The 273,999-nt window shown below is 41.5% G+C and overlaps 4 protein-coding genes and 1 non-coding gene across 6 annotated transcripts; 4 read left to right on the top strand and 1 right to left on the bottom strand.

Moving 5' to 3' along the window:
• The first annotated feature begins 55,768 nt into the window (after nucleotides 1-55,768).
• Nucleotides 55,769-157,146, top strand: PLCXD3 (phosphatidylinositol specific phospholipase C X domain containing 3). Of its 2 annotated transcripts, XM_074813091.1 has the most exons (4): nucleotides 55,769-55,989; nucleotides 112,438-113,146; nucleotides 137,506-137,642; nucleotides 157,081-157,146. In XM_074813091.1, the coding sequence occupies exons 1-4, from the start codon at nucleotides 55,887-55,889 to the stop codon at nucleotides 157,128-157,130; spliced, it is 999 nt and encodes a 332-aa protein (XP_074669192.1). In that variant the 5' UTR covers nucleotides 55,769-55,886; the 3' UTR covers nucleotides 157,131-157,146. The 2 variants fall into 2 exon arrangements, with proteins under 2 accessions (XP_074669192.1, XP_074669194.1); XM_074813093.1 differs by lacking the exon at nucleotides 157,081-157,146 and having other exon boundaries at nucleotides 137,506-143,800.
• Nucleotides 157,147-170,909: 13,763 nt separating this feature from the next.
• Nucleotides 170,910-197,612, top strand: C6 (complement C6). The gene is made up of 18 exons (XM_074812098.1): nucleotides 170,910-171,242; nucleotides 172,489-172,646; nucleotides 173,356-173,512; nucleotides 175,839-175,983; nucleotides 176,631-176,772; nucleotides 177,622-177,760; nucleotides 179,740-179,940; nucleotides 184,066-184,306; nucleotides 185,012-185,134; nucleotides 186,097-186,263; nucleotides 187,172-187,397; nucleotides 188,616-188,787; nucleotides 189,881-189,992; nucleotides 190,415-190,547; nucleotides 191,516-191,707; nucleotides 192,238-192,328; nucleotides 193,703-193,944; nucleotides 195,868-197,612. The coding sequence occupies exons 2-18, from the start codon at nucleotides 172,489-172,491 to the stop codon at nucleotides 196,047-196,049; spliced, it is 2,823 nt and encodes a 940-aa protein (XP_074668199.1). The 5' UTR covers nucleotides 170,910-171,242; the 3' UTR covers nucleotides 196,050-197,612.
• A 12,053-nt stretch (nucleotides 197,613-209,665) lies between these two features.
• C7 (complement C7) lies at nucleotides 209,666-233,117 on the bottom strand. The gene is made up of 18 exons (XM_074812057.1): nucleotides 232,969-233,117; nucleotides 232,628-232,683; nucleotides 231,811-231,886; nucleotides 230,745-230,886; nucleotides 229,804-229,945; nucleotides 228,831-228,969; nucleotides 228,060-228,194; nucleotides 226,628-226,871; nucleotides 225,871-225,984; nucleotides 225,282-225,448; nucleotides 224,065-224,293; nucleotides 223,362-223,533; nucleotides 222,903-222,990; nucleotides 221,389-221,521; nucleotides 220,194-220,385; nucleotides 217,748-217,844; nucleotides 212,621-212,805; nucleotides 209,666-210,991 (listed from the first exon to the last, which is right to left on the bottom strand). Exons 1-18 carry the CDS (start codon nucleotides 232,972-232,974, stop codon nucleotides 210,804-210,806), a joined length of 2,505 nt encoding a protein of 834 aa, XP_074668158.1. The 5' UTR covers nucleotides 232,975-233,117; the 3' UTR covers nucleotides 209,666-210,803.
• A 14,859-nt stretch (nucleotides 233,118-247,976) lies between these two features.
• On the top strand, nucleotides 247,977-250,715 carry RPL37 (ribosomal protein L37). Its single transcript, XM_074812058.1, has 4 exons — nucleotides 247,977-248,049; nucleotides 248,795-248,930; nucleotides 249,207-249,291; nucleotides 250,604-250,715. The coding sequence occupies exons 1-4, from the start codon at nucleotides 248,047-248,049 to the stop codon at nucleotides 250,671-250,673; spliced, it is 294 nt and encodes a 97-aa protein (XP_074668159.1). The 5' UTR covers nucleotides 247,977-248,046; the 3' UTR covers nucleotides 250,674-250,715.
• On the top strand, nucleotides 250,420-250,502 carry LOC141918918 (small nucleolar RNA SNORD72). The gene has a single exon (XR_012621835.1). It is a non-coding gene; the product is annotated as a small nucleolar RNA SNORD72 (small nucleolar RNA).
• Nucleotides 250,716-273,999: the final 23,284 nt, after the last annotated feature.

Here is a 273,999-nt window from a genome sequence, read left to right as displayed (position 1 = left end):
GGCAGAGCTTGGCCAGCCCCTTGGTTTTCTCAGCCCCCATGACCTCCTCAGTCATGACTAACTGGTGTCATTACAAATGTCAGCACTTCACTGTTCACCTTTTTCAGGGTTTTTCCCAACCACACTGAGCATCAGCTCTCTAGATGCTAGGAAACCCCACAGACAGTATTTGCCTTTTTCTTCCACACTTGATATTCCCTCTAAGATTTTCCCTCCTGGGAGCAGTGTTATCACCTGACACTGATGGAAAAGGACCTGGGAATATGCTACCAACCTGTTTACTCACTGGCGTGAGGAAACCATTGCAATCCACTGGTTATCTTCACTGAACTCATGTTTATATATCTCTTAACATATTAGCCAGTGGTAAGGTTGGCATGAGCCAAACTCTCTGCTTACAGCAACAGACTGATCTGTTTTGCTGGTAATCACCACCAGAATGGAGAGCAGATGTGTCCATGGCCATCATTCACCTGTGCCTGTGAATACCTTGTTCGTGGGTGGTGTTTGGAGAAAAGGGAAATCTTTTTATCACAGGAACAGTCAAATAACTTGAGAAGAGCCATGATTGCCCAGGGAAGCTTGGTGCACTTTCAGAAGATCAAGATAGCATGACTCAGGACTCGGGGAAACCTGAAATCTGGGAGGGATGTGTCTGCTGATGGGCACCGTGGAGGGGTGTGCAGTGCTCAGGGTAAAGCTCTTCAAAGCACAGTGAGTGCCTGCTCTCCTGGTTTCTCATGTGAAGGTAGGTGAGGTTCAGCACAGCTTATCAGCACGTTGTGGTGACAGGCACCGTCCTACAGTGGTGCGTGCTACAGACAGAGCACAAAAATTGCCATCTCAACTCCTAGGTGCTGGTGATGTGCTGATGATGTGGTGTGATGTGACGTGTAGTCATCCGCTGTAATGATGACTGACGGAAGTAAATGAAATTTCTGTGCAATATTCAGTTTTCTTAACTCCCTTCCTACCATGAAGTGGTCCCCTGATGTACTGGGCTAATTTTCTTGTGTTGGTTTCACTCCCTTCCAGTTTTCGTTGTTGAATTTCACCTGCTCTTCCCTCTGGCTCCACGACAGCTCTTTCTCATTTTCTGAGGGACATCTATTTAGTCTGAGTAATTGGGAGAGTTATTCTTTGTTAGATTTTGATATGTATTTTCTGTGTATCCAAAGCTGGTGGCGTTGGCATTTCCCATTAAGTTTCTAGTGTGCAATGATCCAAATTTAGATATTTTAAGAGAAAATAGGAAGTACCAGTGAGAAACAGGAAGACAAAAATTTTTGCCCAGTTATTAAGATTTGCTGAAGTTTTGGCTGGCTGACCCTGTGTTCTGCTTTTTTTTTTTTTAAAAAAAAAAAGAAGACCGTATCAAGAATCTTCCTACAAACCATGCAAATCTGTGAGAGAACTCTGAACAGTATTATTGTGGCCACAATATAATAAGAAAAAAGTGGTGTGATAAAAAAGGATTAAAAAAACCTCACTGAAACTCAATTATAAGTTGAACTTTAAGATATATATGTTATTGGCTGAGTGACAAAAGTTAACAAAACAGTAATGAATGCACAGAAATGTTTTAAAATATAAAACATGTTATTGTTTAATATTCCTTGATTTCTAGAGAACTTAGTTGAAAGCATTATGCACACTTTCAATAGGGTTGAATTTGTACACTCTATGCAACTAAACAACAAAGCACATGCATTTTCAAATGGCGATCATACTTAAAATGGGAAAGGGCGCAGCTGAAACAGGGATTGCGCTGAAGAGTGTAGGTGAGCACCCAAACCTCCAGAGAAACAAAGCTGCAGGAGCTTGCACTTCTGAAAATCACACTGGAGATCAGGCTCAACTTTGAGATGTAAGGATGTTCTGAAGCACACGATGAACTAGGCACTAATCCTGCCTGCATGGGTGCAACCTCCCAGACACCTGGTGAAGGTAACTGACTGCTTCCCACTAAATATTTGTTAAGGGAGACTTGCCCTCAACACAGGGTCCTGATGCACTTATCTGCTGCCCCTTGCTGCCATTTTCTTTAAGACAAATTTCCCTTTATTTACTGCAACTGTACACTACTGAGTGAAGAACAAGACCAGGTAGGCATCTCTTTAAACCCTGCCTCTTCATTTTCCTCTGGGGTAACTGGTGATTCCTGATACTTGGTTTTTGGCTCATAAAAAACAGCAGTCAGAAGGGTTACCTGTTCTTTCACTCCTTTCATGTACTCAGAAATGTTTCTAGAAGTAGTAAGTTAAAGCTGTGGTGTTGCATATCTGCATGCAGTAAGAAAAAAATTGATTTTTCTCCACATGAACATGGGCTACCTCATCCACAAGGTGAGTTATTGCACAGCAAGAGAATGTTGTAGCACCGGGTTTGCAAAAGTAGAAACTGGAACTATGATTTTTATATCCAGGGGAACTCAAACCCATCTCTGGATGCCAGCCTATAATTGCTGGATATGTTAGAGCGGGGGGGACTGGGCAGATGCTCTTGTTATTTTAATAAATCCAAATAGCTTTCTACAAAGGGATGTGATAGAACATCTCAGGGAAGCAGAAATCAGGACAGATACATGAATAACTTGAGGCTCAGGTACTGCCTTGTCCAAATTCGAAGGCAAGGGCATAACTCCTTTCTGTGGCTTTTGTTTCTCCCTTGCCCCCCCCTTGTAAAAATACTACATTAAAAGATCTCTGGAGATGAGGGGGGCAAATAAAACCACAGCAAATGTTAAGGCACCAGCTGGAGCTTGAAGCATATTGGGATCTGGTGGAGGTGCTGTGCCTGCTCCAGACTCAGCATCCTGTGAAGCAGGAGGCAAACTGTCCTAAATGTTACTGCTCCCCACCAGCTTCTGCACCCCAGTCTCTGGAAGGGGCTCTTCTGCAAGCTAAAACAGCAGCAGCTGCACTAGGCCTTGCAGGGGTCTCTCAGAGAAGGTACCTGTCCTCCATGTCAGGCAGAAAGAAGATCCTTCTTTTAACTCAGAACTAAACCTCAGAAGCTTTTTTTAGGAGTCACATACTCCTGCACATCCATCAGGTGCGGCAAAGATGTGCCGGTGAGCAGTAAAACACTGAGAAGGTTGTCTTCTCCCCTGGTATTCACCTGGAAGTGCTCACAGGTCAGCCCTGGGCATTTAGATAGTATTTTTAGTGAAGTAAATGAACACCAAAGAGGATTCTAAGCAGACCAGCTGCATTAGGTAATATAAGGGTAGTGACAACACTGATCAGGTGCAGCAGAGCTGGTGGGTTTGGAATAGCTCTGGGGAGAGCAGTAGAAGGATGGATGTGTGAGCCCCTGCTGTGCTTCCTTTAATCATCCCTTCCCCTGCAGGTGAAGAAGCCAAGGAAAAGAGAAGCAAAGATGATCCTAAACTCACAGACCAAGCGCCTTGCCTGTACTGGGTGTTACCCACTGCAAGGGCTCTGCCCAGGCTCTGCACTGATGCCCAGGCTGCAAACATCCCAGACTGCTCTGTCTGAGCAGCTGCTCCCAAGGGCTGGCCTGAACCAGTGGGGATGCAGCACAGCACTGGGCATCTGCCAGGAACACTGTTAAATGCTTTTCCCAGTGTTTGGGGCAGTGCTTCTGCAACAGACTGTGAAATATCAGCCGGTAGTTCCCCCTGTGGCTGCTCTGTGTGGCAGCAGGGGTGGCTGGGTGCTGCAGGGAAGCTGACAGGATTTGGTCTACTGCAGGCACAGATTTAATGGGGAGGCCAGCGAGGCTGCAGCCACCAAGCACGCAACAGGGGATAGCTGGTCCTCCCTGGTTGGTACCATGTAGTGTTTGCTGGTGTTCAAGTCTCATTGTAAGCTAATTCACTGAATAATGGAGGCATTAATATTTGGAAAGGGCAAGCCTGAGCAAAAGACAAGATGTGGTGTGTGTAGTCTGCTTGGCCTAATAAACTTATGTGTAGGATCTCAATGGGTCATGGTGATGTGCTTGGGCACCACAGAACCTGTGCATGCAAAGGGCAGCTTGCCCTGCTTGTCCCAGGGCTTCAGAGAGGGGTTGATTGCTGCTGGAAGTGTTTTCATGAAAAAGGAATTATAGATTGCACACAGAAGCAGACACTTTCCAGTTCTTTGTATTCTTTCATCCGTGTCTCTTACAGTTGGACTCAATGATCTAGACAGAGAGAGAGAATCTACTTTTTAGGTTGCCACGTGTTAGAAAAGCTGAAACTGAAATACTTTGTGGTGGTGGTATCATGCCCGATGTCCTGGGCAGCCCAGAGAGAGTGTGCAGTCGCCATCCTTGGAGAGGTTCAAAAGATGACTGGATGCTGCTCTGAGCAACCTGCTCTGGATGACCTGTTTGAACAGGGGGGTCAGACACGATGACCTCCTGAGATGCCTTCCCACTTCACCCATCCTGTGATATTACAAATGATGAGCTTTTAGAAACTTAAGCATTCTTTTTATCTCTTAAGCTCCTTCATATTTTCTTTGAGCAAAAATGAAATGGTCTATGGCTCGGTCCCCTTTTTTTCCTGGTGAATGGCTGTGGTGGTCCTTCAGCCAGTGGCAGCTCTGAGGGCAGTTGCAGTATTTCTCTCTTGCCATGGCTGCCAAGGACACCAAAAGCCTTTGAATCTAAGAGCTTGAGCAACAAACTCTGAAAATTGAAGAAAAACCTCAAAGTGAGACAGAATAGAAATAAGAGTTTAATAACCAAAAAACCCCAAACAACAAACAACTCACCAAAGCCCCCCTTTGCTCTCTACTGCACCCTGCAGGCTGGTCCTTTCTTTCAGGCTTTGCTCACTGTAGTGGCTTTACCAGTTTCCCACAGCCTCCTATGCTCTTGAGTGACTGGTGGCTGTATCCCCAAAATGTGGCCTGCCCTTCTATTTGATGGGACATGACCAGCTTGACAAATGCATTTCTGCTGTGCATGGGACAGGACTGTCTTCTTGGAAGTGGGCAAAACTGGAGCTGTATTCCCACCTGGCTGGGTGTGTGCAATTGCACACAGACTGTATTTCATTAATCACTTTTCTCTTCCCACCCACAGCTCACAGGCATGCTCATGTGCAGGTGCTGCGGGAGGGTGCTTGCTACAGGAGACATACAGAGACAGGAGAAAGGAATAAAAAAGACTTGCCTTCTGGAGCTGCATTAGCTGCAAATATCAGACTATCCTATCTGAAGGTTTATCTGATTTAAAAAGGAAAAAAATCTTAAGAAAATAAATGCGTTAAAGACTAAAATGTTGACAGTAAGGAAGATTGACCTCTGGTCCTTTAGAGGAAAGAAATGTAACTATTTGGCTCTGTCTTGCTTTAATACTGCTTTTAAATCACCTACTTGGAAAATAGATTAATATATTGCAGTTTCACCACAGTGTGGGGCACTGCTGAAAAATCCTGCTGAAGGAATGGATGTCATTAATGTGTAGCAAGAAAAGGTTTGATTGATTTTTTTTTCTAGAGTCTGTTTTAACATGTCTAAATTACAGTGTTTTCCGGTCTAATCTGTCATTTCTTAGCAGAAAACTATTAACTGGTGTTTTTAATCATTCATTTATTGCCTAAGCTGGCTGCTCCTAAAACCTCTGCTTTTCACAGGAATTGGTTTTGAATAATGTGGGATTGTAGTCTGTTTTCTTTAAGTTATATATCAACAGTTTTCTTGGCATCATCAGGAGGGTATTCCTCTGTTGTAGCACCTCTCAGGTGAATCCCTTTGTGGCTGAAGAAAAAGTACATATATTTTTTCCTACTCCAGAACATTTTCTCAGGGATTCAGCAGCTATATAAAATTAGAAGATCTTCTGACTGCAAGATCTTGGTAGGGCCTTCATCCTGATATTGGGTTCTCATTTAGCAGTATGGGAAGTGGAAGAAAATTGGCCTCAGCCAAACAGAAAATAGTGCATGTGAACCTCTTCACACATGCTTGTGTTTGTGTGCTGTGTTAGGTGCTGTATCCAGCAGACTTAGGACCGGGCCTCTGGGCTGTTCCTGTTCTGGCAGGGTGCTGGGAGGCTGCACAGGCCCTGCAGTGTTCAGTGGTTGGAGCTACATGTTCTGATGAAACCTGAGCCCATGTTTAAAAACCCTGAAATGAAAAGTATCATTCAAAGCCAACAGTAAAAATGAGGCAAAAAGGAGAAAGGAGTTATTCCCTCAGAAAACAATTTGTTCTTCATTTATTAGCTCATCATTTGCATTTTTAATGTATTACTGCTGTGTGTAGTGTTGGAGACTTCTGAAAATGTGAAATTAGAATATGATTTGAATGGAACATAAAGGCTAATTTTATTTAAAGTCATATTATCTTCAAACTGAAGTCCTGTGTCCAGGTTATATCCTGTTACTATTTATTGCCTATACCATCAACGTGCCTTGGAGTCCAGATCCTCACTGTGTGAAGGTCTTATGGAAAAGGGTCCTGTCTGCCTCTCTTTCCTCATTTCTTCCTCTAAGGAGTTGTGCTTTTCTCTTACTTATGCATGCTTTGTGAGCAAGACAGATATCACATCAGGTGGAGCCAGCACTGAGGACAGAGCTGCAGGGGTGTCCCCCCCAACATACATGACCAAAGCCTGGTGGTGGCACGCCCTCCTGGGCAGCTCTGGGTGGCCCGTTCCCGGGAGTGGTGGTGCACAGCAGCTCAGGCAGTGCGCTGCGAGTGAGCCACCTCCACTCATCTGCACAGCACCCTTCAGCCATATGGTGACATTTGCATCTTCATCCATCACTCAGTATAATGAAAATACAGGCATTTGTTTTGCTGCAGCACTTGTCTTCCATGAATGTCTTGACATTTATGTACCACCAAGAGACATTATGTTATGTCAGGATTTTATTCTTGTGGCATTATCTACCCTAATTAAGGCTGTCCCTACCTGCTTCAGCCATGTAACAAAGTAACAATGAGGTTGTTTTAACTTCTGAGTTCTTTTGAAGTTGTAACAAAGGAGGCAGTTGATGCCAGCAGGATGGGTGCTGCACCCCCACAGCCTGCCTTGAACACTGCTCAATACCATGCAGTAAATCTCTCTGCTGTGTGTTCAGAGCAAAACTGCCCTAAGCTGTGGCTGGCACCAAGGATGTTTCCAGCAGCCCCAGCACTGGAAGGGACACTATTCCTGAGCACTTCTGCATCTCTTTTGTAGATCAGCTCCTCTTTAAAAAGAAAGGATTGTGTTTACATGGTATTCTGCAAAGCCAGCTTTCTGGAAAGCTAGGAAAGACCAGGCTTTAATCATCCTGAGCAATGCGAAAAGCACTCGCCATGCAGATGAGTGTGCACAGTGTCCATGGGTGCATAAGACTTTTGTCGTGCCCCATCTCCCTTTCCTGGTGTGCAGCCTGGGTGGGCAGTGGGGCAGGTAATAAATGAGGCAGCTCTGTGGAGATGCCTCAGGTTCTTGTGTGATTCAAGTCTCTCAGCACCTCCTGCAGACAGCCCAGGTATCATCAGTTACCATTTGCTCACTTCCAGCTTCTGCCAGGTGCTGCAAGCCGTGCCCTCTCTTCTAACCTCCCTGAGGTGTGCCAGGGATGGACCAAATACCGCTAAGACCATATGCAGGATGTAAACCATGTGGTTTGCTACCAAACAGCAGTAGTATCCTATTAGCATGGTTTTGCTCATGGAGGAAAATGTAATGGTTTAGGAAACATTAATCACAGATGAGGAAAAGAAATAATCTCCTACAGCTTTTACAAGTTTTATCAGACTGCAGGGCAAGAACATTTTTCTTCCTCTATGCAAATGGAAGCAGTTTCATCTAGCATTTATGGAAGAATCTTTTATACAGACGCATATATCTATCTACATATAATACAATGCCTGGACACTTAAAGATGCTGTAAGAGTCATCAGGATTTAAGCACAGTGAGCCAGAGTGATTAATCCTTCTTGCTGGAGTAGGTTTGTGTGAATGGAGTGCTCTTTACCCCTGCAGGGCTCTAATTCAGACAAGGAGACAAGTGCCTCGAGGGTGCCCTCCCAGGGCCTCTCTTTCAAGGCACGGGTGAGCGTGCTGTGTCCCAGTTACAACTTTGTGTCCATTCAGCCACTGACTTCTTGGAGAAGACTTTCATTAAAATCGGACCCTTTTTTCTGCTATTCCTTCTCAGAGATTGTATGTTTGGCATACTGAGCACTCCTGCTTTAATGACAAGGCTCTTCCCCAACCTGAGTCCAAATTTCCCAGTTCATTTACCTGCCATTCAACCTCTGACATGTCAAAGTAAAACCAAAAATGTCTTCAAATCACAACTTGGTTAAAGAAAAGAAGGGATTTTTTTTTTTTCTTAAAAAAAGGTTGAAAAATGACTTGATTGGAAATGGGGCCAAGTGGATCTGACAGTTTATGTCAGTGGAAAACAAATTCAGTAATAACCTGTGAAATGATTACTCCTCAGCACAGACGGACTTCTGCCTCCTGCTGCAGCTAATGCACTCACCGCCTGCGCCGCAGCTGGAGGGACCTCCTGAGACCCACGCTGGCAAAGACCAGAAGACGTGCAAAGAGCTGTTCCAGCTGGAGGCTCACTGGATGCTGGGAGGATTTGGTATTGTGGAGTGTAAAGTGAATTATCCTTTAGTAGGAGATTGTTCATTGCTATGTCTCATGGGGAAATATATATTTGGGAAATTAATGATTGTCTCCAGTTAAAACCTGTCAGGCAGGTACATTCATGTTTTAATTGTTATTACTGAATCCCCCTGACTTTGTAATCTCTGTATTCTCTCTTGTTAGCAGAACTGGTAATTGTATTTTAAAATAATTACAACATTTCCTCTGATGAGTTTAGCTCGTTTAGCCAGGTTGAACAAAGGTTAGAGGGGATGTAATATCTCTTAATAAATATGTTGGGTGGTAAATGCTGAGGAGAGGAAACAGCTCTTTGATTTGAAGGATATTAGCTTAGGATCAAACAGCTACATATTGGTCATGAATAAATTTATACTGTAAATTAGAAAGCAATTTCTGGGTATCTGAAGAGGCAAGTTCTGAAGATCTTGTTCAGTTAGGGAAATGGAAGACTTGAGCTTGTTTTAAGATGGAGCTTCAGGGCCCCATGAGAGGGGCAGAACAGGTGAAGGGAGGAATCCTTGGAGAAAAAGGATGAGGTTTATGCTGTGAGACCTAGGATGCAAGAAGTTAAATCCAAAGGATTTTTGAAGAGACACTGGATTCCTCTGCTAACACCATGCTTGTACTGTCATTCCCTCATGTTTCAGCTCTCTGGGATACTGGGAAGGACATGTCTCCTTGGTCTCCCCTGGCAGTGATGACTGGTGAACCAGGGTGGTGGCAACATGCACCGTTGCTGCTGGGGCATTCACTTCAAAGCAGTGTCAGTGCACGTCCTCTTTCTTGCTCTGCTTAAACCCATCACCAGAACTTGGTCTAGACAGAAGACACAAGTGAGGGCTTCTCATGTCTGCTCTGGTAGCATGATCCTGGTCTGCTTTGTTGGTCCATCTAGGATTTTTTCTTTAGGTTTTTGCAATAGCACATCAGTTTGCAGATATGGGAGAGCCAGTGGTGTGAGTGATGTCCCTGATCTCTCCTGTTCTTTTCCTGTGGATCTCAGTTTATTATCATAGGCTTTGAGTTTGTGGCAGAGAGGGATGCTCTGTGGCCTGAAGCATGTTCTGGCAGATGGGTGGATGTCCTGGGGTCCCTCTACACTTGTCATTCACTGCCTGGCACCTTGTGATCATGACAGTCCCCCTAGCTTGGCATTCCTTTATGTACTGAATACCATTGTCCATTGCCCCACACATAGCTTTGGAAAGCAAGAGTTGCTGCTTTATAAGGTTTTTAGTCCAGGGTGAGTTTTTGCAAAAAGTGCATTATTGTGACTAAAATTACCCTCCTGTATCTATCTGCAGTGCACTTTTTTCCAGTGTTCATACATGAAATCACAAAGTTCTATTTAAATTAAATTTTTTTGTTTAGAATAAACTTTCTCTTTAAAAATGCTAACTTTGATCAACTGGGCCTATGATAGCTTGAGATATAACAAACATGGAGTGGGAATTGTTTGCAAAAAAGCTGCTTATTTAACTGTGCAGCCTCTCTCTGACCATTAGCAGTGTTTTGCCTGAGACATGATTGTGGAATTGAGCCTTCTCCTGTAGCAAGTCATAGGACCTGCTGTGTGCAGCACTTGTAGTACCACCTGTTGAAGCTCAGTTCTTGGGGGACATTAAAAAAACCAAATTTTGGCTATCGGTTATATTGTTAAAGTGTAGGCAAATGGTGTTGGATGAGCAAATCTGGCAGCTTTGACCAAAAAAAAGTCTGGTAATTTTGACAGTATGGTGTGCACACTGAAAAAATACTGGGTTTTCAGAGAACTGAAATAAGTCTGAGGAAGACAGTCTTTGCGCAATTCCACTATTCCAAAGCCTGGAGCTGTATAGATGTGCCTGTGTATGTGCATACAGCTAGATGTCATATGTCAGTGGCAGTAGTTGTACTTTTTTCAGAACAATATTTCCTACTGATGTTTTTTCTCTTTCAGTAGGAAAGAATTTTTTGTTTGGAAAACACAGCGTGGAAATAATTAGCCTTACTTTAAATTATGCTTTTAATTTTAAGTACTTTACCGTTGGCAAGCTAATGAATCAATCATGAATACCTTAATAAAGAAATCCAAATAGGTCAATAAATTGTTCACAACCATGGCTAATAATTATCTACAATCATAGATGTGCATAGGACCATCTCTAATGATAGACACAGGAGCCTGGCACATCATTTAGGGACTATTTACAAGTAGAGTTTGCATAGAAATTTTGACCAGGGATTGTTAAAAGCCACCTATTTCACAGTCTGCCACCTATCTAAGTGGGAAGTGTGTAGGCCTGTAATGTCATCATCCTCTCTGGGGGCATGCAGTTGTTTTCTGTGTGTGGGGGGCTCTTGTGTCTTAAAGCAGCAGAACTTGCTGTGTCAGGTGAAGTTTTTCTGGACAGCTTTTTGTTGTCCATAAACAAAATCAAATCAGTCTGAATTGTTAGGAATATTTTTGTCACTCTTCCCAGTTTACAAGAATCCTGCACATTCAATTCCTGCAAGACAAATAATTGTCTTGTCCTTTGAGGATAGCCTTTCATTACATAGGTTCTAAGGTGCATACACTTGTAACCCTTAAAATGTAATTCCCTCTTTCTACTCAGAACATGCAACAGTCATACTGTGAAGAACAAGATCAATGTCATCGCACAAAGACCTTGGAGTCACTAGCGTAAAATGAAGGCTTGTCTAGACTATCCAGGCAGTGCATGCAGCCCAACGTTACTTGTTTATTCTTCAGAATCATCTACTGTTCATGACTGTTTAGTCTCTCATGCACAAGTCACACACGAAGGCACATGGTCTTTGCCACTTTTGCTTATAAGCCCTAGAAACCATGGCTGAATGGCAGTTTTCTAACTCACTATAAATACCTTGGTTTTGCTGGTCCCATTGAACATCCCACTTAGCAAAAACCACATAGCTCCCAATGACGGGCCAAAACAGGCTGTGAGCATGGTGCTGAGAGGTCTATGGGTTCTCCAAATGACATGGCTGCAAAAATATTTCAAAAAGCCCTTGAGTCTACGGAGTTTGACTGGTTTATATAGGAAACAGTGGCCTTGTAATTCACTCTTATACAATATTAATGGCATTAAACAATCTTTTCCCAGATGATCTGAACAGAGATTGTTATTTCCTTCATCACATTTAGATTTACAACAGAAAATAAACTTTAGAAGGCACCACATAGAGCAATTCACAGTGTGCCTCTGCAGAAGCTCTAATTCACAGTGTTAAATTTGCTTCTCCTTTCTGTGTACACATATCTAATTGGGTTTGTACAGATTTTATACAGGTTTTTACAGAATCCCTATTACTGTAGTATCTGAAGGGTTTCCATGGTACTTCAGTCAGGCATGGGACATTCTGTAATATGTCTTCAGAGGCAAAAATGTAGTTGTAGAAGAGCAGTTTACTTTAGAAATATTTTTGTTTAGATTTGAACCTTTTTGAGTTTCAGGTCCTGTTAATGTCACATGGCTACAGTTCTGGTGGCAATAATAAAAAGCTGTGAAACTGAGGCTGGGTCATGTGTGAGGGTGGAAATGAACCTCTTACAGAGACAGCAATGATGAATGCATCAATACTACCTGGCATCAGCACCATGAAAAAAATGCAAATTTCAGACGGAACTTTTTCTGCCTGCAGATGTACAAATAGGAGCCAAGCCTTCCTGAGCCATCAAGTCTAGTCTCCTGCTATCCCTGTCTGTCACTTTGTGTTTTCCCATTCACATGTCTGCAAAGCCCCACTTCATCATGTTGTCTTGCCCATTGTATGGGCTGAGAGGTGGCTCCCAAGCCTCTGGTGGCTGGGAACTTCCCTCTTGCTTCCAGCCTGATACTATTAGTAGCAGTTTGTACCTCTTGCCACAGTGCCAAACACACTTCTTGGCCTTAATAATTCTTTTTTCTGGTGTTTAGCTTATCCATTTCAAGAGAAAAATCCCACCACTCCTTGCCAATGTTTTCTAGAGCTAACTGCTCCAGGATGTTTCACACCCTTGCAGGGACTGGCCAGCTGCTCTTGTCCATCTCAATGTGTGCCTGCTGTAGTCTGCATGCATTCATACTGCAGACAAATGCCTTTCATTGTATGCCATTACATTTAAAAATCAAATTACCTTAGCAATTAGTTTTATATATTTTCTAATAACATTGTTTAATGTTAGTCACTGGATGAGGTAAGCCTGGTGGATGGGAGCTCTGACCACACTTCTGTGTGTGGTCACATTCACTCCCTCTTCAACTTCAGGAATATGTCAGTATCCCTTTCAAAGTGGTGCTCACAGAGTTTTGCTCCAGGAGAGACCATAGCTGGTAGTTTGGACACTTGGGCAGGTGCTGCGGATTCAGACCCTTCTGCATGAGGTTTCCTCGTGGAAACCCTTGCTATGGGGATCTGGGCAGGCGCTTTGTGTCCACAGGGTCTTTCCAGGGGACAGCAGAGACACGGGGTGTTGATGAACCAATGTTACAGGTAAGGAGGGAGTCACAGGGTTTAAACTGATGACTCTGCATCCTGGAGTGCCAAGTCAGTAGTTTTGGGGCTCCAGTGATGCACTGTACCTTAAGCCATTCCCCTGGCTCATGGGCAGCAGTCCAGCCATGGTGACCTGGGCACCTTCACCTCTTCTGTAAAATGGCAGAACATAGGGAGCTCAACCCATAGCTGCCTGCCATGGGCTGGAAACTCCAGTTGAAAGGCATGGACACCAGGGCAAGGATTTTTGTTGCACCATCGCCATCAGCAGGGAGAATATCGCTGAAGCAGGATGAGCAAGTGGTTCAGTGTTACCTGGAATATTTTTGTAGAAGCCATGGCAACAGTCTTCCTCAAAATAATAGGAGCTCATCCTGCACCTGCCTAAACTGTTACTTGTGGCTAATGCCTTTCCTGTGCTAGGGCTGCCCGAGCAGGTGAAGCCAAGCACTCAAATACTTGTTTGAGAGTTTGGTCATTTGGCCATTGCGGTTTCAGATAAACAGTTTGAGAGTAATTTTCTCAGTGAAATCTCTGTGTATGCATATAAGTGTGTGTGTTTGCGTATAATCTCCACATAGATAATTTTAATTTATTGATGTATAAAAGCTCTCACTGTTTGCTGTTCATCCTGTATTGTTCTTGTACGTGGACAAATCACTCTTCAGTGCTGTGTCAGAAACAATTGTTAATGACCTGGGGAAGGTCTCATTTTTCATATTTTATCATTCTGCTTTATGCTAATTATGAACTGGGACTGTTTGTTTATTTACTCAAACAGTGATGGTTAGGCAGTATTTCTAGGTACTTTGCAAGGCAATGCAAAATGCAGAGAAAAGAGTTGCTCCCCAAAGAGGGCTTGTTTTCCCCATGCACAGGGCTGCCAGCATTATGGATGTGTGAAGGCACTCACATTTTGCTTATTCTGCCAATTTATGTGTATTAATGCTATTTAATGTTCACTGTGAGGAGGGTATTTTGGAGGACTTCTAAGGACCAGTTTGGTCTCAGAGCTGGTTTATTTGATGAGGTCTGTTTTGTCTGATGTGGTCTGTAAAGACCATCGTCTCAGAAGCTCTTACAAGAGCATCCCTTGTTGCAGCAAATGGGCTGCTTCCTGGGGCTGTTTTGTACCCCGGGGCTGTGGCAGAGCATAGGCTGCTGTGTGGTGCTGCAGGGAGGCTGTGTGGGGGGAGCTGGGCAGTGCTGTGGCAGCTCCTGTTTGTCACCCGGCTCCTGCAGCAGGACCAAGCACATAGGGAAGCCACCAGGGAAGAGGTTATAAGCCCTTTTGCTTCCTCCCTACTTTGCTGCAACCTCCCAGGCAACTGATCTATCCTGCTAGCCTGGGTATGAATAATAGAAATAATAATAAATATTTTTTCCAGAGATTTCTAAACTGTACTGTCACATTCAAATAGGAGAATAATTAATTTTAAAAAAATGCAAGCATTCCAGGCCTATATTTCTTGAGGATTTTTTATTAACATGAGTCACTGAACACTGTTATTAAAATAAAAACTATTGTCTTAGTTGCTACAAGCAGAGCCAAAATTTTACGGCAGAAGTTCTTTTAGCTGCAGCTGCATAGAGCCTGGTGCTTTTTATTGAGTCAGAGAGAGCCAGGATTTGAACAATACATTAGTGCAAAAGGAAAATCTCATAATTTTGTTGCTTGATATGGTGATCCATCTGTAATTCAATATCATCAGTCTTCTATCAGATGGTAATAAAATCATTGTGAGCTGAGGTACAAATCTGATGTGGGTTTTTTTTTTTAACTGAATGGAGGCCTTTTCAGCCATTTTTAAGGAGCTCTCCTTGCTAAGAGTACAGAAATTGCTTTTACTTGATCCAATTTCACATTAGGACAAAAAGTAAATTTCATGCTACATTTCATTTTCAGATGTAGGATATAAAATCATGAGCTACTAAAGAAAGTCATGTACTGTTCCTATCCTTTGTCTCATAATAAAACAACAACAAAAAAAGAAAGCATGGAGAGAAACAAAGTTTCCTAGGGAAAAAAAACGCACCATGTGGGGATGAAATCAAGACTGTGCACCTTCCTATAGAATACTTTGTGGCTTTATGTATTTACGAAGGAGTGATCTGCCCACTGGAAAGTCAGAGGATTATATCCCCTGCCTACCTTTGTTCCTGCCTGTGGTTCTTATTGAATGCATGATTTTTCATTTGTTGCTCTGATCAGCTGACTAATGGCTATTAAGGCTGGAAGATAGCTTAAGTTATTTAACCAATATGCCTTGTGTTACAAAGATTGACCCTGGCTCATTGATCTATGATTATTTTCCAGAAAGATACCCAGACTTGATTTGGAAAGACCAAGTGATGGCTGAATATCAATGTCTCTTGCTGCTTTGTTCCAGCTGTCAGCATCCTCACCTGACAGCATTTGTGTCCTCATATCTCTAAGGTGGAGATGTCTGCCATCCATTCTTGTTATTCTTAGTCTCTGACAGAGATGGCTTGTCTTTACCGATGGTTGTATTTCAGCAGATGGCAAAAGGAGCCCTTATTCACTTTCTGAGCTCTACAGTTCTAGGAAGCTCTATACCTTTTTATCAAACAAAAAAATACAATAATTTTTAAATTATATAATTAATATATTATGCTAAGTCCATCTAGCCACAATTAGAAGTTTCTTTGGCTGAGGATTAAACCTCAGAAACAGGAGAACTATCACCTAGCAAAGGACAGTTCAGATAACTGACCTTTTCTTTGAAAGACTTGAGGCAGTACATTGCTGAAAAAACATAATCTGAGCATTCCAAACAACACAGAAGAAAATTCACTACCAGAGAGATTAGTATGTTGATACACTGATGAAATGCTATAAATTCTGACCATGTCAGATCAAACCCAGCTGCATTTTTTCAATGGCCCCACATTTCTTCATTGTTTTGTGATGAGTATATTAAAAGTAGGAATAAAAAAAAAGATCAGATATCATCATCCCTACAGAAAACTCAATCAGACTCAAACTAAACACAGCTGAAAACTCTTGACATCTTTCTATGTTGCCATTTCAACAGGTACATAAATAATTTCTCTCCCAGACACAACTGTATCAGACAAATCCTAACGACTGTAACAGCTCTGTGTGATTCATGGGTAATTAGTCCTGGCTGTCATTTATGCTTTCAGGGGTTCTCTTCTTGTTTCTAAGGCAAAATTAGAGTGATTTTTGCTTAGAGGTAACAAAGCCCAAGAAATGGCCTTATTGAAATTTAGACCTGCGCTCTCAAACAGAAACCCAGAGGGCTGTTCGTGGTCTACTGAATCTCAGTTTGTCCATAGCATGGAGGCCACATGGCCCAAGTGAACAAGAGTACCAACCTCTTCATGGAAAGCTGTGACTGATCCGCCATCTGCAAGCCTATAATTGTCACTATATACAGCTGGTGCCAATGACCTCCTGGCACTGCCCAGAGCCAATCTACCATCCCTGCCACGCTGACAGCCCGGTGTGAAGGAGTGCTCATCTTCAGGGTCCCAGGCCTCCCCTTTGGATGAGGCTTTGCTGCTGTCATGGGCAGCTTGCTGCTGGCCTTAAGCTGAAGGCACCAAGAGCAGGTGCTTTCAGAGGCTTCTGACGGGACTTTCATATCAAGGAGTGTTAAAGACCATCTTATATGAGGGCTTGTGGACCTTCATAAACAGAGGTATAACCTTTTGCATCCTGGTTAGGCAAATACTTCTGACTGTGTAGGTCTGTATATTAGTGAGTCATCCAGGCTCTATTTCTGCCCCTTTGTTCCCTCCCTCCCATTGTTCATCCTCAGGGAGCTCATGAGACAAGACATTTATGCCATACTTCTGTAGAGATAGCAATGGTTCTCCTTCCTTTCTTTTTTGCAGAAAACCCAAAGCTTGGAAAATCTGAACAGATGGCAGAGACCAGTTGATGGAAGTTTTACCCAGCCAAGACATACATGAGCATTAAGAGTTTTGTACCAGTATTAGGAAATATTTTCAGGTACAACTTAATCTTTTAGTGTCACCAGATTTTGAGCACCTCAAAACAGGCTACCAGAGCATTGTGCTCATGTTTTGTGTTTTGGTCAGGAGGTTTTCAGGTAGTCCAGAAACTTTCTCTTTTTTCCAGCAAGGAAACATCTTTACTGATCCACATTCCTGTCATGTCTAGTGTAGAGTCTCACAAGTCCTTTTTCCTCTGTCTTAATACGAATGCTACAGGAAGCCTGAGATTGTACAGCATGCAGCTACATGCCCTATAAACAATGATGGCCAACACAAGCAATTCACATCTGTCCTTTGCTAATCATGTTTCATCCTCCTCAATTTCAGAACAGAGTTCAAAATCATCCTTGTCATCTACAAAGTCATTGCTAGAATAATGATGAACTCTCTGCTTTAGGAACTTCATCCTTCAGACAGCCCCATGCTCTAGGAGGGTAACTTCTCTGGGGCAGGTTCTTGGTTGCTTGAGATGCCCAGGGCATCTTTAGTTGAGTATCCCTGTAGAAAGAGGTGAGAGTGGGCCGAGCATGAGCCTGACTGTGAAGTGAGTAGCACATTCTTCTATAAGACCAGAGATTGGTACTAAAGCCAATATCATGGCAGGGGGGTTGGAACTAGATGATATTTAAGATCCCTTCCAACCCAAATCATTCTATGATTCTAATGCATGTTAAAACAAAACAAACAAAAAAAAACCTCAAAAAACCCAAGACACCTAACCTTCTCTAATATATATATATTCACACCCTACAGTAGGGCAAGGGAATGGGCCAGGCAAGCAGGTAGATGGGATGACCTGTGACTAAGGTGTTGCCTCCAGGCTCTACCTTTAGGCTCTTCTTGCCCAATTTTTAAATCTTTCTAGACTTTGCCATCTCATCTGTAAAGTGATGGCTTGAAATACTGCTTTTCTCTTTTATCCAGATAAAATGAGATTATGTTAATGAATGATTGTAAGGGACTGGGATAATATGATGATGGGAAAAATACCATTTCCTTTTGAATCTATGGTCCTTCTTGGATAAAATTAAACTTAATGCATAAATATGAAAGATTGTTTTCTAAAATTACAAATGGTGGACAAATAAAGAATGCAAGACATGTTTAATTAAAGGCCTTGGAGCAGCTTGGGTGAAAGTCACCATAAAATTGCTCATTATCATATTTCTACACTGGACTAAAGAGTAGCAGCTTTTCCATTTTTTTTCATTCAGCCTTGCTTTCTTTAGAAGGCATGTTCAATGCTTTGATACTGTTTCTTGCTTAAATAAGAAGACCATTGTTTCTACAAAATGTCACAAGTCCAGAGTACATGTCCCACTTGTGCTTGTCTGAGAAGTTACCATGATGGTGCCATGCCATGCTTAAAAATGTGACCAAGCCATTTCTGCCAGTAGCAGTCCATGCCCTGGTTAAACCTCAAATAATAGCCAATGCTGAAAAGCTGCTGAGCTGAAGAAACCACTCCCTCACATTGCTTATCACAAAACAAAGCTGTTAGATCTAGTTTTACATGTAGCAGCAGTAGCAGTGTGTCTCAAGTCTAGGGAGATGTTCAGGTCCTTTTATTTTGTCTTAGAAAATCATATTGTAAGAAATTACTTAGTCTAGCTGGGATTTAATAAAGCAGTTCTATTATATTTTATGTTGTGGAAAATTATGTTCAGGGAAGAACATATTCTGTAGGAAAGAGACTGTGCCCTTTCCTAACTGTTGTTTCCCTCAAGAGAGAGGACTGTCAGGTGCAAGGACTTGCAATTCTGCCTCTCTCCGGGAGCTTTGGGGTTGCGGTTCTCAGTTACTAATTAATGGAAGTCACTCTGTGTGAAAGTGAGCCCTGCTGGCAGCAGGAAAAATTCAACTCACCCCTTCCCTTCCCTTTTCCCTTCCCTTTTCCCTTCCCTTTTCCCTTCCCTTTTCCCTTCCCTTTTCCCTTCCCTTTTCCCTTCCCTTTTCCCTTCCCTTTTCCCTTCCCTTTTCCCTTCCCTTTTCCCTTCCCTTTTCCCTTCCCTTTTCCCTTCCCTTTTCCCTTCCCTTTTCCCTTCCCTTTTCCCTTCCCTTTTCCCTTCCCTTTTCCCTTCCCTTTTCCCTTCCCTTTTCCCTTCCCTTTTCCCTTCCCTTTTCCCTTCCCTTTTCCCTTCCCTTTTCCCTTCCCTTTTCCCTTCCCTTTTCCCTTCCCTTTTCCCTTCCCTTTTCCCTTCCCTTTTCCCTTCCCTTTTCCCTTCCCTTTTCCCTTCCCTTTTCCCTTCCCTTTTCCCTTCCCTTTTCCCTTCCCTTTTCCCTTCCCTTTTCCCTTCCCTTTTCCCTTCCCTTTTCCCTTCCCTTTTCCCTTCCCTTTTCCCTTCCCTTTTCCCTTCCCTTTTCCCTTCCCTTTTCCCTTCCCTTTTCCCTTCCCTTTTCCCTTCCCTTTTCCCTTCCCTTTTCCCTTCCCTTTTCCCTTCCCTTTTCCCTTCCCTTTTCCCTTCCCTTTTCCCTTCCCTTTTCCCTTCCCTTTTCCCTTCCCTTTTCCCTTCCCTTTTCCCTTCCCTTTTCCCTTCCCTTTTCCCTTCCCTTTTCCCTTCCCTTTTCCCTTCCCTTTTCCCTTCCCTTTTCCCTTCCCTTTTCCCTTCCCTTTTCCCTTCCCTTTTCCCTTCCCTTTTCCCTTCCCTTTTCCCTTCCCTTTTCCCTTCCCTTTTCCCTTCCCTTTTCCCTTCCCTTTTCCCTTCCCTTTTCCCTTCCCTTTTCCCTTCCCTTTTCCCTTCCCTTTTCCCTTCCCTTTTCCCTTCCCTTTTCCCTTCCCTTTTCCCTTCCCTTTTCCCTTCCCTTTTCCCTTCCCTTTTCCCTTCCCTTTTCCCTTCCCTTTTCCCTTCCCTTTTCCCTTCCCTTTTCCCTTCCCTTTTCCCTTCCCTTTTCCCTTCCCTTTTCCCTTCCCTTTTCCCTTCCCTTTTCCCTTCCCTTTTCCCTTCCCTTTTCCCTTCCCTTTTCCCTTCCCTTTTCCCTTCCCTTTTCCCTTCCCTTTTCCCTTCCCTTTTCCCTTCCCTTTTCCCTTCCCTTTTCCCTTCCCTTTTCCCTTCCCTTTTCCCTTCCCTTTTCCCTTCCCTTTTCCCTTCCCTTTTCCCTTCCCTTTTCCCTTCCCTTTTCCCTTCCCTTTTCCCTTCCCTTTTCCCTTCCCTTTTCCCTTCCCTTTTCCCTTCCCTTTTCCCTTCCCTTTTCCCTTCCCTTTTCCCTTCCCTTTTCCCTTCCCTTTTCCCTTCCCTTTTCCCTTCCCTTTTCCCTTCCCTTTTCCCTTCCCTTTTCCCTTCCCTTTTCCCTTCCCTTTTCCCTTCCCTTTTCCCTTCCCTTTTCCCTTCCCTTTTCCCTTCCCTTTTCCCTTCCCTTCCCTTCCCTTCCCTTCCCTTCCCTTCCCTTCCCTTCCCTTCCCTTCCCTTCCCTTCCCTTCCCTTCCCTTCCCTTCCCTTCCCTTCCCTTCCCTTCCCTTCCCTTCCCTTCCCTTCTTCAAAGTTTTTGTAATTCTGTGAATGACTGCAATTAGTATTCTGAGATCAGTAAGCTCCAAAACTGTCAGATTATGTATATACCACTGTTTAAAAAAAAAAAAAAAAAAGACAAATTGTGGCAATGTGAATACATTGGTACCGGTAGTAAGTACAATGATGCGAAACGTAATCAGTCACATTATTACTGGAAAATCTGTTGTGATTATCAAGTGAATAGAAAGTTCAGGGATTATCCCAATTAATTTGATATACATGACATTCATTCCTTTTGCTGTAAACACTAGCTATTTCTACATTAGCCAATAAAATTAAGATATCCATAAACCTGAAGGTTCGGCTCTCATATGCACTTTAATATGCCAATAAGAACAATGCAATTTCCTGAGGATGAATAACTAGAGGCTTGCTGGGACCTAATAGGCCAAGATATGCACAGAACCTATCACACCCTTCTGGTCATTAATCCCTGGAATCAGCATATTCTGATTATTACTCTGTAATTAGTTAATAAAGCTCCTTTCAAAGTGGAAGAGAACTGCTTTCTCTGACCACAATGTGCATTGTATCTATCATGGTTTATTAATTCTGGATGAATCTAATTCTCATTTAAGAGGATGTATTCTGGGACCTTAACACCTCTATTGTAATGTTTCTGTTGTTTCCAACACTGCAAAAATAAAAGATGGTGACAATTTTTAATTATTTTAATCTGAAGCAAATTTTTAAGAAGCAACTTATATTGGGAACAGTATTTTGGGTTGGGTACAAAAAGTAGAGGTGAAGGAGGAAAACTGGTATTTCAGAGAGAGACATTTGCATGTGTGACTTGAAGAAGATGACATATAATCTGAATAACAAATATTTTCACTTTCTGTTGTCCAGAAATGGAGTGATATTTGATTTGCTATCTACTATTAAATTACTATTTACTATTAAATGTATTTTTTAAATAACTGCTTTGGAGAGTAAGTAGTCCTTAAAAAGAATTATCTTGAGCTCTTTTAATTTAATGCATATGTTGTATGGCATTTAATTGTAAATTGCCAGGCCAAAGGTTCTGGAACTCAGAACAACTTAACATTAGTGCTTTCCATATCAGATCATAGAGTAAATTAATTGAACAGAATATTCACAGAAACACATACAAAGAGACCTCATAGCAGTCAGGTGGAATTATTGTAAAATCTTAAATGAATATTCACAGATAGGGGTTTTGGTTTTTTTTTCCCCAGCAGTACTTGGCCCGGTTAACCGATCAACAAGTCAGAAAACAGATCCTTCCCATTCCTCTGTGCAACTTTGCTAAGTTTAGGTTCTGCTCCAGAAGATGTAGTGAGAATCAAATCAAGCCAAAATTGTCTCAATCCCCGATCAGTAGCAGCCTGATCTTCTTCATTATTAAGAGTCTTTATCAAGATACAGATACCATTGTCAGCATCCTGAAATAGGAATGCTGACCACCTTATTGATACTGCTTGACCAGTGAAGCTCTTAAGGGTTCATATAAGCAATGAGCAAAAATTACTCCCTCCTAATACCATCAGATCAGCAGTAGTCTATTTTAATTACAAATCTCCGCTGGGCAATTAATGGAAGAACCTTTGTAGCCTTTTACCATACAACAAAACCTGAAGAAGAGGTTGATTAGGTGGAGTGAGCCCAGCAGAGAGCTACCAGGAGGCTCAGGGGCTGGAGCACCTGCCCTGCAAGGGGAGCCTGAGGGACAGGGCTGCTTCTGCTTGGAGAAAGGAAGGCTTTGGTCCACCTTAGAGAAGCCTTCTTCTGCCTACAGACAGGTCACTAAGAAGATGGAGCCAGGCTCTCCACAGCACTGCAAGGCAGCAGGATGAGAGACTGTGGGTCTAAGTTGAAACAGGACAAGCCCACATTATATACAAAGGGAAACCTTTTTCCCTGTGGGGACAGTCCAGTGTGGAGCAGGTTGCCAAGAGAGGCAGTGGGTCTGTGTTCTTGGAACTTTTCAAGATCAGGCTGGAGAAAGCCCCAAGCCACATAGTCTGACCTTTTTTGCTGCTGCTGTTTTGAGCAGGCAGTTGCACTGGGAACTCCTGTCTGGGCTAGGTTACCCAAACTCTTTAGAAGAGAGACCAAGGACATCTTTGTGTCATGCTTAAATTTTGGTGTGTTGGATTTGATAAACCATGCAGCCTCTTCCGCTCCTATTCATGTAAGAGTTTTATCTATTTGGTCACTCTTTTTTTTAAACCAAGTTTATACTTTGAAATCCTTGCTGGTCCTTCTTCCACTCAATGTCTGACTCATGCTGTGACACACTCAGGCCATGCTTTTCTGTATCTCAAAACTTCCCATTTTAATTAATGGTTCTTTCTCACAAGTTAAGAAGCTAACTTAAGATGTTTTATCAAGTACTGCAAACAGTCATTCTTCTATTTTTTTTTTCCTATACACCTCTGATGCATCAAAACCACCACCAGAAAGAACGTGGTGACCAGACGGAGTTGCCATGCAAACATGCAGCGGTCCAGGTCTCGGGCTGCAGGGAGTGTCTGAGCCTGTCAATCCTGCTGGAGGGCAGCAGTGACAACCCCTGTGTGCGCTGCGATCAGCTGGGTGACCTGCTCGGCCTGGTGGCGAAACTCAGAGAAGAGGTCACAAGATTAAGAATTATTAGGGAGTGTGAAAGGGAGATTGATTGGTAGAGTAGCACCTTGGCACCTCCGAAGCAACAGGAGCAAATGGAGGCTCCAAACATTGCAGGCAATCCCTCATCCTCTTACTATCAGGCAGAAGGAGGGCACCTAAGAGATGGGGGAGGCTGGAAACAGGTCCCCGCTCAGGGAGGCAGGAAAATCCTCTCCCACCTCCCTCACCCTCCATGGTGTCCCTTCACAATAGATTCGAGGCCCTGGAACTTTTGAATGGAGAAGAGAAGGAGGAAGAACATGTGACAAACAAGGAGGAAGACCAAGGTCTACCAAGGCTGAGTTGTTCTGGTCCAGGTATTAAAACCAGTTCTAAAAAGAACCCCAGAACAGTCATTGTAGTGGGTGACTCCATTCTGAGGGATGTCGAAGGCCCCATATGCAGACTGGACCCACTTCATAGGGAAGTCTGCTGCCTCCCTGGGGCCCACGTCAAGGACCTCACGGCAAAAGTCCCCGCTCTAGTGAGACCCAAGGACTACTACCCTCTCCTGGTTTTTCAGGTAAGTAGTGATGACATTACTAGGAAAAGTCCTAAAGCAATGAAGAGAGATTTCAGGTCCTTGGGGAAAGTGATTAAGGGGTCGGAGGCACAAATTGTGTTCTCCTCCATCCCTTCAGTTGGGTGGATGGATGAAGAAGAATACCGGAGAACTCAACAGATGAACTTGTGGCTCCAAGGCTGGTGCTACCGTCAGGGCTTTGGATTTTTCAATCATGGGTTGGTATACAGGGCACCAGACCATTTGGCATTAGATGGAATGCACCTGTCCCAGAGGGGGAAGAGGATCTTGGGGTAGGAGTTAGCTGGGCTCATTGACAGAGCTTTAAACTAGATTTGAAGGGGGAAAGGGGGAAAACATCAGCCCATCTGAAGTGCATGTATACCAATGCACACAGCATGGGTAACAAACAGGAGGAGCTTGAAGCCATGATGAAACAGGAAAATTATGATGTAGTGGCTCTCACAGAAACATGATGGGAAGTCTGCCATGACTGGAGTGTGCCAGCTGATGTCTACAAGCTCTTTAGAAGGGATAGACAAGGAAGGAGAGGCGGTGGGGTGGTGCTGTATGTTAGGAACTGTTATGATTGCCTTGAGCACAAGTGTAGTGAAGACAGGGTGGAGTGTCTTTGCGTTAGAATCAGGGGGAAGGCCAACAGGGCAGATGTTGTAGTAGGAGTCTACTGTAGGCCACCCACCCAGGACAGAGAGGTGGATGGAATATTCTATAGGCATTTGGGTGAAGTCTCATGATCACTTGCCCTTGTTCTTGTGGGAGACTTTAACTTCACAGACATCTGCTTGGAATACAACACAGCAGAGCGGGACCAGTGCCGGAGATTCCTGGAGTGTGTGGGAGACAACATCCTGATGCAGCTGGTGAGTGAACCAACCAGAGAATTTGCCCTGCTGGATCTCCTCTTTGTGAACAGAGAAGGACTGGTGGATGATGTGGCGGTTGGAGGCTGACTAGGGCACAGCGATCATGATGAAGTAATAGAGTTCTCTATTCTTAGAGAGGCCGGGAGAGGGGGAAGCAGATTTGATATCCTGGATTTCAAAAGGGCTGACTTTGTCTTGTTTAGGCACCTGCTTGACAGGATCCCTTGAGAGATGATCCTGAAGGGTATAGGGGTCCAGGAAGGCTGGACACTCTCTAAGAAGAAAGTCTTAATACCTCAGGAGCAGGCGGTCCCCAGGTGCTGTAAGAGAAGCCGGCAACAGAGAAGACCACCCTGGCTAAAAGGGAGCTTTGGCTGCAACTCAGGGAGAAAAGGAGAATTTACGGACTTTGAAAGAAGGTGCTAGCCACTCACAGTGATTACAAAGATGCTGTGAGGCTATGCAGGGTGGAAATCAGGATGTCTAAAGCCCAGCTGGAAATTAATCTGACTTCAGCAATCAAGGACAACAAGAAATGTTTCATAAGTATGTAAGCAGCAAAAGAAAGACCAGGGAGAGCCTTCATCCCCTGCTAGACACAGGAGGAAACATGGTAACAAGTGATGAGGAAAAGGCTGAGGTGCTTAATGCCTTCTTTGCCTCAGTTTTTAATAACAAGACTAGTTGTATTGAGGGAATCCAGCCTTCTCAGCCAGAAGAAGAGACTGGGAGAATGACCCCCCCTTATTCCAGGAGGAGATAGTCAGTGACCTACTGCATCACATATGCACACACAAGTCTATGGGACCTGATGGGATACACCCGAGGGTGCTGAAGGAGCTAGCTGGGGTGCTCGCCAAGCTGCTTTCCATCGTTTACCAGCAGTCCTGGCTGACCGGGGAGGTCCCGACAGATTGGAAACTGAACAATGCGACGCGCATCTACAAGAAGGGTCGGAAGGATGATCCAGGAAATTACAGGCCTGTCAGCTTGACGCTGGTGCCCGGGAAGCTGATGGAGCAGCTCGTCCTGAGTACCATCATACAACAGAATCACAGAATCGTCTAGGTTGGAAAAGACCTTGAAGATCATCCAGTCCAACCATTAACCTAACATTGATAGTTCCCAACTACACTATGTCCCTCAGCGCTATGTCAACCCTACTCTTAAACACCTCCAGGGATGGGGACTCCACCACCTCCCCAGGCAGCCCATTCCAACACCTAACTACCTGTTCTGTAAAGAAATGCTTCCTAATATCTAGTCTAAACCTTCCCTGGCACAACTTGAGGCCATTCCCTCTTGTCCTATCACTTATTACGTGGTTAAAGAGGCTCATCCCCAGCTCTCTGCAACCTCCTTTCAGGTAGTTGTAGAGGGCGATGAGGTCTCTCCTCAGCCTCCTCTTCTCCAGGCTAAACAACCCCAGTTCCCTCAGCCGCTCCTCGTACGACATGTGCTCCAGACCCTTCACCAGCTTCGTTGCCCTTCTCTGGACACGCTCGAGTAATTCAATGTCCTTTTTGTAGTGAGGGGCCCAAAACTGAACACAGGAATCAAGGTGCGGGTCTTTTCCAACCTAGACGATTCTGTGATTCTGTGATTCTGTGACTATCCAACATGCTCTCCCTTCTTTAGTTGCATAAGTGTGAGCTGTCTTTAAAAGTGTCCTGGTTTAACCAGGATAGGGGTAAGTTTCCCCAGCAGTGGGGGGGGAGCTCTAGCCGGGTTATTCAGGTACCATGCGGATGTCACATGCTGGCAGGTCACATTTTCCTGGCGCGGGAGCGCGGTGCACTCGTGGTTTTGTACATCGTGCTTCAAACTGCTGTATTTGGTAGCTATTTTGCTCTGTTCATTGCTATCACTATTACTGTTATTGTTGTTGGTTGTTGTGTTGCTATTGCACTGTTGTATTAAACCTTTCCTTATTTCAGTCTTGGGGCTTTGTACTTCACTCCCTTTGTGGGGGAGGGGCAGTGGCCGCGTGGTCTCAGACCCCGGCAGGGGCTAAACCACCACAAAAAGTCAGCTGGATCCCTGGGTACAACAGAGCTCATACCACATATGCAAGCTTTGTAAGTCTGTATTTGCATTTGTAGTTAGGTCAAGTGAATGTTTCTTCTTCTATGATTGAATTTGCCCAGCTTGGGGATTATCTCGGTGAGGATTCTGCTGTGCATATCTGCTTTCTGCTGATTTCTCAGATGCATTGTACCTTATTTACAGTCTTCTGCTGCTACCATGAAAACTTCCCGTATAATTGAGTTTGTTTCATGTTTTACCTCATTGCTTAGGTTATGAGCAAGCTGCTGTGCACTGGAGCTCTAGAAACCATAGCTGATGTTTTTTCAAATTTCAGGCAACATTTTTCCCTCTTATCTTATAAGAAACATTCCAACTCATTAGCCAGTTCATATGCTTTGAAGATGTTTTAGAGCAGTCATTTCTCAGTCATGACTTTGTAAAGAACAAAGTCAAGTACGTGTTACAACCATTCAGGACTTCAAGCCAGTTACCTTCAGCCACTCAATAAATTAAATCAACTTTGCATAAAATCACACTGACTCAAGTTAATTATTGTCTCCCTCTAATTCTTTATCAATTGAACCCCTACAATAGATTAGAGAGACCTACCTAATAGCAGCCAATGAAGGTTCAAAGAATAAGCTCTTTCTCTAGCTACAACTAAAGAGCACTAACTCAGGAAAAAGGAATAAGAAAGGCAAGGAGCACAGAAAAGACAGAAAGCTGGGGAAAAGGCCAAAAAGACCTTAACCTTTGAGATTAGCTGTATCTTCTTCTTGCCTGTAGAGCAAAAACCTTCACTAAATGTTTGGGCAGAATAAAGAGCAGCAGTGGCAAATGTGTTGCCATGGCAGATGTAAGATGGCTCATTTTCTGTGGGCTGAATCTTCTACAACTGATTATTTGATTTCCTACTATTTTGCCTGAGATTGCTATCAAATTAAGCCACCATCTGTCATTCTCTTTGCTCCTGCTGAAGTGTGGACAATGTTGCAGCTCTTTCAGCCATCAGGTATTTTCTCTGGCCTCTCCAAAAATTTATTTTATATAGAAAATCAACTCTGTAGAATCTTTGTCAGAGAATTTATTTAATGACTTCTGAAAAAGTTAGCTGGCCTTGTGACTCTAGTGTTTATCCCCTATATATAGCTTGGTGTACTTCATTGATTACTCCTGGCCTGGGAATAATTTTCATCATTGTCACGAATATACTTTATCTAGTACCTTGGCTTGCCTTTTTCCAGATATAAAGCAGTAAATGATTACAGAAAGATTGTTACTAATGAGGTAGAAAGAGCTGTTCAGTAAACAGGTGCCCATCTTGCTTTCATTTTTTTTTTTTTTTTTCTTAAAACACTTAAATGGAAGTTGCTTTGTTCTTTGCCCTGCCTGCCATGGATCTTTATCTAACATTGTTAACTTCTCTTATTACACCTTCCTATACTCTGAGCTAGACATCATATTCATTTTACATATTCCTCCTTGTTTCTTTATTATATACTTAGCTTCTATCTGGCTTTCACTTATCCAGTAGGAACTTTTGCTCAATTAAAAATGTCTGCCTTGATTGTAGCTTCTTGACTATCTAAAACTTTTCTTAAAGAACTACAATATTTGTTCTTATTCCTTCTTTTTTTCTCTGATCTTTTCTGTCAGGTGAAGTTGCCTAAAACTTCTCTCATATACAAGAAATGAACTGCCTCCTTTTTATCAGTACTAATGTTAATCCATGAATCTTACCTTACAGGGTTCAGGAAGAACTGGAACAGGTAAAACTTTTAGATCCTGAAAGAATTCTAAGTGGGAATATAAATAATGAAACTTTCAGGACAAGAAAAACAACTTTGTTCAATGATCCTTTAATGCTAAATTAAAATTTATGAACATTTACAGAAAGCTTAAAAAAACTCCACTGCAACACCAGTTAGAAGTCTGACGGGATGAACACATAAGGATAGGATCCAGCAGCATGCCAGGTAGCATCCAAGTCAAAGATGCAAATTTCAGAATAGCAAGCTGACTAAGACAACGGTCTTATCGTCTACATATCTACCGTTCTAAATGGTTTACTGTGTTCAATCTACTCGTATGTGTCAAACGCGGAAAAAGAGCTAAAAAAAGAAAAGCAAACCAACTCATAGGTGGTATAACCAGTTTTCAAGCTGTGTTCCAGTCTTTTTTTAAAAATTATTATTATAATTTGTGCTCTGGACTGTAGTTTCAAGTCCCTAAGGTGAGCAATGGTGCCTGTGACACATGGTGTAATTCTTCCACTTAAATTATACCTGCCTAATTACTCTTAACCAGGTTAAAAGCAATGTTTTTAATATTCCAAACATGCAAATTCTCCCATTAGATTTCTGTAATGCCAAATATGTTAAATATTGTCTTGTAAATGAGAAATTTTCAATTCTTTTTGCTTCTTACTGCAAATTCTGGCAATTGGAATGCTATTTCTTTTCAATTTTTCTGTCATTTTAGGTCAATTTGTTCATGATTTGCTGAGTTAATGTCTGTGTTACATTCATGTTTTTGCATACTCCCTTATATTTTTAAAGCACTACCTTCCTTACTGCTCTGCTTGCCTCCATTCCCAACAATTATCACTGCAACACAGGAGATAAGGGTCATCCAGCCCTTCAAAAAACTCTTCTGATTAAGGCTCTGCAAAAACCCCCAACATTTCACTCTAGTAATATGACTAATGATGTGTCTCCATTATTTTTATCCTGTTGCAATCTCACTCTTGGGGACAGAAAAAATGGAGACAAGTTTTTTTGTCTCATCTGTCCAGTTTTGTTTGATATCATATTGGTCCCAGGGTGTATCATCAGCAGCTGTTTTCTGGGTGTCTTCATAATTCTATCCAATTCCTGCAGTTCAAGTAAAAAAGTCTGGATTTGTGCTTTTCTCCTCCAAAGGGACAGCATGCACTATCTTGTTATTCTTGTGCCACTGAGAGGAATACTGTACAATTTTGGTATTGATAATGGTTGTCTATAATCTTGATACAGCTGAAGACCTTCTCTTGGTTGATGCTTTCTTCATATCACAAGGATGCCTATCAAGTTACATCCTGTTTAGAGGAGTTTTGCTTCTTCACAGACAGGTTTCTTGCCAGCTGACTTGCCAACAACCTTGTAACCATCTGATGTCTCCAGTCTCATTGAAAACCGTTTCTGTTTCTCATCTTTGACTAGCAGTCTCCAGTCTTCACTGTATGCGAGTATGAGTATTGGGGTATGTAAGAGAATAGTGTCTTTTATCTAGTCTTGTAGAAAGTCCTAAATATCACCAAGAACTTGAAGTGACTTTATTTTGACATTTCAATTAGTTGTTTATTGAAAGGGTCATTTGATCTGGGGCAACATTGGTATCTGCCTAGCTTTGTAGCGTGAAAGAGACTTTAAAACTGATAAAGGTCTCAGATGAAGTTTCCTCAGTGGTATGGCTGAGGACAAGAAGGTCGTAATTTTTTCCTACAGATTGAGAAACATAAGGTGCCAGTGGGGTTCCCTGTACAAAACTGCAGAGCACATCTTTGTTATTTATGCATAAGCAAACACAGAGATGCTAGCAGAGTTAAAAATCAGACCATATGAGGTTAGAATGATATTTTGTTCTTATTATTTTGTTCTTGCCAGTGGATAAACCAGTGCAATCACAAAGATGAGAAATACTGGAAGTTCCTATATTTGGACAATGACTGCTAAATACTCTTCAGAGAAAATACTTCCTTCAGATGAAGGGACTTTAATAACTGCTTTTAAGATATACACAGGGCAATTTTGTTTTTAGTTAATATGATTCATTGAATTCTGAGCTGCACCTGGGTGTATGAAAAACCTTAGACCCATGATCATTTTGTAAGCAAATAGTGTATTGCAGCGCTATCTATGAGGTGTCATCTTGAGCAGCATAGAAGAGAAGCATAGTGGTCTTGAGCAGCATAGAAGAGAAAGGGAAATAATTGTGCATAAATGAGTATGAAACAGGAAGGACACAAAATTACTCTGCAGAAACAAAGTTACATTTCAACTGCACAAGATTGCGCTCTGTATTTTGAATGATAGCCTGTGTCCCCTTTCACACAGGGAAAGGGAGTATGTACATCTGATGCTGTAACTCTTCTAAACTCTGAGCATCTTCCTCCTGAGCCATGCTGCTGTTCTGCCAGCTTTAAAGTTCTCAAAGGTTTTCAGAAAGAAAAAGGGAAAGGAAAGACTGAAAAGGAAAGAAAAGGCAAAAAAGGCACAGGAACTCTCTAGGAGATTGAAGCTTATCCCTACCTGCTGGTGTGAAGATTTCCTCAGCTGCCTTCTTACGAATGGAGCAAGAGGCAGCTTCTGCCCAGCCTGGGGTCCCTCAAGGACTGCAAAGCTAAACTGAGTCACATCCCTGTGCCTCAGTGCAGAAAGACAACAGTAGATCTGTTTCCTCATTGCCTGCAAATCTTATGCCTTATGTATTCCTTGGGCAAAGCAACCATAAAAGCAACTATATTGGGGAGCAAAACAATGAAAATGGATCCCAGGATGTTTCTGATTGTTTTTACCAGGACACTGTGAACAGCAAGCCAGAGGCAGCATGCCTTGGCTTTGCAATGTGGCCAAGGGACTGGATATTGATATGAAAGAGAGAAAGGAAAGATTAAGAGAAGTTGCTAAGCAACCAAGGGAAATTATTCTTGGAAATGACATTTGGACTGAAAAGGGCCAATGTCTGACCTAAGCCTTTCTGCTGCAGAGGGGTTAACTTAATAAGAGTGCTATGCACAATTATCTACAGTGGGCTCTTCACCATTTTAAATGGAAGTTACTTAATAGCAAGGGAACTAATTTGAAGTTGGAAAAGCTGTTAACTCACAGAAGTGAAATGGGCTAAGATAAAACTGAGGGGAAAGGCAGAATAATAACTGCTTGCAGTGAGAGAGGTAAAGCTCTGTCATTGCTACAGCTGGAGCACAGACAACACTGTTAGAAAGAGGATGTAAGTATTTAGTGCATGAAGTTGCATGAAGTATGTTTGCAAGTGCCATGTTCTGTATTTTTTGTTTAAGAATAAAAATATGACAGTATAGTAGTATGTTGGGAAACATAACACTTGCAAAAAAAGAATGAAATTATAATGGATTGCAGCAGTCACTTGTGCACTGGCCTCCTGAATTCACATTTAATATAAAGAATGTATATATCTCATTCCCAATGGTGAAGAAGAGTGGGACTAGTACCCTGATAGCACTGCTTAGATAACCTGATAGCACACTTACATATGTGTGTGTGTGTATGCCACACAGGAATGTATTATTCAGTGTTGCACTGGCAAGGCCAACATCTTTAAAGGAAGCTAGGGGTCAGATGAGATCCACAGCAGTGAAAAGGCACTTCGACCTCTAATTTCAATGGGAATTTGGATATTTGGTATTTTAGGGATTTCATCATTGTTCCTACCAAATGGTCTAGACTCTCATCTCAAATTCTAGACAGAGGCAATAGTACAGGAATGAAGCTTTTATTTCTAATAGCTCTAATGATCAAAATGTCTTATGGACAATAGTCTGAGCTGGCAATGTCTTTATATTACTGTAAATTGCCTTATAGCATCGTGAGGACAGAATTAGTTTGTTCTGGTGAAAGAGAGAAGTGTGAGAGAGCTGAGCTAAGTTCTTGCTTTCACCTGGGCAGAAGGAAGCTGTGGGCAGCCCCAGGGAGCAAAGAACAGACTCATACTAAGATGATGAAAGATCCTCTTTCTATGGTCCTATCTCTTACATTTCTGATTTAACTATGTTGTCTTGCACCAGCCATTTATTAGCTTCATGTTTTGGGCTAAGTAATGTTAAGTTTTGTACTAACTGGAACCAAGAAGCTAATTTTGCACCTTTCTCTAGTATGAACATTTGCAGTGGTATGAAAGGACTGTATCAATACAGATGCTTCTTGTAAACTCACAGAAGTAAGAGGTAGCAGCCTTTTTGTTTTGAAACCAGCACATCAGCATCAGACAAGAAAAACACACCTTTAAAAACAAAGAATATTTTTGTGGTTTAACTTTGAAGCTGATCTCAAAACTTGTTAAGCTCTAATTGACTATCATCAGCTTATCCCCTTTTTCTATCCCTGTAGCCTCAGAGATAGAGAAGAAGAGCTGGCATCTCTGATTCTTGAATTTCTTGCTCACTTATCTTCTACTTTGTCACATGTTATATGCCTTCATCTCTGATGCACCAAGAAAAAGAATGCCCAGCAGTGCATTTGTCAACAGTTTGTTGTCAACATTTTAGAGCATGTCAAAATCCTGCAATATTATGCACTGGCTATACACATGAAAAAAAGTTATTTGAAATGATGAAATAACTTTTGATTGAAATAGCCTGTTTTGCATCTGCAGACTAGTCCATTTTCCTCAAATAGTTCTACCAAAGATGATTTTCCTCAAAACTGAAAAAACAGTTGGGAACAGAAAGCTTGTTTTCCAGTTTTTGAATAAAAATGAAGTGTGGAAGTGAAATTTGTTCGTTCTAAAATCTTGAAGGACATAGTAACCAGGAACAATCTGTTCAGTTCACTGTATTTCTTAATAAATCAGTTTTTAATGTAGAATATGATTTGATAAGCTTATTTTTTCTTTTGTGTCCAGCAGATTGAAGGTAATTTAACAAATAAAACTACTCTTAAATTCTACTGCATGTAATTTAGCTGACTTCCAATTTCCATCTAAAGGTTTCTCTGACATACCACAAATATGAAGTTTCTTAGAGACAGGGCATACACTGTTTACATTTATGTGAGCACCTATTGAATTGTAAATGGTTATGCAGCTTAACATAGTTATTTAGTCTTACTTAGTCTTATGAAAACATTGTATGCATCCTTGTTTTATCAAGAATTATGAAATCTAGTGAAAGAACTAGAGTAGCTGAAAGCACTATGGCAAATGTTTTCTTTAGGAAAATAAAAAGACATCAGGATTAAAATGCATGACAATGTGAATGAAGACCTCTTCTGTGGTGTTGGTGTGGTATTTTACATACCTGAAAATACTCTCTAGACCAGGCTTTTGAGTCAGTCTGGCATAATTGAAGCATTACGTAGTGTTAGATCACTAAAGCTGGCATGGAGGGCTGTGTCTGCCTCTGATAGGTAGTAGTGAAATACGCCTAACACTGCTAAGGAGCCAGAAAGCCAATGCAGCAGGAATAACAAGCATTGGAAGTCACTGGAAGAAAGGTGTTAATGGAACTTGAGTGCATATCCATTTTCACCAGTGCGTCCCATATCAGAGAGCTGCCTCTCCCAGCCCGTGGCACAGCAAGCACTGGCCCTGTGGTAGTGCAACAGAGGGACGTGCTGCAGCCTGATGTTCACAGCCCATGGGCTGTGTTGGGTTAATGACTGCTAGAAACCATTGCGGGTCCAAGCCTACAATGTTTGAATATTGCTAGAAACAAGCAGTACCAAAACTAAAGAAGTTTTTTAACCATCATCTCTGTTTAAACCAATTCTGAGAAAGTATGGATATAAAAAGTAGCTCTAACCTTATGAGTAGCCAGTGTCTGTGCAGCCCGAGGCAGTGATGCAGGGGACAAGCCAGCAGCAATATTGCCTTTGCCTTCCCCTGAGTTTTAACACCACAGGGGCTGACCTGGGCCAAGGAGCAGCACTGGGATTGCTTTAATATATACAGCTAGTAATTTTTACCAACAGAGAGTGTGCTCTGACTGCTTCTGCTCTAGCTGGGGAGTTGGATGTAAGTGACTTAAGTCCTGGGTCAGGGGGTCGCTGACATTAAAGCTGTCTCTCACGCCAGGGAAATCTTCTGCTTCCGGAAGGGTGGCTTTCTGGCCTTTTCTGACATTAAAACACAGCTCCCACTGTAATGGGATTAACATGATTTTGATTAGATGCCTATAGTAATATCTGCAGTCATGAAAACAGAATAAAATGTAGGAGAGGAAAGGAAAAGATAGCAAACTTATTAGAGTTTTTACTGCATGTTTTTTTACTATCTTTATCCATTTAAAGCACCATGTCTTTCCAGCAAGGTTAGCAGTTGAAAGCAGGAGTTTGACATTTGGCTTGTTTGCTAACACTAAACGCTGTGCCGTGCAGGGGTGCAGTTCAGCATCATGCTGAATGTAGCTCGAGGAATTGGGGGGTCATGGGCCACATCTTGGTGGGATGGCGAATGCCCCCACCCAGCCTCTCCATGGCCGTGGCAGGAGATAATCACAGGTATAAGGTCACCACTTGAGTCTCTCCATCAGTGAAATGTTGTAGCATTAAAAATGATGCGCTTCAGACTTAACTCTTGTTTAATGATAAAAATCCCCAGTGAATCTTCATAGATTTAAGCAGGAACATACAATGAACAAAGAGTGTTTTAAAGTGTTACAGGAAAACTTTTTATATATATTTGCCCACATCTTTGTCTTGGTTTTCGTGTTGTTATGGTATCTAAATGCTCACAAAAAGTGTTGACAGCAAAGTTAAGCTTCACACACAACAGAGTTGTAGCTTGAAATACCACAACTGGTTTCACAGGAGGCTGCATCCTGCCAGCTGTGCTGGTCAGGACATTGCAGCCATGAACAGGCTCTCTGACGGCCCAGTTTGATTTTCAACTGTGATATCTGCCTGCCTTCAAAGCTCTGCTGTGGTTTTCATGTCCCAGTGTCACACATGCCCTGTGAGCCCACAAGGTCGGTGGCCCCACCAAGGTGGAGCCCCCTAAGGAACATGAAGGATGGTGGCAGCTGGCCATGCAGCCTAGTGCCCAGCAGAAAGGACACGGTCAAACAGGTTGTCTCCTTGTGGAGGGCTCTGAAAGATGGCTAGGTGTGGGCACAAAGAAGCTGAGAGGCCCTTCTGGACTCACTCAAGGGATGCACCAAACCAGGATGAAAACTAGGACTTTGAGTGTTAGATGATAATGTGCTGCTGTTGCTTGAAATTCTCCTTTGCATTAGGCGGTTGCTAACCTGTACTTACCGCAAGTCCAACAGTTGCTTTAGACGGTAATCTCAGAAGTCTTAAAATTTTCTTAAATATCAGGATCAACTGGAAAACCAAAAATTAACACCACTACCCAGTTTTGTTTATGTAACAGGAATTTAAGATTTTTAAGCTGTCATTGCAGTTGCATTAGTAGAAGGTTGTGTGCGACTATTTTGTTTCATCTAGCAGCATTTACAAGTTCACAAATGGAAAAACATAATGAAATAAAATGTGGTTTAGCTTGCTGAAAAGCAATGGTATCCTTCCTCCATTCTGTGTCCAGATTTCCAACACAACAGGAATGCAACACCCACAATATTGGGGCCTTTTGGAATGTGGACACTAAATGGATTTGAATCTGGCAATACAAGTAGTATTTTCTGCATCTTATTTATGCTTTTATGCTGGCATACAATAAATATCACATCTAGTAGGTACACACAAGCACCTGCTGCCTGTTTGCTTATGGGTTGGTAAAGGCACTCAAGCTTAGTTTTGGCTGCTTTTTCCCCCTCTGAGCAGCATAAATACTTAGAAAAGCTGTCTGCTTCTGCTCTCCACCAGCACATGAGTTTCTGCACCTTCATTCAAGATGGTCTGTGGGGCTGTCACTGCTCTGCAGAGACCCTCCTTCTCAGCACAGAGCCTCCAGGGCATGGTTGCCAGAGATCTCACCTCCCCACTTCCTAACTCTTGCCTCCACCACGTTGAGATTTTAACCATTAAATGTAACCACTGAAAATTATCAAACATAGTATTTTTAAATTAATATTAAAAATTTTAAATTACCAACCCAGGGAGTGCCTCTCCCCTGGGATTGTTTTTCCCACCTGCGAGGGCTTGTGCCCACGATCCCCACTAGGGCAGCGCTGCCCACAAGCCCACAGTCACAGCCCAGCCAGCTTTTCCCCCATCAACAGTCCTAGTTCAGTACATTTTGTTTTGCTTTTTTTGTGTGTGTTCTTACTAGTAAAGTGTAACCCTAGAGTCACCTGGGCAGTAATTATGCTCCTCATGAAGCATAATAACAGTCAGTGTTTCCTGAGGCAAATCTTACACTTTCCAGTTCCAACCCCAGAGTGAAAAGAATATTTTCCTTGTATTGCGAAAACACAGTGGCCCCACACTGTGAGACAAACAGTGCTGGGGCACTACTGGATATAGTTATTTTAGTGATGCTCTTTGCCTCTGCTTTCAGGTGGATTGTAAAACAGTTTTCTGAGACAGGGATCAGTGCTTGTGTTAGGGCTGGGGGTGAATGATGTAGAGAGGAAACTGGGACAACACAGAGAGGAACATCTTCAGATGAGCTTTGCAGAGAATAAAGTGGTTCACCTCCTTTTAGTTTCTGTGAAAGAAGTAAAAAAAGAAATTTCTTTCTTTGTTATATGGGTGGGGTGTATGTGTCCCTGTGTATGTATATATGTTTACATAGAGAGAGATAAAAGTCTTGAAGAGTTCTTAAAAACTCTTTTCAGGGAAAAAGGACTTACAAAAATCAAGCAACTGGAAATTAAGAGGAAGGAAAGTCATCCAGGTTGTTTAAAATCCCAAATCTCATTTATGGTCTCTTTTAAAAAAGGCTGATTGAATATATGAGTGTTCCTTGTAATAAATAGATGTATTTTATTGTGCTGTCAGATTATCTCATGGGAAAGATACCAAAATCTTAAAAGCAATCATAATCTGGTTATCAGTTACAAACTCTATTGATTTATTTTTTAAATGAAAATGTAACTGGGAAGATACAATATTTGCTTTCAAAAAATGACAATTTTACTGATTTGTGTGGGTTGAGAATAAAAGAGGCAACTGATGGAAAGTCTGCAGATCTGATTGAAGAATCAAACAGAAAATTATTCCTGCATGAGTTGAAGCACAGACAACCAGCCCAGTTTGCTATGTTTATGACGGTTCTTAGTGATCTGGGACCAGAGAGGAGGCAGGGATTAATAATATTTTATTGTTGTTTAGGGAAATTTTAAATGGAGTCATTGTGATCCTTTACTGGTTAAAGCTTCACTGGAGAATAAGAAATTACTCTTCTAGATAGTGAGTGAAGAAGCAGGAACTTCTCACAGATGGGTTTTGCATGTTGATTGGGAACTGGTACCTCTAGAGCTAATGGGTGTGTTTATGATGCAGAGTACAGGCACAGAAGACTAGTTCATTAGGCATTTTTTCAATTCACATAGGCCAGAAAAAAGTGTTCAGGAAAGAACATATATGACATTGAGAGATATCTGCAAATCTGCAACATAGTTCAATGTGAGCCAAATTTAAAAAAACTAAAAAATTAACAAACCCCCAGATACGTACTTAACTGCTGCTGGAAGAAGTGAACTAGGGCTGGAAACTCATCTCAGAAATGTCAAGCATAGACATTTCACAGATGCTTTTCCATTTCTATGGCAATAAGGAAGGAAAAGCACAAAGTGTAGAATTCAAGACATAAAGATTCCGATGATGAACTGTCTGGAAGGGTCCAGCAGTGCAGTCCATTCACCATTTCTTTCCTGAGGTGTAGCAAGTCACCCTGGGAGGGGGACTGTTTGTCTGCCCTCATCCCACATGACTTTTATGGTCCAACAAAGAGATGCAACATAGGACTGTGCTCTTCTTTTGGCCTCTCCCCTCATGACAGCTGTAGCTTTGTGGATTTGCAGGGTGTCTGGTGGACCTTAGGCTTGTTTTAGGAGTTTTGAGGAGGAGAGAGGGAGGGATACGAAGAACACGCACTTTGGAGTGGGCATTTGCCAACCTGCAGTTGCTGGCTGGTGCTCAGGTCCCCCCAGGTGCTGTTGTCCAGCCCCGTGCGCCACAATTTCTATACAGACCCCATGGTAGTGTCTGGGTTTCTTTAAACTCGTCTTCCTCTCAGGCTTCTCAGATGATGGATTTAGTCACTACTATTTTGCATCCGCTTACGCCTAGAACTGAGGTGGTATTGCACTGTTTTGCTGGAAAAGACTGCGCTGACAGCCTGTTTTGCCTCTGATTTTAATTAGTTTTACTAGGACTGATGCAAGGCAGTGTTGAAATCAGTCTTTTATTTTCCCATAGTCTGTCTGCTTCTCTGTGCAGCACTAAACATGCACTGAAAAACCATGAGCAGCCTCACTGGGACGCTGAAGAAGTCGGTATTTATGAACAAGCTGAAGGGTAAAAGACTAAGACAAAAACGCCTCTCTAACAATTGCAGGCTGCTTCTTTTAATTAAAATAACAAACCGAAATAAACTCATGCCATTTAAAATGAGCTTGCCTGAAGGAAACAAGTGCACATGAGGCATAATGGCTAATAAAAAGGATAAGCTGCTGATGAATAATACTACTTTTTGCACTTCTAGCTCATCCTTTAAATACTCCTATAAGGAAGGGGTATCAAAGAAAAAAAATAATTGGGTGCCTTGAACCATTTGTTTTACTCTTTCAAGTATAAAAAGCTGCGATCCAGGGAAAGCATAAAATGCAGAGGTTTATTTCCATTGTGATCCTTTCAAACTTCATATTAAAAGTATATATAAATTTGAAAAATACTTATAAAAATAATAAGCAGGTGAGCATTAAAACAACTGAAATGGGTTTGTATTTTCCACAGGTCTGGTTGTCCTGCTGCAAAGCTTTTCTAGTGGAAAAACCTTATTCACATCCGTGTATTTACATAGACAAGAGGGACATTGGGGTTTTTCACTTTTCTAGAAGTCCCTAAAGACCTTTTGGCTGCCCAAATAAGAAGGACCCAGACAGCCTTTCCTTGTGTTTGAAAGATGATCAGCTTGTCGATTTTCCCTTCACAGGGGGAAGCAGCATGTCTCTCTGCAGAGAGCAGAAGACAGGTGCATGCAATAACACTGAATCAGAATTTGCATCCCAAATTAAAGAATAAGATATTTGAGTTTGTTGATAGCACCAGGCATGCAATTAGTCCCACAGATTTGGTGATACTATTCACATGATTAAAGTTCTTTTGTAACTCATAAAAGAAATCAGACACATTTAACTGTTTTGTGGTGGTAGGGTCAGCTAGCATTTCTTGAACATCTGTGGGCTTGCTGTGTGATGTAAAAATCTTTGTTTGATTATGTTGGGTTAAAAAAGGGGAATGTGAGAACAAGCCTGATTTTGGTACTGCATTAGATCTCAAAGATAAATTGTATTTTCTTTTTAAATATTCAAAACTGCAGTGAGACCTGATCTACAGAAACAGTGTCAATAGGAGTGTAGTATCTGCAGTCAGGTAACAAATCCTAAAGTTTTTTTATCCAATATTTAGCATAAATCCATGCTTACACTACTGCAAGAATTTACCACTTCAGGACAAAATGTTATTAAAAAAAAGAATTTCAACATTATGCCTTACGGTTTTATGCTCTTCTTAAATTAAGGGACAGTTGTCAGCTGATGAGAATTTTGGTGGATTATCATAAAAAGTTTTCCGTGAGAGCTCTCCTAGAGAAGGTCTACAGAAAGATAAGTTAAAATCAGGACAAAATATGAGGTAAAGGGGGATTGCCTAATAAATAGGAAATGCTCTGCACTAAGACTCTACCTGTTGCTTTTTCAAAGGATGAGGCCTAAAGAAAAGCCAAAAAAAGAAAAAGGAAGAGGAACCCATTTAGCACAAACCTATGCAAGTGAAAAAAACCCAAGCTTTTGCAAATACAAGGCAAGGTGCCTATTGCCTAATGTGCTGAAATTATGCAGGTTGGCTTCAGACTACAACAGTTTAGGTAGCACTCCAGGAAGTGAAAAGTTGAAAGCTTAAATGTTCATGATAAATGAATTCCTGCCTGGGAAAGGCAGAACTGTGGTTAACTGTGGTTAGTCAGGCTGGGATAAACCTTGACCAGTGCTGCCAGGAGTGGTGATACAAACCTGATCCCAGCCACCCGGCTCTCGGGAGATCTTCACACACCCACATAGTCGCTGCAATTTCAGGGCTGATCCCTAAAAATGAGGGATGGTCTAGTCATCTTTACTAAGTCTTTCCCCTCTGCTTACTGATATTGCCAGGCTGTAGATGCTGGCGTTGCACCCAAACCACCCAGGTGGGAGGCGCTGGCCTGGGAGTGTTTTCCATCTCACAAAGCACTGAAAGAAAAACCTCATCACAGGGCGGAAGTTCATCCTGATGCTGATGTGGCAAGGATGGGCCAGGGAGAGGCAATGCTCTTTGCCCACTCTGCCCACTCTGCATCAGGTCTGGCATGGGCAGCACATGCTCAGGGTTGTGAAACATGGGTGTACTGGTTCCAGCACCAGCAGAGACCCAGCATTTCCACACTCCATCCTCACCTGTTGTTGGTCAGCAGGTCCTCCTTGATTTTTGTGTTACATGATCTGGCATTTCCTACACAAACCACTGCATTTTCAGTAGTGGAATGAACACCGGTATTTCAGAGGTTTTATGGATTTCCAGTAAGAGTAAACTAGGGGTGGAGATGAAGTGTTGACACAAGGGAGTGCTTGCTTGCTTTTTTAACCCACAGGTGTCAGCTCTGCACCTGAAAAGCACCTAAAAATCATTGACTCAGGGAGACTGATGCATAAACATCAGCTTTCACTCATAAAACCTCAGCTTCCAAAGCAAATTTCACCTTAACTAAAACAGTAATTTTGTTCAGAAAAATAGTGCTATCTGTCACGATTGCATTTGGCAAGCCTCACTAGCTTTACAGTTGTTATTTAGAAACAGTGTTTGCCAACATGATACAATCATAGATGCAAGTCTCTTTACTTCGAAGAGGAAACAACTTTGAAATGGCAAATGAAGTTTGGCAAATTTTGTCAACTACTTTAATAGTGAAATATTACTGAGAATATTTTTTTGCTACACAATTACTCTGTTTTCCATGAGAACTGCTGAGCCAGCTCAGGGACAGCAGATGCAGTGGTACCACTTTCATAAGCTAAGGCAAAGTCTTGGTAAAGTATTAACACACATCTATAGCCGTCAGCTAAGCGCTGACTGATCTAAAATAGGTTATTCTTTGCATATTGAGGATTTGGCAGGCTGAACTGAGATGCTTAGATTATTTGATTGATTTCCATTTTTATGATAATCCCATGTTTATTCAGTCTTGCCTCCTGTTTGATGCCAGGGATAGGTATTTGGGGTCCAGAGTTTTCCCTCAGCTCCCTCTGTATATTGTGCATGCAAGAGTTGACATTGCAGTTTGGTTTGTTGCTTGGAGACAGCTGCAGGGACGCACAGTGGCATAAATCACACCTGACTCTGTTGCTAAGGAAATAAGACCGTCTCCTGCTTTTCCTTCAGGCCTTGTAATAAGAGAGGCAAACAAAATTCGTATTCAGGATATTTAAAATATTGCTTTAATTTAACAAAAGTGAAAAGGAAGCTACATAATGCACATATGTAACAGCTTTCCTGGGGAACAAATACTGCATTTTCTTTCTTCTGGAGGTGATTACTGGAAGCACAGGATTTGAACACGTTGTGTGATGGAGGAGAATAATTAGGCACAATCTGGATTTGGGGCATAAAAACTCAATAAACTTTCTGGAGGTTTTTTAAACGTGCAGAGCAGTGCCTGCTGCTCACCCAAATGTTTATGGAGTTTCAAAGAAAAAATCAAGAAATTTTGGCTACCAAAAGCTGAAAAACTTAAAAATTGGACTTGAGAAGCTAGTTTTTCCTTCAGGAAGACCATAAAAGAAATGAATTTGTCAAGCTAATGAAGACTCACAGATGCATGCTTCAGTTGTCCTTGACAAAATGCTCATTAAAGAGTTAGCTAGAAAATACATTTGGGGAACAACAGAGAATCTGTGAACACATTTCTCAGTCCTTCCCAGCTTTGCCTTAGGCTTCTTTCCCAAGAGAAAACTGGGAAGTAGTGCAAGTGTGAAGACTGGTTGGATGGACCTATTCCTGCTGCTGGTCTCTCAGAGCAGAGTTGGCCATCCTCTTGAAACAAAGGGGTTCACTCAACAGTCAGGATTGAGTATAACTGTTCAGCAGGTATTCTTTTTCACAGCGCTGGGCAGCACTGGGGATCGCTCCACCACAAGTGCCGCCTTACTAACAAAACTCTCTGACTAATATACACAAAAAGCATACATATGCATTAGATTTATTAGAAAAGGCAGTCTTATGGGTTCTTGGAATTCATTTACATAGTCTGAGCATGCATAGTAAAAATAGAGTGAGGGTCTTCTCCCCTCCTTAGGGGTCCACACAGCCTTTCTCACACTGTCCGTTAGTGAACTTTAGGTTTCTCATGTCCGTACATGGTCATAGAGTTACTTCATCCATCCTTCAGCTCCTGTTTGTTCCAGCTTTCGGTCACTTATCTTGACACTGGCATCTTCTTAGGCATTTGTTTTCTTTAGGTTCCTGCTATTAGGGATGTACTCAGGGAGGTTTTCAGACTGTCCAAGGTCTGTCTTATCTTTACTAGGCAAGGAGTTAAGGGTTTCAAAAATATCTTACAAGTGGGTGATGAGTACAGAGGGTAGTTAGGAAAAAGTATAAATGAAAAATACAGGAAAAATACAGGAAAAAAAGCTAGTAAAACAGCAGTGATATCTAACGTTAAAACTAAATGTCTTATTTTACAGGTCCCTGTACATTAGCAATTTCAAGTACACTTGTAGCAGCTTTCCTTCACTCTGCTCTGAATTATTCTCTTCCCTTGGTAAAAGCAGTGTGCAAATAGCTCCCTTTTTGTAAACACAACTTCACAAAGTGCAGTGTATGTTATTTTGCCCTTTTTCAAATAAGACATACTTTCTCATCTTTTATCCTTTGCAAGACCCATGTAAGTACCTAATCAGCACAGCATATCAAATCTATGTGTTGCATTGTGTTGGAAAAAAAAGTTCATCATTACAGGGAAACGCATCCTTGGAAATTGTACTCTTGAGAGGTATTTAGAGCTTTAGAGGGACCTAAACATTTAGAGTCTGTTACCAGTACTGGCACTGATTTGCAGGTCTCATAATTATTTCTTTACGTCTCATTTATTTATTTTGATTTATACAATCAATAAAGGAAGAACCTATCCCTGTCCCTAAGCATTCCTCATAAATTTTGAGATGTGTCTTAAACTTCCCGAGCTTCATCAGAGGAAGCACAAGCAACACCATTTATTCCCTCTTATGAGTCTTTTAAAGAACCCATCTTAAATGCCCGTTGTTTAACCTCCTGAGAAATTTTGCCTTCAAAATTCTGGAAACAGAGCTGGGCTTTGTAAGCTTGACCAGAATACCTTTCTTTAGGCGAAACAAAAATGTCAAAAATACAAATCTTTCCCAGTAATTCCTCCCCTCTGATGCAGAGCAAGGCTGATGGCATGAATGGCTGGTCCTGGTGATGGCAGGTGGAGGGTCAGGCAGGTGCTGTGTCCTGCAGCCTTCCCTACCATGGGGGACTTTGGAGCTGCGGCAGCCACTGAGGCAATCTGTAGAAATGCCAAAGAAAAAACCTGCCCAGGATTTCACAGGCACATTTAACCACCTGAATACTAGTATGCTTATCATTCATTCCTTCAGGTTATTAATTTGTATTGCATTAGTGAGTAGAGGTCCCTATTAGCATGCCACCATGAACAACACCTGAGCTGAAGAATTTACTACTATAGTAAAGGAAGTGAATTGCAAGAAGAGGGAATAGTGAGGAAAGAGTGAGGGTAGTACATAGGGCTGCCACAGCATCTGCCTAACCATTGCAAGGTGTTTTGTAGGTGCTGTGCTGTAAGTGGATTACAAGAAGAATTTAAAAGAAATTACTGTTCTTTCTCCTTTCTCCTGCCCTCTTATCTCTCACAGACACAGGGAGTTTTAGCAGAGAGATTCATTGCCTTTTATACTTATATTTTTAAATATTCTCTTTATGTGTGTACATGAAATGCCAAAAGTTCCTTCTGTAACTAGCAAGACTTCCTTTTTTCAAGGACTGGGTGCACAGTAAAAGGACACTCAGATGATACCAAGGTACTTTCATGAGGTTTGTTTTTTTTTTTTCTGAAGGTATTATTCCTTGTCTGGCAAAACATTTATCCACTGCTGGCACACACGGAGTTTCTGAAATCTTTGCTCTCATATTTTTCTTAATTACCCTTCTTCATTGTCCTACAGCTCCTCTCTGTGCAGCAAAAGAAGGTTTCACTTCAAACCAATCTCAGCTGAACTTCTCTAACTTACTGAAAGTTGCTCAAACAACTTCTCCCAATAAAGATAATTTCTAGAATATTTTATAGTGAGAATTATTGGAGAAAAGAGTTGGGGTGGTGACTAATAGATATTCTTCTCTCAGAGTGTTGAAATCCCCCTAGTGCAGGTGATGAGCCATGTCCCAGCTGGACTTCCAACTTCCAGTGTGTGTTCATGAAGCACGTTTCTCAAAATGGCTTTGCTCTTCCTGGAGGCAGTAGGGTTTCAAAGAACTTCATTTGCCCTCTGGGATGCCTTTAGTTTGGGGGATTAAGGACATCTGTCTTCACACAGGTCAAGAAAATTTTCAACCTAGGATCCCAAGTTTGTTTCCAGGGAAGAAGAACAATGGAGGAGATCAGTGCATATTTCTGGTTCTCATTTGCAAGGGAAAAAGTAGCTCCTGCTTTTCCTCCTCTTTCCACAACGCTCTGGCTGTTTAGCCAACAGTGTGACTTGCAAAGCTCTTGCAAGATCCCAGGGAAAGCCAAAACAGCACTCGTGAAGGCTGGCTCCCTCCCATTTGACACCGAGCCTCCCATTGACTTCAAAGGGGCACAGACTGTGTCTCCTGAGTCTGAGTGTGATTCAAGTTGTTTATCATCCAGACCATTCACAAACTTCCTGCTGCTGCTTTCCTTTCAGCAGTGGAAAATTCTTCCAAAAATGAAATTCTAAAAATGGGACCAAGTTTTGCTGGCTTTTTCATTTCATATGGCTAGTGGAATAACACATCAACGCTCCTGTTTCTCAGATGGCATATGCTTGATATAACAGTGAGGAGACATTATCAGTCTATCTTACAATTTAGCTGCTGCTGAATATGCTGTAATTTCCACACAGAAATTTTCAACAAAATACTTACGCCCTGAAACAACGTACATTTTATTCCATTCATAAACATGTACTGTCTGATTTTGATATGCTTACATACGTATACTTGCATAAATCTGTTGATTTACATAGAACTGCATCTCACCACAGTTCAACCCAGGAAGAATCTCATCAAAACAAAAGGCTACTTTAAAATTGCCAAATTGGACCTAGCACTCAAAATTACACTAATCAAGCCTACATAAGTGCTCTGTTATGTTCTGCCTCTGTGCTCTGCTCAGAAAAGTCTTTTCATTTGTCCGGAGAGTGATGAAACCGAACACTTGACTTTTTTTCTCTCCAGCTTCTTCCTCTTGTACAAGCCTATCTGAGCCTCCTTCATTTCACAGTGCCTTTGCTGGCACTGGGGACTGCCCTGACATCAGCTGTGGACACAACCCAACTGTGCCCTGGCTCTCCAGACCCAGGCTCTGTGTCAGCCCCAGCACCCAAGGAGCTTTCTCTGCACCACAGCCCGCTGATGCTGACATTCCCAGAACTGCTCCCGTGGCCAGTTTAGCTTCATCCTCAGGTATGTTGGCTTCTCAAAGCTGTAATTACCACAAGGAAAACACCCTGGATCTTCCCTTAGGTGTAATAAAACAGCATGCACAGTGCCTGGATTAAGTTTCTGCTTTCCACAGCAGCAGAAATTAAAAATCTGTTGCTTTGCACACACAAGAAAGGGTATTTCATGAAGTCTGTAGGTCTGTGTGCAGATTACTGCAAAATTCTTTTGCTTTTCATTGTCTTGTCTGTGTGAGCCCCCACCGACCTCTAAGGGCTCTGCAGCAGACATGAGGAAGAGCAGATGCTGCACATTATAGCCCAGACACACTCTAACCTGCTCTGCGCTTGCAAAAACACATGTTGAAAGTAGCTGGTTTGTGGAAAAGACAGGAAATATTTATTGCTGTAAAGGATTGCTTTTCCCTGTTGCCCTGAAAAATGGTAACAAGAAGACTGAGTATCTGAAAAAAGCAGAACAACTTAAAGATCAAGTGTCTATTAAAGCAATGGGACGGTACACTGAGTTCAAGCTAGGGGTCAAAGAAAGGAGTGCCCAGTGCTGTTGTGGGAAACCCTGGGGCTTTGTTGCTCATTGGAATGACGCTTTGGATTTGCAAGTGACACTGCAAGTAGAGACTCCACTTTTGATGAGACATCATTCTCCTCTTAAAAAAAAAAAAAAAAACATCTCCAGTGCTGGCAGTGGGCATGTGGGAGTAAGGCATGAACTGCCATGCTCCCAGCCCCGGCACCAGTCCTGCTGGCAAGTGCGTGAACACTGCCTTTTCCTCCAGCTGCTCATCCCAAACGGCAGCATCCCTCCCACAGCCATCCTGCTGTGATCCGCCCTTCCTGACCCCTGTTTGATTTAGGATGGCAAAAGACAACTTTTGAAGGGATAATTTTATTTTGGCCAATGTATATTTTTCAACAGAGCTCTGGATGTCAGGAAAACACAACCAGACTTTAAGGTTTTGAATCCAAAAAGAAGATGCTGAAACTCCCTTTGTCAGATTACAAACATATGTAGGTGCTTCAGTGCATCAAGGCCTTATTCTGATTTCCAAGCTACTGCGTCCAATGAGAAATAGTTTAAAATGGGTAAAATGGGAAAACACTTCTAAAATACCGGCAGACTGTGAGGAGCACTGCATTAAAGCTGCAACCTGCACAAGCTGCTGGAAGCATGCAGCACTTGCAGCACATTGGAGGGCAGTTTGCATGCTTTCCCACCTGCTTGAGAGCAGTGGGAGGAGATGGGTTGGAGCCAGACTGCACCATTTGCTCGCAGTTTATGTGGGGAGAAGTGTTTGATGGCCTTTTTAACCCTGGTCTTTCCCAAGAGAATTAGGCAAATCTTTTACAGCCTAGCATCTAAAATGTGTGACTTTATGTTGCAAAAAATAATGAGTTTTAATCTTATGGGGATTGTATTTTTATTAGGAATTCCTCATATCTTTTATTCACTTGATGTCATATGGATCATTACATTTTCAAACTTAATTATCTTCATAATCCTGAGCTGCACTGCATTTAATGAAACTGTTTTTAACAACATTTCATTCTGGTAGCAAGTCGTGATGCACAGCAATTAGGGCCCAATCCTGCGGGCAAAAAATTCTTTCGGAAACTGATGTCTGATTTCCAAGCTCTAGTAGAAATATTTTCAGCCTTTTTGCCTGGTTCATTAGGTACAGTGTGGTCAGGCAATTAAGGTCTTAGGTGCATAATTTAATTTGCCACATAGGTCAAGAGTGAGGCAGCAATTCAAAGCAGAGGGAAGCAGAGCTGAGTCCACAGGAATTGGGAAGATACAGATGGCAGAGTGACAGATGCTCTCTGAAGGAAAAGCAAGATCTGAGTTCCTCCACCCCATCACCCGAGATGATGGAGGCCCATGGGCAGAGGTAAGTCCCAGAACTTGATGTCTAACCTCTTGGTGATACCACCACCTTTGGACATCAGCTTTCTCCAAACCCTTGCGGGATTCTTTTCCTCTCTTCATTACCACCCATTTTTCTCATTCTCTTGTTCTATCCCTCTTTCTCTCTCATCTGACTTTCTTGGGCTGGAAGAAGAAATATCCATGGTTTCAGGTAAGAAGTTTTATGATGTTGCACAGGATATTGCCTTTGAGCAATGATTTCTTAATATCACAAGTTGAAGTGGAGCACACCACAGAAAGGCTGACTTCCCACAACTAGTTGTCAACTTTGTTTCTCTAGCATCTGTGCTGACCTCTTTCTACCTCTTCCTCTAGAGAAGCCAGGTGCACCCACTCCTTTCTTTGGGGTTGAGGCACTGCCCTGCATCCTGTACCAACCTGCAGATGCCAAGCTGGAACAACTGTGCCGCTCACACTGATCGTGGGGTGTGTGTAATTAAAAAGGAACATTACCTCTCATCTCCCCAGCAGGCACTGACTGCAGCCTGTGAAATGTGGCTAGCATACCGATTCGAGTAGTAGTAGCTGAAATCTCATTAGTCCTGCTGACTATTTCCAGTACCTTTTGGGAGTGCTTCATTACCATACAAACAGCAAGAGCCTGTTTGGAAAGCCTCATCCAGGAGGCAGAAATGCATTTTTCATGAAACGTGACTCCAGTTGCCAAGAGTGGAACTGACCACTGTTAACACTCTGCAGCTCCTGTTGGAAAGTCTCTGTGTCATCCACCATCCTTTATATTTAAACATAAAAAAGATTTTTCAACTCCAGTGGCTTAGAATATAAGCACAGTAGGTGCATCAGCTATTAACCAACTGATACTACTTTTCTATCCAGGGGATCCAAATCCCTCTGAATTCAGTGGAGTATTTTTATCTTCATTGATTTTGCACTATTCTCCAACAGGCAGAGAAATAAAAATAATTTGTTTATTATTGATTAATATTCATTGCTTAAGTAGCCATTATACATTTATTTCCTTTCACTATTTTCTCATTTAATGTAGTTCCCATTTCTTTTAGCTACTTTTAAATAACATTTACTACAGAACATGAATGGTTTGACTGATGTTTGGTCTTTTAAAAATAATCCTACAGCAAAGAAATTGGAACTACATAGTAGTACATATGTGCTGCTCAGTCATAGCCAAGATCAATTACAAGATGTCATTCTGAATATCTTGATGGTAAAGAAACAGTTGTAAAATCTGAGAGTCCCTTTTTATAGCACTTAATTTCCATACTTCAACAAATTAGGAAGTACTTTACTATCTATTTAGAAATACTATTTTCCTTTTCTCCCTCAGTTGCTAAATACTCTGCCCAGTATGTCTGAACTACATCCTAAATGGCTGACACATACAAGCTGATTGCATCTTCTGTTTCCGGTGGTCTACTGTAAAATCCTGCAAGCCCTATCCACTTCTGATTATCTCATACATTTCACTCCTGTTACCTTCACTGATTTTGTCACGTATGGTTTTGTCTTTTCTTACCACTATGTGATAACAAATACTGTCAGTGAAAATAGTTTACTTCCTTGATTCTTGATTCTGTCTTGTATTTTTAACAGTTTTTACCCTGCCTTGAACATTCCTGATTTGTCTATGCTAGCTACAACTCCAAAGATAGGATCTCAGCATACAGACAATCTTAATTCTTCTGGAGTGTGTTTTCTATTATCATATTGCTATTTAGTGAAGATTTTAGTTAGACTGGCCAAAATTTTCTATTCATACAAAGGGCTCTGTTTTCCAACAGCTAAGTAGAGTCATGGGACTACCTGACTACCTTGAAAATTTTCATTCTTTTTTGCCTCAGCTGGAAAACTTAAAAGTTAGGAAGGGAGAGGTTGCTTTGGGTCTTTCAACTCTATTTTTTTTAACCAAAGGTACATATTTTCATATTGATAAAGTCTTTTGTGACCATGTCAACAGTACATTGGGTGCCTACATGGATTATGATCAGCACTGGAGCTTGTTTCTGCATTGTCTGTGGTAACTCCACCACTAAACTAGCTCATTTAGCTCTTGTTTTTGTTAAAACAGAGTTTTCTACCTTGAGAATGTGCTGAAATTCAAATGTTTGAATCAAGCTTTCTCTGCAAGTTCTTTACTAAGCTAAACATGGGGGCTTGAAGTCACGGAGACACTTGTTCATGACAAAATGTTCATGAGCTTATATAGAAAATTTTTAAGCATTGTCAGGTATGTTTAGAAATAAAAAGCAACCTCTCTCTCATCCTTCCATATACCAAAGTTGCATACTTTGCTGTGATCTTATAGCATTGGACAGAAAATAGGGCTTTTAATGTTCTGCAATCGCTGCTCTCGGTAATGCCATTAGAGTCTTTGCAGTAATGCCAACATAACCAAACTTGTTTGTTTTTAATCAGGTAAAAAAGTAGCCACTGCTGTGTTTTTAAGCAAACATCTTAGGTGAGGCACAGCATGACTCTGCATGACAAACTTAGAAAAGAAAAAAACCCAAAACAAACCTTCTTCCAGAAACCTGAGAAATACTCTTCAGAGAGGAGTAGCTATGGTGAAATTGATTTCCACCTGAGGACTAGATAGATGTTATCACTAATCTTTTAGCCTCTTTAAGTTTCCAGAATTTGGTCAACTATAACAGTTTTGCCATACACTTTAATAGTTTTATTCTATTCTAATAGTAGATGTAGTATGCATTTTGGGCTTGATTTTTATTTGCATTAAGACACATATACTCCCTTGAGTCCTCTATATTATTGTAGTGTCTCTGTTTTGGTTATAAAGTGTGCAAGTAAAAACATATGTTAGATCTTTATATTAACCCATCATGTTCCCAGTCTCTCTAGTTCACAACAACAAAGAGTGGGGATAAAATTAACATCCTGACATTTGTCAGCTGCCAAGAACAAATATGGCTCCTTCTCAGATTCAATATCAGCACCAGCAAGGATGCTCAGGTTTTCTTAGTAGAGCATAACAAATCAGAGTGCAGAATAAACCACATTTTCTTTTGCTTGAAAAGCAGAAACAGACATACTCTTTCGCATAAACTGAAGAAAAGACTATTTACCCTGTTTCTACAAGGCTTTTTTCTGTCTACTTGGAAATTCTGTAAGCTGTTTTGACTGCTAAATAGCGATTGCTTAATGAATGCAAGGTGAGATTGTCAAAGTAGCCAGATGTAGTATGAAATGACAACAAAAATATTTGTCACCTCTTCTATTCACCCATATGGTCACTTGAAAAATGATCTCATTCAATCAATCTACTTACTTTGATTCTTTAGGGTTTTATGTGCTTGTCTTACAGATAAAAATGACTTTTTACACCTGTTAGCCATGAGCAGTAAAAAAGCTGAGAATAACGTGGATCCACTGCATTCTCAGGTAACAAGAAGATAATGGGGAACTCAGCTGCAAACAACTGGAGGGTCTTTGCTGCCCAGATGTGACTGATGGCGAAATTTAAAGCCATGAGAGTTGCAAACATGGGATGGCAGCCAGGATTTGTTCTGAAAAACTTCTATTAACAGAAATGGGCAGTAAGAAGGAGGAAGAGACCAAACCTCAGAAGCAGAATCCACTGAAAAACTTCAAATAATTAAACAATAGTAATTCTTCTGTTTAAAGCCTCATTTTGAATTCATTAACACCAGATTTAGAGTAGCCTCTAAATAAATCGGATATAATATGAAAATTATAGAGCGACAATGCCCCATTAAGCCATTTTTTCTTTTACCTTCCAGAGTGGAATGTACTTTATGTAATTTAAAGAAAAATATCCTAGTACTCGTTTGTTATTCACATGATTAAAATAGATGCCAAGGACATATGAAAAGGCAAAGTATCTGACTGTTAAAATGACAAAGTATAACAGTGAATGTTTACCATTAAAATGCAAATTTTTAAGAGGATAAAAACAACAGAGAGTCTTCTTTTAACAATGAAATTAATTTTGAGTGCTGAAGCAACATTCTTACAGGCTAAATTACTCTGTTTTTCTGTTCCATAGAAGCAGAGGTGTCACTATTCATCCATGCTGTTATAGCTGCAGACTGGAGAGAACACAATACATGATGAACAGATAGTATGATTTCAAATTGCCTTCTCTTCATGGCACCTTCAGCGAGCTCAGCATAGCTGTGAATAACAGAGCAAAGATGGTACTTTTCAGTATCTTGGCATTGCCTTTCATTTTCATTGTACCTGGTCTCTCTTAAGCTTTTAAAGTATTTGATTCCTGGAATCCACTTTCTTTGACAGTTCAGACTTGTTATGCGTAGGGATTTCAGTAATTTGACCAAAAATGTGATTTTTATATTTTTACTCTTTTTAAATAGGAACAAAAGTTTGTATGGATTATCTGATTTTGATTTACAGCTGCCATTGTTTATAAATCAGTTAAAATTAATAAAATGGCACGTTCAAACTAAATCACAATAAGCCACTCTTCAATCAAGATAAGCAAACAGTTTTATTAAACTGCTCCCAAGCAGACACATAGACAAATGCTGAAGTTTCAAACCACTGAAAAACTCCAAAAAGCTACTTTTTGAAGTCTAAGTTTCCACATAAATGTTTCTCCAGGTTGCTGTAGAAATGTTTCCTCTTTCTGTCCCATAAAAGCCTCCTCTCCTATCCCACTTCCTCCAGATTATTTAAACCTGTGTTCCGACAAATTCAGAGACCCAGTGACAGATTTTAAGCCTGATATTTTAGCAGTTACAGTGCATTAGAAACAGATGCAAACCTCTTCAGACATGATTAGTTTGAGACATGTTAGAGGGGACTGTTTTTTAGAAACCAGATTATCCATGATTTGAAAATCCAGACTATGAAGAACCTTGCTTTGAGCAGTTAAAAAAAAAAAAAAAAAAAGAAGATACAAAAGCTCTAATTACTTGTGGAAGCAAAGACCAACAAGTTTCTAGTCAGTGGAGAGAGGGACTTTTACAGTTCTCCAGTAAAGTAGAAAGCATTACTGAGAGACCTGGAATGATATCAGATAGTTTAGGCATTATTACATATAATAACACATTTTTAAATTACAGAGTTTTGCAGGTATTTGTTTTATTGTGCTCTGAGCTACACCCCAAAGCTTTAGAGAATGGAAGAGATCAACAGAGTATTAGCAACATGATTAACCTTTCAAAAAGTTGTATACTTCAGTCTTATCTCAGAAAAGATAGAACACATAGTGGAGTGGATAAAAGTTCAGCAGCAGTTTTCCAGGTAACCAGTGAAATCCATTAATAACTTAACTTAAACTGATTTGATCCAATCATGTTGATAAAAACAGTCATTACTCCTTACTTGAATGTTCTTCAGAAATCTTGAATGTTTTTTACTATAATTCCCTCCTGTCCTTTGAAGATGATGTAAAGTGACATCTTCCATGTTTAGGTCATTAGTGGGTTTTATGTCTTTCTATCCAAATTGTGGATTTTTTTTTTTAAGTTTGCTTATACCAGTGATTTTGGAAGGGTAGATTATCATCCTAATAGGCAGGAAGAAACACTGTGAAAATTAAACATGGCTCAGTGACTGTTTGCTTACTCCTTCCCCTTTTTCATGTACTACTCAACTCAGATTCAACATCTCCCCTGAGGTCAACCATCTGTTCATATTTCCCCAGTCAAATCCCACCTCAAGAGCTATTTCTATTACAAAATGTGAGTCAGCAAAATTTCATTTATTTAAATACCTCAGAAATATTCACTCATTTTCCAAGAAATCGTTCCATTATTTTGTAGCTGAAGGACAAGTTTTTCTTCATACTTGCTCTGGAAACCTGGACAGAAAGAGAAAAGAGGGTTACTATTAGTTGTTTTCTGCATTTTTATTTCCAAAGACAGCTGTTACAGAAAATGACTTGGGGTTGTTCGTTGACAAGAAGCTCAACATGACCCAACAATGTACATTTGCAGCCCAGAAAGCCAACCACATCCTCGGCTGCACCAAGAGAATTGTGACCAGCAGGCAGAGAGAGGGGATTCTCCCCCTCTACTCCGCTCTTGTGAGATCCCACCTGCAGTGCTGTGTCCAGCTCTGGGGCCTCCAAAATAAGAAGGACATGGACCTACTCAAGCAGGTCCAGAGGAGGCCACGGAGATGATCAGGGGGCTGGAGCACCTCCCCTATGAGGACAGGCTGAGAGAGTTGGGGTTGTTCAGCCTGGAGAAGAGAAGGCTCCAGGGGACCTTATAGGGGCCTTAAAGGGGGCTACAGGAAAGATGGGGAGGGACTCTTTATCAGGGAGTGTAGGGATAGGATGAGGAGTAATAGCTCTAAACTGAAAGAAGGTAGATTTAGATTAGGTATAAGGAATAAATTCTTTAATGTAAGGATGGTGAGACACTGGCACAGGTTGCCCAGAGAAGCTGTGGCTGCCCCCTCCCTGGCAGTGTTCAAGGCCAGGTTGGACGGGGCTTTGAGCAACCTGGTCTAGTGGAAGGTGTCCCTGCCCATGGCAGGGGGGTTGGAACTAGATGATCTTTAAGGTCCTTTCCAACCCAAATCATTCTGTGAGTCTATGATTCTATGCTGAGTGAGAACACAAGCTACAGGACCACAGCTGACCCTCCTAGGAATTCAAGGTGGACTGATAACTGATCCTGGCTCAGGCATGGCTCTCTCCAGGCACTGTTTTTGACAGATCCACCAGGTGAATTTCAACACGTGTATCAACAACTTCGGTAAAAAACAAACAGTCATGCTGACGTCAGAAGATCAGTCTTGTTATAACAGTTCAAGGTGGCTCACAAACCTTTATCAGGTTCATTCATTCATTGATCTGGAGGCAGTAATGTAAATGCTTTGTTAATGCCAACACTTAATATGTGTCTCCAAAGACAGATAGGTTGGGAATGAGAATGGAAGATACTACTTTGGATCGTCCTCAAAGGACAATAAAAATTTATTGCCAAAAATATTACAGATCTCCAAGGAATGTTCAAGTAAGGAGCAATTCTTTTTTTTTTTAATGTGAGTAGCCCACTGGAAAGGGACAAGTGTGTACCAGAGGCAGACGAGCTTGCCACAGGAATCTGCCGTGAGAGGTGCCCAACTCCTACCCCAGAATTGATCACCAAGGTCAGGGAGGTTATTGCAAAGTCTCAGGGCTACGCGGGGAACACAAGCCAGCCAGTGCCCCTGAACGCCATCGCCGGAGAGGAGCCTTGTCGGCTACAGCTCCGCGGCCCCGGCCGAGCTCTCGGGGGGCTCCGCTGACTGCACCCGACCCGGGGGGACGGCGACGGGCTGAGCCGGCCACCTGGAGAGCTGCATGTCGGCGGGGGCCGGGGGCCGGTGCAGCTGCGGGTCCCCGCCAGGGCCCGGGCCGTGACCCTGCTCCCCGCCTCACACCCGCTCAGTTATTTCGGGTGGGCTCGCCCTGCCGAGCACCCCGGGCCGCGCCGCCGGTGATGGCGCCCGGCCCCGCCGCTGAGAGGGCACACGGCGGCGCCGGCGGGGAGCGCGGCGGCGGTTCCCAGGGCTCTCAGAGCAGGGCCCGGCGCTGCGCCGCGGGGAGGCGGCCGGGGGCAGCGCCCGGGCTCGGCGGGGCGGGGGTAGGCGGCGAGAGGCGGCGCCGGGCGGGGCCGGGCCAGGGCCAGGCGGGTAGAAGCGAGCGGCGGCGGCGGGAGAGCGGCAGAGGCGCGGCGGCGGCAGCGGCGGCGGCAGCGGCAGCAGCAGCGGCGGCAGCGGCAGCAGCAGCAGCAGCAGCGGCGGCGGCGGCGGCAGCGGCGGCGGCGGCAGCATGGCTTCGTCGCAAGGGAAGAACGAGCTGCGGTTCGCCGACTGGATGGCAGCTCTGCCCGGCAGCATCCACCGCATCCCGCTCACCAACCTGGCCATCCCGGGTAGGTGCTCCCGCCTCCCCGCCTCGCCGCCGGGGCGCGCAGCCTTGAGCGCCTTTCGCTGCCTCACGCGCTGCCCTGGCTCTCCTCTGGAGATGCCTCGTCGTGCTCAGGCATGAGCGGGAGGGGCGGGGGGGTGCCCGCAGGACGCGGCTCCTGCGGCCCCAAACTGTAAGGAACTTGGAGGCGATGGGTAGCGGAGCGCACGGGCTGCGCCTGCTGTTTGTGTGCGGGAGGAGCGCCTTCCCGCACCGCTTTACTGGACCTCATGTACGACCAAAATGCCATGAATTGCCTGTTCCCTCGTAAACTTGTGCCGCGAGGCCGGGTCCGAGCTCGGGGGGGGGGGCGGGGCGGTGGGGTGCAGGGCTGTCGGCTGTCGTGAGGGTAGACAGATCGCGCCGGTGTGCGACTTCATCTCGGGTCGCCTTCAGAAAACATCCGATCTCACCGTGAGAAATGGCAGGTCATGGTACTCTATGAACTCTTTCACTGCTGCACTCTGCATTTTTTTAGTAAGGTATTAACTGTAACTGTTTAGACTTACGCAAAATACATATCAGAATCCAAAACTGTAATTGATTCAGATGATCCCTGGTTTGAGGGAGCACCTCATTTTACAAGACATCTTTATCAGCATCCTGACCCCTTTGAGATGAGGTTTCAGAGATGCTGAAGCTGTAACATCTCTTAAGCCCCTTATGAGAAATGCTCACTTCTTGCAAGTTTTGTGTAGCAGCTGCTCATGTTACAGCAATTTTTATAACACTAGTCAAAGATATTTTTTTAAGACAATGTAATTGCAGCAGCTATTTGCTAGAATGTGTTTTCTATAGTTCCGTTTAAACACCGGTGTGTCCTTTTAAAACCATGTCTCTTAGTTTCTTACAGCTTACACAAGCTATGTCTGGTATTTTACTTGCTACACTGGTTTTTGCTATTGGTTGAATGTATCCTGTATAAATTTGTGTCCCTCCAGGGCACAGGAATCCAGCATCTGTAACTGTTAATGTCAAAGTATGTTTGGTGTTAGTAACTTTTCATTAACCCACAAGCTGTGGAATGTTCTTACAGAATGTTGGCTATGATGAGAAATGAGACTGCAATTCATTGGTCCTTTGCAGGTTAAATCTATTATTTTAGAGACTTCCTCTTGGTTTTGAGGACATTGTGATCAAATTTACTTGCTTCCAGATGCAAGAAATTGCCTTTGATATGCATTCCCTTTAACTGGCTTTCCTGACTGAAGCACCATGAGGCCATTACTGGTGCATCTATCTCACCAAGATCTCTTAGTTACTTTCTCATAGCCTCTTTGTAAAATATTTACAAACTGAAAAAACAGTTTTTCACAGTGGATGTTCTTCAGTGCTTTGGCAGTAATAATACAAGCTTTCACTATTTGTTAACATGTTTAAATTTTTGACAAATACATAACCTACTGTGGGCTGTAAATTCCAGTTAATCCCAGTACAGCATTAAGCAGCGGGCAAATTCTGCAGCCTGTAAGTGCAGAGATTGACCCCTTACATTGGCAGAAGGGTTTTGTTCATGTAACAGCCATGCACACAGTCTTGCTTTTTGTGAAATTAACAGCAAAACTTACATGACTTGAGTGGCATGGGGTTAAGAGCTTTGAAATTTGCCGTTCTGTTATTGTACATTGACACAAACTTCACTTAACTGCCTATCTCACTTTTAAAATGTCAACTTTGGCAAATAGAGCCTTATGGGGAGGGGGGCAATATATTTCATATGAATTAGTCAGTTATGGAGCATGGCACACAGGCTGTTATTATCTTCTAACAGCAGATTTATTATATTCAACATACAGTATGGAAATACACAATATTAGTACAAAGGCAAACATGGGATTGGTTTCATCCTTTAAGAAGAAATAACCTTTGAGACATTCATGTCTCATGTAAGTTTCCTCCTATATGACCACAGCTGAACATTAATGCTAGGTGTGCGTGACAGCTATTAACATGTAACTGCTATTCAAGTAATTAATGCAAGGAACGTGTAGAATCCAAAACCTCGTATGTCAAATAGTTTTAACTTGTGAATTTTCAACTGTTTTGGAAACTAACATTTAATTACTAATGTATTCATACAATTACTGCTATATCTTCTAAATAGCATTTTGTTTACATTGCTTTTTTTTTGTTTCCTTGCCAAAATAAGTTAACAGTACTTTTTTTTTTTTTTTTTTCTTTTCCCCCAGCAGGATGTAAGCTTCCCTTGCGCAGTAGGAATACTGATTTTGACCTTAATTCAGCAGGATAGAATTCAGTTCTGGAGCCAGCGTAACAGTCCGGTGCTAATGTTGAAGAAAACTATTAGCTTGAAAATGTTAGAATGAATTTTCCAAATGAATGTATCATCACTTAACCAATACAGAGGATGTTCCACTATATTAGAGGAAAAATGTTTTATTAGAAATAATCAGTACATTTCTCACTGTTTAGAAGGAGTTCTTGGAACTCAGATGATACACTGGTTTTGCACAGACATGCATGTAATATTTTAACTGTTGCAAAGAGAAGCAGAAAACCCATAGTATTCTGTCATTATATTTAAATGATACTGTTGAAGGTATGTTATGTTCGTATTATATTTAAAAACATGAGCAATCACGCATTTTTCTTTTTTTTTTTTTCCTAATTGGTCAGTTTTTAAGCTTATGCAGACACAAATTTATACTATATATCACCAATTATGTTTCCATAGTCAGTGCTGAATTTTGTTAGTATTCCAATAAATTCATTTACTCATTTCATTCTCTACAGTTCAAGCCAGGTACTATTATTTTCCTAAGACCAGGAATCCAGTAGATGAGGCAGAGTTATTTAATATAACTTGTGCCAGCTTTGTTAATCAGAAACTTTTCCATTTGGATTTCTTCCAAATATGAGGATGATGTGTTATACCATGACATTTTCTTCTTTTCTTGTGCTGTCTATGTCCGTGTTCTCTTGCACTGCAAATGGCAGATTTTCCTCAAGTGAAGGATACCATTAGCAAATAATAGTATACAGTATTTGGAAATAAAATAATCTCTTCGATTCCAGAAAATACCATGCATATTTAGTCTTCTATTGCCATGACAATTAGAGCAATGACAGGATATATTCTTAGGATTGCAGCCCAAGGTGTGTGTCTCCTAGCATTTGTAAACTGCCTTTTATGTTAAAAGATCTGCCTAGCTAAACTGACAACAGTCTGGTGAAGAAAAAAAAGTGGAGGATTGTGGATTGGTTTTGTTGATGGTTGGGGGTGGGGTGGGGAATATCTTTTGGTACTTGGTAAAATGTAGTTTTGTTCAAAGCCTGTGCCTCTTTGATCAGGGTAAGAAGTAGTTTTTTGTTGATAATGTATGTTTATAGAACTGAAATCTTTGTGCTCTGAGATCAAGGCTAGAAGGTGAGGTATAGAGAGCCTATGTATTCTGCTGTGTTAATGCCCTCTTCTTAATCCGGGTTGAGCATATAAACTATGTGCAATGCAGTAAAGTAGACATCAGTAGGCAGCATTTCCTTATGAATTGAGACCCACTTACTGATCAATTAACTTTCTTACTGACAATCTGTAAATATGTATCTAGTTTTACATCAGTGTGAGTTTTGTACAAATAATAAGTGTTATACATGTTGCCTTTTCCCCTGATGTTAGTATTCCAAACTTCTGAGAAGTCTAGAAGAATAATTTGTGATAGAAAAGAGTATTTTCCTCCCCAAGTAACTAATCCCTCCACCAAAATTTGTGCTAGCCTAAGATCTGCCATATGAGCAATCCTGATGTGTGCTAGGGACATGTCTGTCCTTCATATAATGTAGAAAAAATCTTCTGAATGAGTTTGAGGCCCAAAATATTCCTTGAGTGCATAATTTTGAGAGTTGGGACTCCAGGTTTTTGTTTCATAGGAAAGTCTTCTACTGTCTTTGAGCAGATAAAACCTTTGGCCTCAGTATTTGCTCTTGTCACTGGAGGATTCACTGTGAGCAATACAACCCTCAGTGAAAATTATTTTCACAATGATACCAGCTTGGCAGCTATGTTTGCTTAATGTTCCTTAAGAGGAATGCACAGGACCTGACTGGCTTCTTTTGTTTCTCAGATGAGATTTTTTTTTTAAATTTTATTTTGACCTATAAATTTCTTTGTCCATCAGCCAGAAAACAATTACTAGACACAGCAGAGCTAAAGTTGGCTCATTTTAAATGAGAAGCTGTTGGCAGATGGAATTTTTTTATGCTACCCATCTTTAGAAAGAGACTCTGAGACTTGAAATTTGTATTTTTCACTATCCCACTATCATCATGCTTTGAAAAGAAAGAGCAAGACTTCACAGAGAATTAGTTTGCAAAAAGAGAGGATGTGTGATAGTGTCAAAGGTGTATTAAGAGATGATAGATGATACAGGGAGACTTGGGAAAAGCATGCATGTGACTGTATTTTATATTTTAGTAATTTTGTGAATGACAGCACTGCTGAAGTAAAATAACACCATTTCAAATATTTTAAATTCCTGTCTTCTGTTGTAATAACTTGCAACTGTTTAAGTGATTGCTTCTTGGGTGGACACTTCTCATTCTCAGCCCCAAGGGCTAGAAATACTTCCTTGTTGGTTATATAGATAGGCAACACTCACTGTTTAAATGTTATTAGGGAGCTCTTTAATTTTGAGCTTGAATAGCTGATAAATTGGATGTTCTTAGAGTGAAGAGTGATTGTCTTTGGGAAGCAAGTGGGACCTGTTTCATCCTTGTCTGTCCACTAGTGATCAACAGGGTACCTCCACTTCACTTGCCAGGTCCGATTCTGTACAAAGTTAGCTCCTCCTAGAACCAAACTGATGATGTGGGTAAACTTATACATAAACCTATAATGCAGGTTGCCCATTCGCTTCTGACATGCATGTAAGTATCTAGAACTGTTTCTTTTTCCAGTGCACCCTTTCCTCTATTTCAGTGTTCTACCTGAAATAAGTACTTTATTTTCTGCTCAGAAAATGAGCAAAGATCTTCATAACTGGCCTCCCTAACTTTTTTAGGCTAGCTCTCTTCTTCCTTATTGAGGGTCGTCTTTTTACATCATTTTTATCCACAAAACAGTCTCTCACTGGCCCTGCACATGCTAATGTGTCATTTCCAACCCTTTCAGAAATATTTCTGTGGATACAGTTTCTTGTGTCATTCAGCACTTATTTCCCCTGCCATCATGTGTTTCTAGCATGCACAAAATTAAGCTGTTTGGTTCCTTGCACTGCTGTAAAAATCTAACAGTTCAAGCCCTTCAGTTACTTGCCCATCTGCTACGAGAAGTAATTTGAGACTGCTTTTGCTTGGTTTCCCAACAGGAGCTGTTTATTTAATCCCTCAGTCTCTGTCCACTCTGTCTCCTGTGGCTTAGTTCCAGCAGAGCTGGCTTCTTCTCTGACCTGCCTTGCATCCCACCACCATGGCAGGTGCGGCAGAGGGAATGGCTTTATTGCCATCTGGAATTATTCCTCTGTTTCCACCTCATTGAATTTCTGTTTCATTTCATCTCTTGGCTGAAAACTTCTTAACTGTTCTCTGCATCTAGACTGCCCTTCTGACAATTTTTAGCTTTGTGTTTGGTATGTGTTTTATGTTTGGTAGCATACTACAGTTCTTACCATAGTGCAACTTGTACTGTGTCTTTCACAAAATGACACTTGATTTGAAGATGCTCAGACACACTCAATTGTGCAAGTAATTAAAAATGCAGGTGCAAAGTAGACAAAGTTATGGAGACTATAACTTTAAGACCCCTAAGAGGGTTATGTAGTTTCTTCTACTAGAAATTGATTGCATATCTTTAATAAATACTTTTCAGATTTAGTAAACAGATTCATGTTTAACAGTTCTGCTCTTCAAAGAGCAGCCAGTTCCAGGGAGAATAACCTTCATGCCCATCTTTTCCTTTCTTCAAAATAGGTACAAATTATGGATGCCTAATTTGTGAACAGATCTGCTTGTACAGTTCTTAGAGAAAAGCCCATGGGACACTGCAAGCATATAATTTGGAAGAAAAATGGTTCAAAATCTGAAAGTTTGTATTTTAATCTAAACTTTTGCAAGGTTGAATGTTTTTTGTGTTTGACCTACTGCAGCATACCTTGGTTTAATCTTATCTTTTCCATTATTTTGAAGAGCTGTGTGGTTATCAGCTAAGGACTGTACAGAAACAGTGAAATGCTGGGGTAAGTCAATGTAAGCAAAAGTAACGAAGCACTTCTTTTCCCCTCTCAAGTAACCTGCCAGAAATGGGAATCACTAGTGATTTCCTCCAGGGGACACCCATCTGCAATAAGGGCTGGAAGGAGGATATGAGAAACTATAGGCCTCTCAGTCTGACCTTGGTGCTGGGGAAGGTTATGGAGCAGATCATCTTGAGTGCCATCACATGTACAGGACAACAAGGTGATCAGGCCCAGCATGGAAAGGCAGGTTCTGCTTGACTAACCTGATCTCCTTCTATGATATCGAGTGCACCCTCAGTAAGTTTGCAGATGACACCAAGTTGGGTGGGAGTGTTGATGTGCTCGAGGGTAGGGAGGCTCTGCAGAGAGACCTGGACAGGCTGGAGCGATGGGCTAAGGCCAACTGGAGGAGTTTCAATAAGGCCAAATGCCGGGTGCTGCACTTGGGCCACACCAACCCCCAGCAGCGCTACAGGCTTGGGGAGGAGTGACTGGAGAGCTGCCAGTCAGAGAGGGACCTGGGGGTGTTGATTGACAGCCGGCTGAACATGAGCCAGCAGTGTGCCCAGGTGGCCAAGAAGGCCAATGGTATCCTGGCTTGTATCAGAAATAGCGTGGCCAGCAGGGACAGGGAAGTGATCTTACCCCTCTACTCGGCACTGGTGAGGCCACACCTTGATTACTGTGTTCAGTTTTGGGCCCCTCACTACAAAAAGGACATTGAATTACTCGAGCGTGTCCAGAGAAGGGCAACGAAGCTGGTGAAGGGTCTGGAGCACATGTCGTACGAGGAGCGGCTGAGGGAACTGAGCTACCTGAAAGGAGGTTGCAGAGATCCGGGGATGAGCCTCTTTAACCACGTAATAAGTGATAGGACAAGAGGGAATGGCCTCAAGTTGTGCCAGGGAAGGTTTAGACTAGATATTAGGAAGCATTTCTTTACAGAACAGGTAGTTAGGTGTTGGAATGGGCTGCCTGGGGAGGTGGTGGAGTCCCCATCCCTGGAGGTGTTCAAGAGGCAGGTTGACACAGCGCTGAGGGATATGGTGTAGTTGAGAACTGTCAGTGTTAGGTTAACGGTTGGACTAGATGATCTTCAAGGTCCCTTCCAACCTAGATGATTCTGTGATTCTGTGATTCTCTGATAGGGTGGCCTGCTCAGTAGATGAGGGAGAGGCCATGAATGTTGTTTACCTTGACTTTAGTAAAGCTTTTGACACTGTTTCCCACAGACTTCTCCTGGAGAAACTGACGGCTCATGGCTTGGACAGGCATATGCTTCTCTGGGTAAAAAACTGTCTGGATGGCCAGGCCTAAAGACTGGTGGTGAATGGGGTTAAATCCAATTGGTAGGCAGTCACAAGTGGTGTTCCTAAGGGCTCAGTATTGGGGCCAGTTCTGTTTAACACCTTTATCAATGATCTGGACGAGGGTATCCAGTGCATCCTCAGTAAATTTGCAGAGTGTTGATCTGCTTGAGGGTAGGAAGGCTTCTCAGAGGGGTCTGGACAGGCTGGAGCGATGGGCTGAGGCCAAGTGTATTGAAATTCAACAATTGTGACCCCTGCACTTGGGTCACAACAACCTCCTGCAATGCTACAGGTTTAGAGAGGAGTGGCTGGAGAGCTGCCTGGCGGAAAAGGTCCTGGGGGTGTTGGTCAACAGCCATCTGAATATCAGCTGGCAGTGTGCCTGGGTGTCTAAGAAGGCCAACAGCATCCTGGCTTGTATCAGAAATAGCGTGGCCAGCAGGACTAGGGAAGTAATTGTCCCCTTGTACTCGGCATTGGTGAGGCCGCACCTCGAGTACTATGTTCAGTTTTGGGCCCCTCACTACAAGAAAGACATTGAGGTGCCGGAGCATCTCCAAAGAAGAGCAACAAAGCTCGTGAAGGGTCTAGAGCACAAGTCTTACCAGGAGCGGCTGAGGGAACTGGGGTTGTTTAGTCTGGAGAAGAGGAGGCTGAGAGGAGACCTCATCACCCTCTACAACTACCTGAAAGGAGTTTGTAGCAGGGTGGATGTCAGTCTCTTCTCCCAAGTAACGAAGGATAGGACGAGAGGATTTAGGCTCAGGTTGCACCAGGGGAGGTTTAGATTAGGTATTAGGAAAAATTTCTTCACTGAAAGAGTTATTAAGCATTGAAACGCTCTGTCCAGGGAAATGGTTGAGTCACCATCCCTGGAGGTATTTAAAAGATGTGTAGATGTGGCCCTTAGGGACATGGTTTAGTGGTGGACTTGGCACTGTTAGGTTAACAGTTGGACTCAATGATCTTAAAGGTCTTTTCCAACCTAGATCATTCTATGATTTCAGTGATGAATAGTTTCTGCACTTTCATGTATTTGTGCTTCTGATAGAAAACTCTGCCGGTGCTGTGTATGTTTGCACAGCTATTCCACTTGTGGTCATATTTCACATTTTAATAGTGAGGGTTCAGTTTCCTTACTGGATATAGATAAATAGCAAAGAAATAATTTGTGCCAAGAAGTGGTTGGTTAATCTGAAGTTCTGAAATAATTTTGTTCTACCATTTTTTCACATGGAAGAACAGCTAAACAACAAAACTGTTAAATTGCAGTTTATAATACCAATAGTAACCCCTCCTTAAATTGTCATTTGTCCAAAATGCTTGAGGCAAAGCTGAAGATCATTGTTCCCTCGTAGATTAGTGCCTGGTAGATGAGGACTAAATGTTGAAAGGTACTGAGGACTGCCAGCTTCCTTGGAAGCTGATGTTCCTCAGTCTTCCATTAGCTCAGGTTCAGGTATCCAAAGAGAATCTTCACTGAAATGTTCGTACTGTAGCGAAATGTCATAACTACTTAAAAGTTGGTTTTCTTTAGGTGAAATGGAATATATTGTTTTCCCTGTTTGGAAGTACAGATTTTGTCTTTTTCTGTCTGTTCTAAAACCATCTCACAGTTTTCACTGTGATCTAATTTTTAAGAAAATTTCTAGAACAGTTTTTAAATGTTTGCCACCTTTTAAAACTTCTCTGTTCATATTAGATAAAGTTTAATCTTTGCTTTGTCTAATCTCTTATCTGGTTAGATTGCATACCTCATGCATAAATACTTCATCTTAGTGTTTCAACTATGAAATAAAATATCGCAGAATATCTTGAAAAAGAGAAAGGGAGGAAAGAAAAAATGGATTTCCTTAGTTGTGGTTTCAGTCTTCACTCCCATCTGTGTGTGATGCTTACGATGTTTCAGATGACTGGAGATGTATGACATGCTGCAGCTATGAAGGTGAAAGCCAATCCACAAAGTTTATTGGATTATAAATTTTTGCTTCTGATTTTTAAAAGCCAGAATAAAGGGCACTGAACTAACCTGCTCTTTAAATAAATTCTGCAGCTTTATTTTTTTTTTTTTCCAAAAAAATGAAAGTGTTGGCTTAGGGCCTCAAAGTGTATTAGTTTGTTGGTTTTGCTAAACCCTTTTGTTAAAACTTCCTATTCTTCAAAAATACACACTTCAGACTAGTCTGGATGTTCACACCAAAGCCAAATGACATGTTTGTAAATCTTCTGAACCAGCATGTGAGTGGAATTGTCTTCTGATGTTTCACTTGGATGCCTGCTATTAAAGGGTAGAAAAGAAATGGAGAAGTTTTAGTAATTTTCATTATCTGTGAAGCTGCTGTATGATCTTTAGAAAGCTGTTAGAAATCTCTGCCATTTTTTCATCTTTGTAGACTGCAGCTGGTAATCTCAAGAAGACTACTGATACTGAGGCTGGTCTTGTTCTTAGGAGGATAACTGGGTCAGGAAGTGTGCTCCATGGGTTGTGGAACATTTCACTGACCCCTAGGCAGTGCTTTGGGAGAAAGGCCATTTGTTTCACACTGCAAAGCTCACACAAGCTTTTGGTGGAGTGCTGCTCTTCAGCCATGTGAATAATACCCAGAAGTTGCTTTGTCAGCAGAGGAGAAGTTTGAGTAGATAGTGATTCTAGTTGCTAGTTCAGGAATCCCAACTTGTTTGCTATTTTAGGATCAGTCTTGTTTCTGTTGAAGCCCTTAAATTTTGCAAGACTGTTCTAACTATATAGATTATGTTCATAAGTACTGTCTCAGAAGCCATGGCAAGCTGGGGAGGTGGCGTTCCTTAAATATTGTGTGTGTACATGCATGTTCTCATCATGTGATCCAAAAAACTGAGTATTTTGCATTGGTTCCCTCAGACTTAAACTGTCTGCTTTGACATCTCAAAAGTGGCTTGTCTATGTATGATGGATGGATCAGGACATCACTTTGAAGCTACTGCAGAAGACATCTGCTAGTTGCTTTTTCCACTGCTGGAAAGCAAGGAGGACTACATTTGCACTCTGTATTGCAGTGCAGTAGGAAAGAATCATTAGTGCACTGAGGTGAGCTGCGTTTGAACAGAAACTCCCAAGTTATCCTCAAAAAGGAGGAAGGTGTTGACTAGAAGTTCTCCTGGAGGTAAAGATCTAACCTGGACATTGAATAACAGATGCTGTGGGTTTGCCTGTGTTCATCTTTGTATCCTCATTGCACTGCTTTTAGGGAGTTGCATCACTGGATCTCCAGAACCTGTTCTCAGCAGGTGCATGCTGGAATTAGCTGTGCTTGCGTATACATATTGGGCCTCAGAGCACACCACAGCAGTCAGCAGTGCATTTTTTTGGTCAACAGATTGCATGTTTAAAGTCAGAAGTACTTAGACCATGTAAGTATGTGAACCCAAGTCTGGAATTATCTGTTTTGGCAGTGTTTGTGGGTTGTTTTGTTTTTTTAATGCTTCAGATTTTTCCCCAAGTTGATATAGTTCTCTCACTATCTCCAGGACTGAAGTTCAGGCTTTTCCAATGGCACAGAGATGCTCAGTTTTGATAAACTTTAATCTTCAAAGCATTGCTCGGTTGGAGTTCTGACTTAGTCTGCCTCTGAAGCAAAATTGACAGCCTTTATGCTTTTCAGTAGGAGAGTTTGCCTCAAAAGAGTCCTGTGTGGGATGGGAATGGGGAGCCTATGTATTTTGTCCTTCTAGTCATGCTTCAAGGCTTATCTAGTAGTGTAGGGTCTTGCTGCAATAGGGAGCTGGACTCATGCTGCTAGCCAAGTGTTATTTAGTGCATGTGCCTAGTGAATGTTTTGAGAAACATTTTATAAATTGACAATAAAGAAGGAGAAATGAAGCCAGCTTCAGTAATTTTTGGATGTAGTTGTCTTATAGGGGAAACAAGCCAAGAGACACTGTGAAAGACATAAACAGTGCATATACATATGAATGCTGTTGCTTCTAGTGTGCAGAGGCAGGAATCTCTTTAGATTGGTATATGGAGAAAACTGGGATTTCTAAGATCAGTTTGAATGAACTGACTGTCAGTGATGGAGGGTCTTCTGGCTGGAAACGATGTGAATATGAACTGATAAAACCAGACACTGACTTATTTAAGAGCTTGGGATGATATGGTGGTGGTACTGAGGAGAAATGGTTTGCTTTTGTGCCATTATGTATTTGGCCCTGTCAAATCCTCCTGCTCTGCATGGGTCAGAGCAAGTCACTGAAAGGTTGGCTGGTCTGGTCCACCTTATGATTTCAATTTCTAGCTGTTTTGTTAATGTAATTCCTACACCACAAAATTCTTTGAGGTTGCATCCTTTACACAAGACAGTAGTAATCTCTGCTGTGGGAGAGTGACTTCAGTTTTGCAGGAGAGCCGTGTAGGTAAACGGACAAATAAACATAATGAGTATTGAAGTGAGCCAGGTTACGTGGTGTGGGAGATGCAAGGGTGGAGATCTAAGGCTAGGGTGAGAAGTGGTGTGCTGAAGGACATCGAAGGTGCCACTGGTTTAGTGCCCTGACTCTGGTGTCTTCTCTGGTCTGTGTCAGGGAAAGGGCTTAAGGATGAGGTGAGAATAAAGGGATATTCCCACACACATATATCCCCTTACTCTTCTAGCCCATGGATTTCTTGAGCCAGAAGGTTGCATCCAAACTATTATGTTGTATAACCTCTGATGGACTGCTTTTCCATTGGCTTTCAAGACAGCTGTGTTCATTAGTCTGTAAGGCTGGAGTAGGGACTTTCCTTGTTCCCCTTGGCTGTTGGAGACTGTGAGGTTTGTACAGTTGTGGGGAGAGGGCACAAGGGTTTGTGACACTTGCTCAGTGATGGGAGAATGTGACTGGGACAAGAGAGGACTGAGACAAGTTTAGATCCCTGCCTCTGGAACAGCTTAGTTTTTTGACACTGAATAGATACTGGATAGAACTACAGAACCTCCGCTGGGAGCAGTGGATGCAGCCTGAATGCCTCCTTCCTAGCTGAGCATGGTAGCTTGTCTTGTGGTCTCCTGGGTCCTGTGAATCTCACCCACTGCTGTGGAGATGTAGGGGCATGACTGGAGGACATCCTCTTCATTTTCCCAATGCTCAGTAGTTTCTGGCTATTTATGATCCATATAAATCAACATTTCTTTGCCCTGGAGGAAACATATATCGCTCTGACATGCATGCATTGTGCCACCTACCCTAGAGGAACTAACACTTGTGGTGGCCTCTTTCCAGTCCAGCCTGCTTCTCAAGTAAGTCTTCAGGCAACAATAAGCCACCAGTGTAATTTTCAGACTGGATTTTATCTTTGTTTGGCATTGCTTTCCCAGATGTGCCAAGAGAGATAAGATTTCTTAATCTTTAAACTACCTTTCTAGGCTGTGAATTAGCTTGAATTTTATCAGAGAGAGGGGAGGTGATGGTCTTTTGTTGTCATTTTAAGGTTTTATTAATAGATGTTTTCATATTTTGAATGGTATTCAGAAGTGCCGATAAACAAACTTAATGCCTTGAAAGCAACTTCTCCAACTCAAGAGATAATGCCCTTTCCTTTTGAAATTGCTATTGTCTACAAGACTATGCTGTTCCTGGAACACAGAAGTGAAGAAACTAAATGCAATCCCTTTCACATCACACTTTCCTTCAGGTGTCATTTTAACTCTGTCTTAAGTGTGGGATACAGGCCGGAGATACTTAGTTAGAGATTATTTAAAGCCATATGGAGAAGTATTCTTCTAACATGGAAATCACATTTAAAAGTAAGTGAGGATAGGCTAGCAATTATGTCACTCTGTCTCAGATAGTAATTTGTGAGCTCTGTTTTAATCTAAGAGACAAAGTAATGTGTTTTCAAAACCCACTAGCTTTTGGACAAACCAGGAAAGATCCAGGAGGCAGAGAAGGCAACCTTATGCTTGAACATCATGCTTTTTTGCATGAGTTCAACCCAGTTCGCAGTTAAGTTTGGGTGGGTTTTTTGTTTGATTTCATTTTGGACAGTTTATTGGATAATAGAATTCACTGACTGCCAGGAGAAATTTTGACATTAGTCTCACTGGGCCTGGTTTTCCACTGCCTTGTACCACATGTAAATGCAGATCTGTATGAAGTGTTACTAAATCAGAGCAGTAACTGTGTAGTTTTACTTTGTGCAGTGTGGAACTGAGTCTGTCTTGGTTAGCTCTTGATGAATAAATTGCTCAGAGCAGCTGAAGAAGGCAATGCTGATTAGATGGTGGACTTAAATATGGCCCTCTAAAATACCCAATGCAACCCATTTGTCAGAAAGATAAGTACCATCTTGTGTTGCTTCCAGTCTTTAAGTGAACCATTATTAAATAGCTACATGAAAGAAAAAATAATCTGTCTTCAAAGTGAAAAAATCGCAAGCTTTACAATTCAGCCTTATTCAAATATTCCATTGTCTTTGATTATGACTTAAATATAAATTAGGGAGCAACTACAGAAAAGCAGGATTTGAGATTTTACCTATTGCATTTTGAAGTCAACTGACAGACACACTGATGACTAATAGTGCTAGATCAGGCCCTTAGTTATTGTACTGAGTTAAGGAACATGCAGAATAGGAGGAAATAGCATATAATCTAATCTGTTTTGAGATAGTGTGCTATGAAATACCACTAAGTAATATTTTGGTTTTGGTCTGCATTATAATGATACTGAAGCCAGCTGGCCTTTCACAGACTTGCTCTTTACTGTAAAATTAAGAAAATATAAGAGGCTTTCAAATGTATTAACATTTATCTATAATAATATGTTTTAATATTTAGGCAGCAGTATTTCAAAAACAAGCTAGCTTATTTTCAAAGTCTTAACATATCTTTTAAGATGTTCATATAATTGAAGTCTGGAGAACTCTTGGGACAAGTAAAGGGTGTAATTTCTGGGTTTTGTCTCCCAGTTCAAATGTAGTGATCTGTTCCTGGAATTGCTATGGAATTGAGATACACATAGAAACAGAAAATATTCTCCAAAAGAGGGCTTTAAAATGTCCATGGTGTATTTAAGACCATGTATGGGTGTTTCATGACAGAAGTATTGGTTTGTTTTCTGAAGCCTTGGAGCACCAAGGCTCTCTATCCCTTTTGAACAGCTTCTTACAAAAGACTTGCTTTAGTCTCTGATCTCGGCTGGATTTTCATGTCATATTACTAACTGTGGCATAGTCTGAAAACAAGTAGTTTAAACAATACTGAGGTGCAAGGGGAGAGCAGAAGAGCAGCTGTCAGAAACACAGCATAGATTTGTGTATCACATTAAAAATAAGGATTTACAGAGTTTTTGATGCCTGGACTGGGTGCTGAGAAGAGCAGTAAAGCTGGGGATCCTTGAGATATCATAGAACAAGTGACCAGACTGGGTGACTTTGATACCAGCCCAGCTGAAGTGCAGCAGACACATCTCTCTAGTGATGTGTAAAAACACTGATGATTGGTAGTATCACTGAGCTAGGACAGAGCTTCTGACTTCCAGCTTTTGCTGATGCTTCCAGAGGGAGATGTGAGATCAGATTCAGTACAGTGGTCTTACAGCCAAAGACACATACTTAAAGCTTGTCTAAAAGAAACAGTCAGAGCATGGAAAACATGTGCATCATTTAACCATCTCCATAGCTTCTGTACTGAACACAAAGTGTAAAGGATTCATATTCTGTATTACGATAAAATGTTTTCTGTGTTTCATGGACCAGAAAACTAAATGGCTTGCTTGAAATGGGGGAGGCTGAGGCAGGAGTATGAACCCAAGTGTTACAGATCTTAATTTAGTGACTTAGCCTTTGAACCATGCTTTTTCCTAAACAGTAGTGTAGTTTAGAATTTATGTATTCTGCTCTGACAGTGAATTACAGTGTTGTATAATAGAGGACAAAGAGGGTATCCAAAGCTTCTCATGACAGCTGACATGTTAGATTTTGATGTCTTGTATGTGAGACTTCTGTGGTTTGCACTTTGTCATACCATCAGCGAAAGGAAACATTTCCCACAGGAAAGCAATACAAGTTCATTAGTCATCGGCGGGTGTGACGGCATATGGAGTGCTAGATTATATCGCCCACCTCTGAGGTGGTTTCTGAAGAGCAGGATCACTCAGAGGCGAGATCAGATCATAAGCAATTGTGGCAGATCCCTGCAGGTTAGAGAGCGAGCCCCAGGAGACTGGGTTTCTGGCCTTGTTTGAAAATCAAAGAAAGTGTTACAGCAGCATCAGTTACATGGGACATTTGCAAGGTCTGCAGAGGAAGGTCTGGCCGGTTAGCAACAAATTCTGAGTTACGTTAAGGGTTGTGCATGTTGTCCAGTAGAGTTACATGCAAACACTGCCTTGCTGTTGCACTGGATGTTTCCTGGTGCCATCCAGCAGCACTTCTTCCCCTCTCAGTGGTTGAACCACCAGAGTGTGGGGTTTGTTTCCTAAAGTGAAGATGGTTGAGCAAGTTGTGTATCACTGTATTCTTTAATATATGCTAGTGGGGAGTGGGACAAGGTGTGAGCACTCAAAAGCCTCCTCTAGCACTGTCTGAAAGCTTGAAGGAACCAGTAGTTTCATCCATTCACCCAAAATCATGTGAGAGAGAGAATATAGTAAGTTAAAAGGGGAATAAATATACTGAAGGCTGGAGGGATGAGGACAAGCCATTTAGGTTACTACCGTAAATCCCTGCCTGCAGATTAGAGGGTGAGCACTGACAGATTTAGCTCCCATCTCTTTGCAAAGCATTGCTTCAGAAAGCATCTGAAGTGAAGCCCAGGAGTGGTTTGCTGACTGATTTCACTTCTAAGACTTGAGCAAAAGTGAACACATGCTTTCAGAAAGAGGAGGCACAGATATTATGCTGCTATTGGGAAAATAAGTGAAATTTACAGTAACAAAAAACACATTTTACTGCTAAATAAAAGGATATACCCAGGCACTTCACCAGCTGCTAAGTTCATTTGCGGGCTCTAAAAAGACTGCTTTGCTCTGTCATTCTTACGTATGTTCTGAAAATATGTATCACTGCAATATCCCTATCTATTAAATTTTGTCCTCAGGACCTCTGTTCAGAAAGAACTGTCTGTATACCATTGCAGCTCAGGCCTTTCTTTAAAAAAATGTGAAACAGAATTTGTTGTGGAGAAGTTCAAAATGAATGTTAAACCATGCAAGAAAAAGGTTTCTGTGAGCTCCCAGCAGAATGGGGCTGTGTTCTGATGACTGGGCGCTGAGATCAAGCTATTTTGCAGTATTGAAGTATTCCACAAGTGCCAAGCTAGGATATTTAAAGTGAAAACTGTTGATGGAAGATTTTTTTATAGCTCCCAAATTTAAATCAGGATATGGAATTGCTGAAGGCCTAAAATGATGTTTGCCAGTAGGCCTGTGCCTGCTGTTACACTCTTCTTGCTGCTCTCCTTGACAGTGAATTCATGTTGACTTCAGAGAAATAAGCTTCAAGTAATTTCTTCGGGTGGGGGGGGAGCTGATGAATGAAAACCACAGGTTAAAACTTGTTTACAATTGTCTGTTGTGTATGATACTAAAAAAAAATATAAAATCTTCATAGTAGTGTTTGCATCCAATCAATCTGAATGGCTTTCAGGTGAGGACAGCACTAAATGGGTAAAACTGGGTTCTGGGCAGCGTGTTTTTTCACTGCTACAATGTTTGTGTCCTATTTAATTTAATGTTTTTCGTTAATAACCTAGATGAGAACAAGCTCATTATGGAAATATATGAGTAATAACAACTGAAAGGAGCACATGAGGAAAACAGTAGCCTGTATTGTACCACAGTGGAATGAACTTCATTTGGATAAAAATAAACTAATCCGCTGGGGCAGAACTGTAGAATTATTCAAGAGGCAGTTGTTTTTTCAGAAGAGGGATTTAAAACATGGTAATTCAGGAAGAGACCTGGAGAGTAGCAGTGGCTGGGATTTTGGCAGGTGAGGCAGCTGGGAAGAAATCGCCACTGCAGGCTTCAGCTGCATGCTCAGAGGCACAGTGTGTAATGTAGAGATATGGTAGTCTGGTGTGGCCACAAATGAGGTACGGTATTCATTGTAACTCGAAATACAGACAGAAATGGAAGCTGAAAGTGAAGTGACAAAGCCCTTTGAAGTAGTATGTCAGTGTGAGGAGTAGTGAAGCACCCAGGTACAACTCTGGAAGTTGGGCTGAGATCAGCAAGAGGTGACAACAACAGGAAAATGTATCAATGATTGATTAACTTGCTATGTGATTCAAAGAAAATAAATGAGGTATGATCCTTTTGAGCTCCTTTAAACATGGATTAGAAAGAGTGCCTTTGTTGTAAAACAAAGTTACCATGTTAACAGGTGGGTGCCCAGCCTGACCTCAGAAACCCTCTCTTCCCATCCTTGACTCATCGTCAGGCAACGTAAGTTGAAATGCGGTATTTTTCAGTCAGCCTCAGTTGTAGTAATGAGCTATAATTCACAATAGTTCATGTGTAAAAATGTGAGGGCTCCTGGGGGATCAGGCTTATGCAATCTTCTTGAAGCTGCAGCTTGGCACATCTTCACCATCACTTGTAGCTATCTTCAAATCTCCCTTCTCTTCCAGCAGCTTTAGCTGTGGGGCATCTTAGGGAAGTTACGCTGCACGTGGATGAGGTCAGATGGGTTCCACCAAGCACTGGTCATCAGCTGTGCAGGGGACTTTCTGCTGCAGGTTGGCAGCACGTCAGTGATGGTTTACTCATGAAGTAACCTTCCATGGAACACTTCCAGAAACTTCTTAAGAGGTGAAGAATGTTCAGCCATGTCTCATTGATTTCTCTTGAATTGAGATTACCTTCTGGCAAAAATATTTAGGACAAATAGTTTAGAGAGTAACAATTAGATGCTTTTACAGTTTTTCATCAGGCACAAGCTTGGATGGGTGCTATAAATTCAGAAAATTTGCTGCTAGTGCACACTGCGGTTGAGTTACTGGAACTGTTGCTCTATAAAGATTGATGCTGCTAATGCCTTGGTAAGGTTGTTCTTGCCATGCTGTGTAAAAAGCCTGGGCAACCACTGGAAGAGTGAATTTTCTTAAATGACTTGACCTGCTCTCTGAGCTCTTCTCTGCAAGGGGGCATCTTAAACTCTGTCAAAATGCAGTGCTCCTTTTCAGTGAAGTTTTGTGCTGAGTAGCTCTATCTGGTAAAGAGCCAAGATCTGTGACCTTGGAGCCTCTCTCTAGATGGTTGTATGTGTGCCAGAGCCTAGCCAATTGAATTACATACTGATAATTATGCAGAAATCACTCCTCATCAAGAAACAAATTTTGAATTCTTTTTCTCTTACCAGTGAGGCTTTCTACATGAAGAAGCCTACTGGTAGGACTGCATATACCTTAAGAAACCTTTTACAAGCTGGAGGATGACAACTGCAGTTGAGCCTTAACTAGTCATGGGTGTAATTCAGGTGAGAATTAAATTCATGCCTTAATGCTTTGCTGGAATCAAAGCATGTTCTGTCTTAGAAGAAAATCTAAAGCAGGGAAGATGTCAGGAAATACGTTAACAATTAAATGTAGTATTACCTTCCAAGGTACAGTGATACTTTGAGGTTAGCTGTCCCTGAGCCATGAGGACACACCCGGCCAAACACTGTACCAGGGCAGTTGCCTGACAGCCATGCTGCCTGTTCATCAGTCTTGAGCTAGCTGAACCATTATTTCTGGCTACTGCCTACCTGTCCTTACCGCTCTGCCAGAATTTCAGCCTTAACCACATGGAAAAACTTCTGCAAGATCCAGGCAAAGAGACAACCGGGCCTCTCCATGTGTGTTTCTGGGGTGCTAGTCATGTCCTGTGTTGCAGAACTACTTCCATAAGATGAAGGTAAACCAGAGGTTTGGTGATGTGGAAAAAAATGACTAGTGTCTCCCTTTCTGAAGCTTATCTTGTAAAAATGTATACTTAAAAAGAATTCTTGTTAGTTTTAACTTACACAGTTTCTGAATGTGTGTGTTTAAAATGCTGTGATGCCTAGCAGGTAGCCCACATGGTATCAAAGTAGCCTCTTCTTGAGACAATGATGCTGATTTTCTGAGCTGTCACTGTATCTGCAGAGGAAAGGAAGAACCAAGCCAAAACCCACACAATTACCACAGTATTTGTTACTCTGTTCATACTACTTGAAGAGCCCTTCCGTCCCTAATAGTCCTCTTTTTACCCTTGTAAAGACTTTGTGCCTTTCAAAGAGTATTTGAGATTCAGGTGTGTGGCAGTGTCATTCTGTATAAAAGTGTGTTTCTGACTGTGCTGCATTCCATAATCACAGTTCTCTGGTTGCCTAAGAAGAGGGTATTGCTGTATAGTATGTTGCAGTAGGATTTCAAAGCCTCAAGAGCAAACAGTGAGGAATTACTTACCTCAGACAAAGAGAGGAGGGGGAAGCTGGTGATATCAGAAGAGGCTGAAGTCTTTGCAGGTCCTGTACATTTCAGTCTCAGTATCCTCGGTACCAGCTGAAGATGATGTCCCGTAAATTATTTAATGAGCTGCCCTTTTAAAGCTTTTAATGACACATTTTACTCCGACACTAGAAATCATGAAATCCTGAGGAGACTGTTTGCTACATGAAGAAGTTGATGTTAGAGACCCTGTGAGATTCATATTTTTGATGGAACTGTCTCTTCCTACAGAGTATGAAAATGTTTCTAAGTCTGATTAAAGAATATGAGCAATGTTTTTTCAGGATGGCTCTCTGGTAGGAGCATAACTATCATAGCATGCTCTAGGGGTAGTCAAGAAGTGAAATATAAATGTCATTTTTACTCCATATGTATTCAGCTTGGAATTAAACTGTGCATTTTTACCAATGAGACTGCTAGCATAACTGATAGATTGAGAAGTTAAATCTGTTAAAGTGAGATTAGAGTTCTTTCCAGAAAAAACACTCTATTTCAGCACAAGGCTTTGGGGTTGCTATTGAATGGAATTATTCTGTGTCTTGAACAGACTTCTTCTTCTGTGCTATGTAACACTCCAACATAAAGAACCATTCCCTATTGCTGCCTCAGAGGTCTGTAAAGAGACCCTGATCTGAAATCCCCTGTCATCATCTACTTTCCAGTAAATTCCATGCTATCAGTAAAAGAACTTGGCAAGTAACAGATGCTTTTCTTCATTAGCAGTTGACAAAAGCCAGTGAAAAAATAATATTTTATTTTGGATGAAAAAATACGCATTTTCTAATTGGAAAATAAGTTTTACTTCAGTCATGAGCCAAATTAATGGTATCATAGAATGGGTTGGGTTGGAAGTCACCTTAAATATTATCTAGTTCCAACCCCCCTGCCATGGGCAGGGACACCTTCCACTAGACCAGGTTGCTCAAAGCCCCGTCCAGCCTGGCCTTGGACACTGCCAGAGAGGGGGCAGCCACAGCTTCTCTGGGCAACCTGTGCCAGTGTCTCACCACCCTCACAGGAAAGAATTTCTTCCTTACATCTAGTCTAAGTCTACCTTCCTTCAGTTTAAAATTGTTACCCCTTGTCCTAATGGTACACTCCCTGATAAAGAATCTCTCCCCATCTTTCCTGTAGCCCCCTTTAAGTACTGGAAGGCCCCTATAAGGTCTCCTGAGAGCCTTCTCTTCCCCAGGCTGAACAACCTCAACTCTCTCAGCCTGTCCTCAAAGGGGAGGTGCTCCAGCCCCCTGATCATCTCCATGGCCTCCTCTGGACCTGCTTGAGTACATCCATGTCCTTCTTATTTTGGGGGCCCCAGAGGTGGACACAGTACTCCAGGGGGAGTCTCACAAGAGCAGAGCAGAGGAGGAAAATGACTTCCCTCGACCTGCTGGCCACGTTTATTTTCATGCAGCCCCGGATACAGTTGGCTTTCTGGGATGCAAGTGCACATTGTCAGCTCATAGTCAGTTTTCCATCCACTATTACTCCTAAGTCCTTCTCCACAGGGCTGCCTGTATTTGTGCTTGGGGTTGCCCTGACCCATGCGCAGGACCTTGCACTTGGTCTTGTTGAACGTCATGAGGTTTCCACGGGCCCACCTCTCCAGCCTGTCCAGGTCCCTCTGGATGGCACATCCCTTCCCTCCAGTGTGTTGACCGCACCACACAGCTTGGTGTCATCAGCAAACTTGCTGAGAGTGCACTCAGTCCCACTGTCCATGTTACCAAGAAAGATGTTAAACAGCTCTCTTCCATTACCAACCCCTGAGGAATGCCATGTGTCACTGCTGTCCACTTGGACATCAAGCTGTTGGCCACAACTCTTTGAGTGCAACCATACAGCCAATTCCTTATCCACCAAGTGGTCCGTCCATCAAACCCATGTTTCTCCAGTTTAGAGACAAGGATGTCATGTGGGAGAGTGTCATATGCTTTGCACAAATCCAGGTAGATGATGTCAATTGCTCTTCCATTATCTACCAATGCTGTACCCCTATTGCAGAAGGCCACCAAATTCATCAGGCACAATTTATCCTTAGTGAAGCCATGTTGGTGTCACAAATCACCTCCTTATTTTCCATGTGCCCTCACATATTTTCCAGGAGGATCCACTCCATGATCTTGCTGGGTACAGAGGTTAGACTGGCTGTCTGTACTTCCCTGGGTCTTCTTTATTTCCCTTTTTAAAAATGGGAGTTATGTTTCCCCTCTACCAGTCAGGAGGAACTTCACCGGACTGCCATGACTTCTCAAGTATAATGGATAGTGACTTAGCCAGTTCATCTGTAATTCCTTCAGGACCCGCAGACATATCAGGTCCCATGGACTTGTGCACCTTCAGGTTCCTTAGATAGTCTTGAACCTGATCATCTCCTACAGTGGGCAGTTCTTCACTCTTCCAGTTCCTGCCTTTGCCTTCTACATCTTGGACAGTGTGGTTGGAGCCCTTGCCAGTGAAGACTGAGGCAAAAAAGTCACTGAGTACCTCAACCTTCACCATATCCTGGGTAGCCTGGCCTCCTGTTTCCTTTCAGAGATGTCCCTGGCCAGATTTAATTCTATCAGGGCTTTAACCTTCCTAACCTTAGTCCTGGCTGCTCGGACAATTTCTCTGTATTCCTTCCAGGCTACCTGTCCCTGCTTCCACCTCTGTAGGCTTCCTTTTTGTGTTTGAGCTTGTCCAGGAGCTCCTTGTTCATCCATGCAGGCCTCCTGGTGTTCTTACCTGGCTTCCTCTTTGTTGAGATGCCTTGCTCCTGAACTTGGAGGTGATCCTTGAATATCAACCACCTTCCGTGGGCTGCTCTTCCCTCCAGGGCTTTACCCCATGCTACTCTGCCAGTCAGATCCCTGAAGAGGCCAAAGTCTGCTCTTCTGTAGTCCAGGGTAGCGAGCTTGCTGTTTGCCCTCCTCACCGCCCTAAGGAACTTGAACTCCACCATTTCATGGTCACTGCAGCCAAGGCTGCCCTTGAGCTTCACACTCCCCTCCAGCCCCTCCTTTTTTTGAGAACAAGGTCCAGCATAGCACCTCTCCTTGTATTAAGTCAGTAATGACAGGATATATATCAAACCCAAAGGATTTAGTTCAAACCAAGATGTTATGTTTAAAGCACCATATAAATAGCTGTACCGCCATCTCCCCATTGTTCTGCTCTCCAGCAGTGACTGTAAGCAGAGTAGTAGGGAAGAGCAAGAACAGGAAGGGACAAGTAGAGCTGCTGCTTCCCTTGTATACTCCTGCAGTTTCCAGCCACTAAAAATGGCATAATCTCTGCTTTTGTTTCACTGAACTACTTGTTCATCTTCTAAATCTTTTGATGACGCTGGATGGAGAGGTGCATGGTTTTTTAAGACCGTGAAAAATGTTCAGCTAGTTCTATTCAGAAGGCCTCTCAGGTCAAAGTAGCCTTTCATTCTGTGAGTTTTTTCAGATCTTCAGGGTTTCTAACTTCTGACTGGGTCATTTTACAAATAGGCCATTTCTTGTAAAGGATTCATTTCCAGGAGCTGAATGCCCTGTACAGAATGCTGTACTTCACTGAAACTATGCATATTAAGCTCCTATTTTAAAGCTGTTTCAAAAAATGAACAGATTTCTTGTTGAAAGCTTTCCTTCTGTGACATCTGTAATATAGACCTATTTTTTAAAAAAAAAACCCCACACTTATGTTTCATATTTCAGTTTTTGGTGAGTGTGGACTTAGATCAGAAGTAGGATTCGTAGGATGGCAGCTCTTGGCAAAGAGCCAAGATGAGCGGGCAATACTCAAGAATTAAGTATGTTTCTGCCTCCAGTGTTTTAAATCCACTTCTCTTGTGGACCTGGCAGTTGTAGGCAGTTTTTGTTGAACAGCCTATGAGCTGTAATATGATTTCAGTGTGAATCTGTAGATATTGTCTGTTAATTCCCTTGGGTGTTTCTGTTCTGTAAACCAACCATGTAAGATTACTTTCCTCTAAAATAATACCTTGCAGGCATTCTTGAACAATAAAATGTGTAAGTTTTGATTGACAGGTGATCACATGTGAAAAATTAATGCTATCTCTTACTGATTTAAGTAATAGAAAATATTTTATGAAATGGACAGCATGTCTTGTTAGTTTAGGTCTGACAAAAATAATCCTTTTTCTATTACCTGCAAGACCTGGAAAGTGTGGTAAGTATCACCTCTTTGCAGAGGATTCTGAGATCTCTGTCAGAAGCCAAACCATTATCACTTCTTTTTATTTAATTAAAAAAAAAAAAAAAAAAAAAAAAAAAGGACTGCAAGAGGTAGAGGCTACTCCTGACAAAGTCCTGAAAGAATATTTCACTGCAATGCCAGTGTTGCTGTCTGCTTAAGGAGGAATTTTATCTGGATGGCTAAAAGAATGGTTTATTTGCACATGCCCTTAAGCACTGAGTCTTTTAGGAGCAAAAGTTTGCGTTTTGGGAGCCAGTAATAGGCAGTGATATCTGAAAAATAATCACTTAGACAATATGCTGAGAGTACATGGGATGACACAGTATTGCGCTCTGGATTGAACAAGCAGTAATAATTGTGGCATAGTTAATCAAGGGCATTTAATCATGGCTACAACAATTTACTATAACTAGATTTTTTTGTCACTTTATTTCTTCCTTCATAGCCATTAGACTTACTTAATTGACTTATACAACAGATAGTGTGTTCCTTTGACTTGTAGAATTTTTGCTTTCCTTACTCCTACTGTCTTTTGACATTACAAAATTTTTCATCTTCAATATTTAAAAAACCAAACCATTATTTTGCAGGATTGGAATTAGGTAGTTTCTTTTGTCCTTTCATCCTTTTTTAGCAGAAGAAAAGTAATGTTTGGTCAGAGTCTTCCTTTGAATGTTTATTTTTCCTGCAGCAGAGTAAGATCTCAAATATGGAGATCTCAAATCATATTTGAGATCTTCCATCTCAAATATGGAAGTTTAGAATGAATTGATAAACAGACTGTTTTGGAGTAGATTGGGGTAGACAGAGCAGGGTGTAGCAATGAAAAACATGTTTTCACCTGTAACTTGTATTCAGTTTTTCTGGCTAAAGTACAATCCTTCCAGTATCAGAGTTGCTTAGGTAGAGTTTTGTTCTCAGGATGTTTTATAAAAGCTGAAATTCTAAAAGTTTGCTTGTAACCTCAAAACAAAGAAAGTCATAATGTGAACAGGGTACAATGTGGATGTGATCCTGATTCAGTAAGTTAAAAACATTTGGGATATAGTAAATTAAAAGTATGAAAAAGTACTTCTTGAATCCAGTGACCCTATGAACTTTCCTGAACGTTTGCATAACCTTTCTTACAAGAAGCAATTATGTGCAGGAAAATTTGAGGGACTTTACTCACCACTAGTCATAGGAGAATAAACTGATGAATCTGACTGATTAATAGGCTGCAAAATGCAGACAGTATTATTAGTCCCAGCCAAATTCACTGTTTCAAAGCAAACTGTGGACTAAGCTACATAATATGAAGAGTGAATCTATGCTTGAAATATGTGTAAGGACTGAGCTACAAAATAATGAAAAAAACCCCTGTAAGCCAATAAAGGCAGTGAACCTTCTTGACAGGTGATCAGCAAAAGGTAAAGGTAATGTACATGCAAACATTTTTTAATTCCTTGTTTATGACACAAGTATTGGACTCCCGGGAAGCAAATGATACCTGTATATACTTTTTCAGGTTTCCAGGTGCTTAATATCAGGTGAAGATTTACAGAATAAGTATGTTTTTCTGAGGTGTTTAACATTTAGCAAGTACATATCTGCCAATTTGGGATTTTTGCTCACACATGCTCAGGTGACATATATATATGAGTTTACTTTCACAGGAACTGGTAAAAGTTTAAATGTGGATTTTCAAATGCACCTGGAATTCACAAAACCACACTTTCGAGAATTCAGAATTAGGTCAGTGCTGAGGTCCATGTACATGTTGCCCTAAACCAACCTGTCTGAACCTTAAGTAAATGCATGTGAGTTCCCCTGACAACAGCAAGTTTTTATGTTTTCAAGGCATTTTGAAAGTGACCCCGTTGTGTGTCTGTGTTCGTGATGCTTGCCCCTTCCCTAACACAGGGCAGACTACTGTCTGTCTCTGTCTGAGTGTCCTAATTTCACCACATGTTCTTGAATTCTTGGAGAGGACAGTGAGTAGGATTAGGATGTAAGAAATGATTGCAAGGATCCATCACAGCCTTTTAAAGGTGGCTGCACACATTGCAGGGTAACTCTTCTGGTTCCTGTTCAAAAGAGTCCTGCACACTTTTTTCATGTGTGTGTGTATATGTGTGTATATATATGTATATTTATATATGTGTGTGTTTATATTATAAATGTATGTATATAATTCATCCATTCATGTTTTTTTTCCAACTGTTGAGCTAGGCTTTCACCTGTAGTGATCTTCTCAATTAATTATCCTCCTTGTACAGGTCTTCAGGGTAAAGAGGTAAAAATGCAGTATGAGTTTTTTGCGCAAAGTTCATCACTACTTAATTGGTACACTGAAGCTGGCAATATTCAGTGTCCTTAGCTCTGTGTTGGACACCAGCTGTGCCACTGATTTGAGGGTGGTTATTAAAAGTACCTGAAAGACTACATTCTCTTCACCAAATATTGTAACCAGCTGAACACAGGGCTTTGTAGCTAACTTACCTCCTCAAAGCTGAGCAAAAGTAGTAGTATCACTCGTAACTGGACTTCAAGACTACTTGCTCACCTTTCCTCCAGAGAGATTGAGGTTTCTTTTTTAAATGCTAGAAGTGAGCTCTTTGAAACACATTGTTAAAAATGGACTCCCAGGGGCAGGTTGGTTCAACCTGTCCCTCTCCCTGCTGTGCATACTCAAAGGGCTTGAAGATTAAAGAGCCTAGGCTTGCTCTGCACTGTACTTGGGCACAGGCCTCACATGCTGAAAGAAGTAGTTAGGAGATGTGTTCTTTTAAATGTTGTTGAATTTGTACAGTTACAGAGAATCATAGAATCACAGATTAGTTTGGGTTTAAAGGTCATCTAGTCCACCCCCCCAGCAATAAGGAGGGATATGATCAAATGCTTGCTAGAGACCAATGCAATGTTACTTTTGACTCAGCTCCTCGTTAGACCAACCCTCCAGGTAGGAGAGCTGAGGGTGTCCTTGGCAGTAGCTGTGTTACTTTTCCTGCACCGGGAACAAGTATGCAAACCCAGCATAAATATGAACAGGGAGTTTAAGAATTAATTTTCTCTCTATTTATGGCTGCCACCAGTAGTGTTAGGCAGATTTGGCTTTTTCTTCCTTTTCCCTCTTTTGTCTCTCCATCTCTTGTCCCTGTTCTAGATTGTACAATGTCCAGGGCAGAGGCTGCACATGACTTAGCCTGCTTAAGTTCTACACAGGGGTAACTTTTTAGTAAAATCTTATATTCTTAAAAAAAAGTAAAAAAACAAATCACAAACCAAAAAACTCAGGGTAAAGGATCACACTTGGTAGTGCAGTGGCTTCTGGGGTTTTTTGATGAGTGAGTGAGAATAGAAGTCTCAAGAACTGAAAAACTGTCCTGGGCCAAATCCCGATTGTTTTGAAGTCCGTCTTTTTGAAGACAAGGCAAAATTTTTCCTCTGCAGGAAAGCAGATTACCCCTTCAAAGGATAAAGAGCTAGGTTTCACATGATGTTAATCACTTCATTAACAGAATAGTTTGGACATGCAATAATCAAATAATTTGGACATGCATTAATCATTGCATTGACTCCAATACATATGTGTGTATGTGTGTGTTTGTATATGTGTAAATATATTTTTCTGTGTTCATTCATGTGACCACTCCATGTTGAAAGTTCATAATGAAATTAGAATTTATTTTGCTAGTGGCACAAAGTATATGGGACAAATCAAGTGACAGATGAACAAGCTAGAAAAGGAAAACGTCTTTAGAAAGTTCTTATGTCTTTGTAGGTAACCCTCAAAATCTGAACAATCCTTTTTCAGAGTAAACATTGCCACCATCTTCTCCAGTTCTCTGGTCCTCTGTTCTTCATGGGTGTGGCACTGCTGAACACATGGGCACCCTACACCAGAAGCAGAAGCAGTTGAGCAGCAATACCTGCCTTGCTCTAACAAGAATCCATGTGGGAACTCTCACAGAACATACATAAGTTGTGTCTGCTTAGGCACTTCATAATAGTGATTGCTGTACAGTTTGACAAAGAAAAAGAGTGTGTTTGTAAAGGCAAATTATTTTTATTTACTAGATAGTTCATATCTTTACCTTTAGTAAAAGAAAGTACCCCAGAGAAGTTAGATTCAATTACCAGCACAGACACTCTACTGTAGTATCTGGACATCTGCCAGGTTTTTAAAAGATAAATGACAATTATTTCCTGTCTCTCAATTTATTTTTTTCCCCAACACCCATACATGATCTGTCTGCTTTGGCTGTAAAAAGCCATTGGGGGGGAAGCAAACTTGAAGAAGTGGGGACTGTGTTCTGGTGTGGGGTGGCTTTAATTTCCCAGCTTCTCTCTGTGTGAGAGCTGCAGCCCATCTTCCTGCTGCAGGTGTCTACCAGCCTTGCCTTGATCTGGTGTGTTTGCAAGGTTACACTTGGGCTCAGTAGCCCTGTTTTGGGGGCATGTTTCCTGTGAATAAGTCAGTGTTGATACTTCCTCTTAGGTTACAAAACTATAGAATTTAGGGCCACAGGTCAAGTGCCATCTCTCTGCCTTGAAGCCTTCTTAGTAGCTTAATCATGCCTTTGGCAAAGGTCAGTCTGTGTGTGGATGGCAGCACAGAGTGGGCTCCCTCAGGACTCTGACCACTAACAGCAACTTTACACAAAGCCTCCCTGGAACACACGTATTTCACCTGTAGACTAAAACCATGGGTCATCTGAAGCAAGATAACAAAAGCCTATATGCAAAACCTCCTCTACATTTCCTTGGCTCTGCTGAAAATCTCCCGCACTATAGGCAAGGTTACTATGACTCTGCTTCTATTTCTGTTCCCTTGCACAAGCTTTTCTTCTGTTCTTGTCTGGTCTTTTCTGATATAGATGATGTGCTTTATTGCATCGTCTCTTCCTGTCTTTTCTTTGAGGTTTTTTCATTTTCCATTTATGAGTTCTGATTTTCAATATCTTCTCTCTCAGCTCCCTCCCATCCCACTGACGGCTGCTGAATATTTGTGTTTGGTACAGTGGTTAGGAACCATTAGCAAGACAGTCATCTTTGGCCAGGAGTTATCATTGCCAACGACCAGTAATTACTTTCTCTGGACAGACATAAAGAACTTTCAACTCCCTTCTTGAGAAAAGAGGCATGGAGTAAAAGTTAAAAGCAATTCAGAGAGCTGCTACAGTGAGATTGGAATTTGTAAAATGATGTGGTCAGATTACTCACGTTCACCTGGTGCCACAGTTTTTTTTCCAGTTCTAGTGTTATTCTGGTGGGTTTTAAGGGCTTCAGAAATGGTGATGGTCGTGGAGAGAGCAGTCACCTCTCCAGAGACAATATCATGATGAATGTGTGCCAGGTCAGAAGTCTGCAAAGGATATATGGACTACATTTTCAAGCTGAAATGGATGCTATCTCTGTAACTGCACATATCAGTTGTACTGAAGGAGGAGTCTTTCTTACTTTCACTGTGATGCTGCTTTTGAAGTGAAAGTTTTACATCTGTAGACCCAAGAAAATAAGACACGGGAATCTTGTTTACTAAGACTCATTAGAGGTAAGAAAATTTGTCAAAGTGTGGAATACAGAGGTAGAATTAAACTTTTGGCAGTGAAATGGGTACTGGCTTTGGAGGCTTTAGGCAAACCCCATGTCCTTCTTTCTGCAGTTAAATGCTTGTCATTGTCCCCAGCTTTGCTGTGGTTGTTCTATGGAATGCTGCTGGATGCGTGCTAAGGACATTCTCCACTGAATGGAACCTAATGGGGCTTTTAAATATTGATGAATAAAAGGTTAATTTTTAATTCCCTATCAATCTGAACTAATTGAAATTCAACATGCTTTTCTCCAAGAGACTTTCTGACATTATATGGTTTAATGCATCTGCACACTTAAATAAACATGGAGCTACAGGATTTTACTTTCCTGGAGGCCAAGGTGTTAGGTTTAATAGAAGAAAATGGTTTTGTGTGCTTCTATTTATAGTTATGCCAATGGCCCAAATTCTTCTCTTGCATATTCTTTGGCTGTCGTCACATAATGCCACTTCCATTGAGCTAAATCGAGCCATAAGGTCTTCAGGAGTTCATGCCACAGATCATATACTAGTAAATTAATATTGAGCCCATCTGAACAATGATATCCTGCAAAAACCGATATAAAACTTGTTGCTGTATATTAATGTGTTCCTTCCTTGTGCTAGATCACTGATCTGCTGTGGCTTCAGTCTTGAATGCCTGCATTTGTGCTTGTGGCTTGGAAGACCTGATACAGCTGGAGTGATGGTTGTCTCATTTCTGTCCTCATTCATGTTTTGGTTGTCTGATGGTTTTGCCTAATTAGAATTAAGTAACTTCTATTATGTCTCTATTTGGAGATATAGAATGATGGTCACAAATCCTGAGTTTCATTAGTGGGATAGAACTTAACTTTAAGTACAATGGAAAAGAAATGTTAATCCCTGTTTTTCATAGTCAAATGTTTCATTTGAAATGTATGAAATACAACTAACATGTTATAGTCTCTTTATGCTGCCAGGATAAAGAAGCTTAATAACACTACAAGAAATAGTGGCAAAGAACTGAAGAAGATGGGGGAAATGTTTCCTTCTGACCCAGGAAAACACATTCAGTGACTGCCACTGTGATATGTACCTGACTGAACCAAAACCCAACATAGTTGGTGCTCAGATTGCATTTCTGTTTGAGTGAGCATGAACTACATTTGTATAAGCAACAGACACTCAGTAGGTATGGCCACAAGGAGAAGCTGCTAATGGTGGGTCACCAAAATATCTGCTTCACTGGTGGTTGTCCAAAAGATTGATTCCATTTGTGTATTTGCCATCGAAGCATTTCTGTGAGGCCATTTCTGGCACTACAAGTTTAGCCACTCCACTGCCAGAGAAGATAAACTTGGACTCTTTTGCTCTTGCCTCCTTAATGGTTTTTTCCCTGCAAAACTGGGGAGATGATTGCTGTTATATGCACAGTAATAAAGCTTGTCAGACACAGCCAGCCAGAATTCTTCTGCATTCACTTTTAATTTATTCACAGCACAGCATGCAGCAGAGCTGATGGCTGCAAGTTAATGTGCTGCACTTTAATGAGATAACCGTTTGCCTCCCAGGTTTTGAGGTTTATGCTAGTTTTGTCAACCTGGGCAAAGCCAGAGCCATAAGGAATCACATCTCTACACTGAAATATTTTATTTACTTAGCTGATGCTTTTGCCAGAAGAGAAATCAGTGAAGTAATTAAATAGTGCTTCTTCTATTTTAGAACAGGAATTGGTTTTTGGAGCCTGCCGTTTACAGTATGTCCTTGTCAGTGTTCTGGCTCACGAGTTAGATAAAAAATATTCTATTCACAATTTCTCTGTACTTGTGGAATTAAATTTCCACCTGTCTTTGAAAACTGATCCCCTCTTCTTGTTTCCTTTAGAGGTGTGTATTACTGGGGAGGAGGTGTAGGGGGGGAAATGTAGGAACTCTGTAATATCAAATGCAAATGCAGAAATTTCAGTGTGACAAAGAGCTGCAAAGTCTCCTGTTAAACAGCAGATTATAAGGCTCCACTCAGGTATTGAAATCCAATTCATGCCAATTGAGTCCTTGCATTACAACTCAGTCTTTTAACAGTGGCAGTTCCTCCTCATGAACTAATTACTGCATCTGTAATGAAAAGAAGATTAACTCTAGTCAAGAAAAATGAGGGTATGATGCATCACTAATGAGACCATTTCTGTTGCATGGTGGGAACACGCTGGGGTCAGGAGACCCCTGGGAGCATCACCCCTGCAGACGGCTGTCAAGTGCCAGCCCTTGCAGGTCTGCTGTCTGAGCCAGACCCCCCCACCCAGGGTGGGTGGAGAAGAGCACAGTGTGTGGACACGGTGTCTCTTACACCAATCTTGCAGTCTGAACTGCTTAAATCAATGTAAGTGTCCTCTGAGAGACTTGCATTAATTTATCTAAAGCTAGTTAAAATATAATTTGAGTCTCACTTGTACTCATGCCAGTCTTTGGTGGACTTGACAGTGTTAGGTTAATGGTTGGACCTGATGATCTTAAAGGTCTTTTCCAACCTAAATGATTCTATGATCAATGCAGAAACGTTTCTGTACACAGAAGAGTGCTTCGAAAGGAATCTTTGAGACGGAGCTAACATTTTTTGTGTGTGTTAACCTTTAATGTCTCAAATCTGTCAAAGTGAAGGTCAGACTGACCTTTCACTTCACCATTGTACCCTTGCATTATGTTTTCTGCAAAACCAAAGCCTGTTAGACTTGCCACCTTTTGCAGCAGGAATACAGCCATGTAAAGAAACTGTAGTTCTGTCAGTTTTATGCACCATTTGTGCCACAAGCTATTATCTGTTTGGATACAAATGCATAAATAAATAATTATTAGGAAATAACTGATAGATTTATGTGAAAATAGTACAGCAGGCTTCAGCTGAGATGTGCCTGGTGTTAGTTATAATTTCATCTCCTCTTGTTTTCTTTGCTGCTAAAAGAAGATTGAGGGGAGTGGAGAGGGATGGAGAGGGAATGTATAGGAGGCGATGTGCCACTGAAAATAATTGGTTTTGGGAACAGGGACAACGAAACTGGTGTCCAGCCCTTTGCTGAGAGACTTCAGAAAAAGACATACAGGGGCTGTATTATTAAACTGTGTTTATAACCAGCAGCCAAACACCAGCAGCCGCTTGTTCACCCTCCCCCACTGGGGGGTGGAGAAGAGAATTGGAGGGGTAAAGGTAGGGAGAATCATAGATTGAGGTAAAAACAGTTTAACACTTGAAATAAAATAAAACACTAATAACAATAATAGAAAGTACAAACGGGTAATGCACAGTGCAATTGCTCACCACCTGCCAACTGGTATCCAGCCTGTTCCTGGCTAGTGATCCTGGAGAAGCCAAGATCCCAAAACCACAATCCCAGAAGTGAGAGAGAACCCCCTCCTTCCCGGCCAACCCTCCTCTATATACTGAGCATGACCTTATATGATATGGAATATTCCATTGGCTGATTTGGGTCCAGTGCTCTGGTTCTGCTCCGTCCCAGCTTCCTGTGCACCTGCACATGGACAGGACATGGGAAGTTGAAAAGTCCTTGATCTCTTAGCAACAACTGAAAACATGAGTGTGTTATCAACATTCTTCTCATAGCAAATCCCATCCTGAATCCAAAGTATATCCCTATTCTGAATCCAAAGTATATCACTATTCTAGATACTAAGAAGAAAAACTAACTCTATCCCAGACGAAACAGGACAGTTTGACCACCGAGTCAGGTAATGTAACCCATAGAAAGCACAAGATTAAACCAACCTTCTATGCATTTCTTCAGATTAAAAAAAACTTGATTTCCAATGCTATCCAAGTGGAAAGAAGCACATAGACAAATTATCAGCAGATTTGATTATGTGTAATGCTTTTTATTTATAGGCATATTTCCTCTCTCTTGGACCATGAAGTGCCTGTCAACATGTGTGTCTTCCCCAGATGCCAATAGCATGTCAAAAGGAAAATTCGTGCATGTGTGCAGGGAGGGGTTGTGGAGGTGGCTAGGGAAGAGGGGGCTTTGCCTCTGAGCAAGTGCTACATCTATAGCAAGGTGGTTCACACAGCTTCTGGGGTTTCTCTCTCATCTTAATGATGCAGCCTTAGATATTAGAGCAGTCTGAGATTAATAGTTATTTACTTGGCAGAGGAAGAGGTAAATTACTTCCATGGATTGCCAAGTGCCTCTTCCTGTATTGTTAAAGGCTGGAAGCTGAGTTTGTAACCCGTTGATCAGGAGTTAATGGGACTAGTTTAATGAAGAAACTTAGGGTTCATAAAAATATTTAAAGTTTAAGAGGTTTGGATTTTTATTAGCCTCCTGGTGTTCAAGAAATAGTCTTTTTAAGGACTTCTCTCCAAATTTTTGTCCCAGGGTATCCAATCTGATGTTATTGTTATTTTTCTTGATGCTTTCATAGGGTTTCCAGGTCAATTGTTGCTGGCAGTGGGTGTTTTCATCATGTTAATGAGATTTCTTTTTTTTCTTGTTTTGTCTGTTATCAGATTATTTTGTCAGCAGTTTAGGGTTTGCCTTATAATGCTTGGTTTTGTTTAGGGAATGGTTTTTTTTAGTGCATTGGAGCACATTTCTTGTTTCAGTTACTTCCTGTGGAGTTGAGTAGCTGAGTGAAAGAGATGATTTCTCGGTGTTTGAAATTCTCTACCTACCTGTATGTAGTAATTAAAAATGAGTAATACTTAGAGATTTGGGGGTATAGGTCTTCTGGGTATGGTGTGTAAATCTGAGAACTAAATGGTAATGTGGCTTCATTTTTCTTCATTTTGGGCAATCTCCACTCAGACACCAAATTCAGTATCTTCCCTTATTGCAGTACTTTCCTTACGGCTGTGATAATCCCAGGTACATAGAAAAGACAGCATCTTTTGAGGACCAGTAGCTATAATTGGAAAAAACTGGATAAACTTTTAGGTGTAGAAACCTTTCTCCAGTCCTGAAATGGAAGCAGCAGACTTCAAACTAAGTACAAAAATACCACCTGACACTAATGCTAGTGCCATCTAAGAATAAACACAGTCAGAGTAGCTCAATCTGTGAAACATGAAAGTGTTACTGTCTGGATATCAAATGGAGTCCAGCCTGGGTTTTGCTGAGTGTATCCTGAAAGACGCTTTCCCTTGGACTGCCAAGGACTGACCATCTGGGCACTGTTCTCATGTCATGGGAAGAGAAATACCAGGATAGCTTGTGTAACTTCAGTTTGTCCAACACAAAGTGTTACAGGATGATATGCTGTTTCTCTCGGTAGGATGTCTGTCTCGTAGCTTATAGACAGCACTCAGGTAGGGTTTGTGGTGGTTCTCTCTGGGCTGTGTTTGGTTACGTACCTTCCTCTCCACAGGTCACGTAGAGCAAATGCATAAAGAGAACGGTACATTTCACTACAGATGTTTCTGCAGGACTCGTAACAGCAACTCTGGTCGTGCAGGCTCTCCTTCCTTTTTTTCTTGTCCACCACTCCCTCTCCCTACCCGTCACATCAAACACAGGGTGCTCATCTCTGGTTTCAGAGCCCAGCTTGCCTCAGCCCAACCAGTGAGTCCTGGGAGCCATGGAGGGTTGGTTCTTCCCTGCATTCCTGTAGTAATGGCCCTTTCTCTTGAACCTGAGTCAGCATTTCCCACAAGCACTATCACCTTTTCTCTTATGCTTTTTTTCTGTACTTCTGTGGGAGAGAAACACTGATTCAAAATGGGAATCTTATTCCAGTCTTTCCCTAAAATTGAGCTCTACCATGATGTAAAAACTTGAAGCACTTAGCAAGCAATTGATGAGTTCTGACTTTGTTTTATGCTGTTAGTTATTATCTTAGTGTTTCTTTGAGCTTTCATCTTTTGATTTTTATTTCTAATTTATGCATTTCTTTTTATCCTTAGATCCTTGCAAAGATACAGGCTGTCTGTGATGTGTCTCTGTAGGAATTTCTCCAACTTCTCCACAGCAAAAGAAACTGAACATTTCTGGTGCTTAGTCTGAAATACTGTGGGCCTCAATTTTGCAGACTTCTTTCACTCTCATCTGTTTTCACTGCCCTACAACCCCCCCTCCCAACCCCCCCCCCTTATCTCTTAACCATACTCCTTCCTCTCGACCACGTGACCTGATGTCTGGAGTTACTGAGCACCTTCAGGTCTTTCTGATGTTCTGTTGCATATGGTCACAGCTTAGTTCCTAAATAGGGATTTAGGGCAAGGACACTTTAAGTTTGTGCCTCCAAATGGGAATTATATGCCATTGGGACATTGAGCTGTTCATCCATGAAACTGACTCATTTCTGGGCAACTCTAATTGCTTGGGAAATGCTGTGGTAAGAAGACTTTTTACTCTTTGCCTGTCCGCCACAGAGGGGTTTTCAGGGTCACAGTTTTAGACTTTAAACTTCTAAATTCTATGCAGATGGACTTTAAATTATTTTACGGTATGACTTTCAGGCTCTCAAGACCCTAACTAGGAATACAGGGATAATATTTTCCTCCCCTTAAAGATGCATTCATTAATAGCAGAGGTGTGTATGCTGGGATTCATCTCACCTAATTTTAGCTGCCTGAAGTGAGCTGTTTGTCTCATTTAAGGAGTGGAGAAAAAGAATAACCTCCACTGATGAATTATCCTAACATATTAGACACCTATATCTGGACAAGGTAAGTACACACCAGAACTCTTGTCTCTTTCTGTCTTACCTCTGCAGGAATTTAGATGACCGTACCAGTTTAGATGGGAGGCTTAATTTTAAGCAGCTACAATTGCGTGAGGTGTTCGGGGTGATAAATATGGATCAGCTAAGGGGATGTTAATCTGTGTGATGAAATTAAATACCCAACACATTGCTGCTCCTGCAAACAGCATGTGTTCAGCTGGGGGCGGTTTTACTCCTAGATTTTGTAGAGTTTTCCCCAAATTTTTAATTTTTAATGCTGAGGATTCAAATCCACCTATACTGATATCCTGGAAATCTCTTATGTCCAAATATCACTGTACAGTTGCAGGAGCGAGATCATAAAAACATTTCTTTCCTTTGGCTTGGTTTCAAACAGGGTGACATCATTTTTATCAAACTGCTTCTATTAGTGCTTTAATTCAGCAAATGGAGATTGCTAAGTAAGGTTCCTTTTACAGCCAAAACGTCAATCAAAACTGCACGCTCCACAGAGTACTGTACAAATTAACATTTTAACATCGCTATTGTAGTAATTATTCTGAGCATCTTTCTTGTATGACACTCACAAGAAAAGATGGCTTGTCGCTGAGTTCCCAGACTCTAATTTTCTCCCTATATAAGTGTGCTCTGCCGGCATCTCTTTCCCCTCTGGCTGTGCAGTGTTTCTCCACCACTCATACCCAGCTGGGAGCTCCCTGTCGTAGTTATTGAGCTGCCACAATAGAGGGCAGGAAGGATCCAAACAGCCTTTGTGTATGTGAACAGGTGGTTTGAATGTTCAGAGGATCTGATGAATAGACAAACATATGATTTGACTGCTAGGGAGATGATTTGATGGCAAACAAAAGGTCACACACCAGCAAAACTGTTACTGGTGGCATGAGGGTGGGGACTGCTGTTCTCACTATTCATTTTCCTCCTACACTGAGGGGTAGATTCTGCCTCCATTGCAGCTGCTTTTGCTGCACAGGATGAGCAAGCTTTTTGGGTGACATGCCTGGGTGCAACCACTAAATAGAGCATGCAGTGGACAGGGATGGTTTTCAGCACAGATTGGTTGCCATATGTCTCCTATTCCTCTTTATGGGTTGTTTGTATGTGGCACCATACACAAACCCATGCCTGGCACCTGAATTCACACTTGCCTCGTCATCCTTGAACGCTTCATTTACTGTCCATAGTGCAATGCCCTTGCATGCCTCTTTGTTGATGCTTGACTGGTGAAAATCAATCGGTGCCATGAAATCTGGCTTTCTGTATGCAAATAATTGAACTATTTTGTTTCTGGAGTTCTTCAAATGAGGCTCACTTGTGGAAGAAGGAAACAGTTAGTGTTTAATGTGGATTTGTACCTCTGCACAGAGAGAGGTATGTTAGTGAAATAAGGCAAAGTATATCTTTTTCTTGGTGAATGGGTGCAATTCTGGCTTTGAGGTTTTTTTTTGGACAGCTAAGCACCTGGAGTGAGACCTACCTGTGCTTAAAGTGCACTGCAGCAGATAAAGAAGCCATTGGATTGCCAGTCTCTGCTGAGACAAAATAGGTTGCAATTCAAAAGCTTTTCTTCTCAAGGTTTTGTGCTGATTATTCCTTTGGCTTTCATTCACCTGTACCAGGTTTGCTTTTTATTCTTACTGCTTAGGAGAAATTACAGTTCACCTAGCAGATACAGCAAATTTGTAAAACTCCACACTTGATAACTGAGCTGCATTAAACCTGCCTGGAACAATGCTCGGAAATCAACTGTGGATGCTGAAGAACTGTATAGTAGTAAGAGCTGAACTCTAGTAACACCAACAGTTACATCACTATTATAAAGGGTAGAAATGTTTAATTTAATTTTTAAATTTCCACCTCTTCAGTAGCAATGATACTGCATGTTGTAGTTAAGCACTGCCAGGCTTAAAACTGCCTCATTGTTCAATGTAGAGAGATTTTAATCCTTTTACCTATTATTTTGCAAGTGGCTTTCAAAAAACCAGTACTTAATTGGAAGGCAGATATGTCATAATTCATGATGCGAAAAGAGATCTTTTTTGTTGCATTAGTGACTTCTGTAAGATTAAAGCAACTAAGTGTTGATAAAGATGCAAAACTGCTTCATAACAAGTGCATCACAAATCTTCTAGACAGTGATTATAATGTGTGAATTAGAGCTAATTAAAGTATGTCAGTAACATCATGTACAAAATGGCTGATTGCTAGTTGCAGGAACAGATTTAGGAGCTTCCTGCAAATTTCAATTTTTTGATGAATATGTTTAGATTTCAAAACATGCCCTCCGATAAGAGGTATTTATACTTTGTTTATATGTCAGTGCTGTTGCTAGTAACAGAAGATTACAGACTAGGTGTTTGTCATAGGTGAGAAATAATTTGCCATGCAATTATTTTGATACTTTTTTTTAAAGCAGTGAACATTTTCACCATATGCAAGGGTGAACGCTTTATGGTCATGAGCACAGCACAAAACCGAACTTCTGCAGAAAGGCCTCTTGTGTTGTATGTGGGATCTGTCCAATCAACGATGATGATACTCGGGCAGAAGGGGAGGATGAACTCTTCCTCATGGCACTACCTGGAGCACTGTGTGCCTCCAAGGATGAAATACAGGCTCTCTGGCTGCTGAACTGTCTGCCCGTCTCCCTGTGGTGTGTGGGTTTGCGGGGTGGAGGGCGGCAGTGCAGCAAGGTGGCTCTTGTGGGTGAGAGGGATATCCATATGGTCTGTGACGGGCATTAACAAGAATATTGTTAAGCTGTTAACTGAGTGTCTACTTGCCCCAGGTACTGTCTCAACTAAAAATTCACCAATGCCTAGTTCCTACGCAGCACTTTTTACTAGGAGACTTTTAATGGGAGTGAGTGTATTAATATCCTTAGTTTTGCAGAAATGACAATTGAGTGATGAAGAGATTTCCACCAAAGCTAAGGGCTGAATCTGTCTTCCACACCACTCTCTAGGTCACAACTGTGTGTCAGCGGAGTAGGGGTCCTGGAAACTATGGCTCCATATGCTCCACAGCTTCAGTGATGTTGTGACAGGAGAGTGGCTCTGCATCCAACAGAAAGGTTCAGGTTGTGAAAAAGCTTTTTAAACAAAGTTAAATGTTATGATCTAGTCTCTATCCAACTTGATCTGCTTGTAGATAATTACAAGTGATTTGCTGGATTGTTTTTTTCCCAGTACAGCTGTTCCTCAAAGAAGTAACAAGGATTTTATTTTTTGAAAGATCTCAGTTACTCAAAATTTGTCAAATTTCTGAGTTAATATATATGTCTTTAACTGGAAGAAAGGCAGAGAGGAAAAAAAAAAAGACACTGATAAAGACTCAGCTTTGACAGTCTCCTTGAAATATGGCAATAGTAGCAGTATGGAACAGCTGCTATTGTGTTTGGCTGTGGAGTGGGACTGTCAAACTGAGTCGCTGTCTGCCAGTGTCATTTTATTAAAGAATTACTTAATGATTTAAACCAAAGGGTCTCCTTTCTCACAAGCCACTCACATCCTCTCACAAATGGATCAGAAATGGGCCATCTTGAGCAAGTCCTTGCCAATGTCTTGGAATAATAAATATTCAGAATGGCATAGAGCTAGAGAGTGGTGGGGAAGAGGATGTTAAGGCAGTTTGGTCTCTGATATTCCTTCCTGAGTAATAAGGGCAACCTCTACCCAGAAGAAAAGGGTGACACAGAAGTTACTAAAGAATTCAAAGGAAGCACGAAAGAATTTGTGCTGGCATCATCACTGCACTGTGTCAGATACACCAATATCATCAGTTTTACCAGTATCACCAGCTGTAGGATTATTGCAGATAACAATATTTTGACTTTTAAGCTGAGGAGGTGTCATGTTAAAGCCAAAACATGGTCAGTCTAGGTGGACTGCAGTCATTGCCATGATGTTCAGATGAAATATGGCTTTTTTGGGGCATATTTCAAGACTGAAACATTCCATGTTCAGATGCTTTGAAATGTCCTTAAAACACATTTACTAATTTGTAAGTTTAACGTGTCAAAGTTAACTTTTGAACCACAGGGATGAAACCAGTTGAAATGAGTTAGAGGAAGAATGAGGATAGTATCCAGTTACATGTTAGGAAATTACTATGAAATGTTGTATTTATGTAGTGTTAGCATGAAAAGGCTAAACCATTGTTTTTAAAGACATGAGCATATCCACTGTAAATTAGATGTATCCTGAGCCTAGACAAAGTGCAGATCAGCTGACTGTTCATTCAGTTAATCAATAGTACTGCCTGTGCTTTTTCATTGACTTCTTAATGCTAAATGGTAAACACTAACAGCCAGATCTGCAGCAGTCTAAATTGGCCTAATAGGTCGTTAGAGCTATACTGACAAATACCAACTGGGAATCTGGTGTGGACTATAGACTGGAAATTTAGGAAATGGAATACTGCTATTTTATAACTTGTTTCATTCATTTCTTGTAGTCCTCTGTATTGTATAGTGGCTTGTTTGATTGCTGTATTGAATCAAGCAGGGATGCTGTTAGCAACAAATAATGCAAGAGGAACTGGATTGAAATTGGATTGCTACACGCAGTGTGTTTGATGGGACTCTAGGCTGATCGATCGTGCATGGCTTTAAATTGCCTGTTCAGTGATGGTAGAAGAGATAAGTAAAAAGTAGGCACTGATAGTTTGAATCCTCTCTATTCTGTGTGTCTTTACTTGTTGCCATTATGTTTGCAAAATGAAATTATTAGTCTCTTTATGTTCCTGGACCAGAGAGGATGTGCAGCAGGTGATGTGGCTGATGATAGACATATTTTGCAATCCTAGCTAAGACTCTTCCAACAGTGGCACTTGCAATGCTTACCTGTATTACAGTGTGGGTTTTTTTTTTTTATTTGATCTACCAGCTAAAATAGCATCCAGGTGAGTCACATTTCCTGCCTATTCATTGAGATTGAGATTGAGACCTTTCTTTAGGCCTCTGGTGTTTTGCTGTGTTTTCGGTTCTTTTGTGATATCCCATGTCTTCAAGGTCAAAAATGAAACCAGTCCCTTGTGTGGCTAGGAAGATTATTCAGAGTTATAATTAAAAGCATGAAAACTTTGGAAGGGGTATTATTAAACTTCATATTCTGGGGTTAACTTTATTCAGAAGTCAGGTGGTGGGGAATAGAAGGTGTCAGATTACCTCTGTCTGGAGGGTTCTTAAACCTCTGCTGAAGGGTAGCCCCTGGCAGAAAGGGGGATACCACCTCATCACAGTGTGACTGGTCTGACAATGCTTACCTGAACCACATTGGGCTGCAAACTTACCTGCACCCAGCTTGCATAGGTTTTATTTTTAAATGGCCCTGTTTGGTTGCAGAGAGGTCTCCTGTCTATCCACACCTCACAGCCAAGGAATAAAAATGCAGCTCATCTTTGCTTATGTTTCCACTTAGTAGTGACCAAATAAATAGTTTTATTTAAATTCATTCTCTGGATTCTCCTTTTCCAACTGGGTGCATCTTTCCACTCTTTTACTCTATAAAGCCTCTTGGCTCATTGTCTTCTAGTCTTGGTGTTGTCTCACTGCAAGAGGCTATTTTTCTGGCATTGATCTAGGGTTTTACAGGTGGTGTAGTTGCTTTTCTTCACTCAGCATGCAGCCAGTCACATTTTTATCTTCTGTACGTGCTCCTAGAAAGGATAGTTGACAGTGGCTACATATGACTGTGAGAACCCATGAGCATCTGAGCAGCAAAGCGTGGTGCAAGAAGGTGGTGAAAGACATGAGGGCAGCATTGGCTGTGAGGAGGATGTGGTCTGACACCTGCCACAGGCTCTGGGTGCCAGCAAGCTTGGAGTGTGTGGTTGTCTGATTTTTCATGATGCCTCACAGCCAACGTTTTATGAAAGCCAAAACCGTCTTGATCTCTCTTACGCAAAAATCTTTGAATGAGATTATTTTCCTTGTTTTGCAGTTAGATGTAAAAGTCAAATACTGACTATGTTGAGGACACAGTGAGGCCTCCTAGAAAGGTTTTTTCCTCTGTAGTACTCTGCCAGGGAGTTATGTTATAAAGCAGTGGTTGTACAAAGTAAAGCAGAACTGTGCTGTATTTGCAGACCTCTGGGCTTGAGAAGGCCAGTGACACCATGGTGTGGTAACTTGGTGGAGGGGTTATGTTTATGGCCAGCTGAGTGAGCCTGTGTGCTTCCTCATGGTGATGCTGCTCCAGTTGCCCATTCTCATGCACCCAGTTGAGTTACAGCAAAGCAAACTGACTGCAGGGGACCCCCTGGGCTGGAGGGATACTCCATTTGTATGTGTGTAGCTGGTGACTTCCTAAGTTCAGGCTTCAAGTGTTTAGGGCTGTTTTTCTGTATTTTTGGAGCAAAAAAATGCTTTGGCAAAGATGACATAGTGTTCTCCATTCACATCTCAGGGCCTGAGAGAAAATATGTCATTATTTCCCTCTAGTGAACATGAAGTCAAACATTACAGTGTCTTTGCTTATAGTTGAGGAGACCTTGCATGAGAGAGACTTCTTCTAGAACAGCTTGTCTTGGGAGACATATCTTGCATTCAGTGCAGTGGCTAAGGGAGTTATTTTGTTTGTAGTAGTTTGTCAGATGTGCCAGGCAATACACAAAAGTAGAACAATGTCTAATGTGAAGATCTGAGGCAACCAAAGGATAAGGAAAGGTGTAGAGCAAGGGGAACAGTCAAAATATAACATCTTACATGTTTCCCTCTTCCTCCCCTTCCTTTGCAGTATTTTACATCCTTTTGTTATCTCTCAGCCTTGGCGTGGTCTTCAGCTAAGTTTATATGCACCACTTATTAAAAGTGGTCTTTTAAATGTGTTTGTATGTGAAAGCATTTGTAAACTGACTCAGAAAAGGGAGTATTATTTCTCCCACCTGTTTTCCCAGCTTTCTCCCACAAGAATCAGATGAACTGCTCAGATTTGCCCCAGCTTTTCAAGCTCAGTGACTGAGAAAATGAAAAGGAATCTAGCCTGGATTTCTTGCATGGTAATAGAAAACTCTATCAGTATTGTCCCTAGGACAGCCCATCCTGGAGTGCTGATAAACTGACTGTCAAGGTACTCATTATAGTGCAGGAGGAGTCCTTATTCTCTGTGTTGCAGGTGTCCTTGCGCCAGAGTTTGATGCTTGTACAAACAAATGAAAAATCATGCCTTTTAACGTTTTTGTGGAGATCCATTTCAGATGGCAGTGACTTCTTGTAGGTATCTTAAAAGTAACAGAGGCATCGTTCTTCCACTGGATTTGCAATGTAATCTTATTTTATCCCCTACACTTCCTGATTTTCCTTTTCTTGCCTTAAAATAATGGGTAAAGATGCAGAAACTGCATATGCTGTGCAAGTAATTTCTGTCAGCTCTAAGATCACTAGAACTGTTCAGCAGTGATGCTCAGATTTAATAGAAAATACTGCACTGTGGTAAGAGAAGAGAAGAGAAGAGAAAGCACAATGAAGAACTATACTGAGGCTAATACAAGCGTCAATGCAGCCATGAATTAGGAAGGGTCTATACTGTATATGCCAGAGAAAATGTAGATCAAAGAAGAGGGGAGAGGCAAGAAATGGGGGAAATGCAAAATCAAGCATCCAACGCATTCTGTGTTGCTGAAGTGGCAAGAGAGGTATCTGTGTAACCAGAAGCAATTATTTCAAGGGAAATTTCTCTTGTTATTAAGAGTATTAAAAGACATTTTCCCTGAAAAGAAATCAGACAACTTCTGCTTCTTGTGCTTTTATTTGTCTGATTTGATCCTATTTTAGAGTGTAAATATTGAATTACTTGTGGCTATACATAACAAGTAGTGCTGTATGTGTGCATGGAGAGGAAAAGATACAAACAGATCAATGGCCTGCTCTCTTTTTTATAAGCCTCCTCAGTTGCATGCTGCCCTTCAAGGCTGTCCTGTCAATAGTAGCATTAGGGTTATAGCAAGAATTATGATCAGAAGGCACTCACTGTGGGGAGATGCCATTTTACATGCTCGGCAGAGCTGCCTGGGGTCATCACAGTTTCTCACTAGTCCCAGAGCTATTGGCTCACAATTCAAGTGCTGCTGATTGCCCAGGAAATAAGACTTGGGTGTGGATGACATACTCTGCCAGACTGAGCTGGTGCTGGAATAAAATAAGTCCCAAACTATTCCTGGCACATTCATTTTGTGCTTAGAAGCAGATAAACCTCGTGCTATTTTTTCCTCCCTGAAATGTTCACATTCTTGTACATTAGTCCCTGAATTAAAAAGAAAAATAGCTAATATAGTACTTCTGAGACTAGCGTTTAACTAAAATGTCAGATCTGATGGAGATCTTTGATGCATCTGAACACGCAGCAGTGAACTTGCAGAGCAGAAAGAAAAAATAGCATCGTAGATTTGTTTGCAGTGTTCCCAAAAAAGCAAAAACTTGTAAGTATTGTCATTTGTGGTGTGCTGGTGATAGACAGTAGCTACAGCTCTAACTCCAAGTATTTTATTTCCAAGTGATTAGACAGCTAATTTGTCTTCAGATTATAGTTGTCCATAAAATACAAGATTGTATGTGATGCTTATTAATGTGATACAGAATATTCTATTCAATCTTCATATATGCAGTCAAATTCATGAACGAGAAGGCTATGTCAGTCTGCCTATCTGAGCCCTTGACCTGCATCATGCGAGCTGTAGTGTTGTGTCTAGTCTGCTGTTGAAGTTGTAACTTTTGATGATCTTAAACCGTATGTTTTAGATGCTTGGTCAATCCTGATGTAGAGATTCTTTTAAAAAATTGGGTCAGAAATAAGAGCTAATTTACTAATTTTTGTAGGTTTGAGTTGAAGTTCTTGTTCCACGAATCCTACTGGTTTTATCCTGATAGGTGAAGGGAGCTGCCTTCTATTAAAGAATTTGTGCTATGTGTTTACAGTTTCACTTGACTGAACAAGTAAAAATAACTTTTTTAGTGGCTTATTATAGGGCAGGTTTTAAAAGTTTTAAGGCTGTTGCACCTTTAAAAATATTCAGTGCAGTGCGCAAACATCCAACAGGGGTTTTTTTCACATTTGGTATACGCACAGGCGATATTACTGCCTTCCTCCTCCACCTTTTCTTCTGCCTACAGCCGAGGTTTAGATCACATTTTGAAAAAATAGTGTGGAAGTCACACCAACTAATTCATTCAGTCCTCAACATGATCATTTCCACTTATACATCTATAATGCAGAGATGTTCTCCTCATTGTTTGCGTTTAGATGTCTGCAGGAAATCTGGTGGCCTGACTTGCTCTTGGCAGAGCACAAGGGGCCGTAGAGATGGGAGAGGTTGTGAGCAGTTCTGCTGCCCAGAGCTTGCCCTGCTGCTACTGTGTTGTTGGGTGAGGTGTCTCCACTGAGCTGATTAAACATGAGATTAGCATGCTCCACTCTGCACCATGGCCTGATCTTACAGCCCTTTTCCAGGTTTCCAGTGGTGTTAATCTTACATTTGTCCGAGTAAAGACTGGCTTGTTTAGAACCTACATTTGATGAAACTAATAATTCGTGTAATGGTGAGCTTTTAGAGTACAGTGATCTGGGGCTTTTGGAAAGCCCCTGCCATTCGCATACTGCTCCACCGTGCTGTCTTCTGTGTACTGTTTGTTCTGCAAGGAAATCTGTCTGGAGGTGGTTTGACTGAGAAGAGGTAGGAGGTTATCTACAGTTAGCAGTGTCTCAGAAAACATTATAACACTTCCTCCTACACAAATAATTACAGGACAGTAAAGAAGTTACTAAATGAGAGGGGAAACATGCTCTTAGGAGGGCAGCATGTGCTAATTTTCTGTTGAAGAGTAACGTCTTTAGAATTGGCCTTGTGATGTCCATAGTTGTGAACATGCTCACACTGTTTGGAGAGCTAGAAATACAACTACAGTTTGTTTTTTCTTATTTCTTTACTTTTCAACAGAGTATTGAAAATTTGAAATGTGGAATTAACTGATGTAGTGTTCTAAGAGCAACAGTAGCTGATCTTCGCATTTGCAGGAGGGAGCTATAAAGAGACTGAATGTGGGTACTTTTATGGACAGTAAATATATTGTGTCCATAAATGGAATAATGAGTGACCTAATTCAGTTTTTTAGCCAAGCTTGGCTGTTGTACTGTGATAATTGCCAATTATCTTGGGCCCTAAAACCAAGTAGATCCTTCCAACCTGTTTGATTTTAGAAGTGAGTTCCTCAGAGGAAGGAAGCAGTGCTTAAGTGAGGCACTGGTCTTGGCCCAGTCTTCCCCAGTGCAGTCACTGCCATGGTCCACCAACTATCTCTTAAAAAACAACTTAAAATGGTAACAGCAGTTCATCATGGTCATGGAGATAACTGGCAATGTCAACAGTTGTAGGCTCCCCTTGGAGCCAGTTGTAGCCATGTTCAAAAGCACAAAACAAAATGATCCCCAGGATTATTTCACAGGTGATAAGATGCCAGAGGAACAGGAGTAAGTAGTTGCTTAAAATTCTTTCTTGTGTGTGAAAATTTTATTTGTTTATACGGAGAACAAAAACATATAGTCATTCTAGGTCTGAAAGTTGGTCACTAGATATGGGATGCTATTTCCAGACTGATGGACTACCAGTTGTTCTTTCTTCCTAGCTAAGAAGCTGGTTCAGACAGGTCTTTTTGGTCAGTCTTCAATGGATTGTTGTAATCTGTGCAAACATTTTTCTTTCACTTCTCTTTGGACTCAGGAGAAGGAGGGGAGGTGGACCAGATGACCTCCAGAGGTCTCTTCCAAACTCCACTATTCTGTGATTCTCTGAATAATAAACTCTCTGTTCTGTATTACATTGATCAAAGAGCAGTTGCTTTGTGCTGGGTTTTGAATGTCTTGTACTTTGCCATGTGCAGCTTTAGGCCGTGTCCATTGATCCAGTAGCTGGTGTGTCTGTTGCAGTTCTGCTGTGACATTCCATGTGGATTAAGGTGCTCCAGCTGAGACGTTTTGTTCGAGAAATGCATAGTTGTATTATGCAGACGTTTTGGTTGAGAAATGCAGAGCACCTATGGCAAAAGTAGTATTAGAAACCATGTCTGGCAGAGGTTGACCAAATATGACTTTGAAGTGGGTTTAATTCAGAGTAGTTCTGCTCACCCTTGCAAGCAAAGCTATCTGGTTTCTCAGATTGTCCCTTTGCCACACAACTTTGCCTGCAATAACACCTGACAAGGCAGTACAGACTCCTGATGCTGTGTCCCTAGGCACAGGACCAAGGTCTGAGTTATGGTTATGTGCAGTTCCGATAGCTGGTCCAGGACTAACCTGTTGGTAAGGGGAAAATGCACCTTTGTCTCCTGCAGGAGGAGAGTGGGGGTGGAGGAGGAAGCTACTAGTTCTGGGAAGTAACAGCTCAGGAAGGAAGCAAACATTTCCTTTCCTTTTCCCACATTATCACCGAGGTCTTTCAGGCAGAAGGGAATACAAGCAGAGGAGGAGAAGAGTTTGTTGGAGGCAATAGGATTGGCTGAGAGGACGTGGGCAGACTGGGGAGTCCATATCTGATGGGAAAATTGCAATGGTGCTGTATTTGCAGCAGCATCTAAATTCTTGTGAAGTTAATAGTAATGTAACAAATGTTGCTTTAACAGCTTCATTTTCTGTCATCCCTGTCACCTTTTTTGCTTACATTGTCTAACATGACCAGAATACATTTTCTCTTTTGTCACTGCCTGACTCTTATTGCTCCCTGATATTTGACGACTTCAATTTATCTGTTGTTAATGTAATGCCAAAGCAATTTGGAATTCTATTCTTCTGAAAGAAGCTAAAGCAAAATGGGGCTCTTTCAGACATTGGGGCAGACATTCATGCACATAATTAAAATAATTCAAATAGTTAAGTGTGCTTAGAATTGGGCTCTGGATTTGTATTTTATCGGTAATCTGCCATTGAAAACCGTTAATTCATCCACGTAGTTATAGTTTGAAAGCATTAACATGCTTACTTAAGAGGTTAAAACTGGTGACTTTGGAAGATTTAACTGTCTGGATATAAAGTTGTTTGTGCTGTATGACTTGGAAAAAGATTTGATTTTAAAAGTGGAATGATTTGTTTTCATGTTACCTCACAGACATTTAAAGTTTGTTTAATGGGTTTATTTTTAAAAAGTCTTAGTTTTGGTTTATGTCTCTTTTTCAATAGAAACTTCAGAGCTTTATATACAAAAAGTGAAATAGCTCTTCTGTTTTCACTGCTTGAGGGGGTGATTCAGTTTGATTACAGTTATGTATGGGCTAGCTCACCACCTACAAAATGCAGGCTTATAAAATATTTTTTTCCTTACTTTCTGATCACATAATTCACTTGAATAAAACCCAGATATTCTTACATATTAAAAAATATTCCTCTCATGTAAAGAAAGGTGCAACTTTTTATTTTTAATGAAAATCCTAATTCCCATGCTGAGACCAAGTTACAAGTATATGTGGTTGATTGTAGGCCAGGACTCTGGGAACAGCACCCACTGCTCTGTCTTTCCATTGAGAAGGTTTTCCGAGCCTTCAGAAAGCCAAAAGGTAGGCATGATCCTGTTGGTGCTGCAGGCAACCTTGCCTGAAAAGCTTGACTAATTTATGGCCAGTGCAGGAACTCACAGGTGGAGTGCTGCAGAAATCCCAGGTGACTGTTGGAGGTTGAACAGGACTGTGGATGATCTTCCTTGCGCCCTTAGCTAACTGTGGCGGTTTGGCAGGTTGTAACCATGGGATTTGGGTGGGTGAGACCTTGGAGGTGGCCAGCTCAGTCTCTGCAGGCTTCTTAATTCAGACACGGAACAAAACAAAAATTTTGGAGATTTCAGGGAGAAAGCTGGTCTCTCTGCAGAGGGTCAGTTTATGCTTCCCAGTTCCTCTTCACCAGATCTAAGTTGGCTTGCATGAGGCTGTCTGTGTATCTTTACCTGGTTTACCTAGGAACAGCTGCATGGTGCTTGGAGAACCAAGTTGTTTCTCGTAGGGTTTTAACAGAGTTTATAAGCCTTGAAAGAGATTTTATGGGTAGCAGAGTGTTGTCTGTATACATTACATCATAACTTAATGTGATCAGATACATAGCCAGTGGGCCTGTGTAGACAAGAATGGGTCATCCACGTACTCTTGTTCTGACTCGTTCATTATCTGGGTTTTTGCATTACCTGAGGTAGTGTCTGCCTCTCTTCCGATGCCTTTGGATTGTGGAGTGCTGAGTGTGTATAGATGGCTAAGCCCTGTGACCTTCGGTTGGTGTCAGGGATGCACAACTTCTGACAAACACTGGCTTCAAGAACAGCTGATAAGCGACGCAGTTACCGGTGGGGAAGCTGAGTCACTGCACAATCTATAATCTCTTTTTTTCCCGGTTGTTTTTGTTTTGCTCTCCTAGGTAATCTTTTTATCAGACAAATCTTGTATCACCCAAGCAGTTTGAATGCTAAAAGTAACTGAACTGTGAAGTCTGAATTGCATTGCTCTTGGCAGCACCTTTTGACTTCCTGAGATGTGCTGTGACTTTGATGGAGAGAACAGTGCTCGGCCATCTTAAACAGAAGCTGAAACACAATATTAAGGTGTACCAACTCTAGTGTTCATGACTAGGCTTTGTTATTCCTTGAAATTGCAGTGTGGCTAGATAAAGATTCATAGGGCTTTTTCCATGTTTGATTGTTTTTTAAGGCCAAACAGGACAGTGACAACAGACCAAATGAGATTGTGAGAACATCTGCATTGGTCTCCTTTGTACCAGAGGTCATGGAATTTGTCCTAGCTGTTCTCCACAACACCCAAGAAACATGTTGTAATTTGCTGTCAGTCACTGTAGAGCCCTCACTGTCAAGGATGTTTTTGAAAAAGTTAGACTGCACCACATGACCTTTCAGGAATAGTCACCAAGGGATGTCATCTCCTAAATACAGGAAGACAACAGCAGGTAAAGCTTTTAATGACACCCAGAGCAGTAGTAAAAGATTCCAATTCCAACAGCTGTTGGATAACTCCCAACACAGAGACAAGAGGAGCTTGAGATCTGTGGGAGAAGGGGAAGAGAGTAAAACATGCCAAAAACTCTGAAACTTTGCTTCTATCTGTTTGTGGTTTTTCTGACTTGTCGATCTTCAGGGTGTGATTGCTGCTGTCAGGAGCATGTTGGGAAGCACCCTTCGATTCAATAACTCTATTTTAGGTGCTGTTTGTTATGAGGGATGGCCAGACCTGACAGTGAGGCAAGGGGAGGGCAGAGCAAAATTCAGCTAGACTTGCTGGCTTTATGAATGATATGTTAAAGCTTAGCCACCAAAAATAGTAGCTTCTCTGTGCCTCTGTGTAAATCTCTGTGGGACTGAAGAAATGATTCCGAACTGAAACACACTCTCCCTGAGGGACTTTTTTTCAGCAGTGAGCCCAATTATTTTTTAAATGGGGGGTTTAGCCCTCCAGGGAAGCCCTAAATATGTCCATAGCTGAGCTATAATGGGTTATATATTCCTGATTGTCCTCTTATGGGAATTCAGTAAAGAAAACAGGAGACTGTTCTCCATAGTAAAAGTACTAGTAGCTGATTTCTTGCAATCTAAGTGATACTGCACATTTTACTCTTGAATGTCTAAATAGTATTTGGCCACATCTAAGTTCATGAAAATTTAACATCTTGGTGATTGAAACTGACCACTTTTGGTTTTTGGATCTCGGCCGGTGCAGACATTTTAAGTGTCTCTTGATAATTGCTTCGAATGTTGAGAGAGAGGGACCAAATCTTGGTTTATCTTAGCAGAGAGGGGAATAAGCAGACACAGAATAATTTATGTTGGAAAGTAGCTCCACAAGTCATTGGGTACATCCCCTGCTCAAGGCAGAGCTAACTCCAAATTAGATGAGGCTGTTGAGCCAAGAGTTGAGAATCAGGGATACAGAGTCCAGCCCTGCTGGGCTCCCAGTCCAGGGCTTAACTGGGCTTCTGGAGAAGTTGTTTTTTCCTTATGTCCAAATGAACAAGTCTTTCTGCAGAGCTGCTTTATAGCCAGTTGGTCCCCAGCTGTGCTATTGAATGGGGTTGTTTGTCCTGGGTCTATCTTGCCTTTGAACTTCTTAAGGTTCCTGTCATCCTGCTTCTCTGCTGGGCTGAAGTTTCTCTGAATACCAACTTCCCTCTCCAGAGCATTAACCACTTGCCCCAACTCGGTTTCACCTGCAAATTTGCTGAGAGTGCTCCCCATCACGTTGTCTCTGTCACTGATGATGTTAAACAGAATTGGCTTGTAATCAGCTGCGAGTTAGACTTTGAACCTTCAGCCACAACCTTTGGAGCCTGATGGTTCAGGCAGTTTTTCACATACCTTACAGTCCACTTGTCTAGCTTTTGTCTTCACAGTTAGACTACAAGCATATTAAAGGAGACTGTGGTCTCCCTTTAAAAGGAAAAATTTGTTTTCCCCAAAGCCAGTCATTCCATCCTAGAAGGCAATCAAGTTGGTTAGTCATGATTTGCTCTTCCAAAATCCGTGGTAGATGTTCCCAGTCACCTTTTTAATGTTCGTGAACTGGAAATAGTTTCCATGAGGACTTGCTCTGTGATCTTCCCTGGGACTGAAATTAATCTGACAGACTGTTGTTCCCTGGACTGTTCTGCTTTCCTGTTTTGAAGATGAATGTAACTTTTGCCTCCTCCAGTCAACTTGACCTGTCAAAGGTGAGAGAGGGCAGTCTACAGTGATCTTGGCCTGCGCCTTCTGCATGTTCAGATGAATCCTGTCTTGTCCCATCTACTTATACATGTTTCTCTGTATAAGTAGTCCTTAATTCACTCACCTGTTACTAATGAGAAGCAGTCTGAAAAAGAAAGTACTAGGCAGAGAGGGATGGGATGCTTGAGAGCAGACCTTGCCAGTGAAGACTAAGGCAAGGAAGATAACCAGGTACTTCAGTAGTTTCCTTGTCCTGTATTATGAGGTCTCCTGCCCTGTCAAGTAGTGGGCCAGCATTCTCCTTGTTCCCTTTTGCTGCTGACTTATCTGCAGGAGCTCTCTGTTGCCTTTCCCGTCCCTTGCAGGTTTCCCATCCCTTGCAGGAACTCCAGCCAAACTGTGCCCTTCCTCACTCCTCCCTGCATGCCTCCTCTGTTGCTCCCAGGCAGTCTATCCCTGCTTACACCTTCTGTACACGGTGCTTTAAGTTTGAGCTCACTCGGAAGTTATCCATTCAGCCAAGCTTGCTTCCTGCCTTACCTCCTTGTTTTCTTGCACACTGATCGTATGCTTTAGAGAGGTTGTCTTTTAAGTTAAAGCATTTTTCCTGAGTCCTTTGGCATTTAAGGTAGTTCTCCCACAGGCTACCACTTACCAATTTCCTGGACAAGCTAAGACTGCTGCTCTGAAATCCAGGATCTATAGTCTGCTATTTGCCTTTCTCACTGTCCTCAGTATTTTAAATTCTTATATCACCTCATAGTCACTCTGGCTAAGGCTGCCATCAGCCTTCATGTTCCTAGCCATTTCTTCCTTAATTCGTACCATGTCCAGCAGTGCGCCTTGTCTATGTAAAGGAGTGCCTGTGGAAAAAAAGTCTTTGATGCTCTCCAGATTGCTTGTGCCCTACTGTTCTGCTCTTCCAGCAAATGTCTTAAAGTTCCCCATGAAAACAAGCATTGTAATTATGAGGCTTCTTCCAGTTGTTTAAAGAAATCTTTGTCTACTTTCTCCTTCTTGACTGGGCAGTGAGTAGCATATGCATATCATGTTTACCCCTTCTTTGCCACACCCCTGATCGTGATCCACGAGCCTTCATCCTTGATTCCTTGGATCAACAAAATGGTGTGTTGTTGAAATAGTGGGAAAACTGTGCAATATTTTTAAAAAGTGCTAGACACTTAGTAAACTGTTCAGAAAACATGTTTGCACACAAAAGGAGTGTCAGATTAGTCCTCCTCCCTGTGTGGCTTGGGATGAGTATTTCCCCTCTTTTTGCTACCTTGTGTCTCAGACTGTGAAGTCTCTGTGGGTAGAGATTGTCCCATCCATCAGGTCAGTGTGTCCCCTCCCCTACTATAATAAAGGTAGCTGATGTGCAGGCATCGCTACCTTCCAAAGATTGAAGGCATCACTGCATTAGTATTTCTGAATGTACCCTGTGTCCTGTCTTCATATGGGAGCTGATACTTGGTGATACAGAGCACATGCAAGCCAACTTCCTAATGGCAAAGTAATATGGGAATGTCCCCATGCACCAAAGCAAGGTTGGAAGGAAACCTGGTTGCTAAAAACAAGTGTATGTTTATACAGGATTCTCTCATTACCAGGAACATAGTGATTTTCCATGACAGTGGAAAAGATCATACTCTAATTTGCTCTGCCAAGTGCAAGGATTTTGAATTTCTACAAGTTACATAAGTAAGCTGGTTAGGACAACAGGGCAGAATGAAGGCAAAAGGAAATGTAGGTGAGTGCATGATGAAAATAAATATTTAAACGACCTATTCAAATTACTTATACATGTGGAAAGACAAAACATTTGCTTAATTTTTTCAGGAGCAATCTTTACATACTCTTGAATAGCTGACATATTCTTTGTTCAGTGTCAATCAAGTTAAGTCAAGCCTTATTTTCTTTGTATTTAATAGGGCTTCCTTGTTTGGGTTAGAAAACATGAAGGTTCTCAGTGCACTGTCCACTTTTCTCTGTACCTTCCACATTAGAATCCCCATTTTTAGGCTCAAAATGTGCATGAAGACCTTAATTAAGAAAAAATATTTTTCTAAACTATCCTGCTTCTAACGTTCAGTTGTTTCTAACTGTTGTGTTCCCACCACCACCAGTCTCTTTTCTGTGTTTTGCATTACCAGTAGCTAAAAGCTACCTGCTGACAAGTTGTTCACCTTGGTGTTCTGTTCTGAGAATAGAACACTGTTCTGTGCTTCCCCTCTCAAGTATTTTTAAGTAGTGTTTGGCACTATGTTTCATATTGGCCATGGTGGTCAAGTTTAGCTACCTCTTCTGCAACTTCAGGGTGCCAGTGGCTGTAGAGCAGACAATAAAGGACAAATGGTTTAATTAATCTTAATACCATTTTGAGCCTACTGCTGCAATCAGTTGATCATGTTTATACATGTACTTACTCTGACATAAAATCCTGCTGAAATAAAAGGGACTTCAGTGGACAAAGTGAGGGTTTGCTAAGATCAGTAGCAATGCCTTGTTTTAAACAAGACTGGATTTACTTTGATTTCTAGATTAGTGCAGGTTACAATGAGCAGAACATTTAATATATCTCATTGATTTTCCCTGTAATACTGTTGAAACACAAATCACTGCTCTAATAATTTGTTTTACCATTAAAATTCTGTATGCAGATCTGGTCCCCTGGGATATCAGTGTGTAACCAGATACTCTATGATCTAATCAGGTTCTGCAAGGAATATGCTATTGCTTCAGCACTTAGCAGTCGAAAGCTTCATCAAAATGGAAAATTTATCTACTACTTAAAGTAAAATGCAGTTCAAAGAGACAACCATGAAAAGCAGGGGTGTACAAAATTTTAAGACATTTTTCAGATTAAACAAAGCCAAATCCAAGCCAGAGTCTACGATGATTTGTCGTGACTCCATTTATTGTTAAAGAAGAGAATATTATAGCTGTCACTTCAGTTTATAGGGTTTGTTCCAGTTCACTTAAAATAGCATCACCATCAGAAATGACTGACTAGCAGGATTTCATTAATGTGATATTTACTTGCCACAGTATGCGTGCTTTGGAAAGTAATTTTGAAGAGCACCTACAAAAATGTCAGTAGCAGGCAAGACTTGTGCTCTGAATGCATTTTGATGCTAGGATTTGGATCTCTGAGGAATCCAGTCCCTCAGAGTAGATCCCTCAGAGTGCTACAGTCCATTGCAGAAATACAATGCCTGCTGACCTTGAAGGAGTTTTGCAAGCAGTGTGACATAGGTTGAGAAGCAGACCCACTTGCCACAGTGAGTCTGACCAGAAGCATCCCCTCCGGCTGGGACAGCAGGAGTGCAGCTCTGCCTGCAGTCAGACAGCATTTCTCTATAAACTGCCAGATTTCACCACCAGGTATTCAGAAGGCTAGTGGTTGACAAGGGTGATGACCATCTCCTAGGGCCAGCTCATCTCACCATAAAGCAAGACAAAGTCCCTTACAGAGGAATGATCTGTTTGCAGATGTCCTTAGCTTTATCAGCTAATTTCATGTAAATGTCTAAATACTGAGCAAAATAAGTTGTGGCTTTTTTTTGTTTTTGTTTTTGTTGGTTTTTTTAGTGAATGTACCTTGAGACAGAGAATTTTGCATAGCTCGTGTCTTACATATTTGTATTCAACTTTGTTATGTTGTGGAAAATGGTAACTTCTGTATATAAGCATGTTAAGTAATACATCTCATTCTTGTCAAGAGCATGCAGTGGACTTTCTGTATTTTATCAGTAGAATGCAATGTTATCCTTGGCTCTATCTGTTGTACTTATGTAGCAAAGGAAAGCAAAGAATTTTAGAGGTAAATTTAAGAAAGAAAACAGCATTCAGTAACCTTGTTGGTGACCAGATGAGACTTGAAATAAGGAAAAGATCAGAAAGATTATATGTCATTGGCATTTTTCAACTCGTATTTTAGTTGGCTATAAAGGTGTGCATGGGATGCTGTTGGTTTGGTTTTTTCTTTGGTACTGCAAGCTAGGCAGTGTACCATTCAGTGTGCAGGGTCAGACTGTCCTTGTTGGCTCTAGGGATTTATTTTGTGACTGGCTTTGCTGGAGTTACACCAGGATCGCTTTGACGTTCAGAGCCCACTGACTTCAGTGAGCTTAAAGGCATAAGTAAGATCTAGAAGAGAGTGAGGGAGTGTCCAGACAAACAGTGAAACAGGCACTACATTTCCTTCAACTTCTTGCAAGCTGCCGGTGGGGTAAATGCTGCCAGACAAATGTAATTTATTGAGAAAAAGGACAAGGGAGGAGTCCATTGGTGAGAGTTGGTACAGGTCAGAAGATTACGTTTATTAATAAAGAATCACTAATGACTTTTAATAAATAAATACAATATTGATCATTTTCCTCTGTTGTGTTTTTAGGCTCTCATGACTCATTTAGTTTCTACATCGATGAAGCCTCTCCAGTTGGGCCTGAACAGCCAGAGACGGTTCAGAATTTTGTGTCTGTTTTTGGGACCGTGGCTAAAAAGCTGATGAGGAAGTGGTTGGCTACACAAACCATGAACTTCTCCAGCCAGCTGGGAGCAGGTATACGGTATTTTGATCTGAGAATTTCCACCAAGCCTAGAGACCCAGACAATGAACTCTACTTTGCTCATGGTTTATTCAGTGCCAAAGTCAAGGAGGGTCTGGAAGAGATCAATGCGTTTCTCACTGACCACCCAAAAGAAGTGGTCTTCTTGGACTTCAATCACTTCTACGGGATGCAGAAATATCATCATGAAAAGCTTGTCCAAATGCTCAAAGATACGTATGGAAACAAAATGTGTCCTGCTATATTCGCCCATGAAGTCAGCCTCCAGTACCTGTGGGAAAAGGAACACCAAGTGCTGGTTTTCTACCACAGTCCAGTGGCTCTCGAGGTACCATTTCTTTGGCCAGGCCAGATGATGCCAGCTCCCTGGGCAAACACCACAGATCCGGAAAAACTGATTCAATTCCTCCAGGCATCAATCACCGAAAGAAGAAAGAAGGGCTCGTTTTTTATATCTCAAGTAGTGCTGACGCCAAAGGCTAGTACAGTGGTGAAAGGGGTTGCTAGTGGTCTCAGAGAAACGATCACAGAAAGGTAAGTTTCTGGCAGGTAATGTGCTGACTGTGCTGAATGTGTGTATTGGTAATGATGCTTTTCTAATTCCTTTTAAAGAAACTCCAGCAGATGTCTTTCTTGCATGCTACTGTGGGTTAGTCAGAACTTGGGCATCATCCCAAAATATTTAAAGATAAGAACACATTGAAGGAGAAGCTTTCATATCTTGAAAGATAATCTGGCACCAAAGCCTAGTGGGATCTTATGGGATTGGCTTGGCCTTTTTTTTTTCTGAACGCAGGTTTTTCCATTTGTCTTATTTTACAGATGTGGTTTCTTACCACATACACTGAACATCTTGCTTTGGATTTCCTTACTGGATGTGGACAAATCTATCTGAATGATCTAGATCATTTAAGTTTTTATTTATGTATCAGGCTTCATGTATTGTGTAAATAATTTTTTCATTTTGGCTCATCAGCAAAGCCTGACACTGCAGAATTTGCATCCTTAACTACCTTTACACACCTTAAAGAGGAGTGTTTTTTCTTTCTGCATACCATTACACATTCTATCAAAGATATCAGGAGACCATTAGAGAGAATTTGCCTCCTAACAGGCCTTCATTTATCATACAGGAAAGAGACTGCAGACCATTGTAGAGGTTCTGTACATGGAATACTGTGTTGACAGGCCATTAGTTGCTACATTACGAAAAAAGCCATCTGTGCAATACATGCATTATTTATACCATTCTGACTTTGATAAATCACAGCCAGTTCTCAGCTTAAAGGCATGTATGTATGACTGTGTTCTTGACAACTTGATAGGAAACCTAAAATTTAATGCCAAGACAAAAGAGCTATTTATTTTTTCCCTTAAAAAATGGAAGGGTTGCAGAGTGTAAAGAGTTTATAATGGGGGTCAGTGGCCTGCTACTATTCTGCTCTCTGCATGGATGTGCCTGTGCCAGGAAGGTCTACTGGCAACGCTGTCCCCTTCTATGAGATGAATGATGCAGTGCCTGTGACACTACATCCTGCAAGTAAAACACGCCTCATTTTTGGGAAAGGTTGAGCCGTTTTTATGGCAGCTTTCCCAAGTGACTGTTAAATTGAAAAAAACAGGGAAAAACTTTACCTGAAATGGTAAAACACTGACACAGAAGGTTTTATAAACAGTGGAATATGATTCAGAAGTGCTTGTACAACTGCACTTGCAGCTGTTTGTATATCCTCCACATATGTTTTTATAGGCTCCATTGGACTGGGGATTTCCCTTTCTGCTGAGTCTGAAGGGCACTGAAATCCTACTTTGTTGATGGATTTTACTGCTAAACACTCACCTTGGTGTTCAGGGATTTTTTTTCCTGGTAAACATCCTTCTGAGTGTTCTTTAGAACATTAAATAACACAATCAAGAAACTACCAGGTTCTTCTTAAAACCTGCTGCATCAAAAAAATAGCCATTAAAAAACCTTTTCTTCTTCTCTGGCTCAAAATGTGCTTCCTTGAAGCTGTTTGGAAAAATAAAAACTTCAAATGGATCCTGGATATGTTTGACTGAGCTCTGAAAGACTTGAGCCTTTGAACTCTTAGTATGCCTTTCTCTACAGCAAATTTTGAGACAATAACTAACTTGAAATGTCAGTAAATAATTGGGCAGGAATACCTGGAAATGTTGTTTCTTTAAATTGCAGCTGAGATTTTTCACGAGTCACAAGTGTGTAATCACAGCTGCTGCATGAATACTTTTTTTCTCCTTTGCATAACTCTTTTAACCACTTGAAAAGAGATAGACCTTTAAAATTATCTCCAAAGCTAGTATTTAGTCTTCCAAGTGTGACATCTCATTTTGAATTTTTATTTGTATTTTTATTACAAAAATACACTGCAGGAAGACACAGGCTTGGAATATGTGTTAATCTACGTAGAAAATAACTTGTATATTGAGTTAACTGCTCTAAAAGTAAACTAACTCAGAACTGCTCACCATTTGATGATGATCCTGTTAAAAAATAAATAGATTAACAATTAAAGGATGAAGAACAATTAGTAGAATTTATAGAATTATCTTCAATCTTGCTGCACTAATATTTCAGTAACTTAAAAGTATGCAATTCATACTAAAGGAGCTGGGGCCTATGTTCCAGTTGGGCTGTGTTTGCTACTTTGAACCATCTTGTAATTATTTGTAAAAAGAGTGCTTTTGTTGCTAGTTGCTGCATAGATTTATACACTTTATATTATTTTCTGCTTATTAATAAATGCTGGTGAAGAGCTTTGCATTAAGAATGTGGTATTTTGCCTTTGGCAGCAGTTTTGTAACCATACTTATGTGGGGTTTTCCCCTCACATTGAACTTTGAAAGATCTGAATGCAAATGTGGACTAAGGTTGACTTTTTCAAATAATTCTCGTGTGGGTTTTTTTTCCCCTAAATTAAATGCTACTTTTAAGAAAGGTTCCTTTGGCATTTTCAAATAAAACTTGTAGATGTCTCTTTCTCCCCCCATCTGGACAGTGGCCATTTTCATTTACATATTGACTTAATTCTGAAAACAGAGCAAAGTTTAGATCCTTTCAGATCCAATAAAACATACCAGGTTTTGATCTCTGAAGTTGTTTGTTAGTCATGAGATTATTTACGATTTGAGGAGCAGTGTCCACCTTAGAGGGAGAACCTGGTTTCTCTCAGTTGCAGCATCCATCAGACCAGGAAAACGTCAGGGAGACACCATGCAGCAATCCATGCTCCTTTCTGCTACTTTGTAGCTCATGTTGTGGCTCCTTAGCCAAGATGGTTGGTTTTCCCTCCTGGCTGCTTGTGGTGGTGGAGGTCCACATGTTCAAACCTCAGTAGAGCAGTCTCCTAAGGCAATACGTTTCAGAAGGAGAAGTGATGTTATTCCTCAGCCAGTTCCCCACAGCACAGATATGCAAGATGGGAGGCGATGGTAACCTTGAGTAAAAAAACCCAGTTTCATCCTCCTAACACTGAACTCAGTAGAAGATATACCAGGACTGGTTTTTACCGATAATGCTTGCTCACAGGCTTTGCTGTCATCACAGGTAATGCTCTGTGGGACAATAATTTGGAAGGAGAAATTATAAAGTCATCAAGCTTTCTATCCTGCACAAATGCAAGAGGGAAAAACCATTTCTCCCAAGCTCTTCCTAGGACCACAGCTCAGTGTTACACAACATTGTAACACAGCTTTCATCTTCATTACTTGAATGAGGAGAATCACTCGCATGCATGCACATTATGTTTCTCGGATTTGATGAAAAACTTTGAGGACTAACAATATGTTTTCAGGCTTAACATTCTGTCACGCACAGTTTAGATGCCAAGAAATACTCTTTGATTAGCAAACAGTACTTACCAAATAAATTATGTTCTCTGCTTATTGAATTAACTTCACAGTGAGGCAGCTGCCTTTAGTACATCTGAAAGACAGTTGTGAAACAACCTTTTGATGAGTGTAGAGCTGTTCTTCATAATAATCTAGTTTGTTTTCTGATTTGCAGTGAAATTACTAATTTTATGTCTGACACTGGAGATGAGCATGATACCTTTTTGTTGTCTTCGAGGCTGAATAATACAGAAGAAGAATAGATCTCCTTCAGAGGATGCAAAAATCCTGTGGTACTAATAAACACATACCCAGCCGATTCTCACTTGATTTCCAAATTAATCTCAAAGAATAATGTTCCCTGTAGCTCATGTGTCACTAAATCCTTGCCTATCATGCTAAAGCTTCCTCCTTAGCAACCAAAGCAAATAAAAAAAAAAAATCCTGCACATGAGAATGAACCTTTGAAGTGGAGGCAAAGCAGCCATACTATTAACAAAAGGGGTGGTAAGTAGGCCACAGAAGCTGTCTGGAAAAAAGCCATCTCTGGGTTCAGTCATAAACTAAGCAGGGTCAGATTTAGCTAGCAAATAGGTGGATATTATATGAAAAATAATCCCTGGAGTTTCAAGAAGTGGGAATTTTGAGTCAGTTACTGAGGGTGCACTCCTCCAAACCGTATCTCAGCCAGCTGAATTTTTTGAAAGTTTCTGTGTTGCTGGAAGAGTGGAATTTGATAATATTTTGATCCACACATGGTACTGACTGATGCCACTCTTAAAATAGTTTATGTGAAAAAGAAAAACAACAACAGGAACAGCAACTGTGGCAACTGTATTTTGCTAATTGTCTGGACATCCCTCTTGCTTGTAACCTTGATGTCTGTCTCCATTGTGCACTGCAGGAAAGCAGCAGGCTCTGGCTGGCTGGTTTGCGTTTAGAACTCCGCAACCCCATAGCAGCACAGGTGGTGTGTGAGCTCTTTAAACGCCAAGAGGCAACTGTAGACTCGTTCCCTCACCAATGTGTATGGTACAAACAACGCTTGCCCTCCCTGCGTTTGACTTTGGAGGTGGATGTCTTTTTTTGTCTTTTTTTGTTTGTTTGTTTTTGACCCCAGAAGGCACAAACTATCATTCTGGTATATTAGTAGGGAATTCAAAAGTACTCTGGGGAATTCAGCCAAATCCTTAGTATTTCTATTCTTCCTCAAACGATCCATAATTACTTTTCTAGTCTTTCTACACCAGAGGCAATCTCCATGTTTGCACACAGAGCAGCATAGGGAGACCTTGGTTTCATTTGAAGCATCTAGCTGCCACGTCAGCAGGCCTGCACAGTAAAATCCTGAATGGGCTGTGTATGTTCAGGCTGATTTTGCTGGCAGGCATTTTAGTGGCATTTCATCATCCGAGCATCTGTCTGCACAAGGATTGCAGTATCGCGTTCCCTTGGGAAGTGCTGGGTGGTTGTGTCTGATGGCTTTGGTCATGAACCTGGAATAGTATTAAAATGCCACAAAATACAAGAGCACAGGATTTTTAAGAACTTTGTTAGGGGAAAGTATTTGTCTACATACCTACTAGTACTCTGTGGGATTTAGTCCAGAAAGGAAGTTGGCATGGTGATCACCAGCTCTGTGACCACCAGTGTTTTTGGAGGCGTAGCTTTGGGGTGTTCGTTTGGGGTAGTTGGTTTGGTGTTTTCTGGGGGTGTGTGAGGGTGTCTCACAGTCTTTTCATCTATTAGGCCTGCTTACAACTTCCATCATGTTATGCTCGAAAACACCTGCTTGCAGTTACATATGCTGTGTGACTACTTGTAAAGATACTTTATGTGATCCCATCATCCTGCTCTGAGCACAGTCTGACCCTGTGTATACAGAAAGTAGCAAGCGTTTTCATCATGAAAAGGAAATGTTCATTCCCCCAACTAGGCTGCTGTAAGCTGTCACTAATGTCTACTTGTCTCAGAGATTTCATGCTTCAGTCTGCAGGGCTGCTGTAGTGAAATTGCAAATGGCTCATTAAGTCAGTTGGGTTTTCTTTGATCTTTTTGACATTACTTAAATCACTAGGGAAACTCTACAGCTAATAGATGCTAACAAGTGCTGACCCCAGGGGAAATGCCTTTGTTGATGCTGGGCCTGGGTCTACTTGGGCTGCTTTTACCTCATTGTGAAGGGAACAGTTCCCTGATGGGTTGGTCCTTCTCTTCATTTATAAGGTACAAAATGAGCACAGAGATTTACTCAAACAAGCCATTGCAGATTTATTCACAAGGTGGCTTTCAAGCTGATAATGATTTTCTGTAATACAAAGACATTTAATACAGACTCAAGCAAATACAAACTCAGCAGGTATGACAACATGCATGTCTGTGTTGTATTAGCACTTGTATGCTGCAAACCATTGCTTTCAGGACTATATGAGTAGAGTAGATTTATAAGCACATCCTTGTCAGTTTTTAAGTAGAGAACTGGGCAGTCCTGGACTAACTAGCATGCAGTTATTATATGTTTGGAAGTTTGAATTTTTAATCTCCTGTAGCTGCTCGATGGTCTCAGAGTGGTAGGATGTGGATAGAAATTGTCAGAAAATTCCTGTCACCTCTTAAAACCCTGTTGCACATGCTGTAACATTCCTGATGGGTTTGGGCAGTTCTCAACATCCTCCAAAGCCTTAGAGGGCTTTCAGTTGTAATCTAGGGAGAATGCATCCACAGTTTCCCTAGAGAAGTCACCTGCATATCCTCAACTTCTGCAGTGGCTATCTCCACTTGGACGGCAGGCTAAGGAAGCCTTAGCTACAGAAAGCCAGTGGGATCCATTGTCAGAAGGTATACCAAGCTTGCAAGTAATTTTATTAAATGCTTCCCTGTGCTTACAAACAAGTAGTCTTTGTGGACTAAATGAGCAGTTAGGCATGTAGGCTGTAGCCAGAGTTATGTTGGGGCAAAGCATATAGAGGAAACAGTAAAGGATCCTGGCACCCTGGTGCCACATTTGTACAAAAGAAACAGCTGGAAGAGGGGAAGTGGAAAAGGACTTGTAAATAGGGAAGGCAGCCAGGCCAAAGGTTCTGGTGATGTATGGCGCACCTTCCGTATCATGCAGAACTTTTATAGGCTATAAAAATGCTGATGTTTTTCTTCTATTAAAACAGAGATGATGAAATTTTTTCCCTAGGAATGCAGTAATATCTGTGGGATGCAATGCAATTCTTTCTTAGGGAGCCACTGTCATTGTGAAAGATGCTGATTTGATACAATATAAAGCTTTTATTTCTTTTGTTCTTAAAGCCTGGAAATGTTTAACGTCATTGTATTGATCTTTTTTTTTACAACTTTACTTATAGACAAAAGTTTCATAATTCCATTTTCTTCCAGGATTGACTATTTTCAGGGGGAGGAGGGGGGCTAAGTATAAGTCACACGTTACAATAGACTTTGTCTATAATTATAACATTGCATGTATTGTCCCAGGATGTACAGTTGCTTCAACAAAGCACAGCCTATTATAGTAAAATGTCCTTCAGTATTTATCTCAGACACTAAGAAAAATAATAAAAGACACGTCTTTAAGACACTGAATGATCATACAGTGGGATTTGACCTTTGGCAAGATTTTAATACTGTAGCTGTTGATCTGAGAGTTTTTGTAACTAAGCAACTGTCATCCAGAATGTAGTATATCATAAAATAGTATTAAGATATGAAGGAGACTGAGTGGTTAGAGTGGAGTAGGAGCCATGGTGAGATGCAGGCACTTTCCCATTGAAATTTTTTTTTTGTTTTCTGAGCTATATCACAAAGGAGGAACCTTACCATCATTTGTTTCATGGTGTGGTACTGAAACCTGCTTAACTTTTCAGACAGCACCATGGTGCTCACAGTTGTGCCAGCAAGCACTGTTATGTAGTAAATCAGGAACGAAATCAGATGTTGGACGATGGGCCCCTTAATTTTGCTGCTGGACAGCGAAGGGGGAGAGCCATAGACCTTTATTCCCTTCCTACTTGGATTTACATACTCTGAAGTTTGAAGCTGGGTTGTCTCCTTTTCCAGTTAGACCCATTCAAATTACAGCTCTGACACAATGCTGTAATCCAGAGAATTCCTACAGGTATGTGTGTGTTGCTTGAGTAACTCAGAAGGGATGATTTTAGCCAGCACATTTGTTGCCTTGTTTCCCAGAGTTTGAGTGGATATTGCAAAGAAACTTGCCTCCTTGTGAGCAGGCTTTTCCTCAGAGCTAAGTAAGTTCATTATGGCTTGCCTTGGTTTTGCTGCTTACCAGAGGAAAGTAACAACAGGGCCACCCCTCCATTCCCTGCTTTTGATTGAGGAAAAAGCTGAAGCAGTGAGCATTCAACTCCTATTACCCTTCCCTGCTGTCTCAACTGAGCCATTGGCTCTGCAGGGTTCGTGACCGCTGTCCCTGTGTCAGGTGGAGGATCTGCCTCTGCTCAGGAGCACTGTTACTCCATCCTTTCTTTAGCCACCTTTTGTCATCTCTGGCCTCCATGTACACTCTTTTTACTTTGTTTTCATTTCTTCCTCTAGGCTGTTGCAAGCAGTCAGTCAGCAAGTTTCATTTCTACTTCAGCTGCATGCATGGTGATGGTCAGGATTTGAACAATTAAGATGAAATAATTAAATATGAAGCCATCAGTCTGTAAAGTTGCCACTGGGAGGAATTAGGAAAGGATGTTTTGTACCCAGAGATGCTGTTTCAGGCTGTCATCGGGTGCTAGGTGGGTGGTCCTGAAGCTCATTGCTGGAAGGTCATCAAGATACTTGTATGTTGTCTAAGACTGGTGCTGTTTCTCGGAAGAGTATGAGCATGTGGCATGGCACGTGACTGCGCCCGGTTTGGTCCATCTGTTAACCATCCTTCTGCAGAAGGTAAGGACAGGGCTCAGCCAAGAAGGTTGAGTAAGGTCACTGCTGCAGCACTGGAAATGAGAGCCATGCTCTTGCCCTGCTCTCACACCAGGCACAGTAAATTCTGAGCCCATTGCTAATCTCAGCTCAGAGAGCATTTGGCAGATAATGATCTGTCTCACCTAGTGGCGTTTGCTGCTGGCTCCCTCTCTCCATCAGAGAGCGTTTCAGTGCTATTACTGTCTGGCTGCGCTAGAACAGAAGAGACATAAATCCAACTGAACAGTTTTCTCTTGGTGGAAAGCTCCTTCCTTTGAGCTCTGCAGTCTGAGGAACATTTGTGGAAGTAGTAATCAATATGATGAACATCTGGGTGTTTTTTCTTCTAAGCTATTTCTCATGAGAATTATAGGTGGGCTGTTGCTTGAAAAATATTTTCCAGCTCAGGCAAGACTTTTCTTTATTCTCTAGTAGCTGAAAATAATGCATTGGATGGACTGACCACAAGGCTCAGTTACTGTAATTCCCTTTCAGTAACCTTCTGGGCTTCTATTCTGCTTGCAGCCAGCATCAACCATACCGGCTGTGCAACTCTTCAGGGTACATCTCTTCTGAGATGCAGACTCAGATCTGCTTTTTTCTTTTTAAGTGGTGTGTATTTTTCTCCAGGCCCATGCTTCTGCACTCTTGTAATCTTTTATATAACATGTCCGCTGATGCACAATATACCAGCATGTTGGATCACACTTGCAGAGGCTGTTCTATCTAGCACATCTCCCTCCACGTCACTGCTGGGTGGAGGGGTGCAAGGTCTCTGTGGCTAGTCTTTGACGCTTGATATGAAGCAGATGCTCAGTTGAGGCTGACCACCATTAGCATGTGTTGAGAGCTTTTTAGGAAGAAGGAGACTGCAGCAGCTCTGTGGTGAATGTGCAGCTTGATCTGTATCCCACAAGAGGAGCGTGAGCCACTGCAGGGACTCTCACGCTCAGTGCATGGCTGACACGACAGGTCTGCGTTGCCTGGTGCCAGTGAAGCAGAGTGGTCCAGCAAAACTCTTGTGTCGTGCTGAAGAAGGAGGGAATGACCTGTATTGGCAATCTCTCTTACTACACCTTTTGAGTGGATGGACCTCAAGTCAGGGACTAGAGGAGCAAAGTCTCTCCCACAGTAAGAGAAGATCAGGTCTGAGACTGCCTGAGGAACCTGAACATACAGAAGTCTAGGGGACCTGACGAGATGCATCCCAGAATCCTGAGGGAATTGGTTGTTGTAGTTGCCAAGCCACTCTCCATCATATTTGAAAAGTCACGTCAGTCAGGTGAAGTCCTTGGTGACTGGAAAAAGGGAAACATTGCACCCATTTTTACAAAGGGTAGAAAAGAGGACCCTGGGAACTACTGACCTGTCAGCCTCCCCTCTGTGCCTGGGAAGATCGTGGAACTGATCCTCAGAGAAGCTATGCTAAGGCTCATGGAAGACAGGGAGGTGATCTGAGACAACCAGCAGAGCTTCACCAAGAGCAAGTCCTGTCTGACCAACCTTGTGGCCTTCTCTGATGCAGCAACTACATCAGCAGACCAGGGAAGACCTACAGATGTAGCATCTTACAGATGTTGTAAGGGGGCTTATAAGAAAGATGGGGACAGACTTTTTAGCAGGACCTGTTGTGATAGGACAAGGGGTAATGGTTTTAAACTAAAAGAGGGTAGATTCAGAATAGATATAAGAAGGAAATTTTTTACGATGAGGGTGGTGAAACACTGGAACAGGTTGCCCGGATAGTAGATGCCCCATCCCTGGAAACGTTTAAGGTCAGGTTGGATGGGGCTCTGAGCAACCTGATCTAGTTGAAGATGCCCCTGCTTGTTGCAGGGGATTGGACTTGATGACCTTTACAGGTCCCTTCCAACCCAAACTATTCTGTGATTCTATGACCTCTTTGTTATGGCGTGTCTCAATCAAATATCTATCCTGGCTTCACTCCAGGAGGACTTGACTTTATTGTTGATGTGTCCTCTGCAATCCCTTGCTATATTTTTACAAGCTATATAATGTATTTTTTAGTCTACCTTTTCCCTGATGGTCTGTGATGTGGTTTGCTTCATCTGTGGTATAACAACCGTAGTTCATCAATGTGGAGTTCTCATTAAATAAAATATGAGATCAATTCAGAAGTTACCAGAATTACTGGAAGCATGAGACTTCTTACAATGTCTGCCTATTTTTAGTGCTGATCAGAACCAGTAAGAGCTCTCAAAATCATGAAAACATTTTTGTTTTTAAAGCTAATTTGAGTCCATATCAGTGGTATATTGGTTAATACTTTATTTCCTTTTTTAAGAGTTTGGTCTACAGTTGTTAGTTTGTTAGATGTGGTAGTGAGTGCCTGTTTGTGTAAATTGTTTGAACCCAGTGATTACAAAACCATTTGTTCTTTTTCGCATTGGTGCAGCTTTTTATTGAAAACTGCAGGTATCTTAAAGTCTACTTTTTTTCAGGAATTCATCTTTCAGTGGTTTTCTCCAGGGAGAAGTCTATTTTAGCAAAATAGTTTATGTCAAAACATTTCAACTTTGTACTTCTATTAATTCTGTCTTGTCTTCAGATATATGTTAGGGTGTTAATTACAATATTTAATGCTGTTTCTATATTCACAGATTTTCATTTTTGTATTTAGAAATAGGTCCTGAACTTTATTTGATGGGAAAGGCCAACATTTTGTATTTTCTTTCTAATTTGAATAAAAATCACATTTTTAAATGTTGGAGTTTCTCACAGAACAGTATTTCTTGGTTTTGGGCTAGATCTATTTAATACCACAATGGGTGTCTAGCCCTGTACTACTCAGCCTTTACTTGTCCCTTGATATCAGTGTTGTTCAAGTGTCAGTCTGGGGACAATATCATACTTTTTCCCTCATTCCTAATGTCCATTTTAATTTTGCTCATGACTATTGGAAATTACTTTTTGAAATCAAGGTGGACAGCATGATGATAGATGTAGTCTAGAGTTAGTGATTCAGGACCATGCAATGTAGAAGAGTCTGACTCAGCTTTGACTGCTCTGAATTTTGCTGTCAGTCATGTTATGTTGTCATTGATTGCATCATCTAGACATTTCAAGACTGTTGGCTATAAGTTTGAGTTAAAAGAAAAGATGACTATTAGCAGTTGATTACAAAATCTGCCAGTAATGAATGCTAAAAAGGTCAGCAGAAATGTCTACCAGACAGAATTTATTCCTTCTAGTGGATTCCTTTGCACACTGCAATCAGTAAACTGTACCACTGTTAACTTAGTGATAGGCCCTTGTGAGTTGGTTAAACTAACTCTATTAATCCTGTTTATCTTCATGTTAAGTTCTGCTATATTCAGTGTGGAGCTTGGAAGTTAGTTTTTCATCCGGTGTTTGAACAGGATTCCTCTTGGAGCCTTCTGTGCAACTCCTGATATTACTGGTGAAGATGTTTTATAACGGCTGTAAGAAGTGAATACATTCAAGTAGAGAACACCATGATCTGTCTAATGTCCATAGCAGAATTGCTGAAGGACTAGCATGAGCATTGCACACATTAAAGCAGACCTATGAAGTGGTTTAGAGTGGACAGCAGCAAACATAATGCTCTTATCTAAAATTGTCAAGGGTATGGTGTGAGCCCCCACAAGCTTTCAGGAGAAGACTTTCAGGAGGCTGAAGAGCTTAACTGGAAAGAAGTAATAATTAAAGATACAGAGGTTAATGGAAGGTAAGATAACTGTTGATGAGGTTTTGCCAAAGGTGGATGGTGTCAAATGATCTTCATTTGTTTTTGTAACTAATTCTATGGAAATTTTACAGGAAAATTTAGGGATTTCACTAATGCAGCTGGTGAAGTGTTAAGTAGGATATAATCAATCGAAATGGAATTTGGGAATCAGAAATGGAGTTGGGACTGGTTGGAAGTACCAGTCTGAAGACAAGGTAATGGTAGCATTCCTCAATGAGCTTGCATCTTTAATATTTCCATGAAGGACCTTGGATTCAGCTGTAGGAGACTGCTGATGGAGTTTGCTGATAACACAAAGTAAGAGGCTATCATCATAACAGAGGAAAACTGAGGGGTAACATACAGCAAGAACTGGATGCCTGCAGTATTTAGAAATGAGCTGGAATTCAGTAGTATAAGATGGAAGGTCATAATGATGGGAGCATCTCTGGTAAGATAGGATCTCATCAGCTGGGGAAGCCAGGCAAGGCAGATGCTGGAGTGTCACCCATGACTGGCTAAAGCTGAGCCCCTCAGTGGAAAGCAGATGGGAAAAAGAATGGTGTCATCCTGATATGTACCAAGGCATTTCCAGCATGCACAGAAAGGTGGTGATATTACTGCCCAAGGTGTGGGTGGGATATCTTTTTGGATAGTCAGTACAATTCTGATCATCAGTGTTCTGGGGAGTAGATTAAAATTGGCACAGATGCAGAGAGGGACTACTAACTAGGATAATCAGGGAATAAATTGCTGAAGACATTGAGACAGCTTGTCTTGTTTATCCTAGCACAATGAAGCCTGAGAGGCTATGTGATTACTGTCTATAAATATCACAGGGAATAAATACCAGGGAGGGAAAAGAACAGTTTAGGCTAAAGGCCGGTGTTCTCATAAGAGCAACAGTTATACAGTGACTAAATAAATTCAGGCTGAGTGTGAGAGAAGGACTCCCTGCCATCAGAGCAAGGAAGTTTTCCAACAGTCTTACAGCTGGAAAAGCAGGAGTGAGAAAGCTGACTGCTGTTAAGATGAGCTCTATTGGTTTTTGAAAGAGGAACAGAGATCTTTAGCAGACTCCTCCCAGGTCCCCTTCTATGGGAGAATGTCATGGCTGCTAACCTGCCTTTTCAAAAGCAGCTGTGCACAGTCTTATCCATGCCACTTGCTTTGTCACTGGAGATGGGAGGACAGTACCACACAGTGCAGTGTTCCTCTCCATGCTCAGTTGCTTGTGGGAGCCCTGGGAGCAGCCTGGTCTCAAGGCATGTCTGGGGATGGGGAAGCAGGTTCTCTTGCAGTATTTTTTCATAGCCCCACTGGTTATTGAAGATTCAGAGAAGTCTGTGTTAGGGGGACAAATCCTTGGCAGGAAGATAGTCCCGGTGGGCATGTCTGCCCCAGCTGTAGCCAGAACAAAGATTTCTAACTGTGAAAGAGCCGTGGCTATTCCGTAATATCTCCTAGGTACTGTATTTGGCATAATCGGCATAATACAGGGTTTATCATATGAATGCTTTGGGCTTGTTAATACTGGGTTGTGAGGAAAGCAAGTGGAAGGGATGAGGAGTAGCTCAGGGAAGACTGTTCCTGGTAAATGATTCACAGCAATGCCCAGGATGCTATTTAGGAGGATATTGCCTCTGGGATCCAGCTGATTAACAAAGCTGGTTTAGCTGTGTGAGGCCAGAGCTAGAAGCCAGAAAGTGTATAAAGGATAATAAGTAGCTTAGTGTCCCTCTCTGGTGATATGAAGCAGTTGTTGTGGAGGAGCTAGTGGGGGTGTGACCACCGTAGACCCCCACAGCCTGCAGCCTGGGTGCTGGGCTGGGGTGCTGGGTGGCAAAACCCAAGGTGGTAATGACAGCAGCTTAATAAGGATCCTTGATGCTGTGTATTTGATACACACCTTGCAAGGGAAATGATAAAACTAGCTTTGCACATGAAGGCTTGGTGGAGGAAGAGGTGGAGGAAGTTCAGTCCATGCAAAAAGGCAGTCACTAATATAATCAAAGGAAACGGCAGCAGGAAGCAGAAGAGGGGGTGCCTCAGATGGAGAGAGGTACAGCAGGGAGGAATTTTGATGCTAAACAGAAATTTGCTGGAAAAACAGGTTTGTGAACACCATTGATACTACTTGTGAAATTGGGTCAAATTCAATGACTAATTGTATTTGAGGAAAATATGTAGGAAAACATTCATCTTGAATGTTTCAGCAATACTGAAGTGTTTTGACAGTTTCAAAATAACTTTATTTTAAAATGACACCTAATTTAAAATTATTTAAAATTTAAAAGACCAAAATGTAATAAAATAATGTTTAATTGGCTATGTTGAACATTAACTAGACATTTAATCTTTTTAATTAACTGAAAAACTGTACGTTCTTATATAATTTTGTCCCCCACCATCTCATTTCCTGACTTGTTTTAATCACAACATCATTCAAATCAGAGCTGTAATTATGCAAAATTTCTGTTACTTGGAGTAACAGCCTGAAGTAACAGTACTGCAGCCTGAAGCTCTTACTATATTCTCTGCTTCTTCTTGCTGTCCAGATAGCAGCAGTGATGAAAAATGACCCTGTACCTTTTTTCAAGGGCAATTATTTTTGTCATAATTTTCCATTTAAACTTGGTTGGGTGGATTGCTTCATTGTAATCTACTCGATGATGTTTCATGAACGAAGCAGATTTCCACCTTCTCTGAAGAATCAGAAAGTGTTAAATTCCTGGGAATGCTGCAAGACTCATCTCTTTACCGCAACTTTCTCTGATTTGAGTATGGTTATTTTCCTTACATTTTTCAACATTACATTCGGTATGAATTGTTCTACAGTATGTCTGTCTGAGTAACATATTGTGAAATACACTGATCAACATACTATGGCAAACAGCTACATGCAGTTTCCTATAGTTTGGTTGTCTGTTCTCTGCCACCACAGACTGACTTTATATCTCCACATAATGGAACAAAAAAATTAGAACCACTTAGAGCTGTTTATCTAAAAGAAAATAGAAATTGCTTTGCTCTGTATTCAATAGCAAAGGATTCAAATATAGGTGAGATTCAGTTTAATTTCGAAGCACCTGCAGAATGAAAACATTAATTTTTCTGGTTATGCTATTAGAATAAAAAAACTCCAACTTATTTTACCTATTTAATTAAGTAATTTAGATTTATTGTAGTGTCTATTTCAGTGAAAACTGTGCAATGATGTGTGAAATTCTGTTACAGGTCATAGAGCAGAGTGATAGTGCTGGCAGTCAGAAGTTTCTTAAATAAAGTCTGCCTTCCACCTAGCTGCTCTCCTTTCCCTGATAGTGATACATACCTTTTTACTAACTTTTCCAGTTACTCAAATGTGGGATTTTTGGAATCACTCTGTTAATTCATCTGTCTTCCAAGGTTCTGGGCAAGATTAAACACTGGTGAAAAACACCTCTTCTTATTCACTCAGGTAGACCCTATTTCATTGTTCTCCACATTCAGAGGATTTCCTCCATGCAAAATCTTTTTTTTATTATTATTATTTATTGCCTTTTAATCTCTATTTTCTTTCTTACATCATTCAAATTTTACAAGCTCAAGAATGTGAGTTTTGTAACAAGGGGCTGATCTATCAGCAGCAAGTGAAACTGTGAACTGCGGAGTAGCTGGGCAGCTCCGTACCTGAGTCCCCTACCAAGTTATTCAGCAGGAGAGCTCTTTGAAAGGTCCCCAGGTGACACATGGTGGCAACCCTTGGAGAAAACAAAGCCCTTGGCTGAGTCTGGTGGAAGAAAACTTGACCATGAATGATCTGGTACGGGCTACAACATACAGCTGTGACAAAGCAGTTCCCACTCTGCAGACAACTCTAACACCTGATTTGAATGGTTTGATACAGTGATTCAAGTGTAATGAGTGTATGAATAAATCATAACTCTTTTTTTAAACAGCTAGAAAAAAGCCCCAAACCTGTAGTTGTTCCCTTGATGGGTGACAGATGTTTTCTTATGTAAAGCACAAGTTTTCTCTGTTTCACAGGCAATGAAGTAAGTTCCTATTTCCATAGTCCATGCTTACTGTCATTTCTGTGAATTTCTTGGCACTTCTTGAATACCCAGATTTCTATGTGCAAGTGGGACCAGGACCAACTATCTGAAGCAGATAAATAAGCCACATGCAGGCATCTGTGTAAATGAGTATTCTGGCTTATCTCTGTTTGGGCCACAGAAGGTTGAAAGGAATGACATCTGAACAGCACTCAGATCTCTCTGTTCCCCTCCATTTTCATAGCTTAAGACTTGCACCACTGTTATGAAAGTGGGAGATGTTTCTCCCCTATGTGATCTCTAAAGAGATAACCAATTATCATAGAATCATAGAATGATTTGAGTTGGAAGGGCCCATAAAGATCTAGTTCCAACCCCCCTGCCATGGGCAGGGACACCTTCCACTAGACCAGGTTGCTCAAAGCCCCATCCAGCCTGGCCTTGAACACTGCCAGGGAGGGGGCAGCCACAGCTTCTCTGGGCAACCTGTGCCAGTGCCTCACCACCCACTTATCTTGATGCAGTCTAGGGTACAGTTGGTTTTCTGGGCTGCCAGTGCACATTGCCAGGTCATGTTGAACTTCTTGTCAGCCAAGACCCCCAGGTACTCTTTTCAGGGCTGTTCTCAATCCACTCATTGCCCAGCCTGTATTTGTGCTTGGGATTGCCCTGATGCATGTGCAGGACCTTGCACTTGGTCTTGTTGAACTTCATGAGGTTTGCACGGGCCCACCTCTCCAGCCTGTCCAGGTCCCTCTGGATGGCACATCCCTTCCCTTCAGCGTGTTGACCACACCACACAGCTTGGTGTCATCGGCAAACTTGCTGAGGGTGCAGTCAATCCCACTCTCCATGTCACCAACAAAGATGTCAAACAGCACTGGTCCCAACACCAACCCCTGAAGAATACCACTCATCACTGCTCTCCACTTGGACATTGAGCCGTTGACCACAACTCTTTGAATGCGACCATCCAGCCAACTCTTTATCCACTGAGTGATCCCCCTGTCAAATCCATGTCTCTCCCATTTAGAGACAAGGATGTCATGTGGGAGAGTGTCAAATGCTTTGCACAAATCCAGATTAGAAGAGCAGTTGAGCTTGTATAACTTGATCTGCTGGATCACTGAGAAAAGCCAGCCTTTGAACACAGCAGGCAGTAGTTTTCCTGGTAATGCATGGACTATCATGTGTTTGTCCATACTCGCTTAACTATATCTGTTACAAGACCTTCTTCAGTCATGATGTAAAAGCCAAATGCCTCACTTTGTGTGGTAGCAGTTCAAGCTTTTAGCTCTGGCATTGGCCACTTCAGTTCCCCACTACATTGTCCAAGAGGCTAACCAAAATACTAGGGTTGTCTCATTAATGAGATCTTTTATACTACAGGCTCCACTAAGTCCTTTCTCAGCTGTCCACATACCTAATACTATTAGTTAAAACCTTAGGTGCAATGGCTAAAATCACAGAAATAGGGAAAAATAGGATGTTTTTCCTATTAATCACCTCCAGAACCACCGTTTGCTATTAAATATCCCATTGCATTTTTGCACAAGCGTAGAAGTGTAGGTTCAATAAATTCAGCTGAAATGTTCTTTGAAGGGAGGGCAGGAAATGCCCTTCTGAGCTCGTTTCTGCCCCCCCCCTTAAAAATGAAACCCAGAAAGTCAACAACAGTTCAATAGGAGAGTGAGGACATCTGGCCCCTGCTAACTGTGCAGAGTACAGTGCTATGATCAACTACATTGAAATATTCATCTGACCCCAGCACAGCAGTCTGTGTTATCTGATTAGATGTGTTTCCAAACTGCATAAAGCAGTAGGACTGAATGATAGATTTATAGATAAGCATTTCAGAAGAATAAATTCAGGGCTGTTGGACATTAACGTAGGTACTTCTTGCAACATGACAGCTCGTGGGCAGTGTAACATCCATTCAGGATCCAGGGAAAGGAATTCCTACCTGTGTGCCTTGGAGACTATTAATAGTAAAATTTCACCCAGCATTACCCAAATTTTCTGGTTCTAGTCAGTCTGGTCTTGGTAGTGCCGATTTTATGGCCACACTACTAGAGAGGATCTGAGGAGTAAGGAAGTGAATCTAAAGAGTTCCTTCCCAGCCTGTTCATGCTGAGCTCATGTAAATCTCTGTGCTTCAGTTCATTTGTTCCTTGGATTTGTCAGTTCAACAATTTGGGAGGTCTCGTTACAGATCCAATCTCATCAATGAATGGGGCCATTTGGGACAGAGGGAGAGCAAAAATGGTTGATTTGTTTCTGTTAATCCAGACCATTTCTGTGGGCTGGTTTTTATTTTGTTCCTACAGGTCTATTAGCACAACTGAGACAATAGTAAATTTTGATCAGGGAGCAGAAACAAGCAGTTGGCATGTAAAAGAAGAGGACCTTTTAAACTAGTTTTGCCACAGAGAAAATTATGGTAGAATGATGTACTGTGGAATGGTACCTAAGGTTCATGTTCTGCAGGGAAGCTTATTTACTGATGAACAGTAAATCTTTAGTGGGAGCAGAGTGAGGACACAGTGAACACTCTTGAGCAGCACACCATAATGCCATTATTTGTGGCATCTATTTGTGGGTAATCCAGTTGAAGGTAATGAGGATGTATAAGGTTATTTACATAGGGATGCTCTGAATACAGAGGAAGGTTGTGAAATGTCCACCACTGGGGACTTGTAAGTACTGATTAAATTGAACATTTGCCAGGATTGGTTTGTATCGTTGATCTTTGTTAGTTGATCCTGCCCAGGATGGGCTGGATGAACTTGAATGACTTTTCAAGGTTTTTTCCAGTCCTGATTTTTATGATTCAGTGACACATGAGCCATCCACAGCTCCCACTGGAGCTATGAATTCTCAGCATCCTTGAAAAGCCAAAGTCAGCATGTGCTGAATTACTGCTCCAGAATTAATCAGTGTTCTTTCAGACATGGGTAAAATTGGATGGAGGGGAGAAAAGTTAAAGAGTATAGGGATTTAGACTCAGGCTTCTGTGAGTACATCCTCCTGCTGTTTTTCTTGAACAATAACACCTAGTTGTATAAGGCTGCAGGGAGCCAGGGTGTGTGCTTTGCCAGAGAGGGAAGAAATGCCACATGTCACTTTGCCCTGAGCAAGTGGACCTGCTTCAGTTCTTGCTCATGTTACTGACAATGGGAGCTTAATGCTAGGCAGCATCGCACTTTGTAAATGAGACCAGTTTCTCACTCTGGATTAGGTTGTACTGACTCCCTGCACTCCAGAAGAAAACCTGTTCTCTGCCTTTAGTGATCAGTCTCATTAAACAGTGAACAGGCCTTTTATTTTGTGTTTACAAAGTTGCTTTTCCTCCTCCTCTCCCTTGAAAGCTCTGCAGAGAGGAACGGCTGTTTCGCCATGGGAGGTCCTCTCTTAGAGCACTGCTGTCGTTAGTCTTCTGTCACATTGTCAGGATTTGATGACTCAGGCATTAAAAAAAAAAACCACCACCCCTCTTTCTGAACTAAAATAGCCTAAGAGCAAATTTTTTAAAGCAAATTTTAATGTAATTAGTTAGGTCATATTTTCTTTCTGGGACTCACAGTTTTGCTGCTTGAACTGAAGCTATTTGAATGTTTATTATTTTTTAAACAAAATTCAATACCGTTGGAGTCCACTTGAGATCTTTGATAGGTTAAAAAAAAAAAAGTTCTTGAATATTCAATAACTTTGAAAAGGGCTATGCCTGTTTTGTAGTTCAGGACAGCATTTCTCAGCTGAGTTCTTTAGTGCATCAGAAAATGGTTCCTGAAAGAAGTGAAAAACTTAAAAAGAAATCTGCACACATTTCTGTTTATATGAGCAAGCAAACAGAACAGGGAAGATAGATGTAATAAAATAACTGTCAAAGCTGAGCCGAGATTTTACTGAGTTGTAAATTAAAATCTCTGTAGCAAGTGCATGGCTCCTCAACAAAAAAAAGGGCTGGAAACGGTGATTTAGGGCATGTCTGCATGCATGATGTAAGCCATCCTGGTATCCAAGCCATACGCAAATGATTCGTAACTCTGACTGACTTAGTGATGTGCCACTTAGAGATAAAAGCTTTGGTTTCAGAAAAAATTAAATATCTCTGCATGAAACTGCATAGTCCAGCATAGGTAGGTCCCTGCTGCCCGGATCTTCTCTGCTCTCCCCCTTCTCATGCAGACTTTTTGGCAGGTCTGAGAGCCCCTGCAGTAGGCTGCTGGGCAGTGTGGGTGGCAGGGTGGATCTGGCTGCTAGTGCTGAGGTGCAGCAGTGGTGGGCTGGGACTGGTCCACAGCCCTTCCCACAAGGTCCTTCCACATCTGCATCCATTCACATCACTGTCATCCTCCTGCTCTCTCACCCTCCTGGGAGTGAGGGGCAGCAGTCTGGTACCTCCTAGTTCCCAGTCAGTGCAAATAAATGATATATTATTCTATGTATTCCTTCAGGACAGAAAATTTGTCACCAAGATTACTGATCTCAATCCATAGTCAAACCCAGGTAATGTGCCATTCCCCTCCTTTCCCGCCACTGCTCCTGTGGCTTTCCCCTCCTTGCCCTGTTCATGCCCTCCCCTTGTGCCGGGGATGTGGAAAAGGGAGTTGACTTCAGATACTGTTTGTGGGGCAGTGCTGCACTGGCCTGCCAGGGTCAGATCCAGCCAGCCCCGGCCCAAATCGGTGGAGCTGCAGCAGGATGAAAACAGTACCCCAGGTAGTGGGGCAAGAGGAGGAGACTCAACTCTTTCTCCCCACACAGGTTTTGCTGACAAGCAGACCTCTCTCTTCCCTGGCTCTAGGCTAAGGCAAGCAGCACCTTTCTGTGAGTGTGGCTCAGCATTACACGGTAGCTTTTGCAACCCTTAGGAATTAGAAGTGATTCCTTCCAAGAACTGGGATTGTGGCTGCAAGGGCTGGACTGCACATCTGCGGGATGCAGCTGACTCAGTAAGTTTAAGGGCTGCAAGTATTCTTCATCTGTCAGCTTTTCCAGCCTGTCTCTTAGTTTGTAGTATGTTAATACAAAACTTTTCATCTTTTATGCCCTTCAGAACATTTACTTAACAGCACTGAAACCTCACAACACATCTCTGAGGCCAGTAGGACTCCTGATCAACTCATCCAGCTTTCACTGCATCATTTACAGCAGGGACAGCTGAGGCACAGGAGGGCTGAAAGACTTGAGGTTGCCCTCAGAAGAGCTAGAGCCTGTCCTGCATGCAGTTTCAATAGTGCCATTGCTGTCATTATTACCAGCATGACACTGTTTTTTTAGGAAAAATCATTACACTAGCACAATGGAGTTGTGGATGTAGTTACAGTATGACTACACCTATGTAGTTAGTGGGATAACAGCAGAGATTACTACGCTTGCAGAGTTGGGATCTGAACCATTGGTGCCAGAGCTCCAGTGAGACCCTTAAACATGGACATCCATATCCTCCACAGGAGAGCCAGGACCTGCCTAACACAGAGGCAGTGATGTTATCAGGGTTTGCAGGCTGAGAGACTTGCATACGCTCATGAGCAAAATAATTTCTTATCAACATTGCAAGAATATCTACGAAGAGCATGGTACGTACTGGGTTTCTGTGAGCACAATCATGTAGGTGGCTGCCACACAGCATGGTTTGTTCCTCTGACTAAAACCCTTAATGAGAACAATTACTAGTTTGAGGCATGCAGAGACGAAATTACAAGGAAGGGTGAACAAGGTTTGTGCTGCTATCAGAAAGGCACCCTGAGGAATGTTAAAGCAGGCTTATTCTAATAATTATTGTGAGCATGTGAGAGATTTGTACTGAAACTGAGCAACATGTGGTTTCTTACAGTCATTGATGTAATGCACTTTCAAGATGGGACTATCAGAGGAAGGTGATCTGTATGGTTTTTTTCTATGATTTTCTATGATAAGCAGAGTTGCATAGCCTAGATCAAATCTTTAAAGTCAGTGGAATCTTTTGTTCAGGCTTGTGGTTTTTTTACAGGATTATGTTCTTTGGCTTTGCTATGCAAATAAGCTTTTTGTTGGATGATCTGATTCACTTCTTGACTTACCTTTAACTGCTCTCTAGTTTCATGAGCAAAAGATTTCTGTGACTTTAACAATTTGTGTATGAACAAAGGGTCATGTAACTGTGTCCTGTGTGAAATAAGAGTAAAATGTAAATAACCATTTAACTATGAAGCCTAACTGGAGATGAAATGGCAGGGCAAACTGAGTTTAAGATAGAGCACTGATCAATAGGAGACATGACTGTCTGTTAAAGGCTGGCTTAATAAGAACACAGTAGGAAAAAGAAAACAGTGTTTCAGTATATATGGCTAAGTGCATAGACAGCAAACTCTATGGTCTGAAGACAGAATTACATCAGAACCAGCTTCAGAAAAAGTAAAGGACACCAAAAGAAGTTAATTATGCCTCAAGGGGGAGTAAAATATCAAGGGTATCAACTTATGCAGAAGGAAGGAAGAAAAAATCTGTGCCTGCCTACAATCAATCAGTTCACCTTCAAACCTGAAACTCTTTGAGCTTAAATAGGATAATATTAAAGACAAAGGGAACATACTGCTATCTTAGAAGTTCAGCCTTATGTCTTTGTCCAGTGTTCAGCAGTATCTCTTGCATGTGAAGATGCAGTGGAGTTTTCAACTTCTCTGAGCTGCCTTTTATCACCTTGGTGGTCCATGCTGTTCTGCTGAGATCTGTCCTGGTTCTGGTTGCTCACAGATCTTTTCAAACATTCCAGGTATTGCTGGATATTTAACACCTGACCTGTGCCTGTTGTTACAGATCCACAGAGTGCAGCTTTTCAGGATTACATAAACTTAAATCTAAAGCTGGCTGGATTCTTATATAGCAGAATTCTTAAGCTCAGTTTTATGAGCTGGTGTGCATACATTCATGTGATTCAGTCATACTGAATCAACGAGTGAAATAAAATGTGCTGCTGGGCTTAAATGTGGATCTTACAGTGGATTTAAGCACATATTGCTGAAGCAAAAACTTAGTGTTGTGCATTCTCCTGTAAAATCATAGAGGGGGCTAATTATAACTGGTTTTTTTTCTGTACTAAATTGTTTTTAAAAATGACTAATTCTGGTGGCCACCAACAAGTACAATCTGTGTCTGCTAATAGTTCTGTTTTCTTCACATCTGTTTTCCTAAAGCTTTTGAGAGCAGATTTAGGTTCAGCATGTTCAGCTTGATTTAAATTACTGCCAGACCAACATTTTACATGTACCTTGCCTCTGTGAAAAAGGCTGTACAACCTGCTGGCTGAGGGGCAATCACAGATTTATAGATTTTAGAGCAATAGCAGTGTTCACAATGTTCACCTAAACTGACTGTGGCCCTGCCCAGTCCTTGGGTTCTTTTTTATTTAACTCAGCAGCTTGATGTTGACCGAGAGTGTATTTTTGGAATGACATCCAGGCTTGATTTAAAGACTCCCAAGTGCAGAGTTTGTCACAGTCATTGGGGAGTTTGTACCAATGGTCAATTACCATTTCTCTGAAAAATACCCTTTCTCTGAAAAATCTGTACCTTATTTTTTTGGAACTCTGTTAAATTCTGCCTTCTGGAAACTGGATCTTGCTGCTTGACTTACTCAGCTGGACTGGGGACCCCTTTACTTTCCCATAGATATTTCTTGTGATTGTTAGCTTATATTTTCATGGTGTCAGAAAAATTTCTTTATGCTCACAAACACAGGCAGATATCTTTTACACCCCAGTATTCCTGTGCTAAGGGTCTGATATGAAAAAAATATGCCATCTTGGAAAAGAGTCGATATGGCTGTGGTACCTTCTGTTTCAGTTACTAACCACTGGTTTATGATTAAATATAATTCATGGCTAGGATATTAATATGGGAAAAAAAGGGTATTCAGTATATGCTGTACTTATACTGCAGTAATCATAGTTGCTCCAGTGTCCCCCAAAATACTATTTTCAGTATTTTCTTGAATGTGTACAACATGCTTTGCAAATGGCACAAGTTCTCTGTTAATTCTTTTACCATAAACAATTCCCATGGAGTCATATGGCCAGATGATATAAAAAAGTTATCTAGTTATCTAGTCCATGCCCTGGGTCATAGGCAAGATCAATAATTACTGTGAGCCTGTATGATCTTCTTTCTATTCTTTTCCACTGAGAAGTTGAAATGCAATCAACGTATTTTCACAGAGAATCAAAATTATAAAAAGAAGCGTTTTCAAAAAGCCTGAGCAGTAACCTTTGTCCTTTCTCACATGGTTCCCTTAGAAACCAAGTAAGATCAATGGGAGTCGCTGTAGGTAAATCCTGCCTCGATGCATTTGTCTCACTGCTTTACGAGTAATTATTGTTGTGTTTTCTCCTTAGAGCTCTTCCTGCAATGATGCAGTGGGTCCGAACTCAGAAACCAGGAGAAAGTGGTGTGAATATTATCACTGCAGATTTTGTAGAACTTGGTGAATTTATCAGCACAGTCATAAAGCTCAACTATGCCCTGGATGAAGGTGAAGATGACACTACTTGATAGTACTGTAATGTATGTTGTTGCATTATTTAGAATTTAAAAAGAAAGATTGCATTTTAAAAGAATTATCTTGTAAAACAGTAATGTTCTTATAAACGCTGAGGTGTTTAGGGCTTTAGTGGGTGGGTGTAGGGGAAATGTTTTAATCATTTATGATCATTTTTTACATTTGTGTTTCATGTGAAAAGGAAAACTAAACATGTTTACAGTGTTTGATAAAAGAAGGCCATTTACATGTTTTCCATGACATATCATATGTGATTCATGTGTCTTCTATGGTTATGAAGAGTGCCAAGAAATCTTCTGCTTTCAGCACAATGGGATGTATATTGCCCTCTGCCTGCCCATGGCAGGATTCCCTGACGGTGTGTTACACCGAAAGAGGACAGTATATCTAGCCCAAAAATTTTAAGCTGCTATGCTTCATCTGTTAGGTGGTTTAACTGATAGTACTTATCAGTGAGCTACAGGTTTAAATGCCTTTGTGAAGTGAATCCAAAGTCATGCCTCTAACACGCGCATAATCAGTGAACTGTAAACATGATGTATTACATAGCTTGCACAGAGCACAGATTAAATCCTGCTTGCTTTTCATTCTCAAAATGGGCTTTTCCAATGTCTCTGCCCCAGGTCAAGTCAGCAGATATGTGATGCTGGCCTCACCCTGTACTAGGAGCTGCCAGTGCGTTTTTTCCCTGGTTTTAGCAGAGACAAAATTAGGCCAGCTTGGAGAACCACTTCCTCCTAGGATTAACCTTATGTGACTAAAACTGCACTTAAAAAAATAGGGACAGTTTAAGCTTCTCTTTAAGGCAGCTATGAACTTCTCTGCTGATTACCATAAAATCAGTGCCAGTTTCATCAGTGAAAAATTCCTGTATTACAGGGTGTAAGATCAATTTCTAGCAAATAACAATACTCTGTAGTCCTTAAATTGTTTGTGGGATATTATACTGCATAACACAAGGTTAGAATTCTACTGAATGGCACTGTTCTAGCAGCAAAGGCGCTGATCATCCTACTTTTAATGAAACATACATAAAATTCAAATGTATGGAAAACTTAGTGATTTATAAAATGAGAGCATTGCCACTGTATGACACCTAACTGGATACAATGCAATCAATCATATCTCCTGGACCCATCAATGCACAGGCATACAACTTTGTAAAGCAAAACATTTCATTTGTGCAAAACAATAGATGCTACAATGTCTTACAAGGAAAATACTCTTTGAAATATTGCAGGGCTTTATGGGATAAGACTAAGGTCAAATTTCCATTGATATTACTAGAACTTCTGGTTGTGTGAGAAAAGACAATGGCATCATACGGTTCTTTGCTATTTTCTGTCAGATGATAAGGAGTACCATCTACCATCAGAGTTTAGAAAAACAAAAATGGTCTTACAAAACAGGTGGGTTACGGGGGATTGTAGTGGTTTTGTGGGGTTTTTTTAGTTTGGGAAGAAGTGGAATAAAATGAACACTTGCTGCTATTTTGTACTGAGAGGGTGCCTTGGAAAAAGTGTGTGTGTGTGTGTGTACTGTAAAGAAACATTTAAGTGTGTGCATAGTATAATGACACATTTAAGTGTATGTATATGACACAAAGACATCCATGCACACTTGGATAATGATATTCAGGTTTTTGGACAGGATAATTATAAATTTGGTTGAAAAAATTTATGATGCCTCCTTCAGTAGCAATTTTTTCTATATAGGTTAGGACTGCAAGATTCATCCCCAGTGAAATCTATGATCTAAGCCAGTTAGGTTTTTTACAGCATTAAAACTTCACCCAAACAGCCTCAAAAATTTACCAAGAGTCACAGCCCATCTTTGCATTGAACAAGGTTTACTCTAGTGCTTTCACCCACAACTAAGCAAGATACGAGGTGGGTTGATGCATTTTGTTTCCATTTTCCACAAGCTCTCCAAGCAAAATTACTGTAATGAACACATAAAATGAAACATAAGCGTATGCTGGTTTTGAACTCACCCTATGTGGATGTCCCACATAGAAGCATGGAAATGTTTGCTTATTTATTGCTGATGTGGTGTGAAATGCTCTTTTCATTTTTCTGTTTGGCTGGATTTGTTTGCTTCCAGACTCTTCCTGTCATCTTTCAGCTGCTTAAGTATAGTCAAAAGAGTTAACCTATCCTTTTAATATAGTAAAGTAATCTGAATCCTTGGGTGGAGAAAAAAATAGGTTTCTTTTTTTTGGATTTTGATTGAAATTCTGTTGAATCTGAGAGCATCAACACCACTGAGTTCCTCCTGGGACCCCTGCTCAAACACACACCAGGCACACCAAGCCTTTAGCTTACACAGAAGTGTACTCAAAGCAAATGTTCTGCTGTATTTAAGAAAAGTGTGTGTGTGTGCCTGTATTTATGAATAAATATAGTGCTATCTTGAGCTTGTTAGCATTGTTATGAAATGTTCGCTTAGCGTCAGTTTTATTCTAATTGTCATTTGGGTACTGGAAAATAAAAGCAAAGAAAAAAAACCCTCTGACAAGAAGGATAATAGATAAATCATATAGTTTCTCCATTAATAGGAGAAAAAAATCTTAGCAGAATGTTAAATTTTGGTCAGAAAAATTATGTTATTTAGCTGTCAATCTCCTTTCTGTTGGAGAAGCACAGCACTTTATGTTAGGGACAGATAAACTTGCCTTAATTACTAAAATAAAAAAGTGTGGGGGGGGCCATACTACCCATGCTTTTCTGGGGATTTCATCTGCAAGGCCCCAAAACTCTTAAGTCCTGATGGGGATGCACTTCTTGTTGATACTGTTTGGCAGATCTTGCCAGAAAAGAACAAGCCAGAAGGCACTATGCAGCACAATTGGACCATTCAGGAGCCCAGCTTTGTCATCCATATGCAGCTAAAACTCTGATTTCAACCAGAAATGTGGTTGCAGGGTTGGGTCAGATAAGTTGTTCTGACCTGATTTATTTGGGAGGTTTCTGCACATGTATTATGAGGAATCTTGCATGGGAAATGAGATAACATCAGAAGAAAAATACCTGTCTACACTAATGATCTTCATAAGCATCTATTTACACAAATTGTCATGTCATTCTCCATCAAAACATTTCTTTTCTTCCTGTGCTCATTTTCCCCCTTGGTGTGTTCATTGTATACACATCAAGTAGTATTGTTTTCTGACATTTTCACATGGTTACTTGATCCTTTCTTTTCAGTCGTATTTGAAAAAATGCAACTGCGCTGCACAATACATGCAGTGTCTCAGCTGGTGTAAACCTACTTGGCTCCACTTTCCAGTTTACACAAGCTGAGTTATCTTTCTTTGGTACTGATCCAACCTGCAGTGATTTGGACCAAATAAGCAGCTGGTCCCTGGGTCTGATACCTGCCTTGTATAGAGGGTGGTAGGATCAGAATCACACCACAGGAGCCTAGTTTTAAAATCAGTGGGTTATTTGCATTCCTTTGCTGTTGATTACTTCAGTGGTTCTGTAGGTCCTGCCATTTCAAGCCATTCTTTTAAACATGACATTTGTGTGTATATATATGCATACGTGCATGAGAGAGAATGTATGATCCTGTATGCTGGGCTTTCTGTCATACTGATACAAATCTAGACCATTTCTACTAACTTCAAAGTAGTTACCAAACCTTTATCCTGGGATGAGAGGGAGCAGATAGTCAATGTGTAGTAAGTATATGCTGTGTTGCGATGGAAATTTAAAATCGTGGAGCTTAACTCCACAATATCAAAAAAATGGAGTGTCCTGAAAACACAGCTCCAGTGCTGTTTATCCTGAATATAGTATATGGAGCACTAGGTATTAGCAACTGAGTAGGCTATTTGGTGATTTCAGGAGTTCAGTTAACACCATTCTAAACTTCTAAACTTTTCAGTGAAGTAAAAGCTAATAGTGTATATGATGTATTTGCCATATGTCAGTGGTAGCTTCTGTGTTATGTGCAGTCAACATTGTTGTGAATTGTGTATGTTTACCCAATGATGAGGTTAAAATATGCTGTATAGTATGTGTAATGTATTGATTAGAAGTATGTTGGAGTTCAGTGATCTATTTATTTTTTACTGTGCTGCTGTTTTGTAGGTGTGTGTGTATGGGAGTATGGATTGTCTACAATGTATGAGGAAATTACAATTAATCCTAAAGGAAAAGGGCAGTTGTGTAACCTGCCTTAATACATTCACATAATACTCTCTAAATCCCATAATTATCAGTTCTGATTTCAAACATTACTGAGGACTGTCCATAGGGCTGACTCCCTCACTTTTCGGCACTAAGGAGTTAAACTTGAAGTTACTTGGAGCTCACTTACATATTGGTAAATAAAGAATAGGATGTTTGTCTGATTCACTACCTTGATGGTTCAAGGTGGCAAAGACATGTTTTCCAATGTGATACAGATCAAATCACTTCTGTGCACACACAGCTCCTGCTGATGCTAGCAGGAATTGTGATCATGTAATTGAATGGCCTAAAATTCATCTTCTAGGATACAATCATGACAGAAGGGTGGTGATAGCCTGGCTTTGAGGAAGTACCTGGATGCTATGCAGTACTGCTCATGTCACATGCTGGAATGTAGCTGTAAATTCGCAAGAAGACCTTTGAACTCAGCTCCAGTCCAGGCTGGACTGCAAAAATCCTTATGTAAAAATAACAGATGTCAGAGGCTGAGCAGCCTGGCCTGGCCAGCCCACATACAGCATTCTGCTTTCAGGAGCCGTGGCAACTTTAATTTAGAAAGCTATAATAATTTCCCAGTGTCTCACAGGATCTAGTGCTTTAGTTAGGAATCTCTACATTGCCCACAGGTATGACCCCTCCACCATTCCCCCAGCCAGGTCTAGCTCTCCCTTCATGGTTTCTGTCTGAGATAGCTCTGGCTGATGCCAAGGGTAATTCTGAAACATGTACTGAACACATAGAGGGTCCATCTCGTGCCTCGCCAGTTGGACAGGAGTAGGAAAAGTGTGCCTGCCCTTCAGTACATTTGGTGTGAAGTCAGCTTCAGTCAGACCCACCTAAACAGTGCTTGAGGGAAGGCAGAAGTCTGATTTCAGACACTTTTCTATTATCTTTGTCTAGTTAAAAAGCAGCATCTTCCCACTCTTCTCTTTTGCCTCTGCTCAGTGCTCCTTATCTCAACTTCTGCATACACATCCCTTTAACTGCCAGCTGTGAGCAACACTGCTCAAAGTGAGTGTTAGAGGTTTGTCATCCTCAGTGCACCATAGCAATCCACAAGTTCTTATAAGATGTTAAGTATGGGGCTAAAAGATGTCCTACATCTGATGTCCTGGGATGGTTTATCTCCACACTCCAAGTTATGCACACATGTCCTCTTAGACCAGCCTCACCTTAGATGATGAGAATTCAGTTATAAAATTTCTCCTTCCAAATTAAAAACAGATTGGATGATATGCCAATGAGTATCTCTTAAGATGGAGGTACACTTAGGCTTTTTTTCTTTCTGCAGTGAGATGACATGTACTAATCTCTTCCCTCAGCTCTGGGTCCTACAAAAGTCAATTTGATCAAGAGAGATTTCTTGAGTAGCTGAAATCAGTTTTGATGTGAAGCTGGGATCCTTAAGGTAGAATCCTGAGTTAATGTGTAATTATTATGATTGAAAATAAACATACATGGTTAAAACTATAATTTTAAAAAGAAAAGAAGAAATATCTGGGCTGGCCAGGACAGTTGATAAGTTTTTGACTGCCTCAGTCATCAGTAGCTTTAGGATCATGTAGGTGATGATTAGGATGTTACTGCCACACTGCCTCCTGACACTGTTCGGGGTCTCTGTACAGAAGCCTTATTATTCCCAGTGAGCATTAATGCATTTGAATGACTTCTCCATTTTGGTGGGAAGGACGATTGTGTAACACTGAGGACATGGAGCTCCCTGTGTGTTGTGCCCACAAAGGTTCACAGAGCTGCACCTTCTCTTTTTAGGATCTATTCAATGGTACTTTAATGTTGTGTAAAAAATGCCTACAGTTCTGTATAGCAAATGTGAATTTTTATGACAAGAGTGTGTATTCAATGTAAAAAAAGAGTAACATAAAATCCTGTTTCTTTGTATCTGGTGAAACATCTAATAAAGCTCTGGTACCTGTATTGGTTTATGGCTTCATTGCTGCATTCAAGACTTTACATGTAGGAGGCTTCTTAAACACAGTTTTGCATTATGGGGTGGAGTCAGATGTTAGACCCAGGCTGTGCTATTATGTTAGGGGCGTACGTAGACTGCCCCATGAGCGCGTTGCAGTAGGAGGATGGTTTCCATATGGTTACTGTGGGACCCTTGAATACCACAGGGCACTGTGATGTGTTTGTGCTGCTCGGGATACAGCAGGCTCTTGGCTGCCCCTTTCCCTGGCAGGGCTTTCCAACCCCAGTTTGCCTCAAGCACCAAAGCGTATGACCCAACTCTAGCCTCCATGAGCCCATGCTGCCACTTTTGCCATTGGTGGTATCTTGTAAGAAGGAAGGAGATGGAAAGCAGGGACTAGACCTCTGAAATGTTAGTCTGTCTCATTGCTCCCTTGGGCCTGCTCAGCATTGCTGCCAGCAGCTCAGGAAGACAAGGTGAGGAGCGCCCACCACTGATGCAAACTCAGCTTGCCTGCAGGTGCTGGTGGAGCAGGCTAGACTGCCTCACACCTGCCTCACGCTCTGCCAGCCACCAGGTGAGTTCCCTCCATCATCTCCCTGGTGATTTCTGTGGGGTTTGGGGACCTGTTCCTCAGAGTGGGATGCAGGCAAGTCCCCACCAAGAGTGCTCTGCACCAGGGAGCATGGCCAGCAAGGCTGGGCTTTGCAGCGTCCTGCAAAGGTGAAGTGCAGCATGTTAGAAGCTAAGGCCTTTCTACATGACAACAGCTTGGACTTTAAGGTCTGTATTACTTTTTCTTCCTAAGAAGGCCTGAAGTGGTGTTTTCCAGGACAGACCTGTTTTGCTCACCTCTCCTACTGAGTCACAGGCAAACCAGCCCGAGTACTCTGCTCCCACACTCTTCATGCCCTCTCAGTTGGCCCAGTTTGAAGCCAAGGAGCCAGGTGCAGGCTGGCAGGGTTGCAGAAGAAGATGCCATGGAAGATGAGCAATGCCAAGGAGGCCTCTCTGTCAGTGCCTCCCTGCAGAAACCCATGAATTAAATTTGCCTGCTGCTTAAAATGACTCCCCTCCTCTTCCTATCCCACAGGTACTGTCTTACCAACAGGAACATATGGGTTGCTCATTGCAAAAGTGGTTCTGTTCTGTCTTCTCTTTTTTTCCTATACGCCAATAAAAGAATCAGTAGGCCAACTTTATCCTGCTATTTCAATAGCTACTTTATTCCAAATATGGGTTTCCTCTGTCCTAACTCTTAATATAGTGGTCTGATGATATGTGAGGACACAACTAGCTGAGTTGCTGTTGCCTTTAAGAAAATATGTGTAACACTAGGTGAGACAGGTATTTAGTAAATGGTTCTGATTCCAGAAAATAATTGTATATTAAATGACTGGATTTGAGAGGAGGGGGGAAAAAAAAGAAGTTTTATATGTTTTTAATTTTATAAGAGAGTTCAGATGAAATGCAACTATTCTCTTGGAAGGTCAATTTTAAAGTGGTTTTATGGAAATAGGCAGTTTATGGGCATAGGCACAGGACTTCCACATTATTGGCTCAGTTTCTAGATCCTTAGTGCCCTAGCTGCAATTCCTGGCATTATCCCTTTATTTTTCTTTTTTCTCCCAGCAACTGTGACATTTCTGAGGAAAAAATAATTGTATTGCAAATGTGTTGATTGAAATCAAAGTAATTTAAATAACTGGTCTTAATCAGGTTTAAATCTTCAAGTACAAAATAGTGATTTAGATATAATGAATTTTAGTCTTGCTTTCCCTTTTTTCATCAGAGTTTTTCATTGTCTAAAGACAGGTTAATCCTTGAAGATAACCATTAAGACCTGATTTAGCAACTAAGTGGAATAGCATATTAGATTTGGAATGTCTTTGCTAAACAGGAGAGTAAGCTGTACACATAGGTAAACAAGTATCTGTTTTAACATACATTCATGTAGATTGTTATTTCTTCTTTTAGTTTACTTTATGAGGAAACGGCAAAAGGCATTTCTAATTTATTAATTTTTTTTTTTCTGAGTTTTTTTCATACTATGTCCTGAAGATGATTAGAGCAAATTAACATGTATCAGTGTTAGCACTATGGCTAATAACAAAGGAGTTATAAAGAAAATGGAGCTAAACGTGCTGGATCCCAAAGAAAATCTATATCAAAACAAAGCTATGGGAAGTCATTTACTAAATGAAAAAAAGTTTGATGTAGAGTTAAGGATTTAAGTAGGATTTTTTTATATATATATATATATATATATATAATTATAAAATTCTCTTGGTTTTTTAGGACCAAAAGGCCCCAAAAGTGTGCATATACTTTTTGTTCATAGATGTGCAGAAAAGGGAAGCCTTCCTAGCTTCTATGTCAATTTTTTTCAGCTTTGAAAGAGCTAATTATTGAATTGAGAGAGGAAAGTTTATTAATTTCTGCTGCAGAGATCCCATATGCCAAAAAAGTCAGTCACTTCAGGAAACTTTATTCCTCTATGTTTAGACCTGGGGACCTCACCCATTTCAGCTTTTTACATTTGTCTGTGTTTCAGTGTGAACAAAGTGGAAATTATTTTACAGTACTAAATAGTAAATGTAAACTTTAATTTGGATCAGTATGGATCAACAAAGTTTCCATCTCTCCTTTTAAAATGGTGGAAGTGATACCCAATTTTCATATAGTCATTAATAGCTAACAAGCCTGCTCAGAAATGAGGGCAGCTGGAATAGAAGCTGCAGCTCTTTGTTGAGAGGGAGAATTTGACTCTTGTGCTGGTAGAGAGGAACACAGTGGGGGTGGCACAAACTGCAGAAGAAGCTCTAAAGGAGTTCTAAATGGGATGTCCTGGGGGACTGTGTTATGGAAAAAGAAACTCATTTTGGGGAGAGTCAGTGAGAAAGTGGGAAAATCGAAGAACATGGGGGACTTTGTTCACCTGAGAGGGGAATTATTGCCTTAGGAGGCATTGCATGGGAAAGGACTAGGTTTGCTGCTTTGTGAAATGCAACAGTAAATACTCCAGGTGTTTTGTTTCGCTGGGAGATGCAGATGTAAATACCCTGCCTGGTCGATCACACAGATTCAGCCCAGCCAATATGGCCTGAAAGACAAACATGAGCACCTTCACCATCACATAAGCATATTTGAGCCAGACTGAGCCATGGAAATAGCAAAACAGTAAGACTGATCAATGAGCTGCAGGCAGATAGGAGGTCACAGGACTTTGGCTTTGGGAGAGCCATTGCTCCCTCACAGCATACAGATTAAAAGGAAGAGAGCTTTAAAAAACTCCTGTGCTTGATTTACATGATGCACAGAGCCCTTGCTCATTAATGCCATGCAATCTATGCAGATATATGCACAGGTGAGGAAGCATCATCCTCATTAGCAAAACTATTGTCTGACCAAACTGCTTCCATTCCCAAGTAGCTGTCATATTTCTGAAAATCATAATCATCTTAAAGCTTGTAAAATTTGCAAGAAAGAATTGGAGGGCATGAGCTGGGCTGTATTTTAGATATGTGGGCACATGAATGAAACAGCTAGAATAGATCTTACCTTGGAGTACAAGAGGCTGTTATTAGCCAATTGTCTAAGTCCTCTGGCTTTGCTCTTCTAGTAACTCAGAAAAAATGTGAAACCCATCTATCAGCTCGCATTCAAATCGAAGAGGATGGAGCATTATGTTACTGGGTGATACCTGAACAAATTGCTTATGCCTGAGCTTCCAAGCCTGGCCTGCTCCTGTGCGGATCTATCCTCTAGACAGGGCACTGCAGGTGAAAGCAGTGACAGCAGCCAGGGTTTAGCACTTCCATCTTTCTATACTGCTGTACTTGTCAACCTGGAAGTGATCTGACCCAAGTCATCTAAGATCTTGCAAAAAGTTTTTGAGGGCTGCTTTCTTGATAACAAATCATTTATTTCCCTGCAGTAATGGGAAGATTTGCCCATTGTCATTAAAACACTTGACCCAAAATCTGAGTGAACTCCTTTTCCACCGTGTTATGTATCTGCTACCCCATAAATTCACCTTTGCTCTTCCTCTAATTACAGCATTAAAAACCAGAAAACGTGAGAAGTTGCCAGAAAAAAAGAACACTGGATGTACTTCTACATGCTCAAGCGTTGTAGCTCCTATAGTCACTGCAAGTTCCCCAAGGAGCCAATACATTTCAATAATCCCATTGGCATTGGATTGTTTCAAGAATAAGTGTCTGGTTTTATATTTTAACTGAAATTAAATATGCAATTTGCAGTGAATATGGACAGTGAATGGTGTAGCCTGTTCTCTAGGATATTGAGAAACATGTATTTGTCATCTGTCTACCTTTCGATCCTCTAATGACTGTTAGCATCACCACTGAAACAAACTGTAAATTAATTTGCTTTAGTGATCAAAAAAGCAAATCACAGTAGGGATCATGAGGAAAGAAACAGCAACAAACCAGAGCACATCATTATGTGTTCATCTAAACACATCTGCATCTTGAGTACTGAGTGCAGTTTAGCTAGCCAGTCTTAAGGAGCATATGACAGATCTGAAAAAGACTCAGAGAAGGGCAATAAGGATGAGGAAAGTTGTGGCTAACTTCCACCTCAGGAAAGACTAGCTCAGGATTCTTCAGAATGGTGAAGAGGCTGATACGAAGAGGTATGATAGATGGCTATGAAACCATGAGTGGAAAAGGTGGGCTGCAACTGGTGGTCCACAAGCAGGAGGAGGCATCAACTGAATCTTTGTGGAGGCATGTTCAGAGTAAACAAAAGGAGGGGGTTTCACCTGTTGTGTAGTTACACCAGGGAGCTCCTTGCTGCAGGATGCTGGGGTTGAATATTTTCATCAACCCAAAGGGAGACTAGGCAAGTTCATGAAAAGTTTATTGCAGGTTACTAAATACACAGACAGGGGATTAATCTCAGGAAGTTCCTAAACTGTGAATAGTTGGGGGCTGGGAAGGTGCTTCAGAGCTGTTTCATAACAGAAAGAAAAATTGTTACTTTTGAAGGTAAATATAGCATAATCTTTCACACAAATCAAAATCTGATAGCACTTGTCTAGTGATGAATAGGAAAAAAGTTAATTCATGTACACGGATGTGAAGGTAAACTCTGCTTGGATAGCTCACCCTTGAGCACCCCACTGATTAGTTACTATAGGGTCACAGAATAATTCAGGTTCATCGATTTCCATAATTAATCCTTCCTATTACTCTTGGTTAGACAGGATTATCAGATGCTGAAAACACTGTCTTGGAGAAAAAGATCCTGCTCTGCCTTCGTTCGTATGTACTGATTTTCATAAGACTGCCTGGCTATTCACCCAACCCGTGTTTGTGTACCAGTATTGTTGTGGGCTAAAGATTTGCGCCTACAATTTACAGCAGAGTGGAGAGCCAGGAGTACTTTATTAGCTGTAGTCACAGCTTGTCACAAGACCTAGTATCAAACTGACCTGCATGCCTTGTCTCCATAGTTCAATCTAACAAGCTATTCTGTCTTCATGCTTTGTGTTCAATGAAATAAAGACTGCAATAGACTTTTCCAGATAAAAAGCAAGCTTCCGCATTGAATGCTTTGGGATGGCTAACTCCATAGTTATACAAATAGGTACTCATACCCACAATTCATGGACTTGCACAAAATAGCAGTGCTCCAATTAATCAAACCTTTTAGAGATGAGTTTGTCGTCTGCTTGAATTACTGCATTGCTAAAGCTCTAATATGGTCAGATCAGGTGCTTTTTTGTAATATGAGGATTATTAGTCTGTACATCTGTTTGTGCAGACAATGTACTCTACAAGAAAATCAGGTAATCTGTATTCTCCTTACTAGAACAGTTAAATGTGCAAGCTAAACTTGCTGAACCTTTTTGTACCTGTGCATAATTGACCTGCATGTAATGGTGAAGGGAGGGGGAACTTCTTTCAAAAAGCTGCTTGCAAAATCCGACAGCACCACTGTAAGCACCAACTACATAGTCTGAACACTGGGATTTTAGCTTGCACAAAGCAAAAACAAACTTGAAAGCGAGAGAATGGTTGGAGCAATTAGCTGCCTCCTCTTTTAAATGCAGCAGGGAAAAGCTGGTGCATCTCAAAGCTATTGAAAATTGATCGGACTGTTATACATCACCAGCTAGTACTGGAAGTATACTTGCTTTTTTAGTGAGGACTAAGGCTCCTTGCATTTACTGCAGAAGAGGAGCATGGACCACCCAGCCAACTATTATGGACCACTTAAGATACAAGAAATTTAGGCTTCAGGTTTTATTTGCAATAACTTTTTAAGAGCTGGTGCCCTTGGATACCCCATAAGTCTGTCCAGAGGAAAGCACATCAGGTAGCATCTCAGCTTTCTAAGTGTTCAACAACATCATTCTGGTTTTATAAAATTTGGCTGCAATTTAGCCTGATGATGACAAATTGGCAATTTAAAACCAGAAATAGGAGCAGATGAAAGCAAATGCAACCCCACCCTTCCTGGAGCCGTGCAAGAGGAGGCTGTTTGCTGGTGAAGGGAATAAACACGGCTGCTGCTGTTCTCAAATGTTTGTCATCTTCCCTCTGCTTTCTTTTTAATAAACCCTGAGTCCTGAATTAGACCTTGCTAAAAAGACTTGACAAAGAGAAATGTAGATGAACAATTTCTGATGAAGCTTCTTTTCAACTTTCAGGACTGCTCTGTCTTTACCTTGAAAGTGTCAGTTGTGCAAAGGCTGCAGTTAACAAATATCTGTAAAGTGTGTTAATTTCCCTGTCACCATAATGTCTAACACAGTAGAGCTCTGAGGAGCTTTCTCCCTCATGTTCTCTTTGTGAAATTAGATTTTGGTTTAAATAAATACAACTTTTAGAGTACAAAAGGAGCTTAATTTAAAAGACCAACTTACTGATGTGAATACTTGAATATATGTTACTAATTTATTCAGTGAACTTCCTGCTACCTTTTTTTTTTTTTTTTCTTTAATTTGCCCTTTTCCAGACATTCAGAAAAAGCTCTTGACCTTCTAGAATAATTAAATAAATAGCTTGGAGAATTGCACTGACAATTTTGTAGTAACTTTCAGTCCCATAGCATTGTGCAGAAGAATAGAGAATTGGACTGGAATGTCTCACTTTTCATATCAAACCAAACACTTGTCTTGCTACTGCTGCAAGGAGCTCTTCTTTTTCTCTTTCTTGGGCATTGCGGACAAAACCAGGACAAAACCATGATACTGTTAAGCAGTGATGTTTAATGCCAATGTCCTGCAGCTCCTATTACAGTCTTTGCTGCATCAATAGGATCAGGTGAGTGAAAGAAAATGGTTTAGTGGAACTTTTGTGGGAGAAAAATACCAGTGGTACCTTGGCCTTGTGTGTCTTGTGGGACCCAATGCATGCTCAGAAATAATTTGTTAATAAATATAAATAGGATTTATTTGAGAGTCTGTACAAGTTCTCTCTTACTTCAAAGCAAGTGATAAATATTGTAGCATTAATGATCTGAATGTTATTTTGGTGCATTGAGAATTTATGATTTAAAAGAACTTTGTCAATTTTTTTGAAAGGCCATGTGGAAGACCTGAGCAAACTATGTTTATAAAGATTGGTCAGTAAATCTATATATTTTTATCCTCTACAAAAAAATAAACAGTGATTCTGCCTGGTAAACATCGTACATACATACGTGTGAGTGCTTGCCTGTGAGTATGCACTTAAAGTGGAGAGAGGTGGCTTCCTCCAAAGAGGAATTGCCCTGTGTTTTTATATTTTACAGGCTTGCCTATGGGTTTGACTTTGGTTCTTTTTTCCCTTTTGAAGTTTGTTTCCTGAAACATACATTTTTTCAACACAGAATTGTTAATCTCTATCTGGTTAGCCAGATATTTTGGTGGTGCGGGAGCCCTGGGCTCCAGTCCCAGGCAGCTCCCCAGGACCAGGTCCATCTGCCTGCTGGTCTGCAGCTCTTCCATTCTCTTCTCCTGGGGCAATTTTATGTTGCATAGACCATTTAAATACCAAAAGACATGGTAAATAGAATATCTTGACTCAAGTCCACACTCCCCGAATAATTGGACAAGATGGAAAGGAATTAAATAGTTTGGGGACCTTTCTGTCACTATTTTTGTGATTATAAAGGGGATGAGTAGCTTCAGAAGAGAAGACAAAACATATTTATCTCCTGTTGTTTCTCATGCATCTTTTCTCGAATTGCTATACAAAACCTTTGTAGTGGATGGTTCAGAGCACTTTGACTTTCCAAACAGAAAACCTTTTTACACTCTGAGTAAAAACCTATGTTGATTCTCCCTGGCTGTGTTATATGTATTTGCATACGTACAGCTGTTTGGGGGTCAGGTGACATCTTTTAACATGCTATTGCCTTGTGCTTGCCTCTTACAGCGTTTCTGGTGTGAGGATGTGCCCAGGTTTTGCTCTGTTTTGCTTGCTCTCAGATTATTTGCTCCACTACCTTGGAGCTTGCCTGACATTTATACCTCTACAAAGTGAGGGTAGGATATTAGCTCTAATTCGCTAGCTCTTTATATTCACTTGTCAAAAGCATAAGGCCTTGGGAATGAGAGCTTCTATGTGGATTTTGCATACAGCCGGTGTATGCAAACACTGCCTACACTGGTAGGAGTCTTGGGGTCTGGCATGTGCTTAGCTGCCCATGGGTGAGCAGAAAGAGCCTTCCCATCCGCTGGGAAATGTAAACTCCACTATATCATGTTGCAAAGAATTCCCTTTTAAACTACAGTAGGACTGCCAGTTTCTATACCTTCAAACTCTTCTTAAACAATGGCATTCTCTTTGTCTGTCTGACTGTAGTATCCAAGCTGTGCTATTTGAGATCCCAGTAATTGCATTTCTATACTAGATGCCTTCTGTTTCTTTGCTGTATCTCAAAGTTTGCCTTCAAAGATGCAGCTGGCTCTCCTGTATGGGTAACACCTCCCTGATAGTTCCTGGGCATGTCAGGATGGCTTCCTAACATGTCCAGGTGCCTCTATGTTGCAGCTGTGTGTCCAGATGGCAGATAGAATACTTTCTTTAAAACACTGTCTGCAAGCTACACTAATTCTATTGCTTTGAAGGTGATGAACTGTGCAATTCTGAGTGTATTTGCATATTGGTGAAAGAAGGAATGATTTTCAGAAAATTCTGGAGAGACATGTGACTCTGAAATGACCTCTTTCTTTAGACCAGACCTGGGGCTTGGATAAACCTCAGCCTTTAAGGGTCTGGTTTTTGGTTACTATAAATCCATGTGGTCCTGTTGCAGTTACTAAAGCATCATAGGTACCAGGTTATTGCCTGGCTCTTATCTATGTTTATGTCTTGTTTATGTTTAATCACACTAAATCCAGGCCCCTGTGAATCATCAAGGATTCAAAATACTGCCACTCAGGTTGACCTGCACGTCCCATGCAAAGAATGTTGCAGTGGTATTGGGGGTTTTACAGGAATTTTGCAGTGGCTAATTGTGAACTAAGCTATCCCCAGGCACCTCTACTGGTTCTTCTGTTTTCAAACCCAAAAGTCTAGCACGGACTTTTTCTGTTGGGAAAGGGGACAAGAAAACATCCACTTTCAGTACAGTGTCCTCCCCCCCTTCCCCATGCCCTCTCTGCCCAAAATACAGTGAAGTTTGATAGGATTTAGAGGATCTCTGTTGTATCAGTCCGTGATAATTCCTTTCACAGTGTTGCTCAAGGACCAAATCGGATGAAAATGGGCTGTTGCAAAACAAACAATGAATATGCAATGTGGGCAGCTGTGAGGCTGGGGGGACAATTTACCTTAGTGTCAGCAGCCAAACACTTAAGTGTGTTTGTGTGGTACTTCGAACAATTCAAGATTTAAATCAAGAAGAGTGCTTTACAGCAGTTTAGCAACCTATAAAATCCTACCTTAAGGAGCTAAAGACATGTAATATGAGAGATGCTTGTTTTGTCCTGAAGTCTGTAACTGTTGCTCTGCAACTGCTCAGCTGCTTTTTCCAGTGCCAGCTACTGTTAAGGGTGGCACGACTGTTTTGTAAGTCTCTGCTGCTTGATTAAGTAATGTTGTGATCTAAAAGTTACATTGCTATGAATTATAAAACACAGTAATTCTTACTGCAACACTGATCCATACTGTCTCAGTGTATGTTAGCCCTGGACTTAGCACTGAATACTAAGACATTAAATGGCAGTGTTTGCTTCCCGTTACAAGGGGTGATGGTGCGGCTGCAAATCATTCACCTGAATGCAGATAACAAGGTTGTGCTGTGACTTAATTAATACAGATCTACTTTTTATGGCTATCCCTGAGGACTTGAAAAAAATCAGTTATTGCTTATGTTTGTAAATTCTCAAGCGAATAGTGCAATTAGGCTTCCAGTGATATTTAAAAAATTAAATCAATATTTTAATAGCACCTCTTCAGCATTCTTGCCTTGCGTTTGGCAGAAAACAGTAAGCCTAGCTATAATAAACTCACATGCATAGACATATACACGAGGCAATATTTGTATTAAGTTGTGATTGCTCTTGGGAGGGAATTCAGTGCAAGCTTCCTGTTGTACAGCACTGTTCTCTCGCTTCACCTGTCCTATAAATCCATTGTGTATAGTTTTGGTACTATTTTGCTTTATTTAATTTAGTAACCCTAAAAATTGCCTCTGGATCACATCATCTTTCATTTTACTTAGATTGCGAGGATTCCGGAACCAGGAAGTCTTTATGCACAGCTGCTATGAGGTATCAGCTGGATCGTGTCTAATTAGTGCACACTCTGGATAATTATTTTTTTTTAGGCAATGGATTCTTCTTTTCTGCAACTGTTCTAATTCTTCCACAAGACCTTTACAATCATCAAAACAATAAAACCAAATTCCTGTCAGTGTAGCTGAATCTCACCTCGCTCATTCATAAGAAAAATGAAGCTGAGTTAATGGGGTGATACCAAAACCCTAATTTTTTTATTTAAGTATCTTGTTCAAAAACAATTAAAATTCCTTCATGGGCTTGGTCATACAGAACATGATCCTCTTTGCTATCATCTTTCCAGACTTCCAGCTCTAGTCACAATACTAATCCCTCCTCCACATACTCACCTTCTCTTACACTCATTGAGTCTCTCTGACATTGCATCTAAGAGAGGCTTCTCACCTGACTTGCTCTTATTTTTTTTTTAAAGTAAAAAAATCTCCAGCCACTATGATTACAAAATATCAAAAGAATTTCAAAATGAAGAGTCCTTTACTGTTCTTCCCAATGCTACGCTTATGACCTAGTTTGACCTTTTCTAATTTTTGTCCGAAAGAATAGACTGTTTATACCTAGAGATAGAGCTAACCATGGCTGTAGCATTGTAATTGCACTGTGATGTTTCTATGCAGCTTAAAAAATTCAGGTCGCTGACCATTTTCTTACCTCTGTAGAGCAGAATTAACACTACAGTGTCAGCTGGACATTAATGACTTAAGTTGCCTTTAATGAATTGAAAGATATTTTGCATGACCTTCTTGGCTGGCTTGAATAGCCAAAAAAAGAAAGCTAATCTCTGATATATGTTGCTTAATTTGTTTCTACAGGTTCCCTTGGGCTAAATTACTGCAGTGGTGCAGTCAGCTTTCTTCACAAGGCCTACCATCATTAGCAGTGCTGAAAAACCTCTCATTATGAGTATCTTTACAGGGCAAATGTGTTAAGCAAGTGTTCATGTAATATAGGGTGAGTCTGGTGATTGCAATATGCTGATGCTGCACTAAGTGTTCAGCTCATTCCAGGTTCTTTCACCAAGACTGATTTCAAATGTCAAAATGGGAAATTGTACAACCAAAACCAGGATCTTGGAATATCCCTTTCACAGTCACCAGAAGGCCTACATGCCCCTCTGGTTGGCTGTGAAGCAGCTTGCGGTGCTTCAGCAGAAAAGGATATGATGGTAGTCTGGAGCAGCCTGTGGAGGAGAAACCATAACCAGGGCAACCTAGAGTGCTGCCAATCCTTTGTGCAAACAGGGTGGGCGGATGGATGGATGGATGGATGGATGGATGGATGGATGGATGGATGGATGGATGGAGAGAATGGGACCAGTGAAGGACAGTGGCAGCAGGCCATTGCTGCACTGTAAACTGGACAAGCATAGATGAGTGTTACAGCTGGAGTGGTTATGTACTGGGAACTGTCCATGCCCAAGCACTGGGAATAGGAGGATTTAGTGGAGAAAAAGTGGGTAGGAAAGCAAGCCTCGAAATGCCTGTAGTTAGCAATGTTGACACATCAGGGGACCAAGAGTGATGCGATAGTCATGAGACCTCCTTCCTGTGGAATTAAATCATGGAGGGCAGCATGGGCTTGCATCTTCACCAGCTTTCTCCATCAGCAGCCTCTTTGCATTCTGCATCCTTGTGGGTCACAAGCGCAGAACAAAAATCCTTCTGGTATGTTCCCCTCCTCTGAATAGTGTTGTCTTCTCTCTCCAGTATAAGTTCATGCAGCTGACAGGGAGCAGAGTGGGGAGTCCAGGCTGAGCTTGGCTGTGCTGCAATGTGTGATGAGAAGCAGAGCTGGATGTCAGTGATGTCTTTATCTAAGAAAATTAATAACTTGAAGATCATGTAGTGGATTTAGAGGTGAACAAATCTTTTTTTAAATAGGTGAATAAACGCCAGAGTTTAAAAATAGATGAGGAAAAGGGCAAGAAAAGTAAGTGACTCAGCATAATCCACAGAAATGAAGGCATGGAGCTGGGTGTTGTAATTTCTAGTTCCTAACTTTGTGTTTGGCTCTCTGGACTATACTTCCCTCTGATGCCCTGTGTTGAATCTCATTAATTTAATTACTTCAGTGGGAACAGGAGCAAGACCTTAGGCTGGGATTTTCAAGGACAGTTGAGGGAGTCAGAGACTGGTTTCCAGAGTGATTTTGTTGGTTTTAAAGCCTATTGGAAAGCCAAGATCTCAGTTACTTGTAAATGGTGGCTTAGGGAACTTGAAATTCTTTTATTCATCTCCTGCTTGCAAAGATGAAGGTCAAACTGCTGACCTACCTGCAAAGCAGGAGGTCAGAGGAATTATGTGGACTCTGGTAGAGCCATAAGTTGATTGTTGTATTTGCCAGCCATTGCACGTAGCCATTATGCTCCTTGACAGGTAAGTATTTATATATGCTTTCTACAGTACATTTTAAAGACAATTACAAAAAATGTAAAACTAGGAGTTGTGTGACAAGGAGACTTAAAACAACAAAATCACAGTATGACCTAGAGGATCCACTTCTTAAATGCCTCAAAATGTGTTAATACAGGTAAGGCTGAAGATCATAAACTCAAAAATAGCTCACTGAGGACCTACTGACACCTTGGGTAGAGGAAGAGACAGCCTGTGACTGCATTGACATCCACAGCAGGGAGCAAGGAAGGAGTCAGTTTTCCCTCTTCAGTCTAACTGTGTGAGTTCCCACCCATGTCCGCTACAGACGACTTAGCAGCGTGAGTAGATCTAGGCATAATGGAGATCCCCCTTTATTTTCCTGGATATGTAAGGTTTTATAGTACAGGTCAGGAGATTAAGGCTGCCAGATGTGGCTGAGCTGGGAGTCGGGTCAGACTGAGAGTCTCATCATGCACTCTGAAGGAGCTCAGTGGGAAGAGTAAGAAGTAGGGTGTCTGGCAGAATGACTGCCTGAGCCATATGACATAACATATAATTTTTCTCCCATCTTCATACAGGCGTTCAAGGAGTCATGCACACAGTCATCCTTGGATACAGAGGCACGCACATTTAAGTTTGCATAGTCAGCTGCACTCCGTGCAGGTCACATGCAGGTAAATGCACATGCAGCAAGTCTGACATGCAACTATCCTTCAGACACACAAATGTCAGCATAAGGCATGAGAATTAGAGACCCACAGCTGGAAACCTAGCCATTAGCATGCAAAGGAGTTTCAGTATCATCAGAGTCCCCTGTGCTTTGTCTTTCCATAAATGGATCATGAATAAAACATTCTGAGTCATGGAGAAAAACACAGTTCCCATAATTGCAGGTGAGTGCTATAAAGATGGCATGGCAACACCACCAACTCCATCCTACTGTAGGACACAGGGATGACAGAGAAACAGTCATCTTGTCTCCATCAGCAGAGCCATTTCAGGAGCCTGTCTGCCTGCCACAGAGGCATGTGTGCACCTGCAAATTGTCATTATATAAATTTACAACCACAACTCCTGGCTCTGCTGCTGGGATGCTGGACTGGAAGTTTAGGTCCATCCCAAGGCTTGAGGGAAGAGCTGAGAGCATGACTTTCTAATGCAACACCTCTACTGACTTTTGGATTTGATCCGTAAATACCACAAAAAAGCACACATGTAAATGTTTATTCATGTTTGCAGAACTGTAACTAAAAAGGGGACAGAGCTGATTTTGAGACAAAATTCCTTTCAGGATTTGCGGAAAGCTGTAGCAACATACAACTCTCATTGTGCTCATGGCAAAGATGTTACCATCCAGCAGGAACTGTGGTGTAATTGTCTCTAAAGCCTTTCTATAGGAGTAGGGACACTAATGGCAGAAGATAGAGGTGATGTTTAGTCTCAGGGAAAGGAAAGCAAAGCACCATTTCCAGATTTGCTTTTTTTCTGGGAATACTTTGTATAGGGTTTTCTATGTGAAGAAGGACGGTTGCTTGCTTCTCTACTTCTGCTGGTGGTCTGTAAAGCAAGCACATAAATACACATGCACACGTTTGTCATTCCAGCTGTGGCTCTGCTTAGAAAGATCTAACCATAGACTTGTTCAAGTTACTTTCTAAATCCGTCGTGACTGGTAGTGTGTCATGTTTCTTGGAAGCAGACTGTTTCAGGTCACGGAGTGTAATTAAAGGCAATTAATGCAATTACACACAACTGTGCTACTGATAATACTCCAGATGCCATTATGTCACTGTGCTTCCTGCTGCTGGCCCTCACAGGCTGTGCCTTTATGTTCTCCTAGTGTTGTCACTGTGGTTAAGCCAGGGGGCTGGAAATGGGAGAAAATGTACAATTTATTGTTCCTAACTCCCCTCACTCTGAAAATTTCAAGAGTGCTAAGCAGATGTCAAACCCATTTGTCTATTCTCTTTTCTATCCACTGATTCATGAAGAGTAAGAAGGAGACAAGGGTGAAGACTGCCATGGAAAATGGTCATGGTTTAAATGTTATAAAGCACTTATATATAAATAATATATTTTATAGTAGTCCATTCTACAATTAAGCATGTACTAAATGTGTTGATTTCCACTAATGAGTTACATAGTTATGGAATAACTATTCAAGGGGACTAAAGTTTAGGCAGTAAAATCTGAAGGACTTGAATTAGCTGTGAACTTCAAACTTTACATTTGGAATCCAGCCCTGTCTTTCCCTTTTGTCTCAGTCTGCCAAGTAATTTACAGTTCAAGAAAGGCTAATGGAGCTATAAACAAAGCACAGATGCCTCTCACATTTCCTTTATTGGGCTGTGGTATGAAAATAGCCACTGCTTCCAGAAGAGAGCGCATGTGTAATTACAGAAGTGTCTCAAGTCTCTTGCTTATCTGCAGAACAGGTACATCATAAATCATCTTTCATTTTCAGTGGGGCGAGCTTAAGGGGCTGAAACCTACCTGAATTCACTTTATGTCCTCTGGGTTTATTTTTGTAAAGTGAGTGTTGGCCCTACTGGAATGATCATTAAACTCATTAGGTTTCTAAAGAAGGACTGACTGCTATAAGCTTGGTTTTAAAAGCTGTCTCAGATAGATAGTGGGATAACTTTGGATCACCACGTGAGCCTGTCAATCACTCTACACACATTAAAGTTCAACATTTCCCACTCGCACCAGCATGAAGATGGAAAGATGTAGTAGGATTCGTCCAACATTTCCTTTGTAGAAGGCTGATTGTTAGCAGATGCCGGAAGCTGATGGTCAGCTGATGGTATTAGCGCATACATGGATATTTCAGGACATGAGTCCAAATGAGCAGAGATAAGCTAGCCTGCACATGCAGCTTGCAGTTCACTCCCCAGTTTGCTGAACCTGGGTTTGCTGGCTCTGGGACCTTGCAGGGCAAGCAGTCCTGTCAGATACAGATGGGCTCTGTGCAAAGCTCTTTAGCAGTCAGCATTGCCCTGTAATGAAAAGGCAAAGAGGCTCAGTCGTGTATGTATCAGCCAGCCAGAGGAAAAGCTTTCCATACTGACAGTTTTCATGAGTCTTGATGTTAAGCATTTGTTTCACATCTGACAAGAGCCATGGTTTGATTTTTGGGTCTGCTCAGAACTATCATTGGTCAAAGCATGAGAGAGTTGCAGCAGAGTTGGTTAGTCTCACAGTTTAGGGCCCTTTTCAGGCACCTCTGCCTCCCCAACAAACTTTGGCTGTTCCACTGAGTGTGTGGCTAGCAAGACATTTCAGAGCCATCCCTTAGATGGGTAATATGACTGTAAAGGGAGGTCAGAAACTGGGTCTCTAAGCTATGATATTTAAGATGTTCTGATAGTGAACGGGAAACAGGTTCTACCTGCATAGGGCATTATTTCTGTACTGCATTGTAAAGTCCATACAATGCCCAGCAACCCTCAAGACTTTCACCTTCTCTATGGTTTCTCCTATCCAGCTTTGCAGAGTGTATCAAGCATAACTCAGGAACATACCTACTGTTCTCAGTTCAAATTCATCTCAGCTGCCCCACTTCTGCTCCCATCCCCATTGCCCTCAAACACACAGTGCCCAGGTAGGCTAAGGAGGCCCCAGCTGAGGTTCAGCGTCCTTGGCCAGCCCAGCAGCACCACGGCACAGAAGCCATCCCTCTCTGCATGGTCAGGAATGTTACCTTAAATGTCATTGCAATGTATAAGTGAACAGGAGCTTTCCCACTGAACTACATCTTCTCTTGATATTTAGAGCACATTTACTACAGTGGTATGACTATTGGGAAGAACAAGATATGAAATAACATGCTATCAGGGAAGGCGAGAGCCTTAATCCAACTGGAAGTGGGCTACCATGGCAGGAAAATAAACTGTATTTTCCATACAATAACCAAAAGGGTTTCTGTAAGAGTGGTCAGCGTGCCATCATTCACTGCAATAGGTTTGTAGAGCTTTGCATCTTGCATCTTTCGACAGCTATGGCATGTGCATGTTTGCTTGGAGAAATTCCTTGCAGTCACAGCTCCAGACATGGAGGAGAGCCCCTATGAACAGTGGCTATAGACTACTCTTCAGTCAAACCTCCTCTGTTTCGTGGGTATCAGCGTGAGGTAGGCCAAGGCTGCTTTCCAAATGGATGGCACTGTCATGAGTGCACATCATGGTTGTTGGGGAAAATGAAGACTAGGAAGAGCTGCAATCTGGGTGGCTCCTGAGTCTCTGAATAATCAAGGCTAATCCCATCCTCTAGTGTTAGAAGCAGGAGATAGAATGTGAAATCTTACATTAATAATCAGTTTATTATACACTTTGGTCTGTACCCTCAAAGCCATTTACAAGTCGAGGTTGTATTGCTTTGAGCCTTGCCTTCATTTCAATATCCTGAGGCTCCTGAACATCCCCTCGGAACCCAGCCGATGGAGCATAAAGCTAAAACCATGAAGGCCAGAGAGTTTCACAGTGCAGTCTGACACTGTCCTTAATTCATCCCGCTCTACACAGACATGACAACATGATGATGTTCTGTGTCCAGCTCAGACAGAAAGAGAGGGTAAGGAGGACATATAGTTGTCTTCTAGCAAAAGGAAGAGGAATTGAAGATGTACAGGGTGAGCTGTTAGCAACCATTTCTGGTCAGTCAGTTCTGCTGTGTAAACTGGGATTTGAGCTACAGCTCTGAATTTTCTGTCTGCCTCTGAATCACTGCCAAACACCGTCAGGAGCTACTGATCCTGATTTGCCACAGAAAAGAACAAGCTGTTTGTTCTCTTGGCTCTGTAATTTGCTTTGGATTTGACCTAGAAGGTTCACATCTGGTGGAGAAATACTCATTCGGTGCCTGGTATTTGTCTTTTGTTATCATGATAAAGTTACCAATCATACAGAAACTCAGAGAAAAATATCCACAAGTTTCAGAGATGAATCAGCAGAGCTCTTGATTAGTATCAATTTACAGACCTTGACTAGTGATCAAATAAATTAAAATACCTTGCCCCATTTCTCCTGATTCATCTAGTTTCTCAATGGGCAATTTTAAAAAATCGCAATTTAAAATTTTTATTGTGTCAATGTTAAATGCATTTTGTATTTTATATTTGTAGTTTGATTTTAACAAGAAAAGGTCTAAGAAACTTTGTCTGTTGGTGCTCCCTAGTGGTGAAATTTGCCTGCAGTAAAGTTGCAGGAATTTTGCTAATGACTCTGCACTTCCATATCTTAATTGCTTTAAATTTAAGTCCCTCAGCCTGTTTGGGGGTATAAAGTCATTCACACATATCAGTGCTTTCAGGACTGCTCTTTCATTTAGCACAGGGCCCTTATGATGTGAAAAATGTACACAGCAGCAAAGAAAATAATTTTTCCTTCCTAGGCTTTGTTAATTTCTGTCCTTAGTGTTAATGTGCTACATAAACTTTCCTTAATAAGATGAGACATACCACTCTTGTTTCTGTTCTCATTCTGTATCAGGCAGAAATCCAGGTACCAACACAGTCAGAAAGACACACACACAGAGGCATAGGGAGTATTTCTGCTCTCAAACCCATCCCTGGGATCTCTTTCCAGCAGCAAGTGATACAGTTCCCAGGTGGTCACTCCCATGCTGGGCTCCATGGCTCTCCCTCCCCATAACTGTGACAGGCTGGTGACAAAACATTGGCAAAAAGGACTGTGATGAATGCCAAACTGGCATCAACTCATGCCTCTCACTTGGGCTGAACTTTACCAGCTTGAGAAATATCTGAGAGAGGAGGAAACCCCACAGCCATGAGTCTACTCTTCCCTGAAAAATAGCTGTAAGCAGCAAAGTGCCACATCTCTCTAGTGCAGTAGGAGCCAAGCATAACCATGTTGCCCCTGAGCAGTGGAGTTAAGCCAAAAAAAGTCTCTTCAACCCTCATCCACTGCCAGCTCTGGTATAGGAATTACTCTGAGCCTGAGCTGAAGGGCAAAGCCTTGCAGACTGGATTTGCACTGGTAAATCGTCATTGTCAATCTCCTCCAGCATGAAACCTCTAAAGCCTTTGGGTTTCCTCACCATATTCTGGGATTTATGGCTACATAAGGCAAACAAAGGAACAAAAGGAGAAGTTGGTGCAATCTGTATATCCAAATCTGGTATCTTTTAAACACATGTATGTAATATATATATATAAGCATATAAAACATGTATATACCATTTAAATTACATGACTCTCAAAGACTCAAGCCCAGCACAATAGCGTTGGCTCAGGCTCATCTACATGGAAGGTTGCTAAGACTGTATTGCGGGAAAAGGAGTACCACACCACCACATAATCAGAGGCAGTGGAATGCTTCTGCCCCAAGAAAACTGTCACCAATCCTGATCCAGTAAAGGACAAGCCTGGCTGTGATGGTTTAGATTCTGCTGAGAAATGGAAATTGACCTAGGACTTCAAAAGATCCCAGAGAAAACAGCGGAGTCAGAGAATCATCTCTTTTTCAGAGAGGCAGTGAATCTGAGCAGGGAATGGAAGTGCTAGGACAGGAGTGGTGATTAAGGATGCACCCATTCCCTTCATGTCTTCTCTGTGGACTGGCTTTCAGGTGCTGGTTTAATCAAACAAGGTGATTATCAGATGCTTTGACTGATGATTTTCAAACCTTTTTGATAGTAAATACCATTGTTTATCAGGGATCCTTATTGCTTCACATTGTTCCTTTTGAAGCTTTTTTTACCCTTTTTTCTATCAGGCAGGATCTTATCTTCCTGCCTTCAGCCTTTTCAGCACCATGTTATCTCTTTCAGAAAGTTGAGACATACCAGCAAACCGGCTGGAAGCCGGCTGAAGTAATTCTGTGGAACCTGTAAAGGAGAATTTCAGTTTCTAGTATTCAATGTATGTATGCACATTACTAGACCTTCCATCCCGGTGTAAGAAAGCCCAGTACAGCAGATGGTTCTCACAGTTGCAAAATGTATTTCCAGTGGCCTGGAACAGAGCCTTTCCATGACTTGGATCAGCTTTTGAGAGTTGATTCCCTGGGAGTTTCCAAAGCCCATAGGCAGGTTATCTGCACCCCGGCTCCCTTGTTGCAGATGGGGAGCCGTTGGCCTTGTAAATGTTGGGAAAATCAGATGTGACACAAGCTGCTGTCTCCTGAACTCCAGGTATGGTCACAGGTACTTATGGTACCAGCATCTGTGTCGAGCATTGATACAGCTGCAGAATTATTTGTTAGATGAAATTAAAGGTATTTTTGCCTGTCTTTTGTTTAGAATATCTGATCAACTATGGGATTCAAATGCCTCACAGCTCTGTTGTCCCTCCTGTTTGCTAGCACTCCAGAAGTGCTATCATTTCTCATAGAAGAACTAAATACAGATGCAGCTTCCAGCATGACTTGCTGGGTGATATTTCAGGGATCTTGAATCTCCAGTCCTATTTGCTGTCTCAGACCTCAGCATCCATCTCTCACTCCAGTGCTCCACTGCCTATGAGTACCAAGAGAGAATTAATTTGCTCAATGACTTAAACAGTAACTGGCAGTAATTTAGGAGGCAACTGCAAACAGGGACACTGTGGTCTCACATTGCCACGTGATAGATGACCAGTGTAGGACAAAGTGGTGGTGCCAGCTCGTGTGCAGCAATGCCCATGGTTCAGCCACGAACCAGGCTGATGAAGCAGAACAAGAGCCTGGGGCTGAAAGCCTGCCATCCCTCTCCTGCATTCACCCTTCTGCAGGCTAGAGGTTCCTGTGGTAATCCTGTGGTAATCTGGGTGGTCCTTAAAAGCGTCGATGGAGCAAAAACCATTCACTTTTGTGAAGGTGGAAGTCACATATCTCCTTTGGATTGCATGGGTAAAACTTGCCCTTTACAGCTCTTCAGTGAAAAAGGGCACACAGTCACGTTTTGTAACTTGTGTTATTCACTGGGACATAAGCCCCTCTTTGACTTGTCCTCAACAGAGCAATCTTACGCAGTAAATTGTGTTCTTATAGAAATCAGAAATTACATAAAATATATATTGCAATTATATTTTAATATAATTATAAATTAAATTATAAATTATATAAATTATAGATTGGTCCAGGTAGCCCATGCAGGGTTTGTGGAAAGGGACTCCCCTAAGATACTACCTGTATTTGTGGGCCCAAACTGTCCTGGGGTGCCTACTCTGCACGTAAAATGGGGATACCATGAACAGAAAATGTTGTTCTCCCCATGGATAGGCCTCAGGGGATGTGTATATGTTTCTGACTGCAGGAGGGAAAAACAGCATTGCAGACTGCCTGGCCCATGAGCAGGGGACCCCAGAACTGGCAGCCAACTATTACAACCAGTGTGGGGAAGGGGCATATTTTTGGCATTGGAAGAGGCTAATGGGTTTCAGTTTTGGCAGTTCCAGCTGATTTCCAACCCCTTTAAGGCAAGAAGAGACCACTCCTGGTGCATGTTTTAGGAGATAATTTTTTCTCAAGGTTCTTGCAGGTTTGCTTTAAGTCTTCTTTGATTCAGATGCACGAAAAACTGAGCAATAACTCTACTGAGGAAATCCTCCTTTGTGATTTGTTCTTGTCAAGCTTAATCACCCTGATTTAAGCACTCATAGGGTTGTAGGAAGGGGGCTGTGTAGATGTATGATTCAGGTTTTTCTGGGCATACCACAGATTAGATCTATTTAGCAGAGAGAACTGTGGGGAAAAATTGCAAGACAATGGAAAAATATGTCAAATCTTTCAAATTAATTTCAAGAATTTTTCAAGTGAAAATTTCTACTTTATCTTGAGGAGAAAAATAAAGGAAAAACCTCCTCCCCTTTTAAAAGGGGTTGTCAGCCATCATAAACGCAAGTTTTCACATTTAAAAAAAAATAGGGGAATGTAGGTATTTTCTATCAAAAATGTTAAAAAGGCAATTTCCATTAATGTTTTGACAAACATTTCAACTGGTCTCTTATAAAAATAATGATCAGATTATGTTTTACTGATCACTAATGATGCCATCTCATTAGTACTTATGAATAGTTAACCAGGAAAAAAACCAGTTAAATGACTAACTTGTTTCATATAGTAGACATGCTTTAGATGCAAAATTCTCAACATACAAACAGCTTGAATAGTAGCTACTTAATGATAGCTTTTATTTATTCTGAAAAATGTTATAAGGTAAGGTCACATTCACCTGGGCTAATACAAGGTGTGGGTCAAGCAGCCCAGCTCATACATCCTCCTTCCAGCTGTGTACTCAAATCATTGGCTAGCACCAGACACTTTCTGACCTCCTTCCTTCCCCATAAACCTTGCAGTGGCGGCTGCTTCAGGCTCCTTGCTGTGGTGCAGGAGGGATCCTGGTGCTCTGTGTTGCAGCTCATGCAGTGGAGGATGCGTGACTCTGCTGAGGTAGACCAGCTCAGACTCCCTTCATTCAGATGCTGCTTCCTCCTTCCTTGGTGGGTGGTTTGGCCAGCAGTGCATTGTGTAAAGGGTGGCTAGCTTTCCATCCACCTTCCATGAGGAGGTGAGGTGGCTGAGTGCTGAGTGAATGCCTGTATGCAATGTTTTTGGGTGGTTCCCTGTTCTCTCCTCTGCTGGTGAGATGCCTTAACAAGCATGGACACTGGGGTTTAGTTCCCCCAGAATATTGTTTTTCCACTGTGTGGTAGATGAAACCCCCTTTAAGCATTTCAGCCCCTGGCAGAAGGGGTGCTTTTGCTGCTTTGGGAGAATGCACCTGTGCTGTGTTTGTGCTTGAGTTATCCTGTGGTCGTGCTTCAGTCTATCAGAATAGTTGCTGGGTGTTAATGGGGATGAAATCCAATGTGGCTTCTAAAGGTGAAAAGTCTTAATTTAATTTGCAGATGATCTGTGGAATGATGACGTGACAAAACAGTAGCCTGAAAGCATGGAAACGAAGGAAGGCGCTGAGCTGGGGTTTCCCTCCTTGGCTCCAGCCCACCCATTACCATGGGGTGCAAGCAACAGGGATGAGGCTCAGCAAGCAAGGCTTGTGCTGGGTCTTCCTGGTGATGCAAGCAATGAATGTGCTTTTCAGAGCTAAACACCCTCAACTGTTCCTGATCCAGGCCAAGGCTACCTGAACACATTTTCAGCAGCAGTGACCAGTTTTGCTGCCCTGGAGTGATGTTGGTGCTGACCCCCACCATGATGAAGTCCTGAGTCCTGGGCTACTGCTTATGCACCAAATACTTCCAGCTTGTTAATTAAAGTCAAGGAGCAGCAACTTCTGTATAAGAGAGGGAATTCAGGACTCTTCGTTTGACAAAGCAGCCAGAGAGGGCAGATGCAATTCAATGCTTTCAAATCCAAAGCATAAAATGTGAATCTGCTAACAAAATCCTTGGACAGAAATTGTTTTTCTCCACAGGTGCTGCTGTTTCACAGCATCCTCTGTGCTGATACAACTCCTCTTCTCAAAGCCTTTGCCTCTGCTCTTCACTCCCACACCTCCTTCAGATCAGCGGTGGCAGTCAGGGAGGAGGCAGTGGCGCAGGTTTCACGGTGAAGCAGAGCACAAGCGATGGGCGTCTGGCTGCAGGCAAGGCTGCCTGCCACCTCTGTGCCATGCCGAGGGCAGTACCACTCCTATCATCAGACAGCCTGATGATGGACAGAGTAAATAAGATTTTTTTTATGGTTCGCTTTTCTTATTGCCATGGGATATGTCAAAACAACTCAGTATTGAAGCGATTCAGATGGCCTTTCATGCTTAAAGGTGCCTTCATTTTTTTGTTTCAATATCCCTTCTCATGGGGGCCATATAGGTTGATAAAAGTTTAAAGAGGAAGAAAAATACCTCACTAAATTATTGAATTAAGTGCAAAGCGTATTTTCCTTCCAGTCCAGCCTGATATTAAATTTTAATCTGCCATGTAGGGATGAGAGATTTCTCTTGTACTTTGTTTTCAGGAAGATTTTGATGGGAAAAAAGTGTCTAGTGAATAGTATCAGTTTATGCTCTTAAAACTCCAGACTTTGTCAGAGAGTAGACAGCTGAAGCCATGTCTGCAAGATCTCTGTGAGATGAGGGGTGCACTTCAGTAAACTCTTGCTATTCATCATCCAAAGAACTGGAGGTAGGTGGTAACAGTCCACAGTTGTGAATTTTATGGGACAGGATGAATGTTTTTTCCTGTGTCTGCACCAGGTGGTCACTTAAATTGAAGAGCTGTTTGACTTCTGTTTTGCTTACCTCCCAGAAAATGTTATGGTGTTTGCCCGCTTCCTTCTGCTCTTTTGCCTTTACAGTTCTGGGTTTTATCTCTTGAGCAGAGCTTTGGGGTGAGAACATAGGCTGCTCTCAGAGAGGGGTTAGTGGTTGACTTGGGAGGATAATATGGTTTTTCTGAGTAGGACAAATTAGGTATAGGATGAAATAGATGAGGTGTGACCTTGTGAAACCCAGCTAGAAACACTACAATCTTAGGCAGAATAATCATTGGATTTCTCCACTCCCTTTGAGATAACATTTTCCCATTCTTTGAAAAATGATCTTTTATAAACACATTGCAGCAGAGATGAAGGGATGTTATGTTTGTTTTGCTGGAGAAATATTTCTTGTAGAAATAATAAAACTGGGGCCATGAATATGTGCATAGACACTCCCAAAGTCTGAGCCCTGTAACATGGCATGCATCTATACACTGACCTCTCTGGGTTGCTCCAAATTTTATTACAGTGATAGTGCTTTGGTCTTTGCGGAATACTGCACCAAAGCTTGAGACCAGAGACTTGTTAAGGCACAGCACCATATGAATGTGAAATCCTGCAGGACTGCAGTCCAGAGGAAGAGCATCTTTTGGTGCTGATGCTTTTCCATGTGAAAATGAGCCATCACTTGTCATACTGCTGACTAAATTTCTAAGTGCCTGTAAGCAGACTTGATTTCTCATACTTTTAAGAGGTCATGATGAAACCCTGCAACTAGCTGACGGTGGGGATAGAAAGTGAACATTTAGTGAAGTGTCAGCACTAGTGTATTGCCTGATGTTCAGATGCCCTAACACATCCTATGGTATAAGGGAAGGATGCTCATATGCAAGCGCTGATCTCCAGCTAGGGCAGAGGAGAGTGAGATTGCTCTGAGGGTATCCTATAGACAAAGCCTGTGAGGAACTGAGATATATACATGGAGAGCAGTTCTGCAGTTTCACAAGGTGAGCTGCCACACTTGGGAAAAGTGCCTTTCTCATGAGAGCTTTGCGGTCCCAGACCCTTCATTCCTCTGATCAGCTTGCCTGTTTGCAGATGAGCTGACAACCTCCTGAGGCACATCAGCAGTTCCATGCAGCTTTGCCAAAATGTGAGCCTAAGCAGTGCTCTTTGCTGCTGTGTCCCATCAGCTTCAGGAAACTGAGTTATGTTCACATGAATCCCCATCTAAGGATTCAATATGGATGTCCTCATGCTGTCCTCAAGGCCTGACTTTGGTGTGAAGTCTACCAGTGTCAGTCTCCACCTAATATTTCTGTTAATGCTAACTGTGGTGATGTCTGCTAGCTTGTTCTCTGATTATGAATGGCACAGACTGCTTGTAGACTATGTGAAGCGCCCTTTCATTGTAATAATTTTAAAATTTATGAACTTTTTTAGTAATTCCTTGTTTTCCTGTTAAGAAAAAGTGTAAAAGTAGTTTCTCAGCTAGAAAATTTTAGCCATCTGCATTCTACTACTATAAACACTGACTTGCAGCTCACAGCTGTTGTTTCTACAAGCCTGGGAGAAGCCAGGCATCTCTTGTTTGAGGTCCCACTGAGGGTGGAGGGGCTGCCCTCAGTGAGCTGGAAGTGCTGAGGGTTAGGAGGTGGTCTCTGAAAGGTAGAAGCCAGTATTTTTCACATAAGTTTACAAATCACACTCAGCAGCAACCATGGAGCTAGAGTGATGACTATTTTGATTTTTTATGACAAGTTTACACAATGTAGTAGGGATCTGGCAGAACATCAGTTTTCTAATTGTGTCCTCAAGTTGTGTAACAACACTTCCTTGGACAAACTCAGAATTAAAAAGAAAAAACTTGCAAAGGCAGCTGGAAAATGAAGCAAGAAGCTCTGAGGTTTTTTCTTTTTCAAGGATATATATGACCTTGAGTCCAAACAAATTGGGAAATATATTTTGAGGACTCTGAAATCTTGACAAGTTTCTGCCAGTCTGCTGGAGTGAAAGGGGATTCAATGCAGCATTGCCGTCTGGGTGGGACCCATGCTGGGTATTTGGGAGGTTTTGGGTTCTGTTCCAGACTTTGATTATTTTTTTTTAGGGCAAATTACTTCCTTGGTTTGTGGTTGTCATTGCTGTTTCAGTTCTGTGCGGGTGTATTCTCTTGCTTCCCATTTTAATTCCTGCCCTGGCACCTCAGCCTCGGGATGGTGCCCGTGTTGCGGGGAAGAGGCTCTCAGCATCTCTTTTCTGCTGGCTGCACTTCCCTGGGGTCACTGTGTGCCTGAAGCTCACCATGGAGGATAAAAGGCAAAGAGTTGTAAATAACCTCAAATGTATTTTGATTTTTGCTTTCTCTGAGAGCAGAGAAGGTGCAGCAGCAGACAGGTATTTTGCCCTGGCCTGGACTCTGTCTCCTGTTTGCCAGTGAAAGCAATAATGAATTATGATCATGTGCCATTTTACCATATTCTCACTCTCTTGCCGTCAAACTGAGAGCAGAGAGGTTGTGCGGCTCTATTGGGCAGCACAAAGAGACCTGCAGTGCATTGAGCCGTTATAACCTAATGCAAAGGTATTTTTATTCCTCTGAGCTCATATTGTGCAGCTACATTTGTACAAAGAGCTGTTCCTTCATAATTCTCTATAACATGTCTCTCTAGGGGTGCTGGTGGAGAGGTCATTTTGTTCTGACCATTTCTGCCACCAGACCAGATCTGCCTTTATTAACGGATAACCAAATCAAACAAAACCTCCAACCTTTCATTTATGACACTGCAGCAAACCATGCCAAGGTCACACCAGTCTGCAAATTTGACTGACTTTGCAGCTAACAGTCTTACAGCAAGTTAATAACGAAGCTTTTCTGTTGGCTTCAGTGTACACAGGTTACAAGACATACAGGGAAGTGTTTTGTGGTGGTTTTTTTTTTTTTCTCTTTCAAGTGTTGAATTAATCTCTCATGTACTTACATTTATATGGCTGTTGATATGCTTCTGATGTATTGATTGGTTTGTGTTTTGCTCACAGACAAGAATAAACAGTGGTTTTCTATGTACAGTACAGTGAAGGAATGAACAAAGTAATTGTTCTGTAGGGTTTCATCTCTTTTCTAAGCCAGCACCATTGGTGCAAGGAGCCAGGAACTCAGGTAAGAAGAAAGATGTAATACCTGTTCTCTTGGTTCATTGGCAAGAGTGCTGATTTCTCTGTCTTCAGTTATCATATTTTGTTTTGATTATACTTAAATCTCTCTGAAAAGCTTATTCATTGATGAGTTATTGTGTAAAAAGTGCTCACTATGACAGCTGTGTGAAGATTTACTGTTGTTCTTTACTAAAAGAGGAAGCAATGTTTTGACTTGACGCAATTTCATTTTTTCTCAGCAAGGTATAAAAATCATAATAGCATATGCAGCTAAAAAACTAAAATAGAAAGCAATTGCACATTTCATTTCAAACTTTTCAAAATGGAATCTTTTGCTGTACTGCTTTAAAATAAATACTTTGCTTTTAAAACTTCCTATTAGGTTTTGGTTTTTTGAGGCAAAACAAAATTATAATATTCTACTGTAACAGCCTATCGAATTTACTGTTGATTGATGAGATTCATGATGAGGGGGAAAATCTTTTGCACTTTTCAATGCATAAATAGTTTGTCTAGAAAAAGTTTTTCAAGTTTACTAAGCATTATTACTTCCTAAAGACTGTCTATAACCTTCTGTCTCATCAAATAAAGTTTGATTGACCCCTGGAATGAGAAATAGTCTAGCTGTTCTGTCTTATGCTGTTGGTAGAAGATTTGGATGAAGTTTGGATAGTGATGGCTTGTGGTTTAGACAGGCTAGTCAAAACTAAGAACAAGATAAAGCTGAAGGAAGGATTCACTGCAGCAAAATGCTTGTGCAAAGAGGGGATATAGGCATGTGAAAATAAATTGGTTACAGGGTAACAGATGGGGCTGCTTACTCTTAAGGTCCTGTTTGTTGTTTTACATGTTTTATAGGAAGATCTGTCTCATGCTTTTATTCTTATTCCTACAAAATATTTTTGAGAATACTTCTAAGCAATGAAGAGCAATAGCAGGTCTTTATTTATCACATTCCAAATTATTTATAAATAACTTCTTAAATAGAAATAATCCACGGTCGTGATTAGTATTCCTGACAAGTAAGTGGCCGAAAAAGCCATTGTGACTTCTGGTCCTTAAAGTATTAACTAAAATACTGATGAATGTGTATCATGCATTACTACCCCTTCCTAGGTACATTGTTTAGCAGCTTTGTATTGTAAAGCAGGTTTGTAGACTGCGAATTAGAAGAGATGTCTCTCTAAGGATACAGGCACAACTGTAAGTGATAGTTTCTTGAGCTTTTCTTACCTGTCCACGTGCTGTAGATGGACACCTTCGCTACAGACAAGACTATGTTAATGTACCTGATCCTGCTGAACCTGGCAATTCGCAACAGCCAGGGGTGCTACTGTGAACATTACCCATGGGGGTCGTGGTCTGCCTGTTCACAAACCTGCAATTATGGCACACAGACCAGGCACAGGTAGAGTCAAACTATCTCACTACTTCTATGTTTCTATTTATTCCCCGAGAAAATACCACTTCTGGGGAAGGGTACCTGTGTCTGAAGCTTCAGCTTCCATAATATACAGAGAAAAATTACAAAATTTTGTATAAAGACAATTACAGTGCCTCCAAACAAACCTATGTCTGCCAACACATGTAGTGAGGAGAGAACAGCCAGGTCCTGCAATGGCCTTGCCAGCAGCATGCCTTGAGCAACCAGCCCTTGTGAGCACACAGGGCTGGAGATCAGTGACCCGCTCCAGGAGCTCTGCCCAGTGCAGAGCAATGCCATGGGAGGAGTGAGCTCCAGTGCGGCAAGCCTGCGGAAAGTTCCTGCCTGTATGATTAATTTTATGACAACAGTTAAAGTCAAATAAAGATTCAGCAGCACCAAATCAGATGCAATTCAGTGGCATACTCTAAACTTGTGAAAAATCCCCTCTTTTCCTCCTGGCTCTTTCTGTAGTTATTCTCTGAGACATCTGAAGTGACATGAATCAAAAACAATTGCTCTTAAACTTAAGGCATATTTGGGGTTTTTTTCAATCAACATTCTGCAACTATCTATTACCTCTCAAATTTTTTTCACTGGGCTCAAATAATTTTATCAGCCTTCACCCACAATTAGAGAACATCTGCAATCTGTCTATGATTCCTTCCTAGCATAACTTGTTAAATTTTTGTAGGCAAATAAGAATGGATGAATATTATAGCCAAAACTTCTGTGACCAGCTCTGCACAAAGCAGGAATCTCGTGCATGTAACCAGCAAACATGTCCTATCAACTGTCGTCTTGGAGACTTTGGCCCTTGGTCAGAATGTGACCCATGCATTAAAAAACAAGTAGGTAGAAAATATATTATGTGGGTTAAATGCAAGAAATTATGCTTAAGAGATCTATTTGTTTTAGACATTCAAATTTATGGCAATTGGTCTGTAAAATGACAGTTTAAGTTAACAAGGGAAATTGGTTATGAATTATAAAAGTAGAAGATGGAGAGAACAAGTTAAAATAAGCAGAGCAAAACAGAAAGGGCTGAGTTAGTAGCATAAATCCATTTATTGTCACAATAAAAGATGAGTTTTCCACATAAAAGATAAATTAAGCTGTAGAGTTTGCATGTCTGTTTAAGCAGGAGAAAGTCATGGAATCTTTAGCTTATCCATAGCATTCTGTATGTTCTAAAGACAAGAAAAATAGGATCAAATAATCTGTTAAAAAGAGTTGATCAGCAAATCCTAACGAGCACTGGCTAGAAATGCTTAGGTTATATCTTGCACTGATAGTCAGGATCAGTTTGAGATAGCTGTTAAGAAAACCAGAGCACCATTCCCCCAACCTTTACAGCCTACACAAAAACCATGTGGATGTGCTTAATATCTGTGAAACAAGGCCCAAAGATTGTGTTTTTTCCTCTTGGACTTGTGTCTGTTGACTGATGGTACACTTAGATGTGTGATAACAGAGAAGGACGAGGTGAAAAGTCAGGTTCAAGTGGGTTTGACCTAAAGCAAACAAGCCCTGTCAAATGTAAAGTTGTAGAGAGTGGTAAGGGAACAGAATGCAGATTATTTGGGCTAGTTGTTTGGCTGGTAGGTCTGAGCTTTGAGGTTGACCGTGATAGCAGCCCTGAGTTTCTGTGCAGACACAGCCTTCAGGTGTCTGAATGTCCTGCTCAGCTTCAGAAATCCATGCCTGAAAAGCTATTTTGAAAACCCTGTCAGATATCATAAGTATATCTTTACATACATATATAACTTTCTGATGCCCGTGCAGGATGAGGGAGACATGAAGAAGTTGTTCTAAGCATAAAATGTGAATCACCCTGTGGGTTTCCACCCTGCAACTGGGATGGAGAGTATGAGAACAGAGCAGGGAGAAACAGTGAGAGAGTGGGAGACAGCAAACAAGCTGCAAGAGCTGAAAGAAGCATTGCTCTCAACTGAACTGAGTTTTTTGTCATCAATACACCTTAAATGGCTGAGTTTATTGTTTCTTCTTCTTCTATGCATTCATATATAGAAACATTGTTCATTTTTATTAACTTTAAATACCGATGCAACGTATTTTCTGCTTCAAGCAAAAAAGCTGCTTTTCTGGACTGTGGTCCATTTTTCCTATATAAGCTATAAAGATCACTGTTTGTGATCTTTATAAATATAAACAACCATCAGAATGCAGGGCGTGACTTCCAGGGTAAGTGTGAAGATTAGTGTAAGCAAGCTTCCAGTGGCAGGGGGGGTGGTGGTGAAGAGGTCAAACCTCACACAAATAATATAGTTAAGTGTTATGGATACCATCTCGAGCTCAAAAGCTTTCAGATGGTCTGGTGTTGCGCCTCACACTCTCCCTTCATAGTCACATGGTTACTGATTTTTACTAGACATCTTCCTGCATTGTTTGACTTCAGGGTATGTCTACAGGGAGGGAAGTAACAGAAGCCTGCAAAGAATTGTGCTTTTCCAGTGGGGAAAAATTCTTAGAGAAGGAAATGTTCAGTCACATGCAGACAGGTCTCACCAGCAGTCCCTTGAAGTGGAGTGGAAAACATACCTGGAGTGATTTGTCTAGCAGAACTTCACCTTTGTTATTCTGCATGGAAGGTACTGACTTGGGGAGAGAAAAACCAGTCAGCTCCAGATTTTGGTCCCAAATCTCCTTTAGTAACAGAAACTTTCAGGAAAACCATTTTTGTTCTCCCCAGTCAACCAGTGCTCTTCAGACAAGATGCCTCATGTGTAGGAGCCAAGCCAGCTGGTTTGGGGATGGAGATACATGGCACTGTCAGAGTATATCAACAGAGATCATAAAGAACAGGAAAATTCTCCGTAAGCCTGTTCACACACTATTTCCTACTGTACCTTTAAAACTGAAAGTACAGGGACTGAACTGTTGATTCCTCCAATGATGTGGACCAGGTTGTCAAGTGTTTAATCATGTATGCTCCATCAGGACTATTGAGGTTTTTGGATTTCAGCTCCCTGCCTGCCTTACCTGGGATGATGGTGCAATAGGATGTAAGGACAAAAATAACTGATTATATCCTTCAGGGTTCTGGTTTTGCTAAAGTTTCAGCAGCACTGAGGCATGTAGCTCTGCCTTGGGGGGCACTTAGCTACAAAAACAACTCACACAAACAACCCTGGTTTTATTTCTTCTGCCTTTCAGTTTCGTGTCCGGACACTTCTGCGACCATCCCAATTTGGGGGTCAGGCCTGTACTGAGCCACTGGTGGATTCCCGCCCATGCTTCCCAGCTAAGCTCTGCAACATAATGGAAGTTGATTGCAAGAATAAATTTCAGTGTGAAAGTGGTAATGATAATCTTCATTGCATAACTTCTGCATTATGAAATAGTCAAAAGATTAGACACGGAGACATAAAAGATCTAGATCTTGTATATTCCATGCACAAATTCCAGGGAAAAAAAGCAAAGACAAAAGTCTACTTAAGGATTTCATATGTATTAGTAGCACCTTATGTTTGAAGTTTCTTCTGTAACTAAAAGTAATTCAAATGCAATTTCTAGCCTGGGATGTCAGTATGACCATGATAGCTAGACAGTGGCACTGTTCCAGTAATAACTCTTTGCACAAATACTTTATGGACAAACATATCCATAGTTAATATGAACATAAACTCACACTACTTTTAATAAATTTGTGGGTATTTCTTCTTTGCTTCAATTTAAATATACTTGATTAGCCTCCAAATAACTTTATCTACATATCCTTTTGCTAAACCTTAAATTAAGCCTTTGCAGCTTCAAAGCAAGGCAAAACTGGCAGAACTGAAACAACCATTTCTTATTGAAATAATCCAGGCTTTATACTGCCTCACTGTTAATTCCTATGGCAATTTCATTCCTTTACTAGGGAAAAAGACAGACTGCCCTTTTCTGCATTCAGACATGACTAATCTTTGCATAAAGTTTCTTGCTGCCGCTGTTTCTCCGGTACAGGTCGCTGCATTGCAAAAAAATTGGAATGTAATGGAGAAAATGACTGTGGGGACAACTCTGATGAAATAAATTGTGGGAGAAAAAAGACTGTGTGTAACAGAAAGTATGAGAGCATCCCAGGTGTGCACTTAATAGGCAGTGGGTAAGCCAGCTTTACTTATTTTTTGTAAACTTGAGATTGTTTTATCAGTAATTTACACAAACAAAATAATCCCCAATTAGCATGTGAGAGTATCCCATTAAAACACATAAACTCTCAAATTAATATTAACAAGAAACTATAAAAATGCAGCCAAACCGTCAGGCTAGGACTTGCCCACTGCATCTGTCAGTCCTGCTCTGCACTGCTTGTGCACAGGATAAAGAGCTGTCAGGGAGCACTGCTGTCTGAATGACCCTTCCTGCCTCACAGCAACACAAGCATTATGTACTGGCAACTTCCAGCTCAGTTATGGCAAGTGCTTCAGAAATTTTGAGGATGTTCCTCTATAGATGTTTGTTTGTCTATGATATATTTCACATGATACCAACCATCACCTCTTCCAGGCTACTAACTGTGAAACCTAAATGTAAACCTATATAATGTGTAAAACCTAAACATGGGATGCCTGTCCCAGGTGGTCTTGCATTTTTTAACTCGATTTTGAATTCAGTGCACTCTGGTAACATCACTTATTGTAGAATTGAGAACTGCTTGTTCATTTTCCTACACCATTTTTAGGCGACTTTCATGCTGACATTGGGATTATCTAGATGGCTAGGCACTGCTGGAAAGTAGGAAATGGGATTGCTACTACAGCAGTTTTCAGGTGAATTCTGTATGAATAAGTTCTTGTAGAGGAACTTCTTTCAAAGCAGTAACATATCGCAGGTGCTCATACCATTTCATTCAAATCTACAAAATCTTCAATGCAGCTATATACCACTAAATGTTTCAAGTCTGTATGTCTTTCTGGGATTGTTTAATCTCTGGAAATAATTTTTTTGTTAGATTTCATATTCTGGCAGGAGAGAGCCGAGGTGAAGTCCTTGGCAACTCGTTCAATGGAGGACAATGCACAACAGTGAAGCACAATGAGAAAAGGAAATCGTACCGTGTTCCTGTGAACCTGGAGGCTGTCAGCTTTCAGGTATTCTCAAGCAGCAACTCCTAGCTGAAAAAGCATTGCCATAATCACAATGCAAGTTATGCACTCAAGTCTTAGGCAGTAATGTGTGTTTTAGAACAAGATTTCTCAACCTGGTGAGGCCTGAACATGCTTCAGCTGATGTGTGGAAATGGGTTAAATTGAGCAGTCGGGTGGCTCTGTTCTAGCCATTCAGATCTTACTCACTGCATCATATATCAGAGTCAACATGATTGATTTGGGCTTCTCTCCTGCTTCCTCATGGCTGTGTCTTTGTTCTGAGTTGTTACCAAGGGCAAGGCCTTCTAACCCTGACATAATCTGGCCAGAGGCTTATTCAAGTCCAAAGCTCATTTCAGCATCACTGCTGTATCCTCGCAGTACCAATGGCTGTCCTAACTCCAGCTTCCTTCTAGTCATCTGCAGTCTTGGGACATAGCCATTTCAGCCCCTCAGTCCTGTCTGTTCCCTTCCCAGCCCCTCCAAAGAGCAGCAAGGAGAGGAGGCAGACATCGAGGCTGGGAGGTAGGAGGAGAAGAAGTACACAATCTGGGGAAGAGTCTTGCAGAACAGGCCAAGGACCAAATGAACCTGGCTTGTATCTTATCAAAAATATGGGAATCACTGATCTTTTTTAGACCTGATATTTTAGACTTTCATACACTGATATTTAGAAAATACTTTGAATACCATGGTTAGGGCACAACATCTGGATGTGCACATATCAGCATGCCCTGTCTGAAGCCCACAGATACTGCATGGGGAAGAAAAGAATGCAGGATGTAAAAAAAGCTCAACTAATATATTAAATCTGAACTGCTGATTTTTGCTATGAGTGCTGTGAGTTTTTAGTATTACTTTAACAAGAGCAACTCAAGAAAGAACACTCTAATACATTCCATGGAAACTGCAACTGGATTGGCCATGACATGTAGGTTTTGTCAATAATGATGAAAAATTGCCATGTGCAGAAATATTCAATGGGGAAAACAAGCCTTGCTTTGCCCAGGTCTCTTTAAAGCTGTGTGGTTTATTAAGTTACTGATGCCCATTTGCAGAACTGTTAAGGGTTTGTGAATCTCACCTTTGAGAGTGCATCTATATCTTTTAACATTTAGAGCAGCCCTTGGTATAGAAGGGTCACTGGATCAGGCTTTCTTTTTGGAACTCCAGTGTGTTTTCATGGTAAAGCATATGACTTCTTGGAGAATGGAAGTGGACTGGGGAAATGGACCACCTCATCTCCTAAGGTCATTAGCAGCCCTATTAATTAAACAAGTCTAGAGAAGGGAAAAAATTGAATCTTTCAAACACCCACAGGGTTTTGCCTGAGTTTTGGGAAATGTGTAATTTCTGAAGTGATGCTGAAGTTGTTTTGATGCTTTGCACAACAGCCCCACTGAGGTTTACCAACTTGATCATGCAGGTTTTCTCCTGGTTCCTCTCCACCTACCCTTAGTCCATCATGCCGTATGGGTGCTAACACTGCAAGTATGCTATAAGACTCTCCTCTGGAAGCCTGTTCATTCCTCTAGCTGGGAATTAAGAAGAAAGGACAGAAAACATCAAGATCTTTCCCTTGCACAGTATAGAAGACATGGTGGGACTGGGCCTTAGTCATAGTGTGGACATAGCATGAAGATCTGAGATTCTTTGAAAAGTGTGCTGAAATGCTTGTTGAAAATTATTCCTAAGCTTTGGGGCATGGGGGTGGGGAATTTTAGAAGCTTTACATGCTTTTTTTTTTTTTTTCCTGTCTAAATGTCTATTAGTAAGCCTACTTCTTATTTTGTATTCATCTCACCTATTAACATTTCTCAGCCTCATCTGTTGTGTTGATAACAGTTTTTTTCACTTATTGCCATGTCTCAAATAATTGGGCATGTTTCTTTCATTAAAAAAACCAAGAATTCATTGCTTAGTAGATTTCTGTTTCAGATTATTATTTTGGGCAAATGCATTTTGCTTTACTGAATCTCCAGGTAATAGATGAAGAGGATGATGTAACATCAGATTTCTACAATGATTTAACTCCCCTGAGTGACAGTGCTCATAGAAGTAGTTCATCCACTCATGGTGCCCGAAGATCTTCTGGTATCCCATTTTTATTCTCAAGAAAGACACGGGTTAAAGTCACATCATCTTCCTCCTTCAAGAAAGCCATTGAAGCCTCATATGAAAAGGTAATTGAATGTTGCCTCCAATTTCTTCGTTTCAATTTGTTTCTGTATGCTCATTTCAGAATTGAGTTACCTTATCAAGGCATTGGCATTACATTTTTTTAAAAAAAGGCTAGAATTATGCATTTAGAAGTTCCTCTTCTGTTACTACAGGATGTTCCTTGTTGTAACATATCTTCTGTAATGCAGTGTACTTTTCTGGTTTTAGTACAGAAATCACAAGCTTATTCCATTTAAAAAAGCATAGATTTGACATAGATTTGAGATTATCAGATTGGGTAAACCACTGCTTTCCCTATTCTAGTAATAGATTTGAGAAGGCAGAATGCCATGTAGTAGCAGTAGCAGACACCTATAAAAAAAATTGAAGTGCACTCAGGAATGTTATACATACGCATATAGTGGGAATTAGTCTGCATTAGTTATTGATTTGGTAACTAACTTGCATATTGGAGTTTCATGGCTGCCAAAATGATAAGGATATCATAAGGATAATCTCAGAAATAACACATCCACAGAAACGTTTCTGAAAACAGAAAACCTTTTTCCCATAAAATTGTGCACCATTAATGCAGATGAATACTGTGGGATATAAGATTATGTACTTTTATAGTTTAATGGCAGTAAAGGATGGGCTAGTAAAGGGTGGGATAGTATGTCTTCTTGGTTTCTGATCTTTTGATCATAGAATCATAGAATTATACAACAGTTTGGGCTGCAAAGTCCATTTAAAGATCATCTGGTTCAAAGCCCTGCAATGAGCAGGGCCATCTTCAATTAGATCAGGTTGCTCAGAGCCATATCCAAGAGAAGGATGTTGCGGGGGACCATGACAAAGGCCTTACAGAAGTCCAGATAGATGACATCCATAGCTCTTCCATGGCCCAATGATGTAGTCACACCATCAGAGTAGGCCACAAGGTTGGTTGGGCAGGACTTGCCCTTGGTGAAGCCATGCTGGCTGTCTCAGGTCACCTCCACGTTCTCCATGTGCCTTAGCATAGATTCTCTAAGGATCTGTTCCGTGATCTTCTAAGGCTGACAGGTCAGTAGTTCCCAGGGTGCTCCTGCCTACCCTTTGTAAAAATGGGTGCAATGTTTCCCTTTTTCCAGTCACCAGGGACTTCACCTGACTGACGTGACTTTTTAAATATGATGGAGAGTGGCTTGGCAACTACATCAACCAATTTCTTCAGGATTCTGGGATGCATCTTGTCAGGTCCCCTAAACTTCTGTATGTTCAGGTTCCTCAGGCAGTCTCAGACCTGATCTTCTCTTACCGTGGGAGGGATTTTGCTCCCCTAGTCCCTGTCTTGAGGTCCATCCACTTGAGAGGTATGGGAGGAGAGATTGCCCGTGAAGACTGAGGCAAAATGTTATTGAGTACCTCAGCCTTCTCCTCATCCATTGTTACCAGTTTGTCAGTTGTGTTCACTGATGGGGCGTACAGATTCTTTGCCCTTTCTTTTCTGGCTGACATACCTACAGAGGCCCTCCCTATTGTTCTTCGCATCCCTTGTCAAGTTCAGCTCCAGCTGTGCCTTGGCCTTCCTGACCCCATCCCTACACAACCAGCAATGTCCCTATGCTCTTCCCAGGATACCTGTCCCTGCTTCCGCTGCCTGTGCATTTCCTTCTTGCCCTTTGGTTTGACCATGAGGTCTTGACTCAGCCATGCCGGTCTCTTGCCTTCCTTTCCTGATTTCTTACTCATGGAGAATCTCTTGTGCTCTATGGAAAGCACCCTAAATATCATCCTCCTGACCCCCCTGATGTCTTCTGCTTGCATCATGGTAACCTCTAGGGCGGGATTCAGCTTGTACTTCCATAGGCAACAGCAGTTCCACAGGGATCTGCATCTCAACTAATCACCCTCCTTTTGTGTTGATGAAGACAAATTGGATGGGTTTGTACGTAAATGCCCGTTAAGTGAATTGTGCCCTAGCAGGGCTGTAGAGGGAGCCCAGGTAACCACCTCTCACTCTTCTCTGTACCAAATATAAGGAAAGATTCTTAAAGTGAGACTCAATGTTATGCAATGCATTTCATTATCAACTACTTTACTAATCTTGCACATCCTGCTCCATGTTGTTATTTTTAGATACTATTTTATTTGTCACTGAATTCCCGTACTGTGACATCAAAGGACTTCTGAAGGTTTTGTATCAGAATTTGTGCCCACTCCCCTAGTCCATGTTCCTAGTATTTCTGGCAGCAGTTAATTGAGTTGGACTGCTTGAACTACAATTCAAAAATTGAGAGCTCAAAGATAGGAAGCTATCTCCACCCCTGGGGATGTCAGGCAGGGACAGACATGAATTTGCGGCAATTTTGCTTATGATATTTGAGAGGAAAGATTACTTAACCTGCATGTTCAGGTGAAACCCTGCTTTGTTAGAAAAATTCCAATCAAAACTATTGTTTTGAATGTCAGTCCAGCTCAGCTTGTGTTTGGTTGCTTTTGTCAATGAAGTAGTTTGTACGATAAAACTGAACTTGAATACTCACGTTTGATTTAGACCAGACATTCTTTGGGAATAATCATCCCTGATCTACTAATATTTTGTATTAATATCTGGTACTCATGGGTCAAGCTTGCTACAGGCACAAGGGTTTACCACTATGATTAAACATGTGTCCAGAAATGACTGCAGACTTTGGAATCCAGTTTCCTGGGATTGTTCTACAAGTGAGTTTTCCAATATTGTGCGTGCCTCAGGGATTTAACATAGAAATCACTGGGTTTGACAACTGTAAGGTAAATTGCTAGTAATAAAAGCACTTAATTGCTAGTAATAAAAGCACTTAAAATACTTTTACTAGCAGAGAGTACAAATGTGAGATGCATGTCAAGCAGAAATTCATATTAAGCATGCAAGTTCATGCTAAAACCAACTAGGGTTTTAGAATTAAAAATTTGCCAAAGTGGCTTGAAATTTTGGTGTCATAACTGAAATGTTAGCTGGCACAGCTGAAAATTGAGGATCAGAACCTAAACCATCTGAAAATCCTAAAAAAGATATTACCAGGAGCTGAATATAATCTGGCAATTGTTACATGCCCTATTTCTTCCATTCTTATTCTCACTGCAACAGAAAGCTGAGTATCCTCAGATTATTTTCCAATGAGCAAATAAGAGCACTGAAATGAGCAGTGTTGTGCAGAACTGAGTTGAGGTCCAGCTTGCACGTTACGTTGCTCAATCGTGGCTGGGAGAACTCCCTGTCTAGATGCATCCTTGTGTCTTCTAAGCCAAGTGACCTTGGAGACAGAAGTAGAGCAGATCCAGCCTATCAGCAGCAAAATTCAGCAGAAGAACTGATGTATAAATCAGTAACAAATTATTTTATAATAATCTTTCCTATCTGCCAGTTGGTCATTTGCTTCAGTCTGCCCTTCCTTTTGCTCCTGATCTCTTTGCTTCAGCCTTGTGCCATTAGTTCCCCTTGTCATTTTATAAATCCCTTCTTTCAGTATCTTCTATAACTCTCCTTCCTATTTAGTTAAACTCCCACATAAACAGTCTCTAGCACTGCAAAAATGTATGAATTAATGATTTCAAAAACATCCGTTTTTTCTAAGTGTAAAAGAAGCTTCCAGTTTTTGAGCTTATTTTTATTTTTTTTTTCCTCTCACATTAACAGCCTGACACTTGAACTTAATGACATCTTTATTCCTGTGGTTTAGTTTTAGATTTAGCAGACTGATAAATTGTGAAACTTCAAAACAGTGACTTAGTATCCAAAATACCCACTCACCAGGTCAGTTGACCTGTGGATGCTTATAAACTGAAACCTTTCCTCTGAAACTTTTGGTTGTCTTATCAATTGCTGGTGTATCTGTTACAGCAAGAGTCCTTTTGCTTTCTGTTTGGCAGGTGCTCAGGGAGTCCTAATTTTTGTTGGAATGCTATATACTCCCACAATATAAAGGAGCAATAAACATTGTCCTCAAGAACCTCGAAGGACTCTTGGAAATTCCAGGGCTAATTTGTTCATGGTTAAAGCAGCATGACACACAGTATTAATTAGTTCTTGCAATGTATCTCAGGACATACTCTTGTCAACTCTACTTTTTGCAATTAACTACCCATGAAGGTGATAAGACTCCCCTTTTTCTTATTTCTAGAATTCCAAATTTATTAGAGTCCATAAAGTCATTTCTGTTGCAAACTTCACAATGAAACAGTCAGATCTGCAGCTCTCAGATGTCTTTATAAAAGCACTTAACCACCTGCCCCTGGAGTACAACTACGCTTTATACAGCAGAATATTTGATGACTTTGGCACTCATTACTACACCTCTGGGAAGATGGGTGGTTCCTATGACATTCTTTACCAGTACAGCTCTGAGGAACTGAAGAACTCAGGTATGTAATCTTTCAGAAGAAAATTTGTTTACCAGCTTTTTTTAATCCCTGTTTTAAGGTCTTACACCACACAGTAAGTTCTCCAACAGCAAAAAATACTTTAGACTTGCATAGACCCAGGAATTACTTACACTGCCTAAATATAGAGCAAGAGGATATTTTTGCTCTACACTGTTTTAATTTGAAAAGTTCAACAGGTTCCTTACTTGCTAAAGGTCATTGTGTTCAGGGAAATCTCTTAAGAGCTTCAGATCAAGACCAGGTGCCACTAGGAAAAGGTGTTCCAGCATATTTCAGTGTGGGACTGAGGTCTGAGAGGTGTAAGTGGTACTTTTTTGGAAACAGTCATTAAAGTTGCTGTTATTGATTAGAAATTGCTCTAAAAACATTCCCATGACTGCCAGGCTGTCAAAATGAAAAGACAGTAATACTGAAGTGGAAGTCTAAGGTTAAAAGCTGTGATCCTTAATGCCACTGCTGTAACTTGCATGGGTATGGGAGGGCACCTAAAGGGGATCATAAGGATGACTCAGTCCAATGCTGTTTGTACCTGGGGAAGCAGGTGCCTACAGTAGTGAAATCTCCAGTGGTGGGAGAAGAACAGGGAGACCTGCGATGGCTCACCTCGGTGTGGGAGCCTGGGGGCATGGTGTCATCATGTGACATGGTTATGGTGATGAATCTGCTGCTCTGTGGTATTTCTAGGCCTGGCAGTGGATGAATCAATGGAGTGTGTCCGAACAGAAACAACAAGGCGTGTGTTCTTCCGGAAGAAAAAGAAAGTCAGTACCAGATGCACCACAAACAGGATGACTGTGAAACACGAAGGTGATGATGATGAGGACAGGGCCCATGTCCTGTTACTTACCCTGAGAGATACTGTTCCCCTCAGCTAGGTGCCCCAGGTGATCTCCCAGCTTTGTTGAACTACAGGTGCTCTTCCACCACTGTCAGAGGAGCCAATGTTTCACTGTTTGTCTACGAAGCAAGCACTGCAAACATCCTCTCACTTGCAAAAGAAATTATGATGTAGGACCACTCCTCCTCTGCTCTGGAGCACCATCACTGGGGACTCGGTGGCACTGGCTCTTCCAGTCAGTTACAGATCTGACATATTCCCCATGGTACTGGGTCCAGGGTCAGGCATGCTGGGAAATGGGCACAACTAGAAACTTGTGATCATGACTGAGTCCCTGATCTTTAAGGCTTGCTCAAGACTCACTGAGAGAGTTGGGCAGCAATAACATACTCCCAGACCTTCCCCTCCCATCTTCCTCATGCCAGGCAGACAGATGCAGGAGTTCCCTGGCAATGCCAGAAATCCGTCTCAGGAACTGCAGAACATTGCTACATTTTCTGCAAGAATGGCAAGAATCATGTTCTGCCTAATTAAAACAGGGATTACAACACCTCCAGCATGTTTTTGACCTCATTTAACGATCAGTTTCCATTACTCAGGTGTTTACAGCTGGAACTAAAGATCTTGCCTTGCAGTGTGTTCTTCTAGAGGAGCCTGCTGTATCCCCTGCATTTTCCAGAAGTGTCTTGTGTAGTTCTGAATATCTCCATGGCTGAGGTCTCAGACACCTTCATTTGGAAGACTATGACAGGCTGTTATATCAGGGATTGTTTTTCTGAGCTTAGACTTCATTCTTCCAAGAGTAGCTTCAAAAAAGTAATCTTAGTATATTCTTTTATATCCTCTTACACTTTTTCTTAGAACTCTGTTGTTACATCTGCTGTCTTTGGAAGCCTTTGTCTGACAATACTGTGATGCAATCCCATTTCAGGTTCCATTTTGGAGTCAGCCGAACGGTCAGTCTCCCTGGTAAAAGGTGGCAGGTCAGAGTATGCAGCAGCTCTGGCCTGGGAGAAAATGGGGGCTTTTCCAGGACACACAGTCTTCACAAACTGGCTGGAATCAACAAAGGACAATCCAGTGGTTATTGACTTTGAGGTAAGAGAATAACAAGAAAAACACTGAAATAGTAAAGCATTCACCAGTTAGCAGCTCTTCAGAGAGCTCTGCAGGTGTTTTGTCTTTTAAATTGGGATGATGCTGTCTGTGATATGAATGCACATATATATGGGCACTAGTTCTTTTGCATGTTGGTTTGTAAGCCACACCAGGTTTGCATCCTCCACAGACAGTAGGAGTAAGAGGGAGTAATGTGAATGATTTACTCTGGCACCAGCAGGAGCTCAGGCATGGGCAAGGTTTAGTTACTGTGCAGGAAAGCAGTGCATGGTGCTGGGAACACTTTTTTTCCCTGTGTTCTTTTCCTTGTCAGGCCTATGTTGCAAGGTATGGTGTATAGCTAAACTGAAACAAAACAGCAGTCCCCTGGTATCTCTGTCCTGCTCATTTAATGCAGCATGCTGGCACTGTTGTGAGTGCACTGAGCTGCCTCCCTCCCTGCCTGGAACAGCAGCCGCTCAGCAGCAACGGCAAAGCACTCAAGGCAAACAGCAAAACCTGCCTGAACGCAGCATGCAGTGATCTTTCTCCCAATGCAGCTGCTGAGCTCCTGAAGGCAATGTAGGGATCCCTCACATGGTAGGGATGGGGTGTAAGTAAACCCCACGTCATCTATGGTGTCCTGAATTTTTAGACATGATATCCCACTTGGCTGGTTTTCCACAGTCTCACAAAGCCAAAAATTGGGGAAATAAAAGCAATATAATAGGATAATATTGATGTATAGCACTCTCATACTCCTTTAAATCATCCATAACTTCCAACACACTTGATTCCTGTGTGATATAGCTTCATATGTAGGCTCTAGTGCCTTCAAAATCCTGCAGCTACGCCCAGCAGGACCCTGCTGTGTCTAGGTAACTGCTTACTGAATGGCTGTCTACCAGGTGTCACCCATCCTGGATTTGGTGAAGAATGTGCCATGTTCTGTGACCAAACGTCGCAACCTGGGGAGAGCCTTGAGAGAATACGTGGGCAGGTTTGACCCTTGCCAGTGTGCCCCATGCCCCAACAACGGCAGGCCTGTGCTTTCTGGGATGGAGTGCCTCTGCCTGTGCCAGGCTGGTACCTATGGCAAAAACTGTGAGATACGAGCTCCAGGTTACAAATCAGGTATTTGGGGTGATACTGTCATGATATAAATATGGTCCTTCTGGTATCTATTTGTCAAAGATGAACCTGACATAACCTTCCCTTACTAAATCCATAGCACTTCTAACCATATGGCGATGGTCCGAAAGTACAAGAATAAAGGTAGGATTTAAAATAAAAAATCAAACTGAATAGGCACAGCTCAGAAAAAATTGTAAGACATGGTAAAAGATTCCTTAACTACATAATTAAGATAATAGGAAATGAGCTGTTCAGCAATAAGGATGAAGTTGAGATCAAATATAATTGATGCAAAAATTAAGAAACCCATTCCTTAGTTTTCCCTATAGCCTATTACGCTTAAGACTAAATGGGTAATGGAGATAAAAACTGTTAATTATAATGTGGAAGGAAAACTCAGTTGTCTTAAGGAGAGGGAACATAATCGTCCTTCTGAAGAATTTAAAGAGCAATTTCATGAAAACTGGTTTTTTTGAATTAAGTTTGAACTAGTGCCATACCTGTGGGAAACAGAAGAGACTTACAGTATTATATTTATTATTACATATATTTATATTCCAGGACCAAAAGGGGACAGAAAGGAAAGTCACTTATGCAGCTACATGTCTCATTATCTGACCTGGATAAAGAAATATTTTGAAAGAAATAAACAGTTGAAGATATGCAGATAGACATGAATGTAGAAAGTGTATTTCATGCAGAAAAGAAAGGGTGTGTAAATAAAAATTTTTATATTTGCTTCATGGTGGCACAGACAAAATACCTTAGGGATTAAGAAAAGACAATAGTGTTTTAATTTAGCTTGCATGGGATGTAGATTTGGGATTTAGACGTGGTGTTAGAGCACAGATTTATTTAATTTAAACTCATTAAATACTGAGCTATCTAAAAAGACTGTCAAGACCATGAAAACTCAAACATCTGTGTGTGCAACAGAAGTAGAAATTAAGCTGCTTCTGGGTTTGAATGTTACTTGCAATCAAAAGTAGAAAAGAAGATATATTTTAGGTTTTCATGAAGCAGCTGGAATTTGACCAACCATCTCTTTGGAAAACTTCACATTCTAGATACAATCTATTCCTTTAACAGTAACAATTTTAAATCCTCTGAAAACAGCTGTTACGAATTAACCACCATCCCTCTCATATGTGGCCTTAAGAGAAATACTATATATGGTATAGATCTACCAAAAGATGGGATTTGTTTTATTTCTTGCAGTTGCTGTAGATGGTCGCTGGAGTTGCTGGTCTGAATGGAGTTCATGTGATGCCTCCTTCAAAACAAGAAGAACCCGGGAGTGTAATAACCCCTCACCAATGAACGGTGGGAAGCCCTGTGAAGGTGAACGGGAAGAAGAAGAGGACTGTTATGTCTCTGTGTTTGTGGATGGGTAAGAAGGTGGTAGCTCAAAAGATCTCCATAGTCATGGGGCAGAACTAAGGAAGCTTCCAGAATGGCTTTGTGACTACCAAGGAGAAATAGCAGACAACTCTCCTGTCTGAACTTCTGTGGTGAGGCTGAGAGAAGGAAATGTCTGAAAATCTTCGCAACTTGCTTCAAGTTTGGATTTATTCATTGGTTATTCCTAGAGAATGGCTGATGAATTACATTCTAAAGTATGCCTGTAGATCTCTTACATTGTTTTGCATGGCTTCTTGTCTAAAGCCATGGAGAACTCATCTGTTTCTGTTCATAGGAGTTCACAGTTTCCGTTTTTTTAATATCACATCCTTTTCTCTTAGAGGTTTATGTCAGAGCTCAGTCTCAGAGACAATTCCACTGAATCTACCAAGATTTTCATGTTCCCACTTTGAGTATGTCTAATGTACTGGTTTTGTATGGTTTCAACCTAAAATCCTAACTCCAACCCCAAAGTGGCTCGGTTCCTTGCATCTTCAAGAGCAAGGCTTTGTACAGATTCAGTTTTTCTAGTGGAACCAAGACCTGAAGCAGGATTTTCATCATTCGTGCTGTAATGACTACAGAGGATATTCTGGAGCGGATAGGAGAGGATTAAAAGCAATGGGCTCTATAGTTCTTTGTTACTCAACTCAGACACCACGGATATACAGCTCCACGCTCACAGAGACCAGTCTCCTTTAGCCACTGCCTGATGGCAACAGGGGGGTTTTGACTACACTCTTAAACCCAACCAAATCACATGAACTCCTTAGAGACTTTCTCCATATGCCATTCTTTGCCTCTTTTTTATTACTCTATAAAATATTTTATGAGTTATCTCGATAGAAATCATAGCCCTGTATCTATCAATTTTTAGTGCTCTCACAATCTCCCTCCTATCAAGACCTGCAACTTTTGATGTCTACCACCTTTTATTTAAGAGAATAAAGTTTTTTCACCATGGGGATGGGGTCGGGACACACATGCAGCATTCCTGTTCAAAGCTCCTGACATTCTGCCATTGTTATTTGGTGAAATCAATGCTTAAGATACAGCCTTACCAGGAAATTTTTACTTTTCAGAGGTGCTCCTTGTATAAATGATGATGAAGCCAGGAGAGAAGAGGATGTCTTGATTGGTGAACCTGAGTCTGGGTGCTCCAGGCCAGACCCACCAGAAAATGGCTTTATTAGGGTGAGCATAAAAAATGAGTGATACATAAGGAAAGCGTAGTAGTTGCAGAGCTGGGAAATTTTACAGCTTCTTTGCTACATGTGCCTGATATCCAAGCTAGCTAGTGTGCTAGTGAGCAAGTTGCTGTGTATGTGGCATGCTGTGGGACTCTAGTCCACCAAAGTCCACCAGCAACAGAAGCAAAGGTAAGGTAAAATCTATTTCAAACAGTGGTCCTTGAATTCTTGTATCATAACCATGACTTCAGTTAGTGTAGCTGGACAAACTTATCATTATATGGGTGAGTGGATGACTCATATTTCAGAGTAAGAAAAGTACACATTTATTACATAATATCATCAGGCCTTTATAATTGTTTCTTTTCATAATGTTGTCTCATTACCATAGATTCTTGAGGGGCTTTTTGGTTTCTTTTTTTGTAGAATGAAAAGAACCAGTATGCTGTGGGAGAAGAAGCTGAAATTGTCTGTGTGAGTGGTCATATCCTCAGTGGCTACCAATTCCTTCAGTGTCTGCCAGATCAAACCTGGACACAGCAACATGTTGAATGTCAACGTAAGAAAGAGAAAACTAATTTAGCCCAGCAACAAAATGGAAGTGGAAGAAAAAGACACAAAATAGATTTTAATACAGGTTTTAGCAAAAGAATCTGTAATGATATTTGAAAAGATAGCATATTAAGAAGGTATTTCATGTAGAGATGGCAAAAACCTGCTGAGTCACTACATCACTCCTTTCAATTCAGAAGTGTAACTATTATGTGCTTTGCAAGGATATTGTAATCTTCAGTGCTTTAGAAAACTCTCAGATGGATGCTGTGAGGTCCTTCTCTTCTATCTTTAACAGAAGGACTCATCTCTTGTTTCCAGACTTACATAGATATCTTTAAGTTGATGACGGTTATGCTGAAGAAAGCATTCTTAGAGGAATCTGTCTACCGCTTTTTATATTAAATGGATGATGTGTAACTAACCACCACCCCCCCCTCCAGGCTGCCTTGAAAATCCCCACAATAAATCAATGCCTTGAAGTATTTATAGTCCAATTAAGAATTAAGGATCAGAACTGACCTGGGTTTGCTAACAGGAGACATTCCAGTAGTGTCCTAGAACTCAGTGTGATTTCACTGACTTAGTGTTCATTTTATCAAAAAAATTTACCTGAATATACTTACGAGATTTCTACTGCCATTTATTTTAATTGTTTGTTAATAGCTTCATTTAATAAAGTATGCTGTTAATGCCATTCTTATTATTTTTAAACTGTAAAATTAAATTGCTCATACTAGCATACATTAGAAACACTGTAATTAGTTATTAATTGAAAAACATTTTTAAAGACTATGACTGCACTAAAAATTTCTAGACTTAATTATGTTAAATATTTATTAGTTTTGAATGTCAGTCAAATGTTCAGTGTTATTGAGTGTCTTTATGGCTTTTCAAATGAAACATTATGACTTGCTGTAACTATCTGCACACCATAAAACCAACAAGAATTATACTTTTTTCTTGATTTTATAGCCTCGGTATGCCTCAGGCCACCAACATCTGACAGTGTGACAATTTCCCCATTTAAACAACAGTACAACATTGGTGAAACCATGAAGCTGAGCTGCCCAGCTGGGTTTATAGTCACTGGTCAAACACAGTACACCTGTGGGAAAGACCTGACCTGGATACCTCCTATTTTGAAATCTATTACGTGTGAAAAAGGTTAGTATGCCTGCAGATACTTTACTGTTTCTATACTGCTGGTATTAACAGCACAGTTTATTTTAGCTACCTAGAACTAGGAGGCAGATGACTGGTTTTAAGACACATAGCAACTGTTCATTAATTTTGGTTTTACTTTGTGCCTAACACAGTGCCATATAATTTTGGCCCCAAGCTTCTGCATTCAGTTCAGAATTTTTGGGTGCAAGGTACTGTACACTTTAATTATGAAACTGAGATACTGAAACTGTTTTCTTAAAAACAAAACAAAACCCAGCTGTATTAGTAAGGCTTTGTGAAAGCAAAGTAGGAGAATGCATTCTATTGAAATTTCAGCTTCTCTCCTTGTACAGGGTTTTCCAGTGATTTTTGCAAAGACTGATGGGTACTTGTGGAATCCCAACCACGGCAGCTTTTGAAGAGAGAAATATGTGATAAACAGAAATAAATATATTGTAGGTTTTACGGCAGGAGTCTAAGGTATGTTCACTTTGTTACTAGTTACAGTAACTCTCACTCTTTTGTTTCAGATGTGCAGACTGAAATCAGAGGTGTTTGCAATCCAGGACAAAAGCAGGTTGGATCTCGGTGTGTTTGTATGTCTCCAGAAGAAGACTGTGGGTAAGTTATGTACTTCAATTAGAAAAAGCCGAAGTTTCTCCGCTGGTAGACCAAGAGTACATTATGACAAAAACCAGGAAGAGTAACAAAAGACAACAGCAATTCAGGGATACTCTCTCTTCAGAAATTAGCCAGCTATGCCTCTATATCCAAATTACAGCCCCATTTATAACATATGAAATAAATGATCAATGACATTATCTAATGGCACACAATGTCTCATCCTTCTAATCTACTTTACCATCTGCTACTGGGGATCCCAACTCTTTCTTTTCTTATCTTTATTCCTCCAATTTCTATATTTTCACTGTCATCATCTCACTATAATAGCTCATGTTTCTTGTGTTTGAGGTTTACCTTTTTCAGATGAACATGCTGCAAAATATACTCTATGTTTCAGTCTCCAGAGCATATAAAAAAAAGTAAGACTTGGATTTACTGTCTCTTTACACAGCATGACCTGCACAGACCACTGAGCCTTCAAGTGAATAGAGGGTTATTCTAGAGGATTTTTAGTGAATGACTGGTCAGTGTAGAGGTGTGGTGTGGGACTGGAGATAAGAAAGATGAGCACAGACTGAATATGAGCTCTGCAGCTGTAGGGCTGAGATCAACACACATTCCACCACAGGGCTCCTGTGTGACCACAGGCAAGTGCCTTGGCATGGGATTCATCTCATTCATGCCAATGCCCAAATAACCAGGTATCTTCTCTCTCAAGAGTTCTTGGGTAGAGAGAGAGCATGTTGAGAGGGTGATAAACATTGTCAAAGGTGCATAGGCCAAATCCTCTGAAAACTAGAGAGGTTTTGTTGACTAAAGCTATAAGCTTAACTCAGGAACATAAACAAGGTGAAGCTGTATTTCTCCCTCACTTTGGGAAATGACTAAGCTCCACAAAATGATGCTGCTTGGAAATGGCTGCACTTGCTGTGAATGGCTCCACTCAGGAACCATGAGCAATACAGAAACTACAAGCAGCTTGGCTGGGTTTGCATGCCATTGGTCCCAAACTAACTGCCTCAGAGGCAGACTTGCACACACAGCTGTAGGGCTGCATTAACTCAGACAAGCCACTCCAGCGTCTGTGGAAATTTCACATGCCTTGTGGAGGTAACAGCACCTCCTGTTTTCTTGTGCAGGCACATGTCCCTCACCTCCCACCTGTTGGACAGGACCAAAGCTTCCTCATTTCACAGCACTATGCCGCATCAGGCCCAGGTCCTGCAGTAGCTGGGACAGCCTTAGGTCTTTAGACAGATATCCAACCTGAACATGGCTTTGCTGTGTTTCATCCAATGCTGGTGGAGCATTTAGAATCATGAATTTGTTTCACAGCCAACTAAAATAATTCTTCTTTTTTCCTTGGGGCAGCCACTTCTCAGAAGACATCTGTGTGCTACATGCTGTTTCTGAACAGAATGTGACCAAGACCAGCTGTCAGTATTCAGCTGAAATGTGCCTTGGAGAGCAGTCATTTCATTTCTTGCATGCTGGCCCTTGCCATGGTGATTCCAACCTGGACTGGGCTATTGAAAGGGCAAAGCTCTCTACAAAGAGCTTGAAGAAAGTGCCCTGTGGCTATGACACCTGCTATGACTGGGAGGAGTGTCCAGGTATGATTTCTGAACAGTGGGATTTGTCCAGCCCTTTGGATCTAAAAATAAAATGTGCTGACTCCACTGCTCCAGGAATGGGATTTACAGGCATTGTGGTCCATATGAGCAATTTGAGCAATATGAGCACACAGTCCTGTGTCCCTGCTATCAAGCATTACACTTAGATGTGTGCCTTTTCACTTAGGCACAAGTTGTGTAGCATTGCCACTTTCCATTAGTAAGGCACAAAAGGAACTTGGAGATTAATGGGTCTTTTTCAGGAGAATTAACATTTGAATCTTTAATCACAAAAACATAGTCGGCAATGTTATTGCCCATTCCCCGTGAGGCTACTATAACCACTAGTTCGTACTTCAGGAGTTAATTTGGGCCACACCCTCTATAGCATCTAATTAAATTATGAAATTAAATCATGATACTACTTAGAAAGCAAGGCTGGGACCATCAAGATTAATGGGATTTTAATGGTAAAATTTGCAAATACGTATTTGTGAAAACTCTGTTTTGTTAGGAGTTTTAATGAACTAGCTAAGCTGGTGAAATCCTTAAGAGGATTATTTTATAAACACTGTTGTGCAGCTTGGCTATTTACTGTGTAACTTAGTGATAAGAGCAGTGGGTTTTCCCGTAAATGTCTGAGGTGCTGGCTGGCTCCATGCACATCAAGCATTTGCCAGGAAAAGGCTGAGTGGCAGCCACACTCATTCCTTCACTTGCTTTCAGAGACAAATATGATCCTTATCACACCTCGTCTACTTATGGTAAATAAAGCAACAGCAGTGTGCAGTAATCCTAAAGCCCTGTTTGGAAGATGCAAGATTTATGCAGCACAGGATTTGAAGTAGGTGGCTGTAAAATTACTCCATGAGATGTTGTTCTTTGTGGGGCTTAAGCACAGGGTATGACCAGGTGTGCCCCTTGAGGGACATGCTGTGGTGGAGCCTCTAGGCACCTAGGACTCCTGAGAAGGTGGTTGATTTAAAAAAACATTGGGCTTATTTATTCCAGAGCCCCTAAGAAGCCTAAATCTGCTCCCAGGGTGGAAGTGGCTTAAAGCTGGATCCTGTGCCAGCACCCTACTGGTTTTCTCTCAAAAGCCTACAGAGCAGCCCTGTTCAGTGAGGAAAAATGAGAGAGAGAGAGGAGAAAAATACCTTAAATAAAGTAAGTTTTTGTTGTGGTGCTCAAGATGTTTGAATTGGACTTTCTTCCTCACCATCTCCAGAGAAGTCTTCTTTCTCATGGGTATGCATAAACATTTAGGAAATGGAAGTTTTGGTTTTCCTGAGAACGAGTAGTTGGTATCAACACAGAGGCAGAAGATACTGCAATATCATGGAAAGCAGCTAAATGGAGGAAAACACATATTTTTCATATGTTTTAAGAAAGGGAAGGCAGAAACCTGGTTTCCTGCCTAGGGAATTTCTGGGAAAGAATACAAAGAGTCAGAATCTGATTAGATCAGAAATGGGTAATGAAATAACCAGCAAGACTGAGCTTTACCACAGGCCAGCAGCAGGTAGCTTAGCATTCATAAAGGGAGCTTTAATGAAATAGGAGCTGACACAAAATGGACCTTAAGACTCCATTTCACAGCAACATTGTGTGCAAGGATAATTGGGAACAGAAAGTCAACTTAAAAAAGGTCAGGGAAAGACAGTGACTAAAAATAGTTAGATACTTCATTTCTGCTTCTGTATGGGCCACTGCTGCAAAAACTGATATTTAAAGCTCCTTTTGTCTCTATTCCTATTCCTAATAACCTACCATCTAGTGTATGCACTGTAGTCTTTTGTAGTCTAATGTATTGCAAACCTCCAATAGTGTTTTTCCCTGTTGAACTTTGAAACGTTGTCAAACTATAAAATATGTTTTTAGTCATGACATTTGCGGCTAAAATTCCAACACGTTCATTCTCAGGGACACAGACCCAGTGCTTCTGCCTGATGCCTTACCAGTGTCCCAAAGAAGAGAGCCGCCTTCACTGCATCCAAATGGAGTCGACAGGGAGGAGGAGGACAGTCAGTCATTGCACGCTGGCAGCCATGAAGTGTGCTGGCATCAAACTGGAGGTGCTGGATCAGGGGACCTGCCTGGTGTAACCTGTCAGCTCTCCTGACAGCCACCATGATCATCCCACCATGCGCAGGCTGAGCCATCCTGGGAAAAATTTGGCTGGTTATAAAAGAACAAGTAAATAAAAAAAAAAAAAGGATGAAAAACAAATTTAGAGATAACTTAACAGATTTCTGGGAGAAGGGTGGTGGTGGGCTGTTTTTGGTCTGAAAATTACCTGGAGTCTGGTAACTCTCACTGCTCTCACTGCTGGTAACTGTGGATGTGCAGACGAAGGGAGGGAAGCCGATGGAAAGGGAGAAAGAGGAGCATTGCCTCTGGTCTCGCCTGGTGCTGGATGAGGCATTTCCTTGCTTCAGCCATTCGAGGCTTTGTCCCTTTGTGACTGCTGTGCACCCTAGTTGCCTCACTGGCTGAGTACCTGCTGTATCATCCAGGAAGGCAGACCAGGCACTTCAGCATCATTGCATGTTCCCTCTGACACCTAACAGGGTCATGAAGGAGTCTATCTGTACAAATTCAGGAATGGTACAAATTCAGGAATGGTACAAATTCATGGTACAAATTCAGGAAGCAATACAAAATACTGAAAAACCACAAATATGCAATGATTGAGTGAAATCTTCAAAATCATGTGATTTTTAATCAGAATAACTGAAGGGAGGAAGCATTTGCTTTCTGGGTCGGTTTGCTGGTTTTGAGCCTTGGACACTGTTGGGGAATTTTTATGGTACCTCTCGAGGTGAATTAAATACAGGTTTGTGCTCAAATATAAAAGAAAAACTTAATGAACAATGCATTGGGCAGAGTCCTACCACAATACACAATTCTACATGGTGTCTGCAAAGATGTGTCACAAGCAGATTCTTTATATACACTTTCACCAGCACCAATCCTGAGAGCAGTTACATGGGGCACCTCAGCCTGCCTGTGGGCCCACCTCCCAGCCCAGCTCTGCTGCCCAGTGTTGGCCCCTGAGTTTGGGTCCCTGAGCACTCCCATTCCAGTATGGCTACAAGACAATGCTGAGTCTGTTTCTTATCTCATCACCAAGGGAAATTTCACTCCCTTGCAAGGAGTCCTTCTTTCTCTGGCATTTCTGCTTCCAGTCACTTTAACTCCTTCTTGTAGGTGGGCCTTCTTGCCCTCCATGCCAGATCATTCCTTGACCACAGGTTACCACTGCTGAGCAGTTACAATTAGAATTTCCCCTTCAATACTCAGAATTTTACAAAACTGAGGATTAGAAACCTGCCTTCCAACAAGGGGAAATCTGAAAATCACTTTTTTCCACCAGCAGTCAGCAGAACAACGGAAGTCAGGAAAAAAAGGATGAGATGTGTCCTTTGGTGAATAACCTGCTCTATGTATCGGTGTCACACTTCCAGAGGGGCTGGGCAGAGTCACTTGGGAACTGGGCATGGGATGGATGTGAAATGATTATTTTCCGTCCAGGGAGGTATCAGATCCCTATGTTTGGGATGTTGCCAAATTCCATAATTCAGCGGCTAGTCTCAACTGGATGAAGTTCAAGGAAAAAAAGCAATTAATCCTGCTGCTAAATACAATAAAGCATTATGTTTTCTTCCTTAAAATGTGTAGCAAAAATTATTATAAAAAACTGAGATGTTTGCCTTTGTAGTTCTATAGCTCTTTCCTCCAACTGAAGATATATGCTAATATGCTGATGATGCACTAGGAGAGGGTTGCAAATTTGGTTGTCCCAAGACTCTTCTTAGTGCCCTTATTTCTTCTTGCTGGTTGCATTCTCAGGGGGAATAATAATTCAGAATGGCTGCATATGCCTTCTGCACCCTCAACAAGCAATGAAGATTTCTTGCTCCTGACCCTCTAACCTTAATACTAGCTTTTCATTACAGGACTCTGATTCCAGTGTGACTGTCTACCAACGTTTCTGATAGGTGGAATTTTTTTCCCTGACACTTCTTAACGTGATAAATTGTCAGATGAAGTTATTTCCTGGTAAACAGAAGGCAGCTGAGAGCTCCCTGGCTGCCCCCATTTCTCCAGGACCTCTGGTCTCAGAGTGGTTGTGTCCTGTGTGAGCGCTTGCATTAAGACTTGCATTGTTCTCTCTTGCTGATGGAATAACTCCCATAGTTTCTGATTTACTGTTGAGCATTATGGCACAGAATGGAGACATCATCTGCCACTCACTAATAAGGTAGTGATTCAGCCATAAACTGAATCCAGAGGAAATCTGCAGTTTGCTGAAATTAGTGGGAGTTTTGCTGTTGGCTTCAGTAGGGTCAGGACTGCACTCGCAAGGACTTTGGGTTTGCCTCTGTGCTCTGTGACAGGGGTCCCCAACCCTCACATCAAAGACTGCAGCTCTTTAACATTTCCTGCAACTTCTATCTTTTTTTTGGATAAGCTCTCCTCTTCTACTGTGATAACTTATACTAGGTAATGATAGAGTTTTCTTCCTTCACTGATGACAGGAAATGCTGTCCCTCCTTTGCCATTGTAAGTTCCAAGTAATGTTCTCTAGCTTGATGGATCATTGCCTTGAGTCATAAGTTATAATTGGGGAAGATGAAGCACACCTGAGCTGAATTTTTCAGGGTAACCAGGGTCAGAGAGACCTTACTGATTCTTGAAGGACAGATTTCTCGGTAATGCAGCTTCTCTACTGCACAGAAAAATCTCATCTATTTGTTCTTAATGTCAGAGAGGAGCCATTATTGAAAATGAATATAATGAGCCTTTCCACTGACGCAAACTTCCATACAACATCCCAGCATATCTAATTTTTCACTAGCTCAAGAGTATGTGAAGTGTATGTAGAGTACACTTACCACAGTGAGACAGCTGAGGCACAATTCAATGGCTGGACAATTAGCAGCTGCTGTTGTGAGCTTCTGAGTAAACAGCTATTACAACTGTAATGTGGAATGTAAAATTTGACCAAATATAGAAGAGAACTGTATATATATAATGTCTGTTATAATGTTTATCCTTATGTAACCTCAGAAAGGAGTAATCCAAACTTTGTTTCAAGAGTTTGAAGATCAGGCAGATACATAGGTATAAATATCAGCCACCAAACTTTTGCCAATGAGACACTTCTTAGTAATAGCAGTTACTGTTTCCTGTTACAGCTATGAGAAAAAGCATCTTGTATTAAATATTTGAGTCCTGATGTCTTTATTTCAGCTGCTATGTGAGAAGTAAACATCTCTTAATTTAAGAATTTGGTGCAAAATCTGACTGTGAGTATTAAATGCAAAGTCGCTAGATGCAGTGAGGACAGTAGAAGATGGGTAACAGAGCTTTTGCTAGTGCCACTTTCCCAGTGAGTGATAAACCAGAGGCGAACTTGGCCAGTTTTTTCCCACTGGGTTCCTGCAGAACCCACTGCTGTCCCACAGACTCCTGGGCTTGCACTCCAGAGAGTGAAGGTAAACATCTACAGTAGCAGCATAATTTGTGGCATCCATGATAGCTCCAGCTCAATGTATTCAGTTTACGTATTTAGAGGAAGAGGTCCATCACATTCCTCCTCAGCAAGAGATGCCTGAGCAGTAGGCTTTGGCTAGTTGTCTCAGAAAAGGGAGGCTTCAGCTATGTCTGTTACAGAACTGACTCTACTGGTGGAGTGTTATAGGATAAAAATGCTACAAATAACATTGTTTATAAGTTAGAACTTAACTAGATGTAATAAACCCTCTGCTCAGAGGTGTCAATTTTATTGTAAGGGTTTTTTCAACTGGCTCCCAAGGCTCTGTGTCTTCATGTGTGGGTAGGTGTGAAGATTTCCAATGCAGAGGGGTTTGGATAAGCTGATCTTCCTTCCTTGGTTACTGGGAGTAAGATACCCCTAAAGGTGTATGTCTGCATCCAAGCTAATCATCTTTGGCTGTCCTTTTAGTCAGTGGAGGAGTGAAACAGTCCCTTAGAGGACAGGATTTGTATCTTCTTAAGAAAACATCTAAAAACAGGCTGGGTGAGTCATGCCCTAAAGGTGCCTGTCTTCCTCTGTTGACTGTGAAGGGAGCTGGGGGGTGACTAGGCCAAATACAAATATTTATGCTACAGATGTTTAAAACTGGATAAAACTGATCGTACCTCTTCTATTTTTAAAAATGAATATATATATATTTTAAAAATATAAATATACATATATACACTCCTAACATTTAAGTTCCAACACTGGATTATTTGTCTTCCAGATCAGCGCCATTTATTATTGCCGTTTTTCAGGAGTAACTGGCTCCATCCACAAAGGATCAAAGCTGTTGTGGGGCTTGGCACTGTGACAGCTCAAGGTTAGAGACTGGTTCCCAAAATGGTGCTGAGCACCAAATGAGATGCCTGTGCTTCCTTCCCATTGCACTCCCTGTGAACCAGAAGCCATTGAGCATTATTCATGTGTGGATGAAAGAGAAGAGCATGTCTGTATGAGACACAGCCAGCCACCAGCAAACCTGGACGAGATGATTTTAGTGCATTGTGCCCTGCTCATTACCTACTGGGGTTTGGAGTCCATTTGTTCCAGGACCTGCAACATGGTTTTTAGATTGCCTTTTTTTTTTTTTCTTTACTATCCCTCCATAGAGCTCCCTTATATCCTAAGTTAGGAGTCAAGTGTCTTCAGCCTCACACAAATGGGCTTACAAGGAAGACAGGAAATTACTGTAGAGAGTTATGCTAAAATTCCCAGGGGTTTTTTTTTTGGAAGTTCTTACTTCCATAAATTGCAGGGTAGTAGCACCTTACACACAGCATCATCCTGAGGTGATGAAAAATTTACCTAGGGCACATAAGGTATCTCAAGGGTCAGGGCCTGAGGGCACCAGCCACACTTACGGCCCAGACAGGCTTCCCATGGGCCTCCCCCACTCTGTCCATGGCTGAGGACCCCATTTCAGCACCCCAAGGCCAGGAGGCTCTGCCCTGCCTAATCATGGACCTTGTTGATTTGGATCCCTGCCCATGGTCTCATGTCCCTGCCTGGTCTTGGCACCAGGGAGGTGCACAGGGCTGGGGCTGCCCTGCTCTCTGGGTGTTGGGTGGGACAGACCTGGGCTGTCAGGCACTGCCTTACACCCTGGGGGTCCCCAGGGAGCCCCCGGGCCCAGTGGCACACTGACAGGAAGGTAAAGAAGTGTACATTTAGCTGGAAGTCATAAACGTGTCAACAAGTGCAAACTTCTAATATTTTCTTTATTGGGTATAAAACCCCGTTACCGGGGACTTTTTCCTGCTGCTGCTCTCTGCTGCTGAGATCTTGCTAAAATAATAAAAACAGTCTTCCTCTTTTATTAGATTCTTTTGCGAGCATAGTGTAAATAGCACAGCTGATAGGAGAGCCTTAGTTTTCCCATGGTGATATTGTGCTTTTCAGACAAATCAACTACAAAAGTTATCAGACATGAGTTATTGTGTGTAGCCGGGCACCAACTGGGAATTTCAGGCCCCTGATGAACAAGTAGGTCTTGTCAAATGCTGTATCGGAGTCTTCAGGCCATGGTCAATGTGACCCGTGTGTTAAAACCCACTCAGGGAGAAAATAAAGCTAATTATCTGCTGTTTCCTCAGCTCAATGGCTGTTTACTTGTATCTCAGGAAGGTTTTCTGACACTGCACTGCAGAGCAGCCAGTCCATAGTTTCAGATTACCAGGCCAGAGAGAGAGCTGCAATTAACAGCAGAGCAGAAATTAGAAGATCTGTTCCCGGAAATCAGTTCAGCTAGAGACAATTGAAACTCATAGCAGAATAAACCATAAGTGGTTGAAAACCCTTGATTTTCTTTTTTTCCTGATTTCCACAATTAATGTTTACAATGCACATGTAATCAGGGTGGTGCAGGTTATAATAAGCAGATGACATATGTACCATTGTCACACTCTCTCTCCAGAAATGAGTCACTGAATATACTGCCAGCCACGCTGGGGGCTGCAAGACTGAGGAAGGCCCTGACTGCATTGAAGCCCATCAATGCTTCCCCCAGGAGCTGCAGTGATTGCTGGCTGCCACCTCCTGCTGCCTTTCAGGGGAGCTCAAGGGATAGTTGTAATTTTGGACAAGGCAGGTTGGATCCCAACGCATCTGTATGACTACAGCTGAAGACTGTGGGTAAGAATACGGGGGGAAGTTTGGTGTTTCCATTCCCTGAGATTATTACTGCATGAGCTAAAATCAAACAGAAGCCCTGAAATGGTTGTTCTAAAATAACCCATTAAAGGTGAAGCATACTTACAGACAGAGTGACATGATTTCAAACCTGAACTTGTGCCGGGTAGTGCTAGATTGCATTACAGAAAAATGGTGGTCTTGGTTCACCAGGGCCATGCACCAGGAAAAATATCCGTGCAAAAAAAAATGTATCCAAGGACTGAAACAGAAGCAGGGACAAGGAACCATGACACACACTGGTCAGGCTGCCAGATTCAACAAGCGTGCATTAGATTTCAGGAGGCAAAAGTGAACTGGCCATTTAGTCCTCAAGTTTGGGGACTAAGGATTTTTTCTGCTTAATTTTAAGTTTTTATCTTTTGATAGTGACAGCTCTGGAGACATCTGTGTCCTTGTCACAGTTGCAGAATAGAAGAGAATGAAGCCACATTGCCAGTATTTGGTTGAAAACATCTTGATGACAAGAAACCCCTCTTTCTGTGTCCTGGTCCCTGTAATCATGACTTTGACATGAATTGAGCAATTGAAAACATAAAGTCTTCATTGAAGATTGGAAGGAAATAGCCCTGCAGGTATGACAGCTGCTACCACTGGGAACTGCATTAGGTATAACTTTCAAGTGCCTTGATTTAGGTCTCACATTTTCAAAGCTAAATTCGATGGTCAGTCCTTGGATTCACAAAAGTTCTGTGACTGCTGGTTACAAAGATTTGTACTGCATGTAATGACTTGCTGATTTCATATGCAGAGGTTTGAAACACAGAGATGAGTCTGTCAAGTAAGTACTTCTCTTATAAAACCATTTTGGGAGCTACTGTTATTAACAGCAATCATCCAAGAAATAAAAATGATTTAGCAAATAAATATCACTTTAGAGTTGGACTTTAGCAATGGGCTAATTTTCTGGGATTATTTCTGAACTTTTACTTCGTAAAGTAGTTGCGCTTAAGATTTTGTTGTATAAGATTGGAATGTTTTGCTAGCAGAACACTTTTAGTCCTGTGTCCCCAGAAGCAGCAGAGTGGGGTCACCATAACACTGCAGCTGTTTCTGTCCTCTGTTGAGCAGCCTGGTCATGTCTGTGCTGCTTAAATGAAAGAGGACCAGGTCATGGGTTTCAGGAAAGGGCACATGATTATCTGTCCTGTTGAATAATTTAGGATGGTTTTGGTCTGTGCTAGCTAGTCCTCCCCCAAAGAGCATTTGGGCCCAATTCAACCACTCATATCGGCCAAGGACTGTTTCTAGCAAGACAACTGTTTTTGTGGCAGGGAATTAGCTGGCTGGATGTGAACCAACCTATGAGTCTGAGACTATAAAATGAGACCTGTCCAGTTTTATTCACTGTTATAAGCACTGGGTTTTTTTTCTCTTTCCCAGGAATTCCTAGACTTGATTTACTTTATTCACATGACCATATCTGTTTTGAAAATCTCTGGCATGCACTAGGGACAGACAACAGTCCAAAGGGTCACTGATCAGGGTCAGAGAAACGTTCCAGTTTTTGAAGTATAAATGAAACTTGGAAGTAGTGTTTCAGTCATCTGGGATTTCTAAATGGGGCTGGAAAATTTTAAGAAACTAAGCTCTATTTTCAGTATCGGCCGAAACCTCAAACAGTATCTATTCCTTCAAGCTCTCTTAAGTTAAACCTACATAGTACAATACCTGATGGTATCAGATGATTTATGATAAACATCTCATATCCTTGTCTTAGTTCACTAGGGAATTTCTTAATAAATACATATGAAGTTCTGGGTTATTTTGTTAGCATCTGTCAATACATGGCTGTTTTTTCTGTGAAATTCCTCTGAGAGTTACTGTGTCAACATTTGTTGTGCAATGCTTTTATTTACTGTGTAACAGGGTGAGAACAGCAGTGGGTTTTCCTGTAAATGTGAAATTCTTCTTGGCTGACACAGTGTGCAGACCCCTGCCAAGAAAAAGCTGGGTAGAGGTTGCATTCCTTACTGGCTTGATTGGTATGCCTGGGTGTGTGTGCAGGTATGTGCACACATATGCAAAACCACACGTGTACTTGAGGGGCTAAAAATGCTTTAGCACTGGTCAACACCACCACATGGTCCCTTCACTGGTATAGCCATGGATGTTGCAGTCCCTGTTTGGGTTGCAGCTAGCTTGCATATGTGAGCATGCACAACAGACAGACTTCACCAAAGATTTAGTCATTCTTGTCACTGTAGGTACAAACTCAGTGTCAGGACTTTGGCTTACTTTTTAGCTTTATGATATATGTCCTCTCTTTCTAAATACTGAGAAACATCTTGAGTGTAGCAGCAAAACAGCATGAGCAATCAGTCCTTGCTAGACATAGTTGTGGCTGGCACTGCTGGCTCTGGCTCTGTTTGAGCCACCTCTTCTCAGCCTAAAAGCTGGCTGAAGTCTCAAAGCACTGCCCTGTGTGCAAGTTAATCTATCCTGAGCTCCCCAGGACTTATTAGCTCAGCCACTGCATTACCCTAGTGCAGCTACGCAGTACCCAGATCAGGGTATCTAGTGTCTAGACAGCTTAAAGAGCAGGGAGAGTAGATATGCATAGCCTAAGGTCATATTTGGGACTTAGGGGTATTCAGCTTTCTTGGAAAAGCATTTTATGGAGGAGCTTTCATAAAATCTGGTAGAGGAAACAATGTAGAGAGAAAAAAAGAACCTCCAAATATTCTGTAGATAATACCCCCAAATTTTCCCACTGAGAGTCACAATACTGCTTCCACTTGCTTCAGACAGTGTTCCAAGGATTAGAAGCAGTGTGACTGCATCTTGGTGGGAGCTTTACGCAGAAAGACAGTATTTGTGTGCTGGGAGCAATGGTATGTACTGAAACAAAGATGGCAATCCTGTTTTCAGGGAGATATCAGCATGTACATGTCCTGGGAGATGATCCAAATAAATTAATTCTCACTTGAGAAATGTCATCCTTGGTGTCTTTTTCTATTTGGAGAGGATGTGCAGAAGCCTTTGATGCTACATGTGCCTGGACTAATTGCACAAATAGAATGCTATAACCTCCCTTCTGCATGTGGCAGTACTTATATAGCTCTCCTCATCATAAGATTGGACCACCTGAGTAACAGTTCTCAAAATATAAGAACATTGCTTGTATTTGTTGGTTGCCTTTAGATCAATAAGCCATGTACAAGCAAGTTCAGTTATCATCATACATTGTGTAATCAGGAGGAGAATACTACAAACACTCTAAAAGCCTCAGTGTAACTGCTGTCAACAGTAAAATATAAAACCATGACTTTGTTTTACCAGAAGCTAGTGATCTAGTCTGGTTAAACTATCACTCTGCTCAAAAGCACTATTTGCAGCTGTTTGTCACTGCTCCCCTCTTGTTAAATTTTAGTTTGTATATTCACATTTAATACAGCTCTTAGAGGCTTGAATGTAATAAAAATCAATTTAGAGAAGTGTTAAAGTGAGTTGATAATTTTCTCTTGCTGGCTGTGGGGCAGGACTCCACCCACTGCCCCGTTGACCATGAAATGAAAACAGCTGCCTGAGGAAGACGTGCAGGAGAGCAGGACCTGGAGGCTGAGCCCCGAGCAGTTAACATGTCTTCTGAATTTGGCCAGAAGATCCAGGGTGCCAGCGCCATCCTTCTGCTTGTCAGAGACAACTCTTCTGTGTTTTGCAGTAGAGAGAGAAAGAAATCAATAGCAGTTTATATTCCTGTGCCTCCTGTCATATTCAGTAATGGCTCTGCTGTTACTTACGGTGGCAGCTCATCACAGTGAGCAATGAGGCAGAGCTACAGTGTGGTGGAAATGGAGCTGATCTGTAATAACGTTATGAATATGGTGATGCAATGGCTTTAGGTGGTGACAAGACCAGTGCAGGAAGTTATTGATTAAGCTTATATTGGGGCTGGAGAGAGAATGAACAAACAAGCAATGCAACAGCTCCCAGGTTGAAAGCAATTGGCAAAATCATCAGGTATAAAGATCTGTCCCCAAAGAAATTACAAGTGTATTTCATCAGGTTATGAACTGGCAAGCGAGGGAAAACCACAAGTTAAGCCCCGTGAGTGGAAGTGCACTTGACCAAAGCTGTCTAAAGAAGACATTAACAGAACAGGAGAGAAAAGGGACTTTTCACTGATGGGGAATAATATACCTTGTAAATGTTATTTACACTGGCTTTTTAATGTTTTCAAGTTATGTTTTTCTTCAAAACATTTTCATTTTAGTTAGTAATGTTTTGCTTTAGGCAGGGCACTAAACTGCTGATCTGCTGTCACCTGGGAGGTTCCTGCCTGGGGCTGCAGATCGGGGAGTGCTGTGGGAACCACAGCCTCTCACTCCATGTGTCTCTCACTCTGAAAGGTGGAGGATACCCATGGGTTCCAGGGGGCCATAAGAAGCACACCAGGGATATACAGTCTCCAGTGAAAAAGAGATTTGCAAATGATAGCTCCCAAGATTAGTGTTACCATTATCAGTCTAACAACAGTAGGTTGGTAGACATTACTTGCTCTCCTTCAGTTAGTCTTCAGGTATACATTGGTTCCAAATCTTTTCCATGCATGCAGGCTCCCATCTGGGAGGAAGTTGGGAAGCTTCTCCCATGTCAATGTACAGGAAGACAAAGTGTCTTGTCACTCTTCAGGTCTTAATTTGCTGCTTCCAGATTAGGAAAAGGTACATCAGAAAAGCTTTATTCTTTCCTAATTTTCTGCTAGCTAGTTGTCTGTTCTGCTGGGAAATATTCCATGTCTTATGATTAACCTGGGGTCACCACAGCTCCGTGCCAGTCCTGCTGTATCCTTCCCACCTTTGCTTTTGGGGCATCTCCTTCCTCCTTTTCCAGCTTGCCATTTTTCAGAAATGCCTGTCACAGGGCCATTTGAGCAGGAGTCTATCTACCTGTGTTGTCCCACAGGTATTTGAACCCATTGTCTACCTTTTAACAACACATAACTAAAGGTTAGATGTCCATTGATTCTTTAATATCTTTCATGAAGATAGGCAGCTGGAAGATTTCTCCTGTGTCTTCCTCAAGCAAAAGGATGCAGTGTAGACTTGTTCTTATTAATCAGAAAATCTATTAAAAAAAAAAATCCTAGAAAACCAGATCTTGACAGTGCTGCTGCTCAGGGAACCACTTTTTTGCAAGGAAGCAAGCAAGGCTGAATTTCACTTCACATGCTGGTACTGTTTATCAAATAGTGTTAACTAGGATAAATTTTTTCAGTGTTACTGTTTTATAAAGGTCCCTCTACTCTGACCTTGTACCTGCTGCTCTGTGTCAGGCAAGCTTTTTTACTGAACAGTTTGTGATGATATCTTCCAAGTCACTGGCCTCAGATCATCCTATGAGTCTGGGTCATCAGTATGGATAACAGTTTTATCTTACCTTGATCTGAGTTAAACTTATTTTGCCACAGCATTGATCAATTTCCTAGTTGGTTTCTGCCTCTCCGCAGCTTCTTACAGAGTAATACTTCTTTTAGTTGCATGTCATTTGCAAAAATTTACCAGTTTACTGTGAGTTTTCTCCTTCATTCTTTCTCCTCTTTTCACACAATATATGAAATTGTTGGTCTCTCTACACATCCCTCGAAGGATCTTGTCTCATTGATAATGGGACAGATATTTATGATACTGCATGAACATTAACATTAAGATTCTCCCTCTTGGGACATGTATGCATTGCAGGTCTCATTGTATCTGGCATCATAGACTGAGAAATATGAAAGTAAGACAGAGCGATGCTCCCAGTAGTTTAAAAGAGCTCAGTTCCCATAAAAGCACGTTGTCTGCCACTGAAGTGTTCTGCAGCTCTCTATTTCTGCATTTCACAGTTCAGCTGTCCAAAGCTTGGGTCATCTAATATCAAACTCCTCCCAAGTATCCTGACACATGGTGACGGGGCAAATGCTCACCCAAAAGAAGCATATGGACATTTAGGTCAGGTAAAACAAAGGAGTTTACCACTCTCTACCAGGTAATTTTGTTAAGCTGACTGACTTCATGGAACCATGGTCTCCTCTTTGTTCTTCTCATCTGACACTAATTCATCTGACTTTTCTTTCTAACCAAGAAAAAATGTCCTGCAGTTCCTTGTTAGGTTTACCGCAGTATGATGAAGAGGTGGACCACAGTGACTGGGGAAGCTTCTGTACTGAAAGGGCCAAAGTGTGGCCAGCAGATGTGTCCACCATAGGGATGAAAGAACGATTGGACAGATTGTCGTCCCAACCACTGGTCCTACATGAACCTGGTTTTCCTTCATTAAGTAGCCATATTGCTTTCCTTACTTCTTCCTCCCTCCCAAGCAGCATTAGACAGTCAGCTGGTTGTTTAAAAAAAAAAAAAAAATCATGTCTGTTCTAAAATGCTGTAAGATGTCCTCAGATTTTCAGAAGGGATGATGGAACTGAAGTGCTTTCTGACCTAGACAGATACAAGACTGAAAACAGTATGTGGCAGAAGTCAGGCAGGGAAAGGATTGCAGTGTCACAGCACAAAGGGGAGCAAAATCTTGCTGGACACCCACAGCTCTCCTAGGCAGCTAGGAGGGAAAGGGTCTATGATGTGTCTGCTGAAAAGGAGATGACTGGGCTAACAAGTAGGAGGGGAAAAGATAGCGTGGATAATTAGAAAGAAAAAGGAGAGAAAAAGGATCCCTGTGAAGATTTAGACGGGTCAGACAAACAGTGAGATGTCAGGGACTGGATGAAACATTTGAAATTCAGCCTTCATTAATATTTTGTCTGTCTTATCTCAGACTAATTTATTTTATGGATGTGGAGATCTGTTCCTGCTGATATATCGAGATGATTATCAGGCAACCTTACTGGTTTTTTGAACTGTTTCTTAAGCAGGAATTCTCAACATTTCTTGAGGCCCTGTGCTGGTTTTCTAAATTTCCCAGGGTTTGAAGACATGAATCACCAAGCCACTATTATTTCTGTGCTATCTATCAGGAAATTTCCAGGTAATTATCTCTTGCCTCCAGCAGCTTTGGAAACTATTGCTACCCAGTGGGCTCATATGGTCTGATCACATGTTGTGCCAGTTGCCCCAAGAAAAAAGCTAAAAATTGTGGACAGGAGAGTTGGGAGTAACCAAAGAGCAAACATCAGGCTGCTCTCCAAACATGCTACTCCTTAGCAAATAATGCAGAACAAAATAACTGATTAAATTAATTTGGCTTTTTGTCTACTTGTTTTCAGCTATAAGCTATTCACAAAAATTTATGATTTGCTCAAAACCCAAAAAAGGGCCATTAAGTTCCAGGCAGCATTAAGGTCAGGAGCTCCTTTCAGTTAGTGCGGTGGCAGCCTTCCCTTCCAACATAGCTGCCCCCAGGAGAGAGAGTGTCCAAGGGAAAGCATACCTCTTTTGTTCTGGCTTAATCCTCATTGCCAGCACCATGGAAAGCAAAGCTTTTCCAGCTGAGGGTAAGGTTTATGTAAGGAAACTTCAGGTTCAAACATGACAACTGAGAGAGGTGTTTCATCTGGTAGGTATTTATTGATAGTAAGAAATAAAATCTGTCTCTTAAAAAGCATACAGGCTTCCTGCCAATAGTATTGCACTTGCTAGATCACCCACTTGCTATCCACTCCTTTGTCCTTGTTTGCATCTGAGAACAGGAAGAAGAGATTGGACTGCCAGGACAGGTACCTGAATGGACTTGCAAGGTACACAATATGTGAGCAAAGATGTCACTGGCTACACTAGACAGCATGCTTAGCTGTGTAAGGAGTGGAAGAGACTTCTTTTATTCAGAAACAGTCTTAGGAGATTGTCCAAAGCTATCTCCAGGGGGACTGCATGTGGAGTGCCTCCATTTCTGTGAAGATACACCTTCCCTAATAGCTGCCTCTGAGAAAGTTTTGCTGTGGTAGAAGGCTTCTGTGTGCAGTGGTCTGTAAGCAAACTGATCGTGGCACAAACATAAATACATGTGACATACAAATGAGTTACCTGTGTTTACATATGTATCTCATGATGATAGTTATGACAATGTCAAATGGTGATTTTTCATTAAGTGCATCTGTGTACAAGAAGCTGCAAGCATATAAGTCTTCTCATTGCTATTAATGCACATTGTTTTGACCTTTAAGAGCTTCAGGCTCAATGACAGGTTCAATGCTGTGCATACTGCTTGCTCAAATGAACAAGGCATAGTAAGAAGAAGCTACTTTATCAAAAGAGAAGAATGATACATCTTACTCTGTAAAGCTTATTCTTTTTATTTTCAATCTAAATCTACTCAGTGAATGTATATGTTTGTGTGGCTTTAAGAAAAATGTATTTACAACGTCAGACACTGTAATCCATCGCATAAATGCTACTTTGGCAACTGCACTTCAGCAATATTTTTTAATTCTGATGGAAATGTGAAGTAAACTTGCCAGTGCTAAGTCCAGGATCTAAGCAAGAGCCTTGTCATGAGCGGTAGTGGCTAGTGCAACTCTGACTAACGAAGAGCCTCAGACCCTGATTCAGTGCTGATCAGAGCCAATGAAGTGGACTTCACAGCAGAGCTTACATTTGGTAGAGCAAGGTTCGAAATATGTCCTGCCCAAGAGTTGACACATTTTGACATATCCTGTGGCAATAAGCAAAATGAACCATAACATATCTTATTTGTTCTCTACATCACAGGGCCTTATGCTGACAACGGTGACAGTCTCCCCCCGGCATCTGAGCCGCCCAGCCTCACACTCGGTCATGGTCCAACGGGCAGCAGAGCCGCTCACTTCAGCACAGATCTGGATGCCTCCCTGCTCACATGGCCCATCTTCATCACAAATACAGTTGTTTGATTGCACTAAACAAAAGCACAGAGGAAAAACAGTCAGAATGGCATCTGACTCAACAAAAAACAGACTAAAATGTTTCCAGCAAAACTGTAGTATTGCCAGCAATTTTCTGGAGGGTACTCAGTGCAAGGAAGACATGGACCTGTTGGAGGGGGTCCAGAGGAGAGCCACAGAAATGATCAGAGGGGTGGAACACCTTTCCTAATGGGGACAGGCTGAGAGTGTCAGGGTTGTTCAGCCTGGAGAAGGCTCTGGGGAGACCTTATACTGGCCTTCCAATACTTAAAGGGGGCATATAAGAAAGGTGGGGACAGACTTTTTAATAGATCTTGTAGTGTTAGGACAAGGGGTAATGGTTTTAAACTAGAGGAGGGTAAATTCAAAGTAGATACAAGGAAGAAATTTTTTACAATAAGGGTGATTAAAACACTGGAGCAGGTTACCCAGAGAGGTGTTAGATGCCCCATCCCTGGAAACATTCAAGGCCAGGTTGGAGGGGGCTCTGAGCAATCTGATCTGGTTGAAGATGTCCCTGCTCATTGCAGGGGGTTGGACTAGATGTCCTTTAAAGGTCCCTTCCCAGCTAAAACATTCTACGATTCCATGATTCTTTTCCGAATCAGAAGTAACATTAGATGATATTCAGGTTCAGTGGAAAAACTAGAAGTGGAAATGACTGGTGCACAGCTGGGGCTTCCTCTGCTCAGAGAGACTGATTGTGTTTGTATGAAAAGCTTGCTCAAGGTGCCTGAGATATTGTTCTCAAAGACTTCTCTGATGTTACTGCTTGAACCAGTTCATGTATGTACTGCTCTGAGTCCAGAGAACATGTAAGATGAGAGATCTGTCCTTGGACAGTAACAAACCAATCATTCAGACACTTAAAACTGATATCTTTATTTACATACAGGCAGTGTCACTAAGATTAAAGGATCTACTCCTACAAATAAATGTGCATTTTTGTATCAGTGACAACAGCTAATTAATCAGATAAGAAGAAGATCCCATCTGAGATTTATTTTTCATAACTGTGTCTTTGTTTTGGTGTTGTGGGGGGGGTTTTTTTGTCTGTTTGCTGAAGTTCCAGCCAGTTTTGATTTTTTTTTGTTATTATTTTTGTCTGTTCAATCCTGCTAGACGAAACAGATGAACTCATATCAAGTAATCTTTTTATTTTCAAAACATGACAATAACTGTGCCACTATCTGGGGCACTTCTAAAAACCTAATTTTCTTCTTTATCTTCCCATTTCTGGCAACCCTCCATTAAATGCAATGTAGTGCAGGACACTCAGAGCAATTAGATCAGGGAATTTGAAAACTTCCACTTCAGACAGATTGCAAAAGACTGGGACTATTTCCTCTGAGGGAAGAGACATTCACCTTTGATCATAATATGAGAAACTGGGGATAGGCAGTGAAGTACAAACAAAAGTAAATGGCTTTCCTAGACCTTCCTGCCATGTTTGGACACCAAACACCGGGCTGATGGTTTGAACCAGCTTAGCAGTGCCTTGTGCTTGAGATGGTCTGGAGATACTATACCAGGACAGACCTTCAGCTAATGTGTAACTGGGGATAAAGCTTTCATTTTGGTTATAAAACTGATTTTGCTTACAATTGTGAAGAATCTCTTACCATCACATTTTTCCCATGAACGGCATGATCCACACGGTATTTCAGCTGCATGAGGTCTTCTGCAGTTTTCTGCATTAGTAAGAGAATATTTTCTGCCCATGCACTCCAAGGCATGCATCTTGCAAACAGTTAAAGGTGTGTTTCTCTTGGTTCTTTGGTCTGTAGCACAGGTGTCCAGGGAAGGACTGAAAACAAAACCAGGGATCATGCTATTTAAATGTGCTTTATCTTAGTACCTCTGAAAAATTGCTGAGGGAGTGGAAAACATTCACGGTCCAGTTCCAATTTCCCTGTTCATTGAAGTACATACTAAAAGTTCAGCAAGGGAACTCGAGACATAGACATGTGAATAATTCCAACTCCTTCCTTTTCCACAGGATGCACCTCAGCTGAGCCAGGATCTGTTCCCTCTGAAGGGCAGGGATATTACTGGGTATTTGCCATTGACCTCAGTAGCAGTGAGAGTGAGACTTTAATTAAAAAGAGCTCAGATCTCAATTATTCTCTAATATATTACACATGCATGCACCTAAGTACATACAGAGAAAACATTTCATATACATGTAATGATATATTCACATGCACATATATTAAAATATTTTCCAAGTATTTCTTAATTATAAGATATTAAAATATAAAGACCTTTTCTCTGCTGTCCTTTAAAAGCCTCAGCTTTTGCTAAATAAAATGTTATGATCTAACATCATAGACCAAAGATATTTCTGAAAATACACATACATCTCCACATAGATTTTATGAAAAATCTGCTCTATTTATCCAGGGAATTTGCTTCTTTATTTCTTGAAATTCAGATATTGTTCTAACACCCACAAAAATGAGCTTGTAAAAATGGTAATAACAATTCTCGGACAATGTTAAACAATGTCTGCTTTGAGTACAGTTCCAGGAAATTGTCATCATTTCTGTTTCATGCTGTAAGTGTAGGAGGGCAGTAAAAAGCCCTTCCATTATTTCTGGATTTTAATCTCAAACCCCAAGCTTCTCCACTTGTTCTCAATGCAATCAGTGTCATCTGTGCAAAGTGAACAAAAAAAAAGTGCCTCTCTGGAGAAGGGCATGCCTGTGCATTCCTCGATGCACTTTACAGCCACAAGTAAGGTGCTAGGGCAGGGTATGAGAAAGCAGAGACGTGCTCCCAGGGGATGGAGAGCTTTGAAATACAGTGCCAAAGGTTTATTTTCAGCACAGGTCCTCCTTTTGATCTCACAAACACTCCCAACAGAAAATTCTAGTGTCTAATGGGTCAGTTCTGAGAGTCAACCTCTGATAAACAGGTGTTTGGTGGGGAGGAGAGTCTGATGATGAACAGGGAAATGGCCCTAATGATCTTCAGGAGACTGCCTGAAGGAGAGGGTAACAGTCCTTGAGAAAGTAGCTTATCAGGGTAATGAAGAGGAATTTGGAAGAGGGAAGGTCTAGTAAGAAAGTCCTGACTCAAATCTTGCTTACTTGCTGGCCATGTGTTAAGGTAATTTTTCTTTTTTTTTTTTTTTTTTTTTCTTTTCCTGGGAATTAGGAAGTGGTTTTTGGTAGATCTATAAATAAGACACTGAGGAAAAGTGCCTGGTCCAAGCTTTGGGACTGGCTCTTTGAGAGAGCGTTTTGAAGCCTCTTAAAAGAGCTGGCTTTACAGAAACCTTAAACTACCTGTAACATAGTGTACCTTTAAGATATTTAAAATTTGGCACAGAGTTTATTAGCTGAGCCTGAAAACTTTGCTGCATCTAACTGCAACCAAATATGTCTTCAAAAATTATTAACTGTATGACATCTCCTACTTAAGTTAGCGTCCTCAACTGCAATGAGTCCTTTAACTGCTGTGCTTAGTCAAAATACCAGCCACTAAATCTCTAGTAAAGTTTGTTGCCTCATTTCTGAGGGACATTTCATATTCTGACGGACAACAAGAGGACAACCCAATGGATATGCAGCACCAAGCAGCTGCTAAAGGAAGCTGGTGCATCTGTCTGTATTACATTGTTTGCTTGTCTGGCTTCACAGCCTATGTGTTAGTGGTGTGCTGATTTATAATGTGAAAGTTATCTTTGCAGACAGAGGTATGAGAAAAACTTCATCTTTAAATATCATCATAAATTTGGAAGAACAAAGTGTGATCCAGGGAAAGCATCTAATCTGTAATTAAGTTGTTTATTATGTTTAAAATTGTTCAGAAGCCTTCTTTATTTGCCTGAGTGATAAATCTCAATATCTGAGTCTTAATGTCAAAATCATGTACACAAGGCAGCTTAATTTTGCTGAAAAGATTAAGGCCAGACACAAGAGCACTGATCTGTCTGCTTTGCACCACTTTAGCAATGCCAAAAGAGGGGAGGGAGGCTGCTTTAACCAGCTGCCAAAGGTTGAACCCGGGAAGTTCATGGTCCATGTTGCCAGTCTCTCATTGTGGTATAATGCCTCAAACTGTCTTGAGAGTGCTCCACATATTTGCTATATCTGGGTCAGCTGGGAGAAAGCCAGTGGAAATCAACATGTTCAGATGCATAAGAAAAAGGATGGAGAATCTGTCCTCATAAGAAAAATTAATAATTTGTACTATTGCTGAGAAAGAATATTACAGGGCTGGGAGCATCACAGCAGTGCAATAAAAATTATTAGAGGCAAGGAAGAATGATCGTGTAAAGTGAATGTGAGAAATTCAATACCTTTTATCTGAAAAAGAAGGTTTGTATAAGAACAAGCTTTTTACTAAAACACATATTGTAAGAAATGAAATAGCATATGTAAGTCAGCAAATACCTTCTCTCCCTTTCACCTACAATGAGAGGCAGGCAACTTTCAGTGAAACTAAAAAGTGAAAAATTCATCATGCTGGTAATTATTTTAACTTCTTAAAATTATATTTAACACCGTAAGTTTTAATATAACAACACAGGCCAACAGCTCTGAGAGAGACATAGATGCTACACAAATAAATTTGGAGGAAAAAAGAGGAGATAGTATTTTAAAGTTATCAAATCTCATGTTTCACTGTGGAGATAGTCTTTAGCTACTGGAGACTGAGGTTTCATCTGAATTAACACACTAACTGTGCTTTGACCCCTTCCTTGCACTAGGGCCAATTCACACAGAATAGCTGGATAGCTGGTGTTCATACTGTTGAACTCTCTTTTCCCCCAAAAGATGGGGACTGCATGAGACTGGAATGATCCCTAGTAACTCCTGCACTGTGCCTGAGAATTATCCAGTAGTTGACCCTTGCCAAAGTTCTGCTTTAGCAATTTAGCAGCTCTGGTGCTCAGAATCATTACCTTGCTGTAACCGATGAGGATAGATGTGGCCTAAGGCAACACATAACAAAGGACAAATTACCCCACACCAGCCTGTTGTAGGATTCTTGTGCTGTCCTGGGAAGTCTTTGTTGCTAGTCTCTTGGAAACTGAAAGGACGTAGGATGGGTCTGAAACCATGATGTTCCTGAATTCCCACACGAAATCTGGTTCCCAGCTCTCTTCCAAGCAGAGGCTGCTGCTGAAGGTCACTGCCACAGCAAAGCAAGCCAAGTTACTTCTGCTCTCTGTGGAAGGACCAAGATCTGCTTATATGCCTTACTCCTACAGCCTTAACAGGCTGTCAGATTAGTCTGCTTTGACAGCTGATGATTTATCCTTCTATTATTAGATGTGTTATTTCAAGACAGTGAAAAGATGGCATCAGGTAACAGAAATGACTGTTATCTATCTTCCTGCCATTTTGAACATAATTATAAAAAATAGAAACAGGCAAGTAGTAGATTAGTTATAACTGAAGCCTGAATGCATAAGTGAACGTAATCAATTTAACTTACAAGGTTATTGTGACTCTGCCCAATGCCTTCCCTAGCACTGTGGACTCCCCTCATTATCTACGTAACTAACCTCAACACACCCATGAACCAGAGGAGGGATTGTTGCCTCACTTTAATGAGTATTGACACAAAAAGAGTAGAACCAGATTATTTAAAATATTTAGGTGTTTAAGCACAGGAATAGAGTCCTAGCAGAGTTGTTACAAACCTGGCACTTACCTTTGCATGCAAGACAATGGGTTCAGACCCTAGGGAAGTGTCTAGTGGTCTACAAAAAACTGAAATAAGCTCACCAATTTTAATTTTGAGATGTTCAAAGTGTGGTAATTTTGACTTAGAACCAGAGTAACCATGCAGGGCACTCTTGAACTATATGGCTGACAGAAAGTACACATACTCCACTGAGAAGTGCTACCTTGAAATAACTTCAGGCAACAAAGATTTCTCTGCCTACTACACAAGGATAAGACAAATTTGGCATGTTATGCTAGAGTTTCCAAACTGCTCAGCACCTGCTGTGGCATAAGCCTGGCCACATTTCATATCCAGAGCTCCTGTGATGACTTTATAGGAGACTTCATCCAGTCTATCAAAACCAGCCCAGATGTTGGAGTGCTGAGCTCTTTGGTACATCTGGCCATCAGCTCCAGGTGATCTCAGGTGTCTTCTTGTTACTCCTCTGTTTTGGTTCTGTTACCTCCATGTTTAACAAAGAACTGAGAGAGTTACTCATTTCCTTACATTTCTCCTGCATCGATCATTGCAGAATATAGGCTTAGATCAAACAGGAAAAAATAAACTCTGGTCTGAAAGTTATGAGGTCAGGAAAAGTGATGTGACTGGTCTGTACAAACTGCTATGTAAATGGGAGATTAGATTATTGTGCCTTTCATAATTCTCCAGTCTCTCAGCAGGGAAATGAAATCTGCTTTATTTCACTAGCTTACTGCTTTGATGTTTTATGTCCCAAGGGCCTCTGTTCTAACTTATCGTCAATCTTCTAAATCTTCAAAATATCATTTTATCTTTTTCCATCTATTTCACAGATCAAGTGGAGCTGAAATTATCCCTTCACCTTCTGTCATCCAACCAAATTCCATCACTGCTAAAACCCACTGACAGCTTTGACAAGGCAGGTAAGTGATGAACAGGACATTGATTGAGCTGTAAAGCAAACAAGGTACAATGCCTCCTTCTCATATGAGTAAAGCTTTCTCATCTGTCACGGACTGAAGACTTAAAAAATTTAATTGGTCTTGAATAAAGTGAGAAAGTCATTGTCAAATTCAGCTTGAACTTACCCACATTCATAGGGCATTTTGCACACGCATTGCAACTGATGCACTTTCTCCCATGGCTGACATTTAGGCTCTGTCACTTCTGGTTTCACACTGGGCACTGAAGTAGAAGAACACAGACAGTGTTATTAAGGGTCAGAAAAACAAGGGCTGTTAAAGGTCTACTCCGAAATTATCCTATCAGTTGAGCTTAAAACGCACTGAATTATACAACCATGACATAAAGTCATATCCTGCATGTTCAATAAAAGCATCTACTGTGTGGAAGGAATCAACACTATTAAAAAGATATGATACACTTTGCAAAGTTACTGTTCAGTAATTTATCCACGGGTCATGAGTCAGATGGAAGGAGACAGGTACTATGCTGAAGCTTAAACATTCATCTCATTTCTGCAGCAGCTGGTTTTTTCTGATAAATTTAGCAGTGCTGAATGATCACTGGCAACAGCTTTATCATTAGGTTTCAGAGTTACTGGCTTCACCACTGTCTAAGGCTCCAAAGTCGTATGTAGAAATGTGAACATGAATATCTTTATACACTGATGATAATGAAAACTACAAGTTCCATCACTAGTCCTCAATCTGCACTAACTTTAAAAATAAAAGCAATAGTGATTCTTGGGGAATTTTTGTGATTGCACACGTACTGTTCTTTGAGTGCAGTTGTATTCCAAGCTTGAAAATGAAATAGGCCTTTGCTAAACATTCCTCTGGAGATTTCTGTGTCAAGTAATGGCAAGACTTTGCTAAATCTGTACGGACACACTTTCTGAGAAAGCTTTATCCTGATTTGTTTTTTAGATAGATTTCTGTAGTTTCCTACTTTACATGAAACTTTAATACCATTGAACATTGTTACCTAAAAAAAATTTTTTTAAATCTCCCTTATGGATTAAGACTTGCCAAGCAAAACAGACAGGCAGAAATTGCCAGAGAAGGTGAAAAAAAAAAAAAAGAATTTTCAATGCAGAAAACAGGCGTACCCATCTGCCTGCAGAGGGGAAATTTCCGCCAAAAATCACTGCATTGTCTCCACCCCTAGAGCTGTTGGTTGTATAGTTGACTACTACCGACACTATTGCTGACTAAATACTCTCATCCAAAAATATGTGTCACTGTGTCTGTGTATACATTATCTTCTTAATTTTTACCCTTCTTATCTTATATTCCTTTGCTTTTTAACTGTCATTCTAATTGTTATTCTAATCTAATTGCTGTCCCTTTTTTGATTTTTAACTTTTGTACTAAAGTAATGCTCCCATACAATCAGGCAGAAGCTGTTTCTAAAGAGGGAAGTACTTGAAACTGGTTCTACTTACTACAGAATTTGAATACATGATGTAACAAAAAATGATGAAAATCAGTCACTAAGGCTGAGCCTAAGGAGTAATTTACAACAGTATGTCAGACTGGTACTTTAGCACTTGAGCAGCAGTGAGCCGTTTATGTACAGCTATGTTATTCCTTCTGAAATTCTTATGCTTCCTGTGCATATGGATATGACACAGTGGCTGATGACTCACAGGACCCTTGCCTTTTGAGGTCTGACTGTCACCTGCCCCATCCCTCAGTTGAGGCACCTTCAGGCAGCAGTTGGTTGATAAAGAGAGGACAGACATGAATTGTAGGAGACATGCCTAGTCTTCTACAGTAGTGGCAGTTGTCCCCAAGCAAGGGTCTCTGCAGGGATATGAGAACATCATATCGCATGAAGATGCGACTGGCTTGAAGCAGCAAGCTGCTTGGATGCCTGTATGTCACTGATCAGCATCACAGGAGTGCTCAAGAGAAAGCCTCACCTGCCTTCCAACAGCTGGAAAAGATGACTTAGAGACGCTGTATGCTATAGCCCATTTCCCTCTCTGTCAGTGCCTGCCAGTATCAACCCACAGTTTAAACAATTGTTACAATGAACTTGAAGCAGCCTTTTCCCATTGCTTCCAGTTCCTGAAGATTTACTCCATATCCACTGTGTGACTGTCAGATGAACAAAAGGAGTCAGTCAGCCCTGTCGTTTTCTGCCATGAGAGGCCATGGTGCGCTGAACAGCTTTCAGATATGAAAGCTGTATCTCTAAGGTGCAGCTCACATGGTGGTGGTATTACACAACATAGGTGGAAAATGAAGTACACTTGGGTGGCAGAATAGGCAGCATACATCCCAGGCAATCTCTTAAAATACTGTTAGTAAAAATACTTGATAGCAATAGCAGAGTGGAAAGCAAAAAGCTGTAAGGAAACCTCACAAGAAATGTCTTAGGGCATCTTTTTTGAACAGCCCACAGAAAACACACACTCCTGTTTTCTGTGCTTCCTGATGGTGATTTCAGTATGGCTTCTCTATCACTATATAATTTGTAACTCTGTCTATTTTTTTTACTATACAAGCCATAGTCTGTCCAGGAAAGAAACACCTGCATTGCACTTGGAGGAGTACAATGGCTTACCTGGTCTCTTGCACTGGATAGTGTTCATGTCAGGAGACCACTTGAGACTGGGCTCACACAGAATGGAGCGTGCCCCTTCTAAGTGCATACCATGTGGACAAGACAGAGTTATTCTCTCACCAATCTCATACACAGGTTTCCATGGCTCTCCTTGCAAACCCCACTCCAGGACAGGCAGGGGACAAGCAGTTTCTAAGGATTGAAGCATTTGAGATAACCACAGTGAAACAGTGGATTGCAGAAAGCAGTCACACATTTTATCTTCTCCTACATTCCTTAACAAATTGAATGGTAAGATTAGCTGATTTTTCTGTAGAAACATATCAACCATGTTAGCCCAGGATATTAACTCATCACACCAGCCAAACATGTGCAATAGCAAGGACAGAGTGACAATATGTTCTTCCACTGCCTGCAGGTTCAGCCCTAGCTTGAAGAGGGCTTCTCTGTTCTTAGGACTCATGTTTCTGTAGAGGGTTCATACTAGAGAGTAACATCCTAGAAGAGAGAGGTCATACATACAGGATCCTTGGAGACCATGTACTGATACACAAAGAGATGGCATTTAAACAGTGTGGACTAGCATTTGTGGGCAGTCAGTCCTGGTTGGAAGGAGGAAAGGATGGTGTTGAACTGCAGGTCTGGAAATTCCCAAGTCTGTATGATCACGCTCCAGGTTGACTCACAAATAAAATATGCAGAGGAAAAAAGAAACCCTAATGGTTCCTGACCAGGTTAGAGAAAAAGAGTGAAGTGAGGAGATCATCCAAGACATAAAGTGACCCTTGGAGTTGTGTTCTTACAAGGCAGTTAAAGAACAGTCGTTGCCGCTGCTGCCACTGGACCTTTTCCTCGGTTGGCTTTAGACATAGACTCATTCCCATGGTTCTTGGATATAGCCACAGGAGTGAATTAAACAACAAAGTTTGTTTCTGCAGGAAGTAATTCCTGGACTGGAATTTAGTCTCGCTTACCTCCAGCCTTCCTTAAAACCAGACCTTATGGTCATGTTTCTATTTCAGTATTACAATATATGGTATAAAATAAAAGTTAATTTAGACCTGATTATGCCTAGGGAACTGGTAAATGCAGGTGTGTGTTTTCCCCCATTGTTGTTGGAAAGCAGTGTTCAGAGATGTTTCACTGGAATTCAGGAATGGAGTTGTATTTCAAACCAAGAATCTGTTAGACATACCCTGGCAATATCTGTCTCCAACTTGCCACTGTAAATTACTGCCACACTTAGCAACAGGATCACCAACAAGAGAATATCCATGTTTGCAAGCATAAACAATGCTTTTCCCAACAGGGTATGAGTTCTCAGCATTCTGAAAGAAAAAGAACAGGTGAAATTTTGAGTATACAGTCTAAGAACCACCAGCAGAGTTGAACTCCCTTTGATTCTGGGATGCGGTAGCTGAGGACAGTGAGAAGTGTTAACACCAGTCTACAGTGCACTGCTGGGAGTGTCTGGAATACTGGGGGCAATTCTGGTTATCAATAGTCAGTAAATGGGATCAAAATGGAGACGATGCTGCAAATAAATTGGTAGAATACAGAACATTTGGGCTACCTTAACTGAGCAAAGGGAGGGTCAGAGTTGAAGATAACCTGTGACAGGGGTCTGGCAGTGGTACATCAGTGATGGAACTGTGCTTTCCTAACAGTGTATAAACTGACTGCAAATATGGCTGTTATCAAGCATTAGAGGGGGAACATAAGCTCTTGAACAGCCTTCCAGGGGGATCAGTGGAGAGTATATGGCTTTGCTAATTCTTAGGATGGCATGTTATCAGCTTGCTAAAGGTTAATGTGATATGGCCACTCAAAAGAGCTGGACTTGAAGACACAGGTCTTTTCTCATTTTATATCCCACTCTCTTCTAAGGAGTGATCTTATGAAAAATTGAGAGTACTCCTCAAATTGCAGGGTTTGTTTGTGAACCAAAATATCAATATAGGAGATGACTATTGATTACCCACAAAAAAATCACTGGCAAAGAGGGAGCACAAAATTTTGGATCTTGCCTCAGGTTGCAGTTGTGCAGAGGCAACTAATGGATTTTGAACTAATCCTTTTATCTATTTATTGGGCAAAAAGACTCTAGACAGCCTCATAACATGCAGAAGGCATAATCCATTCTTCCAAGGGAGGAATTTAGTCTCCCTTGCTAAACAGGCCCAAGTTACAGTCATCCAAATACCTTGTCAGATCATAGTTTCACCAGGGAACAAGAAAGTGCAATGGTGAGTTACAGCATGTAGAATGAAGATTCCTAAAATCTGATTGTAATTTTGCTATGGACTTGCAGGATGAGCTTGGACAGTTTACTTTCTGTGTTGTTTTTTCTCTAGTTTTCTGTGCTTTAATATGTAATTCATGTGACTCAGAAAATTTTTAATATGTGTATAGGGTAAAGAACAAGTAGGTTACTTTTCTCTGTAGGTACCATGGTCCAGAAAAGCAAAGATTTTGTTCTGGTTTTAGGGGTGGGGCTTTTTTGGTTTTCTTTTATTTTTAGTAAGAAATCTTGGCTAAAGTCATGTAAACTTCAGTCAGGGAGAAATGCTGACAGAGCTGCTATACAGTAGCTCTGATACCAAGCTTACCAAGATAAATACAAATTTGCAAGTGAATATCTGTATTAACTGTAATAGAGACACTGCAGGTAGGAATAGGACAGAAAAGAGAGTAATAGAAATAACTTACTTGAACAAATCCATTTTCCAAGAGAGGAGGACGTGAACAGAACTCTGTAGGAGTTATGGATAGATCAAAACAATGTGGTTCAATCAAGCTATGAAGCAAACAAAAGTATGACTTAGTTTGAATTTAGTCTCCCTTCCTTTCAAAATTCTACACTTCTCAGTGAAGCCCATTTTCAAGACTCTTATGAGTCACATTTACATCACAATTATACTTAAATCAGGCACTGCCAGGCTATCTGAGAGAGTGCTAAATAGAATGGTGTCAAGTTTACTGGCTTTTACCCCATTTTCTACTCTTACCTTGTAGCAGATTCACAGCTTCTGAATTTCATTTTGTTTCAACTTAAATATGAAAGCTCAGTAAGTGATCTTCTTCCCAAATTCAATAGCTTATGCTCCCTTCTGAAATAAATTTTTAAATCTTCCTGTAGTGGTGCTCAAACTGTTTTTTTCTGCTTACCGAAAATGCTGCAACTCTTCATCTTCACATGGTCTGCTTTCATGCTGCTCTCCTACGCAGGTCTTCCCACCACCATGCGGGGAGGGATTGTTACAGGCTCTACTCCTTGATTTCCTTCCCCCTGAACAAGAACTCCAGGAAGACCAGCAGCTCCAGTGTCCATCAACACCACCTATGCCACATTTGGGAGTATTTCATATTAAACCACTCTGTAGGTGGTTTAAAGGCACAGGCTGTTCAAAGCTAGTGATGGTCCAAACTGTGCCCTTACAGAGAATTTCAGATTGTGTTGATCTAATCTTTCACCTTTCCCAAACTTGCCTTTTACACAAGTATAATTCCACAGTCTATATGTCATCAGAGTCTGAGAGAACATAAAAATAGCTATTAGCTACAACTAATAACAAAATTAAAAGGCAAAATTTTTTGAAGTTACTTATACTCATTTTGAGTGGTTAGTATTGTCCACTGTGTTTAACAACAATAACAGTCTTTTGTTAAGTTCCTTGTGTCTGGACACGTTAAGCAAAGACTCAGGCTCAACATGACCCTCCTTATGTTGTATATCTGCAGCGATAACTGACCCAATCAGCCACTGCACATCAGCCACTCATTCAGGTTGTGCAGTGGGGCAAAATGACTCTGGAAGCAGGAGAGCACACTTTGCCACTTCTAAACTCTCACAAGTTTAAAGAGTGCTGACCTGGCTGATCTTGCACAAGAGTTCCCAGCTCACAAGCTGCTCCAAAGGTGTAGGGTTTGCAGTAACACACACACTGAGTTCCTTCCACGGCCACCTCACCACTGTTCTGGCAAGGCTGACATTTGCAGGGATCATTTTCAGCCATATATTCTTCAATGGCTTGTTTTAGGTAATGCTTTTTGACTGAGGAGCAGGGTACTTCCTTTACCAGCTCATATAATGGTGTTAGCTACACACAGTAGAGAAACATTTACATTAAATACTTATAATTGGGATATAAGAGTTTATAAGCACATTTCAACATGCAAAATAATTCGTGATGTATGCTCCTGCACATGGGAGTTGACAGATGCTCTAATTTACTAGCTAGCTATTAGCTTTTTTCTGAAAAGTCAGCTCTGTTTAACAGCAACCCTTAAAGTTAGTGGTAATTTAAACGTATTTGAGCTATGAGATTACAGCTGAGATAAAAGTATAACACAAACCACCAATGTGCAGTAACCTGAATTCTCACCTAGTTATTCTCAGTGTTAAATGCTGGACATTTAAAAAACCCGTTATGGTATTTCATTGAGCAGTGATTGAAGGTAACAATAGGCGAAAACATTTTGCATTTCTGTTTCTTATTTTACAATATTCTGTGCTTTTACATTTAATTGAAACCTTTCTGACAGAAATATTTTGGGTTTATGCCATTCTTCAATTTGTGAACAGTTCACAAAAAGGACTTAGACAAGGTAGCAGTGAATATGGCCAAGCCCAACTTTGAAGTGACTGGCTTCCAGAATCTCCAGTTATGCTAAACTTCTGGATGAGAGAGAAGAGGGAGGGATAAAAAGGATACACAGAAGTTGGCAAGCTGAGTGGAAGCCACACAGGCCTGCCAATATGCATTTCAGGTAAGGGGCTATCTCAAATCTGGGCTTTCTCCAATAGCAGGGTGACCCTCTATTCTTAAGATGAACTCCACTAAAGTCACTCAAGCAGTCTTCAGTAAGATAGTAGGCATTGACCTGCCAAAGGACTTAGATTTGTGATGCAGCTGATCACGTTAGCTTCATGGCATTTTCTTCCCGTGAACTTTTCTTTTTTATAAAGTGATCTGAAAACAAAATGATTGCAGACTACAGCCTAATTAATCAACCACTATAGCTTAATCATTTATCCCCTTGAGGTGATCCCATCTGCTCATCTCTGCTTCAGGAAAAAAGCCTTACCTTTTGTTTAATTACTCTGGGATAGTCTGTCACTGAGCTGGCCCAAAAGGAGTATCTCTGACTGTTCCCAGCAGGATTATCCAGCTCTAGATAACTAAGGCCAGCAACAGCACCTGGGCTTCCTCCTTCTATGTAGGGATCTCCTCTAATCTTATTACCACTGCTTCCTGTAGATTCAGGATGGGAAATACAGAAAATACCAGCATTGCTATATTTACAAATAGAAATAGAAAAAATACATGCAAAAGCTATGCTAGCAAGTAGTGAAAGGACTCATTAGTGCAGATCAACAATCTGTGTCTGGATCAAGAGCTCCTATATTGATAATATATAAGAAATATCTAGTTTTGCAGGTGTCTTGGCAGCCCTGATTTAGGGTGTTCAGAAAAGTGCTAGATACTGGGAAAGCATTAGCAGTGATTGATGAGTACTGGAGAGCCTTTTAAACAAGGCACTTGTTGTCTGGGTTCAGTGTGTTAAGATGGAGTTCAACAAAGTTATCAATACCTATTTCTCATTTTAACAGCTATTTAGGAGGAGATGAAAGATGGAGACATGACAACTGTATGAGTCGCTGTTGAACATTTACCTGAAGAAGTCAGTAGCAGTTCATCCAGTTTGGAGCACTTTACTTTCTTCTTTTTCACAATGAATGCATTCCAGCCTGATGTGGTGCACTCGTACATGTCTGTTATGCTCATACCTGCAGATAATTGATCCATTAACAATACTGTACACAAAAAGTGTGTTGGATTAATTTCTGAGTTTCCCATTGACTTGAGATATCATGAAGTATTATGCCTAAATTAGAAGACAACTAACCAGCACATCCTGTGGGAAGGTCCATGCGTTGCTAAAGCTTATGGATGGAGGCTGAGTGATGGGGAGGTGTATCTGTAAAAGGTTTATTGTTTCTTTCATCACTTTTCTCAGCAGTCCCTAATTCTATAGCACTGCTTCCCACTGAGTACCATCATACATGTCACTCTGGTGTTTGCTCTGTTTATAATTTTTTCTGCTTTACACAGTTTTACTCAACCTTCATCTCCAAGCAACTTCTAACCTTTAACACTATTTGAGATTTAGATTGGCACCAGCACTCAAGTTTAGCTTGACCAGGTCCTGAACCAACTATCAAATCTTTGCTACCCAGAACACTGCAGGTCACAGGTGTTGATCTAGAACTGAATGTTGTGGTTTGAGCACTTTTTCTAATCTTCTTTCTTTTGTCCGTGAGAGAATGTGGTGGCTAGTAGAAGTCAGTTACTTGATTTTAAATGTTAGCTGGGAGAACATGCAAATAAATTTTTATTCTTGTTTATTCACTTAGTTTCTTTGTACTCTACCTTCTGCTTTCATTTTGTCAGTATCCATATAAAAAATAACTTTGTAATGTCCTCCCAGAGATCCAGAGTGTAAGAAATGAGTCCCAAAATGTTCAATAAGTCTTCGGTAGATGTTGTATTCGTAGACAACTGGAAGGTTGGCCAGTTCCTTCCAGAAGGGCTCCGCAAGAGCGAGAAAGTCTGGGCGATTGTTAATAAACTGAGCAACTTCCACACTGTTCTCAACAACCATCAGCTGCTTACTCTGGGGGAAGGAAAATACGTCAGCCATGCTCCATGTCACCATCAGGGTGGTTCTTACTAGCCAGACAACATGCACATTATATTGGCTACTAACCACCAGCTTTACAGAGCTGTTAGATATGTCTAAGCAATCCACTGAATGCAAAAAGAATACCCTGAAGTTAGGAAATATCTTTTGGACCTTTATTTATAATTGCTGCAACATCTTTCTTTTCTATGATGTACCTGAAAGCCAGCATAAGGACAAAAAAGAAAGGAAAATATCACTCTTCAAAGCTAATGGTGGTTTCCAACACCAGAGGCCTGGCAGTAGCGGGTTAACAGGCCTTGTCTGAAAGCAAATCAGAGGACTAGAGAGGCCTTCTTTGCACCCTGTTTTGTCTAGAGCATCCTTTCTTTGAAAAGGGCTGTAACCATTTTGAGGATGCTGCTGAATTATAAAATCCTATATACCTATACAGTATTGTTCACCTCATCCTCTCAAAGTTGCTTTTGAATATTGTTATGCTAAGTCTCAAAATATGACACTGCTAGTGTGGTAAAAGGAGTCTGTCCTCTGTCAGCTTGAGGCCATAAAATGTATACATTTGTTACTTGATTTTATTTGCTATAAGATAGACACTATACTTCATAATTGAGAGTTACTCTCAAATTATTTATTTAATGCTCCTTTTTAAATAAGTCAGAGGCATAAGCACTGTGACCTCCTGGCTGTTTAAGACACCAGATCTCTCTCTTAATGGAGTTCTACTAGTGGAAATATATCATAAAATAAATTAACTTTAATTGCAAAATTACTTCAATTTTTTCGCTCCAAGATACTGACAGAGGTAATAGGAAAAAAAAAAAAAGGCAGCAAATCATTAGAAGAACACAGAAAAGACTGATCAATTATGAGAAGAAGCCAATGTTTTCCTTCCTCAAATAGGGAGAAAAACGGCTAGCAAATAAATAAATTACTAATAAAGAGGTAAAATGGCGAAGGTAAAAACAGCAGCCAACCCTTCTTAATTGATACACAAACCAGTGATCTCTTTCTAAAAGGGTTTTATGGGACTTTTTTGTCATGCACTTTGTGACAAAAATATCTGGATAAAATAAATATTTGCATCTCACTATAAAAGCACGTTAAAAAAATGATGAAAATGTTTATGCAAAATACTAAGCCACAGTGACAACTTATACATACCTTTTGACTGTGTTGCATAATTTTATTCTGTGAATAACTGTGTCCACTGTTTGATTTTTCATACCTCTCTGTGTGTTTCATGTAAGACCAGCTGCTGTTGAAAAACTCATAGCTGAAATCATTCTGAATTTTAACCTAGAAGATGAAAGATAGAATTCTGTATAGTTTCATAAAGGATGTTAAAAAAGATAACTTCTAGAATAGAGCAAGTTCTTCCTGATGCAAAAAATTCGATGTGTTTTTCAGGCTGAATCCATTTCAGATTTCAGAAAAAGTACTGAATGCTATTGGAAAAGCATTACATATAAATTTATATATTTGTATATCAACTATTTATGTTATGAAGTAAAGTACATTAAGGTTTGATTGACATGTTTTTGATAAATGTGAGACAGACAAAATCTCTGAGACAGTGACTTCAAACAAAGCATATCTCTGGAAGATCTTCACAAAGCACCCAAAAGCCTTGTGCATACAAGATTTCTTAGGGTGATTCAGGCCACTGCTTATTCTAAGGAGATGGCTTTACATTCAATCTAAGTCTGAGAGAATTAGAAATCACATCCAAGGAATTACAATTTTTTTGCCTTTCATTTTAGCAAGATATATAACGGTTTGTATTTCAAAACAATAAGTGAGTGCAGAGAGGGAGAAGGTGTCATTCAGCTGCGTTTAGGGAAGCCTACCTGTCAAGAGACCCTACAGGTTTGTATCATTCTCCCAGTTTTAATCATGACTCCAAGTATAAAGCTGTGCTTAATGAAAATGTACCTGGAAAGTATAAGCAAGAACGCTTTCACTCAGCCTGTAGTATTGTCTCCCATCACCACTAAAGACCTTTCTGCATTGTCCTCCAAAGCTTTTTGTATGTATGACTCTCCCCCTAGTCTCACCAGTAACAGCATCAAAGCTACGTGAAGAAAAACATGAAAGATCATTAAGACAGAGAGGCAGCAAATTATTTTACAGGAGACAAAAATTACAGAGCCATTATAACTGAATGCTGTATCTGCAGATTAAGATCAAAAGCTGATTTACCCAAGGAAAGGGGATATTGGCTGATAGACTTTTACACCCACAGAACTGCATTGTGCATAGCATGTTACAACATGGAAAGCAAAATGTTGCTTTTATTTGTCAACAAAAATGAACACATACCAGCATCTCTTAACATTAAGACATTCATATCTATTACAACTGATTTTATTAAGTTTTATTGTTCCAGCAATTAAGGCAACACAGAAACAACAGGGCATCCATTCCAAAATGTTTTTTGTATTATATCTGAATTATATTGCAAATCAAGTGATACCACTACACTAAGGAAACATAAGATAATGATTTTGCTAGGTTGCAGATGGCATGTAAAAAAAGAAATCCATATGGATCCACAGTACTAAATGCAACAGCAATGAACAAAAAGAATGAGCATTGCTGGCTCATTTTTTCCATGCTGATGATCATGTGTTATTGGTTGACGTTTCATTTCATATCTTAAAAGATGTTTTTCAATAGCGAGAATGAAAGATAGAAAGCTTTATTTTGTACTTCAGATCAAAGTGCCTGTACATTCTGGCTTCACCGAGACACTGGCATGATGGAGGCCATTGTACTGAACACTTTTGCATATGGGACATTTTACCATAGGCCCAGAAAGCCTATCTGTGCAGCCAGAGTTTGTAAATATAACAAAAATATAAATGCATTTGGCACCAGTGCTACTGAGTTTGGCACAGAACATTACCCTGTTCCTGTAAGTTCTGAATTTGGAGGTGTTTTATCAATATCACATACAGTCGTCTTCTCTTCACATCGATCTTCATCCGCACCATCTTCCTCACAGTCCTGATCTCCATTGCACACAAGAGATCTGCTAATGCACTGACCTAAATCAGAACAAAAATGCATGGGGAAAGGAGAAGTGTTTGTTCCTTTAAAAATAAATCATCTAAAATCAAAGCAAAAGTCCTACTTATCTACTACGTTAATTAGCTTGTCACTCCCATGATGAACAGACTGGACCTGGGAGGGCTCGTGAAATAACAGTAAATGTAGACACAAAGAAATAGTGTATAGTATACTTGAGGGAACCACGGCCATTCAAGGCTTATGATAACAAAATAGTTGACTTCTAGATTTATTTCCTGAGCTTTCATCCTTTGACCCTATCACTTGTGATTAACTGTGATTATCTCTCTGGTAGCACCAAAACATGTTTATCATCCTTCTCTGTGATAAACGTCTATCTACTGAGATGTCCTTTTTTGTGAAGGTAATGGGAGCTGCTTGGATACAAGGACTGCTTTAGGGAGCATTAGTTTCCCTGACCTGGTTGATTTCCAGGATGTTTGGATATAGCCTAGAACAGTTTTGAACAATCATGTCTAAGGTTGCATTCCTTAATTACCTTCTCGTAATGAAAAAAACTGTACTCTGGGGCAAATAGGTAAGGCAGAATGACTTAGAGAGATGACTGGGGCTGCAGCATATTATCTGCAACACTCCAGATGAAATTAAAAACTTGCATAGTTGAGGATGGACAAAAGGAAACATACTCCTAAATCAAATTTATCTGTAGGTCAAGGGTTCTGCAAAGTCATTGCCCATTTACTAAAGTTCAGAGATAACAAGGTTATCTTCTTAACTTTATGACCAGAAAATGGTGAAAAAGATCTTGGATGGTACCTGAGAAACATCTGAACCGATCACCACAGCCATCCTCTGTTGGGCATCCCCTTGTGGGGGTGCATGATCTTGTTTCAAAGGCATCCCCAGGGCAGGGGTTTCCCCCATACTGGCCATAAACTGCTACTGTCCGTCTCCGAATCTGAGTGCAAATCAAGGGAGATCTTAGAAAATCCAAATGCAAAGCAGGAATAGTATACTAGTGTCAAGAACAAGCTACCGGTCTACTGCTATAAGGAAAAGAGACATTCACTATTTTTTCTGAGAACAACCACGCTTCTTATTACCACAATATGGTTACAAACTCTCAAGTTAATAGAAAGACAACTATTTTACCTATAAGGTCTTTAGTCTGATGCATAAGCTTGGCTGGTTTGTTCAAAAATCTAATATGTAACTGAAACCAAGAGAAAGCTGCTGACAAATTTCAGTTTTGTTTTACATTTTTAATAGGACCAATCATGCCTGATATGAAATTGCTAAAGTTCTTCAATGTAAACAATGTCATTGAGGAAGATGATAAAATCTAACATCAAATAGGCTACTTTTTGCTTCTAAAAAGAGTAAGTACTGTCTCATGGCACATCTTTAATTTTGACTAATCCCTTCCTAATTGATGCAATGTCAAAGTAAATGAGAAGGAAAATCAAAAGTGTCTTGTGCATCAATAGAGTTGCACTGTAAAATCATCACCTAGTTTTCATTGAGGTTAATACTTTGCAACCAAGTTTTCTTTCCTTGAGACATGATTCCATGAATGAAAAATTAACAGAATTGGTACAAACCAGCATCAGTGGAAGAACATCTCAGTTTACTGAACAGTTCGGTTGAGTTTTTTGGAATGATCACCAAAATAAAAAGTACACAAATTGTTTTACAACATGAATATCAAATCTTTGAAAGGGAACATATTGAAGACAGACTGGAGGATTTCCCTCAGCCTTCTCGTTCTGCTGGGCCTTTTGTCTGACACCTGATTTGGGGTTTTAAAGCAGCTCCTTAATTACTGGGAAAAAATCATGTGTTTATGAAGTCATGACTACAGAAAAGGTGTCTCCGTCTATACCTGGTTTTGAGTACAGCCATCGCACTCGGACCAAGGGCCAAAAGAATTCCAACGGCAATGGACTGGAGGGGAAGGGCTGCTCCAGTAGTATTTTTTGCATTAAAAAAAAAAAAAAAAAGAGGAAATTCATCAGGGATTCCCATCCATAAGCATTAGAGCAAAACTTTCCTAAACAGCAAAGCACGCCTCCAATAACAGGGGTATGATTAGGCTCCCTCTAAAACTCCTTGGATTTGCCTTTCATGTGTAAGAATGAAATCAGTCCCAGCTTGGGCTTTCTGGTCACTGAAAAAAAAAGGAAACTAGATACACTCACCTAGCCTGAAGATCAGCAAGAACTTTGTGTAACCATATATAAGCTTCAAAGACCACACATGGCAAAGCAGGAAGAGGCCAGAGCACATCCGGAGATCTGCAGGGAGCTACCAGGGGCTGTGTGTGCCATGGCATGCAGCAGACCTTCCCGCAGCCAGTTTCTCAATGGGAGGCACTGAGGGTGACACCCACCCCAGGGATCAGGGGTGGCTTGGGGTAAGCCGTGCTGTGTTTCACAGACAGGTGTTGCTGTGGCTTGCACCACAGCTGTGTGCTCTTTTCCCGAAGGGTGGCTGACTCCTCTGGGCAGAGGTAAGGGACATCACAATGTCTCACTCTTGTCCCCACTGCTGGCAGTAGCAGCGCTGACACCAGTGTCTCCTCTCCCAGGAAATATATATGAAGACCCCTTTAAGCCCTGCTCCATGTCATGCACCAGAAATTGTCTGTTAAATTATACATGCTTAGTCTTCAGCATGTGATTCACTAAAGAAATATTCACCTGGAAAAAATGGAAAAGAAGCCTGAAACTTCTATCAACAGAAAAATCCCCAGCACCTGAAAAAAAAGTAAAAGCAAACTTACTTTGCTTTTCTGCTTTTTCTGTTAGCTCATGTAGCTGTTCTAACTTTCTGCAATCTTTACACTAGTCAGCTTAAGAAATAGAGTGTCACACTGATTTTCTTCAGCTTTGTTGCGCAAGCTGTTGCTTTTCAGTCTTCTTCTTTCTTGCAGTACTGCCCAATTACATTTTCAACTAAGTATTTATCCATATAAATTAATATTTCATCGCACTTGACATATTCACTTCATCAGTAAAAATTAAGTAAGCAATTGTCTTACCTTCATGTTAGATGAAATACTCAGATCTCCAGCAATTACCAGGGAAAATGTACTTCCACTCAATTCAGCAGCCAAAGGCGTCAGTCAGTCTGTCTGCTACTGTATGTCTCTCCTCACTCTGCCTTGCTATTCTGCTTTTCTTTCCCTAAAAAGGCTGAATATTGCCAAGGAATTTTAATCTTAACCCATCTAGTTCTCTCCAGGGACACAGCCTGCTCTGGGAGCTGCTCAGTGTTTTTAAGACATATAAATCAAGGCTTGGATCTACTGACTGGGACTGGCACAAAGTTGTGAAGAGTGCTTACTGGAACAATAGTCTTTTCCTTATTTTCTCTCAGATTTTCTTTCCTCTGAACAAGACTTTTCAGACATCCCAGGCCAGTCCTGGTGTCATACACTACACCACAGCTGAGTCCCCAGTATCAGTAGGAAGAGCTGCTCTAGAATTAAGCCGATGTTGTTAAGGTTTAATTTTGATCACGAATCTTCAGTCTCTACTTCTGCAGTCATGCTAATTCTTGTGCATCAGTTCGCAGACTGAAAATCAGCTTACGAATCTGAGTGCAAGTTTTGGGCAATTCTGGCATGGTCCTACCTGTGAAGGACTTACTGAAATTGTACACAGCCCTTAGTTTCAATGACACATCAACACCTGGCTTTTTGTGGGGATGATCTTACAGAAGTACGAGCACTTCACTTTCTCCTTCCTCACTCTGCCAAGCCCTATTTTTTCTTTTGACTTTTTTCACTTTCCAGAGCTGATCCATTCTAGTAACAGCAAGAAAATGCCACTGCTGAGGAAATTTACCTGAATTTATCCAAGTGGAGCCTGGATGAAGCCATCATGGAAAAGCAACCCCCCTATCTGAAAACTCTTCACATACACATACTACATCTCAGATACTGCATCTGTTTTGAACAGTTTAACACAGTCCTCAGAAAATTAAATGCTTCATGTCACAGCATCACTACATGGTGACTTTTAAACCCTACACTCTGTTGGCATGGTCTCCTTTCCTTAAGAAGATGCCTAGATCTTGGGTCACATTACTTCATCCATGTGAGGAAATCCTATGTCCAGTCCTCAGAAGTTTGCAACCCCAGAGCAAATTTAGCTAAGCCAGAGCCTGTCTTTGGGACTTTTCAGGTTTAGTAACTATGAATCTCTTTGATAATGTAATTCATATGCTTTCAGCACTTCTATATATATTTTATTGCTTTTGTTCAAAATTCTCATGCTCCTATTAAATTTTATGACTGATTTGTGCAACATTGTCAGTGGTCATCTGCCTATGAAGGAAATGATTAAAATCAAGTCAAGCCCTTTAATAGCTGGCCCAGAATACAGGAACTTGGAAGAATATTTCATCTCTCCAGACATATGTCTTGATCTTGCAGTTAGCTGTTTTAATGGTTTAGGTAGCAATTTCACTTTCTGTAAGTAAGTCATTAGCTATAATAACCCTCAAAATAAAGATATACTGTAATTTGCTCACAAACAAAACATGCAAATAAACATAAAAGGACAAATACAGCTAGCAAAGGAAGTGAGGGGGGTGTCGGCTCTCAATTAATGGGTAGCAAAATCATTGATAATAATGGGTAACATATTCAAATAAGTTATATTGATGGAATGCCTTATTGCAAGAAGCATTTCAGCAAGACAAAAATGTTGTTTTGGCAGATGCTGTATAATAGTTCTTTTAGCACACATTTTCAGCCTAAAGACTTCACCTTCTTTCATTTGGAAACAGGATCCTGCTTTTTTACTGATCCTGCCTTCAGCAGTAACACAAGCAAAGAGGCTGAACCGACAAGGTACAAAACAGAGGGACGTTCGAGCTGGACTTGTGTTGCTCCTAGGACTGCAAGTCCACAGGTCCCGTGGCACTTTACTGGTTTGCTGTGGATGAATGTTCAGTCTTCTCTACAACAGTGGGACTGTGAATGGCTGATTCATCTTTCATTTCATAAGGTACTTACAGTAACTTTTTTCTACTTGGTATTTAGGCTCTGGACCATTTAGATAGTTTCCTACTTTTGTGTGCTATTGGTACTGAAGGCTACATGCTGTTGTGTGATAATCTACTTACACTGCAATTTTGTGACAAGGGACTATGAAGCACCTACCACAGTCCCAGTCTGACTGATAAGCACTTCTACAATAACATCAATTATACTAAAAGGCCTGATTGAGGGACCTCCCCAATTACTTCCCCTGACTGCATGGTAGTGAGGGACAGAGTGTAACTTACAGAGAAGATGGGGCTGATTTTCTCGTACTGTTAGTGAAAATGTAACGATCTACTAACCATTTTGCAGTTAAAATTGTGTTTTATCATAGCAACTTTAAGTTCTTGCTAAACATTTCTCCTGTCTATTCAGAAATACACTGTCTTTAGACTTAAAAACTATGTTTTAGGGGGCTAAAAGAGGAGTAGTTTGAGAGACACAAAGGGTTAGCCATAAGGCAAGGCATTTCTTGTCTTGCACAAAATGATAATTCTAGCACAAGAATGATTAATGCAATGCTTCACTTGCTGGGCTAATGATATTCCTGCCTAGTCTGGAGACAGCATGAAATGGTATTGTCTGTTTTCTACTTCACACTAAGGTCAGCCAGAATATAATTATATCAGCGATATTTCCCTGTAGACTTCCAGCCTTTTATAGGATTGATGCTAAGGTTACTCAATAGTTTACCAAGCTTTAAATAGTCTTGTGTCTTCATTGTCCAAGTTCATTATGTATTATGGCCCTAAAGACAGTCTGTGCTCTGTGACTGCTGTAAATGCCAAGGATCCAGTGACAACTGAGTGGAGGAAGAACATCTTGTCATTATGGTTTTAAATTGTGAAATTGACTTGGAGAGTTTTTGGATTTGTTTCTGTTTGCTAATGCCATCTCACTTTTTTTTTTAAGCATTTTAATTGCCTGTTTTGCTTTTAATGTATTTGTCACGTTTCAAGGATTAACGACAATGCCTTGGGATGTGTCTCTATGAAATATGTCAAATAGCATTAATGCTGTGCTAACTGTAATGCAAATGATTCTCTCTCAGGGGACCCTGTAGAAGGATATTGCCTTAGATACGGGAATCCATATGCTGCAGAAACTACGCCAAAAAAAACAAGGGCTGTGAGAGTTCTGCTTTGAATGAACTGAGTTGGAAGAGAAGAGTTCATGATATTATAATTCAAAATTCAGAGACCTTTAGTAGTACACAGGTAATAAATCAGACTTGTCTAGAGCATAGACATTTCAGCCTGTGTGTACACAAAGGTCATCACTGGGCAAACAAATAATTACTGTTCTTTAGAGTTAGGTTCTGATCTTAGGGCATAAAACATGGTGAAGAAATTTAGCAGCTTGAAACTGCCCAAAACAGTGAGTTACTATTCTGTTTTTTCCAAATCTTTCCCTGCTTTCAGTCCCAATCCCCACCATGTGTTCCTTCTGCACATCTGGTGCTGGCTTTGGCACACTTCAGCCCTCTCTGGGAGCCAGTTTAATTTATTACAATGACAGGAAATAAATCCAGCAAAAAAATCTGGGTGGTTTTGTGCTGTTTTAATGAGTTAGATTATCTCGCAGGAAGGTCTGGTGGGCAAGAGACTCAGGGAGATGCAGCCAGCCCCTGCATCTGCTCAAGTGTCAGTGAACCACCACCTTGCACAAACTCTTCTGTTTGCTGTTCATCCTAGACTAGCAGATATAGACCACCCTACTGCTTACTACTTCACATGACTCTCCTGGATGGTGGCATCCAAATTCATCATCCTATCTAGTGATCAGTTACCCAGACAGGCCTGATTTAGGTGTTCATTGAAGATTAATATTTAATTTCTACCATTACTGATACCTGCCTTCCTGAGACATCCCACTTTCAGGCTGAAAAAAACTGCTAAGGTTCACACTATCTGTCTTTGGAGATGACTGCAACCAAAGTAGGGATAGTAAATATGAGTGAGATTTTCAATGGCCTTCATCATTTAGGACTGGGAGCAGGCTTAGGTCCACTTGAGACCTCTCACCCTGAAAATCATGCTCACAGAGCTCACGAGGATCACTGGTGACAAGCTCTTCTGAGAGCTCACCTGCCAGCTGTGTGCAAAAGAAGAGGTGCTGTGTCTACAAAAGATCTATATGCTCTCACATGCCTGCCCAGCAACAGAGAAGCTTTCACATGCCTGCCCAGCAACAGAAAAGCTCGCACACACATAAAATAGGTGAATTTCATGAACCAGAGAGCTGGTCTCATGATTTTAGCACTTTAGATAAGCTGATAGATAAAATGACTAAAGTATAAGTACTATTGCATCTGTGTTAATAGTGACACAAAACCACACATAGTGTATAAAGGGGTCTATCAGAGGTTAAATCACATGGAGGATTACAGGGCCTGTTCCAAGCAATTGATCTCAGAGCCAGACAAGGTCTATTTTTCACAAGTATCCAATAATTTAAGTTTTTGATTATTTTTTTCTTGTATTCTTCTACATTGTTTAACTATGAATTTAATTAATACAGTTTAAAAAATTTATCAAGAGCTTTATATGACTGCCTGAGACAGGAATATCTTGAGTTGATGATCCAGAAGGTCTCTTCTAGCCTGATGTCCTGGTGCTTTTCAAAGCATCTTGTCTTTCTGATTGTTCTTCATAGAGTGACTAGAACGTCAGACATCAGACATTAGCAACCTTGCCCATGCTTTCATACTTCTGCTTCTTCCTGAATCAGTGGTGTATGTGTGTTATATATTTTAGAATTATTACTGTAACTAGTTGGAAAGATAAAATGCTTCAAGTAGCAAACTTCGAACAAAAATCTTTCATCAAAGTCCACCAGTTTCTCTCCGAAAATTTCCAAATCTCTCGAAATTGAAACCTAAAAAATGTTTTTCAATAAACAGAACAAAGATTCCTCTCCTATAAAGGAGAGTTAGAGAAGAAAATGAAGGCAGGACTTCAAAGGAACAGATGTTATTAGGATGTCTTTTTGAACTACAACATTTTTAGGACCATCTGAAATTCATTAACATTTTGTCAGCTTACTTGAGAAGTCACTAATTAACCCTAACTGCTACCGTGAAGCTTTCTGGAATGAGCTTTTGTAGATACCTTCCAGCTGGAACCAAAATTCAGCAAATAAAGTAAGCTTTTGCAAACTTTCATTGAGAAAATGGAGGTGCAGAGCATTGTGTAGAAACAGAAATTACATAGCATTGACTTTTGCTCTTCCTGATTCTGGGCTGTTTATGCATACAAAATCCTGCAATAAACAAAAACATGTATCAGTAATAAGAAAGGGCTTATATAGGTGCAGAGATTCACCTGAGCTCCAGAGAAATTTAGTTGTACTCAACATTTGTTACTTTTTCTACAAGTTTATAAGCCCTTAAAACTGGCATGATGTCTTGTGAGTTATTCTGGCCTCCATCTGTACTTGCTGTTCAGTTCAAAGGAGCAGCACTAATGTACAAGGTCAAAGTGCTCCCTTAATATATATATGGTTGGGGTTTTTTTTGTGTAGGTGGACACATATCTCTTTTTGTGCCTGTATTAATGATGTATTTTGTCATTTCCAGATATAAAACTCTCAGTGAATTTCTGCCTATCAAGCCATACAATTACTGGTATGTACCACTTTTGATTAGCATGGAAAAAGTTTATTTGGAGTTGATTTTTTTTGGTAGCAGAGACCATAACACTAAATATCTTTGATAGAATCTGCATTTCTGGAGATGGCACTTGATCTTAATTAGCCCATAAATACATCACATTCTGTGCTTATTTGGTTGAAAGACCATCATGAGGGTGATCAAAAGTATGGTGTTTCTATATAGGTGGAGGTCCTGCAGAACAATTAATAACTAGGAAAAAGTATTCAGCAAACAGCAATGTCCAGACTTTTTAGAGCTAGCAAATAGCATTGAGATTTTTATAAATGATAAAAAAATGAGATAAACACTTATCATTCCAAGGAGAGAATGTAAAATGTAAGGCTTGTGATAGCAACAGACGAGGAAGCCTCCTGTTTCCTCCTTTGTGTGGGCTCATGGCAAGAGAGGTACACACTTCTGCCCGTTTATTGGTGTCTATATATTGTGTCTTCTGAGGCAGTAATGAAGCCAGGGCAAGGAAATACTGCCATGTAAAAAAATGCATCAGCCATAAGAAAGGTACCTTGAGAAAGGCTTGTGGTCAGTTTTGACTGAAGTCAATAACAAACTTGTAAAACAGTTGAGAGACTCAGCAGAAAAAGTCAGTTACCAATATTGTTGCTTGAAAGGTTACCACATTTTATTCTGTTCTTAAAATACAGTAAGACAGAACAAGTAGGCTTGGACTTGTCACAGTTTTGTGACCTTTTTACAGTGCAACATTCTCTCAGGCATTCTTCCCTTCTCAAGCAGCCACTTTTTAGGCTACATCTCTCCCTAACATATGTTCAAGCACAACTGAAAGACATTTCTAATTTACAGCAATGAGTTAACAAGCACTAACTAACATGATAAACCAGATCTAAAACTGTAAGTACTGGCATGTTTTCCACCATCTGCATAAATGCTGGAGAAGCTGAGTTCACCCTGCTTTAGCCAAAGGAAGCTTTTCAGAGACAGAAAGGTGCTAAGGTGTAGCTCCAGTCATAATAACGGGAGCTACTTAACCGGTCATTTGAGGAAATCTTTCTGCATATCTGCTGTCTTGGCAGGCAGACCAGTAACAGCATCTCCCTATGCCCTGCCAGTTGGTGCACAGCCTTCCCCTCCAGAAGACTGGCTGTGCTGCATGTGCTAGTCTAATCTAGATCCTTTGGCCACAGGATCATGACCTCCACGTTGTGATCAGATGAGAAAAAGTTCAAAAATCTCAATTTCTTTTCTGTGTCCTCTTGCACATACTAATTAGGCCAGGCACTGTTTTGTCCTCTATTTTTATTAAAGTGAAATAGTGTAAGAGTGAAATTGTGCATGGATGTTAGTGGAATTCCCTGATGGAGCCAGTATGCCTCAGTTCCAGTAAATGCAAAGCTGAAAATGCCTGATACAGGGAAAACATGTTCCCAAATAAACAGAAGATAACATTTGTAACTGCAGAGTTGAGCTGACCTTTGTTAGGAAAGCATTTGTACTGAGAGAAGGTTCTCAGCTGGTGAAAATAATGAAATGCAACAGTGATTTTGATGAAGGCAGGCAAACTTATTTTACCTGGGGAAACAGGCTTTATCTTCAATATAGAACTTGCATTTGTCCTCTTCATTCTACTGCAAAGCCTTTCTTTCTTATAGTTTGTGTCTCACATCCAAATATTAAAAGCAACCCCCACAATTTCATATAAAGAGTGTTATGCAAGTGATGGGTTTTTCTACTTTAAAATGAGCTTATATTTTTATTTCTAGAGAAGGAACAGAGTGACCATGGAAAACAGTAATTTGTGGTAGTTCCAAAGCGAGATAAACATAAATTCTTAGGATGCCTGAAGTGACACATGAGATAAAGTAAATAAATAACAAATTATATATTAGGCTTATTTTACCAGTTTTCAGACTGAGTGCCCCAGTTTTCTCCAATGTTTTCTTCTCTGACTTTCCACTTTACTGCAGACATACGTATTTTTTCCCCTGAATGTGAGATCTAAAGTAAAACTTGTGATGTATAAACAGTAAATATTTGTGAGGAGTAAATACATATTTCTGAAAGAAAATCAGACACCTTATATCTACATTTTGTTCACAGCTTTGTATTTATTCACACACTTGGATACTTCTAATTGCAACATACATGAAAAATTTGAAAATGTACTGTACCATGTACATGTTGTACCAGTGCTTTTAACACTAACATGTGCCAAACCTGGAGGGGTCTTGTAAAACTGAATTACCTGCTTACCTTTGGAGACAGAGGGCACTATAAGGCATGCATGTGCGTCTCTCCAGCTACCCAAAAGTATTCTGGGAGGAGAACAACATCAAGCCATGTTCTAAGGAATGGCTGCTGAGAAGTAAAATCATTCACATAGAATCATAGAATCATGAAATGGCTTGGGTTGGAAGGGACCTTAAAGATCATCCAGTTCCAACCCCCCTCCCATGGGCAGGGACACCTTCCACTAGACCAGGTTGCTCAAAGCCCCGTCCAACCTGGCCTTGAACACTGCCAGGGAGGGGGCAGCCACAGCTTCTCTGGGCAACCTGTGCCAGTGTCTCACCACCCTCACAGTAAAGAATTTCTTCCTTACATCTAATCTAAATCTACCCTCTTTCAGTTTAAAACCATTACCCCTCGTCCTATCCCTACAATTCCTGATAAAAGAGTCCCTCCCCATCTTTCCTGTACCTCCCTTTAAGTACTGGAAGGCCACTACAAGGTCTCCCCAGAGCCTTCTCTTCTCCAGGCTGAACAAGCCCAACTCTCTCAGCCTGTCCTCATAAGGGAGGTGCTCCAGCCCCCTGATCATCTTTGTGGCCTCCTCTGGACCTGCTCAAGCAGGTCTACGTCCTTCTTATGTTGGGGGCCCCAGAGCTGGACACAGCACTGCAGGTGTGGTCTCACAAGGGTGCAGAAGAGGGGGAGAATCCCCTCCCTCGACCTGCTGACCACACTTCTCTTGATGCAGCCCAGGATACGGGTGGTTTTCTGGTCTGCAAGCCTGCATTGCTGGCTCACAGTCAGTTTTCCATCCACTACTACCCCCAAGTCTCTCTCTGCAGGGCTGCTCTCAATCCACTCATCTCCCAGCCTGTATCTGTGCATGGGATTGCCTACATACTTCTACTAAAGAAAAAAATCCTTCACATACGCACTTGAAGCATAGCTAAGTGACACATGGAGGGAATGTGATGTCAGAGATATACCTGGGCAAGCATGTAGTTCCATATAAAATGTGAGAAAACTGAGAGGGTAAGATAGCCAACTGTTTGAATCTAACTTTAAATTTACGATGGCTTCCTTTCCTGACTTCTGGCAAAGACTTTTACTTCAATATTTCTGCAGGACAAGTGTGGGTTTTTTTCCCAACCGGTTGAAATTATATTTTGTTTCCAAAGAGTATGGTCATGTTTCATTGAGAACATTTGGAAGTATAAAAGAATTGACATCGTAAATTATGTTTAGGCACTCAGCTTCCAAGTTAGCAAATTTCAGCCTTAATGTCAGGGCTTAGATATAGACTGTGTCTAGGTATGAATCAGACCAGCTTTTGATTTTTTTTTAGGAAAAAAAAGGAAAGAAAACATTACTAGTGCTGCTAAGTGTGTACCATCCATTTGTATGGGCCCTACACAGAGAGATACACATATATACACATATGACTAGGCAACATTTACTTTTCTTATGTTCAATAATAAATCTTTTGGGTTTAATGTGCTTTAGAATAATTCTGAAAATGAAAGTCAGAGACCTACATTACCTTGGGGGTGGATGGATGTTTAAAATGGAGGCCTGTCAGTGCAAGGCAAGCTTGTAAGATAGAGGCCATAGCTTTTATTTGACTAACCATCATAATGGCAAAAGCAGACAAAATTGAAGGCAGAATTTGTGAAGATCTGATCTTTTTTTCCAAGCACAAAATTGGTCAAATGCATTTGTCTGAGAACACGATAGCCAGGGAGATTAGAGATACAGTTATGTCTTTACACTTAGTGGCCTCTTATAAAACACAGCATCACAAAAGTATGGCTGGGAGGAACGTCAGAAGATCATCCAGCCTATTTGCTTTCCCTACAAGATCCAGTACACCTAAGCCAGTTCAGACAAACATTTGCCCAGTCTTTTCTCAAAAACTCCAGAACCACCTGAAGGAAAATTAAATCCAGTGCTTTGCATTCTGTACTGGTACAAAAATTTCCCCAGTGACTAACCAGAATATATTCTGGCAAAATGTAAGGGTAACATGGTTAGAAGCTGGGCCTTTCCTCCTGGAATGTGATGCAGACTACAATTCTGTACTGTGGTAGCTCAAATGCTTTTTGTGCATGTCCAGCAAAAATTTTGTTCTAGGCTTGTATGTGCACACATTTGTGCATGTATAATGCAACAAAGGTTTAACAGTATCAAACAAAACAAGGTTGTTTTTTATCGAAATAATACTAACAAGTCAAGAATATTTAGTTGTTATATGACTGAGAAGAAAATGGCTGTCACCTTGTAAGGGAACTTGTGGCTTTCTCCTATCGACCCGTTTTGGTGCTCAGCCCAAATTGCTACACAACCACCTCTGCAAGCTTGAGGCTAGCCAGCGAAATCCCCTCTGAGACTTACTGATTTAGTGCAACAATGTGCTACAATCCGGTAATGTATGCAAACATTAAAAAAACACTAGGGAAATTGTAAAATTCTGAATGACATGGTTGCACTGTGTAACAGGTGATCCCAGGTTTGTAGCTACCTCTGCTTTACAGAGGTATGCTGTCCCCATTCCCCTAGCGAGATGAAACAACAAAGAAAGATTTTAGTGGGGTTTACAGTAGGGAAGGACCTAGGATCCCCCCCCTCAGCTATCCCAACATAAAGGTTAAAGGCAGCTGAGGAAATGAGTGGGGAAGACTTTCTCCTGCTAGGTTTGTGATGGTATTCATGCTTCAACCATGATCTACCAAGTATTAGTGTCATCCTCCAAGCATTTGACAGTGGTCTGAAGACTGCTATCTGGTCTCCCTGTCCAACGCTAAGGAGTAGTAATAAAAAAATATTGCTTTTCTAATGTAACTTACCTGTATGCAACTGCTTGTGAGCAGTGTAGAAGAGATGTTATGTGATCATCAGTATGAACCTATTTATGCCATCATAAATAGAAAGGATGACTGACTATGAAAAGTTCTAATTCAGTATTGAGAAAAACACTCGGAGACTTTCTTCAGTGTGAGTTAGAATAATTGATTTTTATTATTAAACTCTGACACTGCTTTCTCTGTGAGGTCATATTTTGTGCTGGTTTTTATGGAAAAGAAGAGTCTCAATGCATGGAAAGAGTATGTAGTTGTGATAACGGGGCTCTTCCCTTCCCATTCAGGACTGGCTATAGGAAGCAACAGTATCAAATGTATTTTATGTACATTGTATAAGCTTTGTTATACAAAGAGTTTTAATAATTTTTTTATCATTTCCACTATATTTTAACAAGCAATTTCATACTTTAGTGACAGCTGTTTAATTTTCTTCTAACCATTTTCATCTTACACAAATAGAAACCCTTTTGTATTATACTCATTAGTTTCTTAGCAGGATGCAACAGCCTTTTTCATAAACATTGCTGTTTGCTCATATTTTCTGTTATTGTCATACAGATTTAAGAACTGTACAGATAGTACTGTTTTCAATTTATTAACCTAATTTATTGTTACTGTTCAGAGAGTTTTCACCGAGTTGCTTTGGAGAAAAGTTTTAGTTGAACTATACTGTCATCTTGTGGTGACCAATGCTTCTGTTTCAAATTCACACATGGAAGTTTTGGAACTGAAGAATCTGGATATACACAAATAAAGTTATGTTTTTTGTGGCTGCTTGGTAACAGATATTCAATCTAATTTCTTCCACACTAATTCCAACCGAGGTGTCTACAGCTGCAAATCAAGATGATATCCAGAAACAAAGGCATCGAAACTGGCCTCATGAAAACATTGCCCTTAAATTCCTCAGTTCTCCTGCAGCCTTCCTGAGACATTGTTACCTAGGTCAAAGTGATCAATATCCAAGAGGGTACTGAGAGGCATTCCTTTGATCGAAGAGATCACATTTAGACATAAAGACTTCAGCGTGTCTGCACCTCTGAAGATAACTGGTATCAAGCACTTGCCAGCTTCTAGTATATATGAAGCTTGAATCATCGCTATTACCCCCTGAAGCTTGTGCAAAGGGCGCTACATATGTGCACAAATAAGTGATGCCATATGATGATGATAGACAGAAATTGCTTGGGTACCAGTCTTGCGTTTGTCACACACAAGTCCTTTCAGCAGTGTTCAAGTTTCATACAACCAGTACAACTACTCTGTTTTTTCAGGAAAATCCCACCATGGTCACATCAGGGACTGTATGGCTGTACTGCACCGTGGTGACAGCATGATACTAAACCCGTGCAAAACAAATGCCATTGAAGGTATTTGGTGCTCATACTCACCTTCCTCTCTACTGTCTAGCCAGCTCTGGTTTTGGTCTTCTGTCCCTGAGCTGGACTTATTTGTAAGGCTGCTCTTTCGCCGTGGGAGGGACTGGAAGTGGGTGATTCTCCTCCAGCAAAGTGCAAGGGCAGATCAAGAAGGTCAGGAAGGTCTATGGGCCTTGGGTGGGATCAGCTTGAGGCAGAGGGGCTTGTACCCCACAGGGATGGAAATAAAAATGGATGGGCATGTTCAGTGTTGCATTTTACTTGTTTTTCAACCCCAAACAGATTGGACAGGCTGCTGAACATGGTGCTAGGAGATACAGAAAGGCACTCACCCCCACGGTATTCAGTAAATCCTGATCTAGATGCTTAATAGGATCAGTGTTTGCTGGCACAACAAAGAGTTTCTCCCATCACCAGACCTGGCTGGTCAAAAGCACTGTGCAGAAGTTGCAGACGGGACACTGGCTGCAGTAACAGACTGCTGTTTCCTACATCAAAAAGACAGTGCTAAAACACAGATGCTTCACCTCCTAAATTCTGGACTACTTCCTGTGCACCAGAGAAGAAGGGTGAATTAGCCAGTGCTGAATTTAGGCTGGTGCCATTCAGCAGCTGCCAGTACCTGAGTCTCTGGGTTTTGAGCAGGCTGGAGTTCACTACGAGCGGTGAACTCTGTCCTCACCTGTGACCTGCACAGTGGCGAAGAGCTTCTGGGATGGTTCTGGGTCAGCCACAGCTCAGCTCATTCTCTAACATAAAAGTATCCCAGTGCTCCTGAATACTAAAGACAACTTCATGACTGTACCAAAAATCTTCCTTTCTTAACAGGTTTGAAGACATGTAAATGAACAAGATTATTTTTATCTCACAAAGGACAAGAATAATTCCTCTGGCAGCATATCCTTGCAGGCAGCCAAACCAACATACTTCCTTTGGAGGCTGTTGCCATGGCATCTGTCCAATGTCTTCATAGCATCTTCCAGATTTTTGAGATGTAATGAGAAAGAGGAAAGGAGACAGTAGTTAAAAGACACACAGCAAGGTTGCTGGGAGAAATATGACTCGGTCCAGCCTGTAGGATGCATTCATACTGTTTGAGTTAATTGGGATTTTTTTTCTGTATGGTATTTCATCCATAGGACACCGAGTTTTCTCTTTTGATTTTTGGCAAGGAAGATAGAATTGCTATAAAAATACTTTCATTAAGTCAGTCAGGGCAAAATTCATTTTACCTAACTCCAGTCATCTCTGTGCCTAGCCTAAGGGGGCTGTCTAGGCTCCTGTTAGAATTAATGGAAGGAGAAGGGTTCCTCCCAAGGATGATTTTTCCAGCCTAGTTTAGACACCTATTTTGGGATGGGATGATTTACCCTTTGGAATCATTTCTCTCTCTCCTGCAGGACTAAATCCCCGGATTTTCAGGTGAGGTGAAATGAGTATGAGCAAAGACCTCTGCCTTAGGTGTTATTTTGGTGACAGAAATTACCAACAGAAATGAAAGAGCTGAGTGAACAACCTGGGCCACACCTTTGCGTGTCTGGAAACAATGCAGCTAAAGTCAAAATGGCTTTTTGCCCTGTCCCTCAACCTTAGCAGGAGACAAAAGCCTCCCAGCACATAAATTAGCACCAAAGGAATTCAGCAAGAGGCTATGCTCAGGAAACAAGTGACAATAAATTAACACTGAGACAACTGTACAAGGCTGGTTTGTCCAAGAGTGAAAATGCAGGTCGAACACAGCTTCACTGCTTTGGGGATTGTGTCTTGGAATGATTCCTTTTTCTGGACAATGAGTTCCATGTTACAGGGGTTCAACTGTCCACACAGTCATTGTTGGAGGGTTTCTCACAGTTTGGTGGCTTGTGGCAGGCCCGCCCAGCTGTATTTTGGAGTAACTGCAGTTTTAGTCTGTAAAACAGAAGCAAAAGGAGTGACATCTAGCCTGCCAGATAAATACATACTTTTATCATGAGCTGTTAGACAAGGTTATCTAATTCTACAATCAAGGATAAATAAACTGGCTTTATCACCAATTTCTGACTTTATCTGAGATGACAAGTTGTTGAACCAGTGAAAAGATGAACACAAACGTCTTCAGTTTCTCTCTGTATGTTATTTCCCCCAAATTAACACTTCTAAGATAAAATTGCACATAGATTGTGAATCTACTGTGGATGCGCAGTAGGCTGGCAGGTAAGAACTTAAATGATGCATCTGAATAAAAAACGATTTTGCATTAGCGATGTCCATTGCCACGCTTTTAACTGTAGGCCGACTGCCATGTAGCGTGGAAGACCTGGGGAGCCGGGCCAACATGGTCAAGCAGAGAATGCAGAAGGGACTGCTTATTTTTTTGGGCAGCTCACTTTGCAAGTAGTATTACAGCCAAGAGTACCCCGTCCCTGAATCTCATTTACAAAAATCATTTTCACTGAATGCATTTAAGTAGGGTCAGGCCTTGACTCTGCTGCCCGAAGTGAAGCTCTAGGCACTTCTGAATAGCAGCAGCGGCACTCCTGCAGAGAGGCAGCATTAGAGTTAAAAATGATGGGCCTGTACGGCAGCTTAGGTGTATTACACATTTTCTTTCCCAGGCAGAGACATATTTACACACAGACAACCCTCAGCTGTTACCCTCCAGCAGCCGCCTGGCGACGGTCTCGGACACGCTGCGATATCCCACCCACCAGTTTCGGCCTGGTGCCACCAGCGACAACCCAGCTCTCGGGGCCCGGGGCCCTGCTTGTCGCACCCGGGACACCGGGGCCTTGCGGGGGGTCCCGGTCTGTCCCAGCAGGCCGGGCCCGGCGGTACGGGGCCACCACAGGGCAGGCCGCTCCGGCACGGCCACGCCGCAGCCCGGGCCGGCGGGGCGGAGCCGGCCGCTGCCGTCGCGCCGGCGGAAGCGGCTGCCGGGCCATAGCGGAAGCGGGGCGGGGTCTGGCCTCTTTGGTGCTGGCGGCAGGGCAAGATGGTGAGCGCGGGGCCGCGGGCGCGGGGTATCCGCTGCCATCTGCCGCCGCGCCGGGCCCTGCGGGGTCGCGGGCCTCGTCCAGGGCGCGGGGCGGCACTGCGCTCTGCTGCGGCTGGGTGCGGGGGGGCCGGGGACTGAGGGCGCAGGGGGGGCGTCGGGCGTCTTGTCCCGAGCGGGGAGGCCGCGGTGGGGCGCGGGGCCGTGCTGGCGCCCGGTCTCCTCCGGGGTCTCCTCCGGGGTCTCCTCCGGGGTCTCCTCCGGGGTCTCCTCCGGGGTCTCCTCCGTGCTTGCTGGGGCCGGGTTGGCGCTTTCGCAGCGGCCGACGCAGCAGTGCGGTAACGTGGCAAGAGGGGGTTGGGTAGCCAAGACCTCTTGTGAGTGTGCGGCTGGTCTGCGGGCAGCAGATAATCTCCCTTCAGGAGAGCGCAGTTTATTATTTGTCAGCGTGGAGTCTGGGGGAGATGAGAAGGGAACTGAAGATAACTCCTCGGTGGCTTTTATTTCAGCACAGGGCGGCGGGGGGCGGGCATAAGGAATGGCGACGAGAGGCGGAACGAAGTGATTTCTAAAAATGGAGGCTATCTGTAGGTGAAGCTGGGTGTTTCCACAGTTCAGTGTGCGTTTGACGTGTGTATTCGACTTCGTGGGTTTGTGCGTGTTTTTTAGAGGACCTTACTCTTTTAGTTGCATGACTTGCAAGTGCTAGTGGTATTTCCAACGTGCCATGTGTTGTAACGGTTTTCAGACGAAGGGTACATCGTCATTTGGTAAGCGCCGAAATAAGACACACACCTTGTGTCGTCGATGTGGGTCCAAGGCATACCATCTGCAGAAATCTACCTGTGGGAAATGTGGTTACCCTGCTAAGCGTAAGAGAAAGTGTAAGTAACAAACTTTTAACTGACTCCAGTTTAAAAATCTTTGTTTCTTTGTCTTCTTCAGTAGTCTTAACTTTTTTTCAACAAAGGAGGAATACTGTGTCATGTTACAGTGACTGGAGCTTTTAATGCTGATTTAACTCTATTTTAGCTAACGCGCAGTATCACTACATAGAAGTGGACTTAATTATATTTTTGCTTCTGTCAGATGTGGTATACAAATGTAATATGCAACTTAATTTTTGTAGCAGATAAGTAGCAGTAACTTGTATGTTTTAGATAACTGGAGTGCAAAGGCGAAAAGACGCAACACCACTGGCACTGGTCGCATGAGGCACCTGAAAAAGGTCTACCGTCGATTCAGGTATAACATTTTATCACAAACTAATGTGTGAAATCCTGCATGGACGTCACTTAATTATAAAATTCATCATTCAAAGTTAACATTTTTATTTATTTAGTACACTTAATGTAGCATGGTCTTTTTTCTTAAATATATCATTAAATAAATGATGCTTTATAGAATTTGCTACATATTCCTTTGAGGATAAACAAAACTCACTGTTGATACATAGGGTGTATAATAAGCTCTGATGTTTCTATTAAGTGTAGATAGTACAGAATACAGGTTATCGTAATAGAATACGCACAGTTAAAAACACATGCATTGTGTAGTATTGTCTCTAATTGTGAGTCAGTCGAATTGCTGGTTACCCTGAGTGTGGGTTTTTGTAAGAGACAAGTCTTGAAATGCATTCCAATCCCCATTTGCCTACAAAAAAAAAAAAGTTCAGGACTGGAATCACTCTTAATTTGGAGTTCGGTTAGCAGTAAGTAACTATCTAAGTAGCTATAACGTCAGATTCTGAGGTACAGGTTTCTAAAACTTGTTACAAAGCTTTGAGTTATACTGACGAGGTAATAGTGGGGAAATTGTAGTGTTAAGCTTGTTAAGAATTCCTTTGTATATGACCTCCATGTTTTAAAATTGATCTCTGTAGCTTCTGGTCTAATACATGAGAATGCTGCATGAAAAATACCAAGTAATTCAAGAGTGTTGTCATAAAAATGTAGATTGGATTTAATAATGAAAAGCAGGAGTATTTGAAGTACCAGACCCAGGTGTAGTTGAGGGATCCGTTAATCTGTTTGGGTGAGTGCAGTCTTTCCCAGCAGCAGCCAGAAAATACCTTACAGTGTGCAGCTGTAGCCTCCTTTCCACTGGATGTTGCTTGGGGCTGATTCTTCTTTTGTCATGCCTGCCATTTATTTCTGGTTGGGGGCACAGAGGATTTCTGTAAGAAATTGACTTGCACTTCACAAACATGAAATCTTTTTCTGAGTTGCTTAGTAGGAACATAAAGTAAGGCATGCCTTCAGCAGATGTGCTGTTTCTGATGTATTCTTGCAGTATTCACTCACTGAAATATTTCTGTTTGAAGAAGTCAAATATACTTCAGAAGAGAGCAAAAACCATACTGCTTATTCCAAACACTTGTTAATAAGATGTTTCTTACTAAAAATGTCTGAGCATATGAACTCTGTAGTGATTTCAGTGCATTACTGAGATAAGCTGAAAAAAGCTGGTGAACTTGATCTAAAATATTGCTTGTCAGCAGATACCCTGGAGCAGGAATCATCCTTTCAAAAAGTGATAACCATATTTCTACTTGCAGGAATGGATTCCGTGAAGGAACCACACCGAAGCCTAAGAGAGCAGCTGTTGCAGCCTCTAGTTCATCGTAAAGACTCATCTATTTGTTAAAATAAATGGTCTTATCTAGAAAATCTGTCACCTTTTATATGTGTTTTACTTCAGTGAAATGCAGGATTCCTGAAAATACATGTATTTACACACACACAGTTTCTTGATGGTATGCATTGAAGCGATTCATTAAAATCAATCCCTAATTGATTTTTCATTCAGTAGCAGTCCTGCCTTGAAAATGACCCTTATCTCTGTGCTGAAATTAAAAAGAGGCTTGTATATCCAGAACAACTCATCTGCAAAAAAAAAATGGAATATTGGCACTATGGACTTGCTCTGCTTGGAGTTTCATTGTGCCCTAGCATGGGGAGTCAGAATTCTATCTTAAAGATAGTAACTTGCGTAATGGGTCTACGTGCTGTTCTGGGAGGCAATAGTTAAGGAGGGATTTTCGGTCTTAGACATTTTTCACTGCAGTGGCAACTGAAAGGCCTGCAAAAGTAGTGTTTAATCAGTGGGCCATTGCTTCTTGGGCAAAAAGAAGCTCCAAAGCCTGGAGCATGAATACTGCCAGATACAAAAGGATTGGAGATTGGCTGTGGTTGGAACAGAAAAGTTAGTTGCCCAAACAGTGGGCAGGTTGGTGTGGAAAGCTGGTGCACAAAAAGATCTAAGTTAACTATACTGGGTATAAACAATAAATGGTAGATAGTATGACACATAAGTAAGTCACTTTGGGGTACGTATGAATTACAGATTAATGCCTGATGAATTGGTACCCTATGTGGTATGTTTCTGGGCTACTTGGCTGACTTTCAAACTCAGCTTTAAAAAAAGTGATCGTAAGATGCTCTACTAAAGTTTGGGAATTGCAGTAATGACTGCAAAGATTTAGAGGATTTTCAGACATGTTGAAGAGAAAATACTAAAAAAACAAGCTTGTGAGTCTGCTCTTACTGCAATTCCTTTGGTTTCATCATGAACTTCTTTGCAGAAGTTAATGTATCAACTTGTGCAAATCGCTGAAGAAATTTTCAGCCAGGTTTGAAATCAGAGTGCACCTGACTGCAGTTTCTTACATTTTTAAGTGAAGTACAGGTAATGCCTTTGGATACTTGAGTGTATCTACTTGGGCTGTTTCTAAAGAAAAAGAGTCATCTTTGGCTGCTGTCCTCTGTATGTAACATACCCTGTACTTGCCCTGCTTTCAGCTGGTTCTTCAGAGAAAGTCTGAAAGTAAGTGGCGGTGAAACTGTTAAAATACATTTTGTGCACGCTGCGCATTCACGTATTCCCAGGACTCAGGAGTGCATCTAAAATGTGGGATTTGGTGTCGTCCTGGGAAGCACTTAAATGTAGGAGGAAGTAATAATAAATGTGTCTTTTTGTTGTTACTCTCAGAATGAGAATAGCCCCCACCTTTAAAAACAGGTCAGCAAGGCTCTAAGGGATTATTGAGCAATGCTACAGCTGGGCAGTGGTACAGAAGGTATTCTGGCTGTGGGTGGGAATGAAAGCCTTTGCTTTGCAAAGTCTTATGTGATCTTTGTGTAATGTGGGATTTTTGTTCTGAGCAACCTGTTATGCTGACCCACAAACATGATGTAATACTGCAAAGGCAAGTGCTTAGCAATTTGCTGCTGCTACCTATTAGCCCCTCAGCATGAATTACGCTCCTGAAAACCAAACATTTGTATAATATACAAAATATCAAAGTAATTGAAAGTTGCAATGGCTTGCATTAACTTCAAAAACTTACAAACTTAATTTTGGGGAATTTTACCTAGAGCAAGAATGAGTTTTATGGACAAGAAATTTGATAGCCACTGCATTTTTAACTGTTTTAAAATTCTCAGTGAGCGGCAGGAAATCAGTTACTTTGGGTTGGTGTTAGACCTGTTCAGAAGAGCTCAGGTAGCTCGTGTCAGTCATAGTTGGACTAAAAGCTTTAATGCATATAGATTCTGAAGCACTTCAGTTCTTTGTAATATTTTCTTAAATGTTGAAAGCTAGACTGCCTTGGTGGTTTTTCAGTATATAAGTCTTTTGTTGAGATCTGGTTACAAGCATCTTTACTTGAGGTTTATCAGTTAGCATTGAACCTCTGCATAGTGTTCACTGACAGTTTAGATCAGCCCCTTTATGTATAGAACTATTGCCATACATAGTCTAATGGTTCATTTTTGCATCCTTCAGACTGATATGTATGGCACAGTCTAAATCAGAAATCATTACATCTCATATTGTTCAGTGTAGCAAGTCTTACTTTCTAGACAAAACTATTAGATGGTTTCTTGAAGGCAGAGGGATGCTCCAGGTACTACAGTGGTGGAAGACTGATCAGCTTTGGTATGTCTATTCTAAAAGTGCAACTGCATGCCAGAGTTGAAAAAGAAAAAAGGATCTTTGTCAGCTTGACTTGAGGGTCAGAGCTTTTTTTCAGTCTCAGACTTGTAAGCAAGAGTTCTGCTTATTGCCATGGAGCAGTGTCCTGGTTTAGCTAGGATAGGGTTAAGTTTCCCCAGCAGTGGGGGGAAGCTCTAGCTGGATTATTCATATACCATGCTGATGTCAAATCCTGGCACGCCCAAGCGCGGGAGAATCGGTGACCACGTGGGGTTTGTGCAGCCGTTCCTCTCACTGCTGTATCGGTACATACCTTGCTCTGTTCATTGTTATTACTGTTATTGTTATTGTTGTTGTTTCTTTTGTTGCTGTTGCACTGTTGTATTAAACCTCTCCTTATCTCAGCCCTGGGGCTTTGTATTTCACTCCCTTTGTGGGGGAGGGGCAGCGGCCACATGGTCTCAGACCCCGGCAGGGACTAAACCACCACAAGCAGCATTTCATCTGTATTTGTTCATACTGAAAGGATGACAAGACCTAACACAGCTGTTCAATGCATAGCGAACCATAGGTATTGGGCAACTAACCAATCATTCAAAGGTAATTTAGACTTATAGTCCCATTGTCAGTACGTGGTTTTTAGACAGGTTGTGTCTGTGAACTGCCAAACCCAATAGGGTGAATGAGCTACACCTCTGTCAGTGTGAGATTGTTGACTCCACAGCAGGAACAGCTGAACAAGGTGTTTCACACTTTTTGATCCACAGCTGTTTCTGCCATCCAGTGTGCTAGCATAAAGTGGTGCTAATTTTACCTATAAATTAAGATTACCTCCTCTGTTGCTGTATTGTGAGGGTAGTATGGAGACCAGTCCAGTTCCTTTTTCCCCAATGACACAAGCAAACAACACTCAGTAGATTATTGTGACCCCTGGCGAGGGGAGAGGTAGTCCTAACATGTCATGACATTCTCTAAGAGGAAAATGTAGGGACAAGAAGGCTGTTAGTCACTTTTCTTCATGGATTTACATGAAAAAGTTTCATTGTTTGGTTGATGACGATCTGAAGACCTCTCGGAAGAGTAAGTTACTTTCCTATACACAGCTGTAACTACTACACTAGATTCTTAAACTTCTTTGCTGTATTGTTGAAACAGGTTCAGAGGAGGCCACAAGGATGATCATGGATCTGGAGCACCTCTCCTATGAGGACAGGCTGAGAGAGTTGGGGTTGTTTGGCGTAGAGAAGAGAAGGCTCTGGGAGGAACCTAAAGGAGCCTGCAAGCAAGCCAGAGAGGGACTTTATACAAGGGCAGGTAGTGATAGGACAAGGGGTAATGGCTTTAAACTGAAAGAGATTTAGATTAGATATTATGAAGAAATTCTTCACTGTGAGGGTGGTGAGACACTGGCACAGGTTGCCCAGAGAAGCTGTGGCTGCCCCCTCCCTGGCAGTGTTCAAGGCCAGGTTGGACGGGGCTTTGAACAACCTGGTCTAGTGGAAGGTGTCCCTGCCCATGGCAGGGGGGGTGGAACTAGATGATCTTTAAGGTCCCTTCCAACCCAAACCACTCTATGATTATTTAATATTAAAATTTGATTCAGAGCCCTAAATGAGAACCTTTGGGGTCTTGGCCTTACACTACAAAAGTGGGGCTTCTTTACTCAAAATATCAAATAACTTGATTAGATGACACTATTTGTCTTAGAATGTGTATAAATTCCCCCACCTCATGGGACAGCTGGCATAGGCTGCATCCATAAAAACATGTAGCTAAAACAAGGTAAATTCCAACTTAAACAATTTTTGGGGATATTTCATGAGGTAAACAGCTTATTGAACATGTTAAGGCAGCAGTCCTCAGTACAGGCTGTGAGCAAACTGGCAAAAATTTGCAATTTGTTAATGGAAATAAAGTCTAGTGTTTTCCAGAGAGTGCTGCTTGCTTAGTGCTGTTACCTCTAGAGTGCCAGCAAACTGTGGACTATGCTTTGTGATAAGGTATTTCATATGTAGGTAATAGAGATCTTGTATTTATGTCTAGGGAAAGATGCTAGAAGACAAAGGAGAGAATTTTCTAATTGTAGTAAAGTTGAGATAAATAAAGCATTTAATGCTGTTTTCTTTCTTATGGTAAACTTAGCTGATGATCCTGTAATAGTGTGTATGTAAAATAATAGCTGCACTTATGTCGCAGATGGAGTAATGCACTTAACTTGTAAGAGAGAAGTAGCAATATGTTTATTGATATAAAACAGTGATTTAACAAAGTTTGATAGTAAATGCGGCAGCGGTTTAATGAGATTTGATGGCAAGGTTCACTTGATATTTACTGCACAGAGGACAGGTCTGATGGTGCGATTCCTCACCCCCACTCCTGGGCCACTCAGTGATTAGTGTGAATGGCTATAACAGCCCATCACCTCCTGACAGCCTGGTAGGCCTGTACCTGGGATGTGGTCAGGGAGAACAATAACAGAATTGCACAGCCATCAAGTTCTTGCAACTGGCAACTGGTGGAAGACACCAGAATATTTCATTGTTCGAGCTGGGCCAGAGTGAAAAGTACTTGACAAAAGTCAGTTATCTTGGACCCTATAAACAGCGGCCCCAAGTGAGACCCTTTGAGCTCTCCTGGACTGCAGTGGGCCTGTGACCAGCATATCCCTGAGCTGGGATGTCTCTCAGGTACCAAAAACCTTAAGGCACCGTCCATAGAGCCAACGGGAGGCCAGGGCAAAGTCGACCCTCTCGAGACTCAATTATCTCCTGTTGAGGAATGCCAATGCATTGTGCTTATTTACTCTAAACTCAGGAAAAGAGAAATTTTAACTTTGAGCTAGCTTCTCTTTCACCCACTCTCTCTCTGCTTACCGATGTGTTTGGGTATGGATTCATGGAAACACACTCTACAACTTGGAGAGAATTATAAAGCAGGTATGTTTACTCTGGCACCGGGGTGCAAGGGGATTTCTCCACAAAGCTTGCACACCCACAGCACTTTTTACCAAAAACTTATAGAGTGTGGATATAGATATTCATTGGATTACATAACACAAACATACATATGCATGAGTAAGGCTGGGTTAGTTCTAGAGGCTGGTGTCAGCAGTTTATGTTCTCTTTGCACCTGCGCATTCCCTCCTGGGGGGCGTCTTTGGAGGTCTTTTGGACAAAGGCTTACAGTCTTCTTTACCTTGTACTTTTCCACCCCATTCGTTGGAGCATGCGCAGATTCTCCTAAATAATTTCTTGAACAAGAAGAGTTGTCCCATCCGGTTTACTCCCTCTATCTTATCTAAAAGCATACTAGTTTCTAATGTCCATACATGGCTATGTATACTCTACAAAGACTCAACTTGTCAGAACACATCTGCTTTCCAAGGACATATCTCTTATTTTTGCTGAACACAGTAGTTCTTGGTAAGCTTCCACAGAACAGTCAGGGCAAGCAGTATTATTAAGCAATATTCAGAAATCATTATAAGTTGTTATAAGTAAATAAGTTGCAAAGCAGGTAATCATTTCCCTGTATCAGTATACAGTTATTTCACGAGTGTGGGTACATCCTTATTCCATCGGATCCAAATATTTTTGTCTGTCTGTGTGTTTGTATGTCTTGGTTTGTGAATGCGCATGTATATATGTATATAGATTTAAGATACTGTATAGTAAGTTAGCTGTACTATTTTAATTATAACATATTTTCTGAATTATTTTGTAAATCTTTGAATTGGTTAATGATGGAGTGCTGCTAGTCAAAACTGGCTGGATGGCCAGCCCCAAAGAGTTGTGGTGAACGGAGTTAAACCCAGTTGGTGGCCGGTCACAAGTGGTGTCCCCCAGGGCTCGGTTTTGGGGCCACTCCTGTTTAACATCTTTATTGATGACCTAGACGAGGGGATCGAGTGCACCCTCAGTAAGTTTGCAGATGACACCAAGTTGGGTGGGAGTGTTGATCTGCTCGAGGGTAGGGAGGCTCTGCAGAGAGACCTGGACAGGCTGGAGCGATGGGCTAAGGCCAACTGTAGGAGTTTCAATAAGGCCAAATGCCGGGTGCTGCACTTGGGCCACAACAACCCCCAGCAGCGCTACAGGCTTGAGGAGGAGTGGCTGGAGAGCTGCCAGTCAGAGAGGAACCTGGGGGTGTTGATTGACAGCCGGCTGAACATGAGCCAGCAGTGTGCCCAGGTGGCCAAGAAGGCCAGTGGCATCCTGGCTTGCATCAGAAATAGCGTGGCCAGCAGGGACAGGGAAGGGATCTTACCCCTGGACTCGGCACTGGTGAGGCCGCACCTCAATTCCTGTGTTCAGTTTTGGGCCCCTCACTACAAAAAGGACATTGAATTACTCGAGTGTGTCCAGAGAAGGGCAACGAAGCTGGTGAAGGGTCTGGAGCACATGTCGTACGAGGAGCGGCTGAGGGAACTGGGGTTGTTTAGTCTGGAGAAGAGGAGGCTGAGGGGAGACCTCATCGCCCTCTACAACTACCTGGAAGGAGGTTGCAGAGAGCTGGGGATGAGTCTCTTTAACCAAGTAATAAGCGATAGAACAAGAGGGAATGGCCTCAAGTTGTGCCAGGGAAGGTTTAGACTGGATATTAGGAAGCATTTCTTTCCAGAACGGGTTGTTAGGCGTTGGAATGGGCTGCCCAGGGAGGTGATGGAGTCCCCATCCCTGGAGGTGTTTAAGAGTAGGGTCGACTTAGCTCTGAGGGATATGCTGTAGTTGGGAACTGTAGATGTCGGGTTGATGGTTGGACTAGATGATCTTCAAGGTCTTTTCCAACCTAGACAATTCTGTGATTAGTAGATCTTGATTTGCTGCTAGATCATTACCGTGTTAATACTTTCATTTGCAACAACAGGATCAGACAAAATTGTCGGGGAGACCCTCCTGTTGAGTCATGAGGTTCAGAAAGGACTCCCTTGCATTCTAAACTTCTTCTCAGAGAGAAGTCTAGGTGCGGCTGGATCCAGAATTAGTCCCAGACTTGGTTAGCAGTTTATGTCTAAAGGATTATATATGTGCACAATCAATCCTTTATATCACTTAGTTAGGATTTTGAAGTTTAGCATGCTATTAATCATTTACTGAGAATCTGTTGTGGCAAGGCATCTCAACCTTGAGGAGTAGCCTTGAGAGGCGTCGCTACTCAAGAGGAGATGCTGGCGTGCAGTCTGCTGCCATGCAGGAGAGCTCAAGGGGACCTGGGCTGTTCACTATTTATGGACTCAGTCATATTTACATACTGACTACAAAAGTTACTTTCTTCGAAATTTGGCTTCAGTCGGACATTGACCAGCACCATGGCTAGGTGGGCACATTGTTCAAATCAGCCCTTGGCTATTGTGTTGTTATCCGTTTCCCCCAAATCCACTTTCAGTAGGATGTAGCCATCATGACCAGATGCATCCATTACGATCGCCACTGGTGGTTATCACTTGAATAGGGTTATACGAAATACAGGTCAGTTTGGGAGGGGGAGCACACCACTACAGCTTAGTACAGATTTTTGTCTATTTTACTGCTACTGTTAAACTGTGATATGTAAAGGGACTCATGTACTGTCATCATGGTGCTAGGTATATAGTATGTTGCCTACTGTAGCAGTAAATACAACTGCCATGTGGCCTCATAGAGTTGTGTGTGTCTAAGTGGTGTAGCAGGTCACTAACAATTTCCCCTTGGATTATGGGGGCTTCATTCTGCTCTGTGACCCTGCCTTCCAGCTCAGGGGGCTGGATACCCTGAGAACAATTGGTCTTACTATTAGTGACTGAGGCAAAGAAGGCGTTAAGCACCTCAGCCTTCTCCTCATCCTTTGTCACGATGTTTCTCCTGCATCCACTAAAGGATGGAGATTCTCCTTAGCCCTCCTTTAGTTGTTAATGTATTTATAGAAACATTTTTTATTGTGTTTTACTGCAGTAGTCAAATTAAACTCTAACTGGGCTTCAGCCCTTCTAATTTTCTCCCTGTGTAATGTCACGACATCCTTGTCCTCCTGAGCTGCCTGCCCCTTCTTCCAAACGTCATAAAATCTCTTTTTTTCCTGTGCTCCAGCCAAAGCTCTCTGTTCAGCTAGGCCGGTCTTCTTCCCTGCCAGCTCATCTTTCAGCACATGGGGATGGCCTGCTCCTGTGCCTTTAAGATTTCCTTCTTGAAGAATGTCAAGCCTTCCTGGACTCCCTTGCCCTTCAGGACTGTCTCCTGAGGGACTCTGTCAATCAGGCTCCTAAACAGGCCAAAGTCTGCCCTCCAGAAGTCCAAGGTAACAGTTCTCCTAACCGGCCTCCTTACTTCTCCAAGAATTGAAAACTCTTAGCATTTCATGATCGATGTGCTCGAGGCAGCCTCCAACCATCACATCACCCACAAGTCCTTCTCTATTCACAAACAACAGGTCCAGTGGGGTCCTTTCCCTAGTTGGCTCCCTCACCAACTGTGTCAGGAAGTTGTCTTCCCCACACTCCAGGAAGTTGTGAGACTGTTTCCTCTCCACTGCATTGTATTTCCAGCAGAGATCTGGTAAATTGAAGACCCCCATGAGAACAAGGGCTAAAATCATGAGACTTCGCCCAGGTGCTTACAGAATATTTCATCTGCCTCTTCATCCTAGTTGGGTGGTCTATAACAGACTCCCACAAGGATATCTGCCTTGTTGGCCTTTTCCCTGATTTTTATACATAAACACTCAACCATCTCATCACCATTGTCAAACTGTAGGTAGTCAAAACACTCCCTAACATACAAGTGTTTTGCTGATTAAGGATATCAATTAAACTCAGACACCAGAGTGAAAAGAGCAGGCATATTTTACTAGAAATAACTAAATAATATAACAGAATAATACAGAAAACATACAGTAAGAAAAGACAGAACAGTGCACTTAAACAAATAGGAAAATACAGGGTAATGCATCAAATCATTACTACCTGAGGGAGAGAATAGTGATTAAGAAAGATCCATCACCACTTGCATACGTTACCATCATCCAGACCCGCAGTCGCTGGGCAGCCCCGGTTACAGCGAGGATTTGCAGAGCCTGTCCCGGCAAGTGGGAAATCCTACGCGGTGTGTCCACCCGTAGGTGAGGCTTCCAAAGTCGCTGTGAGTGGGCCCAGCCTTATACACCCAAAAATCAGCAAGCCAGAATAGCTGGCATCTTTGTTTTAAGCAGAAATATCTGGTTTCAATCTCACATTAGATTCCCCCCAGAGCCTGGCCAGGGCTCAAGGAAGAATCTAAGGGAGTGTCTCTGCTTATCAGATCGGATTATGCGCAAGGTCTCACATCAGGCCTTGGGGACAGGCACCTGTCTCCATGGCTCTGTTATTCTATTCATATACAAAGGAAGGGAAAGATACATTCAAGATAGCTACATCCTCCATGCATATTTCATTAATGATTACATACTGAGTTAACAGTTTTGGTTCAGGGCCTGTTGCTCAGGCTTCAACACTTCCACCTTTTACATCAGAGTAGGTGGTTTGTTATAACTTAGTATAATACCTGTTAGCACAACGGTTATCAGTTATAAAATATACAGGATCCATCTATAGGTCAACTCTGGCTTGGGCCTATTGTCCAAGCCTTAACACTTCAACAAGGCTGCCTCTCCTTCCTTGTCTGTCCCTCTGTCCTTCTGAAGAGTTTATAGCCATCCATTGCAGCACTCTAGTTGTGTGAGCCACTCCACCATGTTTCCATGACTGCAACTATATCATAGTTTCCCAGCTGCACAATGGCTTCCAGCTCCTCCTGTTTGTTGCCCATGCTGTGTGCATTGGTGTAGATGCACTTCAACTGGGCTATTGATCCTGACACCTTTTTTTTGGGGAAGAAGCTCTAATTCCTATATGACTGTTCTCAGGTGCTTCCATGGTTTCAAACACAACAACAACCCTTATGTCTTTGATGCTGTGTGGATCTCTATCCCCTACCCCCACTGGGATGGCTAAGGTGCTGTGCAGATTAGTACAGAGACATTTCAAATGTGCTCAAGTGTACTCAGCACATCGTGGAGCAGACTGAAGGACCTCACTAACATACCATTTCTCAAACATTGGCATGCTGCCCCCAGACTTATCTCTAGTGAGTCTGGTTTTATCCCTTTTCCCCTTCAAATCTATTTTAAAGCTCTTTCAAGTAGCCCTGATAACTCTTGTACAAAGATATTTTTCCCTCTTTTGAGCAAGGTGTACTTCATCTGTCACCAGCAGGCCTGGTGTCATGTAAAACAACCTATCACCAAAAAAACCCTGCCAGTGACACCAGTTTTGGAGCCAGGTATTGGTCTGCTGGGTCTTCCTGTTTCTTCCAATATCACTCCCTGCAACTGGAAGGATAGAGGGAGAAACCACTTGTGCTCCTGATCCCTTAACAAGTCATCCCAGAGACCCTGAAGTCTCTTTTGATCGCCCTTGGACTTCTTATTGCAACTTCACCACTGCCTACATGAAAAAGCAATAATAGATAATAATCTGAGGGATGTACCAGGATAGGAAATTTTCTTGTAACATCTTCATCCCAGGCCCCAGGGAGGCACCTGACTTCCCTATGGACCGAGCCTGGTTGGCATATTGGGCCTTCTGTTCCCCTCAGAAGATAGTTACCTATGAAAATAACCCATCTTTTTTTCTTAATGGAAGTGATTTTGATGGGGGCGTAGGCTGACTTAACCTTGGTGACACCTCCAACCTAGACAGACCTTCATCCTCATCACTGTTTGGTTCCACTTGCAGAGCCTTGTACCTATTGTACCAGGGCACCTGGGAAGTTGGGGCAGTCACAGAGGAGAGGCGCCTCCTGTGCTGGGCAGGAACTTGTCACCATTTCCCCCATCCCTGAAGTCACTGATAGGGAATCCTCCCTATCGTGTGTCCTGTCTGCCTGACAGGCCTGTCCCAGGGATGGTAGGGTGTGATTCCAGTAGTCAACCTCCTTCTCAGACTCCCCAGTGCTGTTCAACCTACTCATCTCCTCCTGGAGCTCTGCCACTAAGCGGAGGAGTTCCCTTACCTGGGCGCACCTCCTGCAGGGGCGCTCAGTGCTGGCATAAGAGCAGGGCCGACCCTGCAGCCTGACACCCGGGTGGCAGTGTGTTCCCACCAGAGCTCCGTCTGGACAGCTGTGTCTGTCGTGGCAGGTGCAGAGTTTAGAGAGGACATGGCCTTCTGATGGGCAGATAACATTGCTTCCTGATGGAGCCGGCAGAACTACAGCACTCATCCTGCACAAAATGCTGTGCAACATCCTGCTCGCTAGTGCTCCCCAGGGGGTTGTTTTAAGGGTGGGGGGGTTTGGTCATGGTTGCTCCTAGCCCCATCCAGGTCCCATCAGCCACTGTCCCATGAGCCATGGGCTCCTGGCAGGTCTCTTGGCTCCCCAGAGGTTCCCCTGGTTCAGGACCCCACCCTGTGCACCATGCTGGAGCAGCCCACTGCGGATCATGCTGGCACTGGAGCTGCTCACCTCAGTGACTGAGTGCTAGTTAGTTTTATACCACATATAAATCTCACACTCATGTGTCACGGCCCAAAAGGAGCCGTTTATGACAGCCTCCCTCCCCTTGGGACCTATGACCAAGTTTGAGATACCCTTGAATGGAATTAAGGTGAAACAACACCAGCCAACCAGTTTAACAATTTATTAATAAAAAATACAAGGCAAGTGGTTAGATACAATAACTTGATGGCAACTCCTTAACTGGATAACTTAACTGGATAAACAAGCCCCATGCTACATGTTTTCACTTGGATCTAGTTATAATTTGTTACAGAGAAAGAAAGGAAGAGAGAGAGAGACAGAGACAGAAAGATATCACCATCCATGGATTTAGCAGTGTCCTGTTGGTCCTCTTGATTCTTGGTGTCTTGGTGGTGGGAGTCCTGCCCTACCTCCTGATGGTGCCATTTTTATACAGTCCAAAAGTCTCCACCTGTTTCCAAGAAACTTCATGCATATGCACGGTGGGTGTGGTGCCAGGTGATGGTAGGCATGGCCTGGTTCAGTGCAGGCTCGATGTGTCCCGAGGTGGTCGCAGGGAGACTATTCCAGGGGTTGCATCATACGAGACCCTCCTCAAAGTCAACAACCTAGCACCCTACACCTGCGCAGTTAGTTGTTGACAGGCATTAAAACCACAGGTTCTTGCCTAGTTCAAAACCACAGAACATATTCTTCTATCTCTGCAGGGCCAGAAACTGGTGTATTGTTTGTTCAGTCCTACCTCTACAGTGCTGGGATCCGGTGTCTCGTTCTTGCTTGTGGTTTTCTCTGTACCATGAAATCTTTAAGACAAATGTCCACACATCCGTCTGCCACATCATTCTCCTGGCCCCACCCAGGATGTTGATGCTTTTGGTATAAAGGATACCAAGAACTGAGGAGCTGTATTTTGTTTCCTGAGGAAATCAAACACGAGGGAAATGTTAACGTATTGATATCAGACAAGAGCTTTTTTTGGCAAGGCACTACCTTTTGCTCTGGTGTTTGAAGACCAGAATACCACTAGGTGTCCAGAAAGTATCTCAATAGGGACAGAAAGAATGGGAAAGAGAGGCAGAAGAGAGAGGGGGGAAGAAAAAGAGGAAAAGTGAGGGAGGAAGAAAGGAAATGAGGGAACAACTGAAGGAAGGCAGGCAGGCAGGAAGGAAGGGAGGACAAAAGGGACAGGGTGGGGAGAGGAGCCCATGTGCTGGGTCTGGGAGGCTTCAGGAGTGCCCAGCTTGCTCCCCGTGGAGAAGAGGTGCTCTCTCTCCTGGTGTGTGCGTGGCCTTTGGTGGCTGCTGCCCCCAATATGGTCTGCAGCACAACCTGGAAATAGCAGCTGTAATTCACAGAGGAATCCACGCTCTCTAATGCATACTGGTACACCTGTAATTAGGAATTCAATGAAAATTGTCCCAAGGGAAATCGGAAGAAACCTTTGTCAAAGGGTGGATAGAGGTTGGAAGAACTGTAGGCTGTTAAGGAAACATGAAGTATACAATATGGCAACAACCAGGAGGTTCTATGACTTCTGAAATACTCTGCCTCACATAAAACTGGCCTTGAATCCTACTGATACAAACCCAGAACGACTCTGCAGTTCTCAGTGTCATTGTTTTTGTAGTCAGCTGCCCACCGATTCTGCATGTCTCTTTCACTTACAGTCAAAGATAGGTAAGACATTAAAGGCCTCACTTAGTACCACACCACTCTTGCTTCTCTCTAGAACAAAAGTCCCAAAAATCTGAAAATTCACAAGGCAGAAAATGGAGCTGTATTTCCTCACTTGTACATATCCCTGGGCCAAGCCCTTAGTGGGTTACATCTCAAGTGGAATTGTACAGCAAGGGGAACTGTGCCAGAAATACCAGACCCTACACAGCTCTGCACACAGATTTGCTCTTCCATTCTTGCTCTGAGGGGAGCTTTGGGGCTGTTCTTACAGGTTTTGTAGTGAAACCAAGAAAACTCTGTAGCAGGTGCTGTTCCTTGTCTCAAACCCCCCCCATTAGTAGGGGCAATGCAGAGACAAGCCCTGGACCTCAAGATGCACCAAAAAGATCTTACAGGCAGTTTACGATGTGAAGGATCGTTTTCACATGATGTAGCAAGTATGCAGGTTGACATATTGATATTGAACACCCAGACTTGGACACCCAGATGGTGGTAACAGATGGGAAAAGGAAACAGGTGCATTTGAACTGGTATTTCATTTCCACATGGCAACCATTAGATCCTTTTACGTGGTTTTGTAGCAAGAAAGGTTATTTTTCCCATTTTACAGACCAGGCAGTGAACTAGAGGAAGGCAAATCCTTCTGTCTCAAGTCCCTCAGTGAACTTGTGGAAGGGACTGCAAGGCAATACCTGAGTGAGGCTATGAAGCAAGGCTGTCTCAACTCTACTTTAACTTCCAGAGCCCAGGACAGCACTGCAACCCTCCTACCCTACTTGTGAAACCTAATAAACCTCAAACTTATTCTTTCAGCCCACACAGGTCTGCATGGCTGGTATCATGGATTAAATCACTTGGAAGAGTGAGTGAAGGCTCAAAGAGGCCAGGGTAGATGCACCAGATCCCTTCCCAGTGCTTCACCTGGTGCCTGCAGAGATGTGCAGTATCTGGCAACTCAGAGGAGGTGGTGACTGATGATGGTTCAAAACTATTTCACAGCGTCTAACACAAGCCTTGAGCTGTAGTCATAGAAGCTAAAACACCATCTAAAGGACAGCAGATGGCAGTGAAAAACCTGCCTGAGAACAGTGCTTCACTCCAGGGATACCTTATGGCACGGAAGTCAGTTACTGATTAATTCCAGATCTGCAAAGACCATGTGGAGTGGGAGGGAGTGGAACATGTTGGGAAATCGATTTGAAAGCTTTATGTTTGGTATCCTTTTTATCTCCTGATTTGGCTGGTAAAAGGCTGTCATGATTTTTCTACCAGCATCGATAGACTTGCAAGAACAAAAATTGTTATTAAATGACTTATGCACCTAGATTTTTGAGATCACACAGCCTAATAGCAAACTCCTAAGGCTGAATAGCTGGGTACTTCAGGGACACCTTTATACTTTCCAGAAAATTAAATAATGCTTACTGTGCTCTACCAGGCACTCTGAGCAAAGACAGGATCCCATAGTTTGTATGAACCTCTGACTTCAAGCTCCACATGTGCTCCCTTCCCCTTCCCCCTCAGAACTGATGTATATGTTGAAGTTGTCTTCGGTATTTCAAAACTACAGTGCCCTTGCTTTTGCCTGCCCTGTGGCTGGGCTGTAAGACTTCTGTTGAGAGATTATTGCTTTGCACTTTTCTATATATATACATAAAGAAACCCAGCCTTAAGAACCTACAGTCTAACTGAGATAAAATAAAGGACTTTGAGAAGGCACACTCATACCCACTGTGCAGTCAGGAAGAAAAATGCACCATTTAAGAACTGAACCCACACAATTATTCAGGGGCTTCATTTTCATTAATGAAAGTCAGACGATGATAACGCCAAGTGCATGGAGGGAAACAGTGGCTGAAGAGAGACTGAACCTAGACTGCCCTCCTCCCAGCTGTCTTGTACAGCAGCACCCTCTCCTTCAGGAGGCATAGTAGAGAGAGGGTGTTTCGCACAATGCTACGGATTCACACTTAATTACAGAGGTGCTTCTCTTTTCTTGCTCAAACTGTTAACAGCCTGTGTTTGCTATTTGGCATGGCTATATTGCTCCTCAGTGTTTCTTTTTACAAGGCTGAGAATTTGTATCATGCTGCTAGCTCACCTTATTTCCAGGGAAAGAGAATGATTTTGATCTGAGCCCTTCCAAAAAGGCAAGGCCAAATCCCTCAGTGCCCTGTAAGTGAAACCCCTTTCTCTTGTGGCAGTCCTCTGCAAATTACGCTCTCCGTGGACTGTTCAGCTTTCCTAGATGAGACCCATTCTACCGCTGGAATCACCGTGCTCCTTGGAGGCAGAAGAGAGTGTAGAAGACAGCAGGAAGTAGCTGGTTTTAATACCTGGTCTAGAATGACCCAGCCTTGGTGGATCTTGGTCTTCCTCCTTGTTTGTCTCATTTCCTTCCTCCTTCTCTTCCTCACTCAAAAGTTCCAGAGCCCCGAATCTATTGTGAAGGGACACCATGGAGGGTGAGGGAGGTCAGGAGAGGATTTTCCTGCCTCCCCAAGCAGGGACCTGTTTCCAGCCTCCCCCATCTCTTAGGTCCCCTCCTTCTGCCTGGTAGCAAGAGGATGAGGGATTACCTTCCTCCTTTGGAGCCTCCATTTGCTCCTGTTGATTTAGGGGTGCTAGGGTGTTATTCCACCAATCAAGTTCCCTTTCGCACTCCCTAATACTTCTTAATCTCTTGACCTCTTCTTTGAGTTCCGCAACCAGGCTGAGCAGGTCATCCAGCTGATCACAGCGCACACAGGTGTTATCACTGGTGCCTTCCAACAGGACTGACAGGCTCAGACACTCCCTGCAGCCCGGGACCTGGATTGCTGCATGTTTGCGTGGCAGCTCCCAGTTCAGACAGATATGATCTAAAAAGTGGATACAGCTAGGGTTCAATCCACCTTGGGAAATACCAGAAGGGAAATAAGAACAATTGCAATAAATAAGGAAATCAAATTAGACTGCTAATGTCAGTTGGCTGGCACATGCAAAATTAAGTGATGGGGTAAGGGAAAAACTTACAGGTGCTGGCACATCCATGCATGAAGCCTGAAAAATAAGGGGGCTGAAGCAGTTGCCTTCAGGGACAACCCTGATACAATGGACATCTCAGAGAACTGGGATATGGAGGATCAATGGGATTCAATGTTACCTGACTACTAGTTTCATAGGAATGATGCGATAAGGTGGTCAGGGGGCAGAACAGCACTCTGTGAAACGTTCTGAAATCAGTGACCACATAAAACTATTACAGAAAAGAAAAACATCACAGAACATGTGGGTGGAAATCACAGACTAATAATAAAAATGCTTTTTCAGATTATACCACTGACCTCCTTGATCAGGAAAGAACGAGTGATCAAGAAGTAGGATTAGCGAAGCTGTGAATTTTGGACAGGTAGTAGTAGGGGGATTCTTACTACATTGAGAAGTCAATGACTTCTCAAGAATGAAATGCAAGGAGAACATCTTTGGGTGCAATAAATGACTGCTCCCAAAGACAGCTAGTCCTAGAGCCCACAGAAAAAGAGGCTGTATGGGCTTTGGCCTGGACTGGTGCATTATGTGCATGTAATTTAAGAGGTTTTGATAGTAGTTTTGTCACTATCTGCTAAAGAATCCACAGCAAAGCAAGATTAAAAGCAATTTTGGCCACAGTTCACTCTCTTTTGACCCAAAAGGTCGAGTTAAATAAGTTGAGATGCCATAACTAATACCACAGCTAAAGTGTACTTTTTATAAAGAGGCGTTATTAATGCAGCCTTCCAGACCAGAAAAATCAGTAAGCTGTATACAGATATGTAATACCCATATACGCTACCACACAGTGTACCTGCAAGTTTAACACAGGCTTTTCAGAGGTGCATGTTGCAAGATGTTACCAGCTCTCTTTTGTTTGTGTCTTGGTTGTTTGAAGTCCTGAAGTGGATGTTCTGGTTGGGAGTGCTAAATGTCAGCGAGTTCTTGTTGGTACAGCTGTCACCATGTGGTTTTGGGTAACCTTTCTGAGCAGCCAGTGCCAAGGTACAGAAGGCAGGGAAGTTGCCAGCATGGCTCCCTTGCATTGTTGGGCAGATGAGAGGGCTTGCCATGCTGTGGCTCTCCTGTGAAAAAGCAATCTCAAGGTGAACACTTTGCTAATCTTACAGTTGTTGGGCAAACACAATTTCTGAACCATTTCTTTTATCTGATTACTTTGAGTAATTGTATTTTACCAAACTCTTAACTTGCAACTGGATAAACTATTTCTCCTGCCTTCCCCAGAGTTTTACTCTGGGAACAGCCATAATGGCTGGTAAAGGTCTGTGGTGGCTCCATTTCAGTGGCTCACCAGAGAGAAATACCCCTGAGCACTAAAGGTAAATATCTGAATAAGACTGGCCAGAAATCTGAACTCATTCTTGATTAGCCGTTTGGACTTCGTGCAGTCTTCCTCTTTTCTGACATCCAGCAGCCACTGGATAGCACTAAGGTTACTGTCCTGCTCACAAACACATTCTAACAAGTCTCACACTTTGATTTTAGGACTACTGAAAAATTGTCTGAGGCACTGAATTTGGGTTGTTTGGACAAGTGTGAGGTTGGTTGCCTCAGCTCTTGTAGTTCTAACAATGCTTCTTCCCTCACACAACCTTTTTTTTTCCTTCCCTGCTTTGGGACTACTTACAGCTAACAGTAAATGCTCATTGGAAATCTCCATATAGGTGTGTATGGATCCTCAAACTTGCTGAGAGTGCATGCTGTCCCATCACTCTGGTGGGTAAAGATGCTAAATAGCCTTGGTTCTTGTGTTAATCCCTAAAGCATGCTACTAGTACCTGCCTAGAGAGTAATTTCAGAGGATCTGTAAAAACACTGTTTGTCAGGAAATGGTTAGGATATGAGGAGCTGTCTCTGAAGAATAGTCACGAGCAGGTTGAAAGTTTATGGGTAAGAATTAGAGACCGAGGCAACAAAGGGAACCTTGTGGTTGACATTTACATTGGTCTGGGTTCACATTTTCTGTCCCATCTCTCTGTATGCCTCACACCTGCCCTTTCCTGAAAGGCTAACTCCCCACCTGGGCCAACACTGATGCAGGAGGACACCCCAATACTTGAAGCAAAGGAATGCTCATATATAACTGTGCAGCAGCCCTCACTCTGCTTTGGCAATCCCACCAGAACCCTGCTCTTCATTTTTTTCTTTGCTTTCTCTACCCCAGAACCCTAAGCAGCAGAATAATCTTTGCTACTGCTAAGGCTGAGTGATTAACTACCTTGTTATGTACTCTCAGTCCCAACTCCAGCAATGCAGAACACAGACGGTAGTGTCACAAAAATTAGGTTACCAGGTAACTATTTCTAGCATAAATGGATTAGTCACAAGATAATACATATACATATGTACACATATATACATATATAAGCACGCCTGTGCTGGTTAGTGAATGCCCTTAAATCAGTTCTATCTTGTCAGCTTTAAATTTTGTATTTTACATCCTCCAAGTCTGAAAATGTTTACTGTTATTTGCATTCTCCTTTTTAACATTGATACAAATACTGAATATTCAAACCGGTCAAAACAATAGAAGAATTGCATTTTTTCCCCAAAAATTTTAAAATTAGGACATCAAGTAGTTGGTTGACAAAAAGAGAAGAAAGGAAATGTAATTTTAAACAATCATTAACATTTATGAATTTTCCTTCATTTCAATAAAAGCCTGAAATATACAGTTCACACTCTCAAAGAGATGACTTCTCAATGCAAAGATCATATCTTGCTATTTGATTTGGAAAAAAACCCCAAAAGAATCCTAAAACTTTATTATAGTTAATTTCTTAAATTCTTAGAGAATTAGTTTTTTCCTAGCTGGTACTGCAGTTTGGACTTCTTTAAAATCTATTTTAGCCCACAATTTAAGTAAATAATTTGTCTCAGTTTAATACTAAAGCATGGAACAGATATTTCTGTATCTTATCGTGTTGTCTCATTTACAAACATCATGTCCACTTCAGAAGAGGACATAAGCCTTCATTATCTGCCATGAAATGCTAAACCCAATACTTTTATCGTTTCAACAACAAAAAGTCCCACCTATCTCACTGGGAATAAAATTGAAGCAAAATCTTGTACTGTAAGTTTTCTGTCTGCTACCACCCCTTGTCACAGATGACCAGATTGCAACATTTTGTAGTTAAAGGCTGAATTTTTATGAGTACATCATTCTAAATGCCTTCCATAGTCCCCTCTTCTCCCCTGATCACCCCACTCCCCAGATGACTTAGAAACTGTAAGTCTTGCTCCACAGGTTCAGCCCGTTACCCACATTCTATTACATTACTTGTTTTTCCAAGGTTGTTTCTTCCTTTTGTATGATTTAGAGTCTGGCCTGAAATTTCATACATAAGTTTAGATCAGAGTCACTGTGTCTATAGCCTTCTAACTGAAAGGTCTGGTAAAAATATAAAAAAAAAATGTTGAAATAAAGGTTAAAAATATTAAAAGCAACATACCCGTAAAAATGAAAAAAATGAACTGATTTGCAGAAACAGACTCTACAACTCAGAGAGTTATAAAGCAGGTATGTTTACTCCAGCGCCGGGGTGCAAGGGGATTTCTCCACAAAGCTTGCACATCAACAGCAGATTTTACCAAAAACTTATAGAGTGTGGATATACATATTCATTGGATTACACAATACAAACATCCATATGCATGAGTAAGGCTGGGTTAGTTCTAGAGGCTGGTGTCAGCAGTTTCTGTTATCTTTGCACCTGCGCATTGCCTCCTGGGGGGCGTCTTCGGGGGTCTTTTGGACAAAGGCTTACAGTCCTCCTCACCCTGTACTTTTCTTCAGAGCATGCGCAGATTCTCTTACATAACAAGAGTGTTTTCAGCCGGTTTACTCATTCTATCTTATCTAAAAGTACCAGTGGAACTTTTACCATCCATATATCGCTACCTTTATTCATTACCAAGACTAAACAGACTAAACTAGTTAGAGCACATCTGCTTTCCAAGGACAAGAAATATTTTTGCCGAACATAGTAATTCTTGGTAGGTTTCCACAGAAAACTGCTTTGTTTTGACGAACACAGTAGCAGTAGCCCTTGGTAAGCTTCCACAGAACAGTCAGGGCAAGCAGGATTATTAAGCAATATTCAGAAATCATTGTAAGTTGCTATAAGTAAATAAGTTGCAAAGCAGGTAATCATTTCCTTGTATCAAAACAACAGCTCACAAACCATTTCATGGAACACTCTGAAACAAACTGTTATGTTTACAGTCATTTCGCAGACATTAAAGCTCCCACCAGCCCAAAGAGGTCTGTTTCAGCTGTAGTACCAGCTGGGGGACTGGAGGAACAGTGATCAAGTGGCAAGCCCTAAGCTACAAAGCAGAACTATGTCGGAGGGAAACTGACTCCACCAAAGAGCTTCACTTCTACAGTCTTACGCAAGCCACTAAAACACATGTCCTGTCTTGCCTCCTAAAATTTCATACTGAGAAAATGGGAGCTATGCTAATTTTGTAGTATTTCTGCCCAATTTTCTTTGGAATATTGGATATATTTACAGATTTGTAAATGCTGAAGCTGGGAGGAACTTCTGCCAAGCTCCTGCCTGGTCTTCTGCATAACAAAGGTCAGAGCATCCCATCTATCAGCCTTTCGTAAGATGCAAAATTAGCAAAGATTCCACATAACTATGTCTCCATCTCCAGCCACTGAACATCCATCCAACCTACTCATCATCCCAAACTGTGATGAGCTTATTTCCATGAGCAGCTGAGTCAGTGGTCGTGCTTGCCCTGCCCACCTTTGGTTTTGCCTCAGTTCCCACAGATCTGCTGACTTCATGCTTCCTGAGCAATCATCCAGCTTCTGGGGCAAAAATGATCACCTCTTATCAGTTCTTATCACTGGTGAAGTCACAAAGTCATTTGCAAGGCATGCATGGCATCTGGCGTACACTATAGAGCCACAAAGTATCGGGCTTATACAATGGAGCTGGTGATCCGTGGTCCTTGTGCTTCATAAGAAACACCTGGTTTCACCCAGTCCACATTTCCCCCTCGTTGAGGCTTATCCAAGGAGTTTGTCAATACAACTGCAAGGGAGTGGGAGGTTGCATCCTTCGATACACTCCTGCTTCCTTGGGTGACATTCCTTAGACTAATTACAAAGGCCACAGCTGGTCCTTGATGAATGTTCCAGGCATTACTGACACCACCCCGTGACTCAAAGCACACACACAAGCAAGCTTTGAGACAACCATTTGACATTTCAGTCCCTCACAAAGGCATTAGTCAATAGGACCCCCTGAGAAACTGCCCTCAGGGACAAGCGAGTGGAACAGAGCTGGCAGATCTTTAGGGGCGCTTTCCATAGAGCAAAAGAGTTCTCCATCCCCATGAGTAAGAAATCAGGAAAGGAAGGCAAGAGACCGGCATGGCTGAGTCAAGACCTCATGGTCAAACTAAAGGGCAAGAAGGAAATGCACAGGCAGCGGAAGCAGGGACAGGTATCCTGGGAAGAGCATAGGGACATTGCTGGTTGTGTAGGGATGGGGTCAGGAAGGCCAAGGCACAGCTGGAGCTGAACTTGACAAGGGATGCGAAGAACAATAGGGAGGGCCTCTGTAGGTATGTCAGCCAGAAAAGAAAGGGCAAAGAAACTGTACGCCCCATCAGTGAACACAACTGACAAACTGGTAACAATGGATGAGGAGAAGGCTGAGGTACTCAATAACATTTTGCCTCAGTCTTCACGGGCAATCTCTCCTCCCATACCTCTCAAGTGGATGGACCTCAAGACAGGGACTAGGGGAGCAAAATCCCTCCCACGGTAAGAGAAGATCAGGTCTGAGACTGCCTGAGGAACCTGAACATACAGAAGTTTAGGGGACCTGACAAGATGCATCCCAGAATCCTGAAGAAATTGGTTGATGTAGTTGCCAAGCCACTCTCCATCATATTTAAAAAGTCACGTCAGTCAGGTGAAGTCCCTGGTGACTGGAAAAAGGGAAACATTGCACCCATTTTTACAAAGGGTAGGCAGGAGCACCCTGGGAACTACTGACCTGTCAGCCTTAGAAGATCACGGAACAGATCCTCAGAGAATCTATGCTAAGGCACATGGAGCACGTGGAGGTGACCTGAGACAGCCAGCATGGCTTCACCAAGGGCAAGTCCTGCCCAACCAACCTTGTGGCCTACTCTGATGGTGTGACTACATCATTGGGCCATGGAAGAGCTATGGATGTCATCTATCTGGACTTCTGTAAGGCCTTTGTCATGGTCCCCCGCAACATCCTTCTCTCTAAATGGGGGAGAGATGGACTTGATGGATGGACTGTTCAGTGTATAAGAAATTAACTGGATGGCTGTGTCCAGAGAGTAATGGTCAACAGCTCAATGTCCAGGTAGAGATCTGTGATGAGTGGTGTACCTCAGGGGTCTGTACTGGGATGAGTACTGTTTAGTATCTTCATCAGTGACACAGACAGTGGGATCGAGCCACCCTCAGCAGATTTGCATCAAGCTGAGTGGTGCGTATGACATGCCCAAGGGAAGGGATGTGCCATCCAGAGAGACCTGGACCAGCTTGAGAAGTGGGCCCATGTGAACCTCATGAGGTTCAACAAGGCAAAGTGCAAGGTCCTGCACGTGGGTTGGGGCTCCCCAGGTATCAATATCAGCTGAGAGATGAAGGGATTGAGAGCAGCCCTGGGGAGAAGGTGGATGAAAAGCTGGACATGAGCCAGCAATGGGTGCTCGCAGCCCAGAAAGCCAACCGTACCCTGGCCTGCATCAAGAGAAGTGTGGCCAGCAGGTTGAGGGAGGGGATTCTCCCTGTCTACTCTACTCTCCTGTG

The sequence above is a fragment of the Strix aluco genome, chromosome Z (assembly GCF_031877795.1).
Source record: "Strix aluco isolate bStrAlu1 chromosome Z, bStrAlu1.hap1, whole genome shotgun sequence".
NCBI classification, from domain to species: domain Eukaryota; kingdom Metazoa; phylum Chordata; class Aves; order Strigiformes; family Strigidae; genus Strix; species Strix aluco.
The sequence above is the reverse complement of the archived record's forward strand: the minus strand, read 5'-3'. Positions and strand labels throughout refer to the sequence as shown.

Coding starts and splice junctions, on each gene's coding strand:
- PLCXD3 (XM_074813091.1), top strand. CDS start 55,887: ATGGCTTCGTCGCAAGGGAAGAACGAGCTGCGGTTCGCCGACTGGATG. Junction 113,147..137,505: donor AGAGAAACGATCACAGAAAG/GTAAGTTTCTGG, acceptor TTTTCTCCTTAG/AGCTCTTCCTGCAATGATGC. Junction 137,643..157,080: donor CAACTATGCCCTGGATGAAG/GTGAAGATGACA, acceptor GTGTTAATACAG/GTAAGGCTGAAGATCATAAA.
- C6 (XM_074812098.1), top strand. CDS start 172,489: ATGGACACCTTCGCTACAGACAAGACTATGTTAATGTACCTGATCCTG. Junction 186,264..187,171: donor CAGTGGTTATTGACTTTGAG/GTAAGAGAATAA, acceptor GCTGTCTACCAG/GTGTCACCCATCCTGGATTT. Junction 190,548..191,515: donor GCAACATGTTGAATGTCAAC/GTAAGAAAGAGA, acceptor TTGATTTTATAG/CCTCGGTATGCCTCAGGCCA.
- C7 (XM_074812057.1), bottom strand. Junction 223,534..224,064: donor TCTTGTGCAAGATCAGCCAG/GTCAGCACTCTT, acceptor AATGTGGCATAG/GTGGTGTTGATGGACACTGG. Junction 221,522..222,902: donor TGGAAAATGGATTTGTTCAA/GTAAGTTATTTC, acceptor TTTTTCTTTCAG/AATGCTGAGAACTCATACCC.
- RPL37 (XM_074812058.1), top strand. Junction 248,931..249,206: donor TGCTAAGCGTAAGAGAAAGT/GTAAGTAACAAA, acceptor TGTATGTTTTAG/ATAACTGGAGTGCAAAGGCG. Junction 249,292..250,603: donor AAGGTCTACCGTCGATTCAG/GTATAACATTTT, acceptor TTCTACTTGCAG/GAATGGATTCCGTGAAGGAA.